The sequence below is a fragment of the Chelonia mydas genome, chromosome 6 (assembly GCF_015237465.2).
Source record: "Chelonia mydas isolate rCheMyd1 chromosome 6, rCheMyd1.pri.v2, whole genome shotgun sequence".
NCBI lineage: Eukaryota > Metazoa > Chordata > Testudines > Cheloniidae > Chelonia > Chelonia mydas.
The window spans coordinates 37,595,300-37,878,983 of NC_051246.2; the positions used below are offsets into that span (position 1 = coordinate 37,595,300).

At 40.7% G+C, this 283,684-nt stretch overlaps 2 protein-coding genes and 1 long non-coding RNA gene across 13 annotated transcripts; 1 reads left to right on the forward strand and 2 right to left on the reverse strand.

Annotated features, from left to right (window-relative positions):
• Positions 1-2,875: 2,875 nt before the first annotated feature.
• Positions 2,876-163,971, reverse strand: IRAG1 (inositol 1,4,5-triphosphate receptor associated 1). Of its 9 annotated transcripts, none has more exons than XM_043550135.1 (24): positions 163,925-163,971; positions 119,326-119,446; positions 114,712-114,862; positions 113,530-113,683; positions 87,955-88,057; positions 80,306-80,494; positions 57,793-57,893; positions 54,456-54,526; positions 51,816-51,989; positions 50,310-50,387; positions 49,578-49,627; positions 45,031-45,633; positions 41,758-41,836; positions 36,507-36,627; positions 32,220-32,250; positions 29,411-29,551; positions 26,387-26,518; positions 25,615-25,756; positions 22,749-22,798; positions 19,104-19,211; positions 17,481-17,545; positions 9,247-9,366; positions 7,209-7,337; positions 2,876-5,056 (listed from the first exon to the last, which is right to left on the reverse strand). In XM_043550135.1, exons 6-24 carry the CDS (start codon positions 80,372-80,374, stop codon positions 4,816-4,818), a joined length of 2,505 nt encoding a protein of 834 aa, XP_043406070.1. In that variant the 5' UTR covers positions 80,375-80,494; positions 87,955-88,057; positions 113,530-113,683; positions 114,712-114,862; positions 119,326-119,446; positions 163,925-163,971; the 3' UTR covers positions 2,876-4,815. The 9 variants fall into 9 exon arrangements, with proteins under 9 accessions (XP_043406070.1, XP_027675302.1, XP_037755739.1 ...); XM_027819501.3 differs by lacking the exon at positions 163,925-163,971 and adding an exon at positions 137,829-138,309; XM_037899811.2 differs by lacking the exon at positions 163,925-163,971 and adding an exon at positions 137,829-138,215 and having other exon boundaries at positions 2,876-4,904.
• A 44,030-nt stretch (positions 163,972-208,001) lies between these two features.
• On the reverse strand, positions 208,002-209,341 carry LOC122466453. The gene is made up of 2 exons (XR_006291937.1): positions 209,188-209,341; positions 208,002-208,423 (listed from the first exon to the last, which is right to left on the reverse strand). It is a non-coding gene; the product is annotated as an uncharacterized LOC122466453 (long non-coding RNA).
• On the forward strand, positions 208,253-238,645 carry CTR9 (CTR9 homolog, Paf1/RNA polymerase II complex component). 3 transcript variants are annotated; one of them, XM_037899812.2, is made up of 25 exons: positions 208,253-209,890; positions 212,677-212,775; positions 213,963-214,202; positions 214,808-214,925; positions 216,244-216,333; positions 219,289-219,437; positions 221,815-221,922; positions 222,448-222,555; positions 222,704-222,940; positions 223,998-224,087; positions 224,208-224,336; positions 224,463-224,646; positions 225,079-225,167; positions 225,452-225,637; positions 225,821-225,908; positions 226,163-226,311; positions 229,108-229,224; positions 229,423-229,568; positions 232,926-232,997; positions 234,542-234,677; positions 235,050-235,190; positions 235,583-235,737; positions 236,068-236,164; positions 236,537-236,649; positions 237,426-238,645. In XM_037899812.2, the coding sequence occupies exons 1-25, from the start codon at positions 209,846-209,848 to the stop codon at positions 237,868-237,870; spliced, it is 3,531 nt and encodes a 1,176-aa protein (XP_037755740.1). In that variant the 5' UTR covers positions 208,253-209,845; the 3' UTR covers positions 237,871-238,645. The 3 variants fall into 3 exon arrangements, with proteins under 3 accessions (XP_037755740.1, XP_037755741.1, XP_037755742.1); XM_037899813.2 differs by lacking the exons at positions 208,253-209,890; positions 212,677-212,775; positions 214,808-214,925 and having other exon boundaries at positions 214,179-214,202; XM_037899814.2 differs by lacking the exons at positions 208,253-209,890; positions 212,677-212,775; positions 213,963-214,202; positions 214,808-214,925; positions 216,244-216,333 and adding an exon at positions 216,494-216,599.
• The last annotated feature ends 45,039 nt before the right edge of the window (positions 238,646-283,684 follow it).

Consider the following 283,684-nt stretch of genomic DNA (forward strand, 5'->3'; position numbering starts at 1 on the left):
CAAAAGCTTATGCTCAAATACATTTGTTAGTCTCTAAGGTGCCACAAGTACTCCTTTTCTTTTTACAGTTCTCTTGTGGCTTTGTCAGTCTTAACCCCTCTCAGAGGCATAACAGCCCCTCACCTAAAGATATGTCAATCTTCATTCTTCTCCCCTCTCTAGGATACAACAGCAACTCCTTCCCACTAGCCCCTCAGAGTAAAAAGGGAGCTTGTGCCCTCCCTGTTCAACAAGTACCAGCCTTGGGGGCCCTTAACAATGAAGGAGGCATTAGTTCTGAGTCTGACCCCCAACTCTCTCTCCTTCTCTTCTCCTTCAAAGCTACTTCCTTTGCCTTGCCACAACCACCACCCTTCCTTGGAACTTCATGCAACTTTTCACTGGCTTTTTCAAAATGCCCAACTAAGGTTTTCCCAGGCCTCTCTTTCTCTCTCTCTCTGTAGAGACACCCACAGCAGGTCTTGCTTCTTCCCTGGTCTCTCTTTCACACAAGAAAAGAAAGCACCTTATATCCATGCCCCCTTTCATATTATGCATTGAGGCAAGGCGCACATCTCTCATCAGTGTTGGGAACTAACCCTCCTAGAATTCCACTCATTCTGTCCTGAACATGGCAACAGGTAGTGTCACGCCTGTACCCTACCATAAAGGGTCAGCGTGCCCTGTTTTACAGGAATGCCAGCAACACCCAAGGCTTGTCAGAAGAAAGTTTAAAAACTCTTTTCCCATTGAGAAAGGAGTCTGCCACTGGTATAGCTAATCCTGAAAAATACCACTGCTTGCTTCTTCTGCATCAGGTGATAGTAGAAATTGAGAATAATAAATATAAATCAGAAGCTAAGAATTGTAGAAAACTGATAAGGGAAGCAAAAGGCCAAAGGCCAACTCTATGGCTAGTAGAGTTAAGGACAACAAGGAGGAGATTTTAAAGTTTATTAGGAACAAAGAGAATCCTAACAATGGCATTGGTCCATTACTGGTTGGAAATAGTAGAATTGTCAATAGTAATTTAAAAAAAGGCAGAAATAGTCAATAAATATTTCTGTATTGTATTTGAGAAGAACAGTTAATGTAGTCATATTGTATAATGATGATGTAACATTTTCCATTTCAATAACAACTCCTCAGGAGGATGTTAAACAGCAGCTACTAAATTGCATCCAAGAGTTTTAAAAGAGCTTATCAAAATGTTGATTTTCAATAACTCTTGAAACAATGAGGAAATTCCAAAAGACTACAAGAAAGCTAAAATTGTGCCAGTATTTAAAAAGGGTAAATGGGATGACCTGGGTATGCAACAGAACGAATGTAAACCATTAAAAAGTGGTGAGATCATTTAAAAAAGGCTACTTTCATCTTATTAGAAGACTATGGTGCACACCTTCTTGGCAAATAACAGGTTTCCTTAAGATGTACCCAAAGTTCCAGAAGGACATAGATTGCTCTTGCATCACTGGAATGAGAGTGAGAGAGGCACCAACACTTTATACTTCTATTCAAATTACACAGTAAACCAAGTGGAAGTAAGTGTGGAATGGAAACCTTAATTACTAGTTCATCATTAAATTGTTGTTATGGTTCCTAGCAAGAACCTGTATAGGGGTAGGTCAGTCTTAGATACGTGCGCATGTCTTAAATAATTCTTGTGCTGGGAATTGAAAGACTTTGAAACCATATTTTTATTTCAAAACTCAAGTATGTGATACTATACAGTACAATACTAGCACACTTGTGCAAGGTCTTACAATGTTACAAATTTAAATAATATGATACACAAAAATAGTGCCCCCTTTCAATTCTTTCTACTAAAAACATCAGTGCTGTGCATGAGAAACAATAAACGTGTCTTGTTGAAGCAGAAAAATAAATATTGCACCCCAAGAAAACTATTTCAGTATTAATAGTATAAATATTTGACCTATTGTTTGTAATCTGACATGCCTTATGAACACAGAGAATAGAAGTTTTCTTTTCAGATATAGGTAATTAAAATCAGACTGACAAAATTAGATTTTAAAATCTTTTGAGCACAACCCTAATTTTCACTAAACACAAAAGTATATTCATTAATTAGTTGAACAAGATAAAGTATTTAATACTCTGTTACAGCCACTGTGGGGCTATTATTTTAAGTGGGCAGCTTAATTACAGTAGGTATAAAAATAATCCCCACATTATTTTTCACTTTATTTCATTTTCATCTTTTAATCCCCTTTAAAACACCTTGCCCTTTGCCCATCCTTTCCCCCTAAGCCTTTAGTAACCAAAGACTCTGGAGGCTAAATTCTGTATATCTGACCCATGGGAGAAATTCTACTCAAACCAATGGAACAACTCATGGGTGAAATTCACCCTTGTGCAGTGAGCTCCCAAAAGGCCAATGCACTAATTAAGTCCCAGATAGGGTGTGCATGCCCTCTATACAGGGGCAAATTTCACCTTGTGGTCCAGATCCACCAAAGCACTTACACACATACCTAACTTTAAACATGTGACTAGTCTCATAGAAGTCAGTGGGATTCCTCACATGTTTAAAGTTAGGCACAAGCATAAGTACTTTGCTGGATCAGGGCCCATGTGAGTAAGGGCACAGGGATCTGGCCCTGGCTGAACCACAGAAATTATCAGTACCAATGCTTTGTTTTGTAAAGGGCACCTAATCACACTAATGCTCAGGTCATCAAACATACTAATTTCACCATTTGAGTAAAGTCCACCTTTTGGAATGGAGGAGTCTGAATCTGCCAGACCTTCTAGCTGCACCCAAACTGATAGAAAATTTATAAAAACTCAATTGTTTATTTGATTCTTTGCTGTTTACAGATAGAGAACAAATGGCACATTTCCTTTAGCTTTATGGAGCTTCTTTAATCACTTTGATTCCTTTACTCCTCCAGAGATGGTTTTGTTTTTTTTTTTGAAGACACCAAATGGTTAATTCAAGCACTATTTGTTTAGCAACAGTGGTGGCCATCTGATATTTTCCTGGAACAACATCTGCCTGAGAAATACGGTAAAAGAAGTGAGTTAGTTAACATTAAAGAGAAAAATCTCTCCGGAGAGCTTTGTTATTTTTGGTGGGAGAAATTGGAGTTAAAACACTTCTGAGTCAGTTAAAAACCTTTATTCTCCCAGCTAGTTTCATTTGCTGAGAGTTTGGGGACTATATTGAAAGAAAACATCTTGCTACTGGCTGCAGATAAGTCAGAATTAGGTACTGCACATGGCTTCCTTATCCTTCCCAAGGGGAAACTGCCGTTAGTCACTCAGCAAACTAGATTCATAATCCCACAAAACACCGACACATCTGAGACCCAACAATACTCTCCAGTGTCACACTCTCTTTAAAAGTTCAGTTGTATTCAAGTGCATAGCAATGGAAAGATGGACATACTTGACCAGAAATCCCAACTCAAGTTCTGTAGGTACATACAATATACTCTTAAGTGCCAGACATTTCAGTACCTTAGCCCATGGGTGAATTCTCTTCAAAAATGATTTGGCCATTTTGAAATTATACATGCACAAAAGCGTCAACGTTGGCTAAATATTTTCTTATCCTTCCGTGAGCTTCTATAACTCACCAATAAGTGGCTCATTAAAAATAATTAATCTGTGATGGCCTCATAACTTGTTGGAGTTTTGAAAATATATTAGAACAGCTAACACACACAGCATTTGATTCTAAAATGAGCCGCTGCGTGTGCCCAGTGACCTCTTTACGTGAGGACATTAAATCAGTAAGCACTTTAAACACACGCAGGGCTCAGCTCTGACCAGTGTTATGATGGTGTGCAAGGGCATGAAAAAGACACAGTGAGTCTCTGTCTCCAGTGCAAGCAGCTGGGCAGAATCCATCCATAGTTAACCTGCTGGCCTTCACCCCTTCTCTTGGTGTGCTGTAGTCTGAAGTTTAGGGGATATGTCTAATCTGCCAAGCAGTAACTGGTTTGCAGCAATCAGTGGCAACTGCTAGTGGGGAGTGCACTGCACTCTTGTTCAGAAGAGCAGCAAAATGCACCGCACAGCATGTCCCTTTGACATACAAAGAGGCTCTGAGACACACTGGGCACTTGGTCTGTTTGCCACACAGACCTGGATTTAGCCCTTAACATAAACCCTCTTCAAACAATGGAGTGGTTTCCCTCTTGCAATGCATTATGAATAGCAATACAAAACATATTTAGTCAGCATTCCATTTTGCACTGTTGCATGATTATTGGGCCAACCTCATCCTTTGTGTAACTCATATTATGGAAATATACCAAGGATAAATTTGGCCCAGTATAATATTTTTAGTCTTCAGCAGAAGGCTTTTCTTTCCCACCCACTCATTCTAAACAAGGACATTACATTTTAAAAAAAATCCTATATATAACTGCTGTGAAAGTTATGACATCAGTCAATAAAAGCCAAGAAATGCAAAGTTAAAGCAAATACTTTATAACTGGTAGCTTTTATAGCTTTCCTCAAAAGTGCATGAATTAAGGTCTAATGTATCAGTCTTCCCTTTGAATATCCTGGCTAATGCTGGTGACTGTCACAACCTTGTCATGATTTAAATGTGACTTTATTTGTATGAAGTCATATCAGTCAGATACAATTATCATGACAAAAAAACAGAAGTATTTATCAGATGGTCAATTTCACTAGGTAGATCACAATCCATTCCCAAGCCTGATGGCATAGAATAACTAGTGTGGCTTACTGATCACATTTAGCAACAGGAAAATGACAAAGTGCTACCTTGCTTTAATAATCGTGTTTTAAAGTGTGTGCTTACTGATGTACCGTAAATATTTTATAATTTGTTTATTATTCTGTGCCTTGCTCATGCTGAAGTCCTGAGTTCCACCAGGAGTATTGCTGGACAGCAGAACAGGTGGCTTTCCCCTCGGGTCCATCTGATAATTCAACACAGGAGTTGTATGAATGGTAGATCCCCAACAGCGCAGCAAAAACGATTATCGCAGCTGCTACAATCCAGACCACATTCCAGTGTTTACACAGTTTTGGGTACAGTATATGTAAATAATTAATAACAACTTCAAGTTTGCTGTAAAATGGAAAAAAGATATAAGTGTTCTTCTACAATAATTATATACAAGTCAGTTACCTTAATACTTTGACTATTAATAACTTTGCAATTATATGCTGTACCATCTTGCATAAAAGGACCAACACTCTCTGCTAGATAAAAAACATATTGTTATGTCCTTTTTACAAATACATAAACAGAAATGTAGATCGATATTAAGTGAGCTACTTTTCCAGAGTCCCGCACAGGGACAGACTTCCAGTCCCCTGATTCCCTCTTTCAAAAAGGCAGTCCCATTACTAGAATCTGACAATATTTCAGATCCTGTTTAGCTCATAATCGCTTAATTTAAATAATTTTAGAAAAGTTCCTTTCCAATATAAGTCACCATGACTTGCCAGGAGGGAGGCTGACCTTCGGACCATGGGATGGGCCACATGTTTGCAGAGATTTAGAAGAAGGGTGAATTACAGGGCAAAATATGGTGGCCCCTAGAATGAAGAGGTTTGGGATCTTTGGGTTCCTCCTAGAACTGCCTCAGCTTACGGTCAGATGTTCTACTTGCTCTGATCAATGTTCTGTGCTTCTCTAATGTACAAATGCCTGTTTTTTAAAATATAAGAATGTGTATGTATAATCAAATAGAATGGGTACATCCACACAAGAACATCAACCTATCCGCAAGAGGAAAAGGCAATTAGCTGCAGCAAGCCTTGTAAATTATGTATCAAAGGCTTCAGATCAGGTGTCCAGTACTAGACTCAAAAGTCCCATTAAACAATGTAAGAGGAAGAAGCTTCAGAACCTTTATTAAGTGTTCCCGTCCTTTTCAATACACATCCTAGAATTCTCGTCACTTTTGCTCATGATTAGCCCACCTCACAGTACAGTTTCAATGTGGTCATATACTGAAACAATGGATGTTCACTATCACCAGCATAATGATCTTTAAAACAATTTGTTTAAAAAAAATCCTATAACAAAAAACAACATAAAAACCAAACAAAAAAAACCAACCAACCAAAAAAACCAAACAAACAAAACCCCCAAAACCCACCCTCTTCCATGCTGCATGGTAGAGTTGGTTGGGAACTTTCCATTAAATTTGGTTTTTTCTCCAACAGAAAATGCAGTTTCTATTAAATTGAAATTTACCCTGCAAAAACCAAAACAAAATGTTTTGGTTTGTTGAACTGACTTGACGTTTTCTTTTGAGTTAGTTCAACATTAAACAGTGTTTCCTTATTGTGCCATATTGTCTCATAGGAGTTTTAGTTTGGGCCCCCATTCTCTCTTCAAGACTGGGCTCCCTTGCTAGACTACATCTCCCAGGATGCAACAGACAGAGTTTCTGACCAAGGTGCCTGGTGCATCCTGGGAGATGTAGTCCAGCCAGGGAGCCTCGTTCTCAGTGGTGAATAGCAGCATCACACACTAGAATTATAGCTCCAAGGAGGCAAACCATTGGGAGTTGCATATTAGTAATGTGACTTGAAACTAAATGTTTTGGGTCAGTTCAACAAACAAAAATGAAACATTTTGATTTGGCAAAATAACAATGTTTGTGTTGCTCAAAAAATGTCAAAAATGTTTAGACATTTCCCAATTGAAATTTTTTGGAATACTTTATTCTGTGAAAAATTTTGATATTTCAACACTGTGTCCCAATTTGGAGCAAAAGCAAATGTTGATATATTAGATTTTCTCATGGCACTGAAATTCTGGTTTTTGCTTGGCTGTACTGCACATACTGTAGAGGTTGATTTTTAGCAGGGCTTTTTTGCCTTTCTGCAGACTTGGAAGGCAAAAGGAGCTATATTTATTTTTGCTTAAGTGACCTTTAAATAATTAACAGATGCAGAAATACACAGGGGAATGGATCTCTTAACTGCACATCTATCTGCTCACCTCTCAGTCAGTATTATCTTTTACAGGTGTTTATGTGAAATGTTGCTTTTACCTAAGCAAGAGACCCTTTGCCCATATGTGAGCTTTCTTGGGTGGTTTTCTTAATGTATAGACTGAGAAATACATTTTTTGTAATCGAGTCCTGCCTTGATAGGCAGGAGTATGCTTTTATGAAGGTATCTTGTGACACAGTGCTAAGCAGAAAACTGTGTCTCTCAAAGTAAACTGGCATCCTGGCAGATACACCACACTGGATTCTCACCTGTTTTTCATGTTATTTATCTCTTCATTTTCACCCTCTGCATGCTCATCAGGGATTTCATTTGTTTTCTCTTCATCTTCCTCTTTTAGCTCATGAAGTTCTTTGGTTTTCTTTAAGCCTTCCTGATAACTTTAAGCATAAAACATATTTCTTAGTCTAGAAGTGCCAAGTAAATACCTCTTTCTTGTTCAGTGAAGAACTGGCCATTTAGTTAAAATATTAAATAAAACACAAATACTGCTTGTGGTGTGGTGCCTAGACAACAGGAAAATATTGGCAGAGGCCACTAAGATACCACAGGTTCCCACTGTCCCTTCCTCCAACATAGATTCATATTAGTTAGAAAAAACTATCAGATCATTGAGTCCATCACCTTGCAAATATGGGTTAAAGTTCTCAGTTGATCACAACTGCTGTGGTATCACAAGAGAGGGGTAGGTTTTGACTCACTTTGGACACTGGACTTTACCAGTTGCTTCCAGTCCATCCCAAAAATAAAGATACACTATTATCATTAGTGTCTTTAGAATGAATTCAGTGCCTTTCCTTACACTTGTCAAGGTGGTGGAGTTTTTTCTATGGTATGCACTTGGAGACAGATTGCCCCACTCTCCATTGATTACTCTGAGCTCTTGTGAGTACGAGTGGGTGCACAAAGTGCATGAAACTTATGTCTGTGTTGTGCAAAAGGCTATGTCAAGTCAACAATCTTACTCAGACCCATATAAATTCTCTGCTCAACCTTGTGCATGACCACAAACTCTGCTGTACCCTTTGCAGGATCAATGCCTAGGGGAGATGTTTTGGGCTGTTCTATCCTTACAATGCTGATGACATTCAGCTTTGCATCTCCTTTTCACTGAGCCCAGATTCTACAGTCTTATTACTCTCCCAACGTCTGACCAAGATTGGTATAGGGATTAAAGGTGACCAGCTGTGACTCAATTCAGATCATACGGAAGTGATTTGCTGGAAAACTGCCCAGCTTTCACCAACTGGGTTCACATGCTTGGAGCTGTTATTGTAGATCTCCTGATCTTGGAGAGCAGTAGGGGCCCATGAAGTCTTTCCTCAAGTAGAGATGTCTAGGAGGCTGCAAACATTTCTATATATTGCTGACTTTGCAAGTTATCCAGGACTGTGTTACCTCCAGTTTGGATTAATGCAAGACATTTCATGTAGAGCTACCCTTGAAGTTCATTCAGAACCTGTAGCTGGTGCTGAATACAGCTTGGGATAAGTTGCTGTGGCCAGGTTCACCAATGGATTCCTGTTCACTTCTGGCTGCAGATCTAATGTTGCTGATGATCTCTGAAGCTCTGAGTGGTCTGGGATACAATTATCTCAGATAAACCTTTTTACCCAGTATCCCACTTAGCAGTTAACAAGAGCCACCCTGCTAGGTTTATCAGTTCCTAGTGTAAAACTCTTCAGGGCTGGAAGTAGAATTTTCTCAATTGAGAGCTCCTGCCTTGGAAATTGCTCTTTTCGGGAGTTTGCTGGAACCACAGCTTAGACTAATAAGCTTCAAGGCGTGATGTATGGTAGAGCATAGCTACTTGGGTTAACTATTGTTTTAATTGTCAGTTTTTATCTATCTCTTGTTTGTTTTTATAGCTTTAATAAAATTATGTTCCTTAGTTTATTAAATAAGTGCTAGCTGCTCTGATGCTAGGCAAGCTATTATGCAGGACAGCAAAATAAACATTAAACATATCAGCACATTGTATAGAGACATTAAAACTATTGCACGTTATCAGAATTATTTTAATTTACTGTTTTTAGCCGGGGTAGTTATTCCTATGTTATTTATTTACACATTACAAAGCAACATATAGTTGATAGTAGGTTTTGTCATTTAAGGGGAATTGAGTAAATGTTATTTCTATCATTCACTTATTTTGAAGTATTTGGCTCTCATCTTCATGGAGAAGTGAAAGTGGTGCACATACACTTACAGTTGCTTTATATCATTAAAGGATGTGTCCTAAACTGGTAAACCCCCCGTGGGGAATTCAGTTCACATAAACACTTTTACCCTTTGTTATAAGCTTCCTCCTCTATCTTGGCTTTTGTCTCAGGGTTGATCTCCTCCGAAGAGCTCTGTGTCAGCAGAGAAGCAGGCGATTCATGGTCATGCTCTCCATTTGACTTTCCACTAACAAGATGAAAGAAAAAGAGAAAGGAAAAATAGCATTGGAAAGTGTTGTTTTTGGAATACGCAATTGGAGAATGATGCAATTCCTTTCATATTCATTCTGATCCTGTTATGATAAACTCAACTGTATCTTTTGGAGGAGGTCTGAATTCCTTCTTTTCAACTACCTTGCAGAAAAACCTTGCAAAAGAGAAAAACAATGGTTCTAAGCAAGCTTTTAGTTTCAAAGATCACTATCTAAAGAGCAGTAACTGACAGGTCTCTAAGGCATTAAATGTTGGATTTTTTTTAGAGAGTTTTTTTTCCCTTGCTCATATTCAGCATTAGTTTGTTCTCTATTTAACCATTTCTCCCTGGACTTTCTAAAAGACTTCCTAGAAATTGGAGCAGGTTATGACAAAGAAAGATAATACAGATAAATTCTGGCTATTCACTTAATATTTCTCCTCTTATTTTTCTTCTGCATATTAATCTAACTTCTCATGGGTTGCATATGCTGTATGTATACATTTAGACACGTGTATTTTCATTTTGACTTTAAGATCTTTGAATGTTTAGCTTTAATATAAGCCACTGCATATTGCGTAATTGTATATATATATCTGTGAATGATAGGAAGATGATAATTTATGTTTTGTGAAGAAAGTGTTTTTTTACTTGAAGGATTAAGGGCCAAATCTATATTTAGCCACACAAAATGAAAAAAACTATTTGTCTCTGGATCATAAATCTTAACTCACTTGAAGAATGCTGGAATCTAGAAAAATCAGGGAATAATCTCAGATGTATGTCTTGTCTGAACTTCAAGCAATTAGAACTCTTTTTATAGGCCTGATCTTATTGCCACTGAAGTGAGTGGCAAAACTCCCACTGACTTCAGTGGTGTGGGATCGGATCCCATTAGAGGAGGACAGATTATCTGTGGTCAATTGATTCTTTTAAGAGAACATTTATAGCAATTTGTCTTCCTCCCAGTGGGTGGCCAACTGACCAATGTCCCTTGAACTATCACCAGGTGAGGTTTCCTTATTTACTTCTGGAAATCCATCACTTCATGGGCCAAATTTGACACAGGGCAAATACGCATAACTCTACTGAAGTCAACAGAGCTGCACAAGCTTACACCAGGGAGCCAGCTGGCCCCACATCTTCTACAGACTTACAAGCCATTAACCTGGAATCTTCAAGATATGCGTGTGTTACTGAATAATATGGACTTTAAAAAAAAATAATTTATTGATGAGAAAAGGTAAGTTAGATTTCTGATCATTTTGGAATCTCTTTATTGTTACAAGGGATGTGTCAAATTTAGGGAAAACTCTATTTGACAAGAGTGGGAATTTTGCTCAAGTAAGGACAGCATGATTGGACCAAAAATTAATAGCTGTATTGCTGAATACCCATTCATTTGTGTTATTTATACCTACTGTTTTCCCAGCTTTAGAATATTAGAGCTTTAAGTAAAGTATAATGGGGACAAAACAAAACATATCTTGAGATTTAAAGCAAACTAAAAAGGTGAAAGTTAGCATTCTTTACCTGATAGGAACTGCATATTTTGAAATTTTCAATTCTGCATAATGCCTAAAGCATCTTAACAAATGTTGATCCAGATTAACACAATATAATGCAAATAATTTCAAATGATATTTAACATAGTCCAAGGTAAGATTGTTAAAAATACACGGTATGCCAAGAAGGTTTTTAGTATTATCTTGTCCTTCAACAAGTTACTTATCTTTTAATTCTGAAATGTCAGCAAGCAACTTCCTTAGAATGTGCAATGTTTCCTGCAAGAGATAAGTGTTTTGCCATGGAAAGGAGCCTATCAATATGCTGTATGCTTTCATACACTTGCGTGGCACACAGTTTTTAAGTGCACCACATCCTGTGTCCACAGTGGAAATCCTTTGTCAAAATCTGCACAAACAGCTTGGGTGTGTCTTCTGTTCCCATCTCAAAATATCATGTGTTTATTTTTCAGTCTGTTTCCATATCTTTATCATCAGATTATTATAGAAGCTTTAAGTTTGTCACTATTTGAACAGGGAAGTGATCCAATGCAAGCCACAAATATACAAAATCTTAAAAAGTGTAGTGTACAACATAATTTGCATTCATAAGTCCAAGAAATTAGTTGCGATAAAACTCAACAGGGTATGTAATTGACACTACCCAAATATTTTTATACCGTCTTCAGAAATTTCTATAGATGCATATATGTTTTTCAACAGAGCTGTTCTCTAGGGGCCCGAGACTTCCAGTCTTGCTCATGTTAAGCAGTACCTTATTTGACAAGTAAGTAAAGTACATAAATCCATTTATTCGTCTCTCAATATTGGTGACATCATAACAGAACTTTCAGAAGCCTTCAACAATCCATCACTAACTTCAAGCACTCAGTAGCTGACCTCCCAGTGATCTGCTGCACATCATCCATCCATCTCCTTGCTGGACATCCCCTATTATGATGATCCTGCACTATTCCTTCCCTAATAACTTTCTCAAGGCTATTTCCATCTCTATGTCATTTATGACCAAAGTACATAAGTTTGTGTCTGTTGATTTCTGCCATCAGAGTCTGTCTCTCTATAATATTTCTAAAATAGCCATTAGTCTTTTTTCCCCCCCAACCGAGGAGATACACAAGAGCCTTTGCCATCACCAAATTTCAAAAAGCTTCAATTTTTTTTTTGTCACCAGCATTAACTTCCCACAATTCACATCCAAAATAGCTATGGAAAAAGTTTCACCAGTTACACCTTCGTACATTTCGAGATGCCATGGTTTTTCCATACTTACTTAAGGGAGGCCATAGCTGAGTGAGCCATCCCTAGTCTTCTGAATTCTTTGGAAACGTCTCCTTGGTTAGGTAAAAATGATCTCAGATAATTAAAATCATTTACTGCCTTACAGCTTGGTCATTAATCATGATGTCTGCTTGCATTCTATTTTTGTTAGTTGCTCATAATATTCTTAGAGGTACCATTTGAGAATAGAAGGAGAGGAGATGCTGACTTGGGAAGCTTAAAAGAAACAACCAGATTCCAAAACAAAAACAAAACAAAAAATACAAACAAACAAACCCCCAAAACAAACAAACCAACCAAAACGACATTCCCTCCCACAAAACCATAAAAACAAAAACAAATCAACCACAAAACTCACCAGTATTAAAAACAGAAGGAAAAGTGAATATAGGCACTTGTAGGCTGAATGCTTGCATATCAGTAAAGGAAAATATAGAGCAGTAATGGAAGGAAGACATGGTGTGAAGAAAGGTTAAAGGAACTCAACTTAGTGCATGTAACTGAAAGACATGAAGGTATGATACAGCTATACAAATAACTGAAAGGACATAACATGGTGGAGAAAGGCTTATTTGAGGTTGACTGTGTATTACAAGAAATAATAATCTTAAATTAAAAAGCAGGCCCATTCAATCACTTACCTATGAGGATCCTATAGGTTTTCTCCTCAGGGCTTGATTCCTAAGAAGGCACCTGGCAAATATCACTTGATTCACCACTTGTCATCCCCACAGGGCAATTCGGTTAATGACTCACAATTATGTTCAATATTCTATTCCTCCTGTGTGCATGGTTAGGACTTGTTTGAGGGGGCACTGTTTTCAAAATGTGACATCAAGGCGGCTCGTCAATTGCTGCAGGTGCATCCTTCCAATTTTAATCTTTTGGGTTTCTGCTTTGAAGATCAGTTTTATTTTGATAAGTCCTTCCTGATGGGATTACCCATCTCATACTCAGAGTTTGAAAAATTCAGCACTCCGCTGGAATGGGAAATGGCACGGGAGTCTGATTTATAGCAGGAGGTACACTAATTGGATGACTTTGTGTGTGCAGGCAGGGCAGATTCTGAGGAGCATGTCAGCCCAGTGGCCACATTCCAAGCTTTGACTGGTAGGATGGGGGTACTTCTGGCCGATGAAAAAAAACAGAGGGACTCCTCTGCTTATTGATCCATCTGGAGATTGAGTTAGATATGCCAGCTGGTAAATATCTGGACTCCCCCAGGATAAACTGGGGGAACTTCTGGAATTGATCATCAAGGCTAGAGCAGCCAGGAAGTTTATACTGTGGGAGCTGCAGTCTATTATTGGACTTTGAAATGTTGCATGTCAGTTGGTAGCCCCAGGGTGGGCATTTTGCACCAGACTGTCAACTGCCATCTTGGGAATATCGAAGCCCATCCATTTTCAAATGGTTAATAAAGAGATGATGAGGATTTAGGAATCAAGGAACAGTTTCTGAATCATTTTAATGGAGTGTCTTTTTGGAGGGAGGAATGGATGATAGAGGCAGAGTTAAAGATTCATTACAATGCATCAGGAAGAAAAGGTTTTGGGGTATTTTACCAAGGCAGGTGCTGTGCCGAGAAATGGTCCTTAGATCGGATACTAAAAGGTATAATAAAGGATATAACATTTCTGGAATTCTTTCCAATTTTGATAGCAGAAACGATTTGGAGAATGGATTTTGCAAACAAAAGCATGTGTTTTGGACTACAACATGGCAATAGTACATTTTATCAACTGCCAGTCCTCCAGATTGCCAGGGTTATAAAGCTGGTAGGGGCATTTGTACTACAGTGATTAACTCTTAAAATGTTTCTCTGCCAGAGATGTACCTGGGATTGATAATAGTGTAGCCAATGCATTCTCTCAATTTCAGGTGGACAAATTTCGGGACCTGACACCAGGAACCAACAAGGAACCAGAATTGATACCCAGAACACTCTAGGGACCATGGCACATGAAGGCTCTCAGGGCATTAAAGAGATCAGGAGCACCACAAACATTTAGGTTTATGACAAGAGGTTCAATGATTTTGTGCATTTTCAGTGATGAGGGGCCTGTGGATGACCTGACCTATTCCAGAAGACCAGATACTTCAGTACACAGTGTCACTGGCCCTCTGTGGGCTGGCATCATCTGCCATTTCTGGTCACCTATTAGGCCTTACATTTGTCAGTCGAATGAGAGGTTACCCAGCTCTTTGTAACGGATTCAGAGTCTGGAGGTTTTTAGTAAGGTGGCTTTGGGACAGAGGACCTAGAAAGGATCCCCATTATCCCATCACTGTTCAGACACTTAGGGTTTTGATGCAAGTTGGAGAACTTATAAGCAGAAGTGGACCTGAGGTGGCCTTGTTCAAAACTGCAGTCCAGGTAGTGGTTTTTAGAGCTTTCACAGTCAGCGAACCAGTGCCTGCGTGAGCGAGGGATACATCAGGAAGAGCTTTGGAGTGGTGGGATTTACAATGGGAGGGAAGGGTCAGTCATCTTGACCCTGAGGATCTTGAAAACAGATGGGGGAGTGGGGAGAGGAGGACAAGGTGAGTCCAAAATGGGAAGGGGTGAGGTCAGGGTTTAACCAGTGTGGGTATGAAGGACTTATATAGCAACGAGACTGGTTGGGGAAAGGCCCCTCTTTATTCACAGGGATGGAAGAATCCTCATGACATATACATTTATTACAATTTAAAGTTGGGGCTACCAGAGCATTAATTTAATTCCCACTCATTCCAAATCGGGGCTGCAACAGCTTTGGCCCAACTTGGGTGAGGGGCGACAGTGATGCAGGCAATTGGTCAAGAGCATTCGAACGTATACAGGATGTAGGGGAGACCCCAGGTAGAGAATCAAAGCTAATTCTCCTGTGCTTCCAATTTCAGAATCATGCAAACAGGCCAAACGAGTGGTGCTGTGGGATCTGAGAGCACAGCATTGTATACTGGGTGCTTAGGTGGCCTTCCAGGTTGTCTGGAGGGTAACAGCTGGGTCTTGGTAGTGAAGCAATCCTGAGCTGGCATGGAAGGAGAGGCTTGCTCTTGAATCAGCTAATGTCCCTTGTATACTCTTTGGAGGCCCAGGAGCAGGCACTGGATGTGATTATTGTTCACCTTGGTGAAGACGATTTGGGAAGGTGTAGGGGAGTTGAACTGATGATCAGAGCTAAGAGGGATTTGGGGCAGATCCAGGATTTTTTCCCTGGAATGACAATTATTTGGTCTGACATATTACAGTGCAGGGTGTGGCAGGAAGCTGTGAAGCGTCCATGGATTGATATGACTGGGGGATATATGAATAGGGATGTGGCTAAATTCATGGGTAATGAAAGGGGTTGCGTAATTCTTCATCTGGACATATCTTACGGGGCACCTAACTTATTTAGGGAGGATGGGGTACACCAATGCAACTAGAGACCTTTCTGTCCACTATTAAGGAAGGACTCAGTAACTATGTTGGAAACTGGCGGGAGATGGGCCAGAGGCAGCCAAGCTCATTGTGGCAGATGTCCAGTGCAGGTACTCAGTATGGAAGGGATATGGTTATCAGATAAAATGGATTCAAAGAGGCTTTGAAGGAAAGCATCCCTTAAGGGAGCTGAGGAAGTGGGGGTTGGGGGCTCCTACATCTGGTACAGCAAGGAGTCAACCCTCTTTCCTTTTATAGCCCCCCCTTAGCGATGGTAAAGAAGGACAGCAGGGCCCCAGCAGCAGGATGTCTGGGACTAAATTGGAAATTATGTGGAAATGATGATGATCTGCACTGTACAATTTATTGCTGGCTACTCTCAGATATTTTAAGTGAATAAATTTGTGGCCTAATTAAACGACATCCATTACCTCTTGCCTTTCCGCTGGTGCGACCAGACAACAAAGCACCCGTCAACAGAGGTCATTGTACCATCATCAGTGCAGACGTTCGAGATGAGATTATATAACATAACAAGGGGAATACCGGGGAAGAACTGTGTTAGATGCAAGGGTTGGATTGAGACCCTTTTATTCTGCATTAATGGTTCAAAAGAGGGGAGCAGGAAGAGGGGAAACTGTTTGGTATTAAAGAGTATACTTAAGTGTCAAATGAAAGAAAATTAAAAAGCAGGATAAGTTGATACACTACAAAGAACACTGTGGGTGGACAGTCTGCAGTATGAACAAAATATGTGCCCAGACAGGCAAAAATGAGGAAAGTTTAAATTAAAGAAGGACTGTTATTTCGCAAACTGAAGAATGAAGGAAACAGAGCTCTCCCTAGGGGCTAGTTTGCTGGACCTTTGCGGGGGCAGTACAAGGTGCACACAGCTTTGCAGACTACACTTAGAACCAGCAGCTTGAACTCAGATCTAAGGCTGAAAAAAAGAAAAATGAGGAACACAGTGGGGGAAAGGACCAGAGACAGGGAAGAAAGACAGAGTTTTTCAGGCTGAAAGATACATAAGCACTGTGATGTGATGAAAAAGATCCAGAGAGATGGTTTCCGAGATAATACAGCAGACAAAAGCTTTAGAAAGCATGCTAAGGAGCTGTTCTATTGTGTGCTGAAATTTTTCTGGATGTACTCATTTCCGCTTTCATCTTGCTTAAAAGCGGTATGAAACATACACAAAATGGGTGCAATACAGACCTGAAATCTAAAAACATATCTAAATTTAAATCCAAACCACTGAAAGATTTGCACAGCATCATCACGAGGGTCAACTAATTAAGCAGCGATCTTTTTTAAATGTGGCACTAAATAAATCACGACCTCTCAAATCTCAGTGCACAGAACTATTCTATACTGTTGAGTACAGTTCATGCACTGTAGGGATGAGAAAAAGCTGGTGGGGTTTTGAGTTTTGTGAAACCTCTAGAACTTTTGTACAAATGATAGGTTTCTGAAGCTTTGTAGAGTTTCATGAAACATTTTTATTGTACTTTGAATCCTTTATTTTCCAAGGGAAATTTAATTTTTAAAAGTAAGTGTTTCTAGTGGGGCCTGGGCTAAACAAACAGATGACTGCCTGTGTAGATCAGATTGCAGGATCAGGGCCAAGTTTTGTAGAAATGGAATTGCTGATTTTCTAAAAAAGTTACATTGCTTCATTAAGTTACAACTTCATACTTGAAACAGGAAATGCAAAAGATAATCACTCAGTAGTAGAATAATAGGGTCAAATCCTCAGCTGGTGTATATCAGTATAGCTTCATTGACATCAAGGACCATAATCCTATCATTTTAGTTCCCTTACAGAAATTGTTGCATTTTTATATCAAACATTCGTTGTCTAATAAATCCAATATGAAAAACAACCTAAGAACACTCACTTCTCTAGAAGGGCTGGTAGGGCAGGTGTAGATGTCAGACTACTTCTTCCATTGGGTGATTCAGCCTGTAAATTGAAAACATGAGAAATAAAATGTTAAATTCCATGCAATGTTAGGTTTCATGAATTGATTTCTAATGCAACTTCAGTATGATGATAAAGTTAATGGGTTTCTTACCTGAAGTTTTTCTTCCAAAATACATCACACAAAATCTCCTGAAAATTGAGCTCTCAAACTACTTCTGTAAACAATGGACTTTAAAAATTATGAGTAGCTGTTTTTGCCACTTTTGTGCCTCTCTCTCTACCTTACTTCCGTTATATATGTGTTGTTTAGTCTCTTCCTTTTGTTGTGCACTGACTACTGGATAGTATGTTGATTATTTTCCCGTCTCTTCCTTTTCTGTAAATTGTGGTTCCTCTGTTGGGTTTTCAGTAAGAAATTTTAACAATGAATTTTTCACCTCCATTCATGTCTTTAAACAATTCGTGTGGGCACATAATGACATAACATGGTCATGCAATCATGTTGTTTTTTAAATTGAATTCAATTTAAAGATCAATTTCATTTTAACTCCCACTCAGCTAAAAATACTGTCCCTTTGAAGACATTTCCATCAGACGTGCTGCTCTTCAGCTGCTTGTCTGCAATAATCCCCATTAAAGAAGCTTTGGCCTTCCAGCAGAGAGCCTTGACCATACATCTTTAAAAGTTTTAGATCTGTCATCTTGGATCTGTTAGTCTATCTTTGAAGCTAGGAGTACCTGGTACGTTTTGCACTGGAGTAATATGTTATGTAGATTTGTTAAGCTCAAGTTTTATTTGGTTCTTCTTTAATGTGCAAACAATATATAGTACCAGATTATGCTGCTGTAAACAAAAAAGGCAACACAGGAGCTGAATATGCTACTTATCCCAGGCTATAGTGGGAGTTGTACATTTCTGTTGTATGAGTTTTTCAGTTTGGGTTTATACTGAAGACTTTTGTGACAGTTGATTAGAAGAGCTGTCACAGTAACAGAGCAGTAAATGACTGAAATTATCATCCCCTCTGGGTTCTACTGTGGAGGTTATTTTTACTTTTTTATGCATAGTACATTACCACTGAATAAACAGAAACTATAACGTAGAATCTGATTATACCTTGACTTGCCTCGGGGCCCCAGTGAGCCAACATACAGCGCCACTGGGTTCCTAAGGTAAGCAGCCAAGGAAGCTGATTCGGAGGGGGTATTTCCTTTATGCAGCATCGGCTACATAGCCACCTGTGACTATCCCTATCACAAAGGTTGGGTCACAGATTCCAAACAGGCTCATGGCACTGGGAAATTCCCTGTGTGTCTTAATGAAGACCTAATCAACAAGGTAGGCTTGGGGGTGTGAGGCTTCTTAGAAGTGTTTCCTCAAGCTTGGGGGTCTCATACATTTTTGTGCTGAGAAAAGGTGAGGAGAGACTAGCATGGATATTCCCAATTTAAACCATATACTTGAGTGCAGTTTGAATCACTCAAATTTGCAATGTCAAATGGGCTCAGATTTTTCAGAAATGTTTGCTCAGTTCGATATGACACGGGTTTAAGAAACATGTTAATTTCTTTAAATTATGGACTTATTTTTACTTACCAGGGATGGCATTGAAGGTATGGGTGACGTAGTAGGTGACTGGCCGGGAATGTGTAATGAGTTAAATTTAGGAACAACAGCAACACTGACTCTCCTCCGAGGCATATTCTGTCATTAAACAACAAACTTTATTATACGAGAAGCTCAACTGAAGGATAATTCTCTGTGGTTGGTAGGTATTGTAAACAAGCAGATTCATACAATCCACACAACAGAAATATTCTAACCTATACTAGCAGCACCAAACACAATTATCTATTTTGGATGAGACATACATAAAACTATATTAAGAGAATGTTAATATTGCAAAAGTCAGGAAACGGTGGCATGTCCAACCTTAATTCTTCCCCCTTTGGGTGTATCCATCATGATTAGTCTAAGTGCATGACCACATACTGCTTCTTAAATAACACAATTTTACAATAGTATTATACACTTTTTTTCTACAAAATTAGACACACATCTAGCATTCTGTAGTACTGTGTATCACTCCTTATATACCAGACAAAGACCATGACCATCCTTTATAAGAAAAGTACACAGTAAATTTACACAATATATTACAATATATACAGTATATTACGGATTAAATGTAACAGAATAATAGTGATTTTTTTGCTGGTAAATATAGGTCAGATAAGTTGGCAGATAAATTAATTTAGTAGTTAAGTGCCTCATTCCTTGATATGCACCTAAGCGAGTTGGCACTTCCTATTGGTTGAAAAGAAAAGGTCTGATAAATGGCTGCTGACTAAGGTCCTGATTCAGAAATGTATCTATTCAGAAACACACTTGAACACCTGCTTACGGTGAAGTAAATAGGGACTTAAGTGCTAACTTCAAAAGTTAAGCACATGCTTAAGTGCTTTCCTGAATTGGGGTCTAAGTATTAAAGCATACTTTAGGAAAGACTCTTTATATTGGTTGTAGTCTAACACAATAACATTATAACAGTTTAAGTATAAATTAGAAGATGATATATATAAGGTAGAAGGAAAATTTATACAATATTATAAATTTGAGAAACAGCATGTGATCATGTAATTAAAGACTATCAACCTTCAACTTCTCCTGCTGGCAGGAAGGCTGGGTTCAGTCCATTACTGTTTTAATCATAAAATGTCCTCTAAAATATTAACAACCAAACAAACATGGCCCAGTTTGGCTAAAAATACTAAAGTCCATCCCTTCTCACACATTGATGCTGTATTTTGGGCAGCTCATTGTTGAAAATCAATCAAAAACCATTAATGTGGAGAGAGTGGATGGATAAGGGGATAATTTGGGTCTCTGGATTGAGGATCAAGTTTCTTCTTTTCCAAGTACTCTAACTACAGTACTATTTACCTGGTCCAGTGGCATGGCATTACCCACAGCGTAAGCATCTCTTGAAGGACATATTTGGTCCGGATGCACTGAGAGCAGCAGAGATGCCAGAATTATAGTCGATGTGGAGAGAGCTCCATCTGTAGGTACACCCAATCAACTGCAGCCTGACTTCCAGGCCCAAAAGACCCTTCCTAATTCAGATTGCCTGTGCCAGGCCTGAAACAAAGATTTGTGTATATTTTTGAGCCTAGACAATGGGGAAATGCCTTGCAAAACATTAAAACTCTGCAACTGATCTATGATTAAGGCTAATGTAGCCACAAATTTTATTTTGTTCACACTGGTCCCCGCATAGATTACAGCGCATGGATTTTGCCAAAGCAGACTGCTGTTGGAGATGTGGGTCTCCTGGAACCACACTGGCTCACATGTTTTGGGACTGTTCCAGGATACATTTGTTTCAGCTAGAATAAGTAGTAAGGTTAGTATGATAATAGATACCTCCTTAAAAATTACTTCCCAGAACTGTTTTTTTGGATATAGCTCATCATCTTGAAAACTCTCCAACTCACGGAAAGCTTAGTTCTCCAGAGCAGTGCTTGTAGGCAAGTGACTCATATTGCTTAGATGGAAGAGCAGACTGTCTCCAGGGATAGAAGCTTGGGTCAGCGACTTGGCTGACCTAGCAGCTAAAGAGCAGGTACTGTTTCAAGAAAGACTTCAGACAAATCTTAAAAGTTTTAGTCTACCTTCTTAGAAACTTTTTATTAATCCATAGTGGATGGAAACCAATATGTCAGTCTCCTTTCCCTCTTTTCCCATTCCTTTACATTGTTAGGTCTTTTGTTTCTTCCTCAGTTGCTCCCCCCCGCTTTTTTTAAAATAAATAAATACAATGTAAACAAAAAAAGACTATCAAAATGCATATAGATACAAAGAGGAGTTAAAATGGTATGTGCAACCTTAGCTTGGTAGTTCCTGACTTCTGAGTATAAACTTAACATTCTCTTAACACAATTTCTGGTATGGAATTTCCCAGGCTGCTGCTGTCCCCCCTCCCCCACCCCAAGAGAAAAAGCATGGCGGTGGGGCAGAATTTGAACCTCCCTACTCAGGCAATATGCCTCCAAGTCGTGCTGGGTGAGTGCATGCCTGAATGTAGACCGTGACAATCTTTATCCAAGTACAGTGCACTATGCTCCCAAAATGCCAGCTCAGCTTTACTTGCTGGTATGGAAGGGGAGAAGAAGATTGGCTCTACCATTTCTGGAGAGTCTAGCACTGCTTCAGATACTAAAGTCTCTTGGTCCCTGTGTGCAGAGAGTGCAAGGAATGGGAGTATGGGTGGCACCTGGACAGAGAGGAACAATAAAGGAGGCTTGTTCCCTGTCTCTTCCCACTGAGTATCTGCATGGGGCTGGGAACAATTTGGACCTTAACTATTACAAACGATGAAATATACATATGAAATAAAACTTGCAGAAGTTGAACAACATAACAGATCAATTTCCTATTAGCTGAATAGGTTCTCAGCTGTATTAATTAGTGAATTTAAGGAGCTGCCTTATAGCTGAGTCTCCAAAGGCTAGGAGTCTGCACATATTTAAAACTAGCTTTGTTAAAGTTATTAATAAGTCAATATCAAGCATGGAAAATATCTCAGTTATGAATGCTTTAACAAAACAATAAAAAAAGATTGTCCTGTGCTGACTGAATCAGTGAGCCACACCCTTAAAACCTACTGGATTATCTCTATGGTGTTGTGGAAATGATGTGGTTGCTACGAGTGACAATTTCAGAACCTGACTAAGAGACTGATCCTGCAACCCCTATTCATATAGTCATTCTTGGCCTGATGCTCAACTTATGACAGTCACAGCTGAGGATCTGGCCATGGACTGTAAAGCAGGATTGTGCTCTAAAACACTATTATTCTGAAACCAATTAGTGAGGCCCCTTTATAAATTTTCAATTAATTCCAAGAATTACTATTTATTACTGTATACAGTTATTCTCAATTTTACAAAATTCCAAAATATTTGACAGGTTTCAGAGTAGCAGCTGTGTTAGTCTGTATCCGCAAAAAGAAAAGGAGTACTTGTGGCACCTTAGAGACTCTAAGGTTAGTCTTTAAGGTGCCACAAGCACTCCTTTTCTTTTTGCAAAATATTTGAATTGGCCATCACACAAACTGCACTTCAGATTTATCAGGACTGTAGTAGGCAATCAAATTCCATATATTTAGACAGCGATTGAACTTTTGTTATATAAAATCTTCACTTAACAGTTTAATTTCTGTTAATATTGTCAAAATACCTTTCCAACAGTAAGAGACATGGATCTAGATGAACGAGGCATTCCATCTTCTGCATGGAAGACAGTAGATAAAGAACAGAGTTAGACTATATGGATAAATCCCTATAAATAAAATTGATATATGAACTAGATCTGATCTCAGTGACCCCAATGGAAATTTGTAAGGACCCCACTTATTTCAACTGACTTCAGTTGCCACTGCGATCAGAATCTGGCCTACTGGCTGTTCCTACATGCTGATTTTTCAGAAGAAAGTTTTAATACTTCAACTTCCGGTAGGCTACATAAGCAAAAACAGCAAAGAAAAGACAGCAAAGAAGTACCAACTTTTTTAAAAATTTTGCCTACTGGAATAAATTCCTTTTCATCACATTTTACTTCTGAGGAAGTCCTATAGAAAACAGGCAAAAATAAGCATCCATGCAAGTAATGCAATTAAATATAATCATTTGGCCCTATCATACTTGGATAATTAACAATCATCTAGAATAACTGTAGTTAGTAAATCTAGCTGATAAAATATAAAATGTATTGCATAGGCATTGCACAAAAGCTTTCATAATCCACTTTAAGGAGACATAGCAGCTTTGCAGAGCTGACGTCTGCTGAAAGTGAACTCTAAACACATGCAAGAGCATGTGCAAATGAATATTTAACAAACAGCCAAACCTGTGATCCTAGAGACAACCATAAAACAATTCTATACATACAAGATTTTATAAAGATGTTAAATATCCAGTGTTTTGTTTTTTAAAAGTGACTGATATCTTTTGGAAACTATTAAAAATGTTCCATTTAGAAGTAATATTGCTTCTATCATAGACTTCCTGTATTTCTTTTCTCATGCTCTTTATAATGAAGACCATTTATATGAGCTCTCTCAAGAAACAAAGATCCTGTTTTCATGCAAATATTCTTAGTAGTAAAGAATGCTCAGATAAAATGTTTAATACAGATAGTAGAAACAGAATTGTTTCCAAACAGAATGTTTTTAAAAGTTTCCCATGCATCATCAGTTCTTCAAGTATTTAAATTTATTTCAATGTAGTCAGTGCCTATTTATTTCTTAAACTAGTTCAGCTTCACATACTATACATATTGCACCACTGTTGAAGCTGATTGTGGTGTCCAGGAAGTTGATGCTAGTGTGGAAGTGTTCTGGAGACAGTTTAATGGATGGGTTGTTGTTGGTGTGGAACACTCCCACTCTAGCATCAATTTCCTGAACACTATAATCAGCTTCAACAATGGAACCCTACAGACAACCATGTACAAGAAACCCACAGATCACCACACCTTCCTTCATAGATCCAGTAACCACCCCAAACACACTAAGAAATCTGTAATCCACAGGCAGATACTCAGATACTATGGAATATACTCTGAGGATGAAGTTCAGGAGGGATATACACCTTTAACACACCTTAAAACTGCCATCACCAAACAACGACACTCCACCAGAGAAGCAGATAGCATCATGGAATGGGCAACCCAAGTACCCTGAGAGAATCTGCTTCAATAGAGAAATAAAACCCCCTCCAACCACACACCCCTAGCTGTCACCTTTCACCCCAAACTGTGTATCATCAAACAAATACAACCCATACTCGATGGGGACCCCATCCTGAAAAAAATCTTTCCTGAACCCCCGACCCACTTCTGGCCTTCCAACAGTCATTTCCAAGCTCATAATCAGAAGCAAGCTCTCCACAGACCAGGACCACCAACTCCAAGTGGCATCAGACCCTACCAGAACAGATGGAAAATGTGCAGCCATATTTACCACAACATGTGGTGTACCTCTCCAGCGCACTAAATGCCTCAGTAACAACTATGTGGGTGAAACAAGACAATCCCTGCACTCTTGAATGAACTCACATAGGAAAATGATAAAAGTCAAAATCACCCTATCACCTGTGAGAGAACACTTCACAAAGCGATCAGAATATCTGACATATCAGTCCTCATCCTCAAAGGAAACCTGCACAACACTTTCAAAAGACAAGCCTGGGAGCTTAAATTCATAACTCTGCAAGACACTATAAATCATGGATTTAAAAGAGACACTGGATTTATGGCTTATTACAACAATCCGTAGCCCACTAACCCCCCCTTTTGTCCTATGACTGCAGAAGGGTTAACCGGCCAGTCTGCCTTGAATGGTCCCTTACAGTATGTGCTAATACTTATGCTAAACGATCTGGTCCACCTTGCATTTTGCTGTGATGCTGGGAGTACCTTTTCCAGCCCCGAGAGGAGCTCTGTGTGGCTCAAAAGTTTATCTCTCTCACCAACAGAAGTTGGTGCAATAAAAGCTATTACCTCACCCACCTTATCTCTCAAATTTCCATTGACTTTCATGGGAAATGGTGTGCACCTAGCAACTGCAGGATTAGATAAAGTAGCTTTGTGTCATATACAAGGGAAATTCAAAAAGATACTCTTAAAATAGGTTTCAGAGTAGCAGCCGTGTTAGTCTGTATTCTCAAAAAGAAAAGGAGGACTTGTGGCATCTTAGAGACTAAAATTTATTTGAGCATAAGCTTTTGTGAGCTACAGCTCACTTCATCGGATGCATTCAGTGGCTGAATGCATCCAATGAAGTGAGCTGTAGCTCACGAAAGCTTATGCTCAAATAAATTGGTTAGTCTCTAAGGTGCCACAAGTACTCCTTTTCTTTTTTCTTAAAATAGGGTAATCCAACCAGGCCTGAAACCTCTTGCAGATACTATACACAAGTCTGTGTTGGGAGATACCTTGTAAAATCTGCTTCTGTAACTGAGAATGTTCACAATACCTGATTTTACAAGATAAGTACCACTATAAACCCATGTGATTAAAGGCAAGCCTTTAAGCACTGTTTTACCAGATGAACTGTAACTTCTGCTAGAATTCTGATTGGCCAGTTTCTTAAACTCCATTAGCTCAGCATGGTCCTTTTCATATGTTCTCTTCAAATTCTCCACATACTGCATCATTACTTCTGTGGCCTTTGACATACGTTTCTCCTAAAGTGAGAGAAATACAGGGGTAACTCCTATACTATTTAAACAAATAATTCATCTCTATGTCTGCCACGTTCTGCCAGAGCTGACTATGGAGCAGTTGTTCAAAAAGGACTTTCATGACTGGGAATTCCTCAGGCTAAATAGAATTATCTTCCACACCTGAATCCCAGCACATACATGGACATATACTGACGATATTGATATTTTTGATGATCAGATCATACATTTATACACAAACTCTCATACACAAAATGTTACTATAATTACCTGGTTTGTATGTGAAATAACTATTATTTAAAATCATATATATCATACAAATGTTGAGTGGCTTCAAGGGTAGTTTCCCGCTGTGTGCATTCTATTACCTACACATGCCATATTGAGGGCAACAGCATGTTATCTGAAGTTATGTTAATTGCTTTAAACCAATCATGACAGATAAAATCCAAGTACACTACAGAAAAATTGTGTGTGTGTAAATGCATCGCATGATGAGATACATAATATATTTACACACGTGCATACATGTGCAACTATGTGAAACATTATTTTTTTTCATTAAGATCTAAAACGTGATAGCTAAAGTATAGAAATCAAGGAACACGCTGGAGATTTTTTAAACTGTCTTACCTGGCGAACAGCTCCAACCATTTCAGCACGACTGGAGAGCCTAGCAGCCAAACGATGTAGTACAGCAATATCCTCCAACAGCTTCTGGCAAGTTTCTCTGTGTTCATAGTGATGCCATAAAGCAGCTGAAGACTGAAATGAAAGAATGCACCAAAACATCAAATCATGGGCTAACCACCAAAATATCAAAGCACGGGCTAAGAGTTTTAGAGGCAAATATTCAGAGGGTGCACATTTGAAGTGCTGTTCGCACTGAAGTCAATGGAAGTCTCACTACTAAAGGCCTACGTACAACTTTAGAAATATACCCTTTATAGTAACGACCATTTACAAATCTATTTCCAAAACCCAAAGAATACTTGAACTTGCCAGTGTGGTAGGTATCAACAAGTCTCTTCAGCTTTTCTAATTTCTATGATATATTCACATTTTGATAAGCTATCAACCCTTAACTTTCCAAGAACTCAGAAAGGAAAAGAGCAATAGCAAGCAGCATGACTTTCTCTAATATTGCCTGCAAAAACCAGAAAACAATCCTATGGACAGGTGAGAAATGAATCAGAAATATCTGTATATACTAACTCAAATCACTTTGGTAATTAGGTCCTAATTCAGGAAAGCACGTAAATACATGATTTCAATGGGATTACTCACATAGTTAAAGTTAAGCATGTGTTCATATGCTTTGCTGAATTCTTTCCCTAATTAGTGACTGCTGTTCTCTGTAATATTTAATTCTTTGTCACTGTATTTAAAAAAATGGCCCAAATCCCCCACACTTTGAGGTAATTCAGCTCTAGAGCCAGATTTTTGTGGTGTTGGATTCATTTCTGTGTTCTATACCATGTTTCAATGTCAAAGGGCTGCAGTAACTTCAGAAGGGATCCCTGAATCAGAAATAAACATGAATATCTGTGATTCAGATTTTATTTGTAGTTTTATTTGTTTATGTAGTTATACCTGAAAGAAAAACCTACAGCTCTCATCATGAATATGACATTTATACTATTGCTGACCCCAAACATTCAAAAATCATGAAGTCAGGGGGCTCCTAAATATCATGAGATCCATTTTTTAAGTCTCATGATTTTAAACCAATGTGTGTGGGAGTTTTATGCGCCAGCTGGTCTTTGAGACGTTAGGGTACACTCAGCTTACATTGTCAAGCTTTTTTGTGCAACCATGCGGACTAAAACCTTTTTTAAAAATGAAAGATGAGATTCTCATGTTATCAGTTGTCTTCGAGAGCTGGGGCTTTAAGTAAAACATCGATATCATGAAGCTCCTGAAAGAATCATGGGAGTTGGCAACACTGTTCAATGGGCCTGCTCCTACAGAAACGAACAGGCAATCTTCAACTGAGTTCCAAAGGTGCAGACGTAGGCCCTAACATGATCCATGTGTAATACAGGAACTCCCATGGGCTTTGTCCCTTTGTTTAAGGTGATCGGAGGGTCAAAATATTTGGAATAAGACCCTGTTTAGTAAAAATTACACACATCATCAGAGGTTATATAAAGTAGCCATTTAAGTCCAAATTGTGCCATGTGAACTGGAATGAGGAAGGGAAGTTAGCTGCTTTTCTCCTGTGCTGTTAACATGATCCTTACTTTATTTCTTGCTAGTAAATGATTCTAAACCAAAATATTTGTATGACTACAAATGACAGGCTGCATTTCAAAGTGCCCTTATGCAATAGCTATAAAAATGTATGTGTACACAAAGGATTACTATAAATGAAGACATGAGATTTAATAGATCATCTCTGCTTACTTAAAGCTCTCTAAACAGCCAAGAATAGGGGAGAAAGCAGCAATACAACCCTCACATTTTTAGGTACAGATAATCCTCAAATGCAGCTTTGAAATCCCAGTGAAAAAATGTAAACTTCACAATCCTTGTTTAATTGTATCCTCCTTCAGTTTCATAACTTCATGTGCCCTGCTTGCCAAATATAATGGGTGACTCTTGCCTTATGTTCTTTTAACTATTTATCAACCCCAGATCAGTACATCATTCTGTCTACCTAATACTGTACCTATCACCATGGTACCTGGGTCTCTGCTGCTTTTATTGCACAAGGAATTTTGCAGTGTGTTGTAACTTGACACATATTTCAAAATTATCTGGCATTTCAGTTACAAAATCCATGGAGAGCTGGAAAGTTGGACACAAGAAAGGTAATTGCTGATAGCTGACAAATTTTTGATTAGAAGCAGAAAACAGCCACCCTGGAAGCTATATAAGAAGTGGAAAAGAGTCCAGGAACTACAATATTTTTACCGAGGAGATTTCATCGACCCCTGAAGGGGTCCCGTGAAAGCTCACTATTCCCTTTCCCATGCCTCTTTTTAACATCTCCAGTATGGCTTTATGTCAAGCCATGAACTTCAAGCCATTGAAGAGAGAGCTGCCTTTAACACCTTTCAATAACATACCTAAATTGTCCATTTAGGTTTATTACCAAATGACAATAAGATCCCACTCCAGCTCTCCATGACTAAGTGCTCCCTTGCAGTCCCAGAAACGCTTCATTCCTGCAGTGGTCCCAGCCACGTCAGAGTTTACATTGTGCCCTGCCCCCTTCTCTGACACTGGGGCTGAGCACAATTACAGGTCTTCTACTCCCCAAAGAGTGTTTGTGCGGGGGAGAGAGACAGCACAATGCTCTCCACACCTCTGGCTCATTATGTTGCACCGCCTTAAAGGGGGCCACAACAGCTACACTTCCTCTGCAGACTGGGGAGCTCCAGGAGGCATTATGTCTATAAAAGCCACAAGCTTTTATAGACATAATTTTTGCCCTAAGTCTGGGGGTAATCAAGCCTAGGTATCTTTCTCTGATACCTTCTTAGAAGCTTTGACTAACTGGCTGCCTGTCATGGTGAAAGTAGTGAAGTAAAAGTGGTAGAAAATGTAGTCTGTGAATCAAATTCACAGCTGATATTAGCAGGTGTATCTGCATTAACAACAGTGGAGTTTTACTGGTTTAAAAGAGAAAAGAATTTATCCCTGTTTTCTTACCATAATGGCTGCTTTAAAGTTGTCCAGTTCCTTCTCCGTGTTCTCCTCAGTAAGATTTCTCTCCCTCTCCGCCTGGTTAATTCTAGATTCCAAGGTGTAACTATCATTTCTGAAGGCCAAGGAAAGTTGTACAAACACAGTCTGTTGGGCGGGGAAACAAAGGGCATTTGTAATAATAGAACTTTCTATTCTGGTAAAGAAATTACCAGTAAGATATGACTTGCCTGCCTTCACTGGCAGTTTTGCCTAAGTAAGGACCACAGAATCAGGCCCCACACATACAATAAAATTAGACATTACATTATCTTTTGGAGATTATTTTATTTTTACCTTCCTCTTTGAGATTAGTTATTATGTGCAAATGTGCTGCAGTGTCTCTTTTCCTCAATGTTTTCGGAAATACCAGCACAGCATGACAAATGTAATGAAGGAATTAGACTACCTAACAGCATTATGTATCAGAATCACAAATGTCTATGTTATTTGTCTGGACTTTTCCCAGTGGTCCCCAAGTTTTTTAAACAGGCAGTCTGTGCAAAGGAAATCCAGGGATGAACTCATAATTTACCAGAAATGTTTCATCTGGGACATAAACACCTGATATAGCAGGCAGCAAAAGATTATCAACTGACATTTTCTTGAACCTGGTTTTGAGAGTATTTCCTTCTTTACAAATACATTATTGCTTGTCACAAATCTAAAGCTTTTATGACATATTCTTAAAAGTAGCCTCAATTTTTTCGATGTTTAAATTTTACACCCATGAGGGCTGATTTTGTGAGGTGCTGAGAACCCACACTTCCAGCTGACTGGAGTTGTAAGCGATGAGCACCCTCTCTAAGGTAGGTTAAAAGGAACTTGGGACAGATTTTCGAACTTTTCCCTGGAGTAAAAATTGTGTGGTTGGCCATGCTGCAACACAGGGTGTGGCAGGGAGCTGTGAACCCCCTGGGGTTGACAAGCCTAGGAGGTATGTAAATAGGGAGGGATGATAAGGTCACAGCGTTGGGAGGGATGATGGAAGGCCCCTGGTATATATTAAAATGATCATGTTATTACCTGCACTGTACAGTTGTCCAGCACAGGTACTCTGTAGGGAAGTGATACTGTGATCAGATAAATGGATTGGTAAAGGATTTAAAGGACGTATTTCTTAAAGGAGCAGAAACGAGAGATTCAGGGCTCCTGTAACTGGCATGGCAGGGTGCCAATTCCTCTCCTTTATAGACCACCTTACCCCTCACTGGGGGAAGGGGGGATGGTAAGGTCCCAGGAGCAGGTGGCCTGGGGACCAGGATGGAAAAGGGGGAGGGCTGATGGAAGCCCCCCCATGGGCAGTGGGTGAACCCCCACTTTGGAGAGGCTATTACTAGCCTGCTGGCCCAGTCCCTGCCCCAGGCCCCACCCCTTGCACCCCGGAGCCCGGAACGCCCCCCCGCCAATAACAGGAGGAGCCCTGAGTGCCCCACTGACCAGAGGAGCCCTGGCTTACCCACCCCAGCCACCCCGGGCCAGCCCCAGTGCCAGGTCAAGCTGCCCCGAGCCAGCCCCAATGCTGGGCTGAGTCAAGCCGCCCCTCCTCCCACCCTGAGCGCTGAGCCACCCCACCTGAGCACTGGGCCAAAATGCTCTCGTCCGCTCCCTGCCCGAGCACTGAGCCGCTCTCCCCCACCCCCTGCCTGAGCGCTGGGCCGAGCCACCCCCTCAGGACCGAGCTGGCAGCCCCAGTCCCCGGCCAAGCTGCCTCACTCCCCCGGCAGACCTGCATGCCCACTGCTTCCTCGCAGCGTCCTTCCGTACTCCCCTGCCCCCAAGGAGAAGCAATGTGGCGAGTAGTGGAGACCTGGGGGTGGGGCAGGTGGACTGCAGGTAGGTAGGTGGCAGCAGCAGCAGGCGGGGGCCTCGGGGAAGGGGCGGGGCCACCGTGGTCCAGGTGTCCCTTAGGGGCGGCTGCCCACCACCCAGGCTCATATGTATATGTTGAAATGATCATGGAATTGCCTGCACTGTACACTTTTTATCTGCCAGGTACTCCCAGACAGATAATAATAAAGTTGAGGCCTAATAAAACCACATCCAGTGTTTCCTGTCCTCCTTCCCGCATAGTTGAACAACAGCTGATTAGAGTTGAAGGTGATCTGCATCCTCTCTAAGTTACAATGTCCAAAGTTAGGTACTATAAAATTGAGGCACTGTAAAAGCAGTGGTCACTCTTGAAAAACCGGGCCTTTATATTTCGCATAGATGTGATAAGAAGGTGTCACAATACCCGGAGTCAATACTATCCTTGTGCTGGTGGGTATTCACGTTCACAACCATTCACATTCATGGCAGTTAACTGAGCACAGACAATTGCTAAATTATTCTGTAACAGACCAGCTATCCTTTCACTTCTCAAAATTGACAGCATATTACAAAAGATACAAACCAATGCAGCATGGAAAACACAGTAGTACCATAATAACTGAATTTTTAAATAAAAAATAAAATATAGAATTAAGAGCATAATCTGAATTATACATAGCCAAGAACTTTCATGACAAATTCAAACTAGAAATAAGGCACTTAACCCCCAACCCCACCCAGCAAAGGTGAGTAACCATTGGAGCAATTTATTAAAGGATGTGATGGATTTGCCTTCACTTGAAGTTTTTAAATTGAGATTGAATATCTTTCTATAATGAATGTTCTTGTTCAACACAGAAGTTATGGTCTGTGATATGCAGAGGTCAGACCAGAGGATCACAGTGATTGCTTCTGGCCTTGAAAAAAAAAAATCTATGAATCTTGAGTTTACTAAATCACTTACCTCAACTTCTTTTTCAGTAAGTGGAGGAGAGCTGAAATGAAAACATAACATTTATTACATTTTTTAAAAAAATGACTCATTTTTGGTAAAATCTAAATTGTGACTGCTTTAAATTTCAAGACAGTAGTACTTATGCACTAACCGAAATGTATTGTAACTGAGCTGTGCTGGTGGTACAGAAACACTACATTGCACCAACATGAACATGCAAGGAAAAATCGGGGGAGATGCTTCTGGGACAACTGATGGTTGAATGTATTATGTCTGGAATCAGTATCACCACCCATCCTCCTCCTGTTAAGTGCTCAGGCAGTATGGTGAACACAATATAAAAACTTAGACAGATCAGCAGACAGAATTAGTTTCAAAGCACTGAAGTTGTACTGTGATCATTGGCTGATACTGTAGAATACACGGTTTCAGAGTAGCAGCCGTGTTAGTCTGAATCTGCAAGAAGAAAAGGAGAATTGTGGCACCTTAGACACTAACAAATTTATCCACTGCATGCATCCGATGAAGTGAGCTGTAGTTCACAAAAGCTTATGCTCAGATAAATTTGTTAGTCTCTAAGGTGCCACAAGTCCTCCTTTTCTTTTTGGAGAATACATGTATCTCACAGAGTCTTGGAAGAATGACTGTTCTTACTGGATTTCATCTGCATCCAGATTGGAATCAGAAAATGAACCAGTGCTGGTTTGGGATGTCACCTGGTAACATAAGAACATAACAGCTGCCATACTGGGTCAGACTATGGTCCATCTGACCCATTATCCTGTCTCTGACAGTGGCCTATACCAAAGCTTCAGGGGGAGTTTATAGCACAGTGCAATTATGGAGGTTATAGAAGCTCCTTCATTGGCGGTTTTCAAAAGGAGGCTGGACAGCCATCTGTCTTGGATGGTTTAGACAACAAATCCTGTATCTTGGCAAGGGGTTAGACTATATGACCCTTGCAGTCCCTTATGACCCTTTGATTGGTGCATCATGGTAGCCATGAAGAGAAGGTGGAGGCACGTAATCATTGTGAAAACAGCAGAAACCCGTAGGAAGAAAAATGGTGCAAATATGAACATTTCATGCAGTAAGATGTGGAGATACAGTCTGTTGTAACTGGCTAGGAGGCAGCTGCAGCACAATATAGCGGAGTTTGCTACAAGGATGATGAATATCGGCATGAGAAGTAGGAAGTGATAACAAATTTGATTCCACAAAATACTACACAGGAGCTGATTTAGGTAAGCCTGTTAGATTATAGGCAGGCATGATTAGTAGCCGTGTCCACATTACCAGTGAGTTAGAGAATTTTTATCCCCTGCAATTGTTTTGACACTTTTGAATGCTACCCAGAGTGTTTGCATAAGTGAACAAACAAAGGAAATACCTGAAAGGAGTGGCAGGGCTTCTTTCACCTACAGGTTGGGATGCTAACGATGGAAGAAGTGGTTGGCATGTATAGTAGGTACTGTATGGGCAATACATTTCTCAGCATATTCGAATGTTATTCGCATTTTGTATAGCGTGTTTATCCCAAAGAGAAGTTAGCCTGTCTGTCATTTACGAGCAAGAGATTTTCTTGGTGAAGTGGAGCAGCATTAAAATCTGGAACTGATAGCTATTCCAAAAAGGGGAGGCCAGCACATCTATCATATGGGAAAAGACATTTCCTGCTGGAGGGCAAAGTGTTCGTATTAGAAAGGGTTTGTTATTTTGGACAGATGTGTACTTCTTGGCAAGTTCAATAGTAGTAAGCTCTTTGATTTGCTGTAGTATATGCAAGTAAAGTTCATTTATTGTTTTATCACTGTACTTTGTAAACAAATCATTTTCTTTGCTGATGTGGAGTTAATTAATTTTGGAAAGAAGGAGTAAAAAGTGTGAGCATCTGCCAGTGTTACAGGACTGTTACAATGACCAGGAAATATCACTTCCTTAATTTGGCCATGGAGACTCCAGCAAACATGCAGTACGGGTGCAAGGTCATTTATGAATTCATTCAGTGGATTAGTGGTCAAATTCTATTTTTCTGAATATTGTTAGGCATTTACCTCAGTACAACTCTAAATTATTTTGCCCTTGGCTACTCAATTGCCTTTGTCTTTACAAGATCTTGAAGTTGCATCACTTGCTAAATAAATATTCTCTTACATGAAGTTTTATACAGTGCATGTTTGCTGCACTGGTCACAATGGAGTATTTTGCATGATTACAGATATGCTACAAAGATGCCCAGAAGTATCAAGGCACAGTTTTGGTAAAATATTGGTTTTACATTACACACATTTTAGGTTTTCACTACTCAAAGCTGTAAAAACTTATGCAAAAACTCTGAGGCTAAATTCATTCTCCGTTGACCTCAAATGAGTTAAATGATGTATCCACTGTTTACCAAGTATTGTGGTGGATTCTCCATCACTGACAATTTTAAAATCAATATTGGATATTTCGCTAAAAGATATACTTTAGGAATTACTCTTTCTTCACACTGCTTGGGACAGGACAATAGGTTTTAGCCAGATTGTTCCAGATTATGGAAACTGCATTAAAAATTATATAAAAGAGAATGTTAAGGTTGCTTGGTGAAGTGCTCAAAAATCAGGAAATCCAGTGTCAAGGCTGTCCATATAACCTTAACTTTACCCACTTGTATATATGAATTAAAATATGGTTTTAAATACTAGGCCACATACTACAGAATTTGGTCACAATATTATTAACTTTACTATTCTTTCTCCCGCTGTGCAACATGTATCTTGCCATATAGGCCATGAATGAGGCAAGAACTCTACAGATTTTCCTTCCTAATTCACTGTACATCTTGTGTATACATGACTTTTATTGTTTTGATCTGGAATATACAGAGTACGTGCTATCTGTGTGTACCAAAAGTAGTAGAAAAATGTATGGGATTCTACTATAGTATCTGAGAAACATTATATGATAATGCAATTAATGATTATTGTGGTACAAAAGCAAAGGAGAGCAGAATTAAGGTCTCTCTTTTTGCATTTTTGAGTGCCTAACAATGCAACTTTAAGGTTTTCTTAACATAGGGCCGAGTGTCCAGTGATATCTGCACAGATCTCCACCCTCCCATGTGGAAAGCATTGGTGGTAGTGTCTCCTGCTCTTGTCCCAGAACCCACAGGGAGTCACTGTGGGCTTGGAATCTGTGCAAGAAGGCTGGAAGTGGGACAAACTGGGGACAGGGTCATCTAATCCCATGTTGAGTACAGATGGGGGCAGATGGATACACAATATTCTCTTCTAATGGTCCTGCATATAGATTACCTCGGACAAGTAAGACAAGCTATGTTATCTTTCCCATGGAAAGCCCTATGTGGTGGGGAAATTCTTGCCCTTTAAAGGGGATCCTGGGTCAGCAATGACAAGAAGGATGAAAGGAGAGTGAGACTCTAGAGTTGTGGCAGAGGGACAGGATCTCTGCGTCAATGTCTCAGGCTGCTTGTAGATCCCCGGGGATCTGTGGAATTTGTGGGCAGGTCCTCCATCTAAATCTGCAGAGTGGCAAACCCCCTGCTGCCAAAGCAATGATCTAGGACAGTGGCTCTCAAACTTTTGTACTGGTGACTCCTTTAACATAGCAAGCCTCTGAGTGTGACCCCCCCCCCGCTATAAATTAAAAACACTTTTTATATATTTAACACCATTATAAATGCTGGAGGTAAAGCGGGGTTTGGGGGTGGAGGTTGACAGCTCACAAACCCCCACGTAAGAACCTTGCGACCCCCTGAGGGGTCCTGACCCCCAGTTTGAGGACCCCGATCTAGGAGAAACTGGCAGAGGGGATTCCTTGCAGAGTTTCCCTTCCCCAGGTTTTACCAGGGCAAGGAGCAAACTGGCCCAATAGTTTTTGTTTCATTTTTTTGATGAAGGAAATACAAACATTTCCAATACCTAAGTTTGCAGCAGTATTCTGGAAAACTGGGAGTTGTCAGACCATGAACAATCTGGTAAGGAATATTTGTAGCTTGCACCTCATGTTTATAAGACATTTACAGAACTATGAATTTCAAATTATTTTTAAATTGGGTTCTCTTTTTCTTCATTTTGGGTGTTTGAGAAATGCACATATTTTTACTAGACTCTGCAGAATAAATTTTAAGATATAGCTTCAATCGCCCTTCCAAAAATCCTGATTCAGAAATCTATCTACATATGGATTTCATATGAGAGCAGAATTACATAATGCTAGTTCAGTCGAACCAACTATTTCTTTGATAGCAGACTTCCAACGGATGCTGGACCGATACCCCTAGTTAGCTTTTACCTTCCTGGCAGAGATTTAAGCACACGGAGTTTTCGTAGTAGTATATCAGGAATATTAGGCATGACATCAGAGCTATTCTTTGACTCCTCTTCTTCAGTGGAGCAAGGTATAGGTGAAGGCCCTAAGGACAATTTCAGAAGACACAATTAAGTCACTGTACAAAGTCATGTGTTAATACAGAAATCAGTCTCCCATAGACATTTGGGGAGGGTTTTTAAAAAATATTCCATGTCAGCGGAATTCTGCTGTTTCTGAAGTCTATGGAACCTTTACCATTGGCTTCAATGGGAGTAGAGTTAGGTGAAAAGTGGAGTGCTTTTAAAACCCGACCCTTTGTCTCTACAGTCTGAAATGTGTACCTTATTTATCCCAATCACCAATTTATAATCCATCTGTTCATTATTATAATATTCATTAATACTAGGGTAGAGTTACCTTACTTCCCTCTCTGAACACTGGCAACAAGAATAACTATTTGGAATGGCAATCTGTTGCATGGAAGGAAGGAGATAATGAGGGAAGGAGATATTCTGGCACGGCACAGTGCCTCTGAACATACTGGAAAAAAGCAAATATTCTATTTTTCTAGGTGAGCATTTTCCTAGGAACCCCAGAAGTTGAATCAGAATAGACTGTTGGAACATCTAGTCCAGTGCCTCTGAGCTTTGTTAGTTGATTATATCATGCTGGAATTTTGCACTAGATGATTTATAACAAGGCACTGTCATTTACCAGATGATTTATGTGCTATCTGGTCAAGATTATTGCTGATGCAGAAAGTACACTGTACTACATGGCTTCACTGTTCCCCCAAGTTGTGATGGATATATGATATCTAACTGTTTATACTACATATTCACTTGCTACAAATGTGACAGAATATTGATACTGAATTGTAGTCTTATACTTCTCTCGTCTTCACTAGGACCAGTGGCTCTCAGTGCATTTGTCACTTTTTCCTCATACAACACTGGGTCTCACCCTTTTCCATACCAGAAGCCCCCTACTACCTCATTCCCATCTAGTGGTTAGCAATAGGAAAAGGACAAGATAATTACAATGCCCTGACAACTGTTTGTGACCACCCTGGACAAGACTCATTTCTAGAACATGAACACCTACAAACGAAGCTGGAAAGCCTATGAATACTCATGTTCCTGTCTTCTAGATAAATCCTCCCTGTTTAACAAACTCTTGGACTTGGGAAAAATGCAAGAGGTAGTAAGAAAAAGCTCTGACCCTTTAAAAATGTGCATGATAGTAGTTGGAGTTAAAGAAGCTTAATGGAGGCAGATTCTCTACTAATTATACAACTAAATTTGTATTTCCTGTGTTCTGTACCTTTTTAATACTTAAAAATTGTCCAGCACCCACCTCAGCACCGTTGCATATATGCCCTTAAGAATAACAAGCCTGCCTCATAACAGTGCCTCCAATTTACTGGGTCTGCTAATTTATTTAAAGGTCTGTAGTTTTAAAGTCGTGTTTATCCCAAGATGACCAAGACAGACAACTTGACACTGATAAGATAAGATGGAGCCACACTGTGTGATTCATAACAAAGGAAACTGTTGGCACCTTGATTACGGTATGTTTTAGTAAAATATTACATTAAGTTAATTTCGTTACAATTTAAGGAAGTAAGAAGCTCTTTAATAAGTAAACTAAGGATTCTGCTCCTTGCTGCTCTTCCCGGTGAGGTGAAGGAGTTGATTTTTAAGGCCCCGGCTACAGATTCCGATGTGCGGTTGGCTTCTAAATGTCCATGCTATGCCTTAGACGTTGGGTGACACCTTAGATTTGCAGTCCTATGTAAAATAATATGTAGAATTTCAGAATGTTTTCTTCTCAAAAGTTCTAAGTCTGCCAACTCTACATGTGTGAATTTTGAAAGGTAGCAATTATTCCAGCCCTGCAAACTTAGGTTTGCTGAAAATGACTATTTAAAGGTATATTAACAGGACTAAGACACTATATCCACAAACAATATCACTACAACCAAGATCCCCTTAAAATAATTGTGGGGATGGGGGTGTGTGTGTATGTGTGGGGCAAGTTGTGTCTTTTATTCAGGCTGTGATACTATGATGTGATTTTCTGTGATGCTACAGTTGAAATTGTTAAAAGTAAAGCAATCTCTCAACTGTTTTCCTGTGAAACTGAACCTTGAGGTTCTGACAGTGTCTTACTTAAGGAGTGCAAAGCAACAAAGTGCATTTCACCTCCACTGCACTGTGCCCTCCTTCGCTGGTCTCTACCCTTTGTGTAAGCCTCTTGAGGTAGTCCAAAGTCTGCATGGGGAAAGGAGTAGAAATAGGGCAGATGGGGGAATGGGCTGCATCATTCCCCTCTCCAGCACTGTGGAACTTAGTGAAAAAGATAATGCACACCCAGGCTATATTATCTTCTCTGCAGAGCATACCCCACCCTGGGGATCCTAAGAGCAGTAGCCACCTGGAGGAATCCACGGTAGTGAAACTCCAGTGGAATCATGCTGCTGGAGATCCCAAGTGGGTCTGGTGGGGAGAGGGGAGGAGTGGAGTCTCTGCTCACCCAGCCCTAACCTCCTGCAGATCCCAGGATAGCTGCCAGGTTTGGAGGTGAGCCCCACAACCTATTTTGAATATTATCCAGCACCCCTGACAGGATAATGTAGGTGGAGGGATGTCTGCCAGAAGTTTCCTTCCCCTGAGCCTTCTTCCCTGTTGGAAGGGATATTTGCCAAAGTTTGTTTTTCTCTTGTAGTGATATTTAAAACTGAACTATAGAGTGCAGAAATATTTAGGATATTTAGAAATATTTCCTAACTGGGTGACTGACGTTAGTAATTTCAATCCTTATTTAAAGCCACTACATAAAAAGTGGCCTCTTTTTCACAGGTGCTGAGCACTCAAAACTCCCATTCAAGTAAATGGAAATTGTGAATGCTCAGCACCTCTGAAAAACCAAACCACCTTTATGTTAGGGTTTCATACACAGATTTAGATGACTGATTTTAGGCACACAGGTTTGAAAACACTGGCCTCAACCTTTACAGTCCTGTCACTAATATTAGTTTTACATATTGGAACACATGTCACAGAGCAACATGGAAATCTCTTGAGGAAAGGGAAGGTCATTTGTTCATTTGAATGGTAGCCCCCCACAAGGTGGTCCATCTGATCACACAAAAAATCATGATACAGGAGGTTAGTATAAGCATGTTGGTTCATCTGTGCTACTGCAATCCACTTCCAAGGCGAAATCCTAGCTCATGTCAATGGAAGTTTTGCGGTTGACTTCATTCGGGCCAGGATATCATGCCTTGTCTCCACACTTCAAAAAGGATGTTGAAAAATTGGAAAGGATTCAGAAAATATCCACAAGAATCAATCAAGGTCTGGAAAGCCTGCTTTACTGCGAGAGAGATAAGACGCTCAATCTAGTTTATCCAAGAAAAGATTAAGGGTGACTTGATCACAGTCTATAAATGTCAACATGGGGAACAGAAATTTGGTAATCTAGCACACAGAAGCTTGGGCTGTTCAATCCAGCAAACAGAAGCATAACAAGGTTGAATGTCTGGAAGCTTACGCTAGACAAATTCTGGCTAGAAATAAGATGTATATTTTTAAACCTTAGAATTATTAACCTTTGGAACAACTTACTGGGAACGTGATGGATTCTCTATCACTTGAATTATTTAAATCAAGATTTGAGATCTTTGTAAAAGATAAGAGCTAGCTCAACTAGAAGTTACATGCTTGAAGAAAGAATTACTGGATGAAATTCTGTGGTTTGCATTTTGCAGGAGGTTGAACTAGATGTTCATAATGGTAGTTCTGGCCTGAAAACTTACGAATTAATGATGTTAATAGGAATCTTTCCATTTATTTCAATGGTCTTTGGATCACACTCCAAATAATTGTGATCATCTGATCTGACCTCCTGCATAACAAAGGCCATAGAGCTTCCCTGAATTAATTCCTGTTCAAACTAGAGCAGATCTTTTAGAAAAACAGCTTTTATTTAAAATTGCCAGGGATGGAGAATCCACCACTCCCTGGGTAAATTGTTCCAATGGTTAAAAATTTGCACCTTATTTCTAGTCTGAATTTCTGTAGCTTCAACTTCCAGCCATTGGATCTTGTTATACCTTTGTCTGCTAGACTGAAAAGCCCATTTCTGTTCGCCATGTTAGTGCTTATAGTTGGTGACCAAGTCACCCCTTAACCTTCTCTTGATAGCTAAACAGATTGGGCTCCTTGGATTCTGCCACTATAAGGCATGTTGTCCAATCCTTTAATCATGCTCATGGCTCTTCTCTGAATCCTTTCATAGAATCATAGGACTGGAAGGGACCTCGAGAGGTCATCTAGTCCAGTCCCTTGCACTCATGGCAGGACTAAGTATTATGTAGGCCATTCCTGACAGGTGTTTGTCTAACCTGCTCTCAAAAATCTCCAGAGATGGAGATTCCACAACCTCCCTCGGCAATTTATTCCAGTGCTTAACCATGCTGACAGTTAGGAATTTTTTCCTAATGTCCAACCTAAACCTCCCTTGCTGCAATTTAAGCCCATTGCTTCTTGTCCTGTCCTCAGAGGTTAAGAACAATTCTTCTCCCTCCTCCTTGTCACAACCTTTTATGTACCTGAAAACTGTTATGTTCCCTCTCAGTCTGTCTAATTTTTCACCAGTGCCAAATACAGAGGCAATATAATCCCCTTTCCTCTACTCAATACGTCCCTGTTTATATATCCAGGGATTGCACTGGCAGCTCACATTCAGCAAGTTATACACCATGACCTCAAAATCCTTTTCAGAGTTAACTGCTTCCTAGAAGAGAGTCCCCCATCCTGTAAATATAGCCTGCATTCTTTGTTCCTAGATGTATGACTTTACATTTGGGCATATTGAAATGCATATTGTTTGCTTGTGCCCAGCTTACGAAGCATTTCGGATTGCTCTGTATCAGTGACCTGTCCTCTTAATTATTTACACTACGTATGTGTCATCTGTAAACTTTGTCAGCAATTATTTTGTGTTTTCCTCCAGATCATTGATAAAAAAAAATTAAATAGCATAGGGCAACTAACTGATCCGGAGAGACCCCATTAGAAACACACCAGTTAGATGATTCCCCATTTACTGTTACATTTTGAGAATGTACTGACAGTACGGTAACTAAAGATCATTTCCTTTTACATTATTTGGATAAAAAGACTGTGTGAAATAAACAAGTATTTCTTCCAGCTTGATGATATTGCACCTCTTTCCTGTTCAGCTGCTTCACTGAGTTCAGGCAGTTTAAGTCCAACTAAGTTTTGATTTCGCATCAGAATATGCTCCTGTTGAGAAAAATTGAAATATTTCTAAACAGAATAATTAGATGTCTCAATTTAAATATCACAGCACTGTGAAAACTAAGGTCAACATTGTATTTCTGAAATACACGTATGTACATATATATATGAAGTATGCAAAAGGAATTAATTGTAGTCACATATTAAATTGTATGACTCAGTAACTCAGGTATAAAACACTTCAACCCATTTTATTTAGTAAAGTCTCCAAACTAACGAATCTTCAGTGTAGATTTATGGTCACCACTGTAGTTGCTCAATGCCTATAGGGATTTGCAAAAGGCATTTATTTCTCTCATTTACTGAAGGTCAATTTCTCTCTACGCAAGTGGAGGAAAAATAAAAAGTTCTAGATATTGTTACTGCTACAATAAGTCAATGTAAAACTGATCCCAGGAAGGAGAGAGGGCAAAATGCAGAAAAGGACATTCAAGTGGCTGTCACTTAGCCCACTTGTCCACTAGGAATTCTTCACAAAACCCCTTCTGGGTTATTACTGCAAGCTAATGCTTCTCACTGTTATTGCAGTCTATGGTGCCACTATGCTCCCAAGCAGAGAGGGGATTAAATTTTGCAAAAAATAAATTTAGATAACATTCTTCTCTTAAGTGTATTTATAAGTCATAAACATGGTCCTTTGCTAAAAAAGGTTCCTTGTTAAACCTAAAGATTAATCTCTTTTAACTTGAATTTTGCCACATATTGTAAGTGTTAATTTCCTGAATCCAGGTACTGATTCTGTTGCTTATAAATTTATTATTATTTATTTTTAGGAATCTCTATGGCATTCATATGATTGGAGCGCTTATTGAAAGAAATTGTTTTTCCAGTACATAATTCTACATCTTAAAGTATGTAAACAAGAAAAAGAGGACTAATATTGTGGAGTTAAATAACCTACTTTAAAATCTGATATTCTCTTTTATATCAGCGCTGTGTTTACCTTGCATATAATCAGCTGGAGGCTTGCAAGAAGATATTTTTGTTGCATCATTGTAATTAAGAATCAGTGAAGGGTTTCTTTCAGCTCTAGTGAAAGATTTACTGCTTTTTAATTCAAGGGTTCTTCTTTGCAATACATATGTATCAGTTTGCTAATGTTCGTGGGTGGATTATCTTTTTACATTTCATGCCTCTCTAACAATCACTTTAAAAAGCACATACTTTGATGCTAAAACACTGACAATTATCAAGCAGATTAATTTTTAGACTTAAAAGTCCAAATTTACCCTTTGTGTAGTTCTAGTGTAGTCAGAGTTACACCATGAAAGAATTTGGCACAGCAGCTCTTGCACTGTCCACTGTATGTATTCTGTCTGGGAGACTTTTGCACGAATGCAGCAGGCACTTTGAGAGTTTATCTGAAGAAGTGCAATTTCCTTTTTTTTTTTTAATCTCCATTATATCTTGTAAGCCAAGGTTTAGATCAAAGGCCAAAACCCTTTAAAATATTACTATTTTCTTTACAGAGACTCAAATGTGTTCAACAGAACTAAACAAAAGTGGCCTTTTTAAAAAAGATACAATAAGGACAAATAAGATACCATTGACTCCAGTGAGAGACATGTAGGGGTATACCAGGGCAGAGTCAGACTTTAATGAAGTACAGTAACCGTGTCTAAACTTTAGTTGGACCTTTACGTCCATATACAGTTCTCAGTCCACACACACCAAATTCTATTAACTTATAGAGTCAGAGAGTGTCTTGTTTTGAGGGAGAAATTCTGGAAGGAGCAGACAAATATAGCACAGAGTAGAAAAGGAAGTGCATAAGCAGAAGTAACACTCCTAAAGAATTTATTTTTTTGCATAAGGTTTGTTGATATATCCTCAGGAAGGAGAGCTTTCACATCTAAATCTCTCCTTAGAGAGGAAAGTAGATTATTTCACTCCCAAATATTACTTAAAATGACAAGACAGTTAATCAGCTTCTTCCTGTTTACATATAATGCACTATATCTGAAACTGAAATACCATTGTACTATGTGTTCACCTTTATATTAAATAGAGGGAAACAAGTAATGTTTCTCATATAGCCATGTGATAATTTTTCTTCCATAAGATGGTTTCTGGAAACCAAGAAATGTGTATGTAACAGCAGCATGTGTGTTGTGAAGAGATTGCAGTTTCTATGGAACTGAGAACAAGAATACACCAGTGGAAAGGAATTTTAAAGCTACTTATTCAATAAATAGAAATGGAAAAAAACCACAATACTATGTTAACTTTGCTGTAATTCTTTCCATCACTTAAGCATAAGCTTTCTTGTAATTATAAAAATAGTGATAAAATAAGAAAATGTGACTGTTTCATAGAGAACACACCAAGCCTAAAACGTAACAAAATGCTGCTTTTTGTAGTTTGATTTTCTGGTCCAAATGATAAACATTGTGTGCAGTGCACTGAAGCCACTTTGTCAGTAGAACTACACCCCTACCCCGATATAACGCGACCTGATATAACACGAATTCGGATATAACGTGGTAAAGCAGCGCTCCAGGGGGGTGGGGCTGAGCACTCCGGTGGATGAAAGCAAGTTCGATATAACGTGGTTTCACCTATAACGCAGTAAGATTTTTTGCTCCCGAGGACAGCGTTATATCGGGGTACAGGTGTATTTAGGAATACCACTAACAGTATTCTCAATAAGGGCCTGATCCAAAGTCCACCTTTCATTGACTTCAGATGGGCTTCAGATTAGGACTCAATTTTCTAAACATAACGGCTTAAGTTTTAGCTACGCATGTTCCATTAGTACTGAACTGTGTTTCACATCCAAAGCCTTTTGTATCCAGTCAAGAATATAAATCTCAGAGTGCTCCGAGCCCAGAATAACAACGGCATATATTTTAATAAGTTTTTACTATGTAAGACTTAGGAAATGCACAGTTAGATGAACAATAATGGAATCAAAAGAGTCTAGTCTGCATGGTCTCTTATGAGAAATAGAAAAAATGAAAAAAAAATCTGTTTTCTTATATTTCACTATCCAATCTCCTCAATTCCATCTCTAAACGGTACAAAATTATTTTTTGCCTAGTCTACTACAGTATAGCACTTTAATAAGTATTAATTTATAGTTTTGTGATGTATAAACACAGTAGATCACATATAGGATATTGCAACATTATGTAACTTAGTGTAACACTCCATAATGCTATTTATGTCCAGAAACTCACCTCTCTGAGCTTTGTCAATTTCTGCATTCGAACTGGTTGAACTTGTATTTGGAGGTCTTTGAACGTTAATGTTTTATTCAACTGATTGCTGGATTTATTTCTAATGGCAAAGCTTTTATCTTCTTCGGGTAGTAATTTAAAAGGTGCCTTTTCTTGATGTCCAGGTTCTATGCTATCCCACGATACAGCTCGTAATAGAGGAGGGCGTGTTCCAGATCCTTTAAGTTCTGTTTTACAGGTAACTTCAGGGTCCATCAGTTCTGGTACAGAACTTTTAAATTTTGGGTCCATAGTACCTATGCCTGGTCCTTGTCGATACATTCTTAAAGGAAAGTCATTTTCTTTTGATTTCTTAAGTAATGGTTTTCCATGTTCATTTTCACAGCTGTTTGTGCTTGTGTTAAGAGAAGTTTTGCCAGCGTCACTGCCTGAAGGGGAGGATTTGGGTAAATTATCCATACGTGTAAGTGGATCAAAGTTTTCTTTTTGTGCAGAGAGTTTCTCTTTGGAGTTTTCAAAACTAGTGGAACGAGGAACCAACCTTCCCTGAGAAACCTTCCTCTGATCATTCTGCTTTCGATCGGTTAAACCTTTTGTGACATTCTGAAAGAAAAGGACATGTATAAAAGATATAGAAACACTGTGTGTGGGGGGGGATGGGGGGTGAGTTGGATTGCATTGTAAAGGAACACTTCCGCTTTCACTGCCATTTGCTTATAAATGCTTCATTGTAGAGGAGAGAATAGGGGAGATTTTGAAAGACACAGAAAGCAGGTAGGTGCTTGAAGGCATGTTGATGATCAATGGGAGATAGGCACCTCTCATTTGTGCCTTTGAAAAAAAATCACACCCCCACTTCCAGGGTCCAATTCAGCTAACCTTACATCAGACAAAACTCCCTGTTGACTTCAGTGTAAGATTTGCCTGAGTAAGGGCTGCAGAATGAGGCCCATAAATGTGTCAAACAAGTAACTTTACACTGAAGCAGAAGAGATATTCCTGGCATGTCAATCTATCTGGTTTACAATGAATGATATTTTCACAAGAAATTTGTTGGTGCTCTTTGCAAGGACAGCCTAAACAAGTTTAACCAGTTAAACCATGTCTGGAGAATCCAAGGCTTTCCATGAATTCATATCACTTTTTTATTTTAAACCTTGCATGGCCCCTTGCTCCCAGACTGGCAAGGCCTGTGAGAGTCAGAACTATGAGCAAGAATGTAGACAAAGTGGGCATTGGGTTGCCTGAATTGAGTACATCTGTTTTGATTTTGCTAACACAGGTGAAAAAACTAGTTTGCTTTACTCATTTTATGTTTTAATGCCCAATATTACAAGAAATCCATATTGAAAACAGGCACTGTCCTACATGCATAACCTCCCCAGCTAAAAACAAAGCAAGCAAACACACAATTCTTAAGCAACTTTCCAGGCATAAGGTATTAGTATGGCAGTAGTTCTCCCAGTGCCCAAAGTGTAGGCTTATTGCAATTGTGATAGGGTCGGGCCGGATGGCTACAGGAGAGTAATAGAAGGCAGATATATTAGCCCCAGATTAAGTAGGTCCCTTTTTCCTGGGTAAGATAACAGGGAAGGTTCCAGAACAATCGGGAACCTTCTGGAGACAATTAAGACAGACAGGCTGATTAGAACACCTGCAGCCAATCAAGAAGCTGCTAGAATCAATTAAGGCAGGCTAATCAGGGCACCTGGGTTTAAAAAGGAGCTCACTTCAGTTTGTGGTGCATGTGTAAGGAGCTGGGAGCAAGAGGCGCTAGGAACTGAGAGTGAGAACGCATACTGTTGGAGGACTGAGGAGTACAAGCATTATCAGACACCAGGAGGAAGGTCCTATGGTGAGGATAAAGAAGGTGTTGGGAGGAGGCCATGGGGAAGTAGCCCAGGGAATTGTAGCTGTCGCACAGCTGTTCCAGGAGGCACTCTAGACAGCTGCATTCCACAGGGCCCTGGGCTGGAACCTGGAGTAGAGGGCGGGCCCGGCTTCCCCCCAAACCTCTCAACTCCTGGTCAGCGACAGGAGGAGTTGATCTGGACTGTGGGTTCACGAAAACAGCCAAACTGAGGTCTGCCGTGAGGGTCCAAGGCGAGCAAATCTGCCAATAAGCGCAAGACCCACCAAGGTAGAGGAGGAGCTTTGTCACATATACAAACTTAAAAGTGCTGTTGATCCTAGCTCTATTAAACTTCTATTATTTCCTTCCCCTTGTGCAATGCAATCACTAAGATAGACAAACGAAAATATTTAGAGCTTTAGAACTTGTATACTTATTTCCACATCAAAGAAATATTGAAAGAAAAAAGTCTGTTTTTCTGACAGATCTGCTCTAGGACTTATTTTTGGGAAGTCCTATTGCCTGTGTTACACAGAAAGTCAGACTTGATCATAATGGTACCTTTTGGCCTTGGAATCTACGAATATAAAAAATGAATAGAAGTAACTTTAAGGTTGCTGTGCACTTCATAGACATAGGGATTCTTTAATTCAAAGAGAACTACCCATCTTTGATGGAAGTAGACTTGTACCTGACAGACAAAAATGTTTAATGTTTTCTATGCTATGGAATCTAATCATAGCCATGAACTTCACTAGATTTTTAGTGCTCCTAGGATATTTTCCAGAGAAAACATGACATTAATATTGTTCATGATGTTTAGAGGAGATTAAAGATAGCAATATTGGCGATAAACTTCCAGATTAAGTGATTGATTAAATAAATAACAATAATAATTATTTCAATAGTATGCTTTAACGGGCAGACTTGTTTATGTGTTTGGAAAGTGCCTACTACACACACACAAAATAAGGAAACAGAGTGAGCGGGGTAGGGGGTTTAATTGGGAAGCACCACTTCCCCTTTCACTGCCATTTGCTTCTTTGGAATGACATACTGTTATTACATTTGTAATTGATTATTACCACCATTTTTATTACAATTATTTTATCTGAGGATATCAAAGTGCTTATACGCATTTACCCCTATATCTCTCAGCATGATAACTTTCCAGGTTTCTTCCTTTAATTGAGTGAATGATTCCCATTATTTCCCCACCACCAGTATATGAGCCTTTATATTTCCCAAGTTAAATCACATTATCTCATTTTCTCCCTGTGTTTCTAATCTCTCTGGGTCCCTTTCTGTTATTTCTCTGTTTACTGACAATTGCAACTCCGCCTAATTGGAAAATTTCTTTAACATGGTGTTTACTCTCTCCTTCTGATTGCAAAAGGCTAGACTGCGCCTTTGCCCAATGCTTTAGTTGATGCATGAGAAGGAACTGTCACAGTAAACACAGATTCTTCCTTACTCGCCTCTAGTTCACAGGGAGAAATGATTTGCACCACTCCTTTACTGGGTGCACATTCTTCCTCACCCCTCCCAGCACCTGCCAACTCTGCTGGCCCGTGTATTAGGGGTCAGAGCCAGGGATCTGCATATTCCTTACTCACATGCCTGTAGGAGAGAAGGGATGGAGGAAGTATGGGGCATGCACCCCATCCTCTCTTTACTGAGGTAAGGAGCACTAATGCGGAGATGCAGGGAACCTGAATGCAGATGTGCAGGGTCATGTGTATGTGTGGAGGTGGGAATCTTATTTCCTTTTATTCCCTTGCATGGCTGCATTAGGTGGGGTTACAATATGGTTCTAAATGTTAACTATGACCTTGATTCTGCAACACTCAAGTCACATATATTCTAAATTTTCCTCACATAAGTAGCTCAGTTAAAAATCAATGGAAATACTCATGTGTATAAACAGGAACATAAATGTTCACAGGATTAGATCCTAAGGCTGGAAGCAATCTTTTCCCTCCAGTGCTGCAGTAGACCCCTCCTGGCCTCTCAGTTCAGTGCTGTATCTCATTTCACTTTGATTACGATTTTTCACTCAGTTTCAAAGCCACACAACAGTATTCTTATCTGAGCCAACCTGAGTTTAATTTCAAGGGTAAGAGTTTGTAAGACACTGTATCAAATGCTTAATTCTGCTGCTTGCCTTTCATCCTCTTTTATAATTTTGTTATTCTAACAAAAAAGAAAAAAATAAGTAATTTGTCTTGCAAGACTTCTTTTTTATTTTTTTGACAGACACCTGAGACCTATTGCATTTAATTCTGCTCTCCGCTAGATGTTCAGGGATGATATTTTAATCTCTTAATATTTGTTGCATTACTTTATTTGAAGTAGAAATTACATTTATGGACGGTAACTACCAAGATTATGCCTCTGTCCTTTTCTTCAAATCAGGAACACATTAGATCTTTTCTAATCTTCCAGTGGCTCTCCACTTCTCCATGATGTTTCAGAGAATTGTCATTATGTTGTGTGTAATTGGCTTTCAAAGTCAGCTCATTAAGCTTATCATAACCTAAATAAAAGATGTATCTTTAGCCCTAACTTTTGCTACTTTTGGTATAGAGACTGCTACTGAAAGCATCACATTATTCTTAGAGAGTAATAGGACAGCGTAAAGTTGTATTATTGTAATTACAGTATACCACAGCCAGCACCTGTAACTCAGTCTTACCTGCAGTGGAGACACTGACCCAGCACCCGTGGCTATACATACATCAGACCCTAGAATAGTAAAACATATATGAGGAGAGAATCTCCTGCTTTTTTATTTTTTGTTTATTATATTTCAGCAACAGCCAGACCCACCCCACCCACCCGCAAGATAATTGAGGTGGAGAGTTTCAAAGGCACAACACTGAAAATTTCCCACTTAGATATTAGAATTCATAAAGTTGTATCTTAAAGTGGAAATAATAAATAATAAAAACAATAAACAAATGCCTATTCTACTGCAGTAGGAATAGAACATTAATTATTATAGCAAAGCTTCACAGTTGAGAAGGACAATAAAATACGGACATATAACCTAGGAATAAGTACAAAATAACGGTCTTAATATATCTGTTCCATCTTGTATTTAGTTGTGACACTCTGAATAAGTTTCCCACACCTGAAGAAGAGCTCTGTGAGAACTTGAAAGCTTATCTCTGCAACAGAAGTTCAACAAAAGATATTACCTCACCCACCTTGTCTCTCTAGTACCCTGGGACTGACACGGCTACAACAATGCTGCATACCTACTAACGTATGGTGGGTATTCACAAACGTCATCATTTTCAAGGACAGAGACTGATGAATTTATGAATCCTGGCTACTTTTCAATGGATGGAAGTGTAGCCTAATGGGCATTTTCCCCCTGGCTTTGTAAAATAGTTTAAATTTGAACATCTACAGATAACTTTACCTGTTGGGATTGGAAGAGTGAGAGAGTTGCTCTGAGCTGGTACAGGTGAAACCCTTGGACTAAGTGTAGGGGAAACAGCTTCATTAAAACAGGGGGGGAAAAAAGAAAAAGAAAAAGAAAGCATTAGGTAATTTTTTTTTTTTTTACTTGGATTGTGGTTTCTAAGCTTCCTGCTCAGGTTTAAACACCCCAACAGACAGTGGGGTAGCATAGTCATTTGATGGTAATGTTCATGGCCAGAGCATTCCCAAGTCTCAACAAATTATTTCAGATTGCTAAAAACATTTTGGGGAAACAGAAACTAGTTTCTAAAAATATAAACAACTTGTATTGAGAAACAAACAGGCTACTTCCTGAATGGGCTAAATATGATCCTCTGATGCTGCATTTCTATTGCACTTGTGCGTCACTTGTAGGGGCTGTCTGCACTGCAACACAGGGAAGTGGATGTACAGGAGTGAGGGCTTGGGAATTTGTAAACAGTGTGAACCGAAAAGGGCCAGAACCCACAATGGAAGCAAGCAGCAAGCTGCTTCTGCGACTCCTAGTTATATCTTGCAATAATTTGTGGATCACAGACTGGTTGGGTTTGAAGGCCCTAAAAAACATTTTGTGACAAAATATTTGACCTTAGCCCCATTGTGCTACAGCATATTTTTCTAAGATCCACGCCCTTACATGTGCCCACCTGTTTGCAGCATCAGGCCAATAAGAAAAAACAGTTAAAATAATGACAACAATAATGGGTTATGGCTTCAATGACCCAAAAAAAGACAAGCAATTCCAAAAAAAAAAAAATGATGGTAAAAGGGGTATCAGGAATATCATCTTACATATATATATATAAACCCACAAAGGAAACTAGTGAAAAAAAAATCACAATGAGCTTACAGTTGGTTAGAAAACAAAAATGTTGCCAACAGGAATTTTGAATGAAAGAAAAAGTTTTGTTTTTTCCCAGAAAGTTTCAGACAATTCTAAACAAAATGTTTGGTTTCAAATTGACAAGTGAAAATGAAACCATAATTTTCACTTTATTTCCTTGAAAGTATCATTTTGTTTGTTTTCCAAAAAATGTTAAGTTGGAAAAAAAAGTGTCATTTCAAATTGACATTCCAGCATAAAATGTCTTCATTTTTAAACCAAAAAATGAAATAAAACAACTTTTTAAGTCAATGCAATTTTAATTTAGTTTAGAACTATGGATTGAAAAACAAATTTTTATTTACATATTTCCTGTGGAGAGAAAAATCTAATAAATATGGACATCTTCCTATGTAGAATTTCGTATTTTGAGTGGGAAAACTGCACAAAAAATGTGTGCCAGCTCTAGACTAGCTGACTGGAAAGGCCTTCTACTCAGCTTTGAAGACAGTTAGAGAGAAATATTCTCAGGGAGATTAACAATTACAAACAATGTGCATGAGTCATGTTGAACATGTGCCTTATACATTTGAAAACTTCTGGATTTCTATGTAGTATGTTATTTTCACATCTTGCACCTACCTGTGGGAGACTCTGGAAGACTGCTTCTTGATTTTCTGCCTCTGCGCATTAGGAACCGCTCACTCACTCTCTTTGCTTCTTCTAGTAACTCAAGATTCTTCTTTTTATCTTCATCTGAGATTTTCACATCTGGCAGTTGGCCATTTACCAGATCAATCACCTGACCTGTATTGTCTCAGTAGCAAAGCATGGGACTTAGATATGTATAGTATAACCCTGTCTCTAGATAATTTGTTGCATATTATTAAAAAATCATGTGTGCATATCATATGGTTTAAAATATACCTATAATTGAGCTATCAACTCATATTCACTAACCAATCACATTTAACATCACTTTCCAGTGGTGCAGTCCCCCCTGATTTAGGGACTAATCCTAGAAGATCCTGATGATCTCCTGTCAAATGAAATCACTGGAGGTGAAGGTGCTCATCAGCACCTTAAATAGCTGCCTTAACATAAAACTTGGTTTTCTATATACCACCCACCCTTTTATTTATTTCTAAGATTGATTTTCCTTATTTATAAAAATGACCATGGCACTATCCCTGTGTCAGCTAGTACTGTCAGCATTTCTGTTACAAACTATTTTTTGTGAAAGTTTCTGCCTGTAAAATTTTTCAAGCACAAAGTCCCACAAACATCCTTGGGAAAGGAAGTGCATACTTAACTTTAAGCACACGAGTAACTCTATTGGCAGATTTGCAAATTGGGGCCCAGAATTTTACATGTGCAAATATTTGACCATCTGTAACTGTGACTGTAATTCTAGAAGCTGGTTTTGAAAGTTTGATCACTAGGGTCTACAATTGTTCCTCTTCTATTTAAAAATTGGCCTTTCATGTAGCTTCATACTAAATTTTCAAAACCACTTGGTAACTTAGAAACTTAAGTCCCATTTTCAAAAGTGACTTAAGGCATCTAGGAGCCTAAATCACTTTTGGAACTAAGTGGTAAGTCACTTAGGTGCTTTTGAACATTTTACCCTAAGGGTCTTGTCAAAAATCCACCTCAGTGGGCCTGATCCAAAGTCCATTATGGTAAGTGAAAAGACTCTCATTGACTTCAAGCGCTTTGGATCAGGCCCTCAGTTATCTTTTAAAAAGAGACAGGGAACTGACTTCTCACCAAACAATTCTCATTTTCTTAGTTCAGCATTCTCATTTTCTCACCAAACAATGGCATCTCATAGTGTATGCATGACTTGGGTGCCGCTGTTGATCTAGCTAGCATGTAGGTCTATTATATATGGTACAGGGTTTTCCAGTCCACTTAGATTTCTAGGCATTTTAAAGTTAAATTTCAGTAGTGCCATAGTTTGCTTACTTTCTCACATATTTGATTATGTCTGACTTCACATGTCTTGAGCCACCACATACCATATACCATGCTATTTTAAAAACAGCTCCAAACATAGTTTTAGAAAAACAAATCTGCCTAAATAAATTGCTTGGATTTTTATTAATGAAATCATATACTCATCATTTTAATATAAACTATAAAATAAACTGAAAACATCAAACCAGAATCTTGACTATTAAAGTACAATAAGAATGAAACATTTTAAATGTATTTCAATATATAAACTTAATTTTACATAAACCATTTTGTCTGTTGTGTAATTGGGTCTGGACTTCTGAAGTTTTTCTTTCTTTCCTTCTTTAGGTAGTAGCTCGTGTCTGTTTATTCCTTTATCTTTTCGTACTTTAGTGTAATCATGCCTATAATTCCGTACATTTTGTACTGGCAAATGAAGGATGTTGTAAATAGAGATGGGTCTACAGCAACAATCCAGATACAGACAGACATGGGAGGAAATCCTGGTCCTACTGAAGTCAATGGAAGTTTTGCCACTGACTTCAGTAGGGCCAGCATTTCATCTCCAAACTTTGGGAAGTTTGCTAAATGCATATACGTATAATAATGGTCAGATTCTATCACCTTTATTCCTACTGAGTAAATACATTATTCCATAAGTAGCCACACTGAAGTCAATGGCACTTTTCATGGAGTAAGGTACTCATCGCAAGGAAGGGCATCAAAATCTCCACCTAAAGAATGTGCTAATTTTCATTAAAATGTTTAAATAGCTGATACCTTAATTGACCTGAATATTTTGACAGATAACTGTTCGTGAAGTTTTTTTTTCCCTTTTAATTTGATATCTGATTCTGCACAAGGAATGAAAAAATAGAACTACTGTACAATAATTTTCACAAAACAGGAGTTTCTAAGAAGATATAGCTCCAGCCTTATAAGAAAAGAAGTAAACTCTATTTTATTTTATTACTATATTTTGAGGTGCTAGAAGATAAGTATTTCCCTAGCTCTGCTCAGGTGTATATTCTGTGTATTATTCAGCACTTGTAATGCAGACATCTTAAACTCAGGGTGATAATTTATCCTGCTATACCATCAAGTATTTTCTGTGCATACATTATACTCAGTGTATACAGAAGAGGGCATTATACAGTCATTCTAATTTCTGTGGGCCAGATTCTCCACTGATGTATATTGGAGTGGTTCCACTGAAGTCAATATCTTATGCTATTCCAGTGGAGATCTATTTAAATCTTATTTGAACATGTCAGATTTTGTTTTGGGGAAGAAAACATTAACATTAACAGAACTATTTCTTACCAACTGAAGTCAGTGAAGTAACGGAAGTCCTAGTGTGTCGGTTAGAATGTCTCAGGTGAGGACTATGTGGTCTAGGGACAAAACAAAACAAAACATAGCAGTAAGCAACAAGGAAGAAATTAAAATAATGCTTTTATCATATATATTCACTGACAGAAATTTCTACAAAAATAACATTTTCTAATTTACTGGTATGCCTTTTGGAAAAATACAATATAAAAATAACTAACTCTCCCTCTCCCCCCAAATCACAATTTGATATCCAATTAACTATTTGTCTCAGAATGTAAAAAAAAAGAAAGAAAAAAGAAACAGTATACTCAAGCTGATAAATGTTTGTATTATTTTTCCCATAAAAGTTAATTATACACATTTTATGTTTTAGACATTTTACGTTTTCCAAAATCTGGGAAAAGACAGGCAAACACCCTCTCTTCAAAGTTCTGAACTTGCTTTATTGAAAAGTGTTTACATGGCTGGTTCTTTTCAGTAAAGGTTGATCCAACTAACAATCAATGAAAAGATTCCCTTTGACTTCAATGGGAGTTGGGTTAAACCCCTCCCCCCGCAATTCTTGTTTTGCTGAGATTCCTCTGATACAGGGAGAAATTAAGGAAGCAGTGTACTGCAAAAATCACTCTCAACTGGTGGAAGTTTTTCAACAAAAGCTGTACCTTTTAAGTTCAGTGTCATGATCTAAGACTGATGTAAATGTGGTTCATGGCAAGAAATACTTTCCAATGTGTGTAAACTGATAATTTGTTATGATTGTTTGTTTTCTCTGAGATAAAAAAATGAATTATTTTAAATAGATTTTAAGCTACGTATTCTAAGCTATGTCTAGATGAGGAACTGGGTAGCTCAAAGGTCTGATAATAATGGTCCTGATTCAGCAAAGATGTAAACATATATTTATCTTTAATCATATTGATAATCCTATCCCTGTTCAACAAAGTATTTAAGCATGTGCTTAACTTTAAGTAGTACATACATCCTATGGACCTCAATGTTTAAGTGCTTTGCTGAATAGTGATGGTATTATTAATGTGTTTGAAGTTTAGCATGAACATGTGTTGAACTGGGGCCAGAATCTGGAATTTATCTCTTCCATTTCATTAGTTCAAAGATCTGTTACATAGAGCTATTACCATTTGTTAACTGTTTGATGGTTATTTTGAAATGAATGTGGTCTCACTCAGGTTACCAGCCAACTCAAATTCTTTAAAAGAAAACAAATGGATTTGCTAGTATTCTGAAGATTTCCCACACTTTGGTAATAAGAAATAAGACTATTTCCTTTATTGCCAACACAAGTTTACTAAATAATGCCTTGCACCGGGGAATCTGCAGTGATACAAGCTTTCCCACAATGCATATGGTAATGAAACTATACACAATAGTAGTTATTAATGTTGATAGTTATAATGGTGTAAGTTTTAATAATTTATTCAATACTGAAGATAATGTACACAAGACTGGAAATAAGAGTGCATCTAACAAATGTGTCATCAACTAAATATGCCAAGAGAAATCATAAGCACTTTCAGCAATGCATGAAAACATAAAATGCAAAATATAAGAATAAAATTAAATAAAGTATTTGCAAAGGTTGTTAGTACAACTTGCAAAGCATTTTTAGTTTACTCGATTTCCTTCGGAAATTACTTTCCATTACAGTTAAGCCTTGTTACTATATTGTTCTTACATACTATAAATACAACTTCTGCTTAAATTGGTACTTTCTTTTTTAGTTAATTTATTGGTTTTGAATTCTTTACTAATTTAAACTTCAGATAAATGGAATGGTCTTGATTTTTCTAAGTACAAAATATTGTGTTGATACATAGTTCTTGCAAAGTAGGTTACAGGTTCTATTTAATATGAATGACTGCTAACATATATAAACTTTTCTTCGTGGTGCTAGGATATAATACTAGCAGGCATAATTTAAAACAGCATTCTAATTAGTTGGATAACAAAAAAGGAGTGGAATAATCAGATTCAAACTATGCATTCTATACACACTTAAGCTACAGGAGTATGAGCTAACAAAGAAGGAACAATATATATTAAGGATTTTAACAAAAAAAAACATATTTCCATTTTGGACCAAATACTCCTCACCTTCCATACGCCAATATTCACTTGTGTGAGTAAAATCAGTAGGATTTGACCCAACAACTACAACTAGTGGACTAGAATGTGGGATTTAGCATTTGAACTGACTAGGGCAGTGGTTCTTAACCTGGGGTGCGAGATGCCCTTTCTTGGGGTGTGAGACATGCCAGATTTTTTTAGAAGCTAAATCATCGAAAACACAAATTAAGCACAGGCACGTAAGTACAACTACTTTGTTTCATCAAACCTATGTATTTATTAACATTATACATTTTTAAACGATTACTATAATATACAAACAAAAATATATCTAGGTATAAAGAACTGACCTACTTCAACAATTTTTTATAAGGGGTGCGAGAACATATTTTGATTTTTGATAAGGGGTGCGAGAACATATTTTGAGAACAAAAGGGGTGCAGGCTGCAGTAAAGGTTAAGAACCACTGGACTAGGGGGTATACTGCCCCATGAGGAGCTCAGGGAAGAATTGTGCCTTTCTCCTGAGGTACAATCCCTTCCTAAGCTGCCCAATTTGTGCTCCCCTGGTGGTCATACAGAAAGCTGATGCAGGGTCAAAGGGCTTGGAATACTGTGCATGCAGTAAAGTGTGTGGAAGGACTAGTCCTTGCACAATTATTCCAGGTTCCTGCATGCACTGCACAAGGGCAGAGGGTTCCAGGACACTCCATCACATGCCAAAAGGACAGAGGCAGCAACCTTTACTCACAAGACTACACTGGAGTTACTCACATGAGGAAGGCCTGCTCCCATGAGTAACAGTTGTCAAACTGGGTCCAAATTATGTGAAAAATCTATTTACATAGTTGTTTTAATCTCATGTTTGCTCAAAATTTAAATTATGTTAATCTGGAAGATTAGCAAATATATGTAAACTTCATGCATGCATTTTGCAGTCCTTATTCATGTCAAACTCCTACAGATTTCATTTGGATTATTCCCAGAGTTAGGTCGCAGAACTGAGTCATGTGTAAAAAACCTATTCCTTTGGTACCAATTATGATATCTCTATAATGCCACCTCCTTATGTTAAAAATAGTCATTTTACTGTAGAGACAATATATCCAGTTACAAATAAAAATAAAATGCTGATTTCTTTAAAATTAAGTAAATTTCAAAACAGATTCTCTGAAACGTATATCTTGGAATTATTATACCGGTTATGTATAATCTGGTAACACATGTATTATATGTAGTACCTGTTAACCAGATTTTTATCAATTTCTACATCTGGCGTAACAGCATTCTCTGGAAGAACAACAGAAGGTGTACTGCATGTTGTCCCTTCAATAGTAGCATCCTGAATAGTTTGTGACAAATAAAAATGTAGTTAAACAAAAATTTAAAACACTGAAAAATGATGCTGTATATGGAATATAAAATGTATTTCGCTGTCAATTTACCAGGAGAAAAGATGAACATGGTTCAACAATATATGAGTTAAATGTCCTTCAAACACAACAGATAATGAAACCGATCCTTAACTTCAACTATTGAGGAGAAATGATGGCTAGTCATTGACATGCAATTTCTTCACATAGGGCCTGATGTTAGCAGTCCTTGCACAAAGTAAAATCAGTAAATGGCTGGCTTTTACAAGGACTCTCAGGGGATCAGTCCCACAGAGGTGCTGAGGCACATTATGAGTAATCTGTGCATTCCCCTTGAAGCTCAAGTGTAAATCCCATTGAAGTTAATGAAAGCTGCATGTAAGAAAAGGGGAAGAATGGATCCTTTACAATGGTGGGTTAAATTAGGTGCAAAACTCCAATTAGCAGCAACGACAATTTGTTTCAGTATATAGAAACTATTATTTTCATGTTGTTTTATTGCTTGCTTTCTATTTCCCTATCACACATCAACATGAATTAGCAGCGCTTGTTGTAACCAAATATAGTGGGACTTATCAGATTTTACAACAGCCAGATATTTTAATAAATACAGTATGTCATTTAAAAAAGTTTACATGACAGTCTGTGTCAGTTTGCAGTGTTGGTGTAGTGATATTGGTTCCAGGATATCAGAGAGACAAGGTGGATGAGATAATTTTTTTTTTTTACTGGATACACACTTTTGAGCTTATAGAGCTCTTCTTCAGGTCTGGGAAAGGTACCCATGGATCTTGAAAGGTATGTTGTGGGGGTCACCATAGCAGTGGATATATGTTTTGCATTTGTTATGGGAGGTCTGTTGCTGCTTTGAATTGCTATTTCCGGGTCTGTTGCTGCTTTGAATTGCTATATCCGGGTCTGTGGGGAGCTAGTTCCGATAAAGAGCTTGACAAGGTTGGGCGTTGTTTGAGGACCAGAAAAGGGGGTTCAGGAAAAATTTCTTTCAGGATGTGGTCTCCATAGAGAATGAGTTGTATTTGTTTAATGATAACCCATATGGGTTCCAGTGTGGGATGATAAGTGTGTGTGGTTGGAGGTGGGTTTGATGAAGGCGGTTTTAAATGTGTTAAGGTGTGTATCCCGGACTTTCTCCTCAGAGCATATTCTGTGGTATCTGAATGCCAGGCTGTAGATAACAGATTTCTTGGTGCGTTTGAGGCACTTACTGGATCTGTGAAGGTAAGGGTGCTGATCCATGGGTTTCTTGTATATAGTTGTCTGTAGGATTCCATTATTGAAGCTTATCGTGTCCAGGAAGTTGATACTGGTGTGTGTGTTTTCTAAATAGAGTCTGATGGATGGGTAGTTGTTTTTGAAGGCCAAGTTCATTATCAGAAGCAAGCTTCCCACAGGCCAGGACACACCAACTCAAAGTGGCACCAGGCCCTGCCATAACAAGAGATGCAAAACCTGCACACATATCTCCACTGCTATGATGATCAAAACCTCCTACAACACACCTTTCAAGTTCCCTGGATCCTACACAGGGCAACTAAAATGATTAGGGGTCTGGAACACATGACTTATGAGGAGAGGCTGAGGGAACTGGGATTGTTTAGTCTGCAGAAAAGAAGAATGAGGGGGGATTTGATAGCTGCTTTCAACTACCTGAGAGGTGGTTCCAGAGAGGATGGTTCTAGACTATTCTCAATGGTAGAAGAGGACAGGACAAGGAGTAATGGTCTCAAGTTGCAGTGGGGGAGGTTTAGGTTGGATATTAGGAAAAACTTTTTCACTAGGAGGGTGGTGAAACACGGGAATGAGTTACCTAGGGAGGTGGTAGAATCTCCTTCTTTGGAAGTTTTTAAGGTCAGGCTTGACAAAGCCTTGGCTGGGATGATTTGATTGGGGATTGGTCCTGCTTTGAGCAGGGGGTTGGACTAGATGACCTCCTGAGGTCCCTTCCAACCCTGATATTCTATGATTCTATGATTCTATAATTCTACACATGCCTTTCGCTGCACGTGGTGTGCCTCCTCCAGTGCACTATATGCCCCAGTAACAACTATGGATGAAACCACACAATCACTATGCTCTCAAATTAACTCATATAGAAAAATGATAAGAGACAAAATACCATATCCCCCAGGTGCGAACACTTTTCACAAAGTGATCACTTTATATCTGATCTCTCAGTCCTCATTCTCATAGGAGCCCTGCACAATATCTCCTTCAAAAGACAACCTTTGGAGCTTAAATTCATAATTTTGCTAGACACTGAAAATCATGGTCTTAATAAACACACTGGATTTATGGATTATTATAATAATCTGTAACTACTAACCCTATAACTGCAGAGCTGTTTACAGACCACTTCACCTTGAATGGTCTTTTAGAATGTGTTAGCTACATTTGCTAAACAATCCGTTTCACCTTGTATTTAGCTGTGACGCTCTGAGTACCCTTCCCAGACGGGAATAAGAACAGTTCTCTGTGGCTGAAAAGCTTCTCTCTTTCAACAACAGAAATTGGCCCAATAAAAGACATAACCTCACTCACCTTGTCTCTCTAGTAGGTGTCAGTGTTGAAGGTCAAATTTTTAAAGCCTTATACAATGTGACAGATGCGCACTCACTGCCTGTGTATAGTAATCACAACATCCTGCTTTTGGGTGTGTAAACTAGCCTTTGTTCATGCAAATCAGGCAATTATGCAGCCTCCATTTCTAAATGTACCATGGACTGCACCGGCAAAAGTGGGTGCACAACCAATAACTTGGAGAAAACAGGTGAGCACTCATTTTTATGAGAGTGCAAAATGAGATGCTGGTTTGTGGCTGCATGAAAATTTTGCCGTAGGGGGGGAAAAATCCTTCTTTCAAATCAGCACAGAAATATTTCTGACACAAATTTCATACTAAAATATTTTATAAGGAACTCCCAATAAGTAGAAGTGGCGGCTGCAGTTTTGAAGAAAGCTAGTTAAGGTTATCCATATCTAACAAACGGGAAATCTCTTGATGTTTTACATGGATTTTGTAGGAAAAAATGAGAACTGTATTATAAAGCTTTCTTCTTCTCCAGAAAAAAACAAATTCCTCCACATTCCAGTTAATCCTGTAAAAAAAGGTTAGGATAGCAATTCGTTTTTAAAAAAACCATGAACCTACTAAATTAGCAGAGTTCATTTTTTGTTTGATTAAAAAAAATTACCTGGGTCTTATAAATCAATACCAGAACTGAATCCAGCTGTCCCAATTTGCTGTTTCATTCCCTTTATCTGTTCTTTAACATGTAAATAATGACAGCAGTTTCTATGGAATATTTTTTTAAACAAATGAAACAGCACAGTATCTGTCTGCACGGGACATATGCATCTGCCGGATAACATGTACCTGTTATGTGAATTAACAACGGTCATAAATAAACTTGAAGGCTGATACACTATTATGATATATAGAGAGAAAATTCACATGTCTCTTGGTGCAATATAATTTCCACCTGTTGTCTGCACATTAAAGATGACAACATGGCACTGGTTTGCATTGTGAAGTTTTCTGTACAGTCCGAAGGGCCAGATACACCATTTTTGGAAATGATACCTTAGATGCTAGACCTAGGGGTGTCAACCCCCCAGTTTACTTAATGTCTTATTCCAGCTGCATAATAGAGTCAGATCCCACAGAAAGCTTTCATTTTCATACAAATGGATTATTTTTTTTTTTAGAAAATGGGTTTTGATTCTGATGCCCACTGGCTATATTTTAAGGATTCAATTTTCAAAGAAGTTAATCATGCGACTGCACAAGTAATTTTCATATACATGCAAATTGGATAACTGAACTTACAAATAGCCATAGAAAACAATGGCAGAAATAATAATGGTCTTAGCAGTGCCCTTCATAAATTTTTTTTTACAATTAGCAATGCAGAATACAGCATTAGTTTTATTAAATAAGGACTCCATTCTGTCACCTTTAAATCATGCTGAATAGTACCTTCACAAGTATTTTTGTTGATTTCAACACTTTGTTCCACAAGTCTCTTTCAACAGACTTCAATAGGGGTAATTCCAGTTTACAGCCCACCCCGTCACAAATGAGTAAATGCGTCATTATCTTTATTATATAAAGGTCATATTTACCCTCAACCTTTGTATAAAATTCCCATTGTTATCTGTTGGAGATCTACTGTGAATCAAGGTAATGCATGATCCTAACACTGTAGCTTTGGTCCAAGATCAATAATTAAAAATCTAATTGAGTCATCCTGGTACTAGGATTTTGACACTTCTTTCTAGAAAAATATGGTAAGAACTGTTGGCGGAACCTACACCCACAACTTTTAGCAACTGTAAATTTCTATTGTCTCTGCCCATGACCTATACTGGAGAGCTGGGAGTAATGCCAAAAGTTGAGAAGTGGATACTGGAGTTGTGGAGGCCGTTTCCTGTGTACTATCTACTGGTGATGATATTGCTAGAAAAAGTGCAAAGAATGGATTTGGAATTAAGACCTGTGGATTTCCCATACATAGTCAAAAAGATTATGCCCTTTACCCATATTTAAATAACTGTCAAGTACATTAGGTTGTCAGCCAAACATCATCTATATACTGTTGGATAGTTATGTATTTCTGAAATTCTTTTTTCTTGATAGAGGACAACTGAAAGACTTATTCTGTTCAATATTAAGGAGGAAGACTGCTTCAAATTAGCAAAAATTGTATCAACATTTTTAAAAATGCAAAACAATCAGTTACATATGGAGAAAAACGATGCTAGAAGAAATATTCAATGTAAACATATGCCCATACAAGTAGAGCCAAATACAGATGGAGGATTAGCATAGTAACTCAGAGCATTAGGGACGAGCATTAAAAACCACATGAATTCTAATTACAACTCTTTAGACAATCCACTTAACATCTGACTCAGTTTCTCCATCTGGGAAATTCACGTACTACTTTCCTCCATAATTGGGAAGTTACAAAGATTAATTCATGTTTGTAAAATGCTTTGAAGATAAAAAGGCATTATGTAAATGGTAAGTAGTGTTATAGTTTATGCAAATATAAAGAGAAAAAAGGAAGAATTCACTGCACACTTTGAGTATTTTCATGAACAAATGAATTATTGTTACTCCTGATGCTAATCAAGTAAATAAGTTTGAAAAGCCTCAATTCACAGAAAACTATACTGATAAAAGAGAGTGTAGGCTCATTTTAGAAGTGGCAACAAGGTTTATTTGTATTTTAGGAAAAAATGAATGGAACACACCGCTCTGCAATACTGGTAATATTTCTAGCTGGAGTTAAAGTTGCACACAAGTGAATGGTACTTTCTTCCCTGTATTCTGAAGGAACAAATCTACCAGAGCAATAGAATAACTTGCTGTATCTTCACTTTTCAGTAGAAACAATTAGGAGATTAATTTGGGGGACTCCTACCAAGAAGACACTGACCAGGATTAAGTGGAGAAAGCATTTGCCAGAAAATACCACCCTAATGATTCTCAATTTAAAGACAATTCTACTGAAATACTTTCTGAACTAATTAAAATAAGATTTCTATAGCATAGTTACAATACAATACAGCTATATAATATGTAAGTTTTTTGAGGGCCAAATTTCCCCTCAATTACACCCCAATAACTGAAAGCCTGACCCAAAGGAGACTTACCATTGACTTCAATGAGCAATGGATTCAGCGGAATTTGGCTCTCAATACTTCTGAATGCTTCTAAAACAACATGTTATATGGTATATACATGGCAGAGATTCACATGTGCTTTTCTATTCTGTAAATTCAAATTGGCTCTGAGTGAAATGCTGTATTTGTTCCAACTGTGCTCAATGAAGTAACCTTAATTTATAACAAAGACATATGACTAATCAGAAGATAGGTTTAAATCTGTAAAATTTAGGGTTAAAATATTAGAACTACTTCATCAGTGTCTACTCAAAATACACAGATCAATGAAAGTCCTCCTGACAAAACTGATTTGTGTCTTTAGAAGATGTGGTATTCAGTTTCACGGAGCTGAAATCCACATTCCAAAATTAGGGGTAATGTCAAAATAAAACAAAAACGTTTCTGACATTCAGGCTACAAAATGACTACTTCTTCATTTGAAACAATTAAAAATAATTCTAAAAAGAATACTTTGATACCTTTCTTTCAATCAGTCACTTGCTTTTTAATTTCTCCATGAGGTTATCTTAAAAATGCAATGTAGTAAACAAAGTCATTACAAACATATTTACCCAGTGGGCAAGCGTACAACTAACATGGAATAAAATATACTCTGATCTCAGCAATTCTCAAGTTGCTAGCCATTAAGTATGCCACTTAATTTTTTAATAAATAAATTTTCCTCAAGTGTCACATTTTGTTTTTGTTGAATACATTTATTCATCTGGTAAATTCAAACGAATCAATAATAGCTTCAAAATGGTATAAAGCTAAAATACGTGACATTATTGCAAGTGAACCTATAAAACCCTCCCTCCCAAATGACATATGATTAAAACCAAGATGACAAATGTCAATTGATAAAATAAATTTTGGCTAAGGCTTCCATTTTAAGTTCAAAGTTATTACTTAAAAACAGGCACCAAAATTTTGACTTGCTGGTAGACAGGAGTTTTTACTTAAAAATAAATAAATAAATAAATAAAATTAAATAAAATGTAATTCACACAGCTCCTCATCTCCATGACATAACTCTCATTTAGATGTCACACACAGGCCGTTCCATGTTGGTGATCATAGGGGAGTGAGAATTCAGAAAAATAAAAACATGCTAAGAAAATTATGTGCAGATTTAAACTTAAAGAAATATATTGCCTGAATATTTGGAAAAATAAATGCTAAAACCTAGAAACCCTAATTATTGTAATATGAGGCTGCAACAGCATTGCTGATGTTGCTTGAAACTATTATGATCAGATATTATAGAACCCTGTTTATTAATATTTGTGAAAGAGCTATCTTCATGCCCTGTTTACTGAATGAATAGCACACGCCTATATCAGTTTTCAGGTTTAATTCTACTTACATGGAAGTCAATGACAAAACTACCATTGACTTCAGTGTGAGCAGGATCAGGCCCCCTACACATGCACACCTTAGTGATCTTTATAAAGCTGGTATAAACAAAGGGTAAAACCTTTTGGACCATGTCAGGATTGCAACTGAGATTTTTAAAAACAGGTGACTAAAATTAGGTGCCTAAATCCATATTTAGGAACCGAAATAAGAGGTTTGTTTTTTCAAAAATCATTGAATTCAAGATTTTAGGTCAGATTAAAGTAACCTAATCTAGGTCATCATGTATATTTTGAGTATTATTCAGACAGCACACCCTTTAAGGTGGTGCAAAGCTCACCCCTACCCCATGAGATACATAGTTGCATGTATGGGAAGGAGTCACAGAGCCCTTTGTCACAGAGCCAAATACTATTAATCAAGAGCAGTCCTTGTACTCAAGTGAGGACAAACATTGCAACTGTGGCTGGACCCTGTTGGGTCTTGCCAAAATACTCACGGTTCAGCTGACTGCCATATTTGGAAGTGGGAAGGAATTTTCCCCTGGGTCAGATTGGCAGAGACCCTGGGGGTATTTTGCCTTCCTCTGCAGCATGGGGCACAGGTCACTTTCAGGTTGAAACTATTGTAAATGGTGGATTCTCTGTAACTTGAAGTCTTTAAATCATGATTGAGGATGTTACATAACCTCTGGCTGAGTTACTGTCTATTCCAAGAGAGGGTGAGTGAGGTTCTGTGGCCTGTAATGTGCAGGCGGTCAGTCTACTCTAGATGATCATGATGGTCCCTTCTGGCCTTAAAGTCTATGAGTCTTTGAATGATTAAAGTGGGAAGCTCCTCATGCCCCGACCTTTATGCACCTGCACAAGGAATGGCTACAATTCAGCCATTAGACAATAATACTCAGTATCCTAAAGCATTTTAACAGTACAAACAAAATGGCATCTCAAACAAAACTGCCTCCGAAAGGATTTACGTGCTGTGACTAATTTGAAGCACATGATATGAATTCTCTTCTCCTTCCTTTAAGCTGGAAAATTCACCCACTATTTAAAATTAAATAAAAATAAACTTGAGTAACTCAAAAACATGATGTACTATAAGAGAGAAAAAACAACAGTAAAAGCCCAGATCAAACTTAGCAAAATAATCTTTCTAACCAGCCTCAAACTAAGAAACTGTACAGTACGCTAACTGCCCTTTTTCCAAGTTCTCTGATTCACTGCTTTCTTTATGATGTGTCCCACCTATCCTCTTTCTCAAGAAGTTTTAATAGAAACAATAATATTAGCAGATTTCAGAAACAAAATGAACTTCATCCTGTGTGTGTTCTAGAGATTTTGTTTCAAACTATACATAAACATTTGTTTTGAAGTTCAAAGGACGTTTCATTTTTATTGTTTCAGTAATTTTACATTGCTTATCCATGCACAATCCAAATCTAGGCAAGAAGAATAGAACTAATTTAAAATGCAGTTTGAAAACCATAAAAATATTTGTATATTTACATGTCAGAAAGGAAACATCATTTATAATGGTGATAAAATACATAGTGCCATATGTGATATGCATAATTGCAGATTTGCTAAAATGACACCAATTTGTTTCTAGCTCCAAGTTCAACATAAGAGTGGCCACAGACCAGTGGCCCATCTAGCCCAGTATCCCATCTTCTGGCAGTGGCCAGTGCCGGATTTTCAAACAGATAAACAGAACAATTATCCAGTGGTCCATCCCCTACTGTTCAGTCCCGCTTCTTGTGATCAGAAATGTAGGGACACCCAGAGCATCCCTGGCCATCTTCGCTAATACTCATTGAAGGATGTATGCTCCATGAACGTATCTAATTCTTTTTGGAACTCTGGCAATGAGTTCCACAAGCTGACTGTACATGGTGCAAAGAAGTACTTCCTTATGTTTGTTTTAAGCCTGCTGCCTACCATTTTTATTGGGTGACCGCTAGTTCTTGTGTTATGTGAAATAACGTTTCCCTATTTGATTTCTCCACACCATTCATAATCTAATAGATCTCTATCATATCCCCACTTAGTCGTCTCTTAGTCTTCTCTTTTCTAAGCTGAACACCCCCAGTCTTTTTAATCTCTCCTCATATGGAAGCTGTTTCATATCACTAATTATTTTTGCTGCCCTTCTCTGTACCTTTTCCAATTACTAGATCTTAAGATGGAGTGACTGTTCAAGAGGCAATGCATAGGGGGCCATGCGGGGTCAAGTTAGGGGTCCCCACCCCTGGTTTCTGCTTGGCTTGCCAGGGTGGGAGAGAGACGGACTGTCTTTCTCCTGCCGCACCTGCCCCCTGGCACACTTGGCCCCTGTCCCTGGCAGCTGGGCCCAGGTGGGGAGCAGAAGGGGTGGGACCAGCCACTTCTCACACAAGCTGCTCTGGGTCACTGCTCTGTGCACTGCAGCGGCTGTCAGAGAGCATGGCAAGGGAGGTGGTGGTGGCAGCTGGCCGCCCGCCGCCCCGCTGCTGGAGACAGGGGCTGAGTGAGCCAGAGTCCCCCCTCCCATCCAGCAGGTTTCCGACTCGCTTGGCCCCTGTCCCAGCAGTCAGGCCTGGGAAGGAGAGGGGTGTGGCCTGTCGCCACCACCACCTCCCCAGCCGGGCTCCCTCCCTTTCAGATTGCGCCTCGCCCCAATACGAGGAGGCATGAATTTTCTATGACAAGAATTGCATGTAGTATTCTAGAGGTGGGTGCACCATGGATTTATATAGTGGCATTATGATATTTTCTGTCTTATTATCTATCCCTTTCTTAATGTTTCCTAACACTGTTAGCTTTTTTGACTGCTGCTGCACATTGAGCTGATGTTTTCACTGCACTAACCACTATGACTCCAAGATCTCTTTCTTGAGTGGTAACAGGCAATTTAGATGTCATTATTTTGTATGTAGTGTTGGGGTAGTTTTTTCCATGGTGCATTACTTTGCACTTATCAACGCTGAATTTCATCTGCCATTTTGTTGCCCAGTCACCCAGCTTAATGAGATCCCTTTGTAATTCTTTGCAGTCAACTTTGGACTTAACTATCTTGAGTAATTTAGTATTGTCTGCAGACTTTGTCACTTCACTGTTTACCCCCTGTCATAAATATAAAGGGAAGGGTAAATATCTTTAAAATCTCTCCTGGCAAGAGGAAAAACCCTTTCTCCTGTAAAGGGTTAAGAAGCTAGGATAACCTCGCTGGCACCTGACCAAAATGACCAATGAGGAGACAAGATACTTTAAAAAGCTGGAGGGGGGGCAGAAACAAAGGTTCTCTCTGTCTGTGTGATGCTTTTGCCAGGAACAGAAAGGAATGGAGTCTTAGAACTTAGTAAGTAATCTAGCTAGATATGCGTTAGATTCTGTTTGTTTAAATGGCTGAGAAAATAAACTGTGCTGAATGGAAAGGATATTCCTGTTTTCGTGTCTTTTTGTAAATTAAGGTTTTGCCTAGAGGGATTCTCTACCTTACAGGGTAATTAGATTCAAAACATATTTACCATCCTGATTTTACAGAGGTGATTCTTTTACTTTTTCTTCAATTAAAATTCTTCTTTTAAGAACCTGATTGCTTTTTCATTGTTCTTAAGATCCAAGGGTTTGGGTCTGTGTTCACCTATGCAAATTGGTGAGGATTTTTATCAAGCCTTCCCCAGGATTTGGGGAGGATTTTGGGGGGAAAGACGTTTCCAAGCGGGCTCTTTGCCAGTTATATATCTATTAGATGCTTGGTGATGGCAGCAATAAAGTCCAAGGGCAAAAGGTAAAATAGTTTGTACCTTGGGGAAGTTTTAAGCTGGTAAAAGTAAGCTTAGGAGGTTTTCATGCAGGTCCCCACATCTGTACCCTAGAGTTCAGAGTGGGGAAGAAACCTTGACATGGTGGCACAGTCGTGGGATTAATTTGAAATCATTTTGAGATCAATTTGAGATTTTTTTTGAACCAAAAGCACAGATTTTAAAAGGAAATATTTTTTTCCTTTGGGCTGCTGGAAAACAGGTTTTAAGCTGAAAGCAGTTAGAGGTTTTTTTTTTTCTCTGCTTGGAGGCCAGAGCAGAGACAAAAAGGGAATTGTCTTTTGTGAGCTGGAGTTTTCTCTACCTAAAGGCGGGGTAGTTAACCTCCTGCAGGAAAATTCATAAGTCTTCACAGACCTGAAGAAGTTGTTTTTTTTTTTTTACCTAAGAGCAACTAGAGGGGTTTTCTGTCTATTTACCTGGAGACAAAAGGTGTTAGGTGTGTGTTTGGTTTTTTTTTTTAAGGATTTTTCTGTAGGCTGACCATCGCTATCAGAGAATATAGGTACCATATTACAGCACAGCAAAATTTTACAAGCCAAGTGTTTGTTTGTTTGTTTGTTTTATTTCTAACTCTTGGGTGTAAAGTTAGTTAAAAATAGAGAGGCAAAGATGAGAGAAACCAAGACACAACACAAATTGGAGTTAGCCAGACTGGAGGCAGTGAAAGAGGCAGAAAAAGCCCTAGAAGCTGCCCACAGGAGAGAAATGGAGGCAAAGGACAAAGAAATGGAGGCAGCGAAAGAGGCAGAAAAAAACCAAGAGGCTGCCCTCAGGAGAGCTATGGAGGCAAGTGACAAAGAACTGGAGGAGAAGGAAAGAGAGAGAAAGCATGCACTGGAGATGAAGAAGGCAAAGGCTCAGCAGAATATACCAACAACCCCCAGCAATCCTTCTCCAGGTACCATTTCCCATCCCAGAAAGTTCCCCACCTACAAGGCAGGCGATGAAACAGAGGCCTTCTTAGAAAACTTTGAAAGTGTCTGCCTTGGGTACAGCATCTCTACAGACCAATACATGGTAGAGCTGAGGCCGCAGCTGAGTGGACCCTTAGCAGAGGTGGCGGCTGAAATGCCTAAAGAACACATGAACCAGTAAGAACTGTTTAAAACCAAGGTGAGAGTCAGAATGGGGCTAACACCCGAGCATTCCCGTCGGCGGTTCAGAGCCCTAAGGCGGAAACCAGACGTGTCATTTACCCGACATGCCTACCACATTGTGAAACATTGGGACGCCCGGATATCAGGAGCAAGTGTTAAATCTCCAGAAGATTTGCCCTTCCTAATGCAAATGGAGCAGTTCTTAGAGGGTGTTCCTGAGGAAATAGAAAGATACAGCCTAGATGGGAAGCCCAAAACTGTAATCGAGGTGGGAGAGATTGGAGCCAAATGGGTGGAGGTGGCAGAAAAGAAAAAAACTGGTCGCAGTTGGAGCGGATACCAGAAGGGCCAACCTCAGACCACACCCTACTACCGGGGGCAGCCCAAGACACCAATTACCCCCCAAGGAACCCTCCAGACACCTTATCATCCCACCACACCGTTCTCCAGCAACCCACCTCGCCCCAGTGACCCATCAGCTGGACGATGTTTTAAATGTAATGAGCCGGGGCATGTAAAGGCCAACTGCCCCAAGAACCCCAACAGATTACCGTTCATTGCACCAGAATCACACCAGAGGTCCTCAGGCCCAGATACCTCCCAGATACCTTCATAGCGGAGGGAAACTGAGTGTGTGCGGGAAGAAGGTCATCTTGTAGAGGGACACCGGAGCACAAGTATCGGCTATCCATGCTTCCTTAGTGGACCCCAATTTAATCAACCCCGAGATCCAAGTGACGATTCAACCCTTCAAGTCCAACTCTTTCAATTTGCCTACAGCCAAGTTGCCTGTCCAGTACAAGAGCTGGTCAGGAACATGGACTTTTGCAGTCTATGATGATTATCCCATCCCCATGCTGTTGGGGGAAGACTTGGCCAATCAGGTGAAGCTAGCCAAGAGGGTGGGAATGGTCACCCGCAGCCAGGCTAAACAAGCCGTCATGCCTAGCTCTGTTCCAGAAACTTCTACCAGGACCCAGTCAGAGGTGATGGACCCGGACCCCAGGCCAATGTCTGCAACAGCAGTAGTGGATCCAGTCCCAGAGACCCAGACAGAGCCAGTCACAGAACCATAACCGGCGGAACAACCAGCACCGGACCCATTGCGAGCACTGAATCCAGTATTTGCAACCCCAACACCAGAGGGCCCCACTGAACCTGAACCAGCAGCAGCTGATAACCCTACACAAGAGGCTCAGCCGAAGCCTGAACCCCAACATAATGCACGAGCAGAGAGCGGTTCACAGTCAACGGAAACAGTCCCATCCCCTACATCGCTTCCAGAGGGACCAAGCATAGGTCCACAATCCAATGAGGAACTGATGTCTCCAGCATCAAGGGAACAGTTCGAGACCAAACAGGAAGCAGATGAAAGCATCCAGAGAGCTTGGACGGCGGCATGGAGCAACCCACTGCCTCTCAGCTCTTCTAATTGATCCAGGTTTGTTGTAGAAAGAGGACTTTTATACAAGGAAACTCTTTCTGGGGGACACCAGGAAGACTGGCATCCTCAGAGACAGTTGGTAGTTCCAACTAGGTACTGGGTAAAGCTCTTGAGCTTAGCCCACGATCATCCTAGTGGCCATGCTGGGGTGAACAGGACCAAAGACTGTTTGGGGAGGTCATTCCACTGGGAGGGAATGGGCAAGGGCGTTTCTACCTATGTCCGGTCTTGTGAGGTATGCCAAAAAGTGGGAAAACCCCAAGACCAGGTCAAAGCCCCTCTCCAGCCACTCCCCATCATTGAAGTTCCATTTCAGCGAGTAGCTGTGGATATTCTGGGTCCTTTTCCAAAAAAGACACCCAGAGGAAAGCAGTACATACTGACTTTCATGGATTTTGCCACCTGATGGCCAGAAGCAGTAGCTCTAAGCAACACCAGGGCTAAAAGTGTGTGCCAGGCACTAGCAGACATTTTTACCAGGGTAGGTTGGCCTTCCGACATCCTCACAGATGCAGGAACTAATTTCCTGGCAGGAACTATGGAAAACTTTTGGGAAGCTCATGGGGTAAATCACTTGGTTGCCACTCCTTACCACCATCAAACAAATGGCATGGTGGAGAAGTTTAATGGAACTTTGGGGGCCATGATACGTAAATTCGTAAATGAGCACTCCAATGATTGGGACCTAGTGTTGCAGCAGTTACTCTTTGCCTACAGAGCTGTACCACATCCCAATTTAGGGTTTTCACCATTTGAACTTGTATATGGCCGCGAGGTTAAGAGGCAATTACAGTTGGTGAAGCAGCAATGGGAGGGATTTACACCTTCTCCAGGAACTAACATTCTGGACTTTGTAACTAACCTACAAAACACCCTCCGAACCTCTCTAGCCCTTGCTAAAGAAAACTTACAGGATGCTCAAAAAGGGCAAAAAGCCTGGTATGATAAACATGCCAGAGAGCGTTCCTTCAAAGTAGGGGACCAGGTCATGGTCTTAAGGGTGCTCCAGGCCCATAAAATGGAAGCTTCATGGGAAGGGCCACTCACGGTCCAGGAGCGCCTGGGAGCTGTTAATTATCTCATAGCATTCCCCACTTCAAACCAAAAGCCTAAGGTGTACCATCTTAATTCTCTAAAGCCCTTTTATTCCAGAGAATTAAAGGTTTGTCAGTTTACAGCCCAGGGAGGAGATGACACCGAGTGGCCTGAAGGTGTCTACTACAAAGGGAAAAATGCTGGTGGCGTAGAAGAGGTGAACCTCTCCATAAACCTTGGGCGTATGCAGCAACAGCAGATCCAGGAGCTGTGCACTAGCTACACGCTGACGTTGTCAGCCACCCCAGACTCACTGAACGGGCATACGACTCCATTGACGCAGCTAATGCTCACCCAAGTAAAGTCCAACCTTAGCGGGTGTCTCCTCAAGCTAAAACTGCTATAGAACGGGAGATCCAGGATATGTTACAGATGGGTATAATCCGCCCCTCTGGCAGTGCATGGGCATCTCCAGTGGTTCTAGTTCCCAAACCAGATGGGGAGATACGTTTTTGCATGGACTACCGTAAGCTAAATGCTGTAACTCGCCCAGACAACTATCCAATGCCACACACAGATGAACTATTAGAGAAACTGGGACGGGCCCAGTTCATCTCTACCTTGGACTTAACCAAGGGGTATTGGCAGGTACCGCTAGATGAATCCGCCAAAGAAAGGTCAGCCTTCACCACACATGTCGGGCTGTATGAATTTAATGTGCTCCCTTTTGGGCTGCGGAATGCACTCGCCACCTTCCAAAGACTTGTAGATGGTCTTCTAGCAGGATTAGGAGAATATGCAGTTGCCTACCTTGACGATGTGGCCATATTTTTGGATTCCTGGGCAGAACACCTGGAACATCTACAAAAAGTCTTCGAGCGCATAAGGGAGGCAGGACTAACTGTTAAGGCTAAGAAGTGTCAAATAGGCCTAAACAGAGTGACTTACCTTGGACACCAGGTGGGTCAAGGAACTATCAACCCCCTACAGGCCAAAATGGATGCTATCCAAAAGTGGCCTGTCCCAAAGTCAAAGAAACAGGTTCAATCCTTCTTAGGCTTGGCCGGTTATTACAGGCCATTTGTACCGCAATACAGCCAAATCACCACCCCACTGACAGACCTAACCCAAAAGAAACAGCCAAATGCCGTTCAGTGGACCGAAGAGTGTCAGAAGGCCTTTAACCAGCTTAAAGCGACACTCATGTCTGACCCTGTACTAAGGGCCCCAGACTTTGACAAACCATTCCTAGTAACCACAGATGCGTCCGAGCGTGGTGTGGGAGCAGTTTTAATGCAGGAAGGACCGGATCAAGAATTCCACCCTGTAGTGTTTCTCAGCAAGAAGCTGTCTGAGAGGGAAAGCAACTGGTCAGTCAGTGACAAAGAATGTTATGCTATTGTCTACGCTCTGGAAAAGCTACACCCATATGTTTGGGGACGGCGTTTCCACCTGCAAATCGACCATGCTGCGCTACACACCGCCATGGGAAATAACAAAAAACTTATTCAGTGGAGTTTAGCTCTCCAAGATTTTGATTTCGACATCCAACACATCTCAGGAGCTTCTAACAAAGTGGCTGATGCACTCTCCCGTGCAAGTTTCCCAGAATCAACTGGTTAAAATCGTCCTTGAGATGTGGAAAATATTGTTAGTCTTTATATACTTGGTAGTATATTTAGAGGTGCATGTGTCTTATTAACTCTGTTTTCTCCTAGAGCTCCAGAAAGAAATCCCAGCCAGCGTTTCACCCTATCTGTGATTTGGGGGGCGTGTCATAAATATAAAGGGAAGGATAAACACCTTTAAAATCCCTCCTGGCCAGAGGAAAAACCCTTTCTCCTGTAAAGGGTTAAGAAGCTAGGATAACCTCGCTGGCACCTGACCAAAATGACCAATGAGGAGACAAGATACTTTAAAAAGCTGGAGGGGGGGAGAAACAAAGGTTCTCTCTGTCTGTGTGATGCTTTTGCCAGGAACAGAAAGGAATGGAGTCTTAGAACTTAGTAAGTAATCTAGCTAGATATGCGTTAGATTCTGTTTGTTTAAATGGCTGAGAAAATAAACTGTGCTGAATGGAAAGGATATTCCTGTTTTTGTGTCTTTTTGTAAATTAAGGTTTTGCCTAGAGGGATTCTCTGTTTTGAATCTAACTACCCTGTAAGGTTTTTACCATCCTGATTTTACAGAGGTGATTCTTTTACTTTTTCTTCAATTAAAATTCTTCTTTTAAGAACCTGATTGCTTTTTCATTGTTCTTAAGATCCAAGGGTTTGGGTCTGTGTTCACCTATGCAAATTGGTGAGGGTTTTTATCAAGCCTTCCCCAGGATTTGGGGAGGATTTTGGGGGGAAAGACGTTTCCAAGCGGGCTCTTTGCCAGTTATATATCTGTTAGACGCTTGGTGGTGGCAGCAATAAAGTCCAAGGGCAAAAGGTAAAATAGTTTGTACCTTGGGGAAGTTTTAACCTAAGCTGGTAAAAATAAGCTTAGGAGGTTTTCATGCAGGTCCCCACATCTGTACCCTGGAGTTCAGAGTGGGGAAGGAACCTTGACACCCCCTTTTCCAGATAATATTATGAATAAGTTGAACAGCACTTGTCCTAGAACAGAGCCTTGGGGGCTCTGCTATTTACTTGTCCCCATAGCAACAACTGACCATTTATTCCTACCCTTTGTTTCCCATCTTTTAACCAGTTACTGATCCATGAGAGGACCGTCCCTCTTATCCCATGACTGCTTACTTTGCGTAAGAGCCTTTGAAGTAGAAAGTAATAACTAATTTAATTAAACTAAGAAAACAATCCTACATTCCCTATCTGTGGAAGTCAATTTTTGCATTGACAACCCAATATTTACATTATCTATCTTTTACATTAGAGTTTGATCCTGCAATACTGGGACATACTGAAAATTCATTGATGTCAATGGGAGTTTTGGGTACATGAGAAATCAAGGACAATACAGGTACCTAGATAACAAATATTTAGTTTAGTTGACCAGATTATCCTTAAAATAAACCCAACGAGTAAATCTTATTTTAGTTAAATGGATTCTTGTTTTAAGTAACTCATGTAACACAAGGACTGGCTATTGTTATCATAGAATGTTCTGACAACTAAAATGTTTTTTTTCCTTTCCTGCTTAGGCCCCAATTCCACAAGGTATTTAAGCATGTAGTTAACTTTAAGCATATGCGTAAAACCATTCCTATTCAGCAAAGCACATAGCCACATGCTTAATTTAACTTTGATTTTGAAGGGGCTTAAGCTCATCTTTAAACATATACTTAAGTGATTTGCTGAACTGGGGGCATAGAGAGGGCAGTAGCGTACTGAAATTCACAGTTGTAGCTCTCTTGATAGGAGAGCAAGACAGAATAAAAATGAGAGGCTTTTTTCCCTTTCAAAATAAAGGGGATAAGAACCAGCAATTGAAAAGAAAATCAATATCTCATACAATTTGGAATAAGAAACAGTCAAAGGAGCAATATCAAGATTTGGATGATGGAATAAAGTAAATGGTCTAAAAGAAAAGTTAAAAATATAATAGGATGATATGTCATCAGAACTGAGGAGAGCCAGTAAAATAAGATTATAGTTGAAGAAGGAGGCGGCTTGAAGATGGTAAAGGGACTCTCTATACTAAAAAGAGGGAAAGGGAGAGCTTCCATTGGACCCTGATAACATGCAGTTGGAAAAGAATACAGAAGGCTTGAGACAGCCAGGTTCTAATCCCAGGGGAGAATTACACACAGCCTCAAAAATCTGCTATCACATATCCGCAGATAATTTAGTCTCTAGCTTCTTCATGTAACTGTAGGAATCTATTCAATTTTTTTTTAATTCTAAAACCCTATGATCAACTGATTCTGGTTGTTATTGCAAGTCAGTTCATTCTAAGAAAGTGAATTTATAAAGGGACACAACATCGAAGTCAGAAAAAGGGATACGATTTGTGTCCTGAGCAATCATTCTGTATAAACCATTTCAGTGCTGAATGAATGGTCTTGTCAAAAAAAAATCTGTTTAATGTTCTATGGGGGCAAGACACACACAAGACCTATCCTGCACTCCCTATTCAGGCAACATTCCTATTCAGTGTCAGGGGTTAGAGTGCATCAGAATAGGAGGGGGTGCTCACGCTCACCAATTTTAGTGTCCGTTATTACAGGTCTCAATGTTGCATCATGCTGTGGAGATAGGATGCAGCAGGAGGAAGAGAGCAGGGAGAAGAGAGAAGAGAAGAGGAGAAATGTATCTGTAAGGCATACATGTCCACAAGCAGACCCTTAGCCAACCAAGCAACAGGGTGCATGCGTGTGGGCAGTGTGTGGAGCTGGGTAGGTGCACATCCCTAGTATTTACCAATCCTTTTTCCTAAAGACACTGAGTGGGATTTTCAAAAGCCTTCAGCATTGGCCTAACTCATTTCCCACTAAAGTCAATGCGAGCAGAGTTAGGCCAATGCTGAGTGCTTTTGAAAATCATACCCAATATTGTTGTTTTGACTTGGGCAAGTTGGAGAATCTGTATTGATGTAAAAATAAATTAAAAACATGGACCCAAGGTTTCTTCCTTAAATTTTGGAAAACCCAATGCAATTTTCTGCAGATTAAATATCTTAAAAATTTCTAGAAAGAGGTTCTACATAAAGGAAGCTGATAGGATGGAGTTTATCTCCTATAGAGAATGAGGGCCTCCTAGAGGACAAATATTACTATCTGAAAAAAGAGGAAGGTAGGAAGACTTCAAGTTGGGACATCTCTTCTCCCAGCAGATACTACTGTTGCTCTGTTTAGTAGCAGGAAAGGATCAGAGCCCCAGAAATTCCTCCATCAGTCACTAGCTTCTCCTGCTTCTCCGACTTGCCCCTGCTTGGCAAGTCCTCATTTCACCAACCTGAAAGGGAGCTGTGTTCCTCCTTACTTAAAACCCTGCTTCTATTGACTTCAGTGGGAATTTTTCCAGCTAGTGAAAAACAGAACTACTTTATTTATCATTATTTTAAGCTAATATCTAGATTATGCTGTAGGACTCAGGCTGCAGTACGGCCCACTGGTGGTGACAGGCACATACACGTTCAACTCCTAGCCCAGACATTTGCCAGTTGTAATCCTTGTTCCAAACATTTAGATAGGATTAAAAGTAGCTTGTTGCTTAAATTCTTTCTTCTGTTTTCTTACCCCTTAAAATGATATTCCTCTGAAGAGCAAGTGTTTTGCCTGGTAAACAAAGATTCATAATCTGTCACTTACTGTAGTTTATTTTAAACTAGTTTTTAGAACAGGAGGCTATGCTGTTATATCCATCCAGATTAAAAAAATTTTTAGATCTAGATGTTCATGTTTCTCATACTAGTCCTCTTCTAGTGTGCTCTGCCTAGCAAGCTCACAATGAGTATCTAGTACACTCAAATACAATTTGCACATGACAGATAAAAGTAATCTGCTTGACCTACTGTATGTTCCCAACTAATCGTTTGCTAAACTTGAATCCAACTGGGGTGTTTATCTGAAACCAGGAAACTAACCCTCAGCAAAATGTGCAATTTTGATGGAATGCATGACAAATCAATGAAGGGTTCATTGCTGACAATATTTTCCTATGATGTTAAAAGAAAAGAAGCGGATGTTTTTATCCAAAGTGTAGAATACAGTGTCCTAGCTCCAGTGACAATGATAAATTTTAACTGAAATCATGCCAGGATATAAATCCTCTCTACATTTTCACCAGGTTGCATAAAACAGGATAACCTGGTGGGGCTGTGATTCTTTAATTGTTATATGTAAGGATGTTGTTTTGTTCAGCTAGACATTCATACTTATCTCAGGAAAGAATAGGATTTTTATTAAAAAAAAAACAATTGGTTGAGAAATTTTTTTTAAAAAAAATCTTTAAAGGAACATACAAATTATTTGAAGGCCAAACTGTATTTTATTGGTTATTTTATTTATCTAAAATTACAAAATTGCATGTAGACTTCTATGTAGCCTACCCATTTGGACTTTATGTAATTTTGTTACATGATCAGATACCATTGTGATGAGTGAAGTGCTGATAGATACTGTAGACAGAATAGATTTCCATCATGCATCAACAAGATAACATCTTCAGAAACAAGCTCTGTAGCTCTGAGAGCAACAGTGCTTCTAGTTTTAGCTTAAAGCGTCTACAAGACTCAGTTCTTTCCTCAGATGTTAAGTTATTGTACATTATACTGTAATTTAGTTCTGAAAATGCAAAGAAATTACTCCAATTCCTTGTTGCAATAAAACAGACAGTATACGTATGTTTTCATAATTCTTTTTTATTCATGGTCTCTGGAAGAACATGACATTTTTGGGCAGCTTTGGAATAAATAGCAAAGAATGTTATAATAAGTAAGTAATATAAGTTTCCAAAACAAACTGAAGGTACTATACTTGAAAAAGTAGAGCTCTCATCCATTATATATATAAACCATTTGATGTAATGGACGAACCCTAAGTATACAAATACTGATCAACAGGACCAGACCAATGGTTCAGCTAGCCCAATCTCCTGTCTTCTGACTGTGGTTGGTGTCAGATACTTCAGAGGGACTGAACAGAAAAGTGCAATCTATCTAGTGATCCATCCCTGGTCATCCAGTCCCAGCTTCTGGCAAACAAAGGCTTAGGGATACCCAGAGCATGGGGTTGCATCCATGACCATCTTGGCTAATAGCCACTGATGGACCTATCCTTCAATTCTTTTTAGAACCAAGTTATATTTTGGCCTTCACATCATTCCTTGCCAATGAGTTCCACAGGTTGAGTGGGTGTTATGTGAAGAAGTACTTCCTTATATTTGTTTTAAACTTGCTGCCTATTAATGTCAATGGGTGATCCCTGGTTTTGTGTTATGTGAAGGAGTGAATAACACTTCCCTATTCACTTTCTCCACACCACTGATGATTTTATAGACTTCTGTCATATCCTCCCTTAATCATCTCTTTTCTAAACAGCCCCAGTCTTTTTAATTTCTTCTCTTATGGCAGCTGTTCCATACCCCAATCATTTTTGTTGCCCTTCTCTGTACTTTTTCCAGTTCTAAAATATCTTTTTTGAGATGGGGCAACCAGAACTGCATGCAGTATTCACAGATTAATATAGTGGCATTATATTTTCTGTCTTATTATCTCTCCCTTTCCTTATGGTTCCTAACATTCTGCTAGCTTTTTTTGACTACCACTGCACGCTGAACCAACGTTTTCAGAGAACTCTTCAGGATGACTCCAAGATCTCTTTCTTGAGTGGTAACAGCCAATTTAGATGCCATCATTTTGTATGTATAGTTGGGACGATTTTTTCCAATGTGCGTTACTTTGCACTTACTAACATTGAATTTCATCTGTCATATTATTGCACAGTCACTCAGGTTACTGAGATCCCTTTGTAATGCTTCACAGTCAGCTTTGGACTTGAGTATCTGTCTTGAGTAGTTTAATATCATCTGCAAACTTTGCCACCTCACTGTTTACCCCCTTTTCCAGATAATTTACTAAGTTGAACAGCACTGGTCCCACTACAGAGATTTGGGGGACTCCGCTATTTACCTATCTCCATTGTAACAACTGACCATTTATTCCTACCCTTTGTTTCCCATCTTTTAACCAGTTACTGATCCACGAGAAGACCTTCCCTCTCATCCCATGACCACCTATTTTGCCTAAAAGCCTTTGGTGAGGGACCATGTAGCTTTCTGAAAGTTCAAGTACACTATATCCACTGGATCACCTTAGTTCACATATTTGTTGACACCCTCAAAGCATTCTAATAGATTGCTGAGGCATGATTTTCCTTTATAAAAGCCATGTACAAAATCTGTATATAATTTTACAAACTTCAGAAAGTATACAAAGTGACAGGGTTCAGTCTTAGATTTGTGCAACACAGTATTAATAGAATAGATTTTTAAGTTTGCTTACTTTGACTGGAGAAGAACTGGTGAGTTGTGCTTCTGGTGTCTGTCCCTCGTCTTCAGGTAGGGTTGGCATGGTAGGTGGTGAGAGACACGATGGACTGCAATGTGGACTAAAAAGACCATGCACTGCTGGGAATGTCTGTTTCAAGTTAACCTCAAGGGATAAGCATTGAGATGCCTTGTGATCCACAGACTATAGTGTATGCCAAAAATACAAATCAAATCCATTTAAAATCTATGTTCAAACACTGGGGATCACTTTATAACAACAAACAGTAATAAAGCTTAAAATTAAAAATGATGTGTCTTCTTGCATTTTATTAACTAAAATTTCAAAGATCAAATATAACATGATAAAATATTTAAAAGAACAATCTTCCTTATTTTGCTTCATTTTTTTTTTCCAGTTTCTTAGGAGATTTTTCAGACTTTTCACATCTGATTCGCTTGTGACTATGAACTGCCCTTTCAAAAAGCTCTCTAAAAAATGGAGAGCGTGCAATTGATACCTACATTATATCCCTGAACAAACACTGCAACCTTACTACTGCAGAATGTGATCTCAGATCTGATACGCTAAGGAGGATGAGAAAGGAAAATCCCCAAGAGGAAATGTTGCTGATTCAGGAGGTGCCACTTTTCCTCTGAGCTAGTATTGAATAGGTATATGTATACCTTGCACAGTTTGGTTAGCAAAGGGTTTTCACAAATTGGTCCCTGGAGGCTCACTCCTGCAGTTACAATTGAATCATACCTCTGCACGTTTTTTTTTTTAGCAGTTTGGGTTTAACAAACTGGAATATCCTAAGAACAAGCCTCAGCCAGCTTTCTAGCCCTCTCACACTCATCAGAGCCCACCGTTTTACTTTAGATTACTCTAGTATTATTGGGGGAAAGAAGAAGGGAGGCTGATTTCAGGAATGGAGGTTCACTGGCTTCCAAACTATGCAGACATTCAGTCCATGTTCACCAAACATTCAGGAGACTAGAACAAAGCTGATGAACACATTAAATCTTGAATGCCTGGCTCAGTTCAAAGAAAAGGAGTATTTGTGGCACCTTAGAGACTAAGAAATTTATTTGAGCATTAGCTTTCATGAGCTACAGCTCACTTCATCGGAGTGAACTGTAGCTCACGAAACCTTACGCTCAAATAGATTTGTTAGTCTCTAAGGTGTCACAAATACTCCTTTTCTTTTTGCGGATACAGACCAACATGGCTGCTACTCTGAAACCTGGCTCAGTTTAAGTGGGTTTGAGGTTCAGTTCCACTATTTTGCACTAGGTAATGCATCAATAGCTAACACTAGTGTTAAGGGCTTTGTCCTGTCTGATCCTGTAGCCGTTTTTGCAAAAGCTGAAGATATTAACTCTTGTCCTGACCAAATTTCAACTCTGGAAATTATATTTGCCTACCTAAATTCTCTATGCACTTTCAACGGGAGGAAGTATCCTTCGCTTCCTGTCTTAAACTATCAGGCAGTATTGCTGAGAACACAGTTAAACACCTACCATATTTAACCCCAAGAGTAGTTGAATTTCAGCGGTGGTTACTGTAATTCTTATGGAAATCATTTGTACAGCATTTTGGATCCATTTGGGTGACAGGGACTATATAGTAATCAAGATCATATATTACAACTTTTGCTTCTAAGAAAAGACTACCTGATGGACTTATTAAGGCAATATAGTCATCACAGTCCAAGAACATATTTCCCGGGGACTCTTTCTTACTTGTACTTTTCAAGAGGATTTTTTCTGCTTTTAAGAATGCCGAAAAAATGTGGGACATGTATTTTTAGCAAGCTTAGAGTTTTGAGGTTTCTGTGGTAAATTACTAGCTTCCCATAGCTATTAGGTCTGTTCCAAAGAACCCAGGTCAGCCTGGGGCATCTCTTTTCCAGTGAGAGTTATGCAAAGTGAAAAAACCAATTATGCCAAATAAAGGTTGGCAGGAATTTTATGGCTCCATTTGCATAAAGTCTATTAGCAACAAGTGGGAAAGAAAGCAACTGCTACTTTATTAGAGGAACAGAGTTAAAGTGCACAATCCTATCATTTTAAATTGTATTATATAAATTTGTTACTGTAATTAAAGATAGAAAAATATTAGCACTGTGTAACACTGACATACCCCGGTGGTTGGTGGTCAGGATCGAAACTGGGACCTCTGGAGCTTAGTTCATGAGCCTCTACTGCATGAGCTAAAGCCATATGGCCCATAGGCGCCGATTTCCCCTCTTTCACGTGAGTGCTCGACTCCCGCTCTGCCTCTAGACCTGCCCCCACTCCACCCCTTCCATGAGGCCCCACCCCAACTCTTTCCAGCCTCTTTCCACCCCTTCCCCAAAGTCCCCGCCCCAACTCCGCCCCCTCTCTGCCAATATTACAACTCCTTCCCCAAATCCCAGCCCTGCCTCTTCCCCTGAGAGCGCTACGTTTCCGCTCCTCCCCACTCACCTGGAGCGTGCTAACGCTGCCAAACAGCTGTTTGGTGGCGGCCGGGCAGGAAGCGCTGGGAGGTAGGTGGAGGAGCGGGGACACGGCGTGCTATGGGGGCGGGGCGGGGAGAGGACGAGGTGGGGCGGCGGGAGGAGAACTTGGCTCCCAGTGGGTGCAGAGCACCCACTAATTTTTCCCCGTGGGTACTCCAGCCTCAGAGCACCCATGGAGTTGGCGCCTATGATATGGCCCTTAGCTAAGGCTGTAGAGCAGACTCATTAATCTCTCTCTCTCTAACTGATCTCAGTGACACTAGATGGGACAGAACACCACACCCAGGAGGTGTGTGGGTTACAACTGCAGTCCTGTAAGTATATATACACCTTCAATGTTTTCATTACGTACTGTCTATGCTCAGACTAAGAGCCTGGTTTAGTGGTGTGAGCACAGAACTGGGAGCCAGTAACTGCTGAATCTTGTCTCAGACATCAACTCTGAAAATTTGGTTCCAAGTTCAAATCCACAAAAACTTCCACTAATTTTGGATGCCTAAACTAGAGGTGTTAGAACTATTACCTTACACTAGAAACTATTTCAGAGGTGTGAAGCAGCCACAACTCCAGTGGAAATCAGTGGAAGCTGTAGGTTCATGACGCCTCTAAAAAACAAACCAGACCCTTGGTGTCTCAAATTGGATACCTAAAAATTGAGGTACCTCAGATTAATGGATGCTTAAAAATGTTGTCCCCTTACCCTCTCTTACTTAGCTTTTCCATCAAATAGGGGATGATAATACCCACTTCACGTGGATATTGTAAGGGTTAATTAGTAAATGTCTATAAAGCAAGTTGAAGAGGAAAAATGCTATATAACATGAATTATTTTAAGTGGTGTTCACTCTATATTGTAGTCACAAACTAAGCACTAAAACCTTACTGCGACCCCTGGTGGTCAGTTTAGGAACATGGTTAGTAAACACATAAGAGTTTAATCTACTCAGTGGCTGGATTTTGTTAATTGCCTCACAACAAAGGTCCTGCTTCAGATAGGCTTCCCTGGACAGAACGCAGCACTACAGTCACCCCACCATAAAAGCAAATAAATTCTACTGCACTGAAAAGAGGTATTGGTAGAGAGAATGCAAACTAGATTGGGTTTGACATCAGTGCATGGGTGTGTATACACACTTACACAGCAGTTGGACAACTTTCTACAGCTAAACCAAAACAACTCACTGAGTGAGCAAGTCAGATTTGTTGATGTATGATTTAATGATTCTATCAAATTAGCAAAGACCGATCAACTGCTTAGTTATCCTGGTTCCATTAAAGTAGGGCAGATCTGGCTTGCATACTAACTACCTTCTTATTGTTCATGTCACTATGAAACTCTAACCAACAACAGCTTGTTGGTACATTACTGTAAGATTCTTAATTTTCTAGTTTAAACTTCAACTAGAAATTAAACAAAATAGAAACAGTATCCACTAGGCAGATGGGTAATTAATATTCTCTCTTTGTTCAATTTATCTCCCGAAGTATCAGCTACCTGCTAAAATTTATGTGCTGATGAAAATTAGAGAAACATCATGGCTTGAATTTACATTTATTGTTTTGTTAGCTCTCAGTATCACTAATAGGAGGCACAAGAGAGAAGAAATGAGGAACAAACACGTATGTGTATTATTTAATGTCCTCTTAACACACACTAACTAAATCACGGAACAAGGTGGATATCAGAGGCAGAACTCACTGCTCAGTTTACCATGAAGGCAAATGTTAACTATATTAATTTTCTGGCTGGTGAACAGCAGATACATTATGTCTGTGTGTACTGAGAAGAATAATCACCACCTACAGTTCTCGGTCAGTAAAGGATAGAGTAGCCTACCAATCCTGAACACTTGAACCTTATTATTTTCTCCGAACTCTGAATCACTGCATCATTCCTAGTCTTGAAGGATTAGCGTTTTATTGGTACATGTCAATAAACATGGATTTCATTACACACACACACACACACACACACAATGGTTTATAATCCAAATTTACAGATAAGCAAAGTAAGAAAAATGCTGCTTCAGTACTTATTAGAGTTTGATGTAAGGCTATTTATTTTATATATTTTGACATAGGATATTGACAATTTGGATTTTTAACAACTGTAAGTTTTAACTTTTTGAATCTCAATGTCTACTAACATTAAATAACTTATCTGAGTCTCTCTGCTTAATTTTCCACAACTGTGAAAGTTTAAATTGATAAAAATAGAAAAAAAATGCTAAAAAATAAATATTGGTATTATCAGTCAAAAATGGTAATAAATATAGAATTCTACAAAGTCTACTCAATCTTTACTCTTGAGTGGGAGATTGTTTTGTCTGGAGGAAGACGAGGCACAGATAATTTAATATTTAATGCCTTTTACATGAACTGTTAATTGTAAACTGTCTTTTACTAACATAAAAAATTTTGATCTAACTGTTTCATGAAAGAACAGGAAGAATTTGTCCAGCAACAGTTTGATTTTCCCAGGTTGACTTTTAAAACTGTTGCCATGCTTGCTTTGGTGAATTACACTAGTGACACTGGTCACAGGAGTCATAGCAGCAGCTACAAAAGTGCCATGACCCTGCTGGTGTGCTTTAACGTAGTGCTCTTTGAAACAGTGCTAGGTTAAAGCACACTACAGAACCTTTAGTGCACATGGACCAATTAGTGCATAACATGTTAGTGTCCTTTAGAAGTCACTAAAGGGTGTTACTCTATAATGTAAACAAACCCTTACTTTTCATCTCTGGAGACATAGGATCAAACAAAATCCTGAGATCTGAGCAACCTCTGAACTTGGTGAAAATTTGGATCCAAAACAGCTTTAGAGCTTGAGCACATTACTCCATAAAAGATGGATTCAGTCCTTTCTTAGGTCACAAAGGAAAATAAATTTGGTTGTTTCACCTAATTCTCAGTAGACACAGAAACATATCATTTGGCACATCACCCTATAATTTGGCATAGCTGACAGACAAGTACTCAAGAGAACACTGGGGCTGAAATATCAGGAATTATTTCAGGCCAGGACAGAGTCATGCCTGCTACACTGCTAGATGTGAAATCTTTCATACTACCAGCTACCTACTTAGCCTAATATGTCTTACTTTGATGAGCACCAAATTCAAATTAAAAAAAAAAAACAAGACAACAATGCAGAGTTTTAACACCTCAAGGTCCAGTCACTTATTTTGATTAAAAACAACACCACCACCCACCCACTCTTGCCTATAACGCAGAGGGACAGATTCTGTGCTGTGCCTCTCAGAAAGTACAGCCTAGGGGGCTGGCGGGATACAGGTTAATTTAAGCCACCATGGCAGTGCCTGGATCCTGGGTGGCTGGGGCCTGGAGCAGCCTCTGGCATAAAATTAGAGCCTTACTCAGGCTGCTGATGGGCTACTTTGGAGCCAGGAGCAGCCAAGAATCTCTGTATTGCTGAGCACTAAGAAAACTCCCTCTCCTGACCCTGTCACATCTCCTTTGGTGCCCAACCCCATCTCTAGAAAACACTCTCCCTTGGCTAACTGAGGTACTTTTGTGTCTCCTATACACTTCCTCAGTGTCTTAGAGGGCCTAGGATTTTAGCAAAATATGAGCATATACTTTCTTTCCTAATAAAGAGACATGCATTAGCATTCCAGTTTTTTATTTAGACACTTTAAACTGTAAACCGTACGGGGTCAGATTCTCTGGTACGCTAAGGCAGAGGTATTACATAAGCAACAAACTGGCCTTAAACTCACTGGGGATAACCAGTGGAGAATTTACCCTGTGCAGGGGACATCTCTGACACTTCCTGCAGTCTCCCTTCCCTTGGGTGTAAGGGGTAAAAAGAGGCATGCTGGGTCACGGGTGGGAAGGAGAGGAGAGGAGTGGCTCCTTCACACCCGATCATTCACAGGAGTGACCTTACATCACTGGCATCAATTGGGGTTGCTCCTGTGGCCCCATAAGCAGAGCTTGGGTGGAGTGGAATCTCAAGTGTCAAAGGACAGACAATCACTAACAATGCACTATAGCAAGAATGGTAGGATCTGATCTGCCCTCCCACAGAAAACCTGCAGTAGGGAAAATAATTCACTAGAAACTCTTCAGAGTTCACCAAAATTCCCCTGTGAAGGTGAAGTGACTTATTTTGGGATATTTGGAGACAGGATGCAGCCTTGAAACCACCAGGGCTCAGAACCTCCACCTGGAAACCAGGTTACAGTCCCAGGGTTGTAGTGTAGAGCGCCAGATGCTCCCTGGTCTGACATGAGCCAGCTGGTTACCTTTCGATTCATGCTGCCATTAAGCTGCTGGCTTTACCTCTCTAAGTTAAATATTAGAAACCTCTTTAAAAAAACATACAACAAAATAAGCTTCCAAGGGATGCTTTGGAAAAACCATCACTGGAGATATCCAACGCTGGACAAGGCAGCCATCGATGGTTTAGGGATAACAAAATTAGTCCTGTCATGTTTCATAAGGATGCACTATGAGCCTGATCAAATGTCCATTCAAGTCAGTGGAAGTATGTTCATCAACAGGCATTGGATCAGGCTCTGTATGACCTTCTTCCATCCCAAAGGATTCTATCATTATGTTACTGTTGCTATTTTTATTAAATCAAATGATCCACAATACCATTTCGAAACCAACCACGGAGTAACAGCAACAGCTTCGAAATCATCAGTTACAAATAAAAACCTCTAAAAATTATTTTTTAACTCAATGCCACAAGTGAAGTGGAAAAGGATGGACGAGTAGAACATCGGTTCAGTTAAACCACTTTGTGGACTATAAGATAAAAGATTTAGTTGTTTTAAACAAGGCAAACACCCTATCCACCAGATTCTACTTATTCTCACACTGAGTGACATGCAGTATAAATAAGTTTTGTTTAGTTCTTGTCTGTTGTTGTACACCCTCTGCTTAAAATAGTTAGGTAAAAATGGATTTCCTTAGGGTTCAAATTTGTTGTCAGATATAGATCAGTGGATACAGGGAACTTTCTTCTATCACTGGGTAGCTTAGAACACAGTCTCCAGGAAATGATGATATAGAAGCTGTATTCCATAAAAGGAAAAAATATTCAGAAATGTTTGGCTTTTGATCTGTTCCCTCTGCAACCCATTTAACCACAGTAGAGAAAGCAGAGTATAATCAGTAAACTTACCCTCTCTGTCTGAGTCACAGCTGAAAACTGTGTTAGCAAGGGTTTAGAATAAAGATGCTTTACTCCATCTCCACTGCTAGTCTGACAGCTGACCTCAAATGCTCTGTCAAATCACAGCAAATACATAAGAAAAAGAGCAAAAATATAAACACAAAGTTTAGAAATTGTTTTCTTAAGATTCCTTGGTTCATATACTGCCCCCAATCAAGGCAAGCAACTCCCATTGGCAGTAGTGGGAGTTCCATGTTCTCATCAAGGATAGTATCTTGGCTTCTGAATGAAATATTTTTGAATTGCTCCTTGTGGGCTCAGTTTTCCATTGCCCTGCACTTGTGCAGTCATTTGCACCACTGCAAAGTGAATGACAGGTGAGTGTGAATTGCTACCAAATCAGAAAAGGAACATTTTACATTCACTTCACACTTGTGTAAAAGAACAAATAGGGTACAGTGCATTTGTGAATCAAATCCTCTGACCTTAAACTTCTTAACACTGAGGGTATGTCTGCACAGCAATAAAACATTTGTGGCTGGCCCATGTCAGCTGACCTGGGCTCACACTGCAGGGCTATAAAATTGCAGTGTAGGCATTCATGTTTGGGAGCCCAAGCCCAAATCAGCTGACATGGGCCACCCATGAATGTTTTATTGCAATGTAGACATACCCGCAGTGTTAAGAAGTTTAAGGTCAGAGGATTTGATTCACAAATGCACTCCACACTGTGTGTTCTTTTACACAAGTGTGAAGTGAATGTAAAATGCTCCTGAATGTCTATACTGCAATTTGATAGCCCTGCAGTCCGAGCCCTGCAAGCCCAAGTCAGCAGCCATAGGCCAGCCATAGGTGTTTTATTGCCGTGTAGACCCACCCCTAAGACAGGTTATAGCTCTATTTCATTCAGTGAAAATTAATGCAAGACAGAAATACAATTTTCCTGCCAATTTATTTGTACTGCATGATATGCCTTTCAGTCACAAAACACTATTAATAATAGTAATTACTCCACTAAGAAAAAGTACAATTTGTTAACATTTGCTAGCAATTTAAATCTTTAGATATAGATATATAGGAAGAGGTCATGGACATTGATAGAAGGTGCTTCTTTATGGCATGTAATTTTTTAGAAGTCATAAAGTTGATTTTTCACTTGAAGTAGTGATTAAATTTGTAAATTATTCTAAAACTGCTTTAGCCATCATTTATCTGCACAGATAATTAACAACTCCATAGATATTGTATAATACCAATGTATTCTGCGATAACGTTTACTGAACCAAATTCTGCCCCCATTAATATCCATTCAACCCCACTGGGTAGGACCAAGACTTTTTTAGGCAGTTACAGTGTTGTCCCTCCCGATGAGATATTGAACAATACTTTTCTAGGTTGTGCAGATTGTGTGCAGCTAGAATGTTAATGTAAGGTTTATTCCCTCTCACATACGGGATTTGATCCTGCAAAGTCTGAGAGCACTCCCATTGGCTTAAATGGGAGTTGAGGGCACCCATCACCTTGCAGGATTGAGCCCCGTATGCAGATAAAATTCAAATAATTGTGCCATGATAATATTTAACATGAATAATTTCTACATACATTGACTTTTAACTTATTCATCCTTTTTTATTCTTGTACGTCCTTACCCCTTACAAACACAGGGAGGTAAAAATTTAAAAAGAACCCAAAAAAGGAGACTGACCAAACAATAGCATGCATATCGCAAAAAAGAAGGCCCCTAGCCTCTACAGATCTTTCAGTCACCATATAATCTCATAGCTATAAAATCTTTCTTAAAATCATAAGGATTGCATACAGTTACCTGTCCCCCGTGTCTCACTTTACATAAACTTACCAGAAGAAATGACTCTTTTCCACTTTGTAGTTTCCTCATGGCCCAAGAATATCTAAAAAGTTTTGTTATCCAGCAGGTGGGGAGGGGGGGGAAACAAGGGGTGCCGGTAAGTCAAAAATTCCAGTTAACTAAGAGTGAATGGGTTTGGGTGCAGGGGGGATCAGGGCCTGGCTTCTGGGAGGGAGTTTGGGTGTGGGAGGGGGCTTGGGGCAGGGGGTTGGAGTACGGGAGGGGTTTCAGGGTGGCGGATCCAGGTGGCGCATGCCTCAGGTGGCTCCTCGCAAGCAGTGACATGTCCCTGCTGCTCCTAGGTGGAGGCATGGCTAGGCGGCTCTGTGCGCTGCCTCTGCCTGCAGGTGCTGCCCCGGCAACTCCCATTGGCCATGGTTCCTAGCCAATGGGAGCTGTGGAGCCAGTGCTCGGGGCGGGGGCAGCACACAGAGCCCCCGTGGCTGTTCCTCTGCTTAGGAGCAGCAAGGACATGTCGCCGCTTCTGGGGAGCCAGGTAGGGAGCCTGCCGGCCCCATACCAACTGGACTATAAACCCAACTTTCAATGAAGATCAGAAATGCCGGTTTATAGAGTTTTCCGGTTGGTAAAGTGCTGGATAACACAACTTTTACTGTACTATTTAATAAAATCAGCTTGTAAGCATCTGTTTTAGAAATAAACTGAAAAGATTCAACTCTGTGCAGGTACAGGCCCACAGCTGGAATAGTTATTTTGTTCATCATACTACGTACAAATTAGAATATGCCACCATCTTGTTATTGAACAAAGAAGAAATAACTTAATTAGGTAGGCAGCAAAGTATTCTGATTCTCCAAAGCATCTAAAAGTATCATTCTTTGGAGGTTGTATTTTCAAAAATGAGGTAAGGGTGGCCTGCACTAGTCTGAAGAATTTGTAGATATGGTGGATTGTTTGGAGAGTAATATTACAGGCATTAGTGCTTAAAAAATTAGTCCCGGTGAAAAGTGATACATTTAATGTGATGGAAAATGGATTTCTTCATTTTTCTACTAAGTAAATACAGCAAAGGACAGTGAGAGTTTAATGTTCCCAAAATGCTTCTCCAATGTACCTCCACTTTGGTCTGCAGGGAATACCTCTAGTTACCATGACCCTCAGCCCTGGTCTACACTAAGAGTTCAGGTCGAATTTAGCAGCGTTAGATCTGTTTAACCCTGCACCCGTCCACACAACAAAGCCATTTTCGTCGACTTAATTGGCTCTTAAAATCGATTTCTGTACTCCTCCCCGACGAGGGAATTAGCGCTGAAATCGACATCGCCGGGTCTAATTTGGGTTAGTGTGGACGCAATTCGACTGTAATGGCCTCTGGGAGCTATCCCACAGTGCTCCATTGTGACCGCTCTGGACAGCACTCTGAACACGGATGCACTGGCCAGGTAGACAGGAAAAGCACCGCGAACTTTTGAATTTCATTTCCTGTTTGGCCAGTGTGGCAAGCTGATCAGCACAGGTGACCGTGCAGATCTCATCAGCAGAGGTGACCATGGAGTCCCAGAATCGCAAAAGAGCTCCAGCATGGACCGAACGGGAGGTACTGGATCTGATCACTGTATGTGGAGATGAATCCGTGCTACCAGAACTCCGTTCCAAAATACAAAATGCCAAAATATTTGAAAAAATCTCCAAGGGCATGAAGGACAGAGGCTATCACAGGGACCCACAGCAGTCTGCTGAAATTGCCAACAACGGCACAAAATAGAACCAAATGCAGTAGTTTTTTTGTAGTATGTATAGCTGTAAAGTAGCAACTAGATTAGCAGCTAGTCACTTGACCATTTAGGCTGGGATTTTCATAGGTGCCTAAGGGAGTTAGGCACCCAACCTCCCATTGAATTTCAGTAACACAAACTTATTCTGCAACAATATTTTAGGGCCCAAATTCAAGGAGAGTTAGGTTTGTACTGCTTTAGGCACCTATGAAAATCCCAAGTTTAATATTTGCTCTTACCTAATGTTCTATATTGATTCTACTACACACACAAAATAGTTTTAATATAGACCCATCATACAGGATTATGGCTGATTAATGAATAGCAATCACACCTGCAGAATAGGTTTCAGAGTAGCAGCTGTGTTAGTCTGTATTCGCAAAAAGAAAAGGAGTACTAGTGGCACCTTAGAGACTAACCAATTTATTTGAGCATAAGCTAAGTGAGCTGTAGCTCACGAAAGCTTATGCTCAAATAAATTGGTTAGTCTCTAAGGTGCCACTAGTACTCCTTTTCTACCTGCAGAATAGGAATTCTCCATAAAAAATTGTCAGCCAGGTTCCATTCTGTTTTAACACTAGTTTATCAGAAGAAAACTATACGAATATTGCCACTTCTGCTTAAGTATCAAACATTAAAATTTAGGTTTGTTCATTCAAGTAGCACTAAATCAGTTTGGAACCTGGCCTGTAGTCTCTTGTATTAGGACCCCATTTTGCTGCCACCAACAGGAGAGTCAACTGGCAAATGCAGTTAATATATATTTTAAGAAGAATTAGTAATAGTGAGGAATATTCTTAAAATTCTAGAACAATGTGCTCAGGAAAATGGATGCAGTTTTCTTTTAAGGGAGGAATCTCTAGGTCCATTTACAAAAATGGATCTGGAAGAATTCAGGGCCCCTTTGCTTTGGGTAGTAAGGAGTTAATATTGCATAACTTTACCTGTTATGAATGAGTCACAAGTCCTGGAACCAGTTTTCCATTTCCAATTTTTGTGTTTTATTTAGCTAGACAAAGAATTTGAAGAAGATTAGGCTACTATTAATGTCACTGGCATATCCCTCTACTAATGACTATAGGAACTGTGTGTAGGATTTTGCATAAATCATCTTTAATAGCAGTCTGCTACATTTCTGCTACATTACTAATTACATTTAATTCTGCCTATTCTTTTTGACTCATCAGTTCATGACAAAGATCCAGTGAGATACTTTATCATTAAGCATGGACATTTCCAAACACTGGACCAAATTCAGGTCCTTACTCAGGGTCTGATCATATCCTTGTGTGTGGAAACTTGGCCAGAGGGAGTTATGAGAGGGGAAATGTTTGCAAGGTTCTTCTTGCAGAGATTTCTCCTTAATCATTCCATTGTGGGAAATCAGGGTCCTGTCCCCTGCTCACCATGGGCCCAACAACAAATCCAGTAGATTCTAGGTGATCAGAGGGAGATTGGTGCCTCCATGACGAATCTGAGTCCCCTGTGGCTGCCTCCATCTGCCCCTATTCACAAGACCGCTAAACTGGCAGCTGTCCCGAGGATCACCCTTAAGAAGGGATACTCACAGTATACGAGTGCTATGGAACTAATATAGCAACAAGTGCCACTCGGCAAAACAGGAGACAACATTTGCACCCTCCCACTCCGGCAAACCCAGTCTGCCTTTTTCTCTCATTGCCCTCCAAGTACCTGTACAGATCGCTCAACCTAACAGAAAGTCCAAGGAAAGGGAAGGTGGAGGGATGTTACCAGGAAGCCAAGTGAGAAGAGGGTGATCATGCAGAAGAAGGAGATCAATGTATAGATTTTGGGGGCACAACAAAACTCTCAATTATTACTTAGACGTTACTCAAGCAAACTCATATTAGCTTCAGTAGAAGTTTGCCGAAGAACGGACTGAGTCAAAACTGACTAAAGACCTCAAGATTTGGGTCACTCTAGATGAACTACCTCATAAAGAATTGTATTTTCTCTTTTACAGCCACAATACAATAGACTTGTGCACATTTGAACAATACAATAGACTTGTGCACATGTGAACAAACATATGCATGCGAGTACTTCCACTGCAGGATTAGGACCTTAGATTGCTACTATGCCATAGCCTCATAGGTTGTGCTGTAGGGAAGCTTTTTCAGATATTCACGCAGAATTTTTCTCCTCTTAAGTTCAACCTATCCTAGTCATACATCATCAGTTCTTCTCCCTGCTTCATGTGTTACACCATTTTAATAGCTGTAGATGTTATGTGCTCCTATGCTCTTTTATCCTTGCCACATGACCATTAATTCATTTATGCTTATCTCACCTTTTCTCATAGATAGATATTAAGGTCAGAAGGGACCATTATGATCATCTAATCTGACCTCCTGCACAATGCAGGCCACAGAATCTCACCCACCCACTCCTGCGATAAACCTCTCACCTATGTCTGAGCTATTGAAGTCCTCAAATAATGGTTTAAAGACTTCAAGGTGCAGAGAATCCTCCAGCAAGTGACCCGTGCCCCATGCTAAAGAGGAAGGCGAAAAACCTCCCGGGCCTCTTCCAATCTGCCCTGGAGGAAAATTCCTTCCCGACCCCAAATATGGCGATCAGCTGAACACTGAGCATATGGGCAAGATTCACCAGCCAGATACCCAGGAAAGAATTCTCGGTAGTAACTCAGATCCCACCCCATCTAACATCTCATCACAGGCCATTGGGCCTATTTACCATGAATATTTAAAGATCAATTAATTGCCAAAATCATGTTATCCCATCATACCATCTCCTCCATAAGCTTATCGAGTTTAATCTTGAAGCCAGATAGGTCTTTTGCCCGCACTGCTTCCCTTGGAAGGCTATTCCAAAACTTCACTCCTCTGATGGTTAGAAACCTTCATCTAATTACAAGTCTAAACTTCCCGATGACCAGTTTATATCCATTTGTTCTTGTGTCCACATTGGTACTGAGCTTAAATAATTCCTCTCCCTCTCCGGTATTTATCCCTCTGATATAATTATAGAGAGAGCAATCATATCTCCCCTCAACCTTCTTTTGGTTAGGCTAAACAAGCCAAGCTCCTTGAGTCTCCTTTCATAAGCCAGGTTTTCCATTCCTCGGATCATCCTAGTAGCCCTTCTCTGTACCTGTTCCAGTTTGAATTCATCCTTCTTAAACATGGGAGACCAGAACTGCACACAGTATTCCAGGTGAGGTCTCACCAGTGCCTTGTCTAACGGTTCTAACACCTCCTTATTTCTACTGGAAATACCTCGCCTAATGCATCCCAAGACCACATTAGCTTTTTTCATGGCCATATCACATTGGCAGCTCATAGTCATCCTATGATCAACCAGTACTCTAAGGTCCTTCTCCTCCTCCGTTACTTCTAATTGATGCATCCCCAGCTTATAACTAGAATTCTTGTTATTAATCCCTAAATGCATGAACTTACACTTCTCACTATTAAATTTCATCCTATTACTATTACTCCAGTTTACAAGGTCATCCAAATCTTCCTGTATGATATCCCAGTCTCTCTCTAAATTGGCAATACCTCCCAGCTTTGTATCATCCACAAACTTTATTAGCACATTCCCACTATTTGTGCCGAGGTCAGTAATAAAAAGATTAAATAAGATTGGTCCCAAAACCGATCCCTGAGGAACTCCACTGGTAACCTCCCTCCAGCCTGACAGTTCACCTTTCAGTAGGACCTGCTGTAGTCTCCCTGTTAACCAATTCCTTATCCACCTTTCAATTTTCATATTGATCCCCATCTTTTCCAATTTAACTAATAATTCCCCATGTGGCAGAGTATCAAACGCCTTAACTGAAATCTAGGTAAATTAGATCCACTGCGTTTCCTTTGTCTAAAAAATCAGTTACTTTCTCAAAGAAGGAGATCAGGTTGGTTTGGCACGATCTACCTTTTGTAAAACCATGTTATATTTTGTCCCATTTACCATTGACCTCAATGTCCTTAACTACTTTCTCCTTCAAAATTTTTTCCAAGACCTTGCATACTACAGATGTCAAACTAACAGGCCTGTAGTTACCTGGATCACTTTTTTTTCCTTTCTTAAAAATAGGAACTATGTTAGCAATTCTCCAATTATATGGTACAACCCCTGAGTTTACAGATTCATTAAAAATTCTTGCTAATGGGCTTGCAATTTCATGTGCCAATTCCTTTAATATTCTTGGATGAAGATTATGTGGCCCCCCCCGATTTAGTCCCATTAAGCTGTTCGAGTTTCGCTTCTACCTCAGATATGGTAATATCTACCTCTATATCCTCATTCCCATTTGTCATGCTACCATTATCCCTAAGATGCTCATTAGCCTTATTAAATACTGAGGCAAAGTATTTGTTTAGATATTGGGCCATGCCTAGAGTATCCTTGACCTCCACTCCATCCTCAGTTTTTAGTGGTCCCACTTCTTCTTCCTTTGTTTTCTTCTTATTCATATGGCTATAGAACCTTTTACTATTGGTTTTAATTCCCTTTGCAAGGTCCAACTCTACTTGACTTTTAGCCTGTCTCACTTTATCCCTACATGTTCTGACCTCAATAAGGTAGCTTTCCTTGCTGATCCCTCCCATCTTCCACTCCCTGTATGCTTTCTGCTTTTTCTTAATCACCTCTCTGAATGCTTGCTCATCCAGCTTGGTCTCCAAGTCCTGCCTACGAATTTTTTCCCCTTTCTTGGGATGCAGGTTTCCGATAGCTTCTGCAGCTTTGACTTAAAGTAATCCCAGGCTCCCTCTGCCTTTAGATCCACAAGTTCTTCAGTCCAATCCACTTCCCTAACTATTTTCCTTAATTTTTGAAAGTCAGCCCTTTTGAAATCAAAAACCCTAGTCACAGATTTATTTTTGTTTGTCCTTCCATTCAGTTTGAACTGAATTAGCTCATGATCACTTGAACCAAGATTGACCCCTACAACCATTTCTTCTATGAGGTCCTCACTACTCACCAAAACCAAATCTAAAACGGCATCCCCTCTAGTCGGTTCAGCAACTACTTGATGAAGGAATCCATCAGCTATCACATCTAGGAAAATCTGAGCCCTATTATTATTACTAGCACTCATCCTCCAGTCTATATCTGGGAAGTTAAAGTCTCCCAAGATCATACAGTTCCCATTAGTATTTACTTCATTAAAAACATTAAAGAAGGCTCTATCCATATCCAAATTAGATCCCGGCGGACTATAGCACACCCCAAGGACTATCACAGGGGAGGCTCTAGTAGTTTTCTTCCCCAATGTGATTTTTGCCCAGACGGACTCTGTCTTATCCATTCCATCGCTTCTTATTTCTTTACATTCTACCTCATCATTGATATACAATGCTACTCCACCACCTTTACCATTATTTCTGTCTTTCCTAAACAGCACATACCCTTCAATACCCGTAGTCCAGTCATGACTACTATTCCACCATATTTCTGTTATCCCTATAATATCTGGTTTCACTTCCTGCACCAGTAGCTCTAGTTCCTCCATTTTGTTACCTAGGCTCCTCGCATTGGTGTACAAACATCTTAATTTTTGCTGTATGACCTCACTCACATTCTGTACCCGATTAGGCATGGTCATTCTACAGCCAGTATGACCTATTAGACTGGTATCTACACTGCCCTTCCTCCTTATGTCCATTCTCCTACCCATGGCTGTATCCTCTCTTACTTCGTTTTCTTTCCTCTCAATGCTAAAATCCGGCGTGGAGATTACCTGGACATCTCCCAACCATCTCCCCCAAATTCCTAGTTTAAAGCTCTCTTAATCAGTTGTGCCAGCCTCCATCCTAAAAGTCTATTTCCTTCCCTATTCAGATGAAGTCCATCCGAAGAGAACTGTCCTCTGTCCATGAATGCCTCCCTTTTATTGCAGGGGTGGGCAAACTATGGCCCCGGGGTCGCGTCGGGCCCTTCAAACATTTTAATCCGGCCCTCAAGCTCCTGCTGGGAAGTGGGGTTGGGGGCTTGCTCCGCATGGCTCCCGGAAGCAGCGGCATGTTCCATATCCAGCTCCTGTGCATAGGGGATGTCGGGGGCTCTGCGTGCTGCCCCCGCCTCAAGTGCTGCCCCTGCAGCTCCCACTGGCCAGCAAATGGGGCCAATGGGAGTCGCAGGGGCGGCACCTGTGGACGGGGCAGTGCGCAGAGCTGCCTGGCAGCGCCTCTGCATAGGAGGTGGAGGAGGGGACATGCCGCTGCTTCCAGGAGCTGCTTGAGGTAAGTGCCACCTGGAGCCTGCACCCTGACCCCCTCCCATGCCCCAACACTTTGCCACAGCCCTCCCACTCTCTGAACCTCTCGGTCCCACCCTCCTGCACACCAGAGCCCGCACTGCAGCCAGAGCCCTCTCCCTGCACCCCAACCCCCTGCCCCAGCCCGGAGCCCCCTCCCACACCCTGAACTCCTCATTTCTGGCCCCACCCCAGAGCCCGCATCCCCAGCCAGAGCCCTCACCCCGTCCCTCACCCAACCCCCAATTTTGTGAGCACCTGTGGCCCCTCGGGCCAAAAAGTTTGCCCACCCCTGTTTTATTGCCATTATCTTTTCCCTGCAAACTTTAATTGATTTTGTGTACTCTTCTTTGATCTTTTAGTCATTCTAGTTCTAAGAAACAGATCTTGGACAAACAGTGTCATCAAGTGCCACTTAGGAGGGTGGCTTGGGAGGAATCTAGATCTAGGGGTGATCATAAGTAAGGCTATGTTTACCACCCCAGGTAAGTGCACCCGCCACACCCCAGCCCCTAACCCCCTCCCACACACCCAAAATTCTGCTGCTGGCTCAGGGGCTGCCCTTTTATTGGACCAGCTTCTGTTGGTGATCTGTGGAGCTCGAAAGCTTGTTTCTTTCACCAACCGAAGTTGGTCCAATAACAGCTATTACCTCACCCACCTTGTCTCTCTAATATTCCAGGACCAACACAGCTACAACACTGCAAACATATTTTGCATAGAAACTGGCTAATTTATGTAGGAGGGCAACATCAGTCTTTGCTCCTGGGACATATAGGGAATAATCACAAAATGAAGAATGAAAAACATTCTTAATGCTCTCAAAAATGAGATACTATGAACTGAATTTCTTCCAGGTTACACATCTGTCTAGTAAGGATGACCCTGCGTTGAAAAAAAACCCAGAGAGCTGTATTGTCCTGGATGTCCATATAAGAATGGTAAATAGTAATTCAAAGACAATTAAGACGAACTATTCAGTATGGTTTCTGAATTATGATGGAGGAAACAAATGGATAGAGAATTCCTTGTGAAAATTCATATACTCACCTACCTTTTATGAAAATGATTTCTATGTTTGCCCAATAGTTAGGTTCACTACTATTTCCCCAAAGTGAGCTGATAATAGATGTCACTTTCAAATGTCATGGACAAACTCCTCTTAGCATCAACACGATTGCATTCTAAGGCAAAGGATTTCGACACCGCTATCAAACAACACACATATTGAAGCTATGTCTGCACCACAAACTAGGGGTGTGACTTTCCTGCTTGTGTACACACATCTGTGCTGTCAACATGCTAGCATGAGTATAAACAGCAGCGTAGTTATGATAGCACGGGGAGTGGCATCAGAGGCATTGCCCAGCTGTGCCAAATACAAACCTACCTAAAACCAACAGGTATGTACTCAGCATGGCTAAGCCATGCCTCTGCTACCTCCACCTGTGCTACTAATTTTCCTAGCAAAGGGAAAAGAACAATTTGACATTTCCTTTGGGAAAAATATCCCATGTCCTCTGATGTTAATTCATTCCATTTTTGGGAATCATTTAAAGTTATGCTACATGGAGCTATAATTTCAAACACATTATATAAAAAAAAATCACATAAGCGTCAGTGGAGCTGGAAAACAAATTATATAATTTGGAAAAAATATTAGCAAAGACCTAATTTGGCAACATTAAATAAGTTTAAGGCAACTAGGGCAGAACACAATTGGTTAGTGACCCAATAAGCTAAACACAGCTTGTTCTTATTCAAGCAAAAAGTCTACCAAATGAAGAAATAAATGGAACAAAATTTCTATCATTATTTTAAAAAGAGTGATCACAAAGAACACATTATCTTGATTAAAACCAACATAAACAGGTTACTTTGGGATCCTAAGAGGTATCTGCAGTCCTTTAGGCAGACACAAATTACATTAAACTCTCCAGCTCATCTAAGCAAGTGGCAAATGTAGCTAGTTAAATTTTGCATTGCCAGAGTGATAAAAACAGAGAAATGATTAGTAATGTGCAAAGAGGTTACTCTCATGGCTCAGATAGGTTTTGTTCTGGATTTTAGAAAGCCTTTTTCAGCAAACAAGATCAACAACTTCATGACCTAATTGGCAGTTCAAAGTGAGGTTCCACTCTGAAAAGTGACTACATAAAAAGAGCACCCTTATTCAGCAGATCTGATTTCTGAGGATATTCAGAGTCTGATCTGCTTGCTTTAGCTATGAATTTTTTTTTTTTACTGCTTATTACTTTTGTTAGCATGGCAGAATCAACATAGGGAAGGAGGAGAGAATTGGTTGCTTTTCCTGTTTATGAATCCAGGTGATATCTTAAAGTGTTGCTTTACACTAAAACCGGCATCTTCTTAAGCAATCCACTAGCTGGGAGGATTCAGATTCCAATGTGTTACTTTACTGAAAAGTTAAAACTAATTTTTACTCTTGTTGATGATGGTATTGGCTCTGCAGTTCTACATTCCAGCTGGAACATCTGTATGGTTGCATGAGTCAGAAAAACTACAACTTCACTTCCAGGTTGAGTTTGCAAGGTTATCAATTTGAGGGAAAAATCACACCATCTTTTTATTTGTGACCATCTGATCCAGAAGTCACAAACAATAAACACGAAACCCCATGGTGCCATATTTCAGAGTCTCAGAGCACAAAAACAGTGCAAGCAGATATCGACATTACTTTGCCATACACATTTCTGGCTTTAGAAACAGTCAACCTGTCATCACCTCTTTTTTTGTATTATGATGGCAGGATGAAGGACTCTCACTGTCCCCACTGTTATTCCGAAAGGGTCTTTACAAAGGCACTGATCCATGGCAGGATTGGTGCCTAAAGCACTGCTCCTGCTCCCATTAAAGTCAACTACAGAACTCCCATTCATTTCAATGAGATAAAAGGTTTTGCAAAGCATATTTTCCAGTAAGTCTTTTGCTTGCACTGCACAGCTACTCAACTGTTTCACCTGAAATTCATTAATCCTAGCTGTTGACAGCAAGATTCTCAAAAGCATTAGTAATAATATGCTGTGAAGTATCTTTTGGTTCAATCTCACCTAGTTTCATTTTAATATTGGAAAGAAAGGGTTCTTATATTAAAACCCTGCCCTTATTTTTTCCCCAATCAAAAATTTTATCTGAAAGGGTCTATTGTGAGTAGGCAGCTCCTCCACTATTTACTGACTGGACCCTTTTATGCTGCACCCCACATCTTTACACCATTATTTCCAGTGGGTGAAACATTTTTTTTTAAACCATTTGATTCAGAGAGACTATTTCAAATGTGCTGAAGAAACCTGCTTGGGGCCTCAGTCAAAGAGGACAGAGTGAGGCCATAATAGGAAGTCATGCGGTTCTTTGTAGTTTATCCCTTTGCAATAATTGGAGACAACTATTTTACTGGGATTTAAAAACAAAAGATCCTCTCTGCCATCTATGGGCAGGAAGGCCATCCTATTTCTTCTGTCTCTTGCCAAGAAATTCAACAGGAATCTCACTGGTCAAGATAGCAATGATTTGGCTGCCTCTCAAAAGAGCTTATGTATTAGCTGAGATTATGATGAACGCTTCAGAGCTGGATTTATATTTAAAAGGATTTTGCTTAACTGAGGCAATGATGCAATTCCAAAGTAAGCCACTAAAGGGTATTTGATTTAAAACACAGGGTCCAAAACTGTGCTACTCCCCCCAGGGTAAAATAAATAAAATCAATCATCCCAATTCAATACATCATCTATAGTTGTTACCAGTGGTGAGCTGGAGCCAGTTCGCACCAATTCACTAGAACCAGTTGTTAAATTTAGAAGCCCTTTTAGAACCGGTTGTTCCACGAGGGACAACCAGTTCTAAAAGGGCTTCTAAATTTAACTGGCCAAAAGTGGCGCCTTAGGCACCGACTCCATGGGTGCTCCAGGGTTGGAGCACCCAAGGGGAAAATTTGGTGGGTGCAGAGCACCCACCGGCAGCTCCCCAGCCCCAGCTCCGCTCCGCCTCCTCTACTCCATCTCCTCCCCTGAACGCGCCGCCCCGCTCTACTTCTCCGCCCCCCCAGGCTTCCCGCGAATCAGCTGTTTGTGCGGGAAGCTGGGGCAGGCTGAGAAGCAGGCCGTGGCTTCCCGCTCAGGCCCAGGGAGGCGGAGGTGAGCTGGGACAGGAGGGTGCAAGGAGGGCCGCCCGCGCCGCAGCAGGTAACCCGGGGGGGGGGGGGAGGGGGCTGCAGGGGAACCGCTCCCCGCCCCAGCTCACGTCTGCCACCCTCGGCATGAGCGGGAAGCCGCCGCCTGCTTCTCAGCCCTCCCAGGCTTCCCGCCAAACAGCTGATCCGCGGGAAGCTGGGGGGGCGCGGAGAAGCAGAGCGGGGCGGTGCGTTCAGGGGCAGAGGTGGAGCAGAGGGGAGGTGAGCTGGGGCTGGACGCGGGGAGGGGAGCTGCCGGTGGGTGCTCTGCACCCACCAAATTTTCCCCGGGGGTGCTCCAGCCCCGGAGCACCCACGGAGTTGGCACCTAAGGCGCCAATTTTGATGTGATCAGTGGGGGAGCGGCTGCTCCCCATGCTCCCCCCCATAGCTACGCTCCCCCGCCGCTAGAAGCCAGAGGGACCTGCCGGATGCTTCCTGGGAGCTGCCCCAGGTAAGCACCTCCAGGACTCCCGACCTCGCACCCCGGCATGTGCCTCTGGCTCTTAGGGGTGGGGTGGGCACCCACTACGGTGGCCCACGAGACCCTCCTGCCCGGTTCTGGGGGCAGTCAGGGGACAGGGGAGGGTGTCAAGAAACGCGGGGGGGGTTGGATAGGGCAGGAGTCCCAGAGGACGGGGGTGGACAACAACCCCCTCATGGGGCGAGGAGGGAACCCGTTGTTAAGATTTTGGCAGCTCATCACTGGTTGTTATATTAGCAAAATAACTCTTCCATGAAAGATCCATTTGACAATAGATGCTGCAGTACCACAGTACATATTTGCAAACTTCAAGAGGGGGCTCCACAAAACAGCTGCAGCACTGGTGCAAACCCCCAATGTAATCAATTAAGACAGTCATGTGCACCAGTGAAGGTTATTCCAGATTCAAAGATAAGTAAGCTCCATCAGCGCAGAATGTGGCTTTCTTGTCTAACTTTAAGATGTGCACTAATGCAGCTTTATCAGTGGCTGGAAATGAGAAAAAATTACAGTTCTAAGGCACATGAGGCCTTAACTGAAAACAAGGTCACAAAGATGTTGGCCGTAATTAAAATGCCTAACAGACTGGCTAATTATTATAATACAACTCACCTATTGTAAAGCTCTAAACCAACTAGCCTTACCTAAGATGTAGTGCTGACCTACTGTCCTCAGTGTGAGAGCTTTCATATCCACCCTGAAAAGATGGAAGGAAGAGAAAGAAGTATGATGGGGGAAACGGGGGAGACTACAACAAGCCACCACCTTACAAGAGAAATAATTTCCCATGTTTGCATTCTGCTACGGTTGGCAAGCAGGCAACATAGATTCAGGAAAAAAATCAAAAGTGTCTTTAATACAAGTGCAGATTGGCAGGTGTAGGAGAGGGGGAAAATCCGCACATCGTCAGTTGAGAAAGACAGGAAGAGAATTCGTTTTCTGGCCAGCAGAAAGGTCAGGACAGATAGAAAATGAGGTAGAGCGATTAGTAATTCACTTTTCTTCAGTAGTTACAAAAACATCTTACATTAAACAAATACACCCAGGAAAGGAAAAGAAGCCTCCCAATTCTCCGTCTTCCGGGAGCTCTGCTCTTATGGCTCCACCAGGATTCTTACAACAATGAAGACTAGAAAAGTCTCTCCTTCCCCTAGATTTACAGCCCAAAAATAAAAACGCCAGAGTTCCTCTCCCCGCAAATCCACACCCTTGCTTCCTAATTCCCTGCTTATATTATCCCAGGACCAGGATGGTGTTCTAACTCTCTCACAATGACAATTATCTAATACAGTGAGTGGTTCAATGTTTTTATTCTGCAGGCTACTTGGCAAGATTAATAACTTCTCATGGATCAATCTCCCCATTCAGCAGCCCAATTCTCCTACTGCTTGGCTCTGAAAACATGTAAAGATGAGCCCTCCAGGAAGAACTCCATGTACTGCTAGTGGTCCTGAGAACCACAGTCTGAGAACCACAGATCTAATGTAAGCATATACACAAAGATCAATATTTTTAAATTGTGTGCTTAAAGTTAGCTCCTAAACTATTTTTAGGTGCCTAGATGAATGTGTCCTGATCTTTAAAAACAATGGGATTTGAGATTGCTCAGCATTTCTGAAAAATCAAGCCATTTATTTAGGTGTCTAAATATGGATTTAAGAGCTTATATGTTATACACCCAAGTTTGAAAATTTTGTTCTGAAAAGCTGAGACTTTGAGTAGATGGGGATGGGGGAGAAATGAGTGGGGAGATTCTTGCTCTTCTTTATGAAGCAGACAACTAAAAAAGCTGAACAAGTTGTTATGAACAGATGGTTTGTTAACATATTCCCTGTGTTGCCCAAAAGATCGTCCTCCAAAAATAGAACCGAGGAGGATGGCAATAAAATACTAATCCCATCAGAATAAGGTAAGAAAAACAAAACTGCAGATTGGATGGCTTTATGTACGGTGAAAAATCTACCTTCTTTATTTTTCTCTTTAATGTGATGGGACCTAGACATTTAAGAACAGCAGCTTAGGAGAAGAGCAATAAGACAATTAATAGCTCTATTTCTTTGTAATAGTTTAATTCTAGTGCAGGAGGCAAAATGTTCCCTATGTCTGATTTGTAAAAATTAGGGCTGTCAAGCAATTAAAAAATTAATCGTGATTAATCGCACTATTAAACAATAATAGAATACCATTTATTTAAATATTGTGGATGTTTTCTACATTTTCAAATATATTGATTTCAATTACAACACAGAATACAAAGTGTACAGTGCTCACTTTATATTTATTTTTGATTACAAGTATTTGCACTCTAAAAAAACAAAAGAAATAGTATTTTTCAATTCACCCAATTCAAGTACTGTAGTTCAATCTCTTTATCATGAAAGTTGAACTTACAAATATAGAATTATGTACAAAAATACTGCATTCAAATATAAAACAATGTAAAATTTTAGAGTCCGCAAGTCCACTCAGTCCTACTTCTTGTTCAGCCAATTGCTCAGACAAACAAGTTTGTTTACATTTGCAGGAGATAATGCTGCCCGCTTCTAGTTTACAATGTCACCTGAAAGTGAGAATAGGCATTCTCATGCCACTGTTGTAGCTGGCGTCGCAAGATATTTAGGTGCCAGATGCACTAAAGAGTCATATGTCCCTTCATGCTTCAACCACCATTCCAGGGGACATGTGTCCATGCTGATGACGGGTTCTGCTCGATAACAATCCAAAGAAGTGCAGACCAACGCATGTTCATTTTCATTATCTGAGTCAGATGCCACCAGTACAAGGTTGATTTTCTTTTTTGGTGGTTTGGGTTATGTGGTTTCCATATTGGAATGTTGCTCTTTTAAGACTTCTGAAAGCATGCGCCACACCTCGTCCCTCTCAGATTTTGGAAGATACTTCAGATTCTTAAACCTTGGGTCAAGTGCTGTAGCTATCTTTAGAAATCTCACATTGGTACCATCTTTGCATTTTGTGAAATCTGCAGTGAAAGTGTTCTTAAAATGAACAACATATGCTGGGTCATCATCCAAGACTGCTATAACATGAAATATATGGCAGAATGCGGGTAAAACAGAGCAGGGGACATACAGTTCTCCCCCTAGGAGTTCAGTCACAAATTTAATGAACGCATTATTTTTTTTAATGAGCATCATCAGCATGGAAGCATGTCCTCTGGAATGGTGGCCGAAGCATGAAGGGGCATATAAATGTTTAGCATATCTGGCATGTAAATACCTTGACGGCTACAAAAGAGCCATGCAAATGCCTGTTCTCACTTTCTGGTGACATTGTAAATAAGAGGGCAGCATTATCTTCTGTAAATATGAACAAACTTGTTTGTCTTAGTGATTGGCGGAACAAGAAGTAGGACTGAGCGGATCTGTAAGCTCTCAAGTTTTACATTGTTTTATTTTTTAATGCAGTTTTTTTGTGAGAACAGCAAGGCCAGTTTCCATAAATTTTGGCCTATCCATCCTGCAGCTCTTCATTGTCCCAAAAAATCAAAAAGAAGTTCTACAAAAAGTGGAAGCATGGATGCATTGCTAAGGAGGAGTATAAAAGAATAACACGAGAATATGGGAATAAAATCAGAACAGCTAAGGCACAAAATGAGTTACACCTAGCAAGGTACATAAAAGGCAATCAGAGGTTCTTTAAATAATTTAGGAGCAAGAGAAAGTGTAGGTCCTCCTCTACTTAGGGTGAAGTGAGCATTACTGAGCAAATGATTATATTTAGGAAGGAAAAAATCAAATGCACAACTACCAAATGGGGAACAGCTGGCTAGGTGGTAGTACCGCTGAAAAAAGGATCTGAGGGTTATAGCAGATCACAGATTGAATGAGTCAATGTAATGCAGCTGCAAAAACAGCTAATATTCTGGGAGGTATTAACAGGCCTCTCATATTTAAGACACGGGAAGTAATTGTCCCACTCTAGTCAGCATTTGTGAGGCCTTAGTTAGGAGTATTATGTCCAGTTCTGGGTGCCACGTTTTGGGAAAGATGTGGACAAATTGGAGAGAGTCCAGCAGAGAGCAACCAAAATGATAAAGGGTTTAGAAAATGTGACCTACCAGGAAAGGTTTAAAAAAGGGCATGTTTAGTCTTGAGAAAAGACAACTGAGGGGGGACTTGAAAACAGTCTTCAAATATGTTAAGGGCTGTTAAAAAGAGAACAGTGATCAATTGTTCTCCACATCCATTGAAGGTCAGACAAGAAGTAATCAGCTTAATCTGCAGCATGGGAGGTTTATCTTAGATATTAGGAAAATCTTTCTAACCATTAAGATAGTTAAGCACTGGAATAGACTTCCAAAGGAGATTGTGGAATCCCTGTCACTGAAGGTTTTAAAGAAATGGTGAGACAAACACCTGTCAGGGATGGTCAAAGTTTACTTGGTCTTGCCTCAGTACAGGGAGCTGGACTAGATGACCTCTCAAGATCCCTTCTAGCCCTACACCTCTGATTCTATGCCACATAGAATGGAATTTTCTCAGACCCCTCACCCTTTGGCTGTTCCCCCCACCTCAGATTTCCAGTAGAGCCCTAAAATGTGTGTTCATCTGCCGGGGCAAAGGGGACTGTGAAACTGACAGACTGGTCAACTTGTGTATGACCCATAACAACAGGAGGCACTGAAATGGTAAATAGGGCCATTTGTCATAGCTAGTCATCAACGCCATGTTAAGTAGACTCAAATCTTTAACATGTTTGCCTGTATGGTTAGAGAATCATGAGTAGATGCTAGGTGTACTTGTCTGTGTTTACCAATATCTTGTTAGAAAATTTAACAATGTGATCTAATTAGTTCATGGATGAAAAATATCCAGTTCCTGTTTTTTGATGATTCATTACTGTATTCTACTGATTCAAAAGATGTAAGATTACTGTAGGAACTAATATTATTATTTACATTGACTTCAGCTTAATTATCTGATATAATGAATTGTCTTAGTAATTTGAATGGCAATTGCTTAAAGTATCGTCTAAGAAAGGACTCACTGAATAAAGATCAAACAGTTGGCTCGCATTCATCAAAGCTTCACGGTGGGATTACCTGTCAGTACCCCGCTTGCTTCAACTATAAAGGCAGCTTTAGACCTGATCCTTTTTCTCTCAAGCCTGCTTCAACTTTGAAGGGAAGGTCTAAGCCACAGGACTGAGGTCTCCAGGTTTACTCTGGATTTACCCTGGAATTCTCATGGAAGAATCTGAACAAACTCTACATCTGAACAGCCTATTGGACTATAACCTTCAAAATTGATTCAGCAGCCTCACCAGCTCTGCTATGAAACTGACCTAAGGGCTTTACACACATTTGTATATATATTCATCTCTTACCATATATAACTCTTTTCTTTTATTAATAAATCTTAGATTTAAGGATTGGCTGTAAGCGTGTACTTGGGGTGAGAGCTGAAATATTAATTGACTTGGTGGGCAGCATGTCCGATCTTTTGAGATTGGTAGAACTTTAAGTATAGTGAATAAGGTTTTCAATAATCCCTCACTATATTAGACCTGGCTGTCTGGATGGGAGCCAAAGGCTGGATTGTTTAAAGGGGACTGTGTCTGGCTTCTTGTTAAACCAGTGTTGTACTGCAGAAGCTCTTTTATTACTGGCTTAGTGAATCTAATTATAGAATAAACCACCAGTCTGGGGGATTGTCGGCCCTATTTCTTGCAGTCTGCCATGAGTGTGGCATTCTCAGTGTGGCCCCTTCAGGCACAATGGTCAGAGGGACCCTAGCTAATTCTCTCTCCATCATAGCCCTCTGTTCCATATCTGATTTCATGAGCTCCCCTCTATCCCAGACAACAGTGAATAGCACACGGACCTTAACACTCACTATTTGCTGCCTTAGGATGGCATTGCATTAGAGAGCTAACATGCAGACCTCCTACAGGGTGGAAAGCAGCACATGGTTCAGACACAGACATCCCACAGAGATGAATTTATTAAAGGGAGATCTATCCTAATAAAGAAGACAGGAAAGAAGCTGGTAAAATACAGGTAGGAGCTAGTGAAATTAAGAGATTCCCATTTAAACATAACACACAAAGGCAAACAACTCAGATTCACAGTTTCTAAGCCCAGAAGGGACAGGTATGATCATTTAGTTTGACCTCTGGTAATGGCACATGTCACACAACTTCCTCAAAATAATTCCTAGAGTACATCTTTTAGAAAGACATCCAATTTTGACTTAAAAATTCTCATTGATGAAGAATCTACCATGCCCCTTGGTAAATGGTTCCAAATGGTTAATTACTCTCACTATTAACATTTTACACTTTATTTCTAGTCTGAATATTGATAAACTGAATATTGTCAAAATATGTAATTGTGTACATACATGTGTTGGAAGTCTAAATACTAAGATGGGCTAACTAGAGTGCCTAGCATTAAATGAGGTTTTGATATAATAGGCATCATGGAAACTTGGTGGAATGAGGATAGTCAACGGGACACAGTAATACCAAAAAAAGAAAAGGAGTACTTGTGGCACCTTAGAGACTAACAAATTTATTTGAGCGTAAGCTTTCGTGAGCTACATGAAGTGAGCTGTAGCTCACGAAAGCTTATGCTCAAATAAATTCCTTAGTCTCTAAGGTGCCACAAGTACTCCTTTTCTTTTTGCGGATACAGACTAACATGGCTGCTACTCTGAAACCAGTAATACCGAAGTACAAAGTATATAGGAATGACAGAGTAGGTTGTGTTGGTGGAGGAATGGCTCTATATAGAAAGAAAGAAAGCACAGAGTTAAATGAAGTAAAAATCTGAAATGAATCAAGCTGTACCAATCACTATAGAATCACTATAGAAATTCCATGCTTGAACAATAGCAATAGGAATAGACTATCAACCACCTGACCCTGGCAACAATGCTTGGGGAAATTTGAGAGGCTACAAAGGTAGAACACACAGTAATAATGGGGGATTTCAATTATCCTCATACTGAGTGGATATATGTCCCTGAGGAAGGGATGCAGATAGAAAATTTCTAGACACCATAAATGACTGCTTTTTAGAACAGCTTTTCCTGGACCCCACAAGGGGAGAGCCAATTTTTTGATTTTGTCCTAAGCAGAGCACAGGATCTGGTCCAAGAGGTGAACACTCAGAAACTGCAACCATAACATAATTAAATTTAACAACCTTGTGGGGGAAAATGCCAAAGAAACCCACTAGAGTAGCATTTAACTTCAAAAAGGGGAACTACACAAAAATGAGGAAGCTAGTTAAACAAATTAAAAGGAACAGTCACATGGGTGAAATGCTTGCAAACAGCACAGAGACAGTTTAAAAACTCCATAATAGAGCCTCCAACTAAATATATACCCCAAATTAAAAAAGAAAACAAGTGTAAAAAATGCAACCATTGCTAAACAGAGTAAAAGAGGCAAAAGGCATCCTTTAAAAATAGGAAGTCAGATCCTAGTAGGGAAAATAGAAAGGCTGGCAATTCAAGTATAATAAGGCAGGGCAAGAAAGAATTTGAAGAGCAACTAACAAAAGACAGAAAAACTAACCGCACGTTTTCTTAAATACACCAGAAGCAGGAAGGCTGCCAAACAATCAGTGGAGTCACTGGACAATGGAAGTATTAAAAGAACACTCAAGGGGGAAAAGGGCCATTGCAGAGAAGCTAAGTGAATTCTTTGCATTGGTCTTCGTTGTAGAGGACATGTGGGAAATCCCTGCACCCAAGCCATTCTTTAAGTGACGAGTCTAAGGAACTATCCCAGAGTGAGGTGTCAACAGAGGAGGTGGGAACAAATTGTTTAATTTAACAGTAATAAGTCACCAGGACCAGATAGTGTTCTGCAAGAACTCAAATATGAAACTGCAGAACAACTAACTGTGGTTTGTGACCTATTGCTTAAAACAACCTCTATACCAGATGTCTGGAAGGTAGATAATGTAACGTCGATATTTTTAAAAACACTCCTGGCAATTATAGGCTAGTAAGCCTAACTTCAGTATCAAGCAAATTGGTTGAAACTATAGCTAAGAACAAAATTATCAGACACACAGAAAAACACGATATGTTGGGGAAGAGTCAATGTGGCTTTTATAATGGGAAATCATGCCTCACCAATCTATTAGAATGATTTGAGGGTTTCAACAAATATGTGGACAAGGGTGATCCAATGGATATGGTGTTCTTGGACTTTCAGAAAGCCTTTAACAAGGTCCCTCACCAAAGGCTCTTAAACCAAGTAAGCAGTCCTGGGATAAGAGGGAAGGTCCCCTCATGGATCAGTAACTATTTAAAAAGATAGGAAACAAAGGGTAAGAATAAATCGTCAGTTTTCACAATGAAAAGAGGTAAATAGCAGGGTCCCCCACAGATCAGTACTGGAACCTGAGTTATTCAATATATTCATAAATAATCTGGAAAAGGGGTGAACGATGAGATGGCAAAATTTGCAGACGATATTAAATTACTCAAATTAATTAAGTCCAAAGCTGACTGTGAAGAGTTACAAAGGGATCTCACTAAACGGGGTGACTGGGCAACAAAATGGCAGATTAAATTCAATGTTGATAAATGCAAAGTAATGTGCATTTGAAAAAATAATCCTAACTATACATACACAATGATGAGGTCTAAATTAGCTGTTACCATTCAAGAAAGAGATCTTGGAGTCATTGTGGATAGTTCTCTGAAAACACTGTTTAATGTGCAGCAGCAGTCAAAAAAGCTAATAGAGTATAAGCAACCATTAGGAAAGGGATAGATAATAAGACAGAAAATATAATAATGCCATTATATAAATCCATGTTATACCCACCCCTTGAATAGTGCATGCAGCTCCAGTTGCCCCATCTTAAAAAAAATATTAGAATTGGAAAAGGTACAGAGAAGGGCAACAAAATGATAAGAGGTATGGCACAGCTTCCATATGAGAAGAGATTAAAAAAGACTCTTACAAAAGAGGTGACTCAGTGAGAATATGATAGAGGTCTATAAAATCACAAATGGAGAAAGTAAATGGGAAAGTGTTATTTACCCCTTCAATAACACAAGAACTAGGGGTCACTCAATTAAAATAAAAGACAGCAGGTTTAAAACAAACAAAAGGAAGTACTTTTTCACATAATGCACAGTTAACCTTTGGAACTTGTTTCCAGAGGATGCTGTGAAGGCCAAAACTATAAAAGCACTCAACAAAGAATTAGATAAGTTCCTGGAGGATAGGTCCATCAATGCTATTAGCCAAGATGGTCAGGGACGCAATCCAATACTCGAGGTGTCCATAAACCTCTGACTGCCAATAGCTGGGACTGGATGACAAGGGATTTGAAACTGCCCTGTTCTGACCTCTGTTGGAAGACAGGATACTGGGCTAGATGGACCACTGATCTGACCTAGTGTGGCCACTCTACTATTCGAGACAGTAAAAAACATCCCAGGCTGGAGAATGTCTGGAATCTCCCTGCTCTGTCAGTTCGGATTTCTGAATGTGGTCAGCATTAAATATTTTTAGAAAGCACATAGATGCCAGGTTACCAGACATATTTCTGGTACTGCAAAAGGGTGTTCATCAATGCAGAGGTACTGGACATGCTAGGTAAGTGATACTGAACCAAAACTTTTTTGACCAAATTAAGAAAAAAAAATCTCATTTATCAAGGACTTGAGTTCCAGGTTTCTTTTATTTTTCATTCCAGGGAAAAGACTTCTCTCCCCAAGTTTACAGCCTCCATAGTGAAAGTTCCATGTGATGATTTTACTCTGCAAAAAATGGCTGAATGGAGTCTCTTTTTGAGCTCCATCATACTTTCTCCCATCTCAGCCAGGCGGGTCACTGCAAAGCAAGATGATGTGCTCTATACTTGCTTGGAGAGCAGTGACTGAGCATGGGAATCAAATTATATTCTTGCCCCTTCAATTACCAGACTTAATTACTATCTACCTCAGTCTAATCCCCTGGGTTTCTTTTTCCTTTCCTTTCTTTACTTATTCTGTCTACCCATCTCTCGAATCTCTGCTCCCTCACTTCATCACACACACTCAACTGCACAATCTTCCTTCCATCCCATCTTGCGTGCATGCGCGCGCACACACACACACTCCCCATCTCACTTGGGGATGAGTCACTTAAGTCATTCACAATACTGGCCCCACTTCCTAAAATTAACAGTATAAACAGATGTCAGTCAATTAGAGTGTCTCAAACACCATGCTATTTCCCACGGGCTTTGTTTCCCCAGGATCCATCATGTCAGTGCGCCTGTGAAAGAGATCACCGTCCCTAATTTAGGTGGTAAAAGAGTTTATTCTATATCTCTTTAAGTTTCATTTCCTCAATTCACTGACATGTACCACTCATTAGTCCATCAGGCACAGATCTTCAATCACACCGGTAGAAGCTCAAAGCAAGCAAAGCTATTGGTCTCAGACATGATAAATAATCTTGCTTCCTGAGGCTAATCAAGTTCTGAAAACAAAGATAATTTAGAAATTCACGTGGCTGATAGAGTGATTACATTCTATCTCCCCAAACAATATAATACTGTAAGCAAATTTTGCCCAATGTATCTACTGAGCAAAATTTGGAAGAGAAGTTACACCAGGCTGTAACAATGAGATTATAATCTCCATTCTCATGAGATAAACCAATGTGTCACCACAGTAATTCTGTTGCAATTGCTAGATCCAGTATCGCAGGGTAGCTGGACAAGGGAAACAAGTAAACAACACACAACAACAAAACACATTTCCTGCAGAAAATCATACTATCCATGCTAAATGACAATCTCAGTTTTTGAACCTCTGGGGTCCCCGGAATTCCTTTTCCCCTAAACAAACCATTAGAGGATTATAATCTGTTGTAGAAAAGTTTTGCATAGCTTTACTGAACATTCTATAGCTCTCTGTGCCATAGTAATTTCCTAATCAGCTGAGCGGACAAAGGGCCATAGTAATCTCATGGTCATATTCTATTTTGCCACTGCAAAGACTGTTGGACAGGACAGAGGAAATAAAGTCCACAGCCATCAAATCCTGTGAATACTCGGGATCTATTGAGAAAGGAAGTTCTGACCTTATGGAGGGTCTTCCTCTACTATTCAGGTATTTATATGGGCCCTGTTATTTTGGAATCAGAGCACCTCCTTCATGAATCTCTCTTCAACAAAGACAGCCTGGAGATATGCTGCCATTGTCCAGCTGCTCAGAAAGTGTTGTGCATTCAATATCTGGAAAAAAAAATCATACTCTTTTAAGGTGTCACAAGTGGGGCAACCAAAAACTGAGATACTTTAACTAGTTACTTTTGAAAATTTAGGCCAAAGTTCTCACTCATTGACGTCAATGGGAGCTTTGCTTGAGTAAGAGCTTTGGCCCATTGGTTTTAAAACTGAAACAAGCCTAGGCTATTAGGCAGCAATGATTTTATGATGCCAGTTGTGATACTACATTGGCAAACATCTGGAATTTATTCTCCTTTTCTGCAAAACAATTTTAATGAAAAATTGTCAGATTTTCTGGAGATGCAAATTATTTTCCACACCTTTTCCAAGTACTCTTGTTTCCATATTAAAATAAATACTTTGCACTTCTAGAGAGTCTGTCCCCCTCAAGGATCTCAAGCTATTTTTTCAGGGTACAGCCCAATATCTGTAACGAGGCACTGAAGCACAGAAAGGCTGAGGGAAAGAATCCTCAGTTCCAACGTGTGGTTCAGGACCTTTACCATGTGGAAAGTGGAGTAATGGACACACAATGAGGAGTTAGTTTGGTAGGAAAATTTACTGTTCATACCCACGTCTGCCCCTGCTGTTGTGGTGCAGCCAGACACTCCATGGCATGCAGGGTGCACAGAGCCCCAGGCATAGGATGTCTACTGTCTGGCCCACTAGCATAAGCAGATATAAACGCAGCATTTCTGATGTGATGTTAGGTGGGTGAACAAACAAGTATTTGCCCCAAGAACTTAATTTGTTTATACATTCCTTTGAAAGGCTCCCAAATAGGAGTTGTGAGTGAATATCTGAAGGCAGAATTTGGCCCTATGTTAGTAACTGGTTTAATCAGAATTATTGGTTACATTGAACAATGCTCTCATGAAAGCTTTTTCCTTTTTTGGCTTTACTGTTAAACAGTTTTAGGAATAGTCTTGTCTAATAAAAATTTTGCTGAGAAAGAGTTTCAACTTTTGACTTTACAAATCATAATTGTATTTACAGGTTCATCATAAATGACAACTAAAATAGGTTCACTCTACCTTTTATGATTATTCCCATGTTCTGTTTTATAGGTATGCCTTTTCTTATTTAAAAGATTTTCTTCTGATCCTTGTCTTTGATGGAAGAGTGTGTTACAAAATGTTTGCTGGCATCTTTCTTGAGTCCAAATACATTCTAAATTCAAAGCTTCTGTGATTCAAAACACAATATTTGATCATAAAAAACTTTGGAATTAAGATTATTTCATGTCATTTTGTAAATGCTTTTTTAAAATCAAGATTAAAACCATAATGAAAAATATATCCACTACCATTTACTAAAGTAGAAACAAAATTCAATTTGAGTCCATAACTTGAAGTTCCTGAAGTGAAGAACAGTGACTCTTTCAAGGTGATACAGAAAAGGAACAACAATGTGTTTGTGCCCTTGTTTATTTTTTTATTTATTTTTATTTTATTTTGCTTCTTTATGATGTATAAAAAAGGCGGAAGAGGACTTGAAAAATATTAAGGTATTTATTATTTTTGTTGTCTTTAATTTCAGAAATTCAGTTCTTGTCAATCCCTTTCCCCACCCCTGGAAAACTCTAAATTTACCATACCATTCCTTTGTATTGGTATAACTGCTTCAATGCCATGGGGGATTGCACCAATTTAAATTATTTTCTCTACCAATTTAGTTAAATTGGTGCAAGCCCCATTATGGTCAACATAAGAAATAGTATTATGATGACACTAGAGATAACACCATGCCAGTGAAACCTGATAAACTGAGAAGGGAAATTATTTTGATTTAGAACTCCTTAAAACATTTGGGTTTTGTTTGGTTTTACCACCTATTTATCTCAAAACATCAGATTAAACAATTGGCAGAAAAGCTGTCTTTGTTAAAATGTTCTGCCCTCCTTAACCCATTCATTTATGGATGGATAAAGCTCCTAATACTCATCTAAGACTTCTCACTAATGTTGCTAGGAAAACCAGGGAGCACCACAATTTACATTCCCAATATTTCCAAGGGAAAGGAGAAGCAGAAAAAAAGCCCTCTTTTTTCTTGTTGTAAGTCATCTTTAAAAAAAAAGGTGTTTACTGTAAGCTATCATCATAAACTATATACCTATCAGCTATTAGTAAGTATATACTATATATACTATACAGCTATAAGTAAACAACAGTTGGTAAAATCCTGAAAACCTTACTGAGTGAAAACTTTCACTACGTGAGAGTTTGATTGAACAAACTGAGTTGGGACATCTCCCAACACCAGTTTTAGTTTTATTGTTCCTTTCATTCAAAGATCTCAAAGCACTTTGCAAATGTTAAACATTGAAACCACCCATATTACATATTATCGCTGTTTTTCAGATGGCAAATTGAGGCACAAAGAAATAAAGGCCTACATTTTCAAAAGTGGTCTCTGATTTTGGAAATGTCAAACACCTAGCAACTGATTTTGAGAGATAGGGAGCAACTACAACTCCAGAAAAAAAACTCCAGTCACTGGGAACTGCGAGTGCTCACTTAGAACCTTTGAAAGTCATGTCCTAGTGAATTAAGTTGAGCAACCAAAAACTAAGTTACCCCAAATCAGTAGAAACTTCAGGAAAAAAACAGGCATAAATTGACTTGCGTTAGGCCACTGTTAATTAGTGCTGAGGGGAAGATAAAAACCAGATCCCATTTTTCTCATCCCTTTGCTCCACCCATTAGACAACCTTCCTCCCAATCTTCTCTTTTCTTTTTGACTTTTTTCCCCAAAGGATCAACTGGAATGAACTGGAATTTCAGCTGAACAATTACAGTCTAATAAAGTTATAAGCAACCAAAAATTAGGTCTTATAAAGGGAAGTGTAGGGCAACCTTAATAGGTGGTCCTACCAACCCTACCCATAATATATAAAAACACCTCTTTTTATCCCATCTGATTATAATTGCCACACATTACAGAGTAGCTAGATCTCCATGCACGAAAGACATTTATTAATTGTGTTGGGGAAAAAATCTCAAACACATTCAACACAATTTTTTTTAAAAAAGGTTTCCTAAATAGAACAATGTTTGTTTTAGTTGCCATGGCATTTAATGGCAACATGCAAATTCATTTTAAAGAGTTTTTGGCTCTAGTGTGTTTTCTGTTTTTCTCTTGAACAGAAAAGCTTACTTTATAATATAAAAAGGATAAAGTAACTCACTGAATATACTATTTTTTTTTATTGCAGGAAATATTTTAATTTAAAAGCTAGCTCTGACTATAAAGTTTCCTCCAAATTCTTTGTAGTCAATTAATTCAAAGAAAAATTACTTCAAACCTCGATTAGAGAAGCCAGAAACATATTGGGTTAATAAACAAAAGACTGGGACACTAAAATTCTTACCATATCAAGTCAGTTTTGCATTTGCTAAATCTGAGTAGCACTGCATTCTTCCATTGCCAGCACTGAGAACAAGAGTACTTTGTATTCTAGGTGTGCATGGCAACACTTTTGTGTTGAGATGAGCCAAAAAAGAAGTAGCAATTAAGAAGCTCATTTTAAATTACAACTGACAACTTTAATGGAAAAGTGTGCTGTACGGTCTCATGAATATTCAAAGACAATACACACCTTTGCATAACGTAACTGGTTTAAGTATTAAGGATTACATTTTCGCCTTCATTTTTGCAACAGGGAGGCATCAAGAATTTGAGTGAAAGTATCCTAAACAATCTCACTGGGATGACTTTAGAGCAAGGGTGGGCAAATTAAGGCCCGTGGGCCACATCCAACCTGCCAGCCTATTTAACCCAGCCCTCGAGCTCCCACTGGGGAGCAGAATCTGGGGTCTCCCAGCCAATGGGAGCTGCAGGGGCAGCGCCTGGGAACTGGGCAATGTGTAGAGTCCCCTGCCTGCCTCTAAATGTAGGAGCCAGAGCAGGAACATGCCGCTGCTTCCTGGAGCTGCTTCAGGTAAGCGCCACCTGGAGCCTGCACCCCTGACCCCCTCTTGTGCCCAACCCCCTGCCCCAGCCCTGATTCCCCCCCCGCCCTCTGAACCCCTTGATCCCAACCTGGAGCTCCCTCCTGAACCCCAAACCCTCATCCCCAGCCCCACCGCAGAGCCTGCACCCCCAGCCAGAACCCTCACCCCCCCCCCACCCATGCCCCTGCCTCTGCCCTGATCCGCCTCCCGCAAGTTTGCCCACCCCTGCTTTAGAGGGCCAAAGTCATCCCTCATTTATACTCACACAGCCTCACCAAACCAAATTCACCAAAGGCATCAGCTGTTGCAAAACTATTTGTAGTCAATACAATTGTGTACACTCACACCAGCAACAACTTTGTCTCAGTTACTTCAGTGAGGCTACATGGATGTAACTGAGGGCAGAATTTGGTTCATAAGGTTTTAATATTTCTTAGGTAGCGAATGGAAGGTTTGTATTTTCAAAGTGGTAGTGAAGGTGTTATGCAAAGGTGTTGTCACAAATTGTTGAATTGTCTTTACAAATGTCTGTGCAATGCTTTTAAAATTCAGCCATTATCATAAATGTTTCAGAGCACAAATGCCACAGGAAACACTAGAATTGTGTGTTGTAGGGCCTGGGGAGAACAGTTCAGTGCTAATATGTTCAGAGTTTGGCTGTTTTCTCCACTGTGCTCAATCTACAACTATTCTGGGAGGGTTTAAAATAGCTGACCCATTAAAGAATTTCAGAATATGCAAAAATATTAGTTACAACATATAATTTAAACTATTTAAAAAAAAAACAAAAAACCTTTTGCTACCATGGATTTAAGACTCTTGATAGGATACTTGTTTCAAGTAGAAATGGTCCTTGCAAGCACTTAGGGTTAAATTTATCATACTCACTCACTCTTTCAGGCAGAACATTTAGCAGCTATTTATTTAATGAGACAGGACAGATTGGTAATCATACAATGATTTTGTTCAGTTGCACTAGAAAAATGGCATCTGGCTGCTTCCTGGCAAATTCTCAACACAATCCTGCATTCCTCACGTACCCCAATCTCAATAGGTATTTGACTGCAAATCAGCAGACATTTTCAATGCAGAAGTGCAGAATTAATTAATATTAAGGGACAAATTAATAGGAGCTGTACTTGGACAACTAATGGCAGAATTTGGCTCTGGACCACTAGTTACTTGAGTCAAAGTCTTCCTCATCCGGCCCAATTAAATTAACTAGTTCCTTACCACATCTAGCTCAGACTTCAAGGGCCAAATTCTGTCCTTTAATGAATATAAGCCAGTCCCACTGGCTGCAACAGAAGCCATTCATGCGAGTGCATATGAAAGCTGAAACTGTCTTCAAATAATTTTGTTTTACTAGTGCTCCATAATAATCTATCACAGTTGTAGTCTTAGCAACAGATTTGTCCATCCTATAATTAATTTACTTACAGTAAGTAAAAAAACAACAGCTCCTCTACCTTTTTATAAGAGAGAAGCTACTTTATAACTGCTAAGAAATAGCCTATATGCTTAAGAAAACAAAAAGAAGATGTTAAAACTCCAGCTGACGCCACTGGGTGTTGTTTGTACAATAATTTTAGGATCAGACCCCAAATGAAACATCGCCATAGCCCAGCCCAAGAAATGAGCAAAAGTAAGGTTGAAAAGCAATAAAAATATAAAATAAACTGATACTTCCATTACCTAACAATGGAGTCTGAAGTCTGGAACTGTCATGGTCAGGATAATGCCCAGTATTGTAGGTGAAGAGGGGATAAAGAAATGGCAATGGGCTTTTGGACTGAACACAGTCAGCAGGACCCTCCTGTTATAAGAGAAAAAAATATCTTAATAGTAAACCTGAAGGTTTTTCAAAAAGTAGGATTTGGAGGCTCTCAAAATGATCAAGCAACATCCATCACTCTCTCCAAAAGTAAGATAATAATATGTATTGTACCTATTTAAAAACATACTGAAAAAGATCATGCTCTATGCAGTGTGGTTGTAGCCATGGCAGCCTCAGAATATTAGAAAGGCAAGGTGGGTGAGGTAATATCTTTTATTGGACCAACCTCTGTTGGTGAGGAGAGAGAAGCTTTTGAGCCACCCAGAGCTCAAAAAGAAAAGGAGGACTTGTGGCACCTTAGAGACTAACAAATTTATTTGAGCATAAGCTTTCGTGAGCTACAGCTCACTTCTTCGGGTGCATTCAGTGGAAAATACAGTGGGGAGATTTATATACATAGAGAACATGAAACCATACACACTGTAACGAGAGTGATCACTTAAGGTGAGCTATTACCAGCAGGAGAGCGGGGGGGGGGAACCTTTTGTAGTGATAATCAAGGTGGGCCATTTCCAGCGGTTGACAAGAATGTCTGAGGAACAGTGCTGGGGGCGGGGGGGGGGGGGGGAATAAACATGGGGAAATAGTTTTACTTTATGTAATGACCCATCCACTCCCAGTCTTTTTTCAAGCCTAAGTTAATTGTATCCAGTTTGCAAATTAATTCCAATTCAGCAGTCTCTCGTTGGAGTCTGTTTTTGAAGTTTTTTTGTTGAAGAATTGCAACTTTTAGGTCTGTAATCGAGTGACCAAAGAGATTGAAGTGTTCTCCGACTGGTTTTTGAATGTTATAATTCTTGACGTCTGATTTGTGTCCATTTATTCTTTTACAGAGAAACTGTCCAGTTTGACCAATGTACATGGCAGAGGGCATTGCTGGCACATGATGGCATATATCACATTGGTAGATAAATGGACACTGTTCCTCAGAAGTTCTTGTCAACTGCTGGAAATGGCCCACCTTGATTATCACTACAAAAGGTTTCCAAACCCCCTCCCCTTTTCTTATCACCATTATTATAACTTGCCTAGGGTGAACTCACTAGAAAGTTATCAGTGGAAACTTTCATAACCCAGGTATTTCTCACACATTTCCAGGGAGTTTACATTGCTTTTCAAAAGAGAACAAATTAGAAACTAATGTATAAAGCAAATTGGGAACCGAACATAATGAATGTTTCTACATTAGAAAAAATAAGTGTAGGGAAGAAGAAATGCATGGCTAATTCTTATGGAAAGCATAAGATCAAGACATAAGCAAAACTAGATATTCGTAACCACTGTGTAGAGGTTTTTCAGGATTTTTTTTTTAAGTCATATTTACAAAGTACCCTTCTTAGGCCTGGTCTACACTACAAAGTTAGGTTGACGTAAGCCACCTTGCATCAACATAGATGTGCACGTGCCTACACCTAAAATTGTCTCCCACTGGTGTAAGCACCCCGTTGCAGCAAGGCAGCAACATCAACTCCGTGAATGGCATTGAGCCACGTTCGACATACTAATGGCAACACTATATGAGTGTACAGACTGCATTACTCATGTCAACCCTAACAGTCCTCCAGCAGCTGTCCCACAATGCCTGACACTGACTGCTCTGGTCACATTTGCGAATTCCAATTCCCAGGGTCATGGAGACTGGACCCCATGGATTTTTAAAATATCTTTTTCTGATTGCACAGCTTGGTGAGCACACTTAGCAGCTCTCCACTGTTGTGTGCAACTGCCCAACCAATCTTGCTGGCAACATGCTTCAGACACACTCTGGCGTGGAGTAGACAGGAGATCTTAGATCTCCTAGGCTTGTGGGGAGAAGAGGCTGTGCAGGCACAGCTATAGATCAGCTGCAGAAACGTGGACATTTATAAGCAGATTGCACAGAAGAAGCGAGAGAAGAGGTATGACAGGAATCAGCAGCAGTGCCACATGAAAGTGAAGGAATTGTGGCAGGCCTACCAGAAGGCCACAGAAGTCAACAGTCGATGTGGTGCCAAGTCACAGACTTGCCGCTTTTACAAAAAGAGCGGCATGCCCTACTTTGCAGAGACACCACCCCCACCCCACATACCCCGGGTACACTGCTTTTCACTCCCCTGTTGCATTAGGCAGGGGACACGGAACAGATTGTTTATGTACAAAGGGACATCCCTTTGAGGTACTCTGCAATCCTTTCCTGAAGATTTCTATTGATGGCAGCCTTATTTCTTCCTACATGGTAGGATACTTTCCCATGGCAGCCCGTGATGACTTCAGCAGGCACCAGTGCAGTAAACAGAGTGGTGGCATATGGACCAGGTGGCTTTGGAACACCAGCAGCAGCTGTGCTCTGTGTCTGTGTTACCATCAGGAGCGAGATATCAGCTAAAATCACCAACGCTCATGGAAAATGGTGCCGATCTTCAGTGCCATGGCCCTGTATTCACAGTTTTACGCAACTGAGCAATTCCCTCCTCATTTTCCTCATTTCTGGTGGGTTGTATTCACTGTGGCTGGTGCTGAGAGTGGTGCCGTGCACTAGCACTCTGAAGCAGTTGTCAATAGTCACGTCTTGTTTAAAACTTCAAGGGGGCAAGGACAGGGAGTTCTGAACCTTAAAAAGAAAAAGGAGTGCTTGTGGCACCTTAGAGACTAACCAATTTTTTTGAGCATAAGCTTTCCTGAGCTACAGCTCACTTCATCAGATGCATCCGATGAAGTGAGCTGTAGCTCACGAAAGCTTATGCTCAAATAAATTTGTTAGTCTCTAAGGTGCCACAAGCACTCCTTTTCTTTTTGTGAATACAGACTAACACGGCTGCTACTCTGAAAACTGAACCTTAACGTTTGCTTTCTGTTATGACTACACTGACAATGGTACCTCTGTGTATTCTATCTGTAGCTGCTGCTGTTGCAGCTTTGAGGGGTTCCCCCTCCACACATGTGGAAGTCAGATAAGGAGAAAAAAAGAAGAGGACTCGGGATGACATGTTCCATGAGATCCTGCAAACCAATGCTGCATCAGACTGCAAGCAGAGGGCCTGGAGGGTGAATATTTCCAACTGTTTGGAGAAGGAAAGAGCTGACAGGAAAAAGCCTCAGGAGTCCCAGCAGGAAAAGGAGAGGGAGATGCCCCAGGACAAAATGGGGCTTCTCCAGCAACAAACACAGATCCTGTAGATTCCTGGCGTTCAACAATTCCTAGCCTTCCTTTGCAATCATGGAGAACTCCAGTATAGCACCTCCCCACACCCCGCCTCAATATTCCACATGGCACCAGGGACCGCTGCACTACTCCTGCCACTTCACAGCAGGAGACATTAAGGACAATCACAGCTTCAGATACAGTGACCTGAGGAAGCCACAGTTACTGTATGTGTAGCCAAAGTGGACATGTTAAGTTCTGTTCCATTAATTTATTAGAATTTTATGTATTTGCTTTTAAATTACACAGATATTTTGGACTGGTCTTGTTATTCAAAATTCTATTCATCTTTATTAGTTCCCAGCATACACTGCAGAATGCCTAGAGGTACTGAAAGCACGCACTTGTTATTGTACAGTGTGACAGAACTCAAACGGTCAGTGACAGCGTAATCATCATCATCAATGTACAACAAGCATCACACAATTAACAGGCACACTGACAGTGTTATATTCATAGATGTAAGCAAGCCCCATGCAGTTCCTAACAGACCTCAAAAGTGCATGGCCAGGGAGAGCACAGTCCAGCACAATGCACTACTGTGGCTTACTGTTAAAGGGACTTTCAAGGCATCCCTCAGCTGTATAGCTCCACACTGAGCTCTTCTAATAGCCCTTGTGTCTGGTTGTTCAAACTTGGCAGACAGCCGCTTCATGACTGCCCTCCACGCCGGCAGTAACATTTCCCAAGTTGTCTCACCAATATTATGCAGGACACGGCAGGCAGCTATAACCATTGGGATATTTTTCACACTGAGATCCAATCGTCTGAGTAAACACCATAGTCTCTTCAGTATACCAATAACACATTGAACTGTCATTCTGCCACCTGCTATGCTGGTAGTTGAATCTTTCCTTGGTGCTGTCAAGGGGGCTGGTCTACAGCTTGATGAGCCAGGGGAGCAAGAGGTAGGCTTGGATCCCCCAGGATCACCACTGGCATTTCAACATTGCCAATGGTAATCCACTGGTTGGGAAAGAAAGTCTCTGCTTGTAACTTTCTGAACAGTCCTGTGTTCTTAAATATGCACGTGTCATATACCTTCCCTGACCAGCCAAGATTGATATTAGTGAACCATCCCCAGTGATCTACCAATGCTTGCATAACAACAATAGAAAAGTAGCCCTATCTGCTGATGTACTCTGGGGCACAGTGGGCTGCTACCACAATAGGGATATACGTGCCATCTATTGCTCCACTGCAGTCCCCACTGCTGCAAATCCATCCACTATGTCCTGCCCATTGCCAAGAGCCATAATCCTGCACAGCAGAAGACTATCAATGGCTCTGCACACTGTAGGGTGATCAGATAGCAAGTGTAAAAAAATCAGGATGGGGGTGGGGAGGTAATAGGTGCCTATATAAGAAAAAGCCCTCAAAATTGGGACTGTCCCTATAAAAATCAGGATATCTGGTCACCCTAGCACACTTGCATGACAACAGCCCTCACAGTGGATTTTCCAGCTCCAAAGTGATTAGCCATGGACTGTTAGCAAGCCAGCATTGCAAGTTTACACAGTGTGATTGCCACTTGCTTCTCCATGGTCACTGCAGCTCTCATGCTGGTGTCCCGAGGCTGGAGGGTGGGGATGAACTCAGCACATAGATCCAGGAACATGGTCTTTTGCATCTGAACGTTCTGCAGTCACTGCTCATCATTCCAACCCCACATTACATTACAGTGCTTGTTTCTCAGGGCCCACCAGTCAGTGCTTGTTTCTCAGGCCCAGAAGCGGTGCTCCATTATCGGCAGCTGCTCTGTGAATGCCACCAACAACCTTGAATTGGTTTTTGCTATGTCCCACAGCAATTGGTCCTCCATGAATTTGTCATGTTCCCCGCCAATGAGGTTCTTCTTGCTGCTCTGCAAATACCAAAAGGGTTGTACGCCCCGTGCTTGCAACGCTTGTGACAATAACGCAGAGCTGTGCACATTCCAAGCTTCTGTCAGAGATTATGGACAGCGAGGAGGGCCATGCAGGTTCATGGGTTTTTTTTTGTTTTGTTGTTTTTTTTTAAAAAAAAAAGGTGTGAAAATTATGGGATATGAATGACATTACTGGATGGAGAAGTTGTATGATGGGAACTTGAGTCCTAGCTCCCAGTCACCCTTGCGTGATTCGTTTCTGTTCCACCTTGTATTGTCAAAAGTTGGCAAAAGATAATGAGCTGGATGGAGGTGAGTTGCACGCTGGGATAACTTCCCATAGTGCACCACAGCGTTTATTGAAAAAAGCACTCCTGGTGAGTGCGTGCAGCACTGACGCAAAAAGCCAAATATACATGTGTATGAGCGATATACTAACCGTGGCAGCTTTTATGCCGATGTAACTGGTGTCAGCCAAAGTTTGTAGCATAGACATGGCCTTAACTTATTTCAAACCACTAGTTTCAAATCACTTTCCCCATTCTCTGCTGTCTTCAGTTTGCTTCCTCCATGAACCACATACTGGATCAGCATCTAGTTGCATGCTAAGAGATCCAGGCTGATGACTGCCATTTATTAAACATGGAAGAGATACATGCTAAATCTAAAGGCCAGTCTGAGGGGATGTGTAAGCTGGCCAGCTTCCCCTATGGTTGGATACTGGAGAACACCAAAGGAAAATTTTAAAGATTTATCACAAATTGATTATTATGAGGGGCATCAAATTCTAGCTCATCCAAGAGTTCTGTTTGATCAAAATCCAGCCCTGTTATCCAATATTTAAAAATAAGGCTATTTGCATGATAGTGGTCAAGTCCCGCAAAACAAAAGAACTTCAGGTTCAGAAGGAAAGTAATCAAGAAATCCATGCAAAGTGTAAAGAAGATTAATTTTGTTTTCATGCCCACATAACTTGGCCCACATCATGTAGTAATGAAGTTACAAGTTAATTTCTCAATATAATCATTTCCCTGCCATTACTGGGGCCCAGGCACCGGGCCTCCTCAGTCCATCCTAGTCTGTCCCTGCAAAAGATAATTGTCTAGTCTCCTGTGGGCTGTAATACTTTGGTCTAATTTCAGTTGTTGGGTTTAGCATGAAGGTTCTGGGAGCTGTTGGTGGCCTGCAATATGCAGAACATCAAATTAGATATCTGGTGGTCCCTTCTGGCCTTAAACTCTATGACTCTGCAGGTAGCCAACAAATACTAGGGAAGTTCACAGTTTACTACATAACAGACGGAGTACTTAATTATACTAATTACAGAGTATAGAGTATCTCTAAATTACAGACATAAGTAATGGGTGCCATGAGTACCTACTTTTTATCCATATAATTTTAAAACTCCCATTTTGAGAAAATATATACACATTAGGTGGGTTCAGGCTTGCCTTATATCAATTTTGCTAAGTGCTCCAAATGTACATATATAGATTTGTTACAGTTACTACTAGATACCAAATGCGTTGTAATAATTGGGTCCTAATGGTGAGCTCAACTGTAAAAAGTGGAAGTTCGTAAGATATCACAATAACCTCTAAGAGCAAATGTTGATGGGAAAAGGCTCAAAAAGTGGGACAGAAAGGCTGATTAGTCTAATCAAAAAGGCCTAATGATATAATTCAAGGACTGTGTTAAGATCACTCTTGGTAAACAACAAAAGCATGAAACCAGAATACAAGAAACTAAAATTGGTGTGTTGGAAATCAGGCCTCATTGGTGGACAAAATAATGAGGGGATGGGTTATTCCACCCACCACTCCCTTTTCAGGTCCTTATTTAAAAAAAAAAAAAAAAACTTTGGGGAGGAAATCTGGCTACTGAGCAAACATCACCATCATGGCTGCCATGCCACCCCTCCCCTCAGTCTCCTGGGATCCCAGACCTTCTTCTTCCTAATCCTAAGAGATGTCTTGATCAGACTGGGCCAGAGAGAGGGACCATCACCACCTCTACCAGCTCTGGATGAATCCCAGCCACTACCTGGGATATGACACACACTCACTCACTCACACCCTCTTCTTTGTGTGTTCTTTTCCTTCCCCACCTTATTTCTTCTCTCATATCACACTCTCCTTTTTCTTTCTGTCTAGTAAGAATCTGGCCTAGTCAACTAAGGGTATGTCTAACCTGGCAGAGCTACAGCACCACTCAGAGAGCACTGAAGGGAAACCGTGTTGTGTGTTCACACTGTCAGCTGCCTGCACAATAGCGTGTTCACACTTGCGGCACTTGCAGCGGTATTCGGAGCAGTGCACTCTGGGCAGCTATCCCACAGAGCATCTCTTCCTCTTCTGCCGCTATGAGTTGTGGGAAGGCGGAGGGGGTTGCAGGGCATTCTGGGTCCTGTCCCAAAGCCCAGTGATGCATTGCTTCACATCCCAGCAATCCCTGTGCTTCTGTCCGCATTTGGCGCCATCTTTCAACGGTTTGTGTATTGAGTGCTGTGCCTCTTAGGTCTGCAGGAATGGATCCCACACTGTTGACCAATATGCTGCTTGCTCTCACCAACATGTCACGAGTGGCAGTTATTCCTTAAACTACAAAGGCAAGAGGAGTGCGACGTTGATCTCGCCACGCATAGTAGCTACGACGCAAGATTGCTTGTGGCATTCACGGAGGTGCTGACCACAGTGGAACGCCAATTTCTGGGCTTGGGAAACAAGCACTGAGTGGTGGGATGACATCATCATGCACGTCTGGGATGATGAGCAGTGGCTGCAGAACTTTCGGATGACGAAAGCCACATTCATGGGACTGTGCGATGAGCTCACCCCAGCCCTGCGACACAAAGACACGAGAATGAGAGCTGCCCTGTCATTGGAGAAGCACGTGGCAGTTGCACTGTGGAAGCTGGCTACTCCAGACTGCTCCTGATTAGTCACTAACCAGCTTGGAGTGGGAGTTGACCGTTGGGCTTGTGTTGACGAAAGTGTGCAGGGCCATTAATTGCATCCTGCTCCGAAAGGCTTTAACTCTGAGCAACGTGCATGACATTGTGGATGGCTTTGCACAAAGCTAGGCTTCCCTAACTGCAGAGCGGGGATAGATGGCATGAATATTCCAATTTTGGCACCAGACCACCTAGCCACCAGTACATTCATCGGCAAGGGTATTTCTCAATGATTCTCCAGGCGCTTGTGGATCACCGGGGGCATTTCACAGACATTAACACAGGCTGGTCCGGAAAGGTACATGATGCATACATCTTTTAGAACACTGGCCTGTTCGGGAAGCTGCAAGCAGAGACTTTCTTCCCAGAGCAGAAGATCACTGTAGGGGAAGTGGAGATGCCCACTGTGATCCTGGGTGGCCCCGCCTACCCCTTAATGCTAGGTTTATGAAGTCGTACATGGGGCACCTTGACAGCAGCAAGGAGCAGTTCAACCACAGGCTGAGCAACTGCAGAATGGCTGTTGAGTGTGCTTTTGCCCATTTAAAGGCACATTGGCACTGCCTATATGGAGGCTGGACCTGGCCGATGACAATATTCCTATGCTTATAGTCGCATGCTGTACGCTCCGTAATATTGTGAAGGGACGGGTGAAATCTTCACTCAGGGCTGGACCACTGTGGACCACTGTGGCTCAGTGTCCGGAGGCTTAATTTGAACAGCCAGAGACCAGGGCTATTAGAGGGGCACAGCATGGAGCCATAAGGACCAGGGATGTCTTGAGGCAGCAAGTTGAAGCTGAAAGCCACTAAAGTTTGTTGCTGTGCTCGGGAGTGCAGTGCTTGTAATGCTAGGAGGTGACTGTGATTGGTGCAGATGATGCACCATGAAGGTGTAAGAAAATTGCCTGTTGCTTTGCAGGGCTCTGTTTGCTTTCACTTAATGGAATAAAGATGGCTTTCAAACCAAAACAATTCTTTTATTAAAAAACAACAACTGGAGGAGAGAGACAAACAAACAAAAAAATACATCAGCACTGAGGGGGATGGGAGAAGGGAAAAGATGGGGTCCCGGGACGGTTAAAGATTTGTGTATGTCCAGGTATCATATCCAACCTTCTCCTTTGGAGTACAGTGCAGCGGGTACCCAAGCCTGCTTTCTGCAACCCTCCTGCCCACAACTTGCTTCAGCGATTCCCAAAAATCAAAGCCACTTACCAGGGGCCTCCTCTCCTGTTTGCACTTTGCCAAGATCTGACATCTGTGACTGGCTAGCCTCCTCCAGGGTAGAAAAGAGCTCCGGGCTTCATGTATCTCTGACCTCCGAGTTGTCCTCGGCCTCTGGGTCCCCTCACTCCCCCAAGATTTCCTCCTCCTGGCTCGGTCCACTCTTGACTGGCACGCAAGCCACCAAAGTATCCACAGTGGCTTTCGCAGTGGAGGTGGGGTCATCGCCGAGTATTGCGTCCAGCTCTTTGTAGAGCTGGCACCTCTTTGTAGAGCTGGCAGCTCGTGAGCACAAAAGCGGAGCAGCTGTTTGCCTCCCGCGCTTTTGGTAGGCGTTCCGCAGCTCCTTCACTTTGACCCTGCACTGAAGTGTGTCCCGGTCATGGCCCCTTTTTGTTATGCATCGTGAAATCTGTCCATTGGTATTGTAATTCCTACGGCTGGAGTGCAGCTTGGACTGGACAGCTTCCTTTCCCCAAATGCTGATGAGGGCCAGCAGCTTGGCACTGCTCCAAGCAGGGGATCGCCTGGTATGTGGAGCAGGCATGGTCACCTGGAAAGATGCGATGAGACCACTGCAAGTGTCACCGAGCAAACAGGAAGGGGACTTTCAAAATGTATGAGGTGGGGATGACTGTTGGTCACTTGACATCAGGGCAGTAGAGTTCAAACCGATGAAAAGAGAGGTGAGAACAGGCACTGTGGTACACCTCCTGGAGGCCAATCACAGCACTGTAATTGACCAGGGTGTCTACACTGGCACCAAGGCACTGTACCCATAGCACAGAAAACTCTATGCCTCTCGTTGGGGTGGTTTTTGTTTTTGTTTTTTTAAAACAGTGCTGTAACTGTGCAGTTTCTGCGCACAAAGTGGCTTGGCAGTGTGTACACCTCAGGAGTTACAGCGCAGAAAGCTGCTTTACTGCACAGAAACTTGCCAGTGTAAGCAAAGCCTAAGACTGTATATTTTGCAATACTGCTGTAAGCCTGTGACCAGAGAAGCAGTTAATTGCAATACCCTAACCAGCCTGGCGCTGGTACAAGTTTGCCAGGTCTTGGCATGGCTGATAAGACTGTGTGCTGTGCCTGTGTTTTTCGAGCAGTGGGAGGAATGGACTTTAACAACAACTCCAGCCCATTTGAACTAGCTTCTTTTCTCCCCACAAAAAGGACAATTACCTTCTTTAACATCACCTAAAAGAGTGTGTCAAATAAGGGGGTTTTCCTTCTAAAAACTCTCTCCAGCTAAAGGGATGGGGAGCAAGGGGCGATGCTAAAATGAAATCCTTACTTAATACATTTCAAATGCTTTAACTGTTTTTCCTTCTTTTCTGTATCTTTAATACAAGGTTAAAAGGATTTTTAATGGTGTGTTTGCCATTAAAGTGCTAAGCAAGCTAAGGTCTTCATGGACCAAACACGGAACCTTGTTTAACACTGGACAGTTAAGGTCACGATTCTTTGGACCCATATATTCTATCTAAATAAATACAACAGACCTGTGTTTGCCCATAAGCCAGAGAATACTGTAGCACCTACAAGATCAATTTTATCAGGAGTTCAATCAGTAGATTGAACCTTGAATAGAAGTATTTTTGTTCAGTACTTGGCAACTTTAAGAACTCAGATTGACAACTCTGATGCATTCTTATTACCATATCTCTCAACTGTACTTCATCAAAAGGTACCTTACTCAAATTTATCTTTGTCCTTTAATGTATCTGTGTGCTGCAGACTTTGGACACCACACTTTAGCTAAACAGCACATATTGGGATATAATCTGGTACTCTGGAGTGGTCTTTGAAGAATCATCATTAGTGGTCAAGTAAGAGACACAATGGAGGGTGATGACAGTCACTACACACTTATCCAGTACTTTGCATACTGCTCCCAGATAGATAAAGCTTGTCCTGACTTTCTCTGACTTACTTTCATCTAATATGTTGCTCAATGGAAGAAACAACAGGAGCAAGTCCTACAGAGCTGACAATTCTACACCAAGCATTTCATCACAGTTCCCAGTATAACTCTTAGGATTTGCATGTTTAATTCCTCATGCATCATGAAAATTCCTCCTAATTCTCCCATGAGAAATAGGATTTACTGCCCTTCTCAGAAGCAGCTGGAAGATCAGCCCACCCAAACCCACAGACCTTGAGGCATTCACAACTTTCACCCACTTCCCTCCCTCCCACCTTTTCATAGCATGGTTACAGAGTTTGGGGCAGACAGGGAACCCACACAGGTTACTGTAAAAATGTATGCAATGACTTGCAATATTTTGTTCCATGGGGTAGGGGGAATTGTGGAGAATGGCTGACATCTCCATCCCCTCCCTATCAATACAAATCCCGAAAAAGGGTTTCCATTAAATCAGGAAAGAGGAGAATGCTACATTCCCTTCCATATGTCCTCCCCAGCTAGGGTCTGTGGGTTTAGGCTGCCTTTTGCTTACCAGAGACGAGCATAGGGCACCTGAAACTATATAAGGGAGCTCTGTCCTAATACATTGACTGCCTTCATCTCCTAGGTCCAACAAGTTTCCTGTCCCCGAAAGGACTGGCAATGAGCTGTGTCAATTCTTACATCATTTTGAGAATTTTATTGCCATAGCAACTGTGTGTAGGCATTTAAACATAGCAACAGACTTTTTATAGAACTTTCTTGGTTGTCAAAGTCGCATATTCTTTTATTTTCTTAGCAGATGCTCACAGATAAATATAAAAAGATGATAGCACAGTATCTAACCTACAGGGGAGAAAAAACCTCTTGTAACTGCATGAAATATTTGTGTAACCTTTGAAGCATATAAACTGGCAGTGCACATTGTGAATTTCTGTACATTTTTATGGATCATTGGAGCAGAAGTTAAAAGTCAGGGTAGATGAGTACTGTATCTATAGCTAATAGTTACAGTAACAAGATATGGTTAATAAAAGCAAAAGTTATTAAACTTAAAGGTCCAGCTATAATGAATTTTAGAAAGAGGAAGGAAATTCTATCAATTCTGACATTTAGTTTTGAAACGGTAGGAGTGTCTTCCTCTTTCGTAAGAGAAGGGGTACTACTTTAATATCTTTTGGGGTAGGTGGGTGCGGAAGTGGCTGTACCCTCCCTTCTCAGTGGCAATGAAAATTCATGGGAGCAGACCCTTAGCTGATGTCAATTGGCATAGCTCTACTGATTTCAATGGAGCTACACTGATTTACAAGATTTTCCCTACTGTATCTTAAGGACCAAACTGCATCTCATCATTTACCTTTCTACAATAAAAAAAAGTTAATCATCTTTGGTATGGTATTTTTCTTTCTGGTTCTCAGACACAGTGTCATTTTTGCTACTAGTCAGTGAAAAAAATACTGCAGTTTAATATAATGCAACTTCTGAACCCATTCCAACACAGGGAAATATCATGACGCATAATTACAGATTTCCTGAGAAATCCTGTGGTATTATTCATCTTTCTGTTATGATTTTATGTCAGCCTTGTATAGATTAGGGTCATTGATGTTTGCCATTTTACTGACAAACACCATGCTAGATCCATTAAACAGGAAATGTAAAAGGCTTTTAAAAAAAGTCAAATTCAACAGGAAATGTCAAAAGCATCTTACAAGTGCAAGGTTTTTAATATTTCAGCAAGTCCTTCCCATCAGTGTACAATATTTGAATTTCAGAAAAAAACATTTTAGTGCAATGCTGTATTCAAAAAGTTCCCAACAGTTCACAAAAGTTTAGCACAGAGGTGTGATGTGTACAACTCACATAATACATCCCATTATGTCCACGGTAAGTCTTCCCACCACACAATGATTACTCTTTTGTTGCCATGCTTACTTAGTACTGCTGGAAAGAGGTACAATATCAGTGGTCTGTGACTGAGACAGTACAAGTTCCAAAACTCCCAGCATGCCATGCTGAGAGTACCCTATATCCAAGGATTAGCATTTGACAAATCAAAACATGCAACTATTTCATTTTCCTCATTCTGCTTTATTGACCACTGTTATTTTAAGACTTAAATCTACCTCCATCTAAAACAGCAGGAAAAACAATTATGACAACTATCATTCCAGAGAGCATGATCTGCAGGGAGTTTGTTAAAATGTAATCACCATTCAGAAGTGTCAAGATGATGGGCATTAGTAGAGCTACTATGTGGGGAAGCTTCCTATAAGAACAGTATTTATCCCAGTGCAGAGGATCGGCACAAGAAAGGTCTTATGCCCCAATTAAAACCATAACATGAGGCCTAAACATTGTATAGACCTTGTGCAGGCCTTTTGCAGTAATATAATTTTCACCATCTATACTTCTTGCCACTAGATTTAGCTGCAACCAGCCACATCATGCCATTTTCATGAGTCCTGAAGTTAACTACATTCATTCACCCTTGAAAAAGAAAAATAAGAGCAGTACAGTGGCTAAAATGTCTTCAGCTCTTGTCAAATAAGTCAAGGCCGTGTGTATATTTTTATACTTCATGAAAATATTTCCCTTCCCCCTCCACAAATTCTTCTTTGAGTTACGGTTGAACATTTTATTTTTAATTTCTGTGTACAGCAGTTAGGGCACAGTTCACCATTACTGAACATGCTGCTAAATTTCCCAAACAGGAAATGTTAATAATTTATGTCTCTCATTTTATGCTACCCTGCTGAGTACACTCCACTGTCCCAGTTAGCCTGTATCACAAGTCAAAAGAAACTGCTAGAACACTCAGAAAAGGGAACCAGTTTGCTTTTTCATTGCAGGGTTTGTTTTTTAAGATTTGAAACAGATGCCACTCTACACACCCTGCTATTCATTGGTGCAAGGGTACAAAGCAAGATGGGTGAAAAATCTCTTTGTTCTTGGCCAAATTCATAGATTTCAGACTCTTATTTCCTCTGTACTGTCATAACCTTCCTTTGTGGTATTCACAAAGGGCTTGCTGCTGCTCCATTGAAGACAACAGCAGTTTTGCTGTTGAATTCAGTAGTACAGGATTGGAGACACAGACTCCCATGTATAATGTCAGCATTGCAGAACACTTTGCATCATTACATAAGCCCTAACAACTTTATTTTTATGACAAGCCCCAACCCAAAGCATACACTCTTGTCCTCCTAGACACAGAAGTACAAAACACATATTTCAGTCTGCAAGCTTTGCAACCAATGAAACTAACTACATGAATTCTCCAAGAAAGACAGCCTCTTTATGGCTGGATATGTAACTACTCAAGACTCCTATTAACTGAAGAAGAACAGCAAGGATCTGGCCGAACGGACTCCATTGGATGTTATGACACAAGGATAACAGTCAAAAAACATATTCCCTCTTCACTTGCAGGAGGAGTATTTCGTATGCATGTAATTTGGATGAATATGTCATGTAATGTGGTTCTACCATGTAACTTTCTGCACTGACAAGCCACAACAGGACATGCATTTGTATGTTACTGGTGAACTGAGAGGTATAAAATCTTTGGACCTTGTGCCTACAGCCCCCCCAAGAAATGCACAAATAGCCCACTAACACATATACTGGCATGCTTTATTCATCTTATTACATTTCAATTTTTATTTCTTTAAATAAAATGTCAATCTTTTGGGGGGGGTCGGGAGATATAAAATATATCACTCTACAATGGACAGACTTCACAGGAGAAGGGTAAGATAAATAAGTAGAGAAAGAACCCTGGCTGCCTCACTCTACTGCAGGAAGAGATTTTATCTATTTGTGGGCCTGGATTAACCAAAACCAAATCCTGTCAGACCTCTGCCCCCCCAGTTATATCCTTTCCCTGACAGACACTTATTCCCACCTGAACTGGATTGTCCTCTTCTCTTCACATCTCAAGATCCTCCTCCCTTCTGCCACAGAAATGAACCCTGCTCCTCAGGAGCAGGCTGTCGAATGGAAGCAACTCAGGCAATATTTCAAAGCTTTGCATTCATCATTATAGTTCCCCTTAATTTATCAAATGCATATGTGCATAATTAATATAATTAACAGACACTATCACTGGTTCCTGGACCTCTCTCCACTCATAAACCCCCATCACTGATACCTAGCTTCCAAACAGTCTCTCTCAGACCCACTTCCACAAGGCAGCAGGTGTGAAGGCACCAGCAGGAGATCCTTATTCCCAATCCCCATAGAGGGCCTGAAGGTCAGGACAGGGGAAGCAAGCTGCGAGATTCCTCTTTCTTTCTGTCCCACAAATCTAAGGAAGAGGCAGCCAGCCCACCAGGTGGCTAGTCTCTCTCTCTCCCCCTCAAAAAGGCTATGGATGTACTTTCCTTTGCCTGGAACTGCAGCAGGTTCTCTTTCTTACTCGCATGCCTGAAACCAGGAGTGGGCAGAGAGCAGTGATGAAAAGTGGTTGCAGCCCTTGACTATTTGAACCAACTGATCAGGGCCCAACTTGCTCTGCTTTTCTAAGCACTCTGATACTATAGTGGTGGGCAGCATATAAGTTCCTAAACAGATGTACAAGACAGATAGATGGAATGAAGTTTTAGTGGACAGGCAGAGTAAGATATAGTCTTATACTGTATTTTCTCACTCAGCCCCTGCTCTCTGTCAGCAGCTGCTGCGCTAGCAGAGACACCGTCTCTGGGAATCTGGGGCTAAAGGGGTACCACACAACCTTCATATGTAAAGGACATGACCCTAGAAAGTACATGCTACCAGCTCTTTGGACCAATTTTCTCCACCAGCTCCCTAATTCCCATTTCCACTAGCTGCCAGCTGGTTCAGGTGTTCTGCAGTATTAGCTGAAAAGTGACTAATATTAGCAGGTTGGCAAGAGGCAGAGAGTCCAGTAGCCCCAACCCTTGGCACCAGTTGCCTCCTGCAGTGACAGCACACTGGATCACTTTCTCTCCCCAATCCCCTCAAATCCGTTGGATCAATGGATCCAGCCACTGAGTAGCCATTGGTCCCCACTCTGCTTGGTGCCTGGATCCATGGACTGTGACTTAGGCTATCACTGACCCCTCCTAAAAAAATAAATACATTTTTAAAATGGACAAAATGAAAGGTAATGAGAGATAAAGATGCATGCAGACACCACAGAGTTCTAGGAAGTTTCCTAGAAGGGATATTATCAGCGCCTATAAGTTAGCGTTAAAAGCGATTAAATAAAGTGGTAAGTTTAGCTACTATATCACAGTCCCCAATTAAAAACAATTATTGTGAATACAGATCCATAGCCTTATGTAACAGTGCATGAGTGCTACCTGTATTTTTTATACTAAGTATGATTGTTTTTAATTATAGAGTTATAACAACTACAACTCTGGGCATTACATTATATATTCTTTCTTTCTTGATTTACAGTGTATCTAATAACACAACAATTGACAAGTTGCTATGAAATGCGATATTAACAAAAGATACCTCTGCCCTAGGGGCAAGCATGAGAAGATGTTTAAACTGAAAGGTGGAAGTTAGTCCAGTCTACATATGAAGTTATAAATAAAATATGCAATGATCCAAATTTCTTCTATGTATGATCAACAACTGTGAATCATCATGCACATTGAAAGGACATAGATAATGCTACAAGTGAAGATACATGCAAGTCCAATAGATCAGAATAAGGCCCTTCGATACTGGAATATTTTGAAAATTGGAGTTCCCTAAAGTACGTCATTTACTTTTTCTAATGTATTGGATTGTTTCTTACTTTGTGTCACTCACAATATTCAGCTGCATTTTGCAGGCTGTATTTTGTCATTTCCATTCATCTAGGTGGCCTAATTATAAAACCTAATAAATGTATTAATTTACATTTCCAGGAGATTTATTATTAGGGTACTAATAGATACAAGGTCAACATTATCAATGATTTAAAAAATAGCCACTAATGAAAGACTCAAATTTCAGAGAAAAATAGAAGTGAAGTAAATCATAATGTTTGTAACTGGATCTGAATGTTAAAGCAATTAAGAAATGTTTGCCAGATTCTCTTGAAACTAGATGTAGTGAGCTTTCACTTACAGTATACACAACACCTACCAATGTCAAACATAAATGAGGTAACTATTTGCAGGAACTCTGTCTTTATCCAAAACAAAAATGCTTCTTCTAAACAGCATGAAGCATAAACTAATGTAGGTGTCTATTCTCTCCATGTGTACTCAGTTGCACAGGAATTTTTCACCAGTGGTAACCAGGCAATTTTTTAAAAGCTTGAAATCTAACTCACTAATGAACATTATTAACATGATTGCTGGCCTCAACTTTCATGACCTTGATCTGAATTCTCATTTACATATTATTCCAACATATTACGTTTACATATTTCTATCTGAAAAAATGCTGAAAACATGCATTTTTTAAATCACAACAACAAAAAGTATTTTTAAAATTTTAATTTACCAAGGAAATGTAACTATCAATAGCTTCAGCACAAACTAAAATTTGAAATATTAGAAACCTCAAATATTGTTTTTTTAAAAATATTTACTTAGAATTTTAATATACTTTAATTTGCTGAATGGGGGAGGCTATTTTTAATAGATATTGAAGAATTACAACAGCTAAGTTAGTTGTAACTTATCAGCATTCATTTACCCTTACTGGCATTAAAAGCAAACATGTACTAAGTAAAGAAATGGTTCCAGAAAAGTCTTGTAAAAGACAGGTTCCAGAGACAAGTAGGTAATCCATCAAAATGAGCAACTCTGGTGCATACACTGTTAAAAGAGTGCATGCAAGGAAGAAGACCATACAACTGTGTGCTAAATACAATGAGCTCATTTTAAACATATTTGTCTATAAACATTTCAGGGTACTAACTAATTATCTCAGACAGCACAATACAGTTACCGACGATTCTGAATCAGGGTTGCATTTTATTACTGATTACCTACCTTTCTTTAGCAAACTTCTATCTAACCAGCAAAGACTTTTCTTTACCAAAAGACTTTTCTGTTCCCAAAACAGTATGCAAGAAGAACGGGTCTTGCTACACCCATTTTTTTTTTTTAAGACAGTCAATTTAATGGGAAAAAAAAATCTATCCAAGTAACTTAAGTATCACAACAATGAGGTACTGTACCTTTAAGGAGGAAAAATGGTTCCGTTCTGGTTCACAGATGAAGGAGACAGCTTATTCTTGGTTACATAGATTACTTACCTAAAACTGAGTTATTCCTCTTTTTCCCCTCAGGCGAGCCTCTCTCTCACTCTTGGGAGCTTTTACCATTTAAGGTCAATGTTACATCTGGCTCTATTAACTAAGCTGAAGCAGTTTCTAACTCAGAGACCCAAGACAGTCAGCAGACTAACATTAGAAGAGAGTTTCAATTTAAAGTAACTCTTCAGAAAGCTCCTTTCTTCTGACTCCGAGAGAGTGGTAGAATAAAAGGCTTTCCCGATTCTGGCTTAAGCCTCTGAGAGCAAAAAGACGCAGATACCCCATTAGCATTCTCTGAGTTCGCTGCATGTGAGGATCTACTTACTCATTTCTGAATAACTGATTAAAATGGGCAAGTGGGAAGAACAGAAGAAATACGATTTTCATCGTAATGTGTTAACCCTTACTATGAAATTGTACAGAAATAAACGTAATTATTTGGAAAAGTTTTTCCTTTGGTTGATCAGAGGCAGCCTAAATTAAATGACCCCTCAAAAGGCATGTGAACTTGTAAAGAACATTGGCCTCTTTCCAATATTGGGCCCTATTCTCCTCTCACAGAGTATGAGTAACTCCCATTAAAGTCAAGGGGGATTGCTCACATCCTGCAGGGGGAGATTTCTGCCATTACAAGATAATAAATGGTTTCTTCTCATATATAATATATAAACATTGAAAAGAATTAAGATTTAAAAATCCTAACTCTGTGATCGCCCACAGCTTTTCCTCCAACTGTTGAGTTCCTAATTTTTATTTTTATTTTATTTTTATTACAGTAGCACCCAGATCTGGACCCCATTATACGAGGTGCTATACAAAAATAAAATGGGGGCAAGATGCAAAGAACACAACAGAGGAGCAGGTGGTGAGTGGGGAGATAAGTGTGACAGAAATAACAGCACAAGATTGTACATACTAGCTTGATGTAAAATTTGAAAACTGTATAATTGGAGTTGGTTTAAGTGAACAAGATATAATAATGAATCACTATTAGGCCACCTTCCTAGCCATTATCATGCAGCAGATGACCATGAGCATCATGGGAGAAGTGGGTCATAAAGAAGGGATTTGAAGGAAGACAAGGGCCTTGGTGAATTTTCCCCATGCTGTCTTCTGGCTTTTCTGACCCTGTCCATATCCAAAGCCCCTATAAACATCTCATTACAAATCCACTAGGTCATCCAATACATCCCTTGCTAGTGTATGTGTCTTATGGTACAGTGGTTTTCAACCTTTTCCATACTGGGACTTCCTGTCCACACAGGACCTTCGTCCCATTTAGCAATATGAGAAGGGGAGTGTGGTTGTGAGCCCCTGACATTTGTTGGGCAATGACCCCCAGGATGAGAACATATGCTATAGTACATTCTACAACGCTTGTAAGTTTAGTTCTAAATTAGTCAAGTGATGAGCCTTCCCACCAGGGGCGTTGAAACAGTTTTTATAGTGGGGGTGCTGTAAGCTATTGAACAAAACTGCAAACCCTGTATATGATGGAAACCACTTCAAGCCGGGGGGTGCTGCTGCACCCCCAGCAGCGCTAGTTCCAGCACCCCTGCTTCCTGAGACTATTCCCTAATATTTAGCCTAAACTTATATTTGCTTAATTTCATACCACTCCATTGCCATCCTCAGAATAAAGTCACTCTATAAGTACAAAATACTGTTATTACTCCTAATTATATCCCGTCAACCATATCAAATTATTTCTCTCCCTCCTTACTGTTCACATCCTTTAGTTACTTAATTTTTTAAACATTCAAAAACATTTTCCTTGGAATAAAAAAAAATATCCAGGCCTAGTTTGTGCTATGGCAGACCTGGACTTTTCAGTGGACATTCTGTTAGTCTGTATCTCAGAGACATTTTCTGGTTAATACTATGTTGATTTAGGGCAAAATTTCTACACCTGCTCAATAGTGCTCTGAAAGACATAAAACATATCGGGCCAGCCACTGTATCACTGTTCTAGCTCTGGTCTTTGAGCCTGACCCAAAGTTCATTGAAGTTAATGGGAGTTTTTCCATTGACTTCAACAGGCTTTGGATTAGGCCCTAAATCCTTTGGGCTCCTGGATGGCTCTCAGCCAATCTTTTCTTGCTCTCCCTTGGATAACTATTTTGTTACCCAAAAATGCAAGTGAGGCATGATGTTGTGTTCTCCAGAAACATAATTTTACATACAGGTTTTCTTCAAGGAACAGTGGTACTGTCCACTTTTGGAATATTTGAGGGGAGATTCTGATCACACCCAGCAACCTGGTGAACCTGTTATGTCTTATCTCTCTGGATTACTCTACTCAGAATGTTCTCATAGTAGCCTTCTCAGCAGCAATAATGTCATTAACACTAATGTATTCTCCATTAATATCACCAAATGCTTCATTATTCTTATTCTGAAATATTTCATTGGCTTGTTCAGTGCTTCTTCACGTGTGGGGCCTGACGTGCAAGTGGGTCATTATGTGCTCATTCCAATTGGTGCCCTGGAAGGTAAGGATTCAGTGTCCCATGACTCTGCCATTATGCACATTTACAGTGTGACCAAGTGCAGCAGGTTTAAACAAAACAAAAAGCTAAAAAACAGGTACTTTTTTATAAAGTCCATGGTCCTTAATTCAAGATCTGTGTGCCTTATGAGGAGATGGAGCATGAACACTGATAGCTCACATTTCATCCCAATGTAAGGTGCCTATAGAGAGGAAAAGCTTAGAGGCAACTGTCTGAATTAAAAACAAGGGTGAAATCCTGGCTCTAGAGTATGTCAATGTGAGTTGCTCCACAGACCTCAGTAGAGCCAGGATTTCACCCAAGGTCTTTACTTCTTGGAAGCAACTCTAGGCACAAAATTATTTTCTGACCAACAATGACTTTCTAATCTGGCATAATTTACTGATACATTTGAGTCTTAAATTTATCACTACAGTGATCTGCTATTTGAAAAAAACTAAACTTACTGGGACATGAGAAGAGGTAACAGTAGAAAGCAATTATATAAATTCATCTGAACATTTGATTTACTTGTGCAGAGATTGAAATTCCTCAGTAAAGTTTGAAAGAAACAGTTCTTAGGAAAAGTTACAAATAAATTATTGTACTATTTTCAAGAGTCTAAGATTGGGATTGTATGAAGTATTAAATATGCTACTTATTACCTTTTGGCTCAACCTATCTTTCTGAATCCTTTCTGTGTAATGCCTAGGGTAAAAAAAAAAAAGACAAAAACTGTTTACATCTTGAGAAAGACTTGATCATATGTTTTGCAAGCACAGAACCAAGAATAGAGAAATCTTTCTACTGCAAACAAGCTCAAGTATTGCAGTAGTGTAAAATTCTGACATTAAACTGGGATTCTATTAAATGAATTTTAGAATTTGATTTTAGCAATATCTGTTCCCCAGGGACCACTTATAAAGTTCTAGGACCTTTGCCTTACCATGGCTACTTGCATGTCCTTGGACATCAAAAATGTACACAACAGGTCTATTCCTGTAGCTTTAGAACCTCTGGTCCCATTTTTTTACATTCTCAATGAGACTGCCAATCACCATTAATACTTTGGTTATTGGAACTTCTCCAGAAATTGTCCTAGTCTTGTTTTTTCTAAGTTCTTCTTTCTTATTAGGAGAGTTCACTTTCTTTCAAACACCATACTGTGCTTTACTTGGGTGTAACAAAGATCAGGGCTAGGGCTAAGGGCTAGGGCTAAGGGCTAGTCGCTCCAAACAATACAAATGACATAGCAGTAAAAAAACCTAACTGGAACTTTACTGAGATGCACATTGGAGCCCATAACTAAAAAACTATATAGAAGAGCCACAGGAATTGTGTGTATCTGGAAGACATACAGAGGTCCTTCAGGAGTCAGAGATAATATTGCTCACTTCTTAATAATTCTAGTACATCCAAGTATATAAAACAGGGGGAGAGAGAGACTGTAAAAAGGCCAGTGTAAAACAATACAGTGTCAGAAAACAGTTGGGAAAGCCATGAGCAGCATAAAGAAGGGCCAGGGACAGTCAAATATCCACTAACAGTATAGAGGAAAGCAAGGGATAATCAGACACAGAAAGTACAAAAAGAGCAGAGATAGTCCAAAGGGCGTAAGCAGTATAAAGGAGAATGGAAGAACGTTTTATGGGTTCAGAAATCAAGGACAGTAATTCAGGAAGAGTACAAAAAGTTAGAACATCATGGAGGAAGGCCAGGGACAGCCAATGACCCAGACTGTTTAAGAGAGTGTCAGCTTCAGCCCACAAAAAGACACAAACAATAGGAAGATGAGCCAAACACAGTATGAAAGAGTCATGAAGTCATTCAAAAGAACAGACAGATATAGCCAGAAAGAACATCAGTCAGTTCAAAGACTCCATATGCTCTCTCCAAAAAGTCCTGCCCCCAAACAAAAAACCCAAACCCTGTCCCTCAATCTGAATGCTGCATTAAATAAACAAACAGAGAGATTCATATATTCCTTCATATATGCGTCCCTGACTTTTAAACTTTGAAAAACCAAGAGCAATCAATGTTATATTTAATCAGTCCCTTGTGCTACAGAAGGTTTCATCTCTGGGTTGTTTTATTTTTAAGTTTCCTACAGTACAAAAGTCTTCATTCTAAACAGATCGTCATTTACTTCAACCATAAGCAATCATTTCCATTAAACATAAAAGCTATGGAAACTTATAAATAAATTCTGTTCAGTAACAATGTGACTGTCAGCCTCATTTTGGCAGTCAGTAGTGTGAGTAGTTTTGATCAGAAAACATTTCACACATACCAAGTTTTTTTTTAAAGTGTTCATCTATAAAAGAGTTATAACTAGAAAATTAGTCATGATGGTTAAGTAACTCTCAGTGCAGTTCTACTCAGAAAAATGACTTCAAAACTGGCATAACTGAGTTCCACGTTTCTGTCTCCCCCTGAACAAATTTACTCAGTGATAAGAAAAAAATATTTTTTGTTTTAAAGTAACTGCCAGATTTACATCAGCTTAGGATTTGTATGTCTTTTTGTTTCTGGTTTGGATATCATCATTACTATGGCCTCACTACAGTGTGGATCTGACCATATCTCATTTTTCCATGCAGCTCTTAAACACTAAGGGGCCAAATACTCTGGTCTGCCCAGTTCAGGCAGAACTCAGGCATGGTACAGAATCAAGCCCTATGGTATTTGAAGCTATAAAAAAACCCCACAAGGATAGCTAGATAATAAAGCTTCCCCATTTGAAACTTAGTTAACAAGTCTGTTGCTGATGTGTAATTCAGCTCACTCACCAATAGGTGTTTTGGCTCTACAAGCATAAGACACATAGACAAAATTTAAGTCAGCTAGGCAGATGTGTGGAATAAAGGTGTTATTTAACCCACTTAATTTTCTGTCCTTAGCCACCTTTTAGATAGTCAAGTTAAAAGGAAAAAAAAAAGACAATTAAGATTAATTACACCACTACCTAATGGTCCATATACCCAGCCATGGGAACTATAATTGTGAGGAAGAATGAGAGAACCCCAGTTGTGTCTTATTTACTTTAACCAAGTACATTTGATCATGTTAACATGGCTGTTTTTCGAGCTATATCTTTTATATGATTTAATCATTTCTTCCAACTTGGCTTTTCTGGTGCATATGAATTTTATTTATTTGTTTGTTTAGAAAGGTGGAAAGAATAAATCTATTGTCACATTACTAGCAAACAAAAATGAAGGGAATTTTTTTTTTTTTATTAAAAGTCCACCACCAGTTAGAGCCCATTGAGTTAAAAGAATGCAAAGTAATTGTCATGACCCCATAGGTCTTAATTCTCTGTCTGCAGGGTGCCCAGTTGACTGTTACCTCCATGCTCCCGGCTCAATACTAACCAACCCAGGAGGAGAGACAATGAAAAAAATGGTTACTTACCTTCTCATAACTGCCAGCGCCAGTACAGCAGCCTTTCCACTCTTATTGGTGCTCAGGGCCTTGGAAGGCGCTGGCCTCCTATGCGGGGAACGTCCGCGCCTTCCTTTTGGCTGTGTCATGGGCCGCACCAGGGAGGACGAGCGGTGCCGGGGCCTAGTCAGGCGCTGTGGGGCTGACAGCTTTCGGTGTTTAGCTGGTGCTGGGTCTCCTGACGGCTCCGGGGCACTACACGCCGAGGAAGCTGGAGCCAGCATCGGGCGCTCCGGGCCCAGTGGCTGTAATGCGGCTTCCACCAACAACTGCTTTAAACTAAAGTTTCTTTCTTTGTTCTTGGCTTGAACGCCTTGCAAATCTTACACCGCTCAGTTTGATGTTCTTCCCCCAGGCAACGTAGACACGAGCCGTGGGGGTCACTAACTGGCATAGTCTTACGGCACGTGGCACAAGCCTTAAACCCGTGGGCCCGGGGCGGGTGCTGGAAGCCTCCAAGCACCTAATCTCTTAAGTGTCCACAACAAAGTGTATGCTAACTAACTGATAATAGCTATCTATAAGAGAAAGGCTAAGGGACTGCTCTCATACAAGAGAGAGAAGGAACTGGAGGGGGTCAGGCATCAGGGGTATATATGCACGGCGCAGTGGCACCAGTCGGGGGGCCCCGCTGGCCCAACACGAGCCGCTAAAGGAAAAAGTTTCTGATGCTCGTGCACGCAGTGCGCGCACACCTAATGGACGTGAACAACACATCTTGAAGAAGAACCTGAAGTTACACAAGGGAGGGCTTCCCTGGGCCCAACTGGAGGAAGATAGGGAACTCTGATCAGTCAGGACTTTCTATTTAAACTCAAAGAGAGGCACAAGAAGTTATCTGCACAACTGCACTCAACCTGGCTGCTACATTGGATCCTGCCTTCTTGCCTGACTCTTAACTCTGCTTCCCGCCTTGCTGAGATGTTCCTGGTTCCTGCCTTGTTCCTGATCCTGGCCTCCAACTCCAGCTCTGACCCTTGGCTCAATCTAGGATTACAGCTCGAACCCTTCACTTAACTCCCAACTCTGACTCCTGCTCCAACTGCAAGACCAACTGCCTATGTCCCAGCCCTAACAGTAACAAAATTTGATGTTGGGTTTGATTAGTTGATTCTGTAAGATGCTCCATGCTGTATGAACAGACATTTATGCAAGATTGAGGCCTAAATGTTCTAGTTTTGGACAGAACATTTTTGAATTTAAAAAATTACTTTAATGGGAATATTTGGGTACATAAAATTAAGGAAGTGCTTAAACATTCACAAGATTGGGGCCTTATAACTTCAGTTTTGTATGAAACATGAGAATGAGTAGCTCTTACCAAACACGAACACAAAACAAAAAACCAGCAAAAAAAATAAGGTTCCAGTGCTTTCCAATATTATATTCCAGTTTGGTCCAGATAGTATTTCAAAGTAGTGATCCCATTGTAAAAGTGGATTTAAGTAATTGCTATGATGCTCAAAAACAAAAAAAGTCAATTGATAGGATGTAATGGATTGTCTACTTGGGAAATGTAACAATATATTTAGTAGAATCCACGAGCAGATGACATTGATAATAAACTGATTTAAAATGGTAAACACAACTGGCTAAGACGCTATTCTGGACAAGTTGCAATATCTTTCTGTAATATATTTACATTTAAACTTGCAGTGTTTATAGGCTTTTGGGGAAAAAAGTTTTTTTTAAAAAATAAGTTAATTCAGTTCTCTTGAAAAGTACTATATTGACAGCCCTCCAGATTCCTGTTTATCCTCAGATGAAGTAAAATACTGGCAGCAACAGCACAAGTTTTCCCACACCAATGTGTTTCAAACTTAACCAGGACTGGACACCTCTGCAGTAAGCAAGTAATTCAATTTCCGTGCCCATTCAAGCATTAGTCGCTCCACCAAGAGGCTACAGGGTCTCAAACGTGGTTAGTCTGTCATGGACAATTGTCTGCTAGGACTAGCACCACATTTCAGTTTAACATCTGAAAGCTGTTAAGTGGTTTATCTTTCAGTCAATACTAACTGGAACTGGTCTTGAACAGGCAAACGTCTACATCAACCATTATGAAGTACTGTAAATAACTAGTTCCCTATGCAGCAGCTTTTAGGAACAATAAACTGAGTCAAAATTTCCTATCATAAAAACACACACAGGACAGGCCCCTGGGAGAGGAAGTCTCCACAAAGAACCCTCATCAGAGTTCCCTCCTTACTGCTCTGTGGGGAGATGAGAAGGATTTGCTTATCTGTGGAACAACCTGCAGGATCCACAGGTGCAGAGAGGTCTTCTGCCTCTGCAGTAGCACTGGCCTCACAGGCTTCTGGCAGCTTAGATCCTTTGCAGTTACGGTACGGGACTCCTTTCAGTGCAACTCCAGGGGGAAGAGTGGGATGCACTGAAAAGAAGATAATACAACTCAAGGATGATTTTTCTGGGGATATTTTTTACAAAGCTGAAGAGGGATGGATGTGTGGCTTCCCCAATCCTGCTCTCAGTTTGCCTCTGTAGAATCTGGCAGAAAGGGAGGGGGGGGCGGAAGGGGAAAGAAAATGATGCCACAAGGATATCTGCCCTTTTACCTTTTGTAGATTTATGTAACTTTTTCTAGAGAGCAAAAAAGACGCAAGCAAGATAAATTTTTGACATTTTTGAGCTGACATTCCTTTGCTGGATTAATCCTAACAACGGGGCAAGTTTCATTAATCACTTGCAAAATTTGATACCAAGATCTACACTACACACATTGATCTAACATGCTTGCAGAATAATTAATGAATAGCCTAAGTTTATTTTTTTAAACTGCTTTGAGAGTGAAAAGTACATTTGTTATGGTAAAAATAAATTTACCAGGAAGTAATATGGGAAGCTTTGTTCAGGGATATGCTATCTGAAATAGATATCTGACCTCCATTTCTAGAACAGCAATGCAAAAAATCAATAGCAGTTAAACTAAGACTGCTTTTTAAGGCCTGTTGGTGTTAAACATTAAAATTTTGCACTTATATTGTACTTTTCCTTCTAAGATCTCCAAGCAGTTCCTGAGACTACCAGGAATTTGTCTTACACTAGAATATTCGCTCCCATTTCTGACAGTACAAATGGATTTTTCATAAACAATAACATTTCTGTAAAACGGTCTTGTTTGTTAATCATACACCTCTGCTGATTGGATAGCTCCCCCGTGCATCATACCCCCTCTGCAAAAATATTACAGGGCCGTGGATATCGACAGTTAATTTCTTGGTTTTTCAGGACCAGGATATGGTTGTTCTGTGGTCTGAAATGGGAGTCAGGAGCAGGTCGGGTCTAAATACCAGGATATCGGAGTCTGAGACACGCCAAGGGGCAGAGCAAGAGTCAGGTACCTGGAGGCAAGCAGAGTCAAGTTACCAGGAGATCCGACAGCCAGAGGGCACACCTGGAGTCAGGTCAGGAGGTGGGCCAGGTCACGATACCACAAGGTCAGAGTCAGGCAGCAGGAGCAAGTAGTCCTATGCTGGAGAAAACCTAAAGTTTCATAGATGACTTTCTGTTCCTGCTTGATTTAAACAAAAGCATGGAACCAATCAAGACTCCCAGAGCTACTCTAATCAAATCCCTAGACTGGTCCTCTGCCAGAGTTGAACTTTGAGTTCTGGCAATTATTAGCAGGTCACTATGCAGCAGGTCAGAACAGAGCCCTGTGGACTGGGGTTTGAGACCCATGGCCCCGACATCATCCTCTCCCTCTGGGCAATGTAGGACTGAGCTTTTTGGGGTGGTTCCTAGAGAATGCTCGTACTATGCTGGGGCATGTACATTTTCCACCTGCTCCTTGGGGCTGTATCCCTCCCAGTCAATAAAGAGCCAGAACCTGCCACATTCATGCTTAGAGTCCAGGATCTCCTGAACCACACATTCCCTGTGGCCCTGTACATGGAGGAGGAGAAGGCTGGGTCCTGTGAGGGAAAGCATTTTCCATATAGGATTTCAAATGCAGTATATGAAACACTGGGTGAATCTTCAGAGAGCAGGGTAGTTGAAGTTCAAAAGTGACTGGAATTAATTAATCATTGGACCCTAAAAGGATCAAGGAACCAAAAGTCCAGCGTGTGAGCAGGTTTGGCTTTGCAGAGATGCTCCATGGAGAGCAATACTTTCTGTCCCAATGAATAGGTGGGACCTTGCTATTGATGCTGATCGGCGTACCCTTTATAGTCTGCTCTCAACTTTTCCAGGTGTTCCCTCACTTCTTCCCAGGCCCAGTGAATCTGCTGCACTACGTCTGAGGTGGCCAGACTGGGAAAGGACATGGGCAGTTATGGATGGAATTGGAAGTAGTTGGTTTATATTAAAAAGGGTTTTGCCCCATGGATGCATGGTCTGTGTTGTTATACATAAACTTCACATAAGTGAGAAGCAAGGACCAATCATTCTTGTGATGATTAATGTAGCACTGCAGATACTGCTTGAGGACCAGGTTTACCCTTTCCAGTCCAGTCTCACTAGGAACTGTGATGGGTACAGAACAATCAGTCAGGAGTGAATCTTTGGATTTATTAGCTGCTAACTTGTATAAACTGTAATTTTTCAGCAGTTTATAATTTGACCATATTTGGGCAATTTTCACAGAAATAGCAAGAGGTGCATCTGTCATAAACATACAGCTAAGAGTAGCATAAAATCCTTCCTTTACCTGTAAAGGGTTAAGAAGCTCAAATAACCTGGTTGGCACCTGACCAAAAGGACCAATAAGGGGAGAAGATACTTTCAAATCTGTGAGGGAAGGTTTTTGTTTTGTGTGTCTTTGTGTTCTCTCTGGGTCAGCGAGGAATCAGGGCAGGGAAAATACATCTCCTAAAGCCATATCTGAACTAAGCATCTAAGATTACAAATTGTAAGTAATAGGAAGGAAATGCGTTAGATTATCTTTTGTTTTAGCTTGTGAATTTTCCCTAGGCTAAGAGGGTTGTTGTTGTTGTTTTTGTAACTTTGAAGTTTTGCCTAGAGGGGAATCCTCTATGTTTTAAATCTTATTACCCTGTAAAATTACCTTCCATCCTGATTTTACAGAGGTGTTCCTTTTACTTTTTTTTTTTTATAATAAAGTTCTGTTTTTTAAGAATCTGTTTGGTTTTCAGTGTCCTAAAAACCCAAGGGTCTGGTTTGTGCTCACCTTGTTTACCTATCTGGTTGGCAGATTATTCTCAAGACTCCCCAGGAAAGGGGGTGAAGGGGCTTGGGGGAATATTTTGGGGAAACAGGAACTCCAAGTGGTCCTTTTCCTGAATCTTTGTCTAACTCACTTGGTGGTGGCAGCAGTACCCTTCCCTGTTCTTGGATGAATTTGTACTTTGGGGAAGTTCTTAACCTAAGCTGGTAGAAATAAGCTTAGGGGGTCTTTCATGTGGGTCCCCACATCTGTACCCCAGAGTTCAGAGTGGGAAGGGAACCCTGACAGCATCCTTAACACAAAGGCCATTTCCCAGCTGAATTTCAAGTCCCTTCTCCAAAACATGAGGGTGCCAGAGCTTCACAGAGAAAAGGTCACCAGAATATTTTTGTTACCATGGCCAAACAACTTTTTTTTCCCTAACCTTGTTCTCAGAAATGGAAAAATGATTTTGGCTAAAAACTTTCCAAAATAATTCTATTTGAGATATCGGTAATGGAAGACTTCAGGCCAAATGCTTAAAGTTTGGAAAAGTCATAAGGCATGGACAACAGAATCTTATAATGGAAAGCCTTGGGCAACCTTAACAGGTTATGTTATTATTAATCTTCACATAATTTAGAATACTTAAAATATTAAATAGTAATCCACAGAAAGGCATTCAAAGGAGTCTGACAAAATTATAAAAGGAAGGAAATTCAAAATTATGGTTTAAATTTCTTTCTTATTTCATCTGATTGCGCCGAGTGAGGCAGCACAGGAACCTGTACTACATGGATGCATCACCAAGGACCAGACGGTTCCTGGCTGTTGCACACACAGAGGTAAACAGAGGCCTGGGAGAATCACAGTCCCGGAGTTCAAAAGAGCGAAGGGATTGCATGTCCCAGGCACAAACTACCTCTAAGGTGCAATGAGGGGGTATAGCGATTGCTTCTCCCACCCTTACTGATATATGGCTTCACAAGCCAAGGAAGAAAAAGAAGGGCAACATTACCAAGAATCATGACCTGCACCAAGATGCCGTTAATGTCAGTTGGATGGTCTAGGAAAAAAGACCCTGCTTTCACCTTGTCAAAAAGTCCAGCATTTCTAAGAATTCAGGCATCGTGGACTTTCCCAAACCAGCCAATGTTTATGTCAGTAAACCACCTGCAGTGATAAACCAAGGTCTGTGTAACCATCGAGAAACACCTCATTCTGTTTATATACTCAGAGGCTTGGCAGAGTGCACATAATGGGGCATGCATCCCATCTATCACCCCAGCAGTTAGGAAAGTCCATGTCATTGAATCCATTGTTTCCTGACCATTGCCTAACCTGACAACCCTGTACAGCAGGGCACACTTTAGTTCCTGGCACACCTCAATGACAACCACCCACACCATTGATTTTCCAATGACAGTTTGATTCCTTACCTACCAACAACAATCTGGAGCTGCAAGCATATTGCCTTCACCACTCATTTCTCCACTGTTAGGCCAACTCTCATCTAGGTATTTCTGCACTGCAGGACTGGGATGAACTTGGCACACAACTTCAGGAATGTGCCCTTCCGCAGCTGCAAGATCATGAGCCACTACTGGTCTCCCCAAGTCTGTCGGACTATTTCAGTCCGACCATTCAGTGCTCATCAGACAGGCCCAAGACCACCTCTCCACTGTGTGTGCAGCTGTTTCATGATTAGCTGTAACAGTGTAGCTGCTGCATTCCCTGTCCAGTCATCCTCAGTTGACTGAGAATTGCATACTTGCAAATACTGTCACGGGCTAGTTGCACCTTTGACCCCTCTCAGGTCTCTCTGAATGTACTTCCTCAGAGAGAGGCCTCTTGCCTTCACCTGTCATGGGGTGGAATCCCGTGATTCTTCCACTCAGACTGGGTCCCTGGTCTACAGCACCCTGCAGGTATGTCTACACTGCAGCAGGGCGTGTCTCCCCCAGCCCTGGCAGACAGATGTGCTAGCTTTGGTCGAGCTATCGCATTAAAAATAGCAGTGTGGATGTTGTGGCACAGACTAGCTGCCTGAATACAAGCCTGCCTGACCCCTGGAGTCCATACTTAGGTGAGTAGCCCACACTGTTGCCTATGCCATCACCAAGGCTGCAACATTCACACTGCAAGCTCAGCCAGAGCTAGGGAGCTTCTGTCTACCCAGGCTGCGAGCCCTGCTCTCTGATGCCCCCATCTCTCCCCTTCAAGGAGGGTATCATCTTTTTCAGTCCAGCCAAGTCATTTGATTGTTCTGTATCTCTTGAACCTGGTTAAACGGGTTTAGGCAACTCACCCAGGGTTGGAGATAAACTTCAAATTGGTTGGTTTTCTGTCTTGTCTCAGGTATTCCTGGAGCAGCTATTATCAGGTCATTGTCTCCCTTCCTACCTACATGCAGCTAACCCTTTCTTTAATTAACAAACAGATGGAACATATCATATTCATCAAATATTATAGGCAGCTCCCACATCCCTCACAAAAACAGAATGGTATGTCCAGACCTTATAACGGATAAGAATGCTATGTTCCACCATGCTGCACCCAAGTTTCCAGTCGTGAATTCAAAAATAGCTCATGACAGCTGTAGATTATGGGATAAATCAGAAGGAACTATGGACATTTGACCCCAAGTTTCACCAATTCCCTGAAAGGCATGCAGGTATCCCAAAATACATAACAGCTGTTCCACACTACACAATGACCGTTTCCTGTGGTAGTGTGCCTGATGTGGTGTGCATGACACGGAGATGCTACCCACACACAGTGCAATACACCTTTTGCAGATACAACTAGATATTGTGTGAATGCAATGTACCAGCACAAGCAACCAACTGTGAACACACAATGCTGAAATTGTTCGGTCAATGCCACTATGCTGGCAGAAATTTGCTGATACAAGTTTCTAATGTAGACAAGCTCTTAAGCACAGTCTCTGCTGGACCACCCTCCAAAGGCACTGCAGTTCTGCAATGCCCCCCCCCTCCCCAGACCAGATTGCAACTTCACTACCTCTCCCTGAGCTTTTGGATCCCCCTTATATACCAAAGATTCTTGACATGCGGTCTTCCCCGCTAGTTTTTCCCCTATATCTGTCTCTCTTCCTTCTCTCTAGGTTGCCCTCCCTTTTTCATCCCAGTCATCTTCCTCCCCCATCTCTTTTTCCCCTCCTTATTCTCTCTGTTCCACCGATCTCCTCTCCTCCAGTTCTCTCCATCAGTTAAGTCTGGCAAAGAATCTCCATTTCCTGTGAGGCTGCCTGCTGACCTATTTTAATTCTCACTTCCCCAGCTACTAGCCCTTCACAGGGGAATAAAAATCATAAGATAAAATGATTTTTAAAATGTAATTTATGTTTATTTAAATAATTTACGAAGATTTAAATCAGATTTTTATTTACATGTTGGTAGTTCATTTTTATCCCATTTTATACTCTTACATTGCTAAAGTAGATGTTTTGTACTTGTTTCTTTAATTAGCTCCCTAATTGTTAGTAGAATTTCAGATTTTACCTAGCAAATTGTTTTTTAACTAAGACGTTTCATAAAAGTTAATTATGCTTTTAAAAAGACACATTTAGGGCCTTACTAACAATCTTACCATGTGAACAGAAAAATGTTTAAGCAAATAGCCCATGTTACATTGGCAACCAACATCACCGTATAATATAATCAAAAGCTTTCACAAATGAAGAAAGCTGACATGCTTCAACTAGGCCATACACATCCATCAGAGTCTGACTCTGTCTGGAGCACAATTTCCAATTACTTCAAACTGCACTTAGGTGGTTTTGAATATCCCACCCGTGAGTGCCTAACTGTGAACTTTAGCTTACCTTTAAGCTCTAATTTTAAAATGTTGGCTATAAACTTTAAATAGATTAAACTTTAAACAGAATAAACTTTAAATAGATTAACAAAGTTAAGTTTTTATTGCTAACACAAACAATTTTGTTGTGAAATGACAAGAGTTTTATGCCATTAAGAGAAAAGTTGTTTATTAAACTACAGTTTTAGTCCCTGGTGCTGCAAATACTTATGCACATGCTTAACTTTAGACCTGGAGTAGCCCCAATGGGACTGTTCATGTGGGTGATGTTATATGTACCTGCTTAAACGTTTGCAGGCTCAGGGTATTAATTTTCAGTATTTTGTTCTTCACCTACAGTAGTTTTGTACCATTCAAATAAGATCAGTGGTCAATAAAATCACACTGAATTCAGCAAGTCCACTTGCTTCTCTCTACTACTGCCTTTTACCAGGGGTCAGCAAGCAACTCTAGAGAGAGAAGAACTATGTAGCACCACCTGTCTGGAGAAGGAGAACAAATAGCCAGTAGCAGGAGCCTACCAGCTCCCAGTAACACTCGAGAGATATGGATGTTAGTGAAACAGGGAAAATTTTGCTCAACACTGCTCTCAAGACTAACAAAAGTACAGTATCACAATATGAAAAAGAAGTTACTATGCCATTGCAGTAAAGAGTAATAAAAGAAACTAATTGGGCTAAATTTGCACATACATTCCTTAATTGTGCCCAGAGGATTAAGAATTACATCCATGAGTACAAATACAAACTCAAATTTGCATGTGCTAACTATGTAAATGCAGGTCTCCATATAGTTAAATTCTCAGTTATCTAGTGTGTGTGTGTATAGAAGTGCCCATTTGAGCATATCCATTCACAGGTATACAAATATTGCAGACAGTTAAGAAAATCAGTTGAAAATTTGTTTTTTAAAATGTCACTTTAAAGAATTAAATGTACTAGTCTGATAAATAAATCTTTGGGTTTGCGACTTTCATTGAATTGTTTTAGACAAGCCGGTGAGTGAAGGTGTGACACTCAGATGAAAATACCTTTACTTCTCTGATTCACAAATATGAATGGTAATTTCATACTGCAGAAGAAAGCTGGGGAATATTACTAAGTGTACAGAGTTAAATATAACCCACTGATTTAAAAAAACAAAAACAAACCGAAAAAAAAAAACCCCAACACAGCAACAACAAAACCACACACACAAAAAGCCAAGTGCTAACACCATTAAAAAGCTAAACAATACAGTCTTTTTTTTTTTAAACCTCAGTTCTTCTTTAGAAACCATGCAATTAAATTCTGAGAAGAAACAATTATCTCAGACGGGGGTGGGGGAAAGACATTTTAAAAATCAGTATTAGACAGTAAGGGTTTTTCCCTACAGAACTGGGGTGGAAAAGGCTCTTAAAACATCACACTCCATCCTTCTGTCTTTTAGCTTATAATGACCAATGTCCTTCTAAAGGCCTGGAATACTGATTTCTACAGGATAAATAGGCAGTTTTGTTCAAAAGGCAACAACCCAGGCTTGCACACAGATATTCAAATATCACACTTCAAGGTGTAATTTGCTCACCCCATTGTTTGACTCCCTTGTAGAGAAACGCACTATTGGCTAATACTTCATGCTGATTTTTCACCTTACTATGAAACATCAAGTGTGTATGGCCCACTGTCAGAGATATGGTGTGTGGGACTTCAAAGACCAGTGATCTGAACTGGGATGGCAAATCCTCTGCTCCTGGACTGTGAAGAAATGGGCCCAAAAGATACGGAATACTGAAGTGCCTTATGGGCAGTGTTCTGATTCTATCCCAAGGAGACAAATCCCTACTCTACCCAAACCAAAAGGGGACTGAGCCTGAGACCTTGCATGCCTATATCTCCCATTGACAAAGCTGGGAGCTTTGTATGTGCAACAATTCTCTGCTGGTGTAAACTGAGGCAGCTCCACTGAAATCAACAGAACTGCAGAAATTTACACCAACAGAGTTAAGCCTTAAATGTTTAAAAATTGCCTTAAATAAAAATGCTTCTACATACAATGTGCATTAACTTACACAATGAGAACTGTTTCTTTAAACTAGCAAACTCCATATTAAAATGGAAGCTCCCTCCTAATGAACCCCAATATGGCCAAGAATTACCACTAAAATAGGATAACTGCTCAGGAACCCTCACAACAGTAGCAACAGCAGTGATATAGTTTCAGCCCAAAATCCGAGGGCCAGATCCATGGCTAGTGGTGAAATTGACTTTTGGCATAAATTAGGCGTTGTCTGCATTAACTGCACTGTTGCAAACCCCAAGTGTAGACAAGGAAAGCCATGATTCAAATCAGCTTACTTCAGTTTCAGCTGGGGTAAGTGCTCTTCCGCCGGTGCAGATTGCTGCTTTCCTTGTCTGTTTTTGGAGTTTGCACCAGTGCAGCCACATCAGTGGATCGCCATCAAATACTGGAACTGAAGCAAAATTCCAAATGTAGACAAGGTCTTAGAGCAGCCTAGGTGTTGCTCTAAATTACAGCAGTGAGCATACACCCTAGGGTCCAGCCCAATGACGAGGCATCCTAAGAGTGCGTCACGAAGCCATGTCCATTGCCTCCACAGAAATACCCTCTATGCCTGAGAATGGCAGCATGTAATGTAGAACTGACTACAACTGATTTATGCCACTGAAGGATTTGTCTACATTAAGGGAATCCCCAACAGTCGTTTTAGAGCTGCTCTTTGTTCCTTCTGCAATACCAAAGTGGAACAAATGGGACAGAGCTGGGGGCCAGGACTGGAGCAGAACTTCTTAGTTTATGCTAATTTTAAAATAGTAGAAATTATCATCCTCATTCTCCTAAAACTCAGAAATCTGTTCACTTTGCCTTAATGCTACTTAGTTTCTTTTTAGTCTGCCATACTTTTATTTAAGGCTCTTCATATTTTTTTTTAAACAATTTTCTCCCGTTATAGTCATTCGGTTTATCCAAAGACTTAAACATGGCTTACTTTTAATTCCCAGATTTAGGATTTTCCCTGGGTTTTATGGTTCTGGAAAATTGTTAGGCCCAAGATTCTTACATGTTTTTTTATCCAGTTTCTCAAACTCAGGTCACTTCAAGAAGCACATTTATATGTTATTACTACACAATAACCAATATTTTACCTTCTCTGAAGCTAAGAAGTTTGTTTTAACTGTACAAGAGTAAAGAACAATCACTTTGTCAATTCTCCTGTATCCACCGATTCAAAATCGTCATCATCACCCTGCTAAATCTAGTAACCTGAAACATTATTAAATGTACATATATCCTTTCTTTTTTACTTGCCCACTTGTTTCAATACCGCTCAAAACATAGCTACAATTTACTAAAAAGTCAATTTAAGATGGCCAACTCAAAATCCAAATAAAATCAAAATAGGCAAAAGTGTGGGAAGACCTCAACATAAGTCAGGTGAGACAGAATTTTACAAATTTCAAATGATCAGGGAGTAGAAAGGGACAAGGTATTTCTATTCCACCAGAAAATGTTCATGAATATTTGATTTCAGGCAACACAACATATTGACATTAAAAAAACAACTCTGAAAGTGTACATGTGAGAGACATTGCAAATATCTCACCAGATCTGATCCTCAATTGACGTCTTACCTCATCTTTCTTTGAAAATGAACATATATTCCATGCCAATCTGACTATTACATAGTTTGGAACCTACAACACTAGTAAAGTCAACATACTGCTGAAATTCATTAACTTCTCTGTGGATACATTAGCTAGCATCTCCCACTGACTTCTAGGTGTCTAGATTAAATATAAAAGCTCATTGACTTCTGTAGAGTTTCAAAGCTTATCAAATTCCACTACATTTCATGGGGATTTATTCACACAAAGAATTTCCAGAACTAAAAAGAAGAATCTTTCTGCACTGTATTAATAATCAAGACACCCAGCTATAGCTCGCTTATCACAGAAACCAAGACGCAGAAAGAGGTGGGAAAGATGGGGATCCATCAATGCCTAGACCTTTCAGTTTCAGAGGATTGTGTAGAATGTCTCCTCATATGATCAGATTGAGGAAGTAAAACTCCCCTTATCCACCCTGAAAAAAAAATTCTTGGCAATAGGCCCTGGAGAAGATGCCTTCTCAACTCCAATTTGGCAATCAAGTTAAACCTTGTGTATATAAGCAAGAATTACCTTAAAGAAGCATTTAATTCCAACTATAACTCAAAGTACTACTGGATAACCAAATAAGAATCTACTTTTTCTTGAATCCAGGTATAATTAAGTCTGCCAGGATCTCCAGGGTCAAAGAAGAACATCAAATAGAAGGAGGAAAAAATACTAAATTGCAAAGCGACTTGGTCACAAATCTATTAAAAAGCTTTGAAAACACACACAAGCCTGAATCATTTAGAATACACACACACACACACACACCATACACATTAAATAATATAAAATTTTATGCAGTGGGACTTTTTGAAGGCAGGAACATAACTGGATTAAATTATAGCTTACTCACTTGTATTCTGGATCAAAGGAAGCATGTGACATGATAAACAGACAATGATCAGTGGGGAAGTTTAGTCTATAGCAAAAAGTTACAATTCCTATACTTGCCTATTAAGAGCCAAAAGTCTGTCCTCAAGTGTACACATCATTTGTATCAACCGGAAGGCAAAAAAGGAACCATGTGGTCACCTGAGAGCAGAATGCAACTATAAAGCCCTTCAAGCAATAAATCAAGAAACAGCTCATCCAAATACCTATTGTATGCTGAAGGATTCAAGGATTTCCAATTCATGTCAGAGGTCTTTCAGTTCTTTTCAAAAGATGAAAAGGGCATGAGAATGCTTCAACACAAGACTAGAGAGAAGCTACAACTACTCTCTGTAAATATGTAACCCTTCTGCTAGGCCAAGTTGATAGCAGCAAGGGCCGGGTTCAGTACACAGGGGTTCCCTCTCATCAAAGCAAATGCAAAACTGGCTCGAGCCCCTATCCACTGACCTGGGAAAATCTTACACACCCCCTGGGCGCCTCAAGAGGCAATACTTCCCCTCTCGCAAGCACAGAGTCTCGGTGTAGCAGAGAATCTTTAATAACATGAGGTAAACGACATCAGCATTAAATTGGGGAAAACACCACAACTAGTGTTCATTAACCAAACCATGAGCAAAGACCCACCCCAGCAAATTGGGCCACATCCTTTCCCTCAGGTTCTTGAGTCCCAGAACCCAAACGTCTCTTGAGTCCAGCAATCCACAAATCACCCAAAGTCCAAAAAGTCCAGCCCCAGAGTTCAAAAGTTCATCTGCATAGTGTTACTCCCCAGTCTGGCTAAAATGTGCCTGTGTGTGGGGGAAAGAGGTAAGGGGCACCTTACGTGTCCTGAAGCTGACTGCCCCACAGGGCTCTGCTCTGCTCCGCCGTCTCACGACCAGCTCCGCTCTGCACAGCTCGCCGTCTCATGAACACTCCACTCCGCCGTCTCACGAACAGCTCTGCTCAGCTCGCCTCACCGTCTCACGAACCCTCCGCTGTCTCACGAATGGCTCCGCTCTGCACAGCTAATCTCGCCGTCTCACGAACACTCCACCAGCCTATCCATGAACAGCACCAGTGCACTCTAGATCTTCCGGCTCCCCACTACTTGACACAGTGCTCAGTGATTTCAGCTCTCAGTGATTTCAGCTCATAGTAGTGGGAGCCTTAGTGCTGATGCACCGTAAGGCCAAAGTGAATTCAGCTCAGTACCTGTAGCAAGACTCTTAATAGACCCAAAATTAGCTCGGACATTCCACAGTGGAGAGAGACAGAGGTGCAATTGGTGTTTCAGGCCCTCACAAGGGGGCCCACACCACCAGGTACTAATACCTGTCTCAAGCCTCTCTCAATTCACAGAGTTTTGGAACCCATGTCCCTTGCCTAGCGAGTGCTACTTAGTTGATGGTGAGTCCCTCCATCATAACAAAAGGCCAAGTACAGTTCCAAGCACAGTTCCCATAATCAGGGTAATAACAATTTATTCTTCCCGCCCCAATAACAGAGACACTGGGGATCCCACAACAGCCAAAGTGACCATTTGGGCAGTTATGGCCTCATTCTAGGCGGGGTGGGTGTGCCTATGCAAATGAGATCAGCCCCTGAAGTTCTTTTCCACAACTTGCCACACCTCACCACCAGATGTTAGGATGGAGGTCATCCTGACTCTGCTTACAAATACAAAAGAAGATTCACTTCCAGTCAATCAGAATGCCATATGAACAGGAGGATTTTGCTGTTCATAGCAAGGAAGGTACCATTTGAAAAAACTGTCTCTCTCACATGAAACTTGGACTGTTTTTTCATGCTGTCAAAAAGTGAGTTAATAGGCAATGGTGATTTAGTTGCATCTGAACACCACATTTTGCAAACAAATCTACAAACAAAAACTTTTTTGACAAAAAGTAATTACTGTATATTGGGTCAGATTTTCAACCTCAACCCAGATTTTCAACCTCAACTCAGCCTCTATTTTTACTGTTGTAACTTTGCACCTGGAAATATTTAGGTCTGAATTTTTGTGCCCACCATTATTTGCTGGCACATAATGGAAGTGTTGGTTGTGACTCCATAGTTAAAGACTGTTCTAAAATAGGAAATAAATTCCCTTTTTTCCCTCTATATGCGGTTGATCTTTCTGTGAAAATTTTCACATAGTACTAGTTTTCATGTCCTTTAAATTTTCTATATATTTTTTTTTATTTTGGTTTTGTCTAATACATTAATAGGAAGTGCTTGAAACTAAAATTTTGGTTTCTAACATTTTATTACTGATAGGTGTCTTTAAAACAACATTGTCTATCTTCTCAGATTGGTAGAAGTGACTTAAAAAATAAATATTTATGATAGAGGGTTTTTTTTGCTGTTCTTAACTAAAAGAATATTAGTCAAACTGGCTGCTGTGAGAGTATCACAGACAGGTTTGTAAGGTTTGGTTTTGGAGTCAGTTTAATAGAGACATATCGACCCTATATACTCATCCTTAAATGTCTGCTTTCGTTAATGGTTGTCAATCCCCCCCTTTTAATTTGCCTAGCGGTATGAGACAGGGTTGCCAGTTATCTCTGCCGTTTGCTTTGGCAATAGAGCCATTTCCAATAAATGTGATAAATAGCCCGTTGGTAAAGGGCATCAAAACATCTTTTGCATTAGAACATAAAATAGCTTTGTATGCTGACATATCTTGCTACATTTGCGGGAGCCAGAAGTCTCGTTAAAAATTATGGAACAATTGACTTTGGAATTTGGGCAGATATCAGGCTTCAAAATAAACTATATGACAGATCTGAAGTTTTAGGAATTAATATTCCTGAAAGGGTCAAAACAAACTATCATCAGCTACATAAATTTAAATTGGCAAAGGAATATTTAAACTATTTAGGAATATATATTGTGTAGAAACATACAAATCTTTTTTAAGGCAAATTACCCGCCAATGTAGAAGAAAAGACTTGGAGGAATGAAACAAATAAGAAATATTTTGGCTAGCTAGGGTAGCCTTGGTAAAGATGAATGTCCTCCCAAAGTTATTATTGTTTCAGTGCATCCTTTGACATGATGACTATCAAATACACTGCAGGATGTGCTATTAATATGGAAACCTAAAAGATAAAAGGGTGAGTTCTAAAGTTCTGTATAAGCCAATACCGTCTCCAATTGCTCCCACTGGGAATGAAGGCAAAATGTCCTCAGGGACGATGAAGGCCTCCAGTGCTGTCAAGAGACAGAGGCACACAATGGAAAGAGCAGGTAAAATGGAGGGGGAGGAGCGGAAACAGACAGGGAAAATTGTGTGCGCATGAGGTCGTTGATGGCAGGAGGGGGAAAGTGTGTGTGCATATACATGTAGGGCACAGGGACAGCCAGGAGAGGGGTTTGTGTAGGGGAATGTAAGGGAGTGCAGGAGGGAGATAAGAGGGCGGCAGAATAGAGGCAAGAGGAACAGAGACAGGAGAGAGAAAGTGAGGGGGAAAGGCAGGAGGATATAAAAACAGAAGATGAGGCAGGGAAATAGAAAGGGAAGGGGGGAAGGAAGAATTCAGGGTTCACAGATAGGGATGCTGGAGGATGATAGAAAGAGAGATCACGGCACCTCCCCCACCTCAAGGCTTAGAAGAAGGTAAGGAGTCCCCTCCAAAACAGCCAGCAGTGAAGCTCACATTTTTGTTTGGGCATTTAAGTTTTAATTTTGAAGCTCAAATGATCACATACAAGTTAACATTCGAGAGCTTCCCCTAAAAGGCTCAAAAATCAAAAGGCTGATGGAAAAAAAAAAAAGAGTGATTTGGTTTTTGTTTGAAGTCTCATGATTTGTAGGTGTCTGTGTTATGTTTGAGTACTTGTATGGGACATTGTTGCTTCTAACACCCTCCCTTACTTGCTTCACCACAATCTCCACCTCTCTTTCCCCCTCCATGTCCCAGCCCCTAAAAGCTGCAGGGAACACCTCCACTGGCAGGCAGGTAATCTCCCCTGACAAGAGGGCCTCTGAGCTTTGCTATTGGGCCAGCTTCTGGGTCTGACACACCACAGGCAGTTCATTGGCCCAAGACTGCCATTCCAAGTCTGGGGATGAAGAGAGAAGCTGGGATAGTGTGGATTTCCATATGGTTGTGACATGCAACACTCACATACCAACAAACAAAAACTTTGCTGTGACAGAGGTTGTAACACAACATACCTGACCCCAAACTCAAAAAGGAAGGAAAAAAGTCAAGCCATCTAACAGTATATGCCTTCTATTCCTACAGGCGCACACCTGATCCACTACCACAACTTTTGTATGCCACACTCCACAACCTTAAACCTACCTGCTAGAAACGCTTACCTTTCATCACTCTGCTGAGACACACCAGACAACTGCTCTTAAAGATATATCATATATTATACCTGAAGTTACATCATGGGGTCCTAGAGTATGGGGCACTCTTTTTTAGCATTTCCATAATCTAAATATCACCAAGTGCCTTTCCTGATTGTTAGTATTAATTTATAAGGCTTCCTTTTGCTCTTCACTGTGCCCCTACTATCTCTCTGGGATGGATTAACTGAACTGTAGGGACATATGCATTTTAGCATATTACTTGGAAGATCTAGCAAGGTTTGGGGTCTTTACCAGGGACTAAACTTATCAGCTCGCTTTTTAACATATTAAATCCTGTCTGTGCAATCAGTGTACCAAATCCTGAGGTTCTCACTCACTTTCCACTTGACTTTCTTGGTTTTCCCCAGTCTTTATAAATATGTTTAGGGAATCTGCTACAGGTAACTACCCTTGACAGTGATACACACCAAAATCCCAAACCCTCTAATATTAAACTGTGAAGTATTCACTAATAGAAAAACGAACCCCTTTTCCCAGAAACACTGTGAAGAGTTATGTTTACGTTCCGTGCACTTCACTAAAGTTTACAACACACAAGCCTATGCAGGGTTCACCCTAACTATAAAATGAGCGCTGGAATGTAATCACATACTTAAAGGACACAGTATAAACCAGTCTTGTTCTGAATCTGTCCTGAGAAATTCTAATTTTACACAGAACCTCCTGGTAGTGACAGATGTTATTCTGAGCCAATTTAAGGAAGTCTGGGGACCACTCTTCTGTTCATTAACAGAAAATTACTCTTCAGAGAAAAGAGATACGCTATTACAAAAGAATTAAGTAGAAGTTGTCCCAAAGTAAAGGCCCATCAAAGTTTTTTTAAAAAACCCAAGACATTTCTTCTTTTAAATGTATAACCTTAAAGAAGCGTGTAGTCATGGAAGGTTTGCCTGAGTAAGGAATTTAAAATTGATTGCCTGATTAAGTTTGTTCATTTTGGTATGTTGAAACACTGAAATAAATTGATGGACGATTCATGACCTTTAAAAAAAAATAAAAAATATTCCCAGAATTAAGTAAATTTGAAGATGGGGGGGGAGGCCAGGGGAGGGTTTATGGGAAACCAAACTACTGAGTCAGAAACAAATGAGGAACCCCCTAAACCAGGGATCGGCAACCTTTGGCATGCAGCCTGTCAGGGAAATCCGCTGGCGGGCTGGGACGGTTTGTTTAGTTGCAGCATCTGCGGTTCAGCTGATTGCAACTCCCACTGGCCGTGGGTCCCCATTCCAGGCCAATGGGGGCTGCGGGAAGAAGTGCCCCGGCCCGCACCACTTCCCACAGCCTGCATTGCTTGGAGCGGCAAACCGTGGCCAGTGGGACCTGCGGACACTGCAGGTAAACAAATCGTCCTGGCCCACCAGCGGCTTTCCCTGACAGGCCGCGTGCCAAAGGTTGCCGATCCCTGTCCTAAACCAAACTTGCCAAAGTGCAAGTTAACTCAGAGCACGTTGAGGACACATTTTATTCTCTCTTCTCCTCCATCAAACTAAATGAGATTAAACAACAAAAACTTATGTTCCAATGCACGAATAGAGTCCATTGCATCTAACAAAAGCAAGGGAAAATCAGAATTTAATTTGACATGCTGACCTGTAGAGTTCTGCACTGATACAAAATTTGTATCTGCGTTTGATCTGCAAAAATGGTCCGAGTGCAGATATCTGCAGATATAAAGCAGATATCCACAGATTTTTCCACTGAATGTATCCGATGAAGTGAGCTGCAGCTCACGAAAGCTTATGCTCAAATAAATTTGTTAGTCTCTAAGGTGCCACAAGTACTCCTTTTCTTTTTACAGATTTGCAGGGTTCTATTGACTTGTAATTTGTGATGTATTTTCCATATTCTGTTGGGTTTCCTTCCAAGGCCTAAAAAATGTGTTATCTTATCTGTCATGAATTCTACAGTACTGGAACCTTAAAATCCCACCTGTCTTGCAGGAAGGAATCTGTTTTTGCAGGTATTCAATTTTATTCAATAGAATTTACCAGGCAGAGTAAGAAATCCTTCACAGGACATGTGAAATCTTAAGGTTCGAAGACTGTATAATTTCTGCAAGACAAATGTGGTTTGAGAATGAAGTTTCAGTATGGAGCCTAAATTTCCCTGCTCATATGGGTTCCTCAGAGGGTCCCCAAATATTCTATAAAATTTGGGGATTTAATAGAAGAGTATGTTCATTCTATTATTTGAATGTGTTGATTTAGATTTAACATTAGCTAAGCACAAATCCAGCAAGTTAGGGAAAATAAGTTTTCACGCTTTCAACCTCTTACCTTGCTGGGTTTTCCTTCTTTCCTGTCATCTAAGATGAATTCTTCATGTGCAGAGTAATTTTTTTCTGTTCACATAAAGAAAAAAATAATGCTATATTTCAAATATAGTAGAAACTATTATTATCAAACAGTATATTTGATCCAGAAGTACATGAAAAATGCTGGAACAAGGAAAGAGCGTTATCCGTATACATTGCACAGCCAAGAGTATAGCATCTGCATTGCCTTTATATAGCTCACGCAATAATAACCTGGCAACCACATTTCATCAGAAGAAATCCAGGCAATTAAAATGATTAGACATAGCAACAGTTTCTTTTTTGTCTTCCTACTCAATGGGCCAAATTTAATCAGAGAAATGATGTTCAAGGAACTGCTGCATACAATTAAGTAATAAAGTTGTCTGGCTCTATGCTAACTAAATCATCCCTCATTTGAAGCGCTTTATTTTTATTTTTTTACAACTATCCCTTTCATGATAGCTTCTTAATGAGAACTTTAGAGCTGCCCCTACTGTTTGGGATATGCGACATTGTTTAGCTTTGAACCACTCAACACAGGAGGGTGGATTTCATTAATATTTTACCAATAATCCTGTTATGTTGTGTATTTTCATGAATAAAGGCTAAAAGGCTTTAATTCACTGTGGAAGTAAATCCCTTGATGCATTAGTGTCCTTTATCATGTCCACTTTCTCAAAAATATTTTACTAAATTCCTAATGTCATTAGTCAAAAAATTTGGCTTCTGTACCTCAGCACCCCTGTAGTCTAATCCTGATCTAGGAGGTATACATTTTCTTAGAACAAGCTATGAAATGTCAATTCAGTATTTGGCTCTACCTTCCTCCAGTTAGCATATGAGGTATAGTAGAGGACTGCATGTGTTGATGTCAAGGACATTCAACTGAATGCGCTTAGCCCTCTGAAACATGCAAATTGGGGGGTGAAGATGGACAGTAACCCAGCAGCTAAAGATGATAAATGAAAAATGTTGATCCTGGTCAATTTACCCCTAACCAAATAAGAAGGTGCCATGAATTAATAGAAGAAAAACATTTAAAACAAGAAAAGCAATCTTGTGTTTTGCTAGTTGGGTACATGAGCCCAAACTAGTGGGTGCAAGAGGGATTTAATCCAGCCTTCTGCATCCCAAATTCTTCTTTAAAATTCATTTCTCAGAAGCAGATGACAGCCTTTGACCTCACTGAACAGAGCAGTAAGTAGCTCAATATGGAGGAAAAGGCTGAACAGCTCTCTACGGCAGCAGAAAATGGGTCTGGAGACTGGCAAAGTTTGATGGTGAATAGAGGATAGTTTTGTAAATTCAAATAGAATGAATGTAATTGTCAAAAATTTCCTTTGGAATGGAGGATAAAGTTACGTATTTCTTTGGAGCAGATCTCTTGACACCTTTCCACATCACAAAAGACACTGACCACATCAGAATTAATGCAGTTCAGAGTGAGATTTGAGGAGAGGCTAGGACTGGTGGCTCTGCTACCTCAAAGATCCACTGACCATTGCCCATGTGAAAGGGTGTATGAGAGTGTGGGCACCCACATATTAGCTGTGGCAGCCATTGGAGTGCTGAGTAGCAGCCTTAGAACACCTCAGCTGCCTATAGCATGTGACAACCTACAGAGAGAAAACCTTATCCTGATCTCTGGAATCCCTGTAGCTCAGCTGATTAGCCTATGTGCTGGGGACCAATTTTCCTTTGGCATTAAATCTAGGCTAGTAGTTTATTTTACACTGGAGAAGTTTATTTACACAAGAGAATATTCACGGAGCATAAACAAATGAGACAGGTATACATTAAGTACTAGGATGTTGAAATTGTTCAAAACTTTATGGCAAGACTAGCAAGTTATTTCTGGCTGGTCTTTCTCAGTTTACCACTTTAGTATCTTAACAGCTGGGTAAACTAAACAACTTTCACAGGTATTGAAATGGATTTATACCAGCTCACACATTTCCCAACAATATTCACGGCAATGAAATGCAAGATATATCTAGAAAACTCCAAGACTTGGCAGCATTATTCAAACTTAAGGCAAAGGGGGACAAATGAAATTAAACAACAAACTACCAGGAGCAGCTGGTCACTAGGGCTGCTGGGGCTTAGCCTAACCCATAACGTCAGCCACATTAGACACTCTATTAGCTACAGAGGGGATGCTGTACTAAAGGCTGCAGTACTCCTGGCTGCTACTGGGGGATTCTGGTGGAAGTGACATTCAGTACACCTAACATCAACTAGGACTAGGCTCTCTGTCTCTCCCATTGCTAGAGGTAAGGGGGAGATGGGAGGCTGAGTGCCCTGCCTCTCTGGCCCCAGAAATGGAGAGTGGCGGAGGGGGAAGAAGAGAGAAAGAGAGGCTAAGAGCCAGGGCTTGTGTCAATTTCACTTTCTAGGGCAGAAAGTGAAATTAATAAAAGTCTTCTAGGCAGGCAGTTCTGGGAGTCTCATTTCAACTTTTCCAGGAGAAAATAAAAAAAAAAAAAAAAGAAAGAAAGGAAGACACTGTAAATTAATCTAAAATGATCTAACTAGCCTTCTAAGAACTTATTTTTGGGACCAGATTCCACAGCTGAGATTTTTTTCTTCTAAAATCTTTAGATAGCTGCTGCAATTTAAAACACAAAAACACCCCAAAAGCACTAAACTGGTGCTGCAACTTTTATCTAAAACTAGAGCATGATGAAAAGATATACTACTTTTCTTTGTCATAAAGCAGCAAAAACAAACTAAATCAATAATTTAACAGCCATTCATTTCTTAGGCATCTTTAAAATATAATTGCTTAGTAAATCCAAATCCTAAACCCAAGCCCACAGAAGGGGCTGAGTAAGGGATTAGTGAACAGCATGGGATCAACATTCTATAAAAGATGGTAGGGGAGATTTTCAAAGACCCAAAGGGGAGTGAGGCTCCCAACTCCCACTGAAAGTCAATGACAGTTGGGTGTCATTCTTCTAATTCTTCTTTGTGTCTCTGAAAATCTCCCTCTGTCACATGGCCCATGTCTTGTTGCTTAAACAGTCAAAGCATGGTAAAGTGAAAAATCCAAAATTAAAATCAATCTTTAAAACAAAGCAATTACAATTCTTTTAATTTTTTAAGCCATGCCTGGATTATTAAATATTAGGGCGAGGTGTACCATCCTACTAACATCTTCGTATGAAACAAATTTATAAAACAAGCAATGTACCTGGCTATTACCCATGCTGTGGGAAAATCCTATCAAAACACCCTCCCTGTAGCCTTGGGTAAGTTATTCAATTCTCTGGTCAGTTTTCCCCAGGTGTAATATAGAGATACCACCACTTAAATTAATATTATCAGATAGGGCCATTTTGTGGATTCATTAGCAAATAACATTTTGAATTCAAAAAAGTGTTAAGTGAGTTCCAAGAACTACAGGCAGAGCAGGTAATGCTCCCTATAGTTGCCCAACAGTTTCTATGATAAGACCCTATTTCAATTGCTTATAAAAAACTTTGCCAAGTTTAGCAGTTTGGGCTGAAATATTCCATGCCAGGCATCTGGCTCCTAAACGTTTTTGGCAAGATTCAGCTAAAAGGCTTCGGCCATTTCACAGAATCCAGTTACAGAACAGTATGTTGTTTTGCCAGAGTTGAAAAGCATATACACACTACTTTTTCTACAGGACTCCTGCCTTGTTTAGTCCACAGAGTGGATGGGACTCTGGAAATAAATCAGGGTTGTATAGTGTCTAATTTATACAGACTGCAAGTGGGCAAGACAAGCAAGACTTGGTTTACGGAGGGGGAGGGAAAAGAGGAAGAACCACAGCTAAATAGTCTAGAGCCAGTCACTGGCCTCTCAGTCACTAGCACTGAGCATAAGATGACCTCCAAGAAGCCGAGCACAAAACCAGGAACCATCCCGCACATGTGCAGCATCCTAAAAAAGCATCACAGATGCACAGTGGGCTGTCCTGGATGCCCCAGGCCTGGTCAGTCTTCACACAGTGAACCTGTTAAGCTGGCTCCAAAGGAAGTGCAGGAGACCGAAGTCAGGTAGCCATCCATCCAGCCTGTTGATGTGAGAGCTCCTGCTATCAGCAGTAGCTTCTGCTCTTTTCCATTCTGTTCCCCACAGTGAATGACTGAAGTTATCAGTTACATGCAAGGTGTGCAGCACTGTCCAGATAGGATTTCTACTACACAGTTACTAGCAAGATGCATCCTGTATATCCCTAAACAGTGGCAAGTGTGGCATTTAGCTTTTTGGTGTGGCACTGTACCTTGGTGATCAGTTTATTGGCTGCCGAAACTAGATGTTAGGTGGAGGAATACTGGGTAGGACTGATAACCATACAAGTTTTGCTGGCTTCAGTGTGCCTGTGATAATTTTCCTAGTATGATTAAGCTGTGTGTCCACTAGTTTAATGTGGGGAGAATTTAAACTAGAGCACAAGATTCACCAACTAAATAAGAGAGGGAGCCCCAAAACATGCAGTATTTGTGCATTAATTCCCCAGAGTGACCCTACCAGTTTGTTCAAGAAACAGTTTCTGTTCTTGATCTTTTGAGCAACTTTAGTGACATGATATTTGTATGTGAGTGTACGATCTAAAGCGGCCCACATATACAGTCTTTAGATCATGGGACAATTACTGACCATTCAAGAAGATGTTACGCTCACGTTGGCTCTGAACCTGGTGTAGGTGGAAGCACAGTGACATGATTTTTGATGTACTTTGATATGGCTGCCATAGGTAACTATTGCAAGAAATGGAGATTGAAACATGGTTCAAGTTCTCTTCAGTCCTCTGGAAGTCACAGTCCTTTGAGGCCAAGCAAATATCTTTGGCATACATGAACCACCTGGAGATGGTGTTCGATAAATCATGGTTGAATACATTAAGTAATGTTAGGGGGCTTATTCCTTCACCCACTCACTTCCCTGGTCCTTCTCGCATGAACAGAGAGCAACAATACCCGAAGTCCAAAGGTGCAAACAATTCGATGTTTATTGGGGTGAACTTCCAGCAAGCATGATTCCAGTTTCCTTCCTTAGTATCCTCCTTTCCAGCTCTGACACCACAGAGCCTTACACCTGTGTCCCTGTTCCCATTCCTGCCCTTAGCCAAACATTGTTCCAATTTCCTTACCCCCATTCCCTGTTCCCATCTCCCCCACACACATCCACCCCCTCCCACCCACGCCCCCTCACTTCCTCATTGACTACAGATTATATAGTAAAACTTGAGTTCTGCTTAGCTATACCTTAACCAATCATTTTCCTGAAATTTAACTAACCAATCCTAACATATTGTAACATGATTATGTAACCAATTATATCCCACCACCTTAATTAGTTTACACCCAGCAAAATTAATTATACAGCAGACAGGAACAATCACAGAACCAGACAGAGATTATACAGACAAACAATAGCAAAGTGGGAACTATAATGACAAAACAATACAGAAGTGAGGATTTCACATCCCAGTATTGATAAGTGAGTTCTTGCCAGACAGGATGCTGTTTCCTTTTACATTTTCTACGCACTTCCCTTTCTCTGGAGGTGATAGGCATTATCAGGACAGGATTGTATTCCTAACAGCCCAATAGCACCTTCTTTCAATGTGACTAGTTTGGAATGTGAGGATGTGACCGGTCGCTTCCTAGCTTATGGCTGCCTCTGCTGCTTAGCCAAAGGCCTTAGCCTAAGCACAGGGCCTCAGACTGTCACAGTAAGAGAAGGCCCTTACACCAGCAGACAGTGATTTTGATTCTCTCTTTTATACCTCTAGAACTAGCCAAGTGATAAGAATACACCTAAATTCTTAAAGTACAGGCCTTTGCAGACAGGCCTGAATATCTATATTCTAACAAGTAAAGTTGGTGCCAACAAGTCTTGCAGGAGTCAATTAACCCGAAATCTCCAGTTGCTGGTTTTGTGGCACAGAGCCACCTGAAAACATTTACCTCAGAGCATCAGCTGCTTCTTCTTCTCAGTTGCCAGGACAACTCATCTAGGAAGAACTCTTGATATCTTGTATAGCAGTGTCAGATACTGCAGCCTATGACACTAAGGTCTAAAAAGACAGCTCTGGTTTTCTTCTCTTGAAATCCATTCTCAGTATATACAGCACTGTTTGGATGGTTTGCACTAAATAAGGCCTGGAGAGGAACACATTGAATGTGGGGGACTAAAAGAAATATTGCCTAAATGACCCATCCACTAAATAAGGCCAGGGTCTCATGGGGGGAAAAAGGTAATACATAATCATGTAATTAAAGACTGTATCATAATGCATGCATATAAAGGGGGGGGAATTAAGGTTGCACAGGAAATGCTAGATGTAAGGTTGCTTAACTTTTAAGTGCTTGACTTTGCAACCTTTATGTTCTTTAAACATAGTTTTTTGGATGTTCTTATTATTACGAGTGTACAACATCACAGATAAGAATCTTTTCCCACACTGTTATGGCTTCCTTGGATTTCCTCCAAGGGGAAGCCCTGCAACCACTTTAGAATCTTCAAAAGCTAAGTTTGCATTTTAAATGTTTCATATGGAATTTAGCCTGTATAATCATAAGGGTCATGTTATGTTTTTACTGGGGCTGAAAGAACTACTTCTAGTGAAGAAACCTTCCGTTTGTAACTTGTACACAGATCTAGATATCCAATGATTTCTTTACACACATTTATTTGATAAGTGTTTTGTCTGCCAGTTTAGCTTTTTGGTTGCTCAGCTGTTTAATGTGAATATTACTAGGAGATATTCATAATTTGATGTTCAAGTTGTATGACTGGTCAAAGTAAGTCACATGATATCGATTGTTTCCTACAGGACTATAACTTTAATAAACACTAAAAAGGACTTGAAGTCACTGGGCCTTTGATACTCTCAAAAGGACTAAATCCTGGTCCCAGTGAAGTCAATGAGAGTTTTACCATTCACGTCAATGGTAGCATGATTCTGCATCTAAAAAAAAATGCACTGCGCTGTATTTTGAATACAGACACACATATTCAACTCCCATTGCCTTCAGCAGGAGCCCTACATGAACAAAATGAGAGCAGCAGTTGGTCCTAAAGATGTACACTAGATAACAATGTTGATGTGGAAATACACGATGTTCTAACCCTTTACCTCTTGAAGGCCAGAGTTCAGTTTTGACCAGCATCACAAATGATGGTCCTACTCTAAATCCTTTCAAAGGAGAGGTTCAATATAGGACAGACAAAGGTGAGGGAGTAAAGTGCATTGATACTTGTGGAAGATCCTCCATTATGATGACTGGAGCAGGATTTTAGCATTTTAAATCAAAGCATTTTTAAAAGTATTCAGTTAAGTTTAGTTATAAACATCTGGTTTACATACACTACCTGCTTGACAGTTGCTCTCCTTCCTTTTTTTTTTTTTTTTATTTTAAAGTAGCTTTTTACTTCCTTTGCGCATGTTGGAAGCACCATTGTTCTTTCAGCATCAGAAAACCATAGCTGAACTGGCTAAATCATATGCAGAACATGTGAAATTAACACATTAGTTTCCAATACATTGTTACTGAGAGCTCTCAGAATCCCAAGAGCAGATCCTCTCAGTTTATTAATGTTCAAAATAGGCGCTGGGGGATATAGCTATTTATTGTCTTCTGACTGAGATTTGTTTGCTGTAACACCTGTAGGTTCATTTCTTTCAGTTTCTCTTTGCTCAGCCAAAATCACACTGTCCCTTTTGTCTTCTGTCAAAGACTTTGTGATATTTTCTTTTATTGTTTTAGCTTTTCTTTCTAATTCTAATAATTTTTGCCAGGTCTGAAACATGCACGTTTGATCTGGAGCTTTGTCTTCAGTTTCAGTTAGCTTCTGGTTGGTGTGCAAAAAGGTATCTTCATTTTCCATAGGTGTATTGTTTAAACTTACTTCTCCATCTTGGTCTTTGTGGCAATTAATTTTGGCCGTCTTCGTGGATCACTTATTCTTTCTTATATTGCTAGTGGTGGTGTGACTTTCTGCTTCTGCTGTATTTTGCTCTGACTGCTTTTTTAATTTCATCTGATTCTTCCAAAAGGACCTTCTGTAGTTCAGGAACTTGGGTGCTATCAAAATGGAATACTAATTTTTGTTACTAATCTTGTTAATTTTATTTTAAGGAGAAAAATTATTTCCTCTGAGTACCGATATTTACTTCATATCAGATGCCTCCAACATTTACTTTGCCCATTACTTTACACTGGCTGCTATAAAGTGGCTGATTGATAGCTTTAAATTAATGCTGATTTTAAAGCCCTTACTTGTGTAGACCCTAGGTCTACAAATAATAAAGACAACTCCTATTCCAGATCTGAGGAAGTTTCAGTCAGAATGCCCTAACTCCTCTTTGTGACCTCCTTTTGGGACCCCAGAAACTGCTGGAGATGGGAGCAAGCAGCTATTGTCTGGATCATCTCAGTGAATCCTATGGTCACCCAGTCTATTTGTTATCTTAGACTGTAAAATCTTCAGCACATGGACCATCCCTTTGCTATTTGTGTAGTGCCTAGCACCATGAAGCTGGGATCTTTAGGCACTACTGCAATACAAAAAATAATAAAGACTACCCCAGTTGAAGAAAATGGGGTTGCATGGGTGCAATAGGGACCAGAATTAAGCCCTGTGCCTTATTTTTCATATTTTCCCTTTGTTTCCCCCTCTATTATTATGAACATTAAATTTTTTAAATCTAAAACAAAAAAATTCTAACTATACGTCTCTCCCGCCCCGAAACAGATTGAAGAAGAATCTTAGATGGCTTCACTTTACCTTAAAAAGAAGCAAGACTGATGAGGACTAAAGGTATTTTTGGCTAAATTTAACACATCAGAACCTGTAATTTATATAACCAGTCTATCAGAGATGTCTGCAGCCAAAGGGATCATCATAATGATTATCATGAAATATGGTAAAATGTAGCTAGTCAAGTCAGACAAGAATAGCCACGTATTATAATAATTCTTTCCTTTGATGTTGCCTTTTGAAGTTAAGTGAAAAGAAAAGGAGTACCAGTGGCACCTTAGAGACTAACCAATTTATTTGAGCATAAGCTTTCGTGAGCTACAGCTCACTTTATATGTAGACTTTCACTTGGGTTGGAGATGCTTTAGAACACATGTCCTAACAAATAAAAAGATCATCCTGTTTCAGCTGTCATTCAGTACCCACATAAAATGTGTGTGGAGGGAGGTTATGACTAAATAGGTCTTTATGTACTAGAAGGCTAATTCTACAAGTAAATGAAAAATCAATGAAGGTTCATGTGGGTGCAAAGGGTTACCCACATGGATACCACCATGGGATCCAAACCTGTTGTAGCTACAGCATACTGGAGGGGGTGGGGGCAATGCTTTGAAGATGTAAAACAAATCAGTAATTTTTCACAGAACCCCTATGAGGCAGGAAAGCAAGTATTACCATACCACCCAACCCCCATGTGACAGATGAGGAAACAGACAAAGAGGTGAAGAAATATTCCAAAGGCCACATGGAGGCTATGATCTGACCCCATAGGAATCAGGATGAGTTTTGCCATTGACTTCAGTGGAAGCCAGATCAAGTGTAAAATGTACTGAGTCTTTCACTGGACACAGTTCACTGGAAAACACTGCCTGTCAACATAGTTGTAGCAAGGAGGAATACCTATATTTCTTACTAAATATTTGGAGAATCATTTCTTACAAAGTTTTATATCCAGGAATGTTGCTGTGAAGTGTATTATAGCAAACTGCCAGATCATAAGACAAGAGGTTTCTTTTATTTTGTAATTATTATTAGCTATTGAGATCAGCTTTTATTTATCTTACCCCTCCACTTCCTTGGTTATGATGACTCATTTTCTCCTCTCATAAAAAGTAAGTGGAGCCAAACAGTGAATTAAAGTTTTTCATTATTACCCATTCAGGATGCTACACATTTTTCATCAAACTGCTTAGCTCATTTAGAAAAATATAGACATGGATGTCAGATTAATGTGTAGGTGTGAGAGAGAAAAGACATAAAATAAGAAAATAGTCTAGTCCATTAGGTAGACATTTAACTAGAACTAAATTGGATCTGTTACTACACTATCATCATCATCCCATGACTTCTTACAAATAAGTAATACTTTTATAATATACTGGTATTGAGTTAAACAAAGAATTGTCCTTCAGATTATGCACATTAGCAGGAGATATACTGGCATCAAAGTACAAGTACAAGAAGAGAAGTTATTTCACAGAGAGTTTTTCTAAAAACTCTTACTGTACTTTGACAATATATAGTTTCTAAACTTCCATTTAGCTGTTTATTATTTCTGCCTTTCATTTTCAGTTGTTGCTGAATGCACAGATAAATTCTTAGAGCCAATTTTTACTCTCAGATACAAGCATGCAACTCATTGAACTTAATGGGCTTGAACACATTTAATAGAGTGGAATTTGGTTGGATCCTGCAAAGCCTTATTCATATAAGTAATCCCACTGACTCAAAACAGGACTCCTTCTATGCATGAGAGGTTGAATGACTGGACTCAGAGTACCAAGTCAGAGATTGTTGCACTCTGTGGTTCAGTTTTGGCCCTGAGTTACACTGGTGAGACCCCAGCGACGAAAATGGAACCGTGTCTGATTACACTGAAGCTGAATTTTTTTGGTGCTCTTATAGTATCATGTTAACTAGCCATTACAGGAAAGGATATGCAGAAAAACAACGTGACTGTTAAACATGAACTTACTAAAATACAGGCCTTGATTTACTGCCTCTATAAACCGCAACAATAAACTGTTATAAATTCTTGAAATTTCCCTGGCTTTTTACCAGCTCATACATTAAAAAAAAAAAAGAAAAAAAAATGTTTTAAGAAATCCTATAAAAAAATATATTTTAATTCAAATTTGATTGTTTTGTTTTTGATATACGTACTTTTAAATGCTTTTACAAATGCTAGAACTAAAAACTCTGCTTATGGGCACCCATCCGAGAGAAGAATAGGGCAGTTAGTTGGAGTCACTGACGCACATCTGAAACTAGAATTTACCTCAATGTTTATAACTTTACTTGTTTTTTGTTTGAATACTACTGTGGGTATGTCATCACTGTGTAAACACTGGCAGTAAAATAAAGGTTCTACAGAAATGATAAATGGCCAGGCCCAGGAGATTCTGTGGGCCAGGCACTCCCTTAGCTTTTGCTGGCCACTCTGGAGAAGTGACAGATGCTGTGCTCAGGGCATAACAGCAGAGGTGAAAGTAAGCCAGTACGCCCCGGGTACAGCGTACCGGTAAGAGCTGGTGCACCGTACCAGGACCGGCTTTCCGAGAGGGCAATTTAAAGCTCTAGGGTAGCGGTGGCGGGGCTGCGGTGGGGATTTAAAGGGCCCCGGAGCTCCAGCCGCTGCTACCCCCCCAGGGCCCTTTAAATCCCCGCCTGAGCCCTGGTGCCCGAGGCCTGGGGTAGTGGCAGTGGGGCTCTGGCAGGGATTTAAAGGGCCGGGGCTGTAGCGGTGGCTGGAGCCCTGGGGCCCTTTAAATCCCTGATGGAGCCCAGCCTCCGCTGCCCCAGGGCTCGGGCAGCAGGGCTCAGGTAGGGATTTAAAGGGCTTGGGGCTCCAGCAGCTGCTACCATAGCAGAGCCCCAGGCCCTTTAAAGCTCTGCCAGAGCCCAGAGCCCCGGGGTAGTGGTGGCAGCCGGGAGCCCCCAGGGCTCCTCAGTGATTTAAAGGGCCCAGGGCTCTGCTGCGGTAGCGGCAGCTGGAGCACTGGACCCTTTAAATTGCCCCCAACCCCCGGGGCTCCCAGTCACCTCTGCCACTACTGCAGCTGGAGCCCTGGCCCTTTAAATCAAGATTTAAAGGGCCCGGGGATTTAAGGCCCTGCCTCTTCCGGTTGAGGCCACGCCCCCTGCTCAGGACTCCAGCGTACGGGTAAGTCCTCTAACTTACTTTCACCCCTGCATAACAATGATTTCTTTTGCTAGCCCATAAAACACTCTGGGGTTCCTCCTAACATCTGCTGCTGGGTGTTTAGAACATTCAAAAACCAGTTGGAGAACAGTTCAATCTCTCTGGTCACTCGATTACAGACCTAAAAGTGGCAATATTACAACAAAAAATCTTCAAAAACAGACTCCAACGAGAGACTGCTGAATTGGAATTAATTTGCAAACTGGACACCATTAAATTAGGCTTGAATAAAGACTGGGAGTGGATGTGTCATTACACAAGGTGAAACTATTTCCCCATTTTTATTCCCCCCCACCCCCCCATACTGTTCCTCACACGTTCTTGTCAACTGCTGGAAATGGCCCACTGATTATCACTACAAAAGACGTTTTTTTGTTTGTTTTTTTGCTCTCCTGCTGCTAATAGTCAGCTTACCTGATCACTCTCGTTACAGTATGTATGGTAACACCCATTGTTTCATGTTCTCTGTATATATAAAATCTCCCCACTGTATTTTCCACTGCACGCATCCAATGAAGTGAGCTGTAGCTCACGAAAGCTTATGCTCAAATAAATTTGTTAGTCTCTAAGGTGCCACAAGTACTCCTTTTCTTGTTACTCCTGAGGGCATCCTGCACCAAAAAAAAAAATAAATTAAAATTCTGCACGTTTTAAAATTCTGCAAAATTCTGCCAATTTTATTTGTCATAAATGTGGAGGCTCCAGCATGGTATTGGGGAACACAGGCCACTGGCTGCACAGAGGTGGGAGATCACTGTGCAGCTCTCCCCCGGCTCCCTGGACATGGACTCCGCGGTGGGCTGCACCCAACCCTGAAACAGTGCAAGGACAGAGCCTGCCCCAGAAACACCCCAGGCTCTGTCCCTCTGCACCAGGTGTGGGTGGGAAGGCTCAGCCCAGCAGGATCCAAGTGTGGAGGGGCTTAGTGGGGGGGACCCAGGTGTCGGTGGAGAGGGTTCTGTGTGGGGCAATCTGGGTGCAGGTGGCTCAGTGGGGAGAACTGGGTGCAAAGGGGGTCTGGATGCACAGGGGCTTGTTGTGGGATTCTGGGTGCATGGTAATGGGACTCTGCAGGGGGGCCCAGGTGAAGGTGGTTGGGGCATCTAGGTGCAACTGGTTGGGGCTCATTGGGGTGCTGCAGGTGCAGGGGGGGCTCATTGGGAGGGGGGGTTCAGCTCGGCAGGAGGCTCTGGGTATGAGAGGGTCTGGATGCATGGGGGTTGGGCGAATGGGGGAGCAGTTCCCTGTACAGGGATCCTTCCCCCTGCAGCTGAGGAGTGATGGGTGCAGGAAGGGGGGGGGGAGTTTGCAGAGCTTCCTGCAACTGGGGGAGAAATCTGTGGGTGGGTTTGACCTGGCCCTGAATGCCATGCAGGGGAAGAGGAAGTACCGTCCTCCCCAGCCCAGCTTACTAGCTGAGCCTGGCACCAGCCAGGTCTTCTCCAGTTCCACCTCCTGCACCACAGTGATTTACCTCTCTGCCAGCTGTCCTGGGCACCCGAAACATAATGCTAGGGAGAGTCACATGACTGCTCTTCTTGCTTCCCCATCAGAAATCATTTTTCTGTGGGGAAGCAAAGAAATCTGTGGGGGACATAAATTCTGCACCTGCTCAGTGGCGCAAAACTCCTCCAGGAGTAGTAGGTGTATTTATGAACATTTTAACCCTAAAGAGTCTAGATTAAGTCAGTCTGCAAACCCCATATCCAACACTGCTACCATACATGTCCCTCTCTCACCTTAAGTTAAGTCTGAGTCTCCCACTCCCACCTTCACACAGCTATCCCCAAAGTCTCTCTCTAATGATATCTGCTTGCAAATATGTTTCAGACTAATACTTCTAACATCTGCCTTCTCCTCCAGTAATTGACATTTTATAGCACTCAGAATATTCACAAAATTCATGTTACACAAACCAATCAGGGTTATTTTATTTATTAGGTTTATAGAATGTTCTAGGTGCATATGCGGAACACATGTAATGTATTATTTATCAAGCTTAAGAACTCACCTTAGTGTAGAGCTACCTCTGTTCCTCATAACTGCCTTCTCATGTAAAGTCCTGAGTAAGTAGGGTTTACACTCTGCCCTGACGGCCTACAGATTTGAGCTCTGTCAGGTCAAGGTAGGAGAGAGTTCCAGATCTGAGGAAGTTTCTGTCAAAATGCCCTACCTCCTGCCCCCAGACATTAAAAGTTTGTCAGAAAAAGCACCCTGGCTGACCTTGGCCATCACAACTGCACACAGTAGCCCTCTGAAGAAGCCGGGAACAAGGGTTAGCAATAGTATAGAATAAATTTGCCACTGCTCTCTGTTCTGATTGAATGTCTGGAAGTACAGTGTATGGATGTACAGTACCGAACTGGGCCACAGCTAAGAGGAAAACATACGGCATGTATAAGCACCTACAAGTCCTCCTCAGTGCACTGCCACCTGTTCAGTGCCAATTCTACAGTCCTACTTGCACTTACTACTAGGCATTTGTACTGCAGTAGTTCCTAGAGACCCCCCTCAGGGATCAGAGCCCCATTGTGGTAGGCATTGCACATATGTATTAAAAAACCCACAATTCCTGCCCAAGAGCTCACAGAGTACAGCCATAAAAGTATGTTACCATTCCCTTTAGTGTTTTGAATAAGACTGCTAGGACTTGGACAGGTGCACAAGAAGAGAGGGAAAAGAGAGCAAAGGCAGCCTTCCCTCATTCACACCGCCATTGTGTTCCAGCACAGTTGCAGTTCCATACTTGGGCATTCAAATTAGTTTTAGGATTGTTTGGATCCTTTTTAACACACACACACACACACACACACACACACCATTAAAACCTGTAACATTGACTTTGCTAAAGTAATCCTCCCAATATCTCTGAGGTAGATCAGAGGCAGAGCACCCATTATCTTACCAGATACAGATCTGGTCTGCTTGCTCTTAGACAGTTTATTTTATACAGCTAATTGTGCAGGTTTGGGAGAACATGCTGGCCCTGGCCACTTTTTGTTCCAAGAATCCAAGTGGTACATATATATTTACAAGTGCTGAAGAATTCTCTCCCCGCTCCTTCCTTCCTTCCCCTGAATTAATTATGTACCTTTTAAATTCACTCCAAGTTGTTCCACTTGTAAAAAGCATCAGAACATCTTCGCATTTTCTTGAAGGCAAATTCCAAATGAACTCATGTTATAAAAAATAATAAATAATAAATAATCATAATACTAATAGGTGACACCTTGTTTATTTAACTTGCTTTTGTTTTGAGAACATGATCCTGAATTTTGTCCCATAACACCATGTTGACTATTGTCTCTCTGTATAATAAGAACTTATGTTTTCTTAAAAACAAATTGTGACGGAAACATGTCTATTTTCACACTGAAGTGTCCCAAACTACAACTCTATACAGAAGAAAGCAAAAACAAACAAACGGCCTCTCTCTCCTCTTCTTCCCCCATTAGAAAGTTAATAAATTGTAAACTGAGCAAAGTCATCATAATGAGGACAACTTGTTGTATATTTCATTAGGAGTAGCAAGTCAATTTTATCTTGTGTCGAGATGTGCAAAGAAGATGTGGATCAGACGGAATTTTCTCTACAACCTGTGGTAAACTAGAATAAAAGTTGCCACATAAGAACAGAGTACCATGGGCAACAATGTCCATCATTTCTCCAAAGAGTAAACTTCTATACAATAGTGTCTAAATCAAGGAGTATAAAACTAATTGATAGTCAAACAAATCTCTCCAAACTATACTTTACATGGCAAGGGCCTGATCCTGTGAAAAGCACCTCCTGCATCATGCTGAATCTTCACCTCCCATTCACTACAGGAAACTGCAGTGACTGATCTCAGAAGATCATGGCCAAAGTTCATTTTTTTGTAGATTCAGTCAGCAATTTTCACAGGCTCTAAAAGCTCTAGAGACTGGTGTGATCTATTTACCTACACCCCCCGTTCTTCCTGTGCATTGAATGAGGCCAAGGTCCTGTGAGCAAAAAAAAAAAAAATATGTGAATGTGTAATTAAAGATGGTGTCATAATGCATAGACCCAAGAAGGCCAAATTAAGATTGCACAGGCAATCCTAATTTTGGTATTGCCTAACTTTTGACTGCTTGATTTTACTACCTTAAGACTCTTTTAAGGAAGTTTTTTTGGATGCAACTGCCTCGGTTCTTAAAAAAGCAAAGTGGAAAAACAGAAATGTCATCATGTGGCATCATGACAACTCCATATAGTCTGGGTGTTCCTAAACCTCTGACTGCCAGAAACTGAGACTGGACAACAGGGGATGAATCACTTGATAATTGCCCTGTTGCGTTCATCCCCTCTGAAGCATCAGGCACCAGCCACTTTTAAAAGACAGGATCCTGGGCTAGATGAACCATTGGTCGGACCCAGTATAGCCATGCTTATCAGCAGCGTTGGAACCTGTAAATCCAAAACACAGACCTTTGCCTCTCAATCTATCAGAGTAACTAACAGTGGTAGTAGGCTGTCATTCTCTATGGGGGGCAGCCACTAGGAGATAAGACAGTGGGTTCCACAGCTATTTCTGACAGAAGAAGAGAGTGTTCAGACTCAGTAATTCTGGGTGCCATTCCAAGTTCTGAGTGGTTACACTAGACCAGTGGTTTTCAAACTTTTTTTCTGGAGACCCAGTTGAAGAAAATTGTTGATGCCCACGACCCAGTGGAGATGGGGGGGCTCAGGGCTGGGGCAGAGGGTGGGGATGAGGGCTGTGGGCTCAGGGCTGGGGCAGGGTGTGGGGTGCAGGAGGGGGTCTGGGCTCTGGAGTGAAGGAGCGACTCCGGGTTTGGGGGGGCTCAGGGTACAGGAAGGGGTTTCAGGTTTGGGGGGAGCTCAGGGCTGGGGATTAGGGCATGGGCACAGACTTACCTCCAGTGGCTCCCGGTCAGCGGCACAGCTGGGATGCACCGCAGACTGCGCTGCGCCTCGGAAGCAGCCAGCAGCAGGTCTGGCTCCTAGGCACGCAAGTGGCTCCACACAACTCTCACCTGCAGGCACCGCCCCCCCCCCCACTTTCCATTGGCCAGTTGCCGGCCAATGGGAGTGCGGAGCTGGTGTTCGGGGCGGGGGCAGCGCGTGGAGCCCTGTGACCCCCCTCCCTAGAAGCCAGACCCGCTGTGGGCCGCTTCCAGGGCACAGTGTGGTGTCAGAAAAGGTAGGCATTAGCTTGTGTTAGCTGGGCAGCACTGCCGATGGGACTTTTAATGTCCCAGTTGGCGGTGCTGACCAGAGCAAGGTAACTCAGCGCCTTACATGCCGTGACCTAGTAGTGGGTCACAACCAACGGTTTGAAAAACGCTGCACTAGACACTACTATTCCTGAAACGTCTCGTGTCTGACTGCTTCTGCCTTCCAGCCTGTCCTAGTCCTGAGGCCCCCCAACTCCCTCATTCCATTTCCCATCCTCCCCATCTCATCTCGGCTTCCAATCTCCCCTTTGCTCCTCACTGCAGTCCGACCCTGCCACTATACCCCAAGTGTGACTCCACACTATTCTGCATTTAAAAAAAAAAAAAAAAAATCAGTCTGCATCTCCCTTCTCCTTCTCTCTGCTAGGACACCAATAGGGGTTTCAGAGGCTCATAACTTGGCCAAATTTGGGTGGACTTTCACAGGGATGGGAAACGCCATATCCCTGACAGTATGGAGAAAGCTGCCCCAACCAAATTTCAAGTCCCTACTCCACACGATGGAGGCACGAGAGCTTCTCAACTCAACAGTTATAAAAAAATATTAATATAGGCAAAACAATGCATTTTCCCTTGAACTTGTCTGAGAAATGGTGGATGCATTTTTGCTGAATTAAAAATAAAAAAACCATCAGCCCGAGGCAGAAACCTGGCATAGAAAATTTTAGCCTAAACTGTTAATGTATGGCAAAATTATAAGCAACTGCAAACAGGGTCTTATAATGGAAAGTATTAGGCAGCCTTGACTAGGCATTGCTACCTGCACCACCTATATTAGGTGTGAGTATATAGTGAACACTCTTTTCCAAAGGCTAGCAGATTTCTTTAGCATTGTTCTTTCAAAGGTCACATTGCACAAAGAACATTAACGTCTGTCATATTAGGCAGATGTTTATTTTATACCAATTCTCTAAATGACTGTTCTAATTTAAGGCTGTCAAGCTTAAAATTCAAAGCAGATACATGGTATTTAATGCTTTGTAAGTTTATCCTCCACCTTAATTTTTGTTTCTATTAGCATAGATCAGTAAAACTTACGGTCAAGGAATGATATATGCATCACAATTTGAAAGGAAGTTACAAGATCAGAGTTCCTTGCTCAAACTTCAGTGAAATTTAACTTCTCACTAAAGAGGTTATCTGACTTAATGAAAGATTATGAAATAAGATTTCCTTTACACTGAAGCCAAAAAAATTTACTTGCACGTGTAGACTACTATGAAAACATTTATTTTTATTCACTTTTCTTTTTTAAGATGGAACAAGTGTTATATTTCTATGGTGTTAGATCTCTGTGACGTTGCCTACAGTAGGCTGAAAAGCATGGCCAACAAGTTGCTCAGTAAAGTTTGAGACTATCCCAGCTGTACATTTGTAACTAGTGAAATAAACAAGCATTATACCAGAGCAAACGAGAGGAGAAGCAGTCACCTGGTGTTCCCACAACACCTACCCCAGTTGTGTTACAAGCAATGCTTTTGTACCAGCTGAACTGCAACTTTGCTCACTACTTCCTACTCCTAGTGTGTGTGGGGGGGGGGCGGGGGGGGGGGGGAATTACACTAGTTCAGCAGAACCTAACTCCAGCCCTCCTTGAAAACATGGTTCGTTCAAGTTGACAAACCTTATATTAGAGCTCCTGCTGAATTCCATGAACACCAGTGTATATCCAACACAGTGTAAATCTTAAATAGGAAGAGAGAAGAATAATGATTTCACCTATTTGTGTAACAAGTGTTTAAAAGTCTGGGCACTCTTAAGATAAAACTGAACTTATCCCTAGCACAGCGCTTTTGAGAGTCGATCATTCTGTTTTATAGGGTCAGAATCTGGCCGCACAGTCTATGCACGGATGGGTATATGTTGTAAAAACTAGAGGCAGACACATCAGCATGAGATTTAAAAACAGAAGAAAAAAAAATACCACCACCCTTCCTCTTCAATTCTGGCATAGCTACACAGAGGCATCCATCAATCACCACTATAAAGACGGAAGCAGCCATACAGTAGTCTAAATTGTATGGAAGAAAAAAAATGAAATAAAGCCACATTTTTCTGGGACTTTTCAGCTAAACAATTTACGTACCTGGTTGATTTTGTTGAAAGTTCTGGACATTCCAGAAATGTTGTTTTCAATCTCTTTATGACTTTGTTCCAGTTTTCTATGAATGGGTGTAAGCAAGGAAGCATCCCTATCACACTTAAGGGTGAAAAGAAAAGGAGTACTTATGGCACCTTAGAGACTAACCAATTTATTTGAGCATAAGCTTTCATGAGCTACAGCTCACTTCATCGGATGCATCCACTGAATGCATCCAATGAAGTGAGCTGTAGCTCACGAAAGTTTATGCTCAAATAAATTGGTCAGTCTCTAAGGTGCTGCAAGTCCTCCTTTTCTTTTTGCGAATACAGACTAACACGGCTGCTACTCTGAAACTTAAGGGTGAGTGACTCAGCTGCTCTTTCAATGCCTAAAACAGGAAAGAATAAAAGATGTTTTAGATAAAGAAAACTGCTCAGTAGATATTGTAGAGAGAAATGCAGAATTACAAATGTTTTGTTCAAATAAGCATTGCAACTCATTTTTTTGTAAGAAAACACAACTAAACACTCTAGGAGCAGAAGTATAATGTAATGATTTTGCTGCTCAAATTGAAGACATTAAGAGAGTACTTGTTTTACTGAAGTCAATGAGATAAATTGTTAGTTCATGTAAATGGTTTAAAGAAATGTTAAAAGTACTTTAGCATGACAGGAGTGCTAGTAAACTCCCTAGCATAACATTAGGCTTAGTATTATAGTAGGCAATTACTTCCCACATTAGAAATTTGCTATGTCACCTACAATATCATCACTTTGAAGGAAAAAACAAAAACAAAAAACAAAACAAAACCCACAACACTATAGCAGACCCACATGAGAAACTACAGGCATATGCTCTGTCCCACAAAACTCTAACTTCAGCCACTAAGAGCAGGCTGACAGAAAAAAAACTGAAATTAATTTTCTCAAATAGAAGTGGCAAATCTGTCTCAATGTGATAAGTAAGGGTCATTTTATTAATTGTGCTTGAGTGCTTGGATGAACACCAGTTATTCACGAAAAAGTTCCTAAAAGTGTCATATTTAGCAGAATGATTATTCATTTGAATATTTGTTTCAGTAGCGCAATGTTCACTAATTCTTCATTCTCATATAAAATTTTTCAGTCATCCAATAAGGAAGCAGAAACAATACATGGTGACTTCGTTGATCACATTACTGTGACTCATGAACAGCAAGCAGTATAAGCTAAATCAGAAAAACACACACACATTCAGGAACGAGAATGTGCAAATGGGGAGTTACACTGATCTACCGATATGGTAAATTTCCCTTGTAGCAAAGCCTTAAGAGGGGAAAGGCTGTCTATAGCCAGGTGTTTTTGTTCAAACATTTTAACTGTATAGAGCTGGTCTAATGCATATGTATACATGCATTTATCTGTGGAGCCCCTTGGTCTAGCTCTGAGCTGATACAGGCCACCGGCACTACTGCCAGGAAGCAGCTTCCAATTCCTGCTGTCTGCAGGGCTGCCATAGGTGGCGCAGGGACTCTGCTGCTGGAGCACCATTTCCACTCTCTCATTCCAGGCCTCCTCTTTCATAGGAAGCTGCTTGGAGAAGGCCCTTCTAGTATCATGAGAATGGGGACGAAATTGGAAGAGCGGACAGTATTTGGTGTTTTTCTTTAAGCCCCAGCTGCTGGAATGATGTTATTACTTGAAAATTGCAACTCTATTTAAGAATAAATTTGTAACCTTCATGGCTGTGAAGAAAAGCTTGAAAACATGATGCTTTAAGGTTCCCCCACCAGAAGGCACATCTCAAGCTTTATTAATAGTCATAAGATTTCAAAATAAGCACGTGGGGTTAGTAATCATGAATCTACCCACCATCTCCAAATTTCTGTCCTCAGAATTTCTGTCCTCCATTTTAATCACACTGACTTCTACCCACCATCTCCAAATTTCCATCTACCCACCATCTCCAAATTTCTGTCCTCCATTTTAATCACACTGACTTCAAAGGAGTTCCACTGCTCTACTAAAGAGAGAATTTGCCCTAATGTCTCAATTTAGATTATGGTGAGACAGGGTTGTTTGAAAATATGAATACTGAGTACATGATTAAACATGTAGTCTCAAATAATTGGGACAAAAACAACTTTAACTGTTAGAACACTCAGGTGTTCAATTAACCCATTTGCATGAGTAAATGCAGTTTCTGCATACAATGTACTGTTACTTTCACAACAAGTTGCATGTAAAAAAAGTTGGGAATGCAAATTTTCAGCCCAGAATTTTTAAAGACCATGCTTGAAATTCTGACCCTTAAAAGTTCAACACTGGGCAATTCAAAAAAAAATATTTTTTTTTCAAACAAGTGATTAGAACTTATTAGGGACTAAAGCCTGAAAAAAATTGGTTTGATTAATCAACCAATTATGATAATACAAGATAGAGAAATGAAGACCTTTCAGGAGCTATTTGCTGCCCCATAACCAAAAGTGTCTGAACAGATTTTTTTTTTTTTAAATATTGTGCAAGATGGCTAAGAAACTGCATTTCAGCACAGGACACAAATCTTTATTCAGCTGACTTGTGAATCCTGATATAACAGGGGTTTCTAGAGAAAGCATATCCAACCCTACTTATGTAGGAATTACAATCCTAACTGCTGTTATATAACAAGTTAAAGCCTACAGAGATTACTATGTTCCATAAGAGAAAACTGGAAACATGCCAACTTCACAGATAACGCAGTTTTTTAAAATGCTATCTCCATATATAATTTAATACTGCCCTCTGCTGGAACTCATGCTCTACTTTGTAGGTTGCATGGAAGATCTCTCTCTTTCTGAACTAAAACATGATAAATTTGTTAAATATTTTCCTGTAAATGAAGCACACACCAAAATAATCTTATAAAATAACAGATTTTTTTGTATCTTACATTCAGGTCAGTCTATTAGATTGAATCCCTGGGTATATTTGCAAAAAGAAAAGGAGTACTTGTGGCACCTTAGAGACTAACCAATTTATTTGAGCATAAGCTTTCGTGAGCTACAGCTCACTTCATCGGATGCAAAAGTACTCCTTTTCTTTTTGCGAATACAGACGAACACGGCTGTTACTCTGAAACCTGGGTTTATTTGGATTCTTTAACTTTATATTTTAAGACAGAGCACATTAAAAAATGAGCAGGTAGCCTCACTCAGCTCCATATAGGGAGGCTCTGCATGACAGAGTGAGCTTGGTCTTTACTTCATTGGGTGGCACAGGAGAAGTATGATCTGCTTCAGACACACTCAGCCATGCCTTCAGGGTAGGTGAGAAACTCCCAAGACAGCTGCACACAAGTTTCTTTGGATAGAGGACAAAGTTATAACAATGCAGATCACTTAAAAAAGAAGCTTCTCCAATGACTGGGGTAAAAAAAGCACTCAAAGATCAAGTAGTAAGGCAGTCTATGAATTCAGCAGTCCTCCACCTCTGAATATCTGGGCTCCAATTTTACAAAAAAGTCACAGACAAGATGTCTCAATAAACTTGTTGTAAGCCCTAGCAGATATTTTCTATCATTATTGACCTGCAATTTGTCATGACCTGTCCACTTACAGCATCTACCCAGCAACAGAACAACAGACATGCTTGAAAGTCAGGACTGAGAGGCAATAGGAGCAGCGTTTGAGGAAGCTTGCATTGTACCAGTCATGATGACGACAGATACAAGCTATTTTTAACAGCTTCTCTAGTACTGAAGTTGATCACATCTGCCATGAAGTGTTTTGTAAGAGCAATGACCTCCTTTGGAAAAATAGCATTATATTAAACTAAGCAAAATATAGCCATTTTTTAGCCTCCCCCCCTCCCCCGCAGTGTTCATTTGTTCTAGTGTAAGGTATATTGTAGAAAGGTATAACTAAGCTTATAGTACACAATCTTTTAGTGATTCACAGAAAATTACTGTATACAGTACAATTTCCATTTGAGATAAGGAAGCCTTTTTTTGGCCGGGGGATTGGGGAGGGGGGCGGTAGTGCTGTTATTGACCCTTGGTGGTTTTCTACAAGCGAATGGGGTGAGAAGGAGCACATAGGGACTTCCTCTACTTGCACAATGCAGTCCCTGTTGATAGGGGAGAATAGAGACTGTTCCCTCCAAATGTCCCTAAGGAAACATCACTCTAAGGACATGGCATCAGTCTGCAGCAGCTCACAGAGTAGACTTAGAGCAGGCTGCATGCCCTAAAATAGGTATATCTTCTTGAGGTAGGTACAGAGTGGCTCCATACCACCCCCAAGCCCAGACTGTGTCTAAACAGCACAAATTAGTCTTAAATAAGTGACAGATTGCTGCTACATTCCTGTTTTTTCTTAAACCATCACCTTTTCAGTCAATTTAGCAAATTATCAGACTAGATTAAAACTATCTAGGCCCGAAGTGTGCCCCCATTAGGGTGGAGTGATGTTACATTACAGTTTGCTATATCTGCCCCCTTCTATCAGCGTCCGAAGAGTGCCCCCTACCGCTGCTGCACTCCCAAACTGTAGGGAGTTGGAGATGTCAGAAACTAGTGGTACCATGCAGCAGTAAATTTGTTATCCTTGCTCCTTCTCTAGCCCATTCTGCCCCTCTTTCTCAAACTGTTGCAAGGGAACAAAAAGAAGGAGCTGCTACACAGTTAAGCTCTGAATTCCTGTGAAATGCAGGCTTGGCAGATCCCCCACCTGTACAAAACTGCACCATCTGACGTGCTCAGGGTGGAGGGGATAAGATTTAGCCCATAATGCAAGTTCATCTGCACACAGATGAACAGATCTGCACAGAAAAAGGATTTCTCGCTTACAGAAAGTTTTTTTTAAGTTTCTAGAACTGTAATGTGCCTGGTCATGTTCTGTAATCCTTTATTATTTTATTCAGGTACAGATGGGCAAAAGCCACCATCCTCCCACTTATGATTTACCACCCAAGCAAGAAGGGAAATCTGAACAGTTCATATAACCGTCTGATGTTGTGCAAATTATTGTGATTGTTTCAAAACAGGATCAAGACCTAATTCTGCAGTCAACTCATAGACAAGAAACAATTGGAGGATCCAGCCCTTAAATTGGTAGAAATGAAAGGTTGCTTTGATGAGAGCAGAGCCAAACTAACTTGGACCTCTCCCAATAGTTCTAAACATAAGCATGCCTTATGCTTGCTATTAAGGTAGGTATATTGATTGCGTGACCTACTTTCCAAGTAAAAACAAGATGAGAGATACACATTTAAAACATTAATTAAATCTTATTGGCCTTCAAGATTGAATGACTAGCAGAATTGCTTACAATCTCATCTGTCAGGGCCAGAAATGCGCTATTCTGAGATTTTATTTCCTGCAAGAAGTCCTGCAAATATTCCCAGGCATCTTCAACGGACAACACTTCATACACAGCTGCTTTTTTCTCTTCATGGGCCTTAGAGTTCTAAGAAGAAAGAGATTAATGGAATTCTACAGAATAGCAAATTAAGAATTATATTCAGTGCAGTGAAAGGAACAGGACTTGAACACTGAAGAGTTCAAAACAAAAATCACAAGAGAAAAGATTTCACAATACAATAAAACAAATTCAGAGATGTGATTTTTCTAGTATATTGCACGTTATTCGGACCCTCACTCTAATGGAGTCATAGTCATTCCTCATGTATAGTATCTGTAGAGTTACACAAAGGAGGAATCTGGTACACAATGAAGTTATGATCAGGAAGACTGACTATAGTGAAAATGGCTCCTTCACTCAAGCAGGAGAGATTTCTGTGTGCATTCAAGGTCATAACTGCTTACCTGACTGACAAAAATAAAGGTTTTATTCTTCTTTCTGCCAAGACAATACAGCTCTGGGCAATTCTTTTCTGATTCCTCCATCATCAACAGATTTGTTGACCAAGTTCCAGCTGCAGAAGCTTTATTAATGGTTATAACGTGCAAGCCAAGAGGAAGACAGCTAGTCTCTAGCTCCCAAGCTGACTCTGTAGCACTAGTAGATAAAAATGTTTTTCTAACTTATAGACATACATCCCTGTACCAGAGAGGGCAGCTCCTCCTGTAGAGGCATGTGAGGACACACCGTAGTACCTCAATTGCCCTCTGCCAGGAGGAGGGCAGCTTTGAATTCCAGTCAGGCCTCCATAATGAAACATTCTGGCAGAGGCAGCTCAAGAGGCTCCTTCCCATTCCCTCAGCCTCATCCACTTTGTGATGGCACATACTAGCTCCAGACACCTTGGTGGAGTGAGGATTGCTGGCAGCTTGCAAAGCTGTACTCCATTCATGGGGACTTTTTACGGCTATGAACTGCAGTTGGAGTTCTATCAACAGAACCCAGTGAATGAACTGGGCCCATTGTCTATATACTGTATTACGACCCCGCTGAATCAGTAAAATGTTGTCAGTTAAAAACATTTTTTTGTAAGTGCCATGTAATATTACAATTCTCTATACTAAAATATTGGATATAGAAGTAGGAAAAATCATCGATGGAAGTTGCAGGACTTATTAGAAGCTTCATTTTCAACAGGATCTTGTTTCAGTCAAGAAAGATTAACAAAGATGTGCACTACTTCTTACACACCAGATCTATCTAGTAAGAGTGTAGCTTTAGAGAGAGACTTAATTTAGCAAGAAAAATATGATTAAGACCTACTCTGCCAGTAATCATATTTTGTTCTGTATTAGCAAGGAACTGGCATTAGAACTCATAACATCTAGAAATCACATCCACCTCTGGTCGAAGGTAGTTATTGGCTTCCTTCCCGACTGATTCAGCAAGGTACTGAAGCACCATGCCAGTATTTCGGTCTAAAAACATCACCTTCTTTCAAGTCTGGCATCCATCCCCATTACTCTCAAAACAGAAAATGTTGCTGGTCTCCAAAGGGGGGGTGGGGGAAAAGAAGAAGTGTGGAAGTAAACACAGGAAATGAAACAAATAACATTCTACAGATTTTTCTTGCAGAAACAGATATACCTATTATTGCACTGGAGTTTAGTCTCAGAGGATTGGGGGGGATTACCATATCCAGGGCAGACGAGAAGTGAAATTAATGATTTTTTGTTTATATAAACAAGACTATTTTAAAAATGCATAAGAAAAAAAAATATGGAAAACAAGAGAAAGCTTATCCCCAGAGAAAAAGAATGTTAAAGTTACAGAAAAGCACGCTTACTGTACCTAGCAATAACTTCCATTGGGTTAACAGTTTGAGTCTTGAAAATTCAGATCCCTTGCAGTTTGTTTTGTCACAAAGAGACATTGTAAAAACCTCAATTAGGTTTCTTTTTAAAAAAAAAAACCAAAAACAAAACACACACAAAAAACCCACAACAGCACTATAGTTGTTAGTTTGCCAAGCAAGACTTTGTGCTATTGATTTAAACCTCTGACATTTTAAAGTGATCTGGTACTTACCTCCTCTAACAAAGTCAATTTTGAAGTGAAAGATTCAACTTGTTTTTTCTGTTATAAAAAGGAAAACAAGATACATGAAAATACACAGATGAGAAAAGAAGAGTCATCCTCAATGAAAACTTAACATCCTTTAGTAATGAATATTGTAACTAACAAGGATTAAATATTGTTTACCTGCATATCAATATTTCAAGGTTTCTCGTTATATCTTTACACACTCTGATTTTTAAAAACATGGCTCAACGCTGATCCTGTACTTTGAATTGTCTTGTGGAAGCCCTGGGTTTGCTTCCCAGTTCCACAATCCCTTGCTCCCCAAGCCAGCAAGCCAAACTGAATTCCCACATACTGTGGACCCTTTGTCCTGAAGTATTTCTTTATATTCTGTTATCAGTCAGAAAAGTGAAATCTTTTCATATCATTAAAAAGGTTATGAATAAGCCTATAGAAATGTTATCTAATATTTATTCTAAACATTAGAAAATATTTTATTAGTACAACTTTAAAATTATTTCACCAACATAGGACACAATCCTTTAAACACTCCATGCTTTGAGCACCAACTTATGTCCAAGTTTTACATTCAGAGTATTTGCAGGATCAGGCCCTTATCAAATATGACCCAGAAATCATATGAAATGTGAAATACAGCTAGATTAACAATAGTTGCTAGAATTCTTATTAAAAAAGGGACAGCATCTTTTGATGTAATATAATAAAAATATACATACCAGTCTTCTGCAGCATTCACAAACCACATGATTCTCCTCACACAAATTAATTGTTTTGCACTTGATGTCTTCAAGCTCATTTGATACATATTTTAAATTTTCTAGAGGTTGCTGCATGCTGTAAGGTAGATGGACATCAGCCACATTTACTTTGAAAGAGAGAGAGAGAGAGAGAGAGACTTTCATAGGCGCCAACTCTATGGGATGGAGCAACCATGGAAAAAATCCCACCAGCAGCCCTGCCGATCAGCTCCTCCCCCTCCCTCCCTGTGCCTCCCATGCCGTAGATCAGCTGTTCAGCAGAGTGCAGGAGGTGCTGGGGCAGGGGGTGAAGCAGGAAGAGGCCGGGGAGATGGCTTGGGGCAGGGCAGGGGGTCAAGCACCCCCACCCTGGGAGCAGAGGAAGTTAGCCCCTATGCACACTTTTACAGGATTTAAGGCCACAAGAGGCGGATTTTTAGATCACCCTTTGCAGTATGGCATGCTGTCCAACCAGGAAGAAAAAACACTGGTGTGTTAATAGCTGAAAACCTTAAAAAGTGATTAGAGAAGACCGACAATGGGGAGCGGTTCAAGGAAGAGAAAGAGGGGGGGCGGAAACGGAGTAGAAGAGACAAAAACAGAAGAAGGAAAAAGTTAGAAAAACTAGTGAAGAGGAAAGGAAAATTGATTGGTTACCTAATGAAACTACATGTTGACAATATAAAAGTTTAATTTTTAAAAAGTCGCATTAATGACAGAGGAGTTAAATAGGAAATAGAGAAAGATTTTTTGCTGTACTGAAAAACCACAACCAACCAACTTCCCCCATCTTTACTTCTTCTGCTTCTCAGGTTTCCTTCTTCTGGAGAGTTTTGAATCAAGTATTTTCACTCACCAGAGTTAGAAATCAGTACCAAAATTAAAAGCTATGCTCACAGATACTTGCTTATATAAATTTGACTAAGTTATGTGTTGCTTTAACTTCCTGTTAAAATTTGTGCGAGTGCTAAAAAGGCCCATTTCAGAAAACACGTTCAATTGTTCTACCAGTGATGGAAAACAGAAGACATTTTAAAGTAAGGTACAGTCTCAGGTGATTTGGCCCATATTTGACTCCTACCACTGTCTGAAACAGAATTTGTTGAGTCATTTTTTTCAAATTTTTTATTAAATTAGTACTGAGGCAGAACTCCTACTCAAGTCAGAGGGAATTATTTTGAGGGAGAGGGGTTAAGCTTCAGATTTTGATACACTAACTGGCAAGAAGCTAGGCATTAGCTATCATAACATACAGAGATGGTGACATTTAAATTTACTGTGAAGGAACTAGATTAATAGTCCAAATTTAGGTAGTTAATCTATCACTCTGTTAGCATCTTTGGTAGGCTGTCAAGTGATTAAAAAAATTAATCATGATTAAATCGCACTGTTAAACAATAATAGAATGCCATTTATTTAAATATTTTTGGATGTTTTCTACATTTTCAAATATATTGATTTAAATTACAACACAATACAAAGTGTACAGTGCTCACTTTATATTTTTTATTGTAAGTATTTGCACTGTAAAAAAACAGAAATAGTATTTTTCAATTCACCTAAGTACTGTAATGCAATCTCTTTATCATGAAAGTTGAATTTACAAATGTAGAATTATGTAAAAAAAAAAAAAAAAAAAAAAAACCAAAACAAACAAACCACAAAACACTGCATTCAAAAACAAAACAAACAATGTAAAAATTTTAGAGCCTGCAAGTCCACTCAGTCCTATTTCTTGTTAAGGCAAATCGCTCAGACAAACAAGTTTGTTTACATTTGTAGGAGATAATACTGCCTGGTTTTGTTTACAGCGTCGCCTGATAGTGAGAACAGGTGTTCTAATGGCACTGTTGTAGCTGGAATTGCTAGATATTTACATGTCAGATGTACTAAAAATTCATATGTCCCTTCATGCTTCAACCACCATTTCAGGGGACATGCATCCATGCTGATGATGGGTTCTGCTCGATAAGAATCCAAAGCAGTGCGGACCGACACATGTTCACTTTCATTATCTAAGTCAGATGCCACCAGCACAAGGTTGATTTTCTTTTTTGGTGGTTCGGGTTCTGTAGTTTCCGCATTGGAGTGTTACTCTTAAGACTTCTGAAAGCATGCTCCAAAATCTGAGAGGGATGAGGTGTAGAAAGCACTTTAGATTCTTAAACCTGGGGTCAAGTGCTGTAGCTATCTTTAGAAATCTCACATTGGTACCTTCTTTGCGTTTTGTGAAATCTGCAGCGAAAGTGTTCTTAAAATGAACAACATGTGCTGGGTCATCATCCAAGACTGCTATAACATGAAATATATGGCAGAATGCAGGTAAAACAGAGCAGGGGACATACAATTCTCCCCCAACGAGTTCAGTCATAAATTTAATTAACACAGTTCTTTAAAGAGTGTCATCAGCATGGAAGCATGTCCTCTGGAAAGATGGCTGAAGCATGAAGCAGCATACGAATGTTTAACATATCTGGCATGTAAATACCTTGCAGTGCTGGCTACAAAAAAGTGCCATTCCAATGCCTGTTCTCACTTTCTTGTGATACTGTAAATAAGAAGAGGGCAGCATTATTTCCTGTAAAAGTAAACAAACTTGTTTATCTTAGCAATTGGCTGAACGAGAAGTAGGACTGAGTGGACTTGTAGGCTCTGAAGTTTTTCATTGTTTTGTTTTTGAGTGCAGTTACGTAACAAAAAAAATCCACATTTGTAAGTTGCACTTTCACGACAAAGATTAAACTTCAGTACTTGTATGAGATTAATTGAAAAATACTATTTCTTTTGTTTATAATTTTTACAGTGCAAATATTTGTAATAAAAAATATACACTTTGATTTCAATTACAACACAGAATACAATGTATATGAAATGTAGAAAAAACATCCAAAATATTCAATAGGTATTCTTTTGTTTAACAGTGCAATTAAAACCACAATTAATTTTTTCTGAGTTAATCATGTGAGTTAACTGCAATTAATCAACAGCCCTAATCTTTGGCCATTTTGAGCTCCATGTTAAGCAGTTTCCATTTCAAACAGCACCACAATCAAATCTGAACAGGATTCATGTCTAATGGTAAGAGAACCAGAAATCCTAGGTTAGTTTACATGCACTCTTATTCAAAGGCACCTTGAGACAGTTTTCTTTAAGTGCACATTTGTTTTTTAAATAATATTTTAAGAGGGATATGAATTTAGAGCACAGAAGAGAGACACCTTTCTCCCCCTCTCCCAAATCAGCATAGGTGGGTCCAGATGAAACACTTTCAGACACAACAGTGCTGTCTAGAGAACAGTCAACTCTAGAAATCAATCATACCTTGTTAGTCTGCTGTTCAGCTCTGCAATTTCATCTGCCAGTTGCAGACAGGTTTCATCCAGTACTTCCATTGCTTTCTGCATACCCTGTATGTGTCCATTTAATTTCCGATTCACGTACTTTAAGTCTTCAACATTGCTGGTTAAGGAGTCAAATCCCCTTTACCAAGAAAGAGAAAAAGTACCTTTTAAGTACATATATTTTGGGGAAACGGAACCTAAATTTAATTTGAACCCTATCTTAAAGCAGTGGTGTACAACCTTTTTTTACGTACAAGATCACTTTTTGAATTTAAAAAATCAACCCCAGGATCTACCCCGCCCCTTCCCCAAGACCCCACCCCACTCACTCCATTCCCCACACCCTCATTCACTTTCACTAGACTGCGGCAGGTGGTTGGGGTGTGTGGAGGGGTGCAGGATCTGGGCTGGGGCCACAGGCTCAGAGTGTGGGAGGGGGCTCCAGGCTGAGCCTGTGGCAAGGAGTTGGGGTGCAGGAATCATTATTGTCACACTGCACTTAGTCTCTTAGAATCCACTGGATATTTCATGAATTTTACTTTTTATTAGTGTCATTTGTAGTTTATAGATCCAAAATCCTTCAGGGATTGTCACAAATCAGTGTAATATTCTCAACTGTGCGGTTTGCATTGGCTGAGCCTGGTGCAGGGGGTTGGGGTGCAGGAGTGAGGGGTGCAAAATCTGGGAGGGAGTTTGGTGCAGGAGGGGACTCCAGGCTGGGGCAGAGAGCCGGCGTGTAGGAGAGGAGTGTGGGCTCTGGGAGGGAGTTTGGGTGCAGGGGGGATCCAGGCTGCAGGAGGGGGTTGGGGCAGGGGAGAGGGTGTGGTTGGAGGCACTTACCACATTCAGCTCCTGGCTGGCCGCCCAGAAGGGCTCAGGCAGGCTGCCTGCCTGCTGCCTGGCTAGTTCCCAGCCAATGGGAGCTGCAGAGACAGTGCTGGGGCAGCATGCAGAGCCCCCTCATTCCCCTGCTCCCCCGCCCCACAGTGGCTGCAGAAACGTACCAGCAGCCAGCCGCTTCTGGGAGCGGCGTGGGACCAAGGCAGGCGGGCAGGCAGCATGCCTGAGACCCACTGCTAGTGGCCTGGAGATCACAGTCAACTGGCAGAGGCTCCAGGATCGACCAGTCGATCACAATCGATGGGTTAGTGACCACCATCTTCAAGGGAGGATAATCTCTCCCCTCCCCCATATGCCACTATACTGACCTGGACAAAATCTGAACTGGTGAAAAAGGGCAGATTTTCATCTTTTAACCATTACTTATTGGATGTAGTGTACAAGTCCCAATATTTAAAAGTGGTTGTATTTTTAAATGTGAAAAATGTTAAGGCCAAGGGGAAGAATAAATGTAAATCAATAGGATAAATTAATATTAGACACAAGTCCATCGCTTCAATATAAACAGTTCAGTGCTCTATCAAATAAGACACTAAACTGGGAAGTCAGGATATCTGGATTCTATTCCCAGCTCTTCCCCCTTTCTACGGGGTGACCTTGGGAAAGTCACTTCATCTCTATGCCTCAGTTTCCCCATACATAATATGGGGATAATGAACTTGCCTCTTTTGTAAAGCACTTTGAGATCTACTGATAAAAAGCACTATATAAGAAGTAGGTGTTATTACTGGAAGTTTTATTTTATGCTGGCAATTTTACTAGAGTAATTTCCACATTCAGGAGAAAGAATAGGAGTAACTTGATGTTTTTGCAGTTCTCGTCACTTGGGCCTTTTTCAGACCCAGCTCATTTCCTCTTTCCCACAAAAGGGTATATCAGTACTGCCGTTTGAGGTGTGAATGCAGCTCAGGTAGACAGACATGCACTAGCACGCTATAAAAAAAGCCATGCAAATACATTGCTTACCCACGCTGAAGTCTTTGCTGCTGCATTAGTAATGCTAGCATAGGAAAAGCTACTCAAGCTGTAATCACACCTCATATTGCACTGTAGACAGATGCATAGAGGAGGAAAAGGAACTTCAGTCTCCTCTACTACACTGCTCCTCCTTCCCACAACTCTGTGGTGGGTGCTCATTAGATTGAGGCCCACGTGGGGAAGGAGTGGAGACTGCACCAGGTGGGAGAAAAGCCTGGGAGGACATAGGGTGGACAACACAGGTGCCAACTTTCATTGGCGCCAGTGGGCACTCGCAACCCGGCCCCACCCCAGACTCCACCCCCTCCTTGCCCCTATTGGACCCTTCCCCAAATCCCCACCCCAGCCCCATCTCTTCCCCGAGTGCGCCACATTCCTCCTCCTCCTCCTCCCCCCTCCCAGCGCTTACCACGTGAAACAGCTGTTTTGCGGCGCAAGCGCTGGGAGGGAGGGAGGGAGGGAGGGGGGAGAAGCAGGACATGGCGGCACGCTCAAGGGAGGAGGCGGAGTGGAGGCAAGCTGGGGCTGGGAGGCGGGTCGGGGAGCTGCCGGTGGGTGCAGAGCACCCACCAATTTTTCCCCGTGGGTGCTCCAGCCCCAGAGCACCCACAGAATCAGCGCCTATGGTGAACAATATGTTTGCTCCCTCTGTCCTCCATCCACAGATATCCCTGGAAAAGAAAATATAGCCTCAGGCTTTGTTTTTCTGCAAAATTCCCCTCCTACAGGTCCTAGGGAGCTGCATAGGCACCCGCTCAGCACCCTGGAATCAGAGCTTGAGTGTGGAATCTGAGGAGTTCTGTGCTGCTAACAACTTCTGCCCTTGGGACAGGGAGTTTGTTTATAAACAGAGGCAGGGTGATTATGATAAAAGGGTTGCCATTAAATTAAGCTGCTAAGGATCGTTAGAGGATCCTAAAAGCATTCCCAGGCACTCCAGTTAAAAGAAAGGAAACAACTTTTCTAGGAATAAATGGTCCATTTTCAGAATGGAGAGAAGTAAATAGAGGTGACTCCCCCGCTCATCCGGACTTGTACGGGTTTGGGATAAGTGCTGTTCAACGTATTCATAAATGATCTGCAAAAGGGGGTAAACAGGTAGCAAAGTTTGCAAAAGATATAAAATTATTCAAGTCCAAAACAGACTGCAAAGAGTTACAAAGGGATGTCACAAAATTGGGTGACTTGGCAACAAAATGGCAGATGAAAATCAATGTTCAATGCAAAGTAATGCACGTAGCAAAATATAATCGCAACAATACATACAAAATGATGGTGCCTAAATCAAAGAAAAATCTTGGAGTCATTTGCAGTACTCTAGAAGCACTATATTTCCAGAGTACTGAAAATTCATAAGAATCCTTCTCACTATGTCTGTGTCATCCTGAACTGTGGAATGCTCATTCTCTTGCTTCAGAAGACTTAAAAATTATCTCCAGCCATTCATGGGACACACACAACTGAATAATGTAGCTGTCCCTAATGTGCATCAAAATAATACCAGAGAACCTAGATGTAAATAAGATTGCTGACAGTTTCATCCAGAAAGCTACAGTGACACATAATGTCTTTAAACTGGGATGTTAGTGAAGACAGCTTGTAGGTGATTGCAATGATCTTAATATACTGTAATTCATGATAATGTAATTATGTAATTCATAACAATTGAATCATTATTAAATTAGTAAAGATACCAATGACAGTCACATTCAATAACTAGAAAATGAAACAAATGTATAAATATGCTGAAAATAGGCTCCCCCCAAAACTGGCAGAGTGCACCCCCAAACACACATCCCTCTTCAAAAGCACCCACTGGCAAAAAACGAAAGTCAGCGCCTATGGGGAGCTAGGTCGTGTCGCTGGGACTCTACCAAATTTGGATACAGGTGCTTGCTACCCATGGCCTGTGCTCATCTGTCTCCCACAATAAAAACAGTAGAAGACATTAAAAAGCATTCTTGTGGAAATTTCCTTCCCTTGAACATTTCTCATGGGATTTTTCCACAGAAGAGGCAATCCAGCTGGATCTGTGAGCTGTGCAATCTCAAGTGTGTGTGTATATATATATCTGGGTAAGTTAGATGAGAGAGACAGAGTTAGTTCACTTATAAGGCACAAAAGGAGCCCTAATTAGGGGGAAAATATGCATTGAAAACAACAACATTTAGTTTTCTAGAACAAAGGGGTTTATGTAAAAAATATTCAAGGTCAGCAGAGGTAGATTTGAATCTAAAGTTAAATGAAAACCCTTCCAACTATGTGCAGTTGGACAAATTCATCTCTGGGTTAACTATGTTGATTTCAATGGAGAAACTCCAGAGGTGAATGTAACCAATTTAGAGAGAGAGACAGACAGAGACATACACAGTGTGTGTATATATATGTAAAACACACACACTTAAGGTACTATTCGCTATTACCAAACTGCTCTTTTTCTAGATGATAACGTGATCTTAAGATGCAGTTTTCAAATAATGCTGATATATGTAGTGTATATTCAGCGTAATGTGGGCCAAATCCCAACAGGAGTTTTGCCTAACTAAGACCAGTAGGGTTTGGCCCTATTTTTTATTATGCTCTGCCATTTTAAGATACATTTTTAAGGCATGGGTAACATTATAAATACCCACAAAATAGGCAAAAAAAACAACAAAAAAACAAACAAAAAAAAGACATGAAGATGGCTAAAAGAAATAATTGCCCACCCCACGGCAATCAGGCACACATTCCAAACAATACACTATAGGCAACATATATGTCCTCAGCTGTTCCCTGGAATTTCTCATAATCTTCAGATAGGAATGATGTATTTCCTCCTTGAAAGCAGGAGAGAGATTTACAGCTTTAACGTGTCACTCATAAAATGGTTAAATGTTTTAAGTACCTAATCAAATGTTATAAATTATGTGCAGCAAAACTGACATGCAATAAAGATTATTATTTATAGCATATGACAGTAATGCCCAAAATGTGCTTGGCATTCTATTGAACATACAAGACCAAAGAGAGACTTACTATTTTTATGCATGTTTCTTTTACTTGTTGACCTATTTTCATCAGCTTCATCATCTGAAATACTGAATTTAGAAAGTGTTAGAAGTCCATCTATTTAAAAAGATCAAAATAAACACTGCACCGATCTTCCTTTCTTCTTTGTGGGAAAGTTTGCTTCCTGTAGTTTTCATTATATCAAACACCATAGGTGAGAGATTTGGTCTATAATTAGTCAGAAATACATTGTTTCTTGCTCCTCATAGCCTGTGAAGAGGGGTAAGAGGGCATGAAGTGAAGCTACTTTCCCTACAGGTCACAGTACAAATGGGGAGGAACCCACATAAGGCTGCTACTCCCTCTTCTGTGCAGGTAGATGGGTAGCTGTGGGGAACAGATAAAACAGATGACAAGACAGAGCTTTATCTAAGTCAGCAGGCCAGGTACTTAGGTGTGTATTTAGATCTAAGTGACTTGCCTAATGTGCCACAGGAAGTCAATGGAACAGATAGGACAGAAGCCAGCTATCCCCATTGAATGCTGTGCCTTAACCATAAAACTATCATTCCTTCATTTTCAAACAGTCACATTTGTTTCTTATAGACTATGTCCCCAAAGCTATGTCCCCTAAAGAGCCTCACTGAGGCAAAACACCCACTGACTTCAGTATCAGATCCATCATGCATACAAATCAAATATAACCAAGTCAAAACAGCTTGAATTAAAAAAAAAACAAAAAACAAACCAAACCAAACTTAGTTACCAGTCCTGATAGCATGTGGCAATCCAGCTTTTCATAGTAGAGAAACATTTCATGCTACCAATAAAGCTATTCTGCCTTTTAGAGTCTAACATATTGTAGAGGATTAATAATCTGCATTTCTCATGGCTCTGTCCTGTCACGTCTTCCAAATATTTTATAAAAACAGAAGCAGGAACTAGTCCTGTAGAAAAAGCAATGATATGGAGCACAGTTTAGTATATGTTTACCTGTCCATTTTGATTGAGTACCAGTAGAACAAGAGTACCTGTTTCCGTAAGGTTGCAAGCTTCAAAAGTAATATTGATCAAATCATCTTCTGAGTAACCAGCAACTTTTACTATATTATTAGCTACGCCTTCATTGACAGCAGTACTAGCATTTCCTAAACAGAAATATTATAAGTTAAAAATATATTTTATGTTATGGCTTCAGGACACATACCCACCATTTAATAAAAACATATCACTTTTAACCTATTTTCCCCAAGTCTCATAAAGAAAAGGAAAAAATCCCAAAAGCAGTCTCTTCCAACCCCAGCCATCACATTCTCTAACAAAGGGGTGGGAAAACTACTGCCCACGGGCCGGATCTGACCCAACAGCCATTTTAATCTGGCCCTCAAGCTCCTCCTGAGGAGCAGGGTCTGAGGCTTACCCTGCTCGGGTGCTCTAGCTGGGGAGCGGGGTCGGGGGCCACTCCACGTGGCTCCCGGAAGCAGTGGCATAGCCCCGCTCCAGCACTCCAGCCGGGGAGCAGAGTCAGGAGCCACTCCAGGCAGCTCCCGGAAGCAGTGGCATGTCCCCTCTCTGGCTCCTATGCATAGGGGCAGCCAGGGGGTTCCACTTTGCACACTGCCCCCACCCCAAGTGCCGCCCCCGCAGCTCCCATTGGCCGGAAACTCCAGTCAATGGGAGCTGCAGGGGTGGCACCTGCAGATGGGGCAACGTGCAGAGCTGCCTGGCCATGCCTCCGCATAGGAGCAGAAGGGACATGCCACTGTTTTTGGAAGTCGCTTGAGGTCAGTGCCGCCCAGAGCCTGCACTGCTGAGCCTTCCACCCGTGCCCCAACCCCCTGCCCCAGCCCTGATCCCCCCTCACCCTCCGAACCCCTTGATCCCATCCCAGAGCACCCTCCTGCACCCCAAACCCCTCATCCACAGCTCTACCCCAGAGCCCGCACTCCCAGCCAGAGCCTGCACCCCTTCCCACACTGCAACCCCCTGCCACAGCCCTGATCTCCCTCCTGCCCGCCGAACCTCTCGGTCCCAGCCCAGAGTACCCTCCTACACCCCAGACTCCTCATCCCCAGACTCACCCCAGAGCCCTCATACCCCCCCGCACCCTACTCGCCCACCCACAGCCCCCTCCCGCATCCCAACCCAAATTTTGTGAGCATTCATGGGCCACCCTACAATTTCTATTCCCAGATGTGGCCCTCAGGCCAAAAAGTTTGCCCACCCCTGCTCTATCAATCTTCTTGAGAAAAGATTTAACTTGTATTATGTTTTAGAAGCCAATAGTTGCCTGCTCTATCAGAACAGCAAAAGAAGAAAATTCCACCATCCAACAGCACCCAGATGTTTTAAATTAGGGCTTGTTAACTTGGGCAACCTTACTGACCCCAACTGCATCCCTCATTGAGAGAGAGATGGTCTCAAGTAGTTAGGCCCCAATTCATATAGTTTTTAAAACAAAGTTAACAACCTTAAACTGCACCCAAAAGAAAGAGCAAGCCAGTGCTGTTAGAAATTAGAGCACTACACAATGTTCTAATGTTTGTTTTAATGAAGAGGGCGTGATAAGGGTTTCAAGTCAGGGGGTGCAGCAGCACCCCTAGTTCCAGCCCCTATGTACACCACACCATATTGTGGATGGGGCAGAAGTTGTCTAAATTGGAAAAGCTCTGGGAAGACTTCTTACTCTTCCAAGCCCCAAACATAGGGCAAACATAGGGCAATGCCTCCATGGTACAAGAGAGCCCTATATCTGCAATCAGAACTTGTCACACTTCAAAAAAATTTGCACACTTACTTTCAGTGGTAAAAAACACAGGGAGGTCTAACACAGGTTCTGAAGTTTCAGCAGAGTCTATCAATAGGGAGTTACTATTCTCTGGTGATAGATGTATATCTTCTGAAAAAGTATCTGACCCAGAATCCATATTGATTAAAATGCACTGGTCAAAGTTCAAATCAGAATGTTTACCTTTTTTTCTTAGGGGGTCAATTTCTATTCTCCCTCTATTATGAAACAAAATGAACCTCCTTATAATTATCAGATGCACCACTTGCCTAGGAATTAATAAGATAATGCAAATGAAAACAGTGGAAACCAATTAGTTTATAATTCTGTTCAAAATTAAATTATTTTAACATATCTATTTCAACTGACATACATATGTAAGGGGAGGTGGACTCCCTTGTTATATATGAAATACGTTTTTCCTTGAAATAAATATATTCAAAAAACGGTATTCTTTTAACTGATCCTTATGATTCTCTTTACAGTAAAAGTAGTTTTTTGCCTTGTCTTTTTGTTCCTTCAATACTGCTTCAAAACTAATGACTGTAGCCGCTCTTTTATAGTAAATTACCACCCACTGTATACTTTATACTGAAACTCCAGTGCCTTTTTTGTGTACATTGAGCTGATCTTGCAGTTGTAATTGAGGCAAAATAGCAATTTAAGAGCCCAATCCTGCAATTTGTTCTTCACAGGTGGATTCTTGCATCTGCATGGAGCGAGGGGCTCCACAGAGATTCAAGCAACACAGTGGCAAAATCAGGGCCTAAGTAAATTGGTGTTTTGTCTGAATAAGGATCACAAGATCAAACTCATGGGTTGCAATTAAGAAAAATGTTATGTCTTTTTATGTCTGCATTTCAATTTCTCTACAGATCTCTTTGAAAAATATTATAGAAACTACCATAGGACTCAAGCCTGCAAACACTAATGAGGGTAGTGCTTACTGATACGGCTTGTCTCAAATACTACTCATGGCTGTAAGGGTGGGATGCATAAAAGTACTTAGGTGCCTAAATCCTAGATCTAGGCCTATGTCTTGAGTTTAGGTGCCTAAGACCCAGATTTGGCTCTACTGTGATCCACAAAACTCTTGCTGAACCCTGTAGGCTCCTAAACTCATTTGGTACCTATCTTTTCAGAGTAAAAGTCCCTAGCCACTTAGGACTATGAGCACTATAGTGAAACTCAGAAGTATTCTTCTGTCGACCTAGCTGCATCTACACTGAGGTTAAGTGGGATTAATAACTACACTGCTCCAGGCTGTGAATTTTTCACACCAATGAGCACCCTATGTTGACCTATCTTTTGAGTGTAGATCAGGCCTAAGTTTCTGCATCTGAGCATGTCCACTGCTGCCTCACTCTAAGTGTTCTGACACCTATCTCTCACCTAAACCTAAGAGCAATTCACAAACCAGGGAAAGACAGGCATTTGTCCACTCAAGCTGTGCACGGAAGTTGCCAGCTGGATTGGGCCCCATTCCGAATCTGGCCAAAGGATGTGGTGGTGGTGCTGGTTCCCACCCTATAACCTTTAGCCCAGAGGTTAGCTGCTCTCTGGCCCAAAGAGAGAAAGAAAAAGTCTGAGACTTACCCTGTAGTCTAGGTGTTAGAGCACCCACCTAGGAGGTGGGAGATCGCAGGTCCAGTCCCCCTGCTCCAACCACTTTTTCATCATTTATCCAGAGTCCAACAGCTTCAACAGGAGGGACTGAGGGAGCCTCATATCAGAACAACCCATAGCACATATTCTGCAGCCAGGACTTAGCTACAGGGCTGGCTTTAGGGAAAATGGCACCCTGGGCAAACTTGTATTTTGGCATCCCTGGCCTCCATGCCTCTTCCCCCAGGCCCCGTTATGTTTTCTTGGTTGATGTTTCCTTTTAAAAATATTTCAGTCACGATGGATAAAAATCAATTATTTTTTTTAAATAAAAAAAATTGGATATTTTTTTACTTAAATCAGATTGTTTTAATAAAATGCTTTTTGAGGAGGAAACCTTTCTAATGTTTAAGTAAAGTTTTGTAAATGAGTTCCAATAGTTCATGGATTAGGGATCCAATTTTATGGGGTTCCACAGACTTCTGTATAGATTATTTAGGTTAATCTTTCTATCTACCCAATGGGATTCAGTGCTCAGTCTAGAAGATACCATCAGAGATACTTAGTTTTGCAGTTCTCACACTGTGGATTTGTTTCCAGGGGTAATACACTTGTTAACAGCAAAAATGTTTTTAAATAAATAAATAATATATAGAGGTGACAGATAACAGACCTCAACTCTATTGTCCCTCTGCAAATTTGTGTACACACAGTCAATCCCTTACCTCTCTCTAAAAGTGCAAAGTTTCAAAAAGTTCAATGAATAGAAGATTGTTGGGGGCAGAATAGATCTGGACAAGAAGAAGAAATCTGGAGATAAATATGAGAAGGGAGGGACAGGCAGTAGAAACAAAAGTGAAACTGTTTGAGCAGCATATTCCAGAAGTCTTGAGGTCTTTCTCAGTGTAGCCTTCATTGATTTGCGATCTACCATACCATTCTCTCACTACAAGGGTAAACTTATAATGGCAGCAGGCCATAAAAGAGACCCAGTTTGGAAATATTTTAATGACGTTCCTCTATCTGAAGGTAAGACAGGCATGTGTGCAAAATGCAAACAGTGCAACAAAGAAATGCAAGGCCTGGTTTCCCAAAAGAAACAACATCATGAGAAGTGTTTCTTCTCAGGAGGAAGCTGCACTGAAGATGATGAAATGAACATGTCTGAACATGTAAGATCTTCAGATTGGTAAACTTTTTTATTTCATACTTCTTTCTTAAGGACTGCCTATCTTCCTTCTGGACTATTCTTGAATTCTCATGTTTGAGCAAAAAATATAGTTGGTACTCTATGGTACTATCATTTTAGATGCAGTTGTGATAAAAAATAAATAGCTGAAATAGGCAGATCTTCCTTTTACAATTTCACCTTTAAAGTAGTACCAAGTGTCAGTGAATGCAATGAGTAATACTAAATGAACAGTATGGTAATAATAATTAAATAAGTTCATTAGCTTATTTTGTTTAGGAGAATCCATCCTCAACCTACAGGATTCTGAAGACTATCCACCTTCAAGATCAACATCATTTTCTATAGCGTCAGAGTTATCTGCCAATCACAGTGTTTCAGTCACATCATGTATGTCACATAGCCACAGTATATCACCTGTAGCAAAAAGAAAAAAAAATCCCATCATCCAGAAACAACCACAGATAAATTTGTGATAAGAACCAGCAGATTACAAAAAGAGGTAATTGATGAAAAAATTGCCCGGTTTGTTTATGCAACAAACTCTCCTTTCCGTATGATTGAGAACCCACACTTCATTATCATGCTTCAGTCATTAAGACCAGGATACAGTCCACCCAACAGAGCAGATGTTGCAGGCAAATTGCTGGATAAAGTGTATGAAAGAGAAATTGAGAAGTGTGCCAAAGGTCTAGAGGATAAAATTGTTAACCTGAGTCTTGGTGGGTGGAGCAACGTCCACAACGATCCTGTTGTATGTGCTTGTGTGACAACAGTAGAAGGGAATGTCTTCCTTACAGAAACAATTGATACATCAGGAAATACACACACAGCAGAATACTTACAAGTAGCAGTAAGAGCTATAACAAACTGTGGAAAAAAAAATTCAAATGTCTAGTACGCAGCTTGATCACAGACAATGCTGCAAGTGTATCCAAGATGAGGAGAAATTTAGAAGAGTCCAAAGCTAATAACATACGGTTGCAGTGCTCATTTGATGCACCTCCTAGCCAAAGACTTCAGTGTTCCAGAAATAAAGGCTAATGTTGTTGAAATTGCAAAATAGTTCCATAACAACCACTTTGCAGCAACTGCTCTGAAAAAAGTGGGAAGAATCAAGCTAACTCTCCCACAAGAAATGTGATGGAACTTAATAGACTGTTTTGAGCACTGTATCAAGAACTGGCCTAATCTAATGACAGTTTGTGAGCAAAATCGTGAAAAAATAGATGGCACTGTCACAGCCAAAGTTCTCAACATTGGGCTTAAGAGAAATGTTGAACACATGCTGAGTACCCTGAAGCCTATTTCTGTAGCTTTGATCAAAATGCAGGGAAATAGCTGTTTTATTGCTGATGCTGTTGAAATTTGGAAGGAACTGAGTGAGATCTTATAAAGAGAAATATGCAATGACAGAGTTAAATTACAAACATTAAAAAAACGAATGGGACAAGCATGATCTCCAGCTCATTTTCTTGCAAATATTCTCAATACTCGGTACCAGGGTCAAACCTTAACTGCTGAAGAAGAGGAGTTGGCTATGACATGGACATCCAGCAATCATCCCTCCATAATGCCAACTACAATAAACTTCAGAGCTAAAGGTGAACCATTCAAGAAATATATGTTTGCTGATGATGTTTTAAAGAAAGTCACACCAGTGAACTGGTGGAAGCCACTTAAGCACTTGGATTCAGAGACTGTTGAAGTGATAATCTCACTTTTAACAGCAGTAGCTTCTTCTGCCAGTGTAGAAAGAATATTTTCTTTCTTTGGATTAATTCATTCCAAATTGAGAAATCGTTTGGGACCTGAAAAAGCGGGAAAGCTTGTTTTTCTTTTCCAGATTACAAACAAACAGGAAAATGAAGGTGAAGACAACTGAGTTAGGTGCAGAAGCCAATATTTTAAGTTTCTCATGTTGACTTGGCTGACAGTCGATTTACTTTTTTTATATATATATTTAAATATTTAAGTTTAAAACAATTTTAACAAAAACAAACCTGATTTTAAAAAAATTTAATATTTAACTAAATTCAAAAATTCATATGCTTGTTTTGTTAAAATATTATATGTTTGCTGTTGCATAAAAAATCCAGAATACATAACATTGTTGTTTTATTTAAATAAATAAACAATTTAAATGTCTGTCTGGTGATGTTCTCTTCCTAATACAGCATGGCAAGAAAATCCTCCAAATATTAATGATTAACCTGTTGAATTGGAGATAGTTCACCTCCCAATGACTTCATTAATATCTACTTCAAATACTTTTGGTAAATGAAATAACCAATCATTCATTTTCTGATATAGCTGTAAAACTCATCTGAAAAGTTTTCAAAATAAATCACTTTAAAAATGTATAGTGTATACCTTCTAAAAATGAAACCTACATCTACCTCTGAGTTGTGAAGAACATGTATTAAGGTTATAACAACCAACCAGAATGCACTTTTATGTAGAAATCCATAATTAAATCGGGTTTTCCTGACTAGTGATTTAAATCATGATTAAAATCAATCTGATTTAAATCAGATCCTCCCTGATTTCAGTTACATGTTCCATATACTACTTTTAATAAATGTGATAATTTTCTTGACTTGTGTGTGGACCCTCCTTCCTAAAGATGTTTGCAGATTTGGTATTGTGCCATGTGACTCACAGAACATGGATTGGAATGATGTAGCTGTCTGGTGCGATCATACTGCAAACACTTTTCTGTTCATCCCACACCCACAATCCCTGCCTCAGTTTAAGAAATATCCAAAATCCTAAGGATACATGGGGGGAATGGGGAAAATACATTATCCGCTCACAGAAAGCACTGGGAGTTTTAAAAGCAGCAGAAGCACACCACAGAAAATGGGTAGATAAACATCTTCATGGCTTGGTTTATATATAGAACAATGAAACACAATTAAAAAAGCCATGCAGGCCTCTGCCATGACTGGCATTCATCATAGCTGTCCAGGGGACATGAAAGAATTGTCATTCATCCTCATAGTTGGTTGCCTTCAGCACGTCAGAAAGTTCAGCCCAGATTTCATCTTGTATCTCGCCGATCACTAACGCGACCACATAAACATTTGTACCGCAGTAAGGAGCAGCAGCAGAACCAGACCATCATCCAGTTGCTCCATGCCTTCCACCCAATTTGGCAGGAGGGAGAGGTGAGCAGGAACTGTCATCAGCAAATGTATGATGGTGGGGGAGATAGCACCAACAATACACAGCAAAGCAGTTCCTACGGTGTCTGCAGTGATGCACAGCACACTGGGATACCACCCCTGAAATGGAAGTGCCAACACTGTGTAACAACAGCACAAGTGTGGTTGTGGGTATGTGCACGTACACAGCGTGATACCTGTGTACAGTACAGTATATGTGGACACATTATTTTATTAATATTATTGCATCACTTATACCATCAAAGAATAAACATTTCTATTGGCAAATTATTGCCCCCAATGATAGGAATAGGTTGTTGAATACTTTATTAGATCTTGATTAAAAAAAAAGAGATTCTTTGAGGACTTGAATGGGAGCCTATCTACGCAAATCTCATCAGGGCTTTGAAGTTAATGGGGTGCTGCACAGGAGTCTGCTGTGCAGTCAGCTGCAGAATCAGGGCCTAATTTAGGGCTAACTCCTGCAACCATTAATCACATAAACAGGCCTTACTCAAGTGAGTAACAGTCTACTTGTGTGTCTCTATGCTAATTGCATGAGAAAGGGTTAAAGGAACATGCCCTTAAAGAGGCACATAGAGGTTGTGCTTCAGAGTAGCAGCTGTGTTAGTCTGTATTCGCAAAAAGAAAAGGAGGACTTCTGGCACCCTAGAGACTAACCAATTTATTTGAGCGTAAGCTTTCGTGAGCTACAGCTCACTTCATCGGCTGCATAGAGGTTGTGCTATAACACAACACATATAACAGCTCTGCCAGCAGCAAACCCTCCTAGTGGTGAGGCAGCTGACAGAGGCCAAAAGAGGCGCTTCGGCGGGCGTGCCCTTACACCGGGTGCCTGGGGGAAATAAGCGCTACCAACGCACTTGTAGGTCACTACAACCGAGTCGACATCACTACAACCGAGTCGACACCAAGGGCACTTCCTGCTGGAGACGAATTACCCCCCCGAACACATGAACCTTCCGCCCCGGCAGCCGCTCCCGCCGGAACCCGGGCCTGGCAGGGTCGGGCACCCAGCGGCGGCGGAGACTGACACGGTTTCCCACACGGCGGCCCGCCCACGGCGCTAAGCCAGGCTGCTGACCACGATGCCGTTTCCCAGCGCGGCCAAGCCCCGTCGAGGAGCCAGGGGGCGACACCCCCATTACCGTGGCCTCCCCCCCGCGCGGGCGCTGCTGGTCACGGGGCGGCTCGGACCCGCGTGGGCTGCTCGCGGGGCAATGGCGGGTACCCCGGGCCGGCGCGAGGGGGGCGTGGTTCAGCGTCACCGGGTTGTGCGCGAGTCGGCTCGGTGCCGGCCGGCCGGCGGCTGGAGCGGCGGGGGCGGGGCCTCAGGGGAGGCGGGCTGACGTTGGGCCGTTCCCGCCCGAGCCGTTCCGGGGTCAGAGGGCGTGTTTGTGACGGCGGTTGGGTGCGCGAGGCGACGGGAGCGGAGCGAGGCGGAGGCTGCCGGCCGCCCGGGAGCTCGCAGCAGCAGCACTGGGCTGAAGCGGCCCGGCGGGGGCCAGCGCCGGCAGCACCATGTCACGCGGCTCGATCGAGATCCCCCTCCGGGACACTGACGAGGTGAGGCGGCGGCGGACGCGGCGGCCTCGGGCCTGGTTCTTTCCCCCTGCTGACCCCTGGCGCTGTGCGGGGCGTCCCCCGCCCCGCAGCCATGAGCTGGCCCCGGGGAGTGTGTGTGTGTGTGTGTGTGTGTGTGAAGTGTGTGATGGCCTCATAACTCTGACCCCCCTGCCCACACACACGGGCCTTGTGAGCCGCCCTCACTCCGCTGAATACCCCCCCCCCCGGGCCTGTCGCTCCCCCCTTGGTGGGCAGCGGGGTTGTGCCTGGCCGGTTTTCATGGGGAGGAAAAGCAGCTGTTAGGAAAGGCAGCCCCGGGGCCTCGGCCGGCCGCACGTTGTGCTGGTTGTTTTCACGCAGGCACCACAAGGAAGAGAGTGGTGGCCTAGTTCCCCCAATAATAACCTTCAATCATAAAAATGGAAGCCTCTTACAAAGCTACTAAGGGCTTTAGCCTGAACTCCTCTGACGACTAGTAACTTTCATTTGCCCATGTGCTGTCCAGCTGTAGCGTGGCAAAGTTAAACTTCATGTTGTCTAATTCTGTGTCACGTCAGGTTAGCTAAAAGTGTGTTTTAAAGTCAGCTTAGTTAAATCGGTGGAAAATCCTGTGTGGACACTCCTAATTCAGTTTAAAGCTGATTTATATCAAGTTGGGTTACATGGGTTCCTTGCCAACATAAACTAAACTGACAATAGGGATATATAGATTTAAGAGTGCTGCACAGGTGTTTACACCAGTATAACTAAATCAAATTTAAAACTGATATTGGTTCAAAACTTGTATGAAGACGAATCCTTAAACTGGTGAAGCAGTTAATTCTGTTACTAGATACTACTTTCACGTACTTGTTTAAAAAAAATCTTTCACTGCCATTAGCTGTTACTTTGTTTGAAACTTGCCACCAGTTTGGCAGTATGTTTTGCTTTCTGTAGGTAATGTATGTGTATAATCATAAGTATTAATCTCCTCCTCCACCCCCCCCCCCCAAAAAAAAATTAATTGCTTTCACCGTGGTTGTCCACAAGGATAAGTGATCTTAGTACTGCTCTTTGAATTGAGGGCCATCTGTGTTTATGACATGAGACAAACTTACTTTTCTTTCCATCTGGGAGGCTGGTCTGTGGATTAATCTCCAGGGACTGCAGTAAGAGTACAAAGTGCAATTTTTTTTCTGTCTTTTTCCCCTATACTCTTATTTGCTCACTTCCTACCACTACACACACACTGGAAGATTATCAGAAATATGACTTTATTTTCCTGTAGTTCAGCAGTTGGAACAAAATACTTTAATTTAGCAAAAAAAGCATAACAAGATCCAGTGGTTGGAAGCTGAAGCAAGATATGTATTCATGACAGTGAGCATAATTCCTGGAACAGTTTACCTAGGGATGTGGTGGATTCTTCATCACTTATGATCTTTAAAATCAAGTCTGGTTGTCTTTCTAAGAGTTGCTATAGTTCAGAAAGAAGTTATGGGCTTGATGCAGAAGTTACTGGTACGGTTTTATGCCTGTGTTTAAGTAGGAAGTCAGACTCAACTATCATAATAATTCCTTCTAGCCTTAAAATCAATGTATGTATGGTACAAAGCATTTATCTCAGTTAGTAAGGCAGCTAAGTAATGCTGGGGACCGCATGGCTCATTGATAGAGGCTGGACTGGGAATAAAAAACAAAGGTTCTATCTCCAGCTCTTCAACCGATTTACATTGTGACCTTGGGGAAATCATGTAATCTCTGTGTCCACAGCTGTAAAATAGAGATCTACTGTATTTGTCAATGAAAAGTGCTATTGAATTGCAAAATATTATTGTTCTTTTGCATCCATGTGTGGGTTATTGCCATGTCTTATGTGGCACTATCTTCTTATTTACAGTTAGTGGTACTGCAGTATCCAATATCCAGCTCAAAATCCAGTTTCTGCAATTTAATTATATCTGTATAGAGTGGATTGTGGATTACAGCCTCAATTTTCTGCTCAGTAAAGGTTTTGCTCTCTGTTTTAGGTACTTGTATGGTCCTCGCTGCATAGTATCTGAGTGCCTCACAATCTCACATTACTCCTGTGATGAAGTGAGCTGTAGCTCACGAAAGCTTATGCTCAAATAAATTGGTTAGTCTCTAAGGTGCCACAAGTACTCCTTTTCTTTTTCGGGATATACTAATTAGCCCTATTTTACAGATGGGGAATTGAGGCACAAAGACACTAATGACTTACCTGGGGTCACACAGTAATGTTTTATAGAAGGGAATTGAGCCTGGATTTCCCTGAGTCTCAGGCTAGCACTTTATCCGCTGGACCAACCTTCGTTCCATATGTGTGTCTTCTGGATCATAACCTCTTTGAGAGAGACTCATTTTATGTCATTTACATTGCTGAGCACGTTGTCAGTGCTGTATAAATGATAGGACAGATTTATTCTTTTCTCCTTTTGCCCACAGACTGCAAAAAATGGATTATATTCTGCTCTCTGAAATATGTCCAGTTTCTGCTGATCTCTGTGGCCGTGGCCATTTGTGCTCTAAGGGCAGTACTTGCTCCCAACCCCATAGATACTTACTTTCTATGTTATTTGGGGGATGGTCTTATTGGAGAACCTCTTCAAGTGGAAAATCCATTCTCCAGGTTGTCTAATCTAACTTCTGGCATGCTGGAGAGAGTGAGGATTAGGGTTTCTGTTGAGTTTCTATTATAAATATTGTAAATATAGACTTTAAATGGAACTTTTAAAAAGTTGATAACATGAGTTAACACTTACCATGAATATTATTGTTGCTTTTAGGTCATTGAGCTTGACTTCGATCAGTTACCGGAGGGGGATGAAGTTATAAGTATCCTGAAACAGGAACATACTCAGCTGCACATATGGATTGCTTTAGCGGTCAGTATTTATGCAAATAATTTCTACTATATTGCATTTGTTAGCAGAAGAAATTAAATTATTCTTCTAGATCACTGATATTTCTTACATCAATTTTGATATTGCAAATATCGGTAGAGGCTCTACAACTTGAGGTTTGTAATGAATTGATACCATTTTTGGCTGCTTCTAATACTATATTTAAAAATTGCACACTTCATTAATTTTGTTTTAACTTCGTTTTTTCAAAGTAAAAAACATTGTCCTGATGTTCAAATATAGTGGAAAAAATACATTGGTGACTGAAGAAAGATAAAATTGTCTCTTTGATTGTGCTTATAAAAAATCCCTCTTAATTTATTAACACAGACGTCACTATCTAGGCTATGCATCACAATGAGGCAAGATCAGTGCTAGCAATATTCACTGAACTACCCTATCAAGTTTATGCTGGCTGGAAGGGAGATCTGAACAGTTCCCATGGGAGTGCTTTAATAAATAAGAAAAGAGTGAATGGAGGAAAAATTGCCATAAAAGACTATGAATGTGAAAAGAATCAACAACATAGAACTTTAGGATTAAATGGTCTGAACACTTTCCTTGTAAAGTTCAACTTCTGTATGCTTTGGCTAAATTTCCAAAGGTGTTTTCCAAAAGTATGTTTCCATTAGAGAGAGTAATGAATTACATTGGCATGATTGCAGCCTGACTGGTAGGACGCTCACTTCTGTACCAGAAGGTTGTGGGGTTGAAGTCCTACATGAGGATGCTCACCCTCTTCTGACTACCGTACACTGCTAGTAGGTTCTGCAGTCTCAGACGTGTTACATTGCAGACAGGCTTCAAACTGACTTTTTTTGTTTTGCTTAGTCTCTGGTTGTCCAGTTGAACACTTAAGGATCCCAGTGCTCTTTTGGACAGGCATAGCTGATCACTTGTGTACTGTCCAACAATTTAATCTTTGAATAATTTTTCATGTGTGTGTTTGTATGAATGAATGATTGTGAACAGCAGAGCACCTGCTCTAACAACTGCTGTATTTGTATATGTAATTCATCAGTGGAAAGATTTTGTACTAAGAAAAAAGTACTCATGGAGCTATATTGAAACATGTTACATTAGAATGTAAGTGAAAATCTGTGGTTTAACTGGAAAAAAATATGGTGGAATAGCTATAAAAGTAGTATTTAAAATGTTTGCTTTTATAGTTGGAATATTACAAACAAGGAAAAACAGAAGATTTTGTGAAACTGTTGGAAGCTGCACGAATAGATGGTAACTTGGATTATAGAGACCATGAAAAAGATCAGATGACATGCTTGGATACTCTGGCAGCATACTATGTACAGCAGGCACGGAAGGAAAAGAATAAAGACAACAAGAAGGAGCTCATTACACAAGCTACCCTGCTGTATACTATGGCTGACAAAATTATCATGTATGATCAGGTAAAAAAAAAGATTGTCCATTTATATGTAGAATCATAGCTATAAACTGTGTCATTAAACTTAGTTTGTAACTTTGTTATAGTATCCATACTCCAACTCTGATTCAAAGTACATTTTTTGAAAGGAAGCAGATACCTAATTATTGTACCCTAAAGGGAAGGTAGCCACTAATGGGCAGGCCCTTATAACCTCATTAGTGTGTGTTACACTACTGATTTCACAAACATTTGGATTAAATTGGCACTTGTGTAGCACTGCCCAGAATAAAAGTGGTCCTAGCTCAAGCTTCTTGATGTAACTATGCCTGTGTATTCCTTTTTTGTTGTTGTTGGCCGAAACATTTTGCTCGATATACCTTTTGGTGGTACGTGATTTGTAGAAATTAATTGTTGGAACCTGCAGTCTCACCATTGGTATTGCACAGGCTTTGATGCAGGAGAATGAAATTCATCATAAAATACCAAAATGAGGTTTGAAGTAGTACATTAGCACTCTTTCCTTTAGTCTGATTTTTATAACTTTTTTAAGAAAGACCCAAATACAAAATCCTAGTATTTGTATAAAAATGCAAAGAATAATATCTTAGAAATCTGTTTCTCATCTAGAATCACTTGTTGGGAAGAGCCTGCTTCTGTCTGCTGGAGGGTGATAAAATGGACCAGGCTGATGCACAGTTTCATTTTGTGCTCAACCAGTCTCCAAATAATATTCCAGCCCTCCTTGGTAAGAATTTTGTGAATATCTCTGCAAAAACCCAGTCTCTCCATCTCTATTTAGGACTTGTAGAAAATGCATGTTCACAGTCTGTCCCAGTTCTCGTAAGGAGAGACATACATGGGCCTTGCAATAAAGAAGGGAGATCTCTGTCTTGGGGTAATACGCATTTAAGAGCCTGAGATGGATTCAGGAAGTGCCTGCAGAAAGGAAAGCTGTGGTGGTGGAGGTATTATCAACAACTGTATGGTAATGCCTGTGTGGTTATGTCCATGTCTACCCTCAGGATGCCCCCTTGTAGCACGCTTGATTCTGCAGATGTGCTACCTCTTCTTTCCCCTTTGGCTCTTATAAGAAGTAACTCCCAGGTCAAAATATTTTAAATTGAGATTCCTCTGTGCGGTCATGTATGTTTAATATGTCTCTTATAGTGTATCAATTTAGTTTCTATCCCCTGAAATCAAGTCCTTGTTCCCCTTAATTTAGGGTTCCTACAGCCCTCCTTCTAGGCTTCTGTATGAGTGTTCCCATAGGCTACCCCTCCATAGGTCAGGAGTCTCACAGCCCTCCTAGGGTCTGTGCTGATAACAAAGGCTGGCTGAACCACTCAGCTTCTGAGTGGGCCTCTTTTAATCCTGTCCTTCCCCCAGGGCTGTGAAAGGTCAGTAGGCTGAAGAGCCAACAGGCAGGTGCACAGTTATGCTTTCACTAGGCAGATATGTCTCCTTCAGGCTGTCTGCTCACTCCCTCCTCCTTTGGCTCTCTGGAGGTTTCTCTTTTATTCCTAGGCCTGTGACTGATTTAGTCACATGACCTACCTGATTTGTCACATTTGGGGAGGAGAGCTGAGTGAGGCACAGGTGGGGCAGACCCTTTACTCTAAAAGGGGCCAGTCACCTAGGACAGTCCACCTTACTTACCAGTCTTTTCCTGCTGACACTAGTGGTGCTGTGCTCTCTCAATGTGGTCAGAACACTTTTTCAGTAGTGAAGAGTCAGCAAGCAGTAACACCTTCAGTCAGTATTCTAGAGTGAAGCTTATGGCAATTTTCATTCAAACTTCCTAACCAAGAAAAGAAAATGAAAATTATTTAAAAATGATTTAAAAACCTTACGTTTATGCTTGCTGTTGCCGTTTATTAATTGTATTTTCTGAGATACTTGACACTTGTAGGCTCGGCATCAAGACACACGAAGCAGTTATAATCAAATGAATGTTCCTCACAGCATGCAAGCTTTTACTAATTCCATTTATTCTGGCACTAACAATTGGAAAAAGTCAGAATGGCAAACCTATAGCAACTTCTGTAACTTGCTTGTTGTAACAGGTAAAGCATGCATTTCATTCAACAAGAAAGATTATAGAGGAGCCCTTGCCTACTACAAGAAAGCACTACGAACCAACCCAGGTTGTCCAGGTAAGGCGTAGAAAATCTTTGCTACTGAAGCGATCTTACTAAGTTGTTTAAACCTAAAATTGGTCCTTATAATTCCTGCAGTTAGAAAATGGGCTTTATTATAATTCCTTTTTTCCAATCCATGCAGTCACAAATGAAATTCTTATTCTTGTAGGACAGATCTGCTTTCTGCTGGCTCTGTAATAGCTGCTAACTGAGTAAATGACTAAGAGTATGTCTGCCGTATTGTTGTAGCCATGTTGGTCCCAGGATATTAGAGAGACAAGGTGGGTGAGAGGTAATTTTGTTTTATTGAACCAATTTCTGTTGGTGAAAGACAAGCTTTGGAGTTACACAGAGCTCTTCTTCAGGTCTGAGAAAGGTACTCAGTATCACAGCTAAATATAATGCAGAACAGATTGTTTAGCATAAGTAGTTAACACGTTATTGGGGCATTTAGTGCACTGGATGAGGTACACATGTGATAGGCATGTGTATCTTGAAAGGTGTGGGTGGGTATTGGTCATCATAGCAGTGTGGCTATGTGTACAGGTTTTGCCTCTGTTGTGGTAGAGGCTGGCGTCACCTTGAGCTCGTGTGTTTTGGTCTGTGAGGAGCTTGCTTCTGATAGTGAGATTGGTGGGTTGTCTGAAGGCCAGAAGAGGTGGCTTGGGAAAGATTTTTTTCAGGATGTCTCCATTGAGTATGGGTTGTGATTGTTTTATGATACCCCATAGGGGTTTCAGTGTGGAGTAGAAGGTGACAAATAGAGGTATGTGGTTGGAGGAGGTATTTTTTTCCTGTATTGAAGCAGGTTCTTTTGGGGTATTTGAGTGACCTGTTCCATGATGTGATGTATTTCTCTGGTGGAGTGTCCTTGTTTGATGAAGGAAGTCTTAAATATGTTAAAGTGTATATCCCAGACTTATCACAGAATATGCTCTGAGAAGAATTTGAGTGCCTGGCTGTAGATAAGATTTCTTGGTGTGTTTGGGGTGGTTACTGGATCTGTGAAGATAAGTGCAGTCTGTGGGTTTATGGTGTATAGTTGTCTGTAGGGTTCCATTGTTGAAGCTGATTTTGGTGTCCAAGAAGTTGATGCTGGTGCGGGAGTGTTCTAGAGGGAGTTAGATGGATGGGTAGGGATGGTTGAAGTTGTGGTGGAAATGTGAGGAAGTCTAGGTCCTTTGTCCTGAAGATGAAAATATCATTGATGTATCTCCAATATATCACTGGTTTCATGGTGCATTTGTCCAGAAATTCTTCTGCTTGGTGTCCTACGAAAAGGCTGGCATATTGAGGAGCCATCCTACTACCAGTGGCTGTTCCCATGGTTTGGTTGAAGTGTGTGTTGTTGAATGTAAAATTGGTCTGGGTGAGGATCAAGTTAATAAGTTTGGGGTGGATATCTGAGTGTTGGCCATAATCTCGCTGGCTATGATTTGAGCTAGCATATCAAAAAGAGCATAGCTATGCCAATGGGAGGGGCCAGCTACCTCAAGTATGTGCCTAGCATCTCAGACAAGTATGTACTCAGGGTGACCAGTGGCTCACAGCAAAGTGGCTACGCCCCATTTTTAGTATACTTGCTCCAGGGAGCCGGTGCAGGTATTTCCTTGAACTAGGAAATATGCTTCCTGTTCAAAGAGTAGACATACCTTAAGTAGGCCAAGTTCATGCATTTCTGACCAATAGATTTTTAAAAAGCTATTAAAGAAGTACAGAAAGTACCAAAGGGATGTCCAAATCAAGACTCTTGTCCAAAAAGGATTACAGAAACTAGCTCTAAGCTTTTTGAATGTGAAGTTAGACAGAGGTAAATGGAGACATCACAAAATTCTGAACAAAACAAATTATGTATGTGTCAAATTTATCTAAGATGTGTCAAATGATACAATGAACCATCAGCTCATCAGATATTTTTGTATCATATGGGATTTTTATTACTAAAATTCTGCGGAAACTACCAGAGGCAGCAGAAGTTATATGTGCAGTGTTTAGAAATTAAGGAAGTACTTGAAGAGGGTGTCACACATTCCTTTAATAGAGGAATAAGTGTTATCAAACACTGAAAGATGGGGTACACCTACATAAACTACTTGGCCATTTTCTGTCCTAAACATGAGTTATAATTAGGGCCACATGTAATCTGTGATTTTTTTATTTTTTTTTAGCTGTGGATTAGCTGCAGAATCCACTCCTTGCTGCAGAATTGTGCTCAGAAATTGAAGTTGGGTTTTTTGTGTGGTGGTTTTTTTTGTTTTTTTAAGAAAAAAGTTTCTACTACTTACAAGGAAAACTTCTACATGTGCAATTAATGTAAACAAATGTGGCTGTTTATTCCTGAGTCTGTAGACAGCCTAAAACAATGTCTGTAGTGTGAACTGCTCCCTTTATATTGAACAGTGTAAGAACTTTGATATCAATGGATGATAATTTAAGCAGTCTTTGTTACCCTTTTACTGCTAATCATTTTAGAAGAAACACCTAGCTTAATTGCTTATCCCACAATCCCAAACCATCTCATTCCCTTGCCGAGGTACCAAAACTATCCCCTTTCTAGCTGATCAAACCTCCAGCTTTCCTGACTGACAGTTCTGTAATACTGTTCTTTCTAAATGTCATTCTGCACCACAGTGAAAATTAAATTATTAGGAATAGATTAAAAGTGATATTAAGCATAAATGTTACATTGACTGCACTTTCATATTTCATTTAATTAAAAAAATTATCTGAAACTACTTCAGAAGTATAAGCCTGCTCCACTATAAAATAGTAGAAATCAGGGGCCTTACCACACTATTAATGTCAGGTTTGCCACTGAGCACAGGGCCTTGTTTATAACTGTCTCTAAATACAGTGTGAATCAAGTAATAAAGATATCAATCCTGTATCAGTTCACTGTCTAAAGTAAAAAACATACATGTAAAAAGTTTTGATTTTTGACATTCTGAATGACTTGCTTTTGTTTTCTAGCTGAGGTTCGATTAGGCATGGGCCATTGCTTCGTGAAACTGAACAAATTGGAAAAAGCTCGTCTGGCATTCAGCAGGGCTCTGGAGCTCAATTCGAAATGTGTAGGGGCTTTGGTTGGATTGGCTGTTCTAGAACTCAATAACAAAGAGGTGGGTGTGATGGGATGGGGAGAATGTGAAGTGCTATATTGGGTTTCTAGTTAAACAATGAGCCTCACAGCAGTCTGAAATTATTTTTTTTAATTTTATATATCTATATATCACTGAATCACTTTAATCAACATCACTGATGTTGATGGTATTGCAATTCTGAATAGTTATAATGAGTGCAAATTAAATAATGCTAATCTCTCGTGTACTACTTAGAGCCGCCTGTATTTGATAAGTGATATGTACACTAAGTGATATGAATTAAAAACTATAGCGGTGTGTTAAAAGTGTGTGTAAAAAATATTTTACATAGAATAATAAACTGTGCCCATGTACGTGGTCTGAGTACATTTCTAATGGTTTGAAATTTGTTCTTAATCAGTTTAATCAGTTCACCACTTTCAATAAGCAGCACCTCCACATACAAATAACACTGCAACACATTGGCCAGTGCTGCATTCTTCCCTTACCCTCTTCAAAGGCTGGGCATTAAAAACAAGTCCTTTAGCAACCTCTGAAAGTCTGCAAATCTCAAGTAAAATTGGTGTGGTGTAGAAGGGCACTTCAGGGAGAATGCTATACCAGTAGCCCCCTCATCATTGTATCAAGGAGTAATCTACTGTCAGTGTTTCCACTGATTGCAGTTGTAGCAGAGTGTCTTGGTAAGAAAGGCAGTCTGTCAGGTGGCCTGATCCCAGGCCATTCAGACTTCATAAGTCCAAACCAACACCTGAACATCTGTCTGAAGTTCGCACGTAACCAGTCAGGAGCACAGGTGTCACATGGACCTTGTCCACATTAAAAGGTTTGCCACTTTAATCACACTGGCAAAACCCTCCTGTGTTGATGCACCTTTACACTGGTATAACTGCATGTACTGGTTATTCCATTTTGGCGAAGCAAAATGAGCTAAAGTGGTATACATGTATCTACACAAGGGTTTTTACCCAAATAACAGCATCAGTAAAAATTACACCCTTTGCCAACATAATTATGCCACTAGAACTTTTTGAGTGTAGACCAGGCCTTGCTCTCTATTGGACACCCTACTTACCAAACAGGTGATCACCTTCTGCATTGTTTCTAGCTTTCATATAAATTAAGATGTAGCCTCGTAGAGTGCATTGAAAATACAAATACTAATTCTATTTCTGTATGGTTTTTCCTTTTGCATCCGTTCAAACCTGCACTTGCACGTTTAACTTTATCTACAGTATAAACAAACATATATGGAAATGAGAGAATTTACACTGTTAAAATTATAGCACCAAACCAAAAAGTTCTAAAACCTGAGATCATAAATGATTCATTAAACTAAATTCTCAGGGATATTGCTATGATAGCTTTGGAAAGGACCAATGTATTTTTGGACTGTAAAAACACTTTCACTTCTATTGCACCTTCCATCTGATTGTCTGAAAGCATTTCATGAACATTAATTAATCCTTTGTTAGGTATTTTACCCTTTTTATGATGGATAACTGAGATGTAGATGCTAAATGAGGTGCCAGAAATTACACATTGAGTCAATGGCAAAGCAGAAAATAGAATTAGAGATAAGATTTCTTCCCTGTGATAATTTCACATTTGTGCCAGCTTGCAAGTTACTGTACTTGTCATGGGTTCTGACTTGCAATAAAGTTTGGGTTTGTACTCAGGAAAACTAAATTATTGCAAATTAAGAGATCCCTTTGGAAGGGAATGATTTAATGTTCATTTTTTAAAAGGCAGATTATAAAAAGCAAATGCTTATCTAATATTTTATAGTGTAGTAGTGTTCAAAGTCCCTAGTTGAGATTGGAGCTCCAGTGTGCTAGTTGCTGTACAAAGGCATAGGAACACGTGGCCAGAGCTTGCGCATTAGAGATAAAAACGTATAGGGTGGGGAAAGGGATACAACATATTAGCAAAATAATCAAGATGAGGATGAGCACACATGGTGTTTCCTCTTTTAGTAGTTGTGGCCAGAGTGGGGATGAAAGGGAATGTTGGTGGTGAGTGGGTCAGTAAATAGGAACAAGGGAGTTGAGTGTGAGGGACGGTACCATAGCGGGCAGAGGAAGTCCAGCCATGAGAAGATCTGTGAGGAGGAGGTAGGAGCAAACAACAGTTGGAAAATATCTCCACCTCAGGAAGTCCTGTTCCTCTTTCCACCACCCATGAAAGGCCTTGGTGCCCTGTCAAAGGGGTACTCTCTGTTGTGAATCTGGGGAGAGTAAAGAGGTTCTGGTTGGATTGTTCTGATGCTGCTTCTTGCCATCAATGGGAAGGCTCTTCTGAGCCACAGTTCCTGGGACTTGTGAGAAGAATAGCTCTGAAGATGTTATATTGAGGAAATATGTTGAAATATAGTGCTAATATCTATTATTTCATTTAGGCTGATTCTATCAAAAATGGTGTTCAACTCCTTTCTAGAGCTTACACAATTGATCCCAGTAACCCAATGGTGCTGAACCACTTGGCTAATCACTTTTTCTTCAAAAAGGTAAGAAAATACATGAATGGAAAATTCCATAACTTTCTGAACAGTAACCGCTCCAGTGTCAAACTCATTACTGCTTCTGGCTTCCAAAAATCATTTTAAATCCTGCATTTTGAAAGGTATTAAAGTACAGCTGTTAAAAGAATAAGTTTTACCCATCGTATGACTTTCATAAGGCCAAAGGGTAAAAGTACATTTTTTTAATATAGGCAGACAAGTGTAAAATTTCAACTTTTAAATCCCTTATTTGTTTTTTTCTCAAAACTGCCAAGAAAGAGCGCACGCTTTTTTCTTAATTTAAACCTACCTACGTTTCCTGAAAACATTTCTTTTCTGCTACTTTTAAAACTGGGGTATAGAGAAAAGAACAGTACCTTGTAAAACTAAATCTACTGATGTTAACTTACCAAATGCTACTGCTTATGTTTGTCTGCGTTAATCAGTCCAGGCCTGATGTTTCAGAAATGTATACACTTCACTATAAATGGGTTGGGATTTTTCAAACTGAGTTTTATTTTCATCTTTCAGGATTATGGTAAAGTCCAGCACTTGGCTCTCCATGCTTTCCATAATACAGAAGTTGAAGCTATGCAGGCAGAGAGTTGCTACCAGCTGGCCCGGTCTTTTCACGTACAGGTAGAATGAATTTTTAAAAATCCTCTTCTAGATTACATTTAGAACGTTGTAATATTCAAATGTATTCAACATCTTTAAAAAAACTAAACAAAACTCTAAGAAAATAATCCATCTGCTTTTTTTTTTCTCCTTGTTTCTTTTAAATTAGGAAGATTATGACCAAGCTTTCCAATACTACTACCAAGCCACACAGTTTGCCTCATCCTCTTTTGTATTACCATTTTTTGGATTGGGGCAAATGTACATTTATCGGGGGGACAAAGAGAATGCATCACAATGCTTTGAAAAAGTTTTGAAAGCCTACCCTAACAATTATGAGACTATGAAAATCCTTGGATCTCTTTATGCTGCTTCAGAAGACCAAGACAAACGAGATATTGCAAAAGTATGTTCAAATATTTATTTGCTGAATTTGGATCTCCATGTTACCTGTTTGATGACCTTGAATGTATGTCACTCCAGCTGATACCTCATTCATGCATCCAAGGGAAAAATTTGTCCCTGAAAATCTGAGTTATGATATCGCTAAAAATCAGGTTTACTTTGCTGTGAAAATAGAAGTGGGGGTGTGATAGTAGGTCAGTCACTTGTCCGAATGGCAGATGTTATTAACTGCAGAGAAGGTAATGCCATCTGAACAGAAGTGGGACCACACTAGGAGACCTGTTAACCAAAGCTAACAAAACCATTCTGTTTTCTGTTGCATATGGAAAAACACTTGTTTTTCTCTGCACAAAAAAGGTGATTTGCCTGTAAATGACAACTTGACAATCACATTTCTGGGAATGTTCTTATCCTCCCAGTTTAACATTCTAAAAGGACATTGTCACATACTAGTACAACATTTTTTTAAAAATTTGTCTTTATTCTTTCTGATGCTTAGATCTTTTCCTACTGATTTTCTTTGTATTTACTCAGCACTGCTTTTCCCTCAAATTTTGAATGGCAGTGTGGTAACATGGTTTCGTTTACTGATCAGTAATTTAACAGTATATAATACCTCTATCATGACAGACCCTCCTTTTGGTAGGGAACACAGACATTTCCCAGAGCTGAGCTTTAATGAAAACCGACAAGCATAATATCGGGACTGATCTGAAGATAAGTTTCATGGCAAATCAGTCTGCTAATTTCTCAATTATTTGAATGTGGTAGTTTTGAGGAAGTTTGTATTCCTCCTGAATATTTAGAACCCTAAAGGCTTTCTCCATATCTTACTAAATGGGGTGGGGTGCAGAATACATGGTGTTAAGTGATGATGAACTAGGTTGGCTTTGTTGCCTAACATGCTCAGTTATATGCGTACATTTGAGGTTTTATATCTTTACAGAAGAGATGTTTCTGCTTTCAAACCTAAACAAGTAGAAAACAAAATCTGGTGCCTTTTTTGACAGTTTATATTTATCTTTTGAGTGCATAAGTAATGTTTGTTTTTTTCTCAGGGTCACTTGAAGAAAGTCACAGAACAGTATCCAGATGACGTAGAAGCGTGGATTGAACTAGCGCAAATCCTTGAGCAGACTGACATACAGGTATTAATGCTGTAAAATGGAGACATTGTATAACACATACACTTGGTTTAAGTTACAAAGTGATGCATGGAACTCATCCCGCTACTTCCTTCCCACATTTTCAATCTTACAATTGCACAGGGTGCCCTCTCAGCCTATGGAACAGCAACACGCATCCTTCAGGAGAAAGTGCAGGCTGATGTCCCACCAGAGATTTTGAATAATGTGGGTGCTCTCCATTTTAGGCTTGGAAATCTAGGTGAAGCAAAGGTACTAAACCACATTACTACTTTTTAAATAACCTAATTTTAAGAAATTATCCAAATCTGAGTTTAAATTATTTAATCATCTAAGCATTCTGTTCCTCTCTCCTTCCTCTCTTTATTTTGTCCTTAGAAATACTTTTTGGCATCTCTGGATCGTGCTAAGGCAGAAGCTGAACATGATGAGCATTACTACAATGCTATCTCAGTAACAACATCTTATAATCTTGCCAGACTATATGAGGCAATGTGTGAATTCCATGAAGCAGAAAAGCTATATAAAAACATTTTAAGGGAACATCCTAACTATGTTGACTGTAAGAAATTCTTCTATTTTGGTTCAATAATCCTCTTCAAACTGAAAGATTTTTGTTTTGAGGCCCTCATCTGCCCCTTTGTATTGTTTGAGATTTTTGTTTTATAACAGACTTCAGGAGGCTGAGCGATTTGTCTTGTGTAACTGATGTATCCTTCTTTCTTCTATTCGGTGCATAGATCATAAGTCAAATCAAATTGTTTTCAAATTTTAACCATTTTAATTAACACTTACAAAAGATATAGTCAGAGATAGCATAAGCTTTCCAACTCCATTCTCCAGCATTTAAATGAAAATCATATGCGTGTCCATATATAGAAATAAAAATATAGAATATCCTAAACATATCAGGAAAAAGACAGTTTGTGAAATCCTTGCCTGGCCTGATTTATTCTGTTTGAGCGGATTATGTAAAATCATTTTCTGTTTTTAGGCTATTTGCGCTTAGGAGCTATGGCTAGAGATAAAGGCAATTTTTATGAGGCTTCTGATTGGTTTAAAGAAGCACTTCAGATAAATCAGGTTAGTGAGACTCTTAAATATTTAATTTAGAACAAAAATTTCAAATGAGATTCGCTGGATTCCTGTCTTTTTTTTTTTTTTTTTTTTTTTTAAATATATGCAAGTTATCCAAAGTAGTTCTTTCTTTTAGTTAACTTCCTCTGCTCTGTTTTCTGTATATAAAAATGTAATTTATTTCCATATAATACACGTGTAATAATACAATGATTAAGGCTTGTATTTAGATGTCTAGCACAGATAAGTGAAAACAGTCCTTAAGTTACTTACAATGGAGTTTGTTTCAGGACCATCCAGATGCTTGGTCTTTAATTGGTAATCTTCACTTGGCTAAACAAGAATGGGGTCCAGGACAGAAGAAATTTGAAAGGATATTGAAACAACCATCCACGCAAAATGACACTTACTCCATGCTGGCTCTTGGTAATGTCTGGTTACAAACTTTGCATCAGCCCACCAGGGATAGAGAGAAGGTAAATTTCACATCTGTTGAAGTGCATTGGTATGCCATTAACCTTTGACCTCCCTGCGGAAGTATTTTATGTTGTATGTATGGCAAGTTCATCAGTTGTAAAAATATTAGGTGCACTGCGTCACCAAACAGATAGATAGATGAATGAATGATTGATTGATCTTTTTCTTACTCATGTTTGTAGGAAAAGCGTCATCAAGATCGTGCACTAGCAATCTACAAGCAAGTACTTAGAAATGATCCAAAGAATTTGTATGCTGCTAATGGCATAGGTGATTATTACACCTGAATTCCCTTTAGTAGTTTACTAGTGGTGGTTCTTGGATTTAGCTCTTTTAGTATATAATCTGCAGAGCATTTCAAGCATCATTTTTGTTTTTTTTCCAGGGGCTATACATTACTGATCTCAGGAAGAATGTCTTGCTATATCATGCAGTTAATTGTCTCAATTTCCTGTTAACATTCTGGGAACTTTGATAGTATTTAAACCTGGAAGCTTACACTGTACGTTTAACTTTCCCTTTAGGAGCTGTATTGGCACACAAAGGATATTTCCGTGAGGCTCGTGATGTTTTTGCCCAAGTGAGAGAGGCAACAGCAGATATCAGTGATGTGTGGCTGAATTTGGCGCACATCTACGTAGAACAGAAGCAGTACATCAGTGCTGTGCAGATGGTAACCTCTATAAGTTGAACCATTTAAAATATTGAAATGAGGTAGCAAAGGAATAGCTAGAGGTCGTTGCTGGCAGCTTCAGATATTCTGAATAATATTCTGTTTTAACAAATTATGGTCCTATTCAAAATAAAATAGAAGTCCTTCTAGCGGCCAGGCTATGTCTAGATTTAGACGTGAACTGCCAACTGTGGACAAGAGTAACAAAGGATCTATCAACTTGTACATTTTATCTTCTATGCTGTCCTAAGTAGAGTTAAGATATAAATACGAGTTTTTTGTTCTACTAGGAGGCATTTTTGATTGTGTGTAATTCAGTCAACAGTCACTTAATGTCATTTATAAGAGAACATTACTGAAGAAGATAAGTACAGTTTGCTGTCTTTCCTTCATGGCCTTTTGTAATCATGGCCCAGAATGTGACTACTAACGTGTATATAACACACACTTTCAAAACTATCAAGAAAACTTTTATAACTTCAAAACCCCCCTTTCAACACACACACACAGTTGATCCTACCAACTCTTCTGGCCGAATCCACAAACCCAAAAATCATACTAAATAATTAAGAGATAAAATGCCTGTTGTAAACTGGGGATCTGGTAAACTATGGCCTATACAAAATTGTTTCCAAAGAAACATCCATCCACTAGAAAACTGCTACTCTAAAACATGTGCCCTACAAGTCAAACTTAAAATAACAAAAACAAGCAAAACTCAACTGAATGACATTTTGGAGAAAAGCTCAGAACAAACTAAAACATTATTAGAGACATGGAAATAGAACCCTCCTTAAATTGTGTGTACGTGGGCCTTAGAGTAAACACACCCAGGAGCTTCAGAATGGCTACAAAAGCATTACAAGAAACAGCGATGCCATATGGTTTCATAGATAATGCCATAAAAAAAACCTACTAAATACAGTCCTCCATTGAAACTACTGATAAAACTATTTGATAGCAATAGGAGTCAAATTATACAATATGAAAGTGAAGTTGCAAGCCTATTGTAACAGCCAATTGCACTGTTTGGGACAAAAATCTTAATAGAAACTTTACTTCAACATTTCTGCAGATATTTTACGAGCACTAGAACTCCAGGGACAAACTGGGGGGTTACTTACCCATATCTTTCTGACATGCAGAAAAGTACGCTAAACTTAAGAGCAGCACAGCAGAAAGTTCCTCCACTGCAAAGCACAGGGAGATCAAAAGATCGTACCCAAATAGAAGTGCATTATCCTCTGTTGGCTTGCCAACACAAACAATTCCACCCAGAACTAAAAATGCACAACATGCTAAGAGCACCAGTATTGGCGTAAATGGAAGAACAAATCAAATATAACAACTTAGACTACTACAGCCACAAAATTATTGCAGTAGCTGACTCTCTACAGAAAATTGCAAAGCCAAGGTAGCTTTCTCACCAAATATAGAATCCTTGGCCATAAACTACAAGAGGAAATTGGGAGACAAAGCACAGTCCAACCCCAGAGGGTAGTGCTTCCTGCCAATTTAATAGAGATTGAGACACTTTCTACTCCAGTGTTTGAAATGTGAGGAAGTTCAAATCAAATGATTTTCCCATAAATGATCAGAAATGATACAAGGCTTTTCAATAAAAAAAAAAAACAGCAAGGAAAAACTGCATAACTTTTGGATGCAGGGGGAAAAAAAGAAACGGCATGTTATGTGACAGCCTGCCACTAGATCAAGAAAGGGTGGTAATGACCAGTGGAAACCTGAGAATAAAACCCTAAACACAGCATGAAGCCCAGTTGTAGGCTGATTGTACCTGCATTACAGTTCAGCAACACTTAGATAAGTTACTGAGCCAAAGAATATTGAGTTAGCTGGATAGAACTAACTTGATAGGTATTTATTAGAACTGACTATTCTTTTTCCTCAGAAATTATAGTGAAGGGGACAGGGTGAAAGAGGTACATCGAATATATTTCAGGTTATGGTAGCAATACATACACATGAATAGAGAGAAAATGGAAATTTCAAATTTCATAATTTAAATAAACATGCTTATTACAACAGTTCTTTTTCTTGCACAATTTGTACCCCTACCTTGGTTACTGTAAATCAGTGATTCTCAACCTTTCCAGACTACTGTACCCCTTTTAGGGTACACGACAAATCAGAATCCTGAGTTTCACCTCACTTAAAAACTACTTGCTTACAAAGTCAGACGTAAAAATACAAAAGTGTCACAGCACACTATTACTGGAAAATTGCTTACTTTCTCATTTTTACCATATAATAAAATTATTGGAATATAAATACTGTACTTACATTTCGGCATATAGTATATAAGAGCAGTATAAAACAAGCCACTGTATGAAATTTTCGTTAGTACTCACTTCGCTAGTGCTTTTTATGTAGCCTGTTGTAAAACCAAGCAAATATCTAGATGGGTTGATGTACACCCGGAAGATCTCTGTATACCCCCAGAGAACCACTGCTGTAAACGAATGGTACGTGCTTACAATGTTGTCCGTTCCAAAATGCGTAGGATCCTATTGTATTAAGCTAAGGACTTGCAGGAGTCCTGAGGGACCTACGAGTTTTTACAATAACTGGGAACTCAGAATGGTATACAATAAAGTGGAAGAGAGCCATGCAACACAGTGTAATTATTCTCCCCCCCCCCCCCAAAAAAAAATCATGAAGTAAATATATTTCATGAATAGGACCCAAGTTACTTGGACTTGTCTGCAATGCAAAACTGCTACAAGAGTTCTTAAAACTCCACTATCTTTTTTTAGTAATTTGATCTCTCCATTTCAGTATGAAAACTGCCTCAGAAAGTTCTATAAGCATCAGAATACTGAAGTATTGTTGTACTTGGCCCGAGCACTCTTCAAATGTGGCAAATTACAGGAATGCAAACAGACTTTGCTGAAGGTAAAAATATGTATGTATATTGCAGTTTTTAAAGTAATTTTATTCTTTAGTACATGGTGTTTCATATTCTTGGGTTATTAATGTACATTTATTTGTACATCTCTTTAAATACTATAGTCTGGGGTTGAAATAATTGATTACCATCCATATGTCATTGATAACTTTCTGTGATTTAAAAGATGTCCATTTCATTCACAGGCTAGACATGTAGCACCCAGTGATACAGTCCTTATGTTTAATGTGGCTCTAGTGCTACAGAGGCTAGCCACCTCTGTCCTGAAAGATGAAAAAAGTAACCTGAAGGAAGTACTAAATGCTGTGAAAGAACTGGAGTTAGCCCACAGGTATGCAGTAAAAAAGTTTTTATGCCCCCTTTTTAATTGCTGTAGTATGTTTTACCTAGCTGTCATAAAAGAAAATACTTTCTTCTAGAAAATACTCAGTGTGGATCTAAAATTCCAATTTTGGTATGAGTGAAAGTGTCTTCTGTTAAAATCTTGCGTTTTGTTTTTTTTTAAAAAAAAGTTACATCTCTCAACATTCCTAGTGGAAAAACATTAGATATAGAGAGCTTAAGCTTGAAAAAAAATGGAGCCCTGCCAATCTTTGCTCCAAATCCAGTTTTCTTTGTTTTGGTGTCGTATGTCCTGATAAGCTAATGAGTTAATCTCCAAAGTAGTTCTGTTTTAGTTTTGTCTCTGCCTTATGTAATTCTTTCCGGTGGGAGAAGATCACAATTGAAGGGGGCGAGGAAATCGATCACAAACTGCTATTCACTAACTGAAAATGAATAAATACTTATTCATAGAAATTGTGAAAATAAAAAAAACTACCAGCTTCAGAGCCATTTCATGAGCTTGTTCAAGGTCTCTTAATTAATCAGACTTCGAGTTATTTTACAAACTGTTTTTTTTATAAAGAGAACTGAGTGTAATTAGATTAATCAAACTGTCAGCACTTGTGAGCATATTGAGTTGAACGTACCATAGAAATTAAGGCTTATTTCTGTCCCTTGGTAACTAATGCTGGCCTTCCACAGCTTTCTTTTCTTCCTGCCCACTTTCCTGATGCAGACTTTGGTTGTAAAATCTTGAAGTCCTTTGTTTTATATCCTGGTTACCTGCCAACCTACTTCAGTCACAGATCTCAAGAAGTATTTTACCTTAAATTCCAAAACACTGTGTGGCAGGCAAACTTTGTTACTTTTTTGTTTGCTTGAACAAACCACAGTGCGATTCTTCACTTTTAAGCTGTATACCTATCAAAGTGACTTGTTCTCACTTCTGTAACTGAAGCTTATGTAGATCATAGAATCACAGAATACCAGGGTTGGAAGGGACCTCAAGAGATCATCTAGTCCAACCCCCTGCTCAAAGCAGGACCAATCCCCAATTTTTGCCCCAGATCCCTAAATGACCCCTCAAGGATTGAACTCACAACCCTAGGTTTAGCAGAGCGATTTGGTTACAGGTATCGACCAATGTTACAAATGAGTACTTTTTTACTAGTCCTGACTTCGCTTTGCCACTTGACATCTCTAATTCTAATCTCATTCATAGTTACTAATCAATTGCTATTGAGTTTGCCGAGTCAGACCAACTGGAGGAAGGTCAGCCAGTCATATTGGCATGAAGGATTCTGATATACTTCCAAAAACAGTCTGTGCATCCAGGCTGATGTTGCTGTCACTTGCTTTATATACTTAAGCACAACTCTGAAATGTGAGACAAAGTTGCCTAGTAGGTGTTTCTTTTCAGACTTCTGTTATAGCAGGAACTTGCTTTGTCTGAGCCCTTTTGCCCTATTTCCTCATTCATGCCCAGAAATATCGTGCTCCTAGTATTGACCAAAACACTTCCACAGGATAAAGGCTTCTAATTATTTTGCTCACAAATTAAAAAACAAAAACAAAGCCCTTTTATTTATACAAGCAATCACTTCAAAATTGTACTGCCTGCTGCAATACAAAAATCTAGTTAAACAAATTTCCATTTAGAAATCCTGTAAGAGAAGTCTGTAATCTCTTGTCTTGAGGAAAATGGCTTGCATTACATGACTGAGTTTGTCAGAATTGGTGTGGAATTTAAATTATCCTGCTTGGTTGTACTCACTAAAGTATTACAGCCAGATTTTTTTTTTTTTTTTTAAATGGAGTTGATGCCCCAGACTGGGGGAATTCAGAGTTCCAACACATTTCACTTTTGCTGTTGAATGTCTGTCAGGATAAACTTGAGGGTGGAATCTGAATCTTGTATCTCATATGAAAAAAATTTTCTTTTTCTTTGCAGTAGAATGCTAGGTCAGTCTAGCACAGGAAAAAAAGTTCTACTATAGAAATCCTTTCAGTCATAGAAAGGTAGGGCTGGAAGGGACCTTCCAAGTCATGAAGCTCAGCCCAGCCCTCTATGCTGAGGCAGGACCAAGTAAACCTAGACAAATCCTTGCTTGCAGATTGAGAAGTTATTTTTGAGGGGGTTGGAAAGTCTCTATTGCATGCCTTCCAGAAGCTATACCTATAGACCTCAAAGCCTCTAAAGGTCTCTGGATCTATCCTTGCTTACCTGTGTTCCTGCATCTTCTGAGATCCGTGCTTCTGTCGAGAAAATGTAAATTTGGCCAGGGCAGAGTTCTAGCAGGAAAAAATATATTTTTTCTATTTCCTCCCTTTCTCACTGCAGTTTCAATGGTCACCACAGTCCGAAGTAGAATGGAAAACACATAAGTGTGACTAGTCTAACAACATACGTAGTCAGGCACCGGTGGAGCAGGGTTTCAAAGACTCCCTCCTGTTGATGTCATCACCAGAGGCTACAAATGGCAGTGTAGCAGGACTGGGTTAGGCAGGTGCAGCAGAAGCAGATACTGAGGTTCCTGGGAAAGCTCAGGCAAGACTGATCTGTAACGGAGGAGAGATGATGATTTTCAAGGTCTCCAACAGAGCTCTTTATTTCTGAGACTTCAGTTTCTTGCTGTGTGAGAATTACAGTACATAGGACAGCTGTGTCTAGAAACTAGGCCTGCCTCCAGTATAGAAGCAAATAGAGAATTTGGATTTGACCCTCTAGTAACAGTTCTAAGAATTAATTTTTAAATTAAAAAGATCTAAGACTTGATAGATGTGGTTCTGTTTGAGTACTTTAAAACAGAATAGAACCAAGTCAACTGTGCTGAAAAGATGCTATCTCATTTTTTCGCAATAGTTAGGGTGTTCACCTGAGTTATCACAGCCAAATTTCTATTTACCTACATTTTCCCAGTAGTTTCAGTTCGGTGAAGTTTCTTTTTTTCATACTTGTTGTAAACAATTTGAAAGCGTCAGCAGCATTATAAGACTGCCATGTTCCACTTCAAACATTCCTACATGCTGAGTGACTCAATCCCTACAGAAAGCCTGTAAAGTGTTTTATGAACTTTTTGGATTAAAGGTGGAAAAGAGCGATAATAATTGTAGTGATCATTTTAAGAATGTTTATTTTAGGGATATCAGACTTAAATGTCAATGTAGTAGCCTTCTTTTGTACTAGAAGGCCCAAGCACAGTGTACAGATATAGAAACCCGCATGTCATATCAGTAGTATTGTGAAATTTTGCAGTGACACGTTCGCTTTTGATTTAGGTGAGTGTTAAAGTAAAACAAAACGGGGAATATAAGATGAAATGTCACTATATCAATCTGCTTTTGTTTTTCATTTTCCCTCCAGATACTTCAGTTATTTAAGTAAAGTAGGAGATAAAATGAGATTTGATTTGGCTCTTGCTGCTACTGAAGCCAGGTAAAAATTATTCCTTTTTTTCTGATTAAAACAGAGTATTTTCCAGAACTAAACTCAGTTGTTGGTTTGTTATCATGGGGGAATAGTGATAACTATAGATAAGGCACTGTGAGCATTTCCATCAGAATTCCATTTTTTCAGTTGCTCATAATTTTCCAAAATTTATTGCTGAGAGGCTAGAACGCTCCAGGCCTGGTGTCTGCCCTCTGGTGGAATATTTACTTGTAAGGTTGAGCAAAACGTTGTGAAAATGAGTTGTGGGGTTTTTTTAATGGCAAACATTTTTCCCCTTAAAAATAATTTCTTTGCCCTTTTTTCTTTTTTAAGGGGGCTTGGGATCAGAAAGATGAAATCTGGCAGCTAACTAGCTTTCACTGAGAAGATTTTGAGTGCTTTAGTGAAACCAGTTATTTGAAGTGTAGGTAGGACTTCAAAATGAGTTCATGCAATCACAGTACTTTGGATGCAGCTTCTTAGCTGTTTTTACCAGTGCTCCAAGTTAAATAATACAGTACTGTGCATATGAGTACATCTAGCTTAGGTGTGCAGTAAACAGATATCTCGAAGGTGCACATTGAAAAACTCAGCTTTATTCATTGTACATCTTACAAATTCAGGCTTTTCACAGATTGTCATGTGCAGACTGCAGTACCAATATAAGTTATAGGTATGTCTAAAATTGTGGGCAGAAAAATATTTTGCATTGTATTTGAGAAACTATTTGTGAACATAATATTAAAGGTAACTTCATAATGAACATTAGCTTACAGGGGGTTGAACTGAGACCACTTCCTACTTTATTTCCTGATGTTTGAGCACTTAGGCCCAGATTTTTAAAGGCATTTAGACAGGGCTGCACTCAGCGTTGCCATATCTGATTTAGTTAGGAGCCTAAATCTCATTTTCAAATGTGATTTAGGGCACTGAGAGCCTAAATCCCATTGACAGTTGATGGAATTTAGGCTCTAATGTGCCTAAATCATGTTGACTGAGATTTGGTCCTAAATCAGTTAAAAAATCTGGGCCCTGAACATAGTCTTAGCTTCTCACTATATTTTTGGATTAGGTTGGTTAATTACAGCTGTTTAAATACAAGGTGCTTTTGTAAGGGGTATTTGTGGAGCTGCACAGCTGAGAGTTTAAGACTCTTCCTCTTTATGTTAAGGATTTTTTCTTACCGAAGTAGCTAAACTTCTTAACAAATAAGACAGCTTTGAGTAGCATTCTATGTGGAAACGTGTTCTTCAGGATTAAATTAAAAAAGCTAGCTAGAAAATCCATATGTCTCAGAAGATGGATGAATGAATAAACTGAAGTAAAAGTCATATCACTGTAATGGATTTTAAAAGGACAAATAATTATGTTGTGTATAGAATTATTTAAACACTTCAGTTATGTTACTTCAGATCGCTTGTATTTTGTTCAGTGGTACGCACAACTTTAGTATTGTGATGTGTTTTCTTTTTATAACTGTTTCTCCTTCTAGCATGTACGATGTGCCTAGAAACTTACTTTCCTTTAATTGAAAACATTGAATGTTATAGGCAATGCTCTGATTTACTGAGTCAAGCTCAATATCATGTGGCTCGTGCACGCAAGCAGGATGAAGAAGAGAGAGAACTGCGTGCCAAGCAAGAGCAAGAAAAGGAGTTGCTCCGCCAAAAACTGCTTAAAGAACAGGTTTATATTCCCTGTAGTACTCTGCGTGTGTGTGTTTTTTTAAATGGGTATGCTTGCCACCATAGCTGTGTGTTGATACCTAGAAACTGTTCAGGGAGTAAATGAGCACTTAACAAAGACGGGGCTGAAAATGTATGGATATGTAAAAAGGGGTGAAATTGTTTCCTCTACAGAGCCCGTTCATTCAGGCTTTGGGGAAGGATGAGTGAAAATGGTGTTTAGGAGAACAGAATTCACCCCCACAAGATGTGAGATTCTAGCACAAGCCATCCATGGTCACTGTGTGATCTATGAACTACACTAGCAGCAGCTGCTTCTCCATGCCTCCAGTGCAGGGTCCTGGTAATGGTCAGTTTGTTCTGATTCTTTCAGGAAGAAAAACGCCTCAGAGAGAAAGAAGAACAAAAGAAACTTCTGGAACAACGAGCCCAATACGTGGAGAAGACCAAGAATATTTTGATGTTCACTGGAGAAGTAGAAGGATCGAAGGAGAAGAAACGTGGTGGTGGAAGGGTACAGAATGGAGTTTTTTCCACACTTTTCTATAATTTAGAGTTACTCTGTAACCAGAGTTAAGACAGGCATTAATCAGCACCTGACATTTAGTGAGGCTGTACAGAGTGCTCATCAATGACATGCAGACACCTTTGGGATGGAAGGTAAATTCAAGATATTGCTCCAAGAGTACAGTACAGAAAATAAATACTTTATCCAACAAATAGTAGCAGCGGGTGGAATTATATATTATAATAATCATTCTGAAGAACCGGTTTCTTAGTGCTAAATCTGTACAGATAATGGGACAGTCGAGGCATTAAGGTGAAAAGTCTTATATTCTCCATATGTTGACCGATTGGTTTTCAGATTACAAATCTGGTATGGTGTGGGTTTTTAATTTATTGCAGCGTTCCAGAAAAGGAGGAGAATTTGATGAGTTTGTCAATGATGAGAGTGACGAAGATCTGCCTGTGTCCAGAAAGAAAAAGAGGAGGAAAGGCAGTGGTAGCGAACAAGATGGTGAAGAAGAAGATGGCGAGAGGAAGAAGAAAAAGAGGAGGAGGTAACTAAGTTTAAATATTTTGAATTCTTTTTGTAACTCTGTAGTATTGGTTTAGAGTATACCTTACACAGGAGCCTGCAAATGATGTTAGAATAAGACCAAGTAGATGTGCTTTTTCCCCCCCGAACAACTTTCTTTTAAAAAAGAAAGTTCCCAGTTTGTAAATGACCATACAGATCCATTATAACCGTGTTAGCAAAATGCTAACTGTTCATATTACTATAATACAAGAAATGTAGGGTTAACAATTGATCGTTTGACACTGTTGGAAATAATACACTGTTTGTTCAGGAATTAAATATTAATTCTGACTTAATTTTTGCGTTTAAGACCCCAGAAAGGAGATGATGGAACCGATGATGAAGAAAATGAAAATGGCCCAAGACCTAAAAAACGACGTCCACCCAAAGCAGAGAGGAAAAAAGCTGTAAGTTTAAAAGTGTAATGCCTTGATAGTTCCTGTTTACAATTGGAAGATTACAGTGCGACCGCATTCAGTAAAGTGACATTCGCTGAAGGGGGAAGCATGTAAAATACTTCCTGCAGCAAACATGTATCATACTTTCCCCTTTTATGTCTCCTAATATAGCAGTAGCTACAGGGATGCTTCTGAAGCTCTCTGCTTCCATTTTGAGATCAGAACATAAATTCTGACCAGATTTACAAATAGCTGTTTGAAATGAGTCTAGTTTTCTGCATCCATCTGTTATGTTAGAACAGCTGTACTTTAAGCTCTGTTATTGATATCAGTTTTACTCCAGTGAACAAGCAATATTACTTCGTATATTTTTCCATACAGGCCAAGCCAGAACGTCTGCCTCCTTCAATGAAGGGAAAGATCAAATCAAAAGCCATAATTTCATCTAGTGAAGATTCTTCTGATGAGGATAAACTCAAAATTGCTGATGATGGGTATGAACCTTTGATTTTTGTACATTTTGAAAGTCAAATGTTGACTTCTGCCTGATGGAAAAAGCTCTGAGATTGGCTTTCGACCTTTTCCATACTGGGACAACCCCACCCTAGTTAACTGACACCGTTCTCTAAATAAGCAATATGTAAAGGGGAGGTCATGACCCCTTGACATCCAGTCCCTCAGGTTGCAAACCCATGCTTGAAGATGATGATGATTAAAATAAAACTAAGTATATATTCCCAAATCTAAATTGACATAACTGTAGGGCTGACACTCCTCAAATTAACAAACTAATTATTGTTAAATGGCCAAAAATTCAACTTTGTCAGTACTTTGAAATACTGTGCCCAGAAACTGTGTATTTTTGAGGTCTAAAAAACATACTCATGTCTCCTTTGGTATTTCTGAGATTGGAACCCCCCCACTTCTCTTAGTCCTCACTTGCTGCTTCAGTGATGTATCATGTTAGTCTGAATGGGTTCTTTGTGTTTCACCTTTCATTCTCTACTGTATGTCCTTGGTGATCCACACAGATTTGCCAAATACCCTTTTTCATAGCCAAACTGGGAACCACTGCACTTGGGAAGATAGTGAGTACTCCACTGTGATACAAGATACCATCTTCCTCTCTGAATTATTTGAGTGTCCTTTTCTCCTCTTCCTTCTCAGTGCGAGTGTCAACATCTCTGTGAAATCCAGGATTCTTGCTTGATCATAGTAAGCCAATACTTGCAGCTTTAATAATTGATTCTACTGCTTTTTTTAAAAACAGAAATGCCAGGAACAGCAACAGTGATTCTGATGACGCTGAACAGCCGCGCAATAAACGCATCATGTCTGACAGCGATTCAGATAACGGAAACAAGTCTGGTAGTGAGGTAGGTAGTCCACGGAGGTCCAGTGCTCATCCATCTGATGAGGATTCGGACAGTGACAGGTCAGCCAGAAAGAAGAGACTGTCAGATTCAGAACAGTCTGACAATGAGTCTGTGCAATCTGGGAGAAGCCACTCTGTACAATCAGGAAGTCGTCACTCGGGTGGCTCAGAGAATGAATCTCGTCCAGCTTCTCGCAGTGGTGATTCAGACAGAGATTCTGATAGAGGATCTGACAACGAAGGCTCTGGCAGAGAGTCTGGCAATGAATCTGAACCAGAGGCATCCAACATTGAGGGGTCTGAACATGGATCAGAAGGTGGATCAGATGATAGCGATTAGATTTAAATTACAGCCATTTTTTAAAAATTGTTTTTTAAATATACTTCAGTTATGAGGAGGAAAATCCAATTTTTATATTTGAAAACTGATTTAAAAAAACGTAATGTTTTAGTAAAACTGTTGTGAAACTTGTTTCATATGATTTTGTTCTATCAAGCTGTACATTACTAGGCATTAATGAATATTTCTCTGTGTTGGTGTATATGGTGTGTTCTTACACTGAAACTAACATAGCTGATGATCACAGATGCTGTACAGTGAGTGGTAAACTCACACAGTGAGGATGGGGTGTATGTAAATGCTGCAGAACAAAAACACCCAAGTTCAAAGAGTTGGTTAAAACTGTGGTGTATTTGTTCCATGTTTCTACATGCAAAAAAGGTACAGGCCAATCTTCATGAGATCTTATTGAATGGTACAAAGAACTTTGGATATTTATTTCTTTGTGTCATTCTGAATAGAGATCAATGGTGATGTTTTTTTACCTTCTGTTAAAGGATAAGTTTACTGTGATGCAACTCCTAAGTTTTGAAAAATTTTCCTTCTTGTGCCTGCTTGTTTTCCTGATATACCAATTTAAAAAAATAAATAAAAAGCAACCAAGATGCAGGTTAAAACAAAAGTTTATGAAACAACATTACAGGTATGTAGATAAAATGCAAATATATTAAGTTGACAGGTGAAAAATAAAGATGTAGAAAACTTTCTGTATTCTTATGTGGTAGAGTGAAGAGATCTGCCATTGTTGCAATAATAAAAAGTAGTTACTACCATCTGTTCCGGAGTGATCTATTTTACTTCATCTTTTTAAAAAAAAAAAAAAAAAAACCTCCTATCCCCTGAACCCAATAGTAACAAAAACAAACAAACTGCAATCTATTATGATGGTGGCAGCCGAAAATCTTGAAGTTCAGATGTCATTAAGAAAATTAAGTTTGCCAGCAATCAGACATTTAAGTTCATTTTTAATTTCTAATAGATGGTTCCACGTTCAAGAGTTTTAACCCCCTCAATCTAGTACTGTGTACCATGTAACAAACAAAATTGGTAGACTGTATGTAGACACTAAAACCAGACTTTGCAATCTGCTGCTCTAGTTGTTGGGGCAATGTTTCCCAAACTTGATAGCTGAGCTATCCTTTGGGAAAGGAAACCAATTTGATTCCCTAACCTCACCATGTATTAAAGGCCTATCCAAAATGAGCACTCGCTCAATGTATGTTGTATAGAACCTCATAATATGAGACTGTATCGCCTAAGGGAGATGACGGGTCCAGAGTAATGTACTAAAATGATTTGAGTCCTTCCTGGATGGATGTTCCAAACAAGTAGTGATGGGAAACTGCACCTCCACCACTAGACTCCTCATTTTGTTGTTCCACAAGGATCAGTTCTCTCTGGTCCTTTTCAACATCTACATGCAGCCACTAGGTGAACTGGTCATATGACACTGACTAAAATGCCAGCAATATGCAGATGATACACTGCCCTACCTATCCTTCACCACATACAATACTGCTACCACCACCAAGGTGGCCCAGTGCTTGGATGAAAACCAGCTGGCTGAAGTAGAACTCGAGGAAGACAGGGGTGATGCTGGTTGGCAGAGGACAGTATTTGGAAGACGTTGCAGCCACGGTGCAGTCTTGGTTGAAGATGGACACTCACGATTTGTCAATTCAATCCATAGTGTTGGAGTACTCATGCATTCTTCACTGACGCAGAGCTCTCACATAGCATCACCAAGTAACACTTTCTACCATCTTAGTCTGGTGGACTAATACCAGGTCTCAGTTTTTCATGCCTTCGTCATCTCTCACCTGGATTACAGCAATGCAGTATACCTGGGTATAAAGTCTTCAGCACTTGGGAAACTCCATCTAATATAGAATGCTGCAGCATGGCTCCTCAGCAACACAGGTTACTGCAAATACATCAGACCTGTCCTCTACACTCTACTGGCTTCCTATAGAATCTCAAGTCAAGTTTAAGGTCTCAGCCCTTATCTTCAGAGTTCTCTAGGGCCCGAGTCTAGGATATCTAAAACATCTTCTGAAGACTCTGATAGACAAACAGTTATGCTCCTCTGGCACAATGGAACGCTCAACAATAAGAGTAAAGCTTGTCCGTGCTGGAGACAGCGTTTCCTCAGGAGGCTGTCAGACTGTGAAATGAACTCCAAGAACTAAGGGCCATCACAGACCGTTACCCCTTTCTGCTCCAAGTGCAAGGCAACTTTTGATTTTTGCCTTCTCTAACATAAATATATAGCAACAGGGGTGTGTGTGTGTATGTATAAGAAAAAGAAAAACCACCCAAACAAGATACTCCACTGCACATTATTCCTTTGGGGAGGATGAGAGAACAAACAAGTGAAACATTAGTCGTGACTTTGCTTAATGCACTTCTGGAAGGCTCTCAGATACAATGGTGACGTGTGGTATAAAAACCTGTATCGAATACAATTACTCCCTTTCATGCTTTGAATTACTTTAAATGCCAGCATTAATATAACTGTTGGCATCTGAGTTAGCACCCATTGTAATGAATGGGGAAGTCCTTAACTCTCAAGGCTGTTGGTTTCAGGTTCTTTGCAAACTGCAGCAGATATTGTCTTCAGTTCTTCAAGCAGATGCAGCTGTGTATTCTGCTTACCTGTGTGCCCAGCTCACAGGAGCCAGAGAAGTTTGCCTAGCAGTACCGGTGGGAGGTGGTATACTTAATGTTTTGAATGTTTGCAGCCATATCAAAAAATTTTAAAAGTACAGCTGAGACTCTCTGGAAAATATTTGAGGCCTGCCTAGCCCATCATGCCCCACGTGTCAGGAAATGCTGTCTCATGCCTAGATTTTCTGAAACCTGTATGTGTAAACTTCAGCTCCTAAACCAATATTTAGGCGCCTAATTAAGTAACCTGCTTTTGATCAATGCTGAGCACCCAGCAGCTCCTACTGACTGCTAGATGCTCAGCACTCTCAAAAACCAGGCCCCACGTTTCGGTGCCTAAATGTGGACCTAAACTTTATTCAGCTTTTGTCTTTAAAAATCTTTGCCTTAATGTGCATCTTTGCATCATATATAGAGCTACCTCTGTGTTTCATAAAAGTGATAAGCATTCTTAACATGAAAAGCATACACACGTTAATTTACATGTTTAGTGCAGCATACAAATGTTATTGTGTAAAATTAAGCTGTATTTTAGTCATGAGTGGCTAAAAATAAAAGTTTAAATTACTATTTTCTGTTGACTGCATCCTTCTAAAAGGGTCTTCAGAACTGAACTTGTGAGGGGGGAGAATATGCAAATATTCAGCTTGGAGAAGAAGTAGTAGATGCTGTGGGATGTTCATACTTAACTTTGATGTGGATGGGGGGGGGGGGGGGTTGCTTAATACAGAGACACAGCCCCTAAATTCCTACCAACAGTTATGGGTTTGAGAATCCCCATGACTCCTTTTTTCTAAGGGTATGTCTACACTGCCCATGTTACAGTGCAGCTGCGGCAGTGCTGTGATGTAGACACTGTAGAGACACTTTTTCACCAGGGGAGAGCTCTCCCGGGGATTTAAAAAAAACAAACCACCCCCATGAACGGTGGTAGCTTTATCGCTGGGAGCACGGCTCCGAGCAATAAAGGGCTGTCTATACTGGCACTTTTCAGCGCTAAAATTTTTGTTGCTCAGAGGGGGTTTTCTTTCATACCCCTGAATGACTAAGTTTTAGCGCTAAAAGAGGCTGTCTCTACACTGCCAAAGTGTGATATGTGCAAATTGTCTTCCATCATTTGAAGGAATTTATCAGCACTCCTCAATTACAAGTAACTTCTGCATCCAGTGGATGATATGGTACCTAGTACCAAGTCAGGGGCTTACAGTACCTGAAGGTAGTAGGTCTAGTTCTGTGAGCCCCTTCTGCAGTTCAAGTAGAAAACATGCACCCGGTGCGTATGCACCTTTTGAGGTGCATCTTCTGCCCTGAGCCTTGGCTTTGGGTCTCTCTGGCTTAGCATACATTCAGCAATACCATGTTCCATGGGAGAGAATGGATCCAAAGACTGTCACGTGATAGCTGCATATGCTGTTTCATGTCGAAGTGTGCTCAGACCATACTGGGGAAAAGAGCCCCCTCTGATCTCAAGTGAAGCTGTCCTGCACTTCCCGCTGCAGGTTCTTTGCCTCATGTGACCTACAGCAAGGGATCTGCCTGGTCTTCCCTGAGATGGCATTGCCCTGGTGCTGTGGAACCTGTGCTGATCAAATTTGTAGATGGCAGTAGGAAACACATGGAAAACCAGTACTAAACTCCAAAGTTGCCTGGAAAGAGTACTGGAGCTGTATTTAGCAAGAAAAAAATTTGAGATGAACACTTCTCCTCCAGCATGAGAGAAGAAGAAATAATAACCAGAGATACAAAATAGAGGGAACATACCCAAATAGTCACACTCCTCAGTCTCTCAATATCACTTTCCTAATATCTTATTATGATATAACCAAAGATAGCAGTTGCTGGATGGGAAGTGGTGATTTGGAATGGGTACAGTGGCTGAGAAATAGAAGTCCAAGAGAAGATCTCTGTCCTGAGAATTGGTGCACAGCATGAAAAAGTTTTAAGTAGCAGTTTAAGGTAAATATACTTAATCTTAAATTTTTTTGTGGTGGGGGCAGGAGCAGAGGTTGGAATGACTGAGAAAGCAGCTGCCTGCATGTTAAGAATTTAGCAGTCATAAATTGAAGGGAAAGGAAATGCAGAAAATGTTTACTTAATTGTAACATTAATGAGGTTTAAAAAAATAAATCCCATGTCTCAGCCTTTCTCAAATCCTTCCTCTGGGCTTCTCTTCACAAGGCAATTAGGTTACATTAGATGCAACCCCGAGGACTTGTTACAACTAACCCAATGTTAAATGCAACTTAGCACTCTGTGTAGGTAGTCTGTTATATTTAACGTGTCAGTTACCATAACTTAGTCATATTCTAACGCAATATACATTTCTCAGGCTAGCAAGACCTCTGACTAGCTGGTCCCTTAAGTAACTAGTTCAGACTTCCCAACAAACAACTAGGCTTGGCAGAATTAACTTATAATGTTGACAGGTAATATCAATGTTTCTATTTAAGCATTTTTTCCATTTTTATTGAATTAAATTTTCAGTTGCACAAAATTATGGGTTTTAAGCTTTTCCAATTTTTATAAATTTTAAATTTTCACCCTTGTGGGAAATTATAGGAGGTAGATAATCATTTAAGAACAGTAAATTTTGAGATTCAAGAAGTTAAGATTCAAAACACTAATTTTCAACATCACATTCCAAAATGTACAAAGTGAATATCCTTAAATCAAACTAAGTTCTCAAGCAGCATTTTTCTTTTTTTGTCTGTGTAAACTTAGGTTATTAGTATTTAAAATTTGTGTGTATAAATTTGTTTACCGATAAAAATCAAATCCTTCCAAGCCTACATATAATCAACCCTTCTTTTGAGAGCGTTGTATAGTTATAGAGCCAAATTCACTGCTGGCTCAGCTTTGTGGGAACCCATGTGGATGAGCTTGTGTACACCAGAGCTAAGATAGGTTTGTACTAGGGTTGTTGGTTAATTGCAATTAACTCATGCAATTAACTCAAAAAAATCAATCACAATCACCCAGTTAAACAATAGAATATCAATTGAAATTTAATATTTGATGTTTTCTACATTTTCAAATATTGATTTGTTAACACAGAATACTAAGTGTACAATGCTCACTTTATATTTTTTATTAAATATTTGCACTGTAGAAGATTTCAGTTAACCTCAAGTATTGTAGTGCAATCTCTTTGTCATGAAAGTGCAATTTACAAATGTAGATTTGTTACAAAACTGCACTCAAAAAACAAAACAATGCAAAACTTTAGAGCCTACAAGTCCACTCAGTCCTACTTCTCGTTCAGCCAATTGCTAAGAGAAACAAGTTTGTTTACATTTACAGGAGATAATGCTGCCCACTACTTATTTACAATGTCACCAGAAAGTGAGAATAGGCATTTGCATGGCATTTTTGTAGCCAGCATTGCAAGGTATCTACATGCCAGATATGCTAAACATTTGTATGCCCCTTCATGCTGTGGCTACCATTCCAGAGGACATGCTTCCATATTGATGATGCTCATTAAAAAAATAAATGCGTTAACATTTGTGACTGAACTCCTTGGGGGAGAATTGTATTTCCCCGGCTCTATTTTACCTGCATTCGGCCATATATTTCATGTTATAGCAGTCTCGAATGATCACTCAGCATATGTTGTTCATTTTAAGAACATTTTCGCTGCAGATTTGACAAAACACAAAGAAGGTACCAATGTGAGACTTCCAAAGATAGCTACAGCACTCGATCCAAAGCTTAAGAATCTGAAGTGCCTTCCAAAATCTGAGAGGGATGAGGTGTGGAGTACGCTTTCAGAAGTTTTAAAAGAGCAATGCTCCGATGTGGAAACTACAGAACCCAAAACACGAAAAAGGAAAATCAACCTTCTGCTGGTGGCATTGGACTCAGATGATGAAAATGAACACGCATCAGTCCGCACTGCTTTGGATTGTTATCGAGCGGAACCTAACATCAGCATGGATGCATGTCCTCTGGAATGGTGGTTGAAGCATGAAGGGACACATGAATCTTTAGCGCATCTGGCATCTAAATATCTTGTGATGCTGGCTACCACAGTGCCATACGAACACCTGTTCTCACTTTCAGGTGACATTTTGAACAAGAAGTGGGCAGCATTATCTCCTGCAAATGTAAATAAACTTGTTTGAGCGATTGGCTTAACAAGGAATAGGACTGAGTAGACTTGTAGGCTCTAAAGTTTCACATTGTTTTATTTTTGAATGAAGGTTTTTTGTACATAATTCTACTTTTGTAAGTTCAATTTTTGTGATAGAGATTGCACTACAGAACTTGTATTAGGTGAATTGAAAAATAGTCTTGTTTTTTTACAGTGCAAATCAAAAATATTACAGTGTAATCAAAAATATAAAGTAAGCACTCTACACTTTGTATTGTTATTGAAATCAATATATTTGAAAATGTGGAAAACATCCAAAAATTTAAATAAATGGTATTCTATTGTTTAACACTGCAATTATTTTTAATTACTGGACAGCCCTAGTTTGTACAGGTAGGCCAGCAAATAATAGTACTACAGGCCTGATTCAGGAAGGTACTTATGTATGCTTAATCCCATTGTTAAGCATATGCTTGAGTGCTGTCTTGAATGGGGGTGCTTTACTGAAACAAGGCCCCAGATCGTGATACTGAAAGGTATGCAGCCATCATAGTCCATCATCTGTGCAGTGAGTAGCAGCTTCATCTCTAGATTCAAATCACAGGCATTAGGTGGTTATAAACCTTGTATTTTGTTAATGTTTGTATTCAATAGCCGCATAAACTAAAGTGCAGGGTCTGGGAGCAGGGCGAAACTCTTCAGTGTACAGACAGGTGACAAAATGATGATTTTACTATTTCTAGTTCTTGCCACTTAATTATCTAATGCCTCCTAATAAAATCCCCCATTTGCCTGTTCGTGTTTCCAGGCTGGAGCTTGCATTTCTGTTTGTTTTGCTCTGGGATCACATAACATTTAATAATTTATGTCCAAACAGCCATCTCATTTTGTCCACCAGCATTTCAATTTCATTGTCTTTGAAGAATGCCTAAGAAAAGGTATTTTTGCTGCATAAGCAAAAGTTATTGATCTATCCACCTCTAAAACCTGGGAGTAACATTCATAAGTGAGGCAAAGCATAATATATTTTACAGGAAGACTCCTCTCCATTATGTTGCAGAAGACATCATCATACGGAGACCTCAGGCAACCAGCTCCCTAACAAGAACATCTCTGCTAAAGGATGGGGTCAGTTAGCAAGGGCAGCTCTTGTACAAACAGCAGCACTATCAGTGACTGGAAAATTAAGCCTGGATGGGCCTACTGAAAAACCCACGTGTCTACCATTTCTCTCAGCTGCCATGCTAATCTGTCATGGAATGAGGCCAGTTGGTCTAGTTCTGCCCAATCAGTGCTGTGATCCAAGAAGGATCCATTGCCCACATTAGCCAACTGCAAGGTGAGCTTGTGTGAAAAAGGAAGGTCAGTAGCATGCTACAATATTTGACTTTTTTAGCTTGAGACATCTACAATCCCTACTACTTGTTTTCAAATCCATACTTGCTCTTGCATGTTGTTGATTCACTAGTTCCAACCTGACTGATGCAAGTGTTTCTATTGGTTTGTATAGATGAAAAATAAATTAGTGTAGATTTTTATATCTGCTGCATTTAAGTAGTATGTGAGGCAGCATGGGTTAGTGGATAAGGAATTGAATTGCAAGTCAGGACATCTGGGTTTATTCCCAGAATCCCCATGTGCTGATTAATTTGTATAGTCTTAGTCACTTCTCCTGCTCTGTGCCTCACTTTCCCCTCTCTCCATTTGTCTGGTCTATTTAGATTGAAAACTATTTGGAACAGGCACTGTCTCTCACTGAGTTTGTACAGAGCCTAGAACAGTGCAGACTTGGTCTTGGTTGGGGCTTCTAGTACAAAATAATATGAGAAAATGTTTATTTTGCTGTTACAGAATTATAGTATTGCTCAGATATCATGTTTATATTCTATTTAATTTATTGAGATTTATTGAAAATATGTCCAACCACTGCTGTTGCAGCAGGCACAAAATGTATTTATAAGAACATAAAAATAGAGATTGGATCAATATTCACAACTAGAACTCCTCCAACCCACCCAAATTAAACTCTAGCCTACTCAGCCATTCCCAGCCACTAAGTCACCACATCAGGGCCTCTTCTTTCAGCAAAAGCCTGGTAAATCTGCAAATTCAGAATATGACCAACCAAGGTACAAGGATTCCTTCAATTCAAACCAGCTCCTAGCTGTGTCTGAACTACAGTGCAAGCTCCTTTCTGTGCAAAGTGCCAGGTATTGCTGCTTTAATAATAATAGCCTACCCCAAGACATGCATGAATGGGATTCCACAGTCTCTTTCTCACTCTTTCCCCTCTAATCAAGAGTGGTGGGTTGGAAGATTGGTGTAGCTTTGCATTTGAAATAGCTTAAAAGAAGAAAAGAAATTAATACAATTGTATTATTAGAAATACACAAGCGCAAACCTGCAGCGTCCCGTGTCTTCCTCAGGGCACTTCATGTAAGGGGCACTTGCATGGATGAAGGTTTGCAGGACGGGCCTATGGAAATCCTTAGACTATATAGTCTCCAAGAGCAACCCTGGGTCTGATACACTTAAGGTGAAACTGTGGTACCACTGTAGCCAATGGCAAAACTCCCATTGATTCAATGGGCCAGGATTTTATCCTTAATCTTTCAGATGACAATGCTGACACTTTTTTTGTATGCTGTTTGATCCAAACACATTGATTCTGAAAAGCTGTACGTTGTGTCCTAAACTGATGATGGATCTGCACTGAGGGCCTGATTTCACAGATCAGTGCTTGCTCAATGGAATTAGTGTTTTGTCTCAAATTTCTCTTATCCAACAAAAACACCTTCAAAAGTGGGAAAAGGGCACTGTTTTGAAATTCAGTCAAATCTCACTGTTAAAATAAACTAGAAAATTATGCAAATCTATAATGCACTTTCCAGAATGTACAGGATATCTGAGTCAACCGTTTTCTCAATGGGTTTGAGAAAATTCAATCCCAGGTGGGTAAAGTGTTTGGATCTTTGGCCTGAGGTGGAAGTGTGGCATTCACGTTGGTTTTAGTATATATGGATTTAACTCTTGAGGGGATTAATTATTTTTGTTCCAAAAGCTCCAAACTAAACATTCACATATTTTCTTAGGTGTCTAGTTACCATAATACAAATAATACTGTGAGAAAATTATTTTGCTGTTCTCTAGATATAGGCTATTGTTCAGAAACAGTATTTCCCTTCTATAATATTTATTTAGCTCTACTGAGAGCAGGCTATGCTTTCAGTTGAGAATTTACAAGAGCATAAAAATACAGATTTGGCCAACTATAGGATTGATCCCTTATGGTACTGAGCATTCTGGCCCTAATTCAGCCATGTGTTCAATTTTAAACTTGAAACCAATAGTGTTACACCTGTTCTTAAGTAGTAGATTGGGGGCAGACTTCTTAGCAACTTGCAGAATCAAATCTATATTACCAAATTCCCCATCTGGTCATCAACCCCAAAGTTGAAGCCCAAGGCTTTGTTAGCTATAGCCAGTCTTAGGCCCAGGCACCAAGTGCAGTTGTCCCCAACCATCCCATTCCTATTATAAATAAATTGCAACATGACAACTTTGCTCTTTAACTGCTGCCTCCTTTAGACAATTGATTCCATGTCCTCTGGATGGTTGCAATACAGGCTCTGGTTAGTTTCACAACCCTTGAGGATGACAGATGATCACATACTTCTATAGTGTTTGCTAAAACAGCCAGGTATGTTTGATTGTCATTCATTTATTTTTCAGTAAGTAACTTGTAAGTTACTTACTTTCAGTAACTTCCCATAAATCTGTTACAGTGATGTAGATGGTTCTGATTCCATAACAAGTTTTGACTTTAGGGATTAAATATTTCCGCCACTTTGTCTTATCCAGCTGAAACACATATTCTCACTTTATTTTACATATTTATTTGAAAGTCATCCCTGTACTCAGAGGCCTCTGGAGGCCTAGCACAATGTAATGTACAAACTGAAGAGCTCTTATAAATAGGAAAAGAACAGGGCCAAGTGGTAAGTGATCATATTTAGGTGAGGAGAAAAATCCACTATTTGCTTCACCCCCACCAAGGCCCTTCCAGCACATAAGTAAAGAGACAACACATATCACAGAACCCACATGGAAGGAAGACAGAAATGAACACTGGTGTGGGGAATAGCCCTGAGTCATGGGCTGTCAGTGGAGAAGGCCTTGCCTCCTCTCTTCAATATTACTTTATGGGATGAAGGGTCAGCATTTCCAGTCCAGCTTGCCTCAGAACACCTATGGTCAGCATAACAATAAAGGTGGTAACCCTTAGCATTTAGAGTGAAATTCTGCCCTGTGCAGTGGGCCAGTACAAGGTATTTGGGATCCCAAGTCAGCTTTGTTTTGGAAACTTTAAGGGATGCACAGGGATTATTGATACTCTGAATATCACCCTCCCAGAACGCTTCCTCCTTGCATTCCAGCAGCTGAGGATTTTGGGCATTGGTTCCAAACCAAGATGCACAATCCATGTCCTGGAGTGAGAGGTGTACTCCCATGAAATGTGAATATAATCAGGGAATGGAGATAAAAAGAAAATGAGTGATGAATGGATAAGCATTGAAGTTCCACATGGGAGAAAAAAGAATGACATGGACAAAGAGGATGTTGATTAGTTTTGGATTAATTTTAGGGTAGGAATTGATCAATTATAGCTTCCTGTACTGGGAGAAGGACTAGGTTTTGAGTTGACAGAACTGAAATCTTGCAAGCTGCTGTTGTGAGACTTTAGTTCCAACATCTGGGCTGCAATCAAGAGGTTTCTCCCATCTTGAATGGTGGAAATCTCACAAAACTTCCACCACCATAGGGCAAAGTCTCATGAGAACAGCTCTTTTCAGGAGATTTCTGCCCTATGCAAATGAGAAAATCAATTTCCCAAATGTGCAGCTATGAATTTGAAAAATATGATACTCATTTCTCATATTAGGCTCCAATTTGACTGGTCAGTGGAGCATTGAAGAGAGACTGGCCACAATCTGTTGTGAAAAACCACCCTTTTATTTGCTACATTTTTGCATCTCGTCACATTGGATTTTCCCAGAAAAGATTTTAGACCATCTCCATCTAGAAATCACATTTCTAAAGAGGCAATTTGTATCTAAAGGAGGACGCTATAACAACCACCATATGACCAGGTTTTTCCAAGCAAATAGGATGAACACTAGCCTTCTCCTGCTCCTAGCCTGGAAATTCTTACTCCTCTTCTCTGATAGGCAAGAGTTGGAAGTAAGTGCCTACAACATATTCCAAGTGCTTTAATTTAAAAAATAACCCCGGGTCAGATTCTTTCCTGTGCCGAGGTATACTTAGCACTGGAGAGGTAGGCAGCCTGTAAAGAGGCCAGCTCTACAGATCTTTGATTCTCTACCCTGTTCAACTCCAACCACAGCACATATTAGAGCAGTCTAAGCACTGCTGTAATCTACATCAGCTGGCAGAGAGCCTCAAGGAACCATCAAGAGTAACTCATCACTCTGGCCCCACTTCCTCCAACCCCCTGTATCAGGACTGGAAAGAGGTGGCTTAGGAGCTGGCTACACTGGCTTTACAGCAATTGAAAGCTCCTCCATGCTGTCGGGGGAAATTCTCTGCTGGCCAGATACAGCCAATATCTTACCCCTTTACACTCACACACTGGAGCTGGACCAGCAGGAGAGTCTCCAGACCCTTATGTTTTCAATCAAATCCCAAATTACAAACCACTAAAGGCGAATGAACTGCAAAACAAGACAGTGATATTTGTATCAGCGGAGACAAAGACAACATGAGAGAGTTCACCTACATTTGCTCCAGGAACCTCTCTGCATTTCCTGTGCCTACGTCAGTAGTTTGTAGGTGAAGCAGTTGGCTCAGAGAGATGACTAAAACCACCTTTTCTTGTAAGATAAAATCTCTGCTATACCCGTGGCAAGATGGCAAAGCATTAACTAGGTTGTTTGGACCCTGAGGATGGCACATGCAGCCCCTCGAGTGCAGGGGAGACTTGTTGCAAAGCTGATTTTATTTCAAAGCTGCTTTCAAGTTTGGAAAACATGCCTTTCAAAAGGAAAAAGGGATTACCTAATTGATCAGAGGGCTTGGTGCTGAAATAAACCCTGAAGACAAACACATGTTTAATTACCTAAATTTAAAAACCCAGCACATGTGGCTTTGAGGCTTATAGAAAAGGTACCATTTATTTTTCCAAAAGGTGAGTGACTTTTCTTATTTCAAATAAACTATGAGGATTTGAATTTAAATGAATTATTGCCTCCTCATCATTTCCCTTCTCACGGATGTCATTTAGGCCTTGATCCTGCTGTTAAGAGTTAAAGATTTGCACAAAGGAAGCCATTTGCAGAGTGCACATCAAAAATTGTATTGATCCTACAAAACCCAGGAACAAGGCTGCATATTCTTGGGCACCACCTCCTAGCACCTTATCTATTAAATATTTATATATATGCAGACATCTCTTGTAACCCCTGTAATGTCTAGTAGCAGATCAGGATTGTAGGGATTACTGCTGCTGATTGTCTTAGAATTGTGCACAATGCTAGCCTGTGCTAAAACATCCTGTTATTTTTGTATTCTCACCTCCTGTGCATTGGTTTGGTTCATTCATGTGTTACATCTGGTCGGCTTTGGCCAACAGGTTCTTTGGGGGCAGAGACTGACATTTACTGTGTGTGGATAGAGTGCCTCACACAATGGTGTACTGCTCTGGCTGGGGCAATGTAAATATTAAATATATATAATTATTATTAATCTAAGACCTGACTTTGCAACTCTTATGTTGAGCAGTAGTTATCCCTGGGGGTAGTCCCACTGCTCACAATCAGGGTACCAGCGTGAGTAAGTATTACTCAGCAGAGTAGGGTTACAGAACTCAGTTCTTCATCTGCACAATATTTCAGTTTCTTTTGTTAATTTATTTGAGGCCTCCAGAAATATACGGACACATAATTATACAGCATAGCAGATAAAACTGCTCTGGTTTTTAAACAAATTATGTACCCTTTCAAATTCTTGCCCATTCAGCCCTATATCTGGTCATAGCAAACCTGCATTTGTCTACTAATTGTTTATCCACAGGCTTTTTAAATAACCTTCCTATATTATTTTCCCTTGTTTTTCCCTACACCTTTTCTGCCCAAGTTAGGCAGCAGTCCTGAAGGACAGCATGCTGCCAAAATGTTGAATCTTATCCTTCCTGACATCACTAGTCATATAATATTCATCACTAAAGTTCACAGTGGGGACCTCTATGTAATCAGAGAAAGTGGGTGTATTTCTTTTAACACAAGAAAGAAGTTCCCTCTCCTTGCCTCTGAAAAACATGATTCTGAATTTTACAGCAATCAATATTTATTCTATGGTGAAACCTAAAATTGGAGTCCAGCTCAACAGTAAAGGTGGGTAACCCTTAGCATTTAGGGTGTATATTCTTTATAATATATAAAATCCTGGGGTTGCAACATAACTTGTAGCATCTTCCACCTAGACTGTTGCATTTGTTTCCCCTGTTGAAATCTGTTTTACCCTTTCTCTCCTTTGGATTAGAGCTGTCTGGAACCTCAAATCGGAACCTCTCAGGGATGTGAGGATTTATATTGGAACTCTGGGAGGCAACTCTCCCTGACCTACACACTCAGATCCCAAACTGAAATTAACGTATTACATCCTGTATGCTTCCACTGTAGTCCTGTGGAGATCAACAATCCACCTCAGTGCAAAACCAGCCCTTGTTAGAAGAACCACGGGGTTAATAAGCTGAACTCCCATTTCAGGATATTTCTAGAATTCTACTGAAGCAAATTTGCAGTTATTTGCATTAGATTCCCAGATGCTAAGGCCAACCAAACCAGCTTTGCAACAATTGTCCTGAAAAGAGACCAGTGCAGATATATACAATAAATCTAATATTTACCTACTTGCTGTGTTTCTAAGGTATCTAGTTTTCTAAGCATGCACCCTTTAACTTGATAATGAGAAATATATTTTACTGGTCCTAAAATGATTGTAATTTGCCCAGGTAAGTGACTGAGTGAGAAATTTTAAGGCTGCCATAAACCAGTGTATTGATTCTTTCTGTGAAGCTCTGCAGACCTGACTCTTCCTTTTGAAGCACTGCAAAGAGAATTGGTGCAAAGAACTCTGGGTTGTATCTGGGGAAAGCCAGTTGCCAAGTGGCTGAATATGGGGCATGGCATGAAAACCCCTGTTGCAGCAGAATTTTTCAGTTGAGATGCTTCCTTTGGAGTTCCCTTGAAAAGGCACCTTGCTTGAACAATTGTCAGTGGGATGTTTTCTCTTCAGGTTTTTCAGTTGTTTGAGTCCTGGTTGTAGAACTGTTTATATCACCTTTGGGATCCCTTGCAGCTGAAGCAGAAATTACATGCGTCTCAGCACAAGGCAACTCTGTTGCTGACCCAAGTGGAGGCAGAGAAATACCTTGTGGAAGTTCAAGCCCAGGAGCAGCGATGTTGAGAGCAAAAGGAGGTGAGAATGTTATTTAAAAGATGAAATGCTGCAGCTGAAGAGAAGGGTACAAGTGTCATATCAAGGATACTTTGTTTCAGAGAATGGTGGATGCTAAGAGCAGCTGATCTATTACATAAGTCATCAGGGATACCTACTGTCCCAGGATCAAATACTGCATGTGTTAATGGTTGAATGAGAACCACAATAGATTTGGTTTGGACAAGCCCCTGTTTACCATATTTTGCCACTGCTTGGCAGTAGGTAGCTGGGGCCCGCTCAGGCCCACGCCGTGTCCACAGCAAGAGGTGATGGGAGAAGAGCTGTAAGAGGAGAGGGGGGCAAGGTGGTGCAGGTTTGGGAGGCACTGGGAGCATGGGAAAGGGCCCAGAGGTGACATGTGGGGTGGCCATGTGCCCCCCCAGAACCTTTAAATTGTGCCTCCCCTCCCCCATCAAGAATTGCATGTTGCCTCTGATAAATAGGGTTCCGCAAGGATCTGTTCTGGGACGTGCACTGTTCAACAGATTCATAAATGATTTGGAAGAGGGGATGAATACTGAGGTGGCAAAATTTGCAGATGATACAAAATTACTCAAGATCTCACAAAACTGGGTGACTGGGCAACAAAATTAGAGAGACAAGGTGGGTGAGGTAATATCTTTTATTGAACCAACTTCTGTTGGTGAGAGAAGCTTTTGAGCTATGCAGAGTTCTTCAGGCCTGGGAAAGGTGTTAAGGGTGAGCTACAAAATGGTACATGAAATTCAATGTTGATCAGTGCAGCAACCATATAAATCCATGGTATGCCCACACCTTGAATACCACATGCAATTCTGGTTGCCCCATCTAAAAAAAAAAAAAAAAATGTATTAGAATTGGAAAAAGTACAGAGAAGGGTAACAAAAGTGTTTAGGGATATGGACCTTCTTCCATATGAGGAAAGATTTGAAAGACTGGAACTGTTCAGTTTAGAAAAGAGACAGCTAAGGGGGAATATGACTAAGGTTTATAAAATCATGAACGGTGTGGAGAAAGTGTTATTTTCCCCCTTCACATAAGAACTAGGGGTCACCCGATGAAATTAATAGGCAGCAGGTTTAAAACAAACATAAGGAAATACTTCATGCAACACAGTCAACCTGTAGAACTCATTCCAATGGGATGTTGTGAAGGCCAAAAGTATCTAATTCTTTTTTGAACCCAGTTATAAGTTCCTGGAGGACAGGTCCATCAATGGCTATTTGCCATGGTGGTCAGGGACACAACCCCATGCTCGACTGCCAGAAGCTGGGACTGAATGACAGGGATGACTGGATCACTCAAAATTGCCTTTTTCTGTTCATTCCCTCTGAAGCATCTGGATCTGGCCACTGTCCAAAGACAGGATACTGGGCTAGATGGACTAATAGTCTGACACAGTATGGCCATGCTTATGATACTTTGAGGATTTTTTTCTTTGTTTTAGTTATTATTTGTAAAGATTTTTAATTTATTTATTTTAACAGCACTTGTCACTGACAACTAAATTTCTTCTCCATAACCTGCCATCAAACCCTCATCTGGAATTTTAGATGACAAAAGGGAGCTCTCCTTGCCATTATAGTTAAAAGCAAGATGAAGGTAGACAGAATAACTATGGTGAGAAATCAGCATAGAAGAAAATAGACATCTGAAGCATGAAGGGAATTAAATGAAGCACCAGCTGAAAGAAGAAATGAAGGAAAGTTCTAAATAAAGAAAAATGAGTTCTTATACCTTTTACCTTTTGTATTGGAGGTATCTTGTGATTTATCTTAAGGGCTGAGGACCTGATTCTCCTCCCACTTACACCAGTGTAACTCTGTTTACTTCACTGGAGTTACTCCTAGTTTACACTATTGTACATGAGAGGAGAACCATGACTCAAATTTCATGGCTTGAGTGTTGCTAGCTCTTGTGATTTTTATCGTGCGTCTGAAGATATTTGGTGTTTTTCCCTAAAGCCCCAGCTGCTGGAATCAAGGGTTTGCATGAGAATCTCACTTTAGTTTTTTAAAAAGCAAGCTTCTAGCCCTTGTGGTTCCAGAGAGAAGCTGGAAAATGTGGAGAGAGGACACCCTAGAGCCTCTGAAAGAAGGCAAATAAAAAGCCAACTTTTTTTTTTTTAAATGTCAAGATTTTTCAGCCAGACACATGATTTTTGAAAGCTTGGGGCTGGCAATACTGTAGTCTCTGAAAATATGAGGGAGAGTAAAAAAAAAAAAAAAATCTATATATAGCAATTTTACAGGCTAGTACATTGGGAAAGCACTGGTTATTTTATAGCACAGATGTGCCTTTATGGTTATTCTGAAAATGACTATATTGTTTATTTCCTTTTGGTTTTCCAGAGAAGTATCTCAAAGATGGAGAGGCAGCAGCTGAAGAGGTTTTAGAGAAAGCTACCATGCCTAAGTAAGAGGCCAAAAGGGGAAAATGTTTACTGGAATGTGACAGAAGAGAAGAGAGAATGTGAGTTATGGATGAACACATACAATGTTCCTGAGGTCTTAAGAGGAGAAATCAAACAGATAAAATAAGTTAGTATACCATGGGTATACAATATACAATCAAATACCATGGGTCTTGACAAAAGATTTTTTAAAATAATCTTTTTTGTGTGTTCAATGGATGTTTTAGAAACCTTTAGCGGCATTAGGGAGAAGGTCACACTAGATGGTCATAATGCTCCCTTCTGGTCTTAAAATGTATGAATCTCTGAAAGCAAAGACAGGAAGCGGTTGGCAGACAAGAGGTTGGGGAGTCTTCCAAGATCACATGAAAGCATGAAGCAACTCAGTTATGGAGAGAGTGTTTTAAGGGGCAGTGGAATAGCCAAGAAGAGATGCACGAATGGTCAGAAGGGGTTGCAGGGGAAGGAGAGAAATAGAGTTGGGTTCTTTGGTATGAAGTTGAGGTATAGAGAGCATGAATGGAGAACACCAAAAGAGAAAAAGGGAGAGGAACAGAATCACTCAATGAGATGCTGAAGGAAAGATCAGTTGGGCTGGCTAGTGTAGAAATCAGGGTAGGGCATGGTCTCTTAATAGTTTAAACTTAGACCAGAGTTTAAAGCTTGGCTAGAATACTGGTTATAAAACTGATAACTAACCCATCCAGACTGGCCAAATAAATTAGGTTTCGACCGTTCAACCTGGAACTAAGTTTTTTAAATTGATTCAATAAACCTAGTTTGAAACAGAGTGTAGCTGTATGTTCTTTAGCATGAAAAATAGCGTTTGCAGTCTCTGAACTCTCTCATAGGCACCTAGAGTTATAGGAGCATCCATGTTATAACATGGTGGGGAAGCGTAATAGGCAGTATAATATTGTTTCTCAACATAGTTGTAGGACTTTTTTCCATCCACCTTAGCAATAAAGTGTTAAACCATGGATATCCCTCACTGTGGCCGACAGCTAGCACACAATTCTGCCTGTAGTGCAGTTGTGCCCTGTGTGTGCTGAGCTGGCTCCATGACAGATTTTTTTATTTCAGTGCCACAAACTTAACCATTACAGTAGCTTGGACATTACTGTGACATTATACTCCATGTTCTTTATGAAAATATGCTTGTGGTAGGAATATGACACACCTAACATGCTTTATGCAAGATACCTTACAAAAGTTATTATTGGAAAGGTTATAATTTACTGAATATATGATTACAAATAGAATAATCATATCATTTCTGTATCTGTATTTCAACAATGCTACTTCGGGTGATGCCTACTGCTACCACTTAAGGTACAACAGTGAAAAAGCCTGACAGTGCTGATGGCCCATCAGCAAGAGACAATGGACTGTAAAAGAGCTTAGTCTTCTTGTGAACCTGTGGGTCAGCCTGTGAAGAATGGCTAAAGGAGCCCTACAGAGGCATGTGACCATGTTACCTGATACTGGAACCCATCAGGAATTCTCCAGGAGAAACTAGTGGAGGTCAAACTAGGAAACAAAAGACTCCTGCCTTATGCAAATCCTATTTAAGGGTTGGGAGTGAGGTAATCCAGCTCATCAGGTCTCCCCTGCTACCCCACCCAAAATGACTGCTGGAAACAACTAAGACTGAACTGGGAGAAAGAACTGGACCCAGGCTGGAAGGGCATCTGGCCTGTGAAGAAGATTATTAGAACCACATTACATGTAACCAGTTTCTTTTAGTATATTAAGTTTAGTTTGTGTACTCTGTTTTATTTTCTTAGTAATCTGCCTTGTTCTGTCTGCTACCTCCTTAAAATGCACCTGTTACAGTTAATTTATTTCTGGTTTATAATATAAGCCAGTTTATGTGATTTCTAACGGGGGCGGGGGGGGGGAGCAAGAAGTTGTATATACCCTCCTCCACACTGAGGGAAGAGGCAAATGTCATAATTTTGGGTCTGTACTCCAAGGGGGCGGGGGGAGGGCGGACATCTGGGTGCTGTGGCAAGCCCCTCAAACTGAGCCTTTCCAGAGTGGATCTCAGTGTCTCTGTGCAGTTGGGTGCGGCTCTGCCTGTGTGCTTGGCTGGAAAAGGCTAGGGAGCCTAGCCCAGCAATACCAGGTAAGAGGGGGACCAGGCTGGCAGAATAGTCTGACTCAGTGGTGATGTCCCAGGGGACACCAGGTGACATCCCAGGGGATCCAGCCCATCACAATTACCTTCTGCATCCTTCTTAGCTAATAGAATTAATTTCCCATTGAAGATATAACTTTGCATACAAGACAACCTGGACAGGATCAGGAAATTCATGTGAGGCCTGATCAAACTCCCATTGAAATCAAAGGGAATCTTTTCAGGATCAGGTCAGTACCCACCGCCACACTCTTCCTTCCCCCAGCCACCTATGGCTTGTATATTCTTTGAGACTTTTTAATTGTTATATTTAAATTTTTTGAAGTGCATTTTTAGGCTGTTTCAGCAGCATCAACAGCAATCTTCTTTTAGCTCCCCCAGTGCCAGGTTAAATTAAAAAATTACTTCTTGTGCATTGGTGAAAATGACCAGAAAATTAGCATTCTGAGAAATCAAGATAGAACCGTAAGGAGTTCTGTGATAAATAGTTTCAGATTGGTACTGTTTGTATTCTAGTGAAGCCCTCTTAACTAACGCCACAATCCTACAATGAGTGGTGGACTCCTGTACTCACAGAGCCCCACTGAAACAGCCCAATGCAGGCACAGAGACTACAATACCCACTAAGCCATTCTAAAGCGCATCGTATACTGTAAAAATAGTGCATGGGTATAGATGAATCTCCAAGATACTGAATAAATCACTCACAATTAAGGTGTTATGATAATGTTCTTCTGGGTTGCACCTGTATTTTATTGCATAACTGACTGCGCTTCTTGGTAAGCCAACTATCTTTCATTAGCCTATGTGTAATTTTTATCAAGCATGATTCTATATGTACAATGGAGAAAGTGTGATCAAATCCTAAACTGAAACATACATGATGTCAAAGATTTGGGCGTTTTAGCTACATTTAAGTTATATGGTTTGAATGAGATATGGTGTGTCTATTGCATAAGTAATAAAAAGAATGGTGAGAGGGGGAAAAACAAGACTTGATTTACAGAGGTTTGCCCTAGTTAGCAGGAAAGACAGAGGGGGTCTGCCAGTCGGAACTATGATGACTTTAAATGCTCTGCCTACTGGGCCCATTTTTGAGGTCCTTACTGAGTTTCCACTTGGCCCTTTCTCCAGCAAATTCCTATTGAAGTCAGCTGCAGTTTGCCTCAGTGAGGATTCAGTTAAAACTCAGTCAAGATCTCAGAGTCTGGCCCATTGATAAGGCAATAGACTCCAATATAACTTGTTTAATACTGCATTATTTTACAGAATGTGGCCAGATCCTCAGCTGCTATAATTCCACATAGGTTGACGTCAATGGACCTGCATAGTTTGTACCAGCTGAGGACCTTCCAGATGTGTTGAGTCTTTTAACAGTCTTCATTGTGCCCTTTGGGCTTCAGTTTAATACTGAAATTCTGCAATACTAGCTCTATAATCTCTATTTATATATGGCCCCCGTCACAATTTTTAATGTGAAGCTACAGATGAGGTGACTTGCTCAAGGCTACACAGGAAGACTAGAGCTTATAGCACTGCTAGTACAGACACATTACGCTGACGGGAGTGAGCTCTCCCATTGACTTAATTACTCTGGCTCCTGCAAGCCGCAGTAGCTATGTGGGTGGGAGAAGCTCTTCCACTGACATAGCTGTGTCCACACTGGCGCTTAAGTCAGTATAATTTATGTTGTTCGGGGGGTGGCTTATTCACACCCCGAGCGACACAACTGATACTGACATCAACTGTAGTGTGTTCATAACCAAAGCCTTTGGTGGAGCAGGGAATTGAATTCAGGGCCCAGGAGAGTGCCCTAACCACTGCACCATCCTTAGATGGTTAGCCAGCAAAAGTGCAAGATTTAACATCCATCTATTCAGGTCTTTACTAACTTTGGAGGGGGTGGGGAGGAGAGTTAATGTGACTTTTAATGTAACTTTTGGGGTGGGGAGGAGAGTTAATGTGAATTAGTTCCCTTGGTATTTGATGTTGCTCCTGTCATAGTCTGTACTTCTCCAAAAGTGACTTCTGTTACTGCTTGACTACTTAGAGGCTCTATTTTAATTTTTTTGTTTCCTTTGTATGATGTTAGTTAATAGACAGTTGTCATAAATATAAAGGGAAGGGTAACCACCTTTCTGTATACAGTGCTATAAAATCCCTCCTGGTCACAGGGCAACATCCCATTATCTGTTAAGGGTTAAGAAGCTCAGTTAACTTGGCTGGCACCTGACCCAAAGGACCAATAAAGGAACAAGATACTTTCAAATCTTGGGGTGGGAAAGGCTTTTGTTTGTGCTCTTTGTTTACGTATTTGTTCTCTCTTGGGACAGAGGCCAGACAGAAATCCATCTTCTCCAACCCATCCTAATCCAAGTCTCCAAAATTGCAACCAGTATAGGTAAGCCAGGCAAGGCTGATTAGTTTATCTTTTGTTTTATGTGAGTTTTCCCTGTGTTAAGAGGGAGGTTTATTCCTGTTTTCTGTAACTTTAAGGTTTTGCCTAGAGGGGGATCCTCTGTGTTTTGAATCTGAATACCCTGTAAAGTATTTTCCATCCTGATTTTACAGAGGTGATTCTTTTACCTTTTCTTTAATTAAAATTCTTTAAGAACCTGATTGATTTTTCATTGATCTTAAGATCCAAGGGTTTGAGTCTGTGTTCACCTGTACAAATTGGTGAGGATTTTTAATCAAGCCTTCCCCCAGGAAAGGGGGTGTAGGGCTTGGGGGGTATTTTGGGGGAAGACGTCTCCAAGTGGGCTCTTTCCCTGTTCTTTGTTTAAAACACTTGGTGGTGGCAGCATAGGGTTCAAGCCCAAGGCAAAGTTTGTACCTTGGGGAAGTTTTTAACCTAAGCTGGTAAGAATAAGCTTAGGGGGTCTTTCATTCGGGTCCCCACATCTATACCCTAGAGTTCAGAGTGGGGAAGGAACCCTGACAACAGTCTTGAGCTTTGAATCAGTTCTCTGCTGCACCAATATCTTGATATTTAAGGATGAAATGAATATCTGCTGTTGTTTTGTGGATGGTTATGTAAGTGTCAGGGAGGAATTGGTTCTTTTCATAGTGATCTGAAAAGAAAAGTCAGAAGGCACAGTGCACATTTAAAATAATGAGTGAACAGATGACATTTGTCTGGTTGATTTGCAAGGAGAGTAAAATCAAGAAATATCTTGAAAGAGTAAAAGTAAGGCATTCAGCGCTTCCCCCTTTTTGTGCTGCTAGGTTAGAAACAATGCATGGCCGGTCTATTCAGCTTGCTAGCTTTGTTTACTCCTCTGGGGATTTCAACTCCTTTTCTAAAGAGGCAGCTGTGAATTAATTTGACACACACACACACACACACGTATGATGTCATGTTATAACTGAATCATAATGGCAGTTTAACACATTAATAATCTGTTTAGTTAATGTATTCAGAATGTAAATACCTAGATCAAACTATCCAGAGTTAGAATTGAGTTAGCAGCATATTTCCCCATATATTAGTCAAATTATATGCAATAGGGTTAAATTAAGTGTATTTTCAAATCTCCTGGAAGGGATCTAATTACATCCTGTATGACTCCTCTGGGTACCTGATCTATTGTAGATACCATATTGTCATGGGATACAGTGAGCCAAAGAGCTTCATTTGCATGGGCAGGGTACTCCCCCATATGGATATTTTTAGCTATCCTAAGGAAATTTGCCAGTAGTGATTGGCAATAATTCCCATCTAATCTTCATCTGCTGTTATTCATTACACTGCTTTGTTCCTGAAAACTGGAAAATTCAAAATTGAGTATAAAATATTTATTTAAATAGCATACACAAAGGAAGACTAGATTTTTGGCAAGAAAAACGGAAACACAATTTCAGAGCTGGCCTGGCTTTCTAATCTTACACCTGTTTCAGGAAGGAGAGCAACCCTGTTGTTCAACTCCTGCTGCAGAAAATGAATGAAAAGCAAGGAGTGCTGACCGGTAGTGTATGAAGTCTACATGGATGTGCTGTCATTTGGAAATGTACAAAAAATGAAGTCAGTGCAGTGTCTAAAAACGACAAATGCATTCTTGTGCAATGGATTTACGCTTTAGGTTTTATACTAGTGGCTGAGAAACAGTACAGACAGGGTAATCTTAGGGTTATTCTGTGCCTCTCGTTTTTATTTTTCTAATGAATGATAAGGAAAGATAGCTACTGTTCAACAGAAGGCAGCACTTACCTGTTCCTCAATCACAGTTCAAGCCATCTAGATTCATCATTCCCAAACTCTAGAGCTGATCCTGCAGGATGCTGAGTGCTCTCAGTTTCCATTGATTTCAGGAGACTCTAAGCACTTTAGTCTTTCAAGACCTCATCCTCCAATTTGTATGAGGCAGAAATGGTGTGAGGAAGAAAACCAAGGGTCTGATCCTGAGCTGTGGCCAAGGAGTATTCATGCAGCTCAGCAATGGTGGAGGAGGGCAGTGTTGCAAAAATGCTGCATGTGTAACCCATTTTTCAACTGGCTGGGTACTGGGCCCCTACCCAGCATGGATTAGAGCAGTGGTGCTGGAACCCTTTTAATAGCGGGGGTGTTGAAGCCAGCCCCCTTACCCTTGTCCACACACCCCCCACCGCCGCAGCCACGTCTCCAGGACAGGGATGGGGTGGGGAGGAGAGACCGGATGGGGTAATGGGGCAAAGGCTGGGGGTGGGCACAGAGCCAGGAGCAGGGGGCTGGATGCAGGGTTCTGGGCATAGGGCCAGTGGGTGGGAAGCGGGGCCAGTACCCAGGACCTGAGCCCAGGTGCAGGGCCGGGGAGCAGAGTCCTGGGCATGGGGCCCCAGGAGCAGGGCCAGCAGCTGGGGAACAGGGCCTGTGGCCGGGACCCAAGCCTCGGGCTGGGGAGTGGAGGCCGAGGCGGGGGGGGTACTGCAGCACCTCCTACATCCCTAGTTCCCACGCCTATGGATTAGGGTTGTGTAAAGGCTTCACTGATTACCAATGTTACTCAGGGCTGTAACAACGGTCAATTGCCAGGATGTCCCAACTACACACCTTTCTCCAACCATACATTGGTAGCAAGGAGAAAGGGCGGCATAGAAACCACTGCTGTGGCTCCATGCTATCTGAAAATTTCCTTTATACTGGGGGAGTGGAGAGATCTTCTGGTAATCAGCTAAGCTGGTTTTGTGCCACAGGATCTGGCCCAGAGTAACTGGGTATTAATAAAGGGAGTTTGGCCTGGCTAATGAGTAGGTGAAAGGAGCAAGATTTTAAAAAAACAGTCAATAGAATCAATGGCTTCAAAGATCTTGCTGAAGACTGAAGCTAGGAGTCACAGAATGATTAAACTGGTTTGTTAAACCGTCCAGTGAAATTCTGCCTCCTTGGCCCCAACAAGTTCAGTACCAAATTATCCTATTACTAAAATGTATCCTCACAGCCTTTAACTTACCAAAGATTTTACTGACACACTTGAAAGTTTGTGTCCCTCCAACTCTGATCTGAGATAAAACTAGAACTAGCATTAGGGTGACCAGACAGCAAATGTGAAAAATCGGGAAAGGGGGTGGAGGGTAATAGGACCCTAAATAAGAAAAAAGGCCCAAAAATCAGGACTGTCCCAAAAAAAAAAAAAAAAAATCGAGACACCTGGTCACCCTAACTAGCATCCACACCCTTTAGGCTTTGTCTACACTATTACCCATTGTTAACAGTGGGCGTCAACCATGGGCAAAGTGAACTGGTGCTCAACCCAGCTGCAGGAGTAATTGCGCTTAACCACAAGTTCTGAAAGGGTGCTAAAGCCCCCAGGGTTAGCCTCTGGGGAAGACTGCTGATCTTCCAGTGCTACTAGTGCCCCACCCCCAATTAGATCCATGCTGGGATATTGCTAGCAAACCCAAAAGAACAAGGGAACTTCAGATGCTAAATAGAATTTCTGAGAAGGTTAATTAACATTTATGTGCCAAATGCCTCCTTCTCCAACTAGCCACCCACTTACCTAATCTAGTTAGTGGAGACATCTAGCAGTTACGTCTGGACTAGCCTCAGTGTTGATTTTAGTTCTACAGTTCATCTTTAAGATAAGTTGGTAATTGCAATGTGTGATGGGGTTGGGACTCACCACCACAGCACCTCCCGCTGTTCACTCTAGGAATAAGCACAGTTCTGCCAGTGGTGTCCCATCCGTTTCTTGCCCTAGATTGGCATCTTGACCTGCGTTGCTCCCAGCTTGTGGCGTCCTCTTCAGGACACTGCTCTCCGGCAGTGCCCACTGCTCCGGTCTCACCCCCTTCTGGGGGTTTGGTGTTATCAGCAGTCCTTCTCTTCACCCCAGCCACAATGGCCAACCACACCCCAGAGTCTAACCCCTTTTGGCAGGGGTCTGGTGCAGTCCATGATGGCCACTCCTAACGGCCAGGTGGAAGCGCAAGGGGGGGGACCCAGGCCCGCTCTCTACTCTGAGTCCCAACCCAGGGACCCTTTGGCGGCGGCGGTCGGTCGGCCGGCCGGCCCCGGCCAACAGACCTTCACCCTCTGAAGGCCTGGGAGAGACTACCTGCTCCCTTCCTGGGCAGCCTTTATATAGGGCCCAGCCTAGCCCTGATTGGCTGGCTGTAATACTGGCCCTGATTGGCTCTCTAACAGGCCCTCTGTGATTGGCTGCCGCCTTGTGCAGCCGCTCTGGCCTGTTGTAGCCTAGTCTGGCATGGGGGTGGGGCACCGCCGCACCACACCATGGTAACACAAATCAAACCCTGAAGTGTATTTCAGATTTAACTCCATAGACTCTTGAGCCTCTTCCTTATGTTTCATTTGAGAGTTACATAAGATTCAAAAAAAGACAGCAGGGCAGACTTCAAACTCTGCAGCTAGTCCCATGCCCTCATTTCTAGAGTGCCTCTTTAGAGCTACCAGAAGGTAACAAACAACGATTTTCAATTTGAACTGCATTCTTTAAAGGCACCCCTCCCCATCCACATAGTTATTCTAAATAGTTCCTTTTATTTTTAGATTTAGTGCTTTGGACAGCTGCTCAGGTACCAATAAAACTCTGAGAATGCTTCACAATGCAAATACTTTAGCTATCTCACTGCCAACATAAATAAAAGCTAAATATAGGTCATCAAAATACTACATTTTGTTTTAGTTATAAACTTAAAAATGTTCAAAGATCAAAATCACTGTCAAATAGTCAATTGCTTTCCCCACTTTCACCCTATATTTATGTCAAATGTAATTTTGTTGTCATGGTTGCCTAGTCAACTGATTAAAAATAACATTTCACTAATCTCATAATATCAGATTTATAGAATTTATTAAAGCCAAAGCACACTCATGATGTTTCATAAAAATAATCAGGAATGAAGCATCTACATCACTAGCCACACTCAAGGTTGGACTAGACGCTCGTCTCTTAGGGATGATTTAGAAATGGTGAACTCAATTCTTCCACGATGTAGGGGGCAGATTACATGACTCACGAGGGATTCCTTCTAACCTAATGATTCTGATTCAGCCGTAGCACCACACAGTCTGAGGCCTGTTTTTGTTAGAGTATTCCTAATGATATACTAATGAGGCTAATATTTTTTCCTATATTAGTTGGGTCCCATCCAAAGCACTAAGTAGTAAAGTATATGTTAAAAATAATCTGTATAAGCAACATGTAATATGAATCTGAACTCAGGGAAGAACTACAGTTGCCTTAGTTGCCCCAGTTGCTTTAGGAAAAGTGCACTTTCCTTTGCCTTTCCTTGTGGGCAGAAAAAATATTGCATACAAGTCTCAAATCCATACTAAGATATTTTCTTTTCAATTCTTGGCATTCAATCCATTCAAATCTTAAGCCTCTACCAGTAAGATTCATCAAGGGCCTGATCCAGGTGCCATTAAAGTCAATGTATTGACTTCAGTGGACTTTGCCTCTGGCCCCAAGTTAAGTATATACTAATATTTTTCTTTTGCTTTCTAGGATATTGTATAAAATTGTTGCACCAAGCTCAAGCCCTGGACAAGAGCAGCTGAGTGCACTTTGCCCCATTGACCTATAAGAGAAAATGCCTGCCAGAAAAAGAAAGAAGTTTGTTGAATATTTCTGAATTCCTGCTGAAGAGGAAGAGAAGAGATGGTTACAAGCAAATATAGCATTTTACACAAGATGGGAAAAGACCCAAGTGTGACTGTAAGAGCCTCTCAGTGCCAACTGGCAAACAGTTCACTGTTCTGTCAGCAACTCCTATCAGGCGTGACCAACTCACTACACCTAACATATTGCTTTCATACTATTTCCAAAAAGCATCTTGTGAGGTATAAAATGGAAGTCAGTGACACACTGATGAATTATATTATTGTGTTATGTTTGTATTAACACTATGTGAGGAATTATGTATATCTACTGATATTAAGTTTAAAGTCTGTAACCAAAGGAAGAAACAAGGTTTCTTCCAGACAGGAGGGAAGGTAGTTATCTCTCTGTCAAATGTAAATGTAATACTTTCATCATCTGGACAGATGATCTAATCTCCCTCATAGAGTTCTACTACAACTTCAACAATCATCACCCATCCATCAAACTCGCTTTAGAACACTCATGGACCAGGATCAACTTCCTGGACACCATGCTTTGACGTGGAACCCTGCAAACAATTATATACAAAAAACCTTCAGATCACAATACCTACTTTCACAATTCAAGTAATCACCCCAAACACACCAAGAAATCTGTTACCTACAGCCAGGCACTCAGATACCACAAAAAATGGTCTGAGGAGAAAGTTTAGGATACACACCTTAACCTACTTAAAACTATCTTCAAACAAAGCCATTCCACCAGAGAAGTAGATTGCATCAAGTAACCTAAAAATCCCAAGAGAACCTGCTTCAATACAGGAAAAACAAAACCCCTCTGACCCCACACTCCTAGCTGTCACCTACCCACCCCCACTAGTACCTATACGGGGTCTCATTGAACAATTACAACCCATACTCAATGGGGACCACATCCTGAAAGAAAACTACACACTCTTCTGATCTTCAGACAACCCCACAACCTCATCAAGTTCATCACCACAGACCAGAACATACCAAATCAGAGGCACCAGACACTATCGTAACAACAGATGCAAAACCTTCAGGTATATCTCCACTGGTATGATGATCAAGACCCCCCACAATCCACCTGTCAAGATCCATGGGTCCTACACATGCCTATCACCACATGTGATGTAAACACTGTATCTCATCCATGCACTAAATGTTCCAGTAACAACTATGTGGATAAACCAGACAATCACTATAGTCTTGAATGAACTCAGACAGAAAAATGATAAAGGACAAAAACACCATATGCCCCATGGACAAACACTTCTCACAAAACCATCACTTCATGTCTGATGTCTAAGTCCTCATCTTCAAAGGAAATCTGCACAACAACTTCCAAACATGAGTCTGGGCACTTTAATTCATAACTGCTAAATGCTAAAAAAACATGATCCTAATAAAGACACTATATTTATGACTTATTATAACAATGAGTAACCCACTAAGCCCCCTTCTTTGTCTTATGACTGCAGAGCGGTTAACTGGCCACTTTACCTTGAATGGTCTCTTACAATGTGTGTTAGCTACTTATGCTGAATAATCTATTCCACCTTGTCTTTAGCTGTGACACTCCCAGTACGTTTCTCAGACCTGAAGAAGGGCTCATGGAAGCTTTTTCATAGATTCATAGATATTAAGGTCAGAAGGGACCATTATGATCATCTAGTCCGACCTTCTGCACAACGCAGGCCACAGAAACTCACCCACCCATTCCTGCGAAAAACCTCTCACCTATGTCTGAGCTACTGAAGTCCTCAAATCATGGTTTAAAGACTTCAAGGAGCAGAGAATCCTCCAGCAAGTGACCCGTGCCTCATGCTACAGAGGAAGGCGAAAAACCTCCAGGGCCTCTTCCAATCTGACCTGGAGGAAAATTCCTTCCTGACCCCAAATATGGCGATCAGCTAAACCCTGAGGATATGGGCACGATTCACCAGCCAGATACCCAGGAAAGAATTTTCTGTAGTAACTGAGACTCAGCTTGTCTCTTTCACCAACAGAAATTGGTCCAATAAAAGAAGTTACCTCACCACCTTGTGTCTCAAATGTAAATTCAGCATGGTGAAGCTGATAGGAAGGAAGCCCCATTTGCATGTAGGTTCAACAGCAAAAACAGGCTGACAAGGGAATGTGAACTCAACACTGTGCCAACACACCAGAGAACAAACAACAGGGCAGAGAATGTTATCTGGGGGCACTTCAAAAGGATACATTTTAAAGGTTACTGGGCTATAAGAGGAAGAAGAACCTCTTTGTTATCCATTTACTGAGGAAACCCCTCATAGCATGTAGGGCAATAATGAAAATCTGGATCCTGGCATGACTTAAAACTAGCAAGTGCTGCAGAAAAGGTTTTAGGTGAGAAACTGCTTTAGATAAGATTAACTTACTCAAGTTTTGTTCTAGTCTTGTAGAAGTGTTTTTTTTTTTCTTTACTTGTAATCTGTTCTTTTTATCCTTGCTCATTACATTTTTGAATCTCTGTTCTTTGTTAATAAACATTCTCTTTTTATTTTAAATTCGTCTCAGTGCTGTGATATTAAATGTGCATCCTCAGTTGAATCAAGCAAGTGGGTGCATACAGTGTCTCTTTGGAGACAGCGGACTTGGTAATTACTCTGAGTGGCCACTGATGGGCTGGGGCACTATAGGTAGACAGTTTTGAGGTGCTGGGGCACACCAAGTGTTATCTACAAGGAGGAATAAAGGCTGGCAGAGCTGAGCAGATTGTTTGGATGGCTAACAGACTGCGGTGAAAGGTAGCTACACCAATTTAACACCAGCAAGTCTCTCTCTCACATAGGTAGTGCGTAACAAGGTGACTTACAGCCCTGACCATGCTGAAAGAAAGTCACACTGAGGAAAGCAGCTTCAGTACCACGAATTTACCAAAAAGGCTTGTATACCTTTAATAATTATTTATAATCAACCAGAAAATACTTTGAAATAATACAGATTCAAATTCCCTACTTACACAAGATTGAGATCTTATTAATCTAAGGTTATTGGCTTAAAAATTAGATCCACAACGTCGATGAATACATGGCAAACAATTATACTGGTATTTTGTTTAAGCAACTGTTCTAAAGATATTCATGTTATTTTGATTTAAAAAGACAGTAGTAATTAAATGTTGCCCATGGAGATATTTCAAGAATCCAGCAATCACCAGCTAATGTAAAACATCCCTGCATGTGTGCTTGACTTATTGCTCAGAAATTTATTTTGAATGTATCAATTTTTCTATTCTAGAGGCAAAATGTTTAACTGTGTCTTTCCCAGAATTAACTCATTCACTTTTTTTTTTAAGCTCTGCTCACTCCAGCTAATTTTAATCAGTAAAGTAAATCTCAAAGAGTGATCACTTCTATCAATAGATCTTCAGTGCCCTGGCATTCTGCATCACAGTATGCTTTTGTAGCACATCATCTAGAAATGAGAGAATGGACAAACCTTCCCTCTTTCCTTTAGGGCATTCGTTCCCAGCACTCAGGCCCTGAGCCAGAGCCCACTGACATTAAGGGCAGTCTTTCTGTTGGCACAATAGGCTTTGGATGAAGCACTAAGGGCTAGATTTTTCATTTTCTCAGGTAAACTGTTGGGTAATGATGCTCTGTTCTGTTAAATGGTTATATTTTCCATCACGAAGTGGTTGGAGTGATTTTTATATGTGTATGTAGGTACACTGGAGTTCTAGAGGAAAAGTGGGCTCTTCTAGAGGAAAAGGAATAGAGGACACTATATACTAGAAAAATAGCTTCCCCACAAATCCACATAGCAAGGATTGCACCTGCTGGAGTGTGCCCTTTAGTGGTAGCTCTGCAGCATGACAGGTGCACCTGCCTCAGTTTCCTCTCTCAGGTTCCTTAAAAGACACTAGTGCACATTCTTAAATGTCAAGACTTACCCTATGTGGGGCTGGATTATTATCCTGCACATTGTAAACAGCCCTTATGCTCCCAAACCACAGTTCACACCAATCCCCGTGCACAATCACCACAGCTACTCCAGTGGACTGTTCTGGAACCACCACAACCATTCCAGCCGTCTCTTCTTTCCAGTCTTCGATAGGCTTTTTCTGTGTCTTTTTGGGCTTTACTTGCTACTTGCCATACCTGGTCTCCAACCTTTAACAACCTGCCTATACAGGGAACACCTGCCCCTTCTCAAGGGGCCTTAAAGGGACAGACCACCACATCACATCCTATTTTTCATTTTCATAACTAGAAAAACATCTAGAATCAGATTCACAATGGGATTTAGGCCCCAAAATCCAACTATTAGGCACCACTAGCATTCACAAAACCCCTGCTCAGCTGTGGAGGTGCCTAAATTCCCCAGGCACCTGAATTTTTGTTGTAAAAGTCCCCTCCCTGCCTAAGATTCTGCCTCTGCAGGTGCACACTGCTGCCTCAGGCAGGTGCCAGGACACCCTTCTCCAAGGACCCTCAAACTAGGCATTGCCCCACCTCCTATTTCTGCAGGCCCAATGCAATAGGTGACTCTGTGTTCAGAGCACACCTAACTCCACACAAGACAGCAGGGGAGGACTTTACATCGCCCCTCCCCCCACACGGTTAGGGTGCTCACCCAGGATGTAGGATCAGCTGGTTCAATTCCCGCCCCCCATGCCCTCATCCTGATAAGGGGGTCTTCCCACCTATCAAATAAGTGTCCTACCTACTGTTCTGTAAGCTATTCTGATGTGAGGTTCCCTCAATGTCTCTTGCATATTTAATACACGCTGGAACAGCATCAGCATTGGGCCTGTGAGAATGTTCCAGTGGTTAGGGCACTCTCCTGAGAGAGGGTGAGACCCATCTTCAAATCCCTTTTCTTCCTCCAGTGGAGGAGGGAATTGAACCAGAGTTTCCCACATCCCCAGGGAATGCCTAACCAGTGGGCTAGAGGTTATAAGGGAGGTGAGCTCCTCCGGCTGTTTGGTGTGGAGTTAGGCATGCAGGGTCACCTTTCTTGCAAGAAATGGCTTTGGTGCCTGCCTCCAGGAGAGTTCATGTCTATGAATCCCAAATGGAGATAAATGCCTCACTCCGGCCTGGATTTAGATGCACTCCTCTCCTTGACATCCGCTATTGGCTAGCTTAGGTGGCTCAACATGCTGGCTTTTGTGAATCTCATTCTTTGTCACACAAGTCTCCCCCTGCATTGTATAAAGAGCTTGGGTGCCTAACTCAGGGTTAGTGGATTCAACCTGGGGAGGCTAAGCATTTAAAAGTTGGGTGTTGCAACATTTAGGTCCTCTTTGTGAATCCAGCCCCTAGTTGTTCTTTGTTTAAAGAAAATTTCTTTATTATTGCTCAATTTCAGCTTACTGAAATGGAAGTTGTTTGGGTTATGTGTAGAGCCCTGATTGGATTTGTATCTGCAAATCTGTATCTGCATCTGATCCATGATCTGCAAATGTGGTCCACGGATATCCGCAGACGTAAAGCGGCTATACACAGATTTGCCGGGCTCTAGTTATATGAATCATTGTGACGGAGTACTTGAACCTAAGGTAGTCACTAGAATATAGTATATAGAAGGCAAGTTTCCTCTTCCTCTCACACAAAAATTAAAACTTTATGTCTGCCATGACTGTGCTGTATTTAATACACATCCTCCATGAAAACTTAATCCAAGGCTCAACATGTTGATTCAGTTTCAACCATGCCGTATACACCCCCTGCCCCCATATGTATTATTTTAGAAGAAAAAAAAATCTGATTTTAGGTTCTATTTTAAGGTAACATTTGCCAATTATAATGTCAGTATAGAACTTCCACTGTGTTATAGTTAAGTTCTATGTAATTTAAGAAGGCTTACCCTGCAAAGTCCTAAACTGCTGTCATCTGTATTTTATCACACAGGTAACATTACTTTTCTGGCTAGGAAGGGAAGTACTTATCTGTTCCATAGCACCAGTTCCTGCTGTTCCAGGACTTGGGTTGAGATTGAAAGTGCATGGTATTTTGCAATCTTTCAGATAAACCATATTTAGAAATAGGTGACTCATATCTAAAAAAATAATCAAATAGAGAAAATTGAAACAAGTTTTAGATTTTCAGGCAAAAATTCAAACAGTGCCAAAAGAAATGCATTTATAGCTAGAGATTAGGATGAAATCTTGGCCTACTGAATTTAATGACCAAACTCACATTGATTTAAATTCGGCTACCCTAGAGTTTCAGAATAGCCAAAGCTGAATAAAGCATGCTGCATTTTTAAAGCCAATAAATCTTCAGATTAAAAGTAATATATAATTAAATGCAAATTAAAAACTCCAATGGTAATAGGACATTCAATTTGCAAACTTAAGCACTCAAAAGTCAGGAGAATCCAAAAGGTGAAATTTCTGGTGTAGCATTAACTCAGCTCCGTTTCCCATCCAATATAATAAGCTACACTTTATTAAAGGAACAACAAATGAAAAAATACTTTTAACAAGGAATTGGAAATACTGCTAACAGGGCAAGATGGCCAAGTTATTTTTGTGGAGAAAACTTATTTCCTGAACTTTCAGCGCTTCATTCACAACTTTATCATTGCAATAACATTATTATTATTTGTATTTAATTTGTCTGCAGTTTATTGGTTTGTTTTTAGGAAAAGTCTACCGTTAGTATTCTGCATGATGTACAAGCCTATTGATCTTGCACTTCCTTGCTTCAGCAGCAGATGTGCTTATAAATCTTATAGCAATCTGTCAGAAGCACACACCTAAGAGCTTAGTGGAATTTTCTACTGCATATGCTCAGTTCTGGATACTCAAGCATTCAGATTTTTTTTTTTTTTTAAAGTTAGCAAGCACATATTGCTCATTAAGGCCTTGTAATGGGGTGCACTCACCTGTCCCAAGCACCCCTTGTCGAGCATATGCATACCTGAAGTTTTCTCAATTCCCCCTGCTCATGGTGCCTACTGTTGGCTGCTGCGCTTGTCAGGGTCTTTGGTGACTCAGCCCTCTGGCCAAATCACACTCTGTCCATGTGCGAAACAATCCCACCCCTTCTGGGATACACAATCCAAAATGTCCCCAATGTCCTGCAGCCCTCCCTGAGCTAAGTCCCCTAAAACAGTCCAAAAGGGCCCATCATGGTACCCTCACTTGGTCCAGCTAGGTTGCAAGGCTCCCACTCTGAAATTGAGTAGCACCCCGAGGGCATCTTCCCCAGGGACTCCTTGCCTCTACTTGAGTCCTCAGTGACCCAGCCTTCCTGCTGAGACATCCCTCTCCACTCCACTTCTGCGGTTAAGTTTCTCCCTGCAGCCAGGAGTATCTCCCAAGGTGACGGCTGATTTAGTTGTCCTCAGCCTTCTGTCCTTCCCTGGTCCCCTCTAGGGGTCGAAATCTTGCTTCCAGGGGCCCCTGCCCTCCGCGTTGGTGAGGCTGGCCCCTGGGTGGACACGTAATTCTCCATTAGTGTCACGGCCTCTATCTGGTTTTGACGGCTAATGACGCTTCACCCACTCCTTCACCCCGGCTGGGAGAATCTGGATGAACTGTTCTAATATGATAACTTCCACCACCTGCGCCCCAGTCTGTTTTTCTGGGTCTAACCAGCACCAACACTGATCCTTCAGACGCTAGGCCACTACCTGGGACCGGGCTCTGGGTGGGTCTCTCTCTTTGTGAAACCTCTGGCAGAATGTTTCGGGGCTGATATCTAGGGAGTTGAATATGGCTGCTTTTACCTTAGTGTAGTCTAGTGCTTCAGTGGGGTCCGAGCTCTGATCAGCTGCTTGCACAGGGCTGGTCAGGTGTGCGGCTATAAAGATAGCCCAATGTTCTGGTGGCCATCGTGCCACGGTGGCCACCAGTTCGAAGTTGACAAGGAAGGCTTTGGGGTCATCTCGGGGTCCTTTTTAGTGAGCCAGATGGTCAGCCTGGTAGGTAGGGCATCTCCTATAGGTCCAGACACCAGATGCACAAAAGGGCTAAATAGTATTGCCACCGGCTGGATCAGGTGTGCTTTTTGTGCCTGGTGCTGGGCTGCCAGCTCCCAAGTTAGCTGCTGTTGCTATTTGCCACTTGCTGTTGTTGCTGGGCCGCAATCTGTTGCAGTATCTGCCCTTAATGTTGATGAATTGCCTGATGTTGGTAGTTCTCCATTTCAGCAGCTTTTCTGTAACCATGGCCTCTTTAGGATCATTCAGTTGGTGGTCCAGTTACCCACATTCTCCACCATGTCTCATTGGGGTTCAGGTCTGGTTCCAGCAGCACTGCCTGCCTGGTGGCAATACTCTGGGTTATGGTGCCTCGTGGTGACAGTGAATGGCTGTGTCGCCCAGTGGTAAGAGCTCATAGCTGAATCGCCCACTGGCAAGAATCAGTAGCTGCTTTGCCTAGCAGCTAGTGTCAGTGCCTGTACCGCCCAATGGCGAGAGTCAATGGCTGGGGGCAGAGAAACCCAGGCCCTCCCTGCTCCACCACGTTCCAACACAGGACCCATTGAAGCAGTTAAACCAAAATGTGCAGCTTAGGGGAGCGGGTGCTCCTACACCTGCAGCCTGGGCCACTTCCTACCCCGGTTTCTGGTCCTCTGTTGGTGGTCAGTGGTTCACCTCTGAGTCCCTTCTAGAGTTTTATCTATGCTCCAAAGGACTTTTCTCTTGCAGTTGCAGCTCGTTGTTTCCATCTCCATTGCTGAAAGGCTTGTGGCAGCTTGGCATTGAGCACTGGGCCCAGCTGTGTGGGGCCTTTGTGGCTCCTTAGCAGGAACCCGCAACACACAACTGCTCTCCTGCTCCATCCACCAGACTTAGCTAAACTGGTCCCTTCTGAGCTCAGCCTTCACTGTAAGCATGCCCAGCAGGGGTGGTGGGTGAGACTTTCCGGGCCCAGAGCTCCTCCTTAACCCTTACTTCCCCAGTGTGAGTTCATACACCCTATCACAAGGAGACAAAGAAAACAGGCGATTTGATCTGTGCTTGCCAGGTCCTTGCTAGGCAAGCCAGTAAAAAGCTGGACAGAAGACTGCGTGAGAAAAACCATCTTCAACAAAGACTGTATCTTGCTAGAGTAAGTCAGAGTTTTAGAGGTGTGCTTTCACTTTTGTTTATAACCATTGCTGACTTTATCTCTCGTACTTGAACTCACTTAAAACTCTTTTTTGATTAAATACACTTTTTACTTTTTTTTCTCTAAAAATCAATCCAGTACTGGGTTTGACTTGAAGTGATTATTAACTCCCGTTAAAGGAACAAGCTGCTGTGCTTTTGCCTCTTTAAAGGAGCAACAGCCCTTATTACGTCTCTGAATGTACCAGGAGGCTAGACATTTCAGGGAAGATGGTTTTGGAGACATTTGGGACTGGGTGTGTGCTGGGGGTCACTTAGCTAGTTGTAACCAAGGTTAATGGAGAACAGAGTATGGTTGTGGAGTAACAAGCAGGCTGCTGGAGTTAGAGATGCTGAAATAAGGCTGCTTAACACAGACATTCAGTGCATGCTTATATGCTGGCTGGGAGTGTCCAGACATGGAGCTACAGCAGCAGAGCATTCTGAGTCACTCAGTGTTACACAACGAGCAGTGACACAACCTCTCACTGGTCTGAACTGCACCACAAAACATGACAGCAAGTACTCACAGTAACTGGTCTGGATGAAGGATGATGTTCTATGCCTTGGAGGGGGCTGGTACCAGAATGATTTCTGGTATGACATGGGGATATAGATCCTGAGGTATCTTAACATAGCCTGGAGTCTTAATGAGTAGAATACCTCATCTGTCCTAAAGCTAAACAGATCCATTCTCTCGAAAGGCAGAGAATGCTTGCTTGGACATCCAAGGGATGCCTGCTGCCTGCAGCAAAGATGCCCCGAGCATCAGGATATCTGTGGCCATGGACCAGGTGGCAGTGTCTGACTCACCCATGGCTGCCTATAATGCTGCCTTCGCTGTGACTATCCTTCAGTTCCTCTGAAGTTCTGGGTCAGTCTGGAGAGGAAGGGGGTTGCTCTCTTTCCCACACAAGGAAGCTGTACTTCATGAACAGTGCTTAGTAATTTGCAATGCAAAACTGCAGTAGTCTGAAGAGTAAGTTTTTCTGATGAAAAGGTCAAGTTTCTTCAGATCCTTGTCCTTTGGGATTCTTTGGGTGGACCTTGTTATGTCTTGGACTGCAAACAAGTGATCATCATGTAGGATGCGTTCAGAATGTGCTTAAAATAACCCATTGGGTGAGATTTGGCACCTCTTCTCTACCTGTTTCAAGGTTGGGGGCATGAAACCCTAGTGTGCCAAAGGCCCTTCTTGCAGGATCTATCAAGCCCCTGCTGATGTGCAGGCAATTCAGGTGGGCTCCAAGGAACTCAAAAATGTCAAACAGTTTATGGATGTCCCCTTGGATGACTGTAGTTTTGATATCCAAGAGATCTGCATTTGGACAAAAGTTTCTAGAATGCCTGAAAATAGTCCATGGTTGGCACCAGAACTGGGGCAATGGCCTTGTCAGGGGAGAAAGAGGATTCTTTGAGAGAAGGAAGCTGGAGTGTCTCCTGGGCCAGATCTGCCAAAGCTTGCTCAGCCATTCCAGTTTTGTCAAGGGAGCCCTCATTACTAATGCTGACAAGGACCAGGATCTCCTCTTTCTTGTGGAAATGTGATAGGGCACGGCTCCAGGATTGGTGGGATGGCAAGCCCCAGTATGGCCAATATGGCCTTGGGGGCAGGTTGTACTGGTATTGGACAGGTTGTGCATGACCCATCCGTTGCCAGTCTTGTCTGGGAATCTGGTACTGGGCACCCTCAGGGCATCCTCTAGGATATCATTCTGGTCTCTCTGGAGATGTTATCTGGTAGAACCAACAGAGGAGGGTCCAGAGACTGGGAGAACTCCACCTCTCAGAATAGTGGTGCTGTCAGGTTTGATGTTGGTGAAGACAGTGCTAATAGTAGTGTTGGTTCCTAAATCAGTGCTGGGACGGTGAAGGTGGATGCTTAAAAGCTGGAATAGTTTCTCAGTCGGCAGGGCTCTCGATGTTGATGTCAGCACCAGGTCCAAAGCTTCTCTGTCTCTTTTCACTGTTTATGCTCTGTTACCATACCTGGAGCAGGAAGGCTGTGACTGCTGTCTTTGGACTTAAGGTCCTACTTCTGATACAGATGTGACGGGCTGTTGGAGCAACATTTGTGGTGAAGCTCCATATCAGGTGTAAAATGTTTTGGAGAAAGAGCAACAGATGGAGCATTTATTGGGGAACTGAGCTTCCCCCAGGCAGCAGAGACATTTGTTACGCCAGTCTATCAGGGGCAACTGGGTATCACACAAAGGGCAGAGAGCTTGGAGTCTAATTTTCATTGGTTGTCTGAGGTTTTTTCTATTTTTATATTTTGGAATTGCCAATTAAAATGAAGAATTTAGAAATTTATTACTTGTGAAAAAATACTCTTCATCTAAGTCTAAAGCTTAGACCAAAGACTGAGTAAATTGGGCACAGGCCAGGTTCTATCTTGCTGCTGTGGGCAGTAAGAGAGAACTGAGGGAGGGTCTGTCCTTGCCCAGGAGCACAAGGCCCATCCAGGGTTTTAACAGACATGGCTATGCAAAAAATTCTAAACTTAGATTCACACCTACAGCATGAACTATGCTGACACATATGCAAAGAATAAATTTTTATTATTCCACTGATTAATCTCTAGCATGGACAAATCCTCATGCTGCCCAGGGAATTTGAAGTAGGAGGAGTTTTGGCTGCTCAGAGCAATCATACTCTTTCCAACTGTTAATTCATTCCAGATTCTTAGGGAGACCTGTACCTTTTGTGGAAGGTGGTCTTTGGTGGAGGGATCACAAGGAGCTCTGAGTTTGGGTCCCAAACCTCTGAAAAATTGTCTGCTGAAGCGAAGCAGATAACGGCCTCCTTCTACCTGGCTACATCCCACAGGAAAGCAGAAGGCAGCTTGAATTGAGAACAGTCCGTATTTGAACAAGGGCGTGGTTGGAAAGGCTGAGTCACTGTAATCCTTCCATTGATTGTTCTTCATTCTCTTAGTCCTATTTGAAGAAGAGCACTGACTGCTGAGATGCATTGTAGTCAGTGGCAGTTGGGGCCAGAGGATGTAAGGAAGAAGGCCCTTTGCAGGGTCCCATAATGCCATTCTAGGCTCAATTTGTGTGTGGTTCAGCTGGTGTATCAGGTGACTCCTCTCCTGCCAGACACTGCTACTGTAATTGTCTTTGGTGCTTCATTCATACTTATGCTAGATGTCCCAAATTGGGAGGAGTAGAAATCTGATGCTTTAATCCCTTCACTATAATCTGCCCCATGCTGCAGCACAGGACAGGGAAAAATGTGTGTAGTGGAATTTTTCCTTATGCTGTGAAGTTTGGGAAACAGGTCTAAAAACTGCCCATTAGCTACATGAGAAGACAGCTCAAACTGGGGAATTTTCAAAAAGGAACTAGTATTGCAGTAGTATTTAGGACCCATGCTCCTGCACCAGGGCACCATTTATGTAGGAACAGGTCAGATAAAAAGATGCCTTCCTGAGATTAAGAGTAACTGTTCCCCAGTCAATCAATGATTGATATATCTTCTATTACTACTGCAAGCCAAACGCCTTGTGTAAGAAGAGGGAGCCCTGTAGAAGGGGAATAATCTGAGGGTAATTTTTTTTTAAACACTCCTTTAATGCTAAGGAACTAGTTGTTCCCACGTCTGAGTCACCATCTTGAATCAGTTGTCTGCCACTGACCTAGATGACATCTTTCTCCCTGCCTCAATCTTCAGTATAGGATGAACAGTATCTGCTTCAACTTATGTACAGCTGCACAGACATCAGGAAAGGGATGTTACTTAGCCCTGGTCTACACTAGGAGTTGAGGTAGAATTTAGCAGCGTTAAATCGATTTAACCCTGCACCCATCCACACGACGAAGCCCTTTTTTTTGACTTAAAGGGCTCTTAAAATCGATTTCCTTACTCCACCCCCGACAAGGGGATTAGAGCTAAATCGGCCTTGCTGGATCGAATTTGGGATACTGTGGACACAATTAGATGGTATTGGCCGCTGGGAACTATCCCAGAGTGCTCTATTGTGACCACTCTGGACAGCACTCTCAACGGACATGCACTGGCCAGGTAGACAGGAAAAGGCCCGCAAACTTTTGAATTTCAATTTCCAGTTTGGCCAGCGTGGCAAGCTGCAGGTGACCATGCAGAGCTCATCAGCAGAGGTGACCATGATGGAGTCCCAGAATCGCAAGAGAGCTCCAGCATGGACAGAATGGGAGGTACGGGATCTGATCACTGTAGGGGGAGAGGAATCCGTGCTATCAGAACTACATTCCAGTTTTCGAAATGCCAAAACATTTGTCAAAATCTCCCAGGGCATGAAGGACAGAGGCCATAACAGGGACCCGAAGCAGTGCCACGTGAAACTTAAGCAAGCTGACCAGAAAACCAGAGAGGCGAACGGCCGCTCCGGGTCAGAGCCCAAAACATGCCGCTTCTATGATGAGCTGCATGCCATTTTAGGGGGTTCAGCCATCACTACCCCAGCCGTGTTGTTTGGCTCCTTCAATGGAGATGGAGGCAACACAGAAGCAGGTTTTGGGGACGAGGAAGATGATGATGATGTAGATAGCTCACAGAAAGCAAGCTGAGAAACCGGTTTTCCCGACAGCCAAGAACAGTTTCTCACCCTGGACCTGGAGCCAGTACCCTCCAAACCCACCCAAGGCTGCCTCCCGGACCCGCCAGGCGGAAAAGGGACCTCTGGTGTGTATACCTTTTGAAGTACTATACATGGTTTAAAAGCAAACATGTTTAATGATTAATTTGCCCTGGCATTTGCAGCTCTCCTGGATGTACTCCCAAAGCCTTTGCAAAAGGTTTCTGGGGATGGCAGCCTTATTCCGTCCACCATGGTAGGACACTTTACCACTCCAGGCCAGTAGCACGTACTCGGGAATCATTGTAGAACAAAGCATTGCAGTGTATGTTTGCTGGCGTTCAAACAACATCCATTCTTTATTGCTCTGTGTTATCCTCAGGAGAGTGACAGCATTCATGGTCACCTGGTTGAAATAGGGTGCTTTTCTTAAGGAGACATTCAGAGGTGCCTGTTCCTGCTGGGCTGTTTGCCTACAGCTGAACAGAAATGTTCCCCGCTGTTAGCCACGGGGAGGGGGAGGGGCTAGCCACGTGGTGGGAGGAGGCAAAATGCGACCTTGGAATGAAAGCACATGTGCTACGTATGTAATGTTAACAGCAAGGTTTACTGTGAAAGAGTGTACCCATTGTTCTATAAAATGTGTCTTTTTAAATACCACTGTCCCTTTTTTTTCTCCACCAGCTGCATGTGTTTCAAGGATCACAGGATCTTCTCCTTCCCAGAGGCTAGCGAAGATCAGAAGGCGAAAAAAACACACTCGCGATGAAATGTTCTATGAGCTCATGCTGTCCTCCCACACGGACAGAGCACAGACCAATGCTTGGAGGCAGACAATTTCAGAGTGCAGGAAAGCACAAAATGACCTGGAGGAGAGGTGGCAGGCTGAAGAGAAGGCTGAAGCTGAAAGGTGGCGGCAGCGTGATGAGAGGAGGCAGGATTCAATGCTGAGGCTGCTGGAGGATCAAACTAATATGTTCAAGCGTACGGCTGAGCTGCAGGAAAGACAGCAGGAGCACAGACCGCCGCTACAGCCCCTGTGTAACCAACCGCCCTCCTCCCCAAGTTCCATAGCCTCCTCACCCAGATGCCCAAGAACGCGGTGGGGGGGGGCCTCCGGCCACCCAGCCACTCCACCCCAGAGGATTGCCCAAGGAACATAAGGCTGGCATTCAATAAATTTTAAAGTTTTAAACTTTTAAAGTGCTGTGTGGCCTTGTCCTTCTCTCCTCCACCACCTCTCCTGGGCTACTTTGGTAGTTATCCCCCTATTTGTGTGATGAATTAATAAAGAATGCATGAGCGTGAAGCAACAATGACTTTATTGCCTCTGCAAGCGGTGATCAAAGGGAGGAGAGGAGAGTGGTTAGCTTACAGGGAAGTAGAGTGAACCAAGGAGCAGGGGTTTTCATCAAAGAGAAACAAACAGAACTTTCACACCCTAGCCTGGCCAGTCATGAAACTGGTTTTCAAAGCTGCTCTGATGTGCACCGCACCCTCCTGTGCTCTTCTAACCGCCCTGGTGTCTGGCTGCGCGTAACCAGCAGCCAGGCGATTTGCCTCAGCCTCCCACCCCGCCATAAACGTCTCCCCCTTACTCTCACAGATATTGTGGAGCACACAGCAAACAGTAATAACAATGGGAATATTGGTTTCGCTGAGGGCTAACCGAGTCAGTAAACTGCACCAGCGCACTTTTAAACGTCCAAACGCACATTCTACCACCATTCTGCACTTGCTCAGCCTGTAGTTGAACAGCTCCTGGCTACGGTCCAGGCTGCCTGTGTATGGCTTCATGAGCCATGGCATTAAGGGGTAGGCTGGGTCCCCAAGGATAACTATAGGCATTTCAACATCCCCAACAGTTATTTTCTGGTCTGGGAATAAAGTCCCTTCCTGCAGCTTTTGAAACAGACCAGAGTTCCTGAAGATGCAAGCATCATGTACCTTTCCCAGCCATCCCACATTGATGTTGGTGAAACGTCCCTTGTGATCCACCAGTGCTTGCAGTACTATTGAAAAGTACCCCTTGCGGTTTATGTACTCGGCGGCTTGGTGCTCCGGTGCCAAGATATGCGTTCCGTCTATGGCCCCACCACAGTTAGGGAACCCCATTGCAGCAAAGCCATCCACTATGACCTGCACATTTCCCAGGGTCACTACCCTTGATATCAGCAGATCTTTGATTGTGTTGGCTACTTGCGTCACAGCAGCCCCCACAGTAGATTTGCCCACTCCAAATTGATTCCCGACTGACCGGTAGCTGTCTGGCGTTGCAAGCTTCCACAGGGCTATTGCCACTTGCTTCTCAACTGTGAGGGCTGCTCTCATCAGGGCAGCTGCATCCCTCAGGGCAGGGGAAAGCAAGTCATACAGTTCCATGAAAGTGCCCTTATGCATGCCAAAGTTTCACAGCCACTGGGAATCGTCCCAGACGTGCAACACTATGCCGTCCCACCAGTCTGTGCTTGTTTCCCGAGCCCAGAATCAGCGTTCCACCGCATGAACCTGACCCATTAGCACCAGGATCCCCACAGTGCCAGGGCCCATGCTTTGAGAGAAGTCTGTGTCCATGTCCTCATCACACTCATCACTGCACTGACGTTGCCTACTCGCCCGGTATCGCTTTGCCAGGTTCTGGTGCTGCATATACTGCTGAATAATGCATGTGGTGTTTAATGTGCTCCTAATTGCCAAAGTGATCTGAGCAGGCTCCATGCTTGCCGTGGTATGGCGTCTACATAAAAAAAAAGGCGCAGTACGATTGTCTGCCGTTGCCCTGACAGAGGGAGGGGCAACTGACGACATGGCTTACAGGGAATTAAAATCAACAAAGGGAGTGGCTTTGCGAGAAACAGAATGGCCCCCTCAAGGATAGAACTCAAAACTGGGTTTAGCAGGCCATTGATTTCACAGATGGAGGAAGGAGAAAATGAATACAGAACAAATCTGGTCTATTTCTTGTTTTGAGCTACTTCATCTATCTTCATACATTTTGCTGGCAGCAGACCGTGCAGTACGACCGCTAGCCATCGTCATCTCCTGGGTGCTCGGCAGAAGACGGTGCAGTATGACCGCTGGCCATCATCTTCTGCTGGCTGCAGATTAAAAGACAGTGCACTGCCAGTAGGACTCAATCGCCTTGAGATGAAACTTAAAAGAGAAATGACCTGGCTGAGTCACTCCCATGTTTGCCCAGGCACCCCTGACCTCATCGAGGTCGGTTAAAAGAGCACCCAGGACTACGTTGATGATGGCTACCAGTCATACTGCACTGTCTACTGCCAAAAGGCAATAAATTGCTGCTGTGTAGCAATGCAGTACCACGTCTGCCAGCACCCAGCAGACATACGGTGATGGTGAGCTGAGCGGGCTCCATGCTTGCCGTGGTATGGCGTCTGCATAGGTAACTTAAGAAAAAAGGCACAAAACAATTATCTGCCCTTGCTTTCACAGGAGGGAGGAAAGAGGGTCCTGACGATATGTACCCAGAACCACCCGCAACAATGTTTTAGTCCCATCAGGTACTGGGATTTCTACCCAGAATTCAAATGGGCAGCAGAGACTGCAGAACAGCTACCCACAGTGCAACACTCCGTAAGTCGACAGTTGCCTTGGCACTGTGGACACACTCCACCGACTACATGCACTTAAGAGCATTTGTGTGGGGACACACAAAATAGTCTGTATAAAAACGCTTTCTACAAAACCAACTTCTATAAATTTGACCTAATTTCATAGCGTACACATACCCTCAGAACAGCAAGCTTATAGTAAACCTGACTGAAGTATAAGTCGATTCTGTCTGTAAGTGCACTTTCACCATTAAAACAAATACTGGTAAAGCAGATCATATACATTTCACTCAGGACAAACTGGCAATGAGATGTGCAACTGTTGAGAACAATAGATTTTGAGCCTGCAGTGAGTTTAATATCATTAAGCAGCTCAAGGTTGTAGCCAATTGAATAGTCTGAGAAGAGGAAACTACAGTTTATTTTGCTCACTTTCTGCTCTGACTGCTAGAATGGGGAGTAAATATCTATATTTGGAGAAGGCATCAATAAAGGCATATAGATTTTACGGATTAAGCTTTACACAGGCTAAAATGTTATCCCTATGTACTGCTCATTATCCATACTACAATGTGTCCTGGCACCTCCACTTGCCCTGTATCTAACCTACATTGTGTTGCTTTAGTTGCTAGACAAAAGTAAAAAGAATTAAGGATTTATGTATGGTGAAACTCCTCCCAAGGGATGTTTAACACACATACTCTGGCAAGAGCTATATTTTCAATACCAGCT

What these genes read in the sequence shown, in the direction of transcription:
- IRAG1 (XM_043550135.1), bottom strand. Translation starts at nt 80,374, where the DNA reads ATGCCAACCCTACCTGAAGACGAGGGACAGACACCAGAAGCACAACTC. An exon ending in AATTGACAAAGCTCAGAGAG is followed by an intron (nt 41,837 to 45,030) that starts GTGAGTTTCTGG and finishes TTTTCTCAACAG; the next exon opens with GAGCATATTCTGATGCGAAA. An exon ending in ATAAATAACATGAAAAACAG is followed by an intron (nt 5,057 to 7,208) that starts GTGAGAATCCAG and finishes TCCATTTTACAG; the next exon opens with CAAACTTGAAGTTGTTATTA.
- CTR9 (XM_037899812.2), top strand. Translation starts at nt 209,846, where the DNA reads ATGTCACGCGGCTCGATCGAGATCCCCCTCCGGGACACTGACGAG. An exon ending in AAATTATCATGTATGATCAG is followed by an intron (nt 214,203 to 214,807) that starts GTAAAAAAAAAG and finishes TTTCTCATCTAG; the next exon opens with AATCACTTGTTGGGAAGAGC. An exon ending in CTTGCTGCTACTGAAGCCAG is followed by an intron (nt 232,998 to 234,541) that starts GTAAAAATTATT and finishes TGAATGTTATAG; the next exon opens with GCAATGCTCTGATTTACTGA.